This window comes from Struthio camelus, chromosome 2, assembly GCF_040807025.1.
Source record: "Struthio camelus isolate bStrCam1 chromosome 2, bStrCam1.hap1, whole genome shotgun sequence".
NCBI classification, from domain to species: Eukaryota; Metazoa; Chordata; class Aves; order Struthioniformes; family Struthionidae; genus Struthio; species Struthio camelus.
Genome location: NC_090943.1, coordinates 125,931,268 through 126,181,164, shown reverse-complemented (window position 1 = coordinate 126,181,164; position 249,897 = coordinate 125,931,268). Strand labels below are relative to the sequence as shown.

General features: G+C 41.2%; 3 protein-coding genes and 1 long non-coding RNA gene across 15 annotated transcripts; 2 read left to right on the top strand and 2 right to left on the bottom strand.

Moving 5' to 3' along the window:
- Positions 1-18,295: 18,295 nt before the first annotated feature.
- On the bottom strand, positions 18,296-136,546 carry PAG1 (phosphoprotein membrane anchor with glycosphingolipid microdomains 1). 7 transcript variants are annotated; one of them, XR_011139167.1, is made up of 9 exons: positions 136,417-136,546; positions 110,431-110,490; positions 42,250-42,460; positions 38,901-38,952; positions 38,270-38,366; positions 33,800-34,401; positions 28,928-28,987; positions 25,987-26,924; positions 18,296-19,856 (listed from the first exon to the last, which is right to left on the bottom strand). XR_011139167.1 is itself a non-coding variant. In XM_068932443.1 (9 exons), exons 4-9 carry the CDS (start codon positions 42,372-42,374, stop codon positions 26,574-26,576), a joined length of 1,287 nt encoding a protein of 428 aa, XP_068788544.1. In that variant the 5' UTR covers positions 42,375-42,460; positions 95,138-95,229; positions 110,431-110,490; positions 136,417-136,546; the 3' UTR covers positions 18,296-26,573. The 7 variants fall into 7 exon arrangements, 6 of the variants coding, with proteins under 6 accessions (XP_068788544.1, XP_068788545.1, XP_068788543.1 ...); XM_068932443.1 differs by adding an exon at positions 95,138-95,229 and having other exon boundaries at positions 18,296-26,924; XM_068932444.1 differs by adding an exon at positions 68,604-68,663 and having other exon boundaries at positions 18,296-26,924.
- A 627-nt stretch (positions 136,547-137,173) lies between these two features.
- Positions 137,174-159,411, bottom strand: LOC104153515 (uncharacterized). Of its 6 annotated transcripts, none has more exons than XR_011139164.1 (5): positions 159,067-159,411; positions 157,664-157,971; positions 154,608-154,756; positions 153,202-153,357; positions 137,174-143,930 (listed from the first exon to the last, which is right to left on the bottom strand). It is a non-coding gene; the product is annotated as an uncharacterized lncRNA (long non-coding RNA). The 6 variants fall into 6 exon arrangements; XR_011139165.1 differs by lacking the exon at positions 154,608-154,756 and adding an exon at positions 147,076-147,195; XR_011139163.1 differs by having other exon boundaries at positions 153,202-153,354; positions 159,067-159,410.
- Positions 159,412-191,504: 32,093 nt separating this feature from the next.
- MRPL53 (mitochondrial ribosomal protein L53) lies at positions 191,505-201,627 on the top strand. The gene is made up of 3 exons (XM_068932439.1): positions 191,505-191,658; positions 193,288-193,400; positions 195,170-201,627. Exons 1-3 carry the CDS (start codon positions 191,570-191,572, stop codon positions 195,295-195,297), a joined length of 330 nt encoding a protein of 109 aa, XP_068788540.1. The 5' UTR covers positions 191,505-191,569; the 3' UTR covers positions 195,298-201,627.
- A 5,974-nt stretch (positions 201,628-207,601) lies between these two features.
- On the top strand, positions 207,602-212,749 carry LOC104153551 (fatty acid-binding protein 5). The gene is made up of 4 exons (XM_068932438.1): positions 207,602-207,781; positions 210,494-210,666; positions 211,615-211,719; positions 211,858-212,749. Exons 1-4 carry the CDS (start codon positions 207,706-207,708, stop codon positions 211,906-211,908), a joined length of 405 nt encoding a protein of 134 aa, XP_068788539.1. The 5' UTR covers positions 207,602-207,705; the 3' UTR covers positions 211,909-212,749.
- Positions 212,750-249,897: the final 37,148 nt, after the last annotated feature.

Sequence of the window (249,897 nt, the reverse complement as noted above, 5' to 3'; positions counted from 1 at the left end):
CCCAGTTACATGCCCTGATGTAGCCATGTCTCATCTGGCCGGAAGCAGTAGAGAATAGGCGATGGTAAAACCTTAGGTGGCTGACATCAGGTTAGCTATCCTGTTTATTTGTTCATACCAATGTCTCCATTAACCTCTTCAGCTGTTAGCAGGTAACGTGTACAGACCTCATTTGGCTGTTAAATGTGGTGGAAGTATCTATGAAAAATGCACTTTAAACTGGGATCATTTCTCTTCAAGTCACCTGTACAAAATCATTTCTGTAAAGGTTTCTCTCAGTTCCACTGCTACATAAGAAAATAATCTTCCTGCCCCTAACGTGTAGCTCAACTTTGTCTAATTTAATCAGAAAAAAGAGATACTAGAAGTAGATGGGAGTGTGTTTCTGATAATGTAATCTCCTGGGTAAAGTGCATGCAGTGAAAATCTACAAACACTATACGCTTCCCTCATCTTAATTTCTAATTTTCCAATTAAGGCCACGGGCACCAGCCCCACTAAATGTTTCCTCTTATAGAGTTTTTCGTTTTGGTGTTTTCTGTGGGTGTGGGTGTGGGGGTGTTTTTTTTTTTAAACAACAGTGACTCCTAACCACCAGAACATTTGTGTTTTAAAGCCCTTCTTGCCTCCCTTTTTAAGCTGTGATTCTTTTTTGAAATGTAGATACTTAAGAGGTAAGCTGCTCTTGTGTAATCAGAGCTCAATGCTTCTGGATACTTTGCATTTAAAAATAAAACAATGATTAGTAAACTCATCCTTTTTTTATACTACTCTGTGAAGCAGGCACACAGGTAAGATTTTCTTATGGGTGGTGATATGAGGGAGAATTCTGGGCCACTTAGAGAGATTTGAGGGGTCTTGCCTAGCTGGAGAGAGGTATGTGGAGCAGGAATAACATGAAGCTGCATAGTGCTCTTGATGGCAGAGAAAGCAGCAGGGGTTTCAGTTACGTAGGTCTGCAGGTTGCTAGCTCAGCAAGGAACAGCAGGCTGTCCACGTGTACAGTGTGGAAAGGCTTTGAAATCCCTTGCTTCACCAATACCGTCAAACTATGATGATGTAGCAATTTTAGGACAGATCTGAAAGAACAGTTGCCGCTTCCATTTTTTCCTCCCTCATTGGTGGGAACGTAGAAGAAATGAAGAGGCTGAGAAAGAAAGGAAGAGGAACAGAGACGGGGTTTTGCATGCAGCAGAAGCAGAAACAAAAGATCTGTGCAGACGTAGAAGTCAGATCTGATAGGCCATGCTAGCCAACTTTGAAGAAACACATTTTACAAGAGAGAACAGCACCAGGTAGTATTTTTGATTCAGGCAGAATAATGCTCATACCGGGAGCCCAGCAAGCTCTGTTTTGCGGTTCCAGCATGTGATAATGCTGTGCCCAGTATGACATCAAATGCTCAGTTTGGACGCAGCCCAGATGGCAAAACAAAATGGCTGCTTTGCACCATCCAGCAAGACCTACATTTGCCATAGCATATTTCGGCTCTGACGTTCCTTACTGGCTATTCAAATCCTGACTTCTTGTTGCAGAATAAATGCTTATGAATAGTTTCAACTATGGACACTGAATTTGCTTTTTCCACTAGCATGTTATGCAGTACAGATAATGCATTGTTAAAAAGCGATCCCCTTTCATTCCTGGGAAGGAAGGGGAGGTGCAAGAGACTGTCCTATCATGCTTTGTGCACTAGGAAAGGTTTGATGATGAAAGCACAAATAATAGCTATCAAAATCTGACTAGAAATTTTGATTTTTAGTAGATTTCACTGTCTGAACATGCAGCCTGATGGCTGTATGGTATGTCACTAGAGGGTTCCTCCAGGACCACCAGGTGTAGATATAAAAAAAATTTTTAATTTGTTTACTTTTCCCTCCTCCAGCTGGAGCAGGACATCACCATTATCATCTCCTGAATCATGAAAACGTGTTTACTTAGAGGGTTCCCTTGCGGAAACAGGACCTTATTTGGTGTTTTTATTTCAGTGAGCAGAGTAGGCAGTAATAGAGAAATGGAACCAGGAGTTAAACTCTTTCAGAGAGGGGTAATGTATTTGCAATTTGGGTTTTATTTTCACTCATGTTAGTAAGAAGTACCATATAACTACACGATACCTTACTTTGAGGTTTGTCATTGCACTTCTGTCAACATGTTGAATGCAACCTTGTATAATAAAGCAGGAACTCTAAAGAAAGTTATCAGTCTCTTTCCCCTTCCTGAAAATTTTGTAAGACAATGAGTATTATTTTATCTTAGCGTATTTAGAGAGAAGATTATAAACTTTTCAAAAATACCAAGTTAGAATTCTGGAAACAAACAGACACTTTAAACTTTGTGTTGCTGCCAAGTCAAACTGCTGACTTCTCTTTCGACTGCCCCAGGAAAACAGCAAAGTCCATTAATCCCCAAAGCTTAGTTTGGTTTCTGAAGGTGGCTGCATGGTGAATTCCTTATTAAACTGAAGAAGTTTACTAAAGTTTCTCAAAAAGAAAAAAAGGCAAAGGTATTCAGGGCTCGTAGCTCACAGGAAACCAGATCCAGCAACACAGACATAGTACTTTTTACTTCTGCTACCTGCTCTTGCTTCTTAGGTGATACTGAAAAAACATACAGATCTGGATGTTAATTTATTTACAGGAAAGCTGCTTCCAATACAGCATTTGGCTAGTGTACTCCCAATCCATTTACAACATAGGGTATCATTTACTGATGGCTCAGGGGCTTTCAGAGGCTTTTTTTAGGCAGACCTTTCAAAATCTATCCTAGTCAAAATCTTTACCTACATGCCAGGTCTATACTGTCTATACTATTAAATATGTATAGTTTCCCACTGGATCAGCCAGGGCATACACTTCTATGCATAATGCACACACTGACATCAGAAACACAAAAGCAAAGTGACATAAAAACATCCCAAGAAAGCTATGCTAGCACTGTGCAGGGGAATATGTACGTGAAAAATGTGTTCACCAGTAGCAGCCTGCCTGAGAAAATTGCTGTCACTTCTCTCTCACTCCACCTGCCAGATCAGCCTAGCTGTGAGCCACTGACCATTTCCACTCGGCACTCGTGGTTTTTGGGTGGAAAAGAGATGATAGCCTGGAGCTGTTGAATCTAGGGCAAGTTTTCATAAAGGGCATTGTCTTAACAGCTACCTGGTGATATGAGGTTTCCCCTGCAGCATAATTTGCCCAAGGATGTGCTAAACATCGCTCTGTGGGGTTTTATAAACATCTCATTTTAAAATGTTAAGTTACGTCATGTCTTACGGCATGACCCTGGTCTCTGCTACTCTGGTAGCCTCCTCTAACTTTTGTTATCAGACATGGTGATTTCACATGTTTGTTCTGGGCTGTGCTCCACTGGCATCACATCACCGTATGGATTTATATGGCTTCTAGCACAGGCCACATTGTAGCTAAAACATCTTTCAGCCGTCAGGATTTCCAGCTGAGGTAAAAAAATAGCTCCCAATGCATGGGCAGAACATTTGCTTAATAATGAAGAGTTTCAAAACCTGTCCATGAAGCGTGTAGCACTAGATGAATACTAGAAGGATCGTTACTGAATCTGCCTGAAATTTTCATTGTTAGAAAAGAGCAAGATGATTGACCAAAAGGCAAAATTTTTCAGTGTGCCTGTAAGCAATTAGAAGGAACAGGAGATGATGAGGAAGGGACTAATGGGGTTATTTTGGAGCCAGAGCTAACAAGTAGGTACATGGTTCATCACATGGCTAATATTGTATAATGATTGACGATTTTGCAATCAGAACCCACATAAAGAGAGAAACAGACTGTAAATTAAATGCTGGAACATTTTACAAATGGCTTGGAATTGCAATGCCATGATCAAGAATTTACAGCGAAAGACTTATGCCCCCTTCTTAATAAGCTGCAGCATTTCTAACAGAAGTAATTAGGGTTCTGACTTTGTATTTGTATGAATGAAGGATTGAGTCTGACAATAAAAAATAGGCTGTAATCTGCGTGTCACATAAAGCTTTCTACTAACACAGCCTCATGGTCTAGTGCACCAGTATTCACAGCAAATTAGTTTCAATTTTACTGTGTCCTTTAACCACACTAAATATAAGTACTCAGAGAAATAGAGTTCTTTTACTGACATTGCTAGTTAGATAGCTTTTACAACTTAAAAAAAATGGATCATGATGTAGTGATACACTTTTAAAATCAATGTCCCACAGTGATTTACTTTTTTTTTTTTTTTAGATATAATAGTAAATAAGAAGAAGGAAGAGGAATCCAGTTCTCTTCCCCCTTCAAAATCCTTACGTCATGAAGCCAATTCCATATAGTTTCCTCCAGCCATCCACTGTGATTCCTTCCTGGAAATGTTTCTTCTCTAGAACTGAAGCGTTCCTTTTCAGTCTCTGAAAAGAGGACCAAAAGTGGAAAAGTGTATATTGAGAGTAAATTATAGCAGGCTATTTGGGGAGATGGGTAGAATTTTGGTAGGAAACTGGACCTAATATGAGCAAACATGTACCATGCTAATTTGAACTAAACAAAACATCTCTTCTTTTGGTCAAAGTCAGCCATATCTACCAGATATGGGCAGATCAGCAATACAGTACAGATAATAACTCGGACACCTCCAGGAAACACAGGGTCTATTGCAAGCCTTCCAAAAACAAATTGAGATGAAGTGTTGAATTTGTCTTGCCTGCCTTTCTTAGAGCATATGTACATATTCCATTTGGGAAGTCCCAATGCCAGCAGCTCTATTTCTTTCTAACATCAGGTGTCAAAATGCAGCTGATCTCTTTCTTGAGGTGATCCAAGATACAGTACAACTCAAGGAGGTTCTGGACACTCTTGTTCCTCTACTCATCAGAAGACTGATCTGGACAGTGTAATTAACCATTTCCCAAGTAAGAAGTAAATACAACAGGATCTTCTTCCTTTCTATGGTCACTTTGCTGATCACAGACCCTATCAAAACACCATTTTTGATTTACTTCACCATTTCATTTCAGATTCCAGGGCGAGGTCATTCCAGGAGTGACTACACCCAGGCAGACAGAAACTGCTTCCTAAGTAGCCTGAGTGGGTCAGAATTGGCACTGCTCTTACCTTGAGGAGAGTGGGGCCCATCCCCAAGAACTTCATAAACTTTGCTCAAATCTTTCTTCTGGGACTGGGAAAAGGAGAGTTTGGAGGTGCTGTCCCTGGAGGTAAGTTTGCAGAGGGCAGGAATGCTGTAATGCAACAGTTACTCGTGCAGTTGATGTTTTTATTAATAACAGAGCTCCTTATTCTCTTAATATTGACTTGTTACAAGTTTCCTTTTTATGGCTCTCCCCAAGCATGCAGAGACAAGCATGTGACAACTCACACTACATATGAAAAAGAGGCACGTGGAAGAAAGTTACAAGCTCCTGACTGCCCCATGATTTTGGTCATGAAGCTAGTAGGGAGAATTTATGGTATAACTGCATGCTTCAGTGGTGGCTCTAATGCTTTTTTGGGTACGATTTCTTCTGCAATATTTTTCTTGTAAATCTCCCACCTGTGCTTGTGTGCGCGCACTCTCTCTCTCTCTCTCTCACACACACACACACACACACACACACACAGACATCTACAAAATTTTGTGTTGAGATCCTTGGTAATTAAAAAGAGTTAGATCTGTCACTGGTCAGGATAACATATCTATTAAGTGGTAGCCTATTTCATGCAGGCTAGTTGAAGGAGGACTTCTAGACTAATCTGAAATTACTCTGCTAATCTGAAATTACTCAGCAGTTCGGATGTGTCCCTTCCATGGGCAATTTTGCCTTGCAAAAATTGCATCTTGTTTTTATCTTTTTTAGTATTACTATATGCAACTTTGTTGCATCATGTACACACTCACCAAATAATGAGTATGCAGTGGAGTCAGGGAAATAAATTCATTAATGTCCGTGAAACAGTCAAATGCTCTAATGATAGGTATGACAGAAGCACCCAACAAGGGACTTAATTATTACATTTTCATAGCAGAACTTGAGAAGCATGTGCTAAACAAAGGATGGGGCCACATGCTAAGCAACGGAAGAAATAAAATAGTGACTAGCTGCTCATTAAGTGAGTGCTGTTTATTCTATGTACTAGGTGAAAGAAAGGAGTAGTAGGAAAAGGCATGTGACCATGTAATTAAAGACTTTTTCATGATATAGGCACACAAGGGGGCTAAATTAAGGTTGCATAGGCCACCTTCTCTCAGGCTTTTTCTAACTTTCCAGTGATTCACTTAGAATCACTACAACGCTCTTCTAATCCAAGGCTGTGTGTGATGCATTTGTTATACAAAGATCTGTTAGAGATACCCTAGCTGGAGTTTTCTGGTAGCAAGACTAGCTATGCTGGTAGTAAACTGCTAGTTTTGCTTCAGCTTGGATTTAGTTGTTTGCTCACCAGTGACTGAGTGGCTCACCTGGTTGGAGGACCAAGCTACCAGCCATAGGCAGGAGTGGGTGGTGAAGAGATCAGAATGATACATGAGCCCTGGAGTAACGTGTACAAATGCATGGGCCATGGGTCTGCTGTTATGCAGATGGGCACAGTTCAGTAAACGTGGCAAGGCAACATAGCAATTCTGTAACATGATGCACCTCTTCCTTCTCTTATAGCCTAGGCAGTGAGTTGGACCACCCATGATTTGTCTGTGATACTGTATTTTATAAACTTCTCATAGATTGGCTACATTCATCATAGTGCCTTCCAGGAACTGCTTTTTACAGAGAAAAATGGCTAGCTGTCGAAGAGTCTAGCCAAGGGATGATGCTTGCTGGTGAGTGTTGCAATGGTTTGTGGGGAGGGGTGGGGGGCAGGAGCATCCAGTAACTTGCGCATGTGCAATGTGCACATCCATTTCATTAACTGTGCTTGGTCTCGTATCAGTCTTTCTGAAGCAAACAGACAAAGTTTTTCAGTGCAGCTTGCTAAGTTAAGGAGCACTGATGGCGCTGTCCTCTGCAGCCCAAACCCAGGCAACACTTCAGAGCTAACGACGCAGAATACATGTGCCACCTGCAGAGCTGCTCTCTGGAGTGGCAGAATCAGGGAGCAGCTAGAAAGCAGCCACTCAGGATCTACATAAACTACCCTATTCAGTTCCTGGTAAATGCCTCGGGGATATATTGTGGGAGTTGACCTGCTATCACCACTGTAACTGTTTTACTGCTGCATGTGCTGTTAGCCCAGGGAGATGCTTCTCTCCCAGTTCTGCATTGTCCCTGCTCTTCTCCTCTTTGGGGCTGAGAAATCATGTCGATATGCTAAACATCACATTTTTTTCTCCTATCAGCCTTCAGACTATGGTTCTCAAAACTTCTTTTCCTTGAAGCGATGGGGTCTGGTTTGGGGACCCCTATGCAGGCCAGGGCTGGTGGAAGGGCCTGATATATGTGTGGTGGATTATACAGCCAGGGAGAGGCCATGATGCTGTGCTGTAGCCATTTACTGAGCCATCTTTGAGGGCAAAGAAACTAGTAAGAGGACCGCTCCCCATTGCCTCGCTCTTTGGAAACATCAGACCTAGAATACAGTGAGAGGAAACTTCCCCTTTTTCTCCTGAGGATGCCTGTCACAGTGAGACCATATGGTGTTTAGCGTTCTGCCCAGAAAGTTTAATAAGAAAAAGTCAGCAAGCTCTTATAGCCTTAAGGTCCAAGCGTGCATAAAGTGAGCTAGATAGGCCTTTTGTGTGGCACGTGAAAGTACAACAGGACAAAGTACTGTCCACTCATAGCTGCCAGATGTGGACAGCCAGGCATGACTGTCCCGGAAAAGCAAGTCTCCAGCTCCTGCAATGGAGAAAGTCTCCTTCAGCCCTGAAATCCATGATCTCAGTCAGTCACGTCAATAATAACAACAGCTGTGACCACTATCCACTCAGCAGAACCAGACTGAAATGTGTGTAATGAGCAGAACCTATCTTAAAGATGCTCAAAATTAAGGAAATCTTTTCAATTCTAGATTTGCACAAATAAAACAAGCCCTTAGCATTGAATAAAAGTAAGTACTAAAGCTTTTGAATCCAACCTGAAACTAGTCACGAGTGTTCTGTGCTCTTACAATGTTGTCAGGGTTAGAGACAACTTTTGAGGGCTGTTGAACTAACATTTTCCAGTTTATTTACACACAAACATTTGTTTTTTATGTGGCCTACAAAATGATGCTTTGTGAAAGAGAAGCCTGGCAACACAAGGAAAAATTGTCGTAAACAACCAGAGTGAGCAGTTCAGCCTGTGTACAATAGACATACTAGAACTCAAAATAGAACCACAGAGGAGAAAAAAAAAAGCAAATTAAAACCTAAAAAATATCCTTAACAAGCAATAATGACATTGCTTTAAGAAACACTGAGCATTATTTTCAGTTTCTGGATTAAGCTCATCTCAAAAAAAAAAAAAACTTTGTTACTGCCTAACTAAACTCAAGTAGGGAGGAGGCATAGTCAATAATTATTTCACCCATGAATGTACTGTCAAAAAGTTGGGAGTGGGAGTGCAAGAAGTGAGATAACACAATCATTCAAAACTAAGAACCCCATCCTCTCCCTGTCCTTTTTCTCTTCATTTGTCCAGGTATAGGAATAGCAGCTTTAATGAGCAGCAATAGAAACTCAGAAAACCCACTCCTAAATTGAGAGCTTTTGGCCACAGCCCCCTCCCCCTTTCTGAGATCCTTAACACATGCCAGAGCTTTCCTCTTAACACTTGCCAGGGCTATTGAATACTGAAGTCACTGTTTTGAACCTAAAACCCTCCAGAACTCTGAGGCATCTGAATGCTGGGTGCTTGCTGCCCTGCATATTTGCCAGGATCCAAACATGACTGAAATTTTAATCATTGATTCCGCTTTGAAGTCTTAAAAATGAAAATTAATCCTATTCATGTTCTATCTCTTCTCTCACTTCTACCTCTCCTCCGGACTCTTTCATCCCATGAGGCACATGAGGTCTCTTGTAGCTAGTAGCACCCACCTTCTTCCTATTTGGAGTGGAAGACCTGACAGTCTCCCTGGATGGTCATGCTGGTCCAAAGTTGTCCCTGGGAGACGTGCTTTTACGTCTTCTCACTGGAGTGGTGGTCCCTTCCTTGTGGCACAAATAATACTCACAGTAAAATGGGCAGGACCAGAAGTGGATCAGTAGGGGCTATTAGTAAGCACACAGTTGTATGCTTGTATTTTGTACGAACTGGACTAAATACACTAAAGCTGTCCAAGCTCATGGACCCTGGGAATTGCCCTTCTTCTCATCCTTTTGCTACAGAAACTATTCATCAGGTATATAAATGGATTATGGATTTATTGGAATCATAATGGCAAGCTTTTTATTTCTGGCCCCAACATGGAATGCAGCTCATGAATTAAAAATCTAAGGTACCTTTCCAGAACATGCAGAGAGCTACAGAAGGCCCCAAAACCTACATGACAAGGAGGATACCACCCTCAGCAGTATAGTGAGAAGGGCATCTGAACTCCTGCACCCTGTAGAGACCAGAGATGGATTCAGAGCCTATCATACTAAGGGCTTAGAACAACCTGGAAAAGATAGAATGCAAGTCACTTTCTCAATATGGGGATGAAAGATGACCATGCAACCATAATTACTGGTTAGGCTGTTAGCTTCAAATCCACAGACTGTGAATCTAATACACATGGTCCTGCTTCACTGAGCAGGAGAGGTGAAGAATACCCTCATGCCATGTCACACAGTGGTTAGAGAACTTTGCTGGAGACAAGGATGTGGCTTTGAAGCTTCTTTGCCTGGGAATAGAAAACATCCCCTTGGCAAGCATTTAACCGGAAAACTTTCCTATTTCTCTCATTGTGCTTCCAGACGGGCATGCCTGTCACCATTTTTACACTGAACTCAATGATAGCAGGTTGTATTAGGTGTGCTCAGAGCACACCTATTGGATCAGTGCCCTCAGTACATGATCCATCTAGTTTCTGGATCCTAGTGGCCCCTAACTACTTAAACCAGGCACCTAATAACTTCTATTATATTAGTTCTGGGATGGGTGCACAAGCAAGTGTTTAGGAGACTTGCAGGTTATATAGGGGAACATCTAGCAAATTAATCTATTTCTAGAGCTAACTAAGCAGCTGTTAAACAGCAACAGATCTGGATTTTTAGAACTTTTTACAAGAAGCTGATCAGGGGTAGTCAGCATGGATTCACCAAAGGGAAATCACGCTTGGCCAATCTGATAGCCTTCTATGATGAAATGACTGGCTGGGCAGATGAGGGCAGAGCAGTGGATGTTGTCTACCTGGATTTCAGCAAGGCTTTTGACACTGTCTCCCATCACATCCTCCTAGGCAAGCTCAGGATGTGTGGGTTAGATGAGTGGACAGTGAGGTGGATTGAGAACCGGCTAGACGGCACAGCTCAGAGGGTTGTGGTCAGTGGTGCAGACTCAAGATGGAGGCCTGTAGTTAGCAATGTCCCCCAGGGGTCAATACTGGGTCCAGTATTGCTTAACTTATTCATCAGTGATCTGGAGGAAGGGACAGAGTGCACCCTCAGCAAGTTTGCTGATGATACTAAACTGGGGGGGGAGAGGCTGACACACCAGAAGGCTGTGCTGCCATTCAGAGAGACCTGGACAGGCTGGAGAGCTGGGCAGAAAGGAACCTCCTGAAGTTCAACAAAGGCAAGTGCAGGGTCCTGCACCTAGGGAGGAATAATCCCATGCACCAGTACAGGCTGGGGGTTGACCTGCTGGAAAGCAGCTCTGCCGAGAAGGACCTGGGAGTGCTGGTGGACACCAAGTTGACCATGAGCCAGCAACGTGCCCTTGTGGCCAAGAAGGCCAATGGTCTCCTGGGGTGCATTAGGCAGAGTGTTGCCAGCAGGTGGAGGGAGGTGATCCTGCCCCTCTCCTCAGCCCTGGGGAGGCCTCACCTGGAGTACTGTGTCCAGTTCTGGGCTCCCCAGTACAAGAGTCATGGCACTACTGGAGAGAGTCCAGTGGAGGGCTACGAAGATGATCGGGGGACTGGAGCATCTCTCCTATGAAGAAAGACTGCAGGAGCTGGGCCTGTTCAGCCTGGAGAAGAGAAGATTGAGAGGCGATCTCATCAGTGTATGCAAATATCTAAAGGGAGGATGAGGCCAGACTCTTCTCCGTGGTGCCCAGCAACAGGACAAGAGGCAACGGGCACAACCTGAACCACAGGAAGTTCCATCTGAACCTGAGGAAAAACTTCTTGACTGTGAGGGTGACAGAGCACTGCAACAGGTTGCCCAGAGCAGTTTTGGAGTCTCCTTCGCTGGAGATTCTCAAAAGCTGCCTGGACGCGATCCTGTGTAACGTGCTCTAGAGGGCCCTGCTTGAGCAGGGGGGTTGGACTAGATGATCTCCAGAGGTCCCTTCCAACCTCAACCATTCTGTGATTCTGTCATTCTTTGGGTCTAGCCCCAAGCCTAACATGATGCAAGTCTACCAAACTGGATCTCTCAAGCCAAGAACAGTCCCTTACAGCAGAAATTGCAGGGATAGGAGTCCTGCTCAGAGAATGTGTACTTAATAAAAAAATCAAAGCAGGTGTAAGAAAATCCTGGCTGAAGAAAATTCCTGTAGCTAATTCATCTGCATGAAACTGTCCCGCTCTCTGGCCATGAAGAATCAGTAGATCAGGAGCAAGTAAATTAGCATCACCCTTTGTGATGTGAGAGCATTCTTATTCCTTTTCTCTGTTGAAAATGTTCTTTATTGGATGAACAGATGAATTAACTTTATCATGGATTAACTACAGTTCACATGGCACTATTTGACTCACCTAGCTTTCAGTGCTAGAGTATGAAAATTGCACACACATCACCAGAGACAAGTCCTTCAATATGCAGCCACATTTCTGAAACCCTAGAGGGAAATCTGGATTTCACTGAAATCAGTGAAGGATGTCCTGGCCTGACCAGCCCAGTTCTTAAGCTAGATCTTGATCTCACATGAGTTCTAGTCCACTTTTAGATCCATTCTGAATGTAATCTAAAGTGTTATCTAGCACTTCACCTTTCTCGATATCCTATAATGAAGATGATGTGCTTTAAAGCAACGGGTTTACGCGAATTTGCCAAGGGTGCAAGGGGGCACAGAGACATTTTAACTGATAGGACATGTGCTCCCCATCTGGATGCATTCATGGTTGCTTAGTCTCTCAATGAGTTCACGCATGCGTTCTTCCAGAAGACAGTATATGCTAAGCATTTCTTCAGACTAATTTTTCTCACACTGCAAATGGTAGCTAGCATTATCTCACCTAACATACAGGTTTCTTTCTGGACCCAGCTGTCAGAACAAACTGGAAAGGTTTGTTTATGTGAAACATGAGAATCAGGAAGTACCCACCTGTCTTCGGTTAGTCCCTGAACGGGAATGACAAACCCTTGATATTGTCCTCAAGGTTTCCTACTGACTACCTCAAGCAATTTGTTCTCAGTATGTTGCCCATTGTGAAGCTCCTTTTAAAGTTCATAAAGCCATGTGTTGTATGGAGGACCCAGACACTTAATTCTTCTTTGGTGTTAGGGCACCTGGGGCTATAATAGGCTCACAAATATCCTTCATACATATTAAAGCATTTCCTCCTGGAAGCAAATTGAAACTTGCTGGCCTGAGGTTCAAAAAGTAAGAATTTCTACTTTGAGGCTCTTTAGGTTAACCTAAAATTATTGATTTAATTAAGAACTTGCCTGTACAGCCCCCTCAGGCAGCAGAATAGTTGCATTGTTTTCAATTCAGCCCATATGCAGGGCTGGCGGGTACAGGAGGAGCCCCAGGCCATCTCCCCTTCACACATGAGGCTTCTGTCATAGTAGCACCTCATGGTGTTGCCTTTAGCTCACACATTTCCAGAGGTCCTCTGCTTCCAAACTCTGATCCTTCTGTGAATCACATTTACATCTACTGACCACAAACAACCAGAAATATTTCTGTCTGGCAGGCTCTTCCCTTATTTTCATGCTCTATCTAGAGTGTTCTGATAGTTTTCACTATAGACTATTGCTCAGACTGTTTCAAATGGAAAAGTGTGCAAGAAAAGCTTTCAAGAGAAAAGTTAAATGAAATGAAACCTGTGATTTTCCACCCTCCCTCCCCGCCCTTGACACACACACACACACACACACACACACACACACACACACTTAATTAACCAAATAAAGCAAAACCACCTAATTATCTCTTTTATGTGTAGTAACTATTTAGTTTGTGGTTAAACCACAGTGCTGGTGCAGAGGCTTGCACAGGCTTGCTTGGCTCCAGGAAGGCTTATGAGCTCAGGCTCAGTGTTCATCCTGCAGGACCAGGGCCGGAGCTGCACTCAGGCAGCTCCAAGGATGTTGCACTGTGTGAGTGTACAGAAATTTCTGGTAACGCGGGCTGCAAAAGCAGGCTGTGTCTGAGCTAGGAGGCTCTCTAGACACCAGATGCATTGGAGAGCACTGCAGATGAACCCAAAAGGACCTACCTGGGATTCAAAAGCCACGGCAAAAAGTAATCTTACTGTCTAGACTTTCCTAAGCTTCCTATTACAATGAATAATGGAGAATGGACTTCACCTCCCAGCTCCTCTCCTCCTGCTCTCCTTAGCTGCTTCATGACTGTTTTAGTTGCAAATACTAAAGATAGGCTCCTTGGTATCTGTCCATTTAAAACTCCTTATACTGTCATCAACACACATATCACACACATTACCATCTTTCAAACACACACCAAACCTTTGAACTGAATGTTACTTAGGTTGCAGAATCTGGAGGGAAAAAAAATTGCAGATTAATAACTACCTCCACAAACTTAATAAAGCTCCTTGCTATTTTTATGCTTAAAAATCACAGAGATAATTTCTATGTGAAAAAAATGATCAAGCAATAAAGACAGGGTCACTGAAAATAAGATCACAATGCTGCTTTTGCACAACAGCCTCTTTACCTGGTGAACGAAGTGGGCAAAAGCATTGTGGAAAGAACTGAGGAACAAGTGGAGTATGTGAGGAAGATGTGAACAAGTGGAAACCCAGCATTTCCTCATGTTTTGAGCGCTTGAATTTGTGACTTAAGGCTTCATATAGGCCTTTTTCCATATCAGTGCCTAGGTATTTCTAAAGATAAAACTTACAAACTACTGATAACTGTCTTCTTCTCCAGCCTGTTATAGCTTCAGCACTCGAACCCAGAAATAGCACAATGTCAGCTTCTGCTACTGGGTTGTAAGACTTACTATGTTACTTGTGGCAGCAGTTGTTTGCTCCCTTAAGAGCTACATCCAGACTTCGGCTTGCCCAGATCTTTTTTCTCACTTACTTCGTTTTTTTGTACTTTACTGCTGAGAATAGGCTGCAGGTGAGAGAGGAAAAAGACCTCTGAATGCTAAGTTTTAAGTGCTAGCCTTTGGGTACACGCTGGAGAGTTTTGGTTCTCCTTTTGACAACCTCAAGCTGCTGTTTGTTGAGGCACAAGCCCAACCTTAGAAAGTTCAATTTGTTTTTTTTTTCCAGGCTGCTATCATTTCCCAGATAAATTAAAGTAGAAAACTAGTGATTTTTGTGGTAGTTTGGCTTTTGTAGCTCACCCAAATCCTTACAGTATTTCACAGACAAATAAAAAGTACAATGCTAGCCCTAGGGTTTTGTCCTTCCCGAATTTCAAAAATTAGCTACAGAAATGCGGCACGCGTCTGTGCGTCTCAAAATAGGTCACAAAAACTTGCACATAATAGAAATTGTCAAGCAGTCTAAATTGCTACCAAATCTTCCTTTCCTTCGTCTTGTAGTAAACTGCAATCTTTAGCAATAATGATCCTTATTATCCTATTATTATCCCAATAATCTATAATCTATAATAATTATACTAACTGATGATGGTGATTTACTTTCCATTTCAGTAGCATCTGTAAACATACAGACCTTGACTGCTTTAGTTGATAAGCTCCTTGCTATTTTAGAAGTACCTACAGTTGCTCTAGCATGCTTTCTAGCGTTACAGCACATAGGTGGTTCCTGATTTGTGGCAAGAAGGAGCTGTGAATCCATCCTGTGGAATTATAATTCTGTCGGGATGAACAGTTCTCTCTTCTCGCCTATCTCTCCTTCCACAAAGGCTGCACTGAAATTCCAGTTGTGTGAATTATATTAAGGGTCAGCCTCATTTGTGTAATAACCAGCTGAGAAGCAGTGATAAAGCATCTTGGCAGCTAGAGCGCTAGGAAGAAGAGCCATTCATGAGAGATCATGTCACTGCAGTTTTTGGCTTTTAAAACAAATCTGTCAGATATATTTTATACAAAGTAATGTTAAAGCCACTCTTGAGCTCCAGCACTTTCTAGTTCAACCTAACGTTACGTTGCAGGAACACAAGGTGAACTGTGAGCCTGTGAGTGAATATGTACCCAATTAAAAGTAAATTGATAGTCACACTTCACAGGAAATAACTATTTTAAACACCAGGTGTCACTGCAGTATATCCCTGATTGCATACCAAGGTCTTGTTTGGTTAAAACTTTACTTATGAGTGATGTCAAAGACCGTGCAGAACAAAGATGATCATGACTTTCCATTCCTAAAGGTTTGCATATAGCTACATGGCTAGCCAGAATACAGGCAAATGGTTCAATATTTCAACCAGGCACATAGTTCTTTCTGCGTGTTTGCTCTCAAATCTGAGGCTAGCCATTGCAGCATTACTACTTTATGGCTGATACAGTATTACTATAGTATACAGTTACTATGTAGTATACTGTAGCAGTACTACTTTATGGCTGTTTGGAAATAAGAGTGAAAAAAAGAATAATGTATGCATGTTTCAGAAGAAGAGCCTGCACTGGCTATTATTCAACAAGCTACTTCATAAAACATGTATATCAAATTATACATTTTGCAGCTTTTTGGTCTATGAACAAAAGTTCAGTAAAGAGCGATCTGAATACTGCTACTGAATGATTTTTCACATGCAGTTTTCCCTAGTTTTACAGGAGTCTTGTGTTTGACCTATAACCTTATATGTTTTACTATTAAAATAATTGACCTCTAACCTTATATTGTTGAATATTAAAATATACCATTCCAAGTCAAAGATAGAGCCATTAGCCTGACGGTAAACAGATTCTATTTGTAGGTGCTAATCTAATTTTTCAGGCTCTAAGCTCAGCCTAACCTATCTGTGGCTGCATTCTGAATTTTCCAGGAACCTGTTCATCAGTAAATAGTTGGTATTAAATGGGTGCTCTTCTCTCATCTGTAGTTAACGAGAGGCAAAGTGTAACCAACGGAGGATACAAGTCCCAGGAGGCTAAGCCCGATTTCAACCTCATGCTCCGGTGTGCAAAGAAGCCTGGCTCCAGTGACATGCTCAAAAGATGACATTTCCTTGTGGTAGACTTACAAGCAGAATCCAAATTTCTGCTTTACATATTCAGCTGTGGCCCTAGTCCAGCTGTCCCTAAAACACTTTGGGATGTACTAAAGCTATTTTTACACAAATAAGAGTCTCCTCATTGACAGAGGAGTTCAGCAAATGGCTTTGGAATGTTACCTGCAGAGCATTTTTAGCAAAGAAAAAGGAATCCAATGCCATAGCAGTTTCAGAAAACAATACATAAAGCTGGTAATTGCAGCTCTTTAAAAATGCTGAAAGCTGCATAACGTTTAAAGGCCCAAGCCCAATGCTTTTACCTACATTAAAGAGCGTAGTGCCACTATATTCAGGGGAGTTCCTACATTAGTCTAGGGACAACTTAAGATTTCACAGTTGTGCGCACGCTTGAATCCTGACAAGACTGTGGCTTTGAGGAGTAAGGTGCTATGTAACACAAATAAGACTTAACAGTTCATATCAGATAATGAAAGCAGCAAAAACGCTTGAGACAAACAAAATTCTATCAAATAATGCCAATATTAGGACCTGTGGGAGCAGTGACCACAAAGATTAAATGAAACATTTGTTAAGAGAAACAAAAAAATAGAGACAGACTTTCAAAAAAAAAAAAAAAGACAAAGCTTATTTATTGTGTTTTATTCTATCCGGATACTGAATTTATATAAAGTTTTCAATCCACTGATTTTTCCTAGGATATTTAAATTAGATTCATTTCATTGCAATATAACATGTTTGCCATTTGACATCATTTACATGGATTTCCAGTAAATTCAAAAGTTATATGCAAATATATTAACCAGAGAAAATGGCAGAGCCTATTTTAAAAGCTTTCAGAGAATACAGTACAGAATCTTAAGATTTTTTTTTTCTGCATATAAACATGTAAATATTAGGATACTACTGTACATAAATAAAACCTGTATTTCATATTGACCTATGTTTGGTCTTTTAGATAACTTGCCTCATATGTTTAAGTAACATTTTCTTTCTCTTTTTTGTCCTGACATATTTACAAAAAACTTGTCTACATTTACAGTAAATAACCATAATCACCTACTGTGCTTTCAGCAGCCAAAAGCTGAATTGGCTAGAAACATCAGATGAAGATTCTTAGAATAATGGTATGACTAAATTACATCAACTCGTATACACTACTACAAAACATTGAAAAGAATTTCATGGCATTTAGCAATTTACAAAATGCAACTTAGTGTTGGATCTGAACTACTCTAGCAGTAGTATAAGCTCTGCAATTACAGTCAAGCTACAGTTTATGGAACACACATTTGGGAAAACTACACTATTTCACTGTCTGCAGGGTTGTTAACGAAACTACATTGATTTCAGAAAGGTAGCAAGCCAAATAACCAATCGTGTAGCAAACAAGCCTCAGCTAGTGCTGCCGTGGAAGTCTGCATGCACTGACTCTAGATTTTATATTACATACATTTCTTTTAATTGCTCTCACCACCTACAGATCTGAACTACACAGTATATTTAACTGTTTTCTTTGTATCTGCTCTGAGATGAGACAGAGAAGAGTTTGAGCCCTCTCTTTTCACAAGATTGTACTGGTTAGAGGATGGTTTGAAGTTCTGCTTCAGTGACCAGAGAATCAAATAGCTGTCCAAAAAACCAACTTCTTAACATTAGGTAAGAGAACATTAATAGAAAACCGTTCTACTAATAAATATTTTTCCATTATGAAACAATGATTGAAATAAAAGGAAGTGCCTGTAATTACAAATATTTATCCAATATGTTTTAAGTATGCAATGTTCCATATATAAAGCAATTTTGTGCTGAAGCGTCTATAGCACCCAATTTAAAGTGAATCCTAATGAGGCATAATTTTAATAATAGCTATTAAAGATAATTATCCATATACCATACTCTGTAGTTTTTGTTATGCCAATGGAAGTCATATCAATTCAGTGACATAAAGAAAAAAAAATCACTACAGTGAAAATACAAATAAAATACCTAGCACCAAGCCAAACATCTCCTAAACTCTTAGGGTCCAATCCGGCACCCTTGGCTCATGCAAGTAATCCCATTTAAATAAAACAGTCCAGTTCTGATTTTCACTATAATCCATCAGTGTAAGTCCAGATCCATATATGGAAACCTGTGGCTACATGGCACTTCCATTGCTGCACCTACGTTTGTCTAACTTGGACTTACCATAGAACAAAACCATGTATTTAGAAGTTATTTCCATTTATGTTGATATGGAGGCTTGATAAAAGATCAGCAAACGCTGCATCACAGTGCGACAAAGAGGACTTGACACTACCTCTTTGCAATTAGGCAATTCTGGAAAGAAATAAGCAATTCCATTCATCTCTTACAAGACTGTTGAAAAGTTGTCCTTCAATTATAATCCCTTTTACTGTAAAAATCTTTATAATAAACAGGTAGTCTGTGGTATGGGTGAAGCGCAAATTAAACTTAGCTATTGTTCCTTTTACCTCCCTCTTCCTAGTTGCTGCAGCGGTCTATATCTGTCCTGCCCTGAGAGTAAAAGCTCTTTTCTGGGTTTGCAGGGTGGCTCTTAAAAACACATTTATCTAAAAAAAACATGCAGCTTGAGGAGAAGCAGCTCACATTCCCCCTTCTTAAATTAAAAGGAGTGAGGGCTGTGAGGTGAAGGGCTGTGCCTGACCTGTCCTTGCCACCACGTAGAGACAGGCCCCGCTGGAAAGCATGGAGGTGGTCCATGCAGAAACTCAGGAGCCACTACACTGAGCCTGAGGCTCATTCAGAGTCTGAAATAGGTGAGCAGCACTTTCTGCTGGGAGGATAATCTGAGGAGACTGCTTATGTGACCACGCTGAAATAGCTCAAAGATAAAGACCAAATTCTAGTATCCACACACACGTGAGAAAGGAAATTCTTGTGCTCTTAGGTGTTTTTTACTAATACATTTAAACATTGTATCAAATCACCTTTTACAGTACATCTTTTTCATGTCAGCTGAGTGCTTGCAAGCTAGATATCTTCTTGCCTTGAAAGAAAGTAAAGATCTCCATGAAGTCTGCAAGACGGGGATCCCTGAGGATATGATTTCCCTTAAGAGCATAAGTCCAGACTTCCAAATCCCCCAGGTGCTTTAAAAAGAACCCATTCAAAATTGTTAAGGTGATGCAGTTTCTATGCCCTCTGGACAGTTTCCATAGCTCATCAAGGACAAAAGAGCCACTGAGATGGTGACAGCTGAACATGGAAGGGAGAAACAGCTCCAGAAATGCTCTCATTTCCAATTAGTTAGTCCAATTCTATCCTATGCTGAAAGTCAAAAATATGAGAGTCTCTTCATAGACACTAGAAATGTCAAAACATCAGTATTTTTTTTCCCTTTAAAGTAATAAGATCAGTGATGTTTTAAAAACCTTTCCCCAATAGTACAAGATTAAAATTCCAAGAGCTGGTAACGTTGTCTGCACTGAAAGGGAGACGTTCTGAAATTTAAAATGAAGCATTTTAAAATCAAGCCATACTGCTATACTTTGAATATACTTTTGCTATATCATCTAAGCAAGTTGTTATATTAACATAAACTTTAAGAGGAAACATAGCTGTCCTTTAAACTGAACATAGAATCTTATTTTACATTTTCTATAACATACTGGTGAAAATTAGAAGATCTGTAGAGACAGAAAACTTGTCACACTTTGCTATTATAAGGATAAATGAACATCACAAATGAAAGCCCCTATTTAAAAATGTGTATGGCAAGAGAGTACCACATACAATAGACAAGTTGCTGTGCAGTAACAGGGAGCATCTTTACTGATGCACTGACATCTTTATTTTTACATGTTTTGCTATCCTATTTGTAGTGACTACCCTTCTGGACAGTTTTAAGCTAAGATCTTGAGAAACAAAACTTTACAGCATGAAAAAATAGAATGATAACATTTATGTTGTCAAATAGATTGGGCACAGGCCAAATAGTATGTAATACAAAGGTACTCCATGTATTTGCCATGCAAACTGGAGTGTTTGTGCTGGCACTATATGAGTGGATCAGCCTATCCAATATAACCATCCAACTAGAGCATGAAGGTGTTCCAGTGATTCTGCTTACAATGCCTAAGCTGCATCATTTAGAGTTAGCTTAAATATATCTGCATTGTGTAGACACTCCCTTGCTGACCTGTGGCTTATATGTAAAGTACGTTTCATCAATTAATCAATGGGAGCCTTGTATCAGAAATACGCTTTCATCTTTCTGTTGTCCATCGGAAAAGAACAGTGTCTAGTGTATGTGGTACCCTGATGCACTACTGGGAAAATATCACACAGGCAATTAATATGTTGAATATTTTTTGCTGAAGGTACATTGAATGCTGAGCATGGGATCTTTCATACTCACCCAACCAAGGGGTCTTCTCTCCTTAAAGAAAGGGAACCCAGTGGTTTTAACCGTGTGATGCTCTATACATAGCACTTATCGTCAGCATAACACTCAACAATGTTAATATCTGGCTAGCTGGGACTTTTTTTTTTTGGCACTATCTTCAGCCATGACCATCCCCAAAAAGATGCTACAAACCAATTTCAGCTCCAGAGTACGAAATCATTATGCTTATCATATTAACAGCAATTACGCTTCCTGCTCTCAGGAAGAGATTTGCCCCTGAAAGTCTTCAGCACACCACCACAAGAGCATCTGTGATACTGAATCTCTTTCTGTATTCTCCTTTTTTGCAATAGACGACATATACTAAGTTACTTGTGAGGCACATATCAGCCTTATTCAGGCATGTTCCAACCTAAATACCTAACGATCATCTAAAATAAATGGTAATTTGCCTAAGAACAAAAATTCCTCTTTGGAATCTGGCCCAAACTAACATGTTTGTTGCAGAAACAGATTTCCTATAGTCATATTGCGGGCAAATATATATACACAATAGGAAACAGGAGAAAGTCCTGGAGCTGGGATCTATGATGTTTCCAGTCCTACAATACAGTCAAATCACAGTCACGTGTCTAACTGCTTTCCAGCCACAGCACTTGTCCCGAGTAGCTGCTTTTAAACACCTGTTGCCCAACATAGGCTTGTTACATGTGACAACATTTTGATTCTACATGGGATGAAGAAGAAACAGGGAAGCACTGTCAGCATCAACACAGTTAACGCTAAGTTCTGTGAAGTCGAAAATACTAGAGCGAATGCTATATGTCACAATTTTACATGTCAGCTTTCAGAAAGCGCATTGAAACCGTTTATCCAGCATCTTATAAAAGCACCATTGAAAGGTTTAACAGAGAGCACCGTGTATACAGAGTTTTGATCACAAAAGCCAACAGGAGCTGTTCAGGGAGCCATGGAGAAGTATACTGCCCAGAAAAACCCGGGGAAGGTGGAGTCCCTGAAGGCACAACACAGTAGAGCTTACACTAGGCAGCTGATCCTCAGCCAGTTGCTACTGTGGGATGTTCCAGCTTTGAGTGACTAATGAATCTGAATCCCAGCACCGCTTTTGCAATTGCCCCCATCCCATGAATGCTGCTACATATAAGCAAGCCTGTAATTGATATAAATACAAAGACTGAGCAACTAATTGTTCACAGTTGACATGGACACGGAACACCACCTCCCTGAATGCTCACTGTTGGAAAAACTTAGTTTTTTTCAAAAGAAGACTGATAATTCTTATTGCAAAGCTTAGTTGTCGTAGCTACATTACTGGGCTTTCACAGGAAGTTTGTAAGAAGCTTATTGCTATTTTAGGGCTAACTGAGGTCCAGTACATTTGATGTGTCTCCATAAAGCTGGTTGCCACTTAGAGAAGCAAATGTAAGGGCTCTTTCTTTCTGCTTTTGTGCTAAACAAACACTTCTAAAAGAGTATGGAAATACTAAATACTTAGTAAAAAAGGCACTATAACTGAGCTAACCATGGTAAAAAGGTACATGCCCATGCTACAGATATCCTTAAATATTTTTTTTTTTCCAATTGAGAAAGCAATTCTAAGCTTGCCATGGTAGAAGGGGATGACTGGTTTAGGCATTGGGTTCAGGTTAGAACTCCTACAGGAGACATAGATTCACTGAAAAAAACCCCTCTGAACTGCATTTCTGATTTCTACCAGTTCCCAGAAGGAAAAGAGAAAAGACCTTTCCACTAGTGTAGTTACACACACATTACAGCTTTACTTGACTTTACTGCGGTGATTTGAAGTGAGTTCTTATTACATATTTTCCCAACAAATGGAGGTAAAAAAATAGACTGCAAAGTAGCCCAGAAAAGATGATCAGGTAAAAAAAAAATCTCATTTTGGATGTTGACATTTTATTTAGAGTGATATATTTGAAATATGGTGAAAGAAATATGTGGAGAGACATGTAGGAGAGAGACTCCCCTCTCTTTACAGTAAGATTAATATATTTGGGGATTACTGCTGGAAAAATCTTTCCATCCAATATATTAGTGAAGAACATCTAAAATAGAGGCTTGATCCCTCGTCAAGCAAGGCAATTTAAGAACTCTGGATGGAATTCTGAAATATTTTTCTTTAGCCTTAAGCTATATAATGGAGATTGCAGGGGAGTTATGGACTTTTCTCCTGGCACCTGGTTCAGGGAGGGTAATTCTTGTTAGTGGCTCCCAAGAGTCCAGTGTAAGCAGTCTCAGCTGGTGAGGGCAGGTCCAAATGTCTGAAGCATAGCAATCGGACTGAACTCCTTCCCTAACACACTGAGAGTCTGCTGGACTGGAAGCAGATCTCTTTTGCAGTTACTTCAGATGAGACTATCATGATAAGAGTCCCTAAATCTGACAAAAGACAGAATGGGGATGGTAGCTTAGACTAAACACTCCATATTAAACTTCATCTGTATTACTGTGTCATCTGTCAAGATCCAGAGACTGAGAGTTTGAAGAGATGTGGATAAAACATATACCTACAATACATGATGGACAGAGCAGTAAAAATAAAAGGTGAAACTCCTGTTTGTAAAATCTGAGATAAATTTATGAAAGAAGAAAATAAAACACAGTCTGAGAACCCACCCACCACTGAAGCTCTTTCTTTGCTATGATAGCCACTTTGAAAAGGTTGTGACCGAGCTGAGCATCATTTACACCAGAAGAGAAGTGTCAGCTCCACAGGACTGCAAGCCCAGTACCAGCTCCTATTGCAAGGTTGTACGGGCCAGCTTAAAAATAAAAACAAATGAAGAGAGGAGGGGATCTCACTGTGGAAAAGGGAAATCTGGGGGAGCAGTTGTCAGCCCAAGAAGGACGGGACTGAGTCTCAAGTCCTTCTCCCCAAACCAATAGCATGCTTCTGCTCTGAAAGAAGAGCAAAGGGCACCAGGGCAGTTCCTCCTCTCCCTGCAGCTTAGACTTCCTGATCTTGAATGACAGCAAGGAAAGAATGATGAGTGTGTTCTTTGAGTGGTGCATTATTTTCTTCTTTTGCAACTTAAAATGTTGTAATCAGGAGTTTAACCTTTTTCTTCGCTTGAATGAGCTTGTATTATCTTTTGATCTTTAAGCTTGTATTAAAATTGCCTCTGGTGAACCTGACAAGCCTCATGTTGCTATTTTTTCTCCAGAAGCAGTCATCTGGGTAATGTATATGGCAATCCTTAAGGGATAACTGCTTCTTGAGATGAGTTTGGGAACCTCAGGAGTTGGGAAGTGTCTCCCACTAAGTTACAGGAGTCAGACTGAGGGTGGTATAAACCAGGTCCCCTGAGCAAGGAGCAGACAGCAAACACATAGTGAAAGACTTCGGACACTCTTCAAACTTATCACAAAAGACCTTCTGAAACATGGAAGATCTTATCTTTGGCCTTAAATAGTATAAAGTAGAAGGAGAGAACAGTAAGAGGAGAACTTCATGAGTTCATATTCAGGGGAACAAAACCAGAAACTTTTCTGAGCGAAAAAGTGCAGAAAGGAAGCTGAAAGTCAGCTTTAAAAGAGGGAGCCATTGCAATGAAGTGGAAGCAAAGGGTTTGCTGAACCTGTGAAAACATGACAGCACGATCAAGAACAAGATGGATGTAGGCTGGCCTGAACTGCTTTTATGACTCTCTTTTATGAAGAGAGTCATAGCTCAAGCGTCCTACACTGTTGCATGAGGTCAGGATCCAGGAAGCCTGAATCACGCTAACGCAGGCAGGGGCTGACTGCACACTAGCACTGCCCCTCAGAGCCACTGCAGTGCAGGCCAAGTCCATAAATCAGTTCATGGCTTTCAGCTATCAAGTTAAGTGTAATAAATGTGTGCAACCAAATCTACATTTGCTCTTTATTGTACCAAGTACTGGTGTGGCACTGGCCAGTGATTTTAGAGACTCAATTTGATATGTCAAAAATCAGAACCAGGAAACTAAGCCCATTCTAGGCTATATGCAATGAGCAGTTTATGTACTGTTTATTTTAAAGTAAAAATAAACTACTCTTCAAGTTCATGCCAAATATTATGTATGTGGATGCTATCAAGTCCGGACAGTAATTTATACTTGCAGCCAAATTAGATGTATATGTGTGTATACACAGGGATAGATGCACACGTGTACACATAACTGTAAGCATGTGTATACATGTATACGCACATGACACAATGCCAGTTCTCCAGTGTTGGGGTGGCACATCGTACTATTCTGGAAGAAAACCGAAGTATCAGCTCAATACCTACTTGTTTCATCTGAGCGCTATACTTTGTTTCCAGCAGTAACAGAATAACTTGGTATCTTTGCAATGACAGTGGCTTTCAGACCACTTGTCAGAGCCCCAAGCTTGGTCTCCTTCAGTCATTATTCTCCTGCTCCTTTTACCAGAGGAACAAGGAGGACCAGTGGCTATCCCAGACTAAACCCCGTTCTCTCATCTTCCTCTTTTTTGCCCCTTGACAGTATTCTTTTACATAGGCTCTGCAATTCTGAGCTTAGAAACAGCAAGGCATATTCCACACCCCTGCTTAGGAAGATAAAAAACTAACAGAATTGTTCATGTACATGCTTCTAATATAGCAAGTGTTTTTAGAGGAAAAATAAATGCAGCTCAAAGCATGGGACTCCTTCTGCTACGTAAAACCGTAAGTTAATCTACAATAACTTTGAACATGAAAAATATAACATAAAAATGAAAATTATCATGGACTCAAAACAGTACATAAATTTTCCTACATAATAAACTAGATCAACTTATTAAAAATATTTTAAAGTCTAAAAACAAAGGGCAGAATTCTTAAAAAGATGAGTCAACACTGTTAAAGTTAGATTGAACATTACGCCAACACATTCATTTGCACAGCTTTTTGATACAACATGACAATTGTCTAGTGTGTGTAAGTATTATGTGTGCACACAAGGGGAATAGAGGCGAGAATGCTAAGGGTGACATTTTTAAAAAGCATTTCACAAATAATTAAACAAAACAAACCCAACAAACACCACTACATATCTTAAATACTGAAAGTCAAGTTCTACAGCCCTTAATGTAAAAAAAAAAAAAACAAAAGAAAAAGCTACAGAATTAATTCAAGTACATCTGGAGTAGGTCCCTTATGAAGTGAAGTACTGTTGTTTGCACTGTAGCTGTAATGAAAGCGGAGTGGAACATACCAATATTCTGACTCCATCTCCAATCCCTTCTGGCTGCAAGGGCTCATAGTCCTCAAAGCTGAATTACAGAGCTCCTCAAAAGACATGGAAGTTAACACACCTTCCCCACCTCTGCAAAATAAGTCTGAGTTGAGGCATGATGATCTGCAGTTTGCTCAATGAAGATGATGGTTGAACTTTAATGAAAAATGATTCTTGAAGGACACCTTGAAAGAAAGGACATAATCTTTTAAAATGAAAAGCTAGCTCTGTGTAAAGGCAATCTTTTTGGTACATGATCTTCTTAAGAAAACAAATATGGCACTCTTTCCCAAATTCTAGTTGTCTTGGAAGTAACAATAAAGAAGCCTTTACATTGTTTTGATCCTAATTCTGAACTGATGCAACCCTTCTAGTGAGCTGCAATCCACGACCAAGAATAACCCAACAGATATTGCACGCTGGTTGAAACATGCGTTGCTTTCTCACAACTTTTTTCCATACTTAACTTGAGTCCTCAGGAGGAGGAGCACGCTCTCCTTGTTTCACATGTTCCTGTGAAAATGCCAGCTGATAAAATAAATGCTGAAATCTGGCTGCCAGAGTAATTAAAGTCTAGTGAAATCCCTGTGGTGCTGCAAGTCCCCTATACTCTCATAGTCATTCTCTCCTGAAAGAGCAGTGTGGTTTGCGTTAGGCACAGACAATGTCCTATCTTCTTCCTGGCTCATTGACTGGATAGCTTCATAGTCAGGCTCCAGCTCCCCATTTGGTCTGTCCACTGACTGAGGCACAATGGTAGTATTTAGGGTGTTTTCAAAGTCCTTTACGCTTGCATAGAGGCCACTGCAAATCGATGGGGACCTCGGAGATGCAACTTCTTGAATACAGGTGTAAGTAGAATCCAGTGCCTTGATGGCCTGTCCTGGCTTACTCACCGAAGAGTACATGGCTGAGATCTAGAACAAGGAGACATCTGCTGAGTATTTAAGCATGTGTGCTAGTTTGTACCCCTTCTACTGCAAGTATATCAGGTTCTTAATAAAAGATAGGACCATCCAATAAAAAAATAAACTTTCCTTACAAACTTTGCTTGTCTTGCACACGTTTATGAATTGATTTTCCTTTAAAAAAGAATGCTGAAGTTCATAAATGTAAAAATTCTCTGAACAAAATTCCCCTGCAGGCAAATCAAATCCAGGGCCAAAGAGAACATGAGCAGGAGCTCTTGCAAGCTTTGCTGTGGTTTAGAGTCAACCTGGGCTGAAGGAGACAGCTATCACAGGAATGATCAGTTTTGCCTGCTGGAATCTCAGTCAGAGAAGGATGCATTTCGAACCTTGTTTTTTATTTTTTATGGTAGTGGCTACTGTTCAACCCTTACGCTACAATAGGATGGTAGTGGTGTGTAGTGATTATAGACACTAGGAGGGACCAAGATATGTGAAAAGAAAATTAAAAATACGGAAAGAAGTTTATCACACCAGATAATAGCAAATACCACTAGTCAGCGCTGATCTTGACATGTAAGGTCTGTTCCTTTGGCTACGCGCTGCCTATGAAGAGGAGCTGCAGATCAGTCACTCTCAATCCAAGACTACAGACTGAGACCTCTCAGCTCCTATAAAGAGAAGGGCAGGAGCAGGAGTCTAGCTCCCACTAGCTCCAAACGGAGTCCGTAGGACAGGAGATCTCAAACAAGGGCAGAAAAAGTTTGCCTGAAAGTCAGTTTGTCTAATGGCATAATTCACATGAGATGAATTCTAGAAATCCATTCAGACTTGATCTAATAGGTGGTAAGCTCAAACTAGTGCTTGAAGAAGGCTCTTAATGAAGACCCAGTGGAGAAGCTCATGCCTCTGCTCCTCTGCTCCTCCCTCAAACACTGACAGGATTTGGCAGGGCTGCTGCTGAGCATAGAGAGACACTCTTGACTCCCCCTTCCAACTGAAGCATAAAATACCCTTCTTACAGGGCAGAAGGCTGAAATCCCCTGCTTCAGATTTATGATATCTAACATCACAATTGCAACACAGCTCTTTTGTTACATTTAAAATCTTTACCAAGCATGCAAGGCCACTGTGCATTGGACTAAACTAATTAAACAGTAGATAGGCATGACAACGTCCATTACCATTAAACAACACTGAGTGGTGCAGATGAACCAAATCACTTCCATTAATATGGTGTTTAATTTTTTCTGATGAAGAGAGACACCAAATTGCTGGTGACAATACTTCTTACCTTTTACATATTTCAGCCAAACAAACAGAAAAGAGCTCTTCTGCTCAGACATACATCCACCTCTTTCCAGCATTAAATTACATGAACCCAGTTCAAGGATCAGTGTATTTGCTAATGTTTGTGAGCGCTTCTCCCAGCAGAAAGCATTAGCTCACTCAGCTGACTGCCAAATTTGTGTTTACTTTTATGTCTGGAGAATGTATTTATAGATTGCACAGGGGTTATTGGAGATGATCACAGGCAACCTTATTTTTGTTTAACTGTTCTGTCTTTGTTTCAATCTCCTCAATTTATTTGACTAGCAAACATTTTAAGGAACAGTTTATGTTCCAGTGCTTTCATTGTGCTTCAGTTTATTTCTCTGAGCCCCAAACACTTTAAATGGGAAAGGTGGAGTGTGTTTCAGAAGGCCATTGATTACCGTTCTTAAGTAGCACTCTTCATCCAGATCAAGGAAGAAGCTGCTCTAGCAGTCAGATAGTTGGCCTCCCATTACTTACTGACGCTATTTTTTAGCCTCTTGGCCTGATAAAACCAAATGCTAAGATACTTCTGATTTTAGGAACGTGGTTCTACAAACTCTGTACAGAAAAACTTTTATTTTCCCTTCAGACAATTTTCACCATTCTTAGATCCTGCTTAATCATGCAGGGCTTATGCTAATTTCTGCCTGAAAAAAGGTCTCTAGTTAGTCATGAACTTCATGCAAGAAACCTACATCATCTTCTGTAAGAGATGGATCTTCCTCTCGAGACTTGTAAGACACTGAACTAAGCCTCTGAAAAAAAGAAAGAAAGAAAAAAGAAAGGTTCATTACTAGTCAACAGTGTGAAACCTATTAAAAAACCCTCCCATTACAATCAATACATTATATTTTATGGTCATTTGCTCACTAGTTCCATTTTACATAGCTAGTATCCAGAGTTCGTCTTTGGAGATCAACAGCTCTGAGGTTAGCAGAGCTTTTTAATGTATCAGTTCTTGTTCTGACCTAAAAAGAGTGAAAATAATGTAAAGGTTAGAATGAACTCTGCTCCACTGTATCCCTGCATTTAGATTTCTAATGAAGTGAGAAAGAGTTTGCAAAGGCATATTAGCAATTAAAACTGAACTGTTGTGAAATGGTAGTCAGCCTTCTACATAATTTGTATATATACTTCTAGATTCGAAAGACCTAGGCTAGCACCTTCCTGATGATTATTATCCTTCATTCAAAGGGTTCCAGAAGGGCTGCAAGAAGCTGTAGCCGCCTCCACCATGGAAGGCAGCAGCTGTTCCTTAGTGCTCAGCAACGCTGCCGCACAACAGGTGACAGCCGGAAACACAGAAAAGACCTGATTGACCCAACCTGAAAGGAGAAGCTAAATTCTCAAAAGCATTGGTCTGGATGCAATCCACATATTAAAGTTAATAATAGTGCAGACGATGGAAGGCTTGGTTGAGTGTCAAGTTAACTTTAGGCATGCAAAACGTAATGTAGAAATTAGGTCATGAAACACCACGGCAAACCCTTTTGCTTTTTAAGAAAAAGGTGTCAGGACCTTTATGGCAATCACGACCCTGGCTGCCTTCCAGCGGATGCATAGTTCCTCCTCGCTGGAGCAAGCAGACTTTGCTGTAGTTTCTGCTCCACAGTGATTCAGAGGGAGCCTTTCAGCACAGTTTGTAACTGGCCATATATTGGAGTTTTACTCAAATTCTCCACTCAAAATATTTCAGACCTCCTCCAGAGCAGACTAAGACTGAGAAGTAGAGCTATTTTTGGCTCAGTTAATCAAATCCAGCTTCCAGGAACATATTAGATACAGACTTTATTCATACTCTTATTATAACAGATGCTTTCCTACTTCAATTTTTCCTGTTGTTTTTACTCCTGATAAACATCAAGTTTTAAACTTCTGACGCAGTTCTGACGGAGTTTCTGACCCAAAGCCCCCTGAAGTCTGCCCACTGGTCCCAGCAGGCTTTAGCTCAGCCTTAGCTCCCTTGCTTCTGTCTCACTGTCTAGGCAATGCTCTCTTTAACTTGTGCTTTGTTTACTCATGCAATTAAAAAAATAAAAGAAGTTCACACATATTTCAGCAGAGTCTTTTATTAGATCTGCTATGCTACAGCAGCTCACTTCAGTCTTTCTTATTTGCAGTGTGTTTTCACTGTTGACGAGTTAGTTACTAGTTTCGTCCTTGCACATTAAAACAAATGGTGCTAGCGAAATTGGGCAATATACTATTTTTTTAAATTAGGGTGTCTATAAGCACCATGGATCAGGTGCCCTTCTATGTTTCTCCATTCAAGTACTAAGAAATACCCCAGAGAGCTAACAATGTGGCTCTTGTTTCCCCTGTACGTCACATTCTTTCTGTTGTCTAAACGTAGAACCTGTGACCCATCAGTTTTGAAGGATCTCGTCCTCTTGGGAACTGAAAAAAAATATTTACGCCTAAACATATTGCACCTAGCAACATCATACATAAAGCTTGAAACTTCAACAGCAGCAAAAAAACCCCAGAATGTGTCCCTATTTTCTTTCCACTTCCCTTTTGTTCCTCAACAGCACTTGATTTTTTGCTCTTTGGCTCAGCTGCTGCTCCTGACTCAGGCACCAGAACAAGAACCTCATTCTCCTCGGGTGCGTTTGTGAGAGATGCTTTGCCCATCCTCGGGCTGTATAAGTCTGAAATCAGATGGGCAGCAGCCAGCTGTACACACACAGAGAGAGAGAGAGAGAGAGAGAGAGAGCATTTCTCCCAGTATGCTTGAGCTTCCTCACTCTAGGAAAACCTGGGTAAAAAGGAGATTTATGCTTCTGTTTTGATCAAAAAAAAAAACTCCCGAGTCCTCCATTTTATTAGAAGAACTACCCCCAAGTTTTTCCAGGCACTAGAGTCCTGTGCTAGAGGCTATTGTGCTATCAAAGGTGCTTTTCTTCACCAAAATCTTCCACAGGATTTGGCTGGCTCATGTTTAGATAACCACTTTTCCTGGTTTATTGCATGTCTAGCTCTTTAAGTGAACCTTTATCCCTGTATCTAACAGCATGTCAGTGCTACAGGGAAGAATTCTGAATAAGTGAAGCGCTTCTACATTGCTTCGTAGGAGAGGGACTATGCACTTGTATCAGGCTATAGCTCTGCTGGTAAATTAAACAGTGCCAAGGACTGTCTGTGATACCGGAGCACCTTTTTATACCCTTAAATACTGGAATGGTCTCTGGCTTGGACCAACTAACATTGCCCCTCCTATTACGTTGCAGGGATTGACGTAGGCTGGCAATCATTCCCAGTGCGGTTGGGACGAGGCCATCTTCTTTTGAGAGGCAGGAGACTGAAACAACCTAGGCGCGTCTCCTTCACAGGTACAATAGTCTCAGCTATATCAACACCCTACCTGCTCCAGGCAGATGGCCTTTCACTGCCTGGAGCCTGCTGCTTTTGTGCCCTGTTAAGCAAGACCTCACTGCAGGGAGGTGGATTCATGTGACTGCTACGTCCAACTTCCCTGCTCATCACGGGTCAGCACAGTCGGTTGAAGAAGCTGGGAAACAGATGTCATATTAAGCAAGACAGCTAAATCTTCTTAGCTCACAAGAGACAAAGCAAAAAGAGACACATATGGAATCTGTTTAACTAAAAGAGTGGTAAAATTAAAATATATTTACATGAATAATTTGTTTTTGGTTGCCACATCAGAAAAAATAGCCATTGCTGTACACTGGTTGAAGAAGTAAAAAAGGGGGAAAAATTGTCATCATCATAATAGGAAAACAATCCCACAACCACCTCCATGTACAATGCCAACAATAATGACATTTATATATTCAATCAATTACCATTTTCAACTCTGCTGCAGCTGTAGCTCTCAAGGACAGGACATGCACACGCTTCAATGCATAATGCATGTACCTAGCAGAGTACGCGGGAACGATCTGATGCTGCCAAAGCTTTAATTCAGAATGACTTTAGCTTTGAATAAATTTTAATTAGACAAACACCTTTTTTTCTGGCGCTTAGGGGACTGCATGTGTCATCTCTTGATTAATCCTTCAAAATCGGAACCATTTTAATCAATTCCCTGTCCTTGCAGTTACTGACATTATATACATGGTGTGTTGGGGAACTACAGAGTAGTAAATGCATTTTCTTTGTAACAGTGACTGGGAAATATAATGATTTTCTAGAAGACTTTTCACACCTGGTAGGAAAAATGTCATTGTTACTGAAAGCTGTTTCTTTAAAAGATTAATTAGAAATTATGTATGCCCTGAATTTGGTGATAGGAGGAGAGGGTATCATTAACAAACCCATGTCAATTTTCTACTAACAAGCTTGTTATTTGCAGGAATGTACACTGAAGAATCTTGATGAACAATTTTTAGATTTTGAGTAGTCGTCAATTCATTCATTTTGACTCTATTATGCTTTATATGTCACATGGCTTATCAGTATGGTTTACTTAACAAGGTATTTTTCAGCACTCTTCCTGGATTATTGAAATACTTCAAATAAGAGAAAGGCCAGAAACAAGTAACAAATCCTCAGCTCTGATATGATTTTTTCAGATAAATGTTTACATTAAAACGTCACACTGAATCGTAAAGATTTTTGAAAATTTTCATCAGTCTAACGTTATTTGACAACTCGAACACCAAAATTATATTAACCTGCTAAAATCACAGTGCTTTCATTCACAACTAATAACAAATTATCTAAACTAGTTCTGAAAAAATGCAAACCCAACAATTTGTGATGACTCAGTGTGGTGAGCAGAAAGGATCCTTCAAATTAGTTCTGGCAAAAAAAATTAAAATAGTAAAATAAACTAACTTGCTGAAAATGTGATCATTCTGTTTTTCAAGGAATTCACCACTAACTTGTCCCCACTCTGGGGGAATGAATAAGTTGCTGATAAAAGGCAACTTTCAGCTGTCATTTCACCAGGCAGAAATTCATTTCTCTGTTTACATGTGACATACAGAATTCGACAAGTATAAAATCTGTAGGTTGATAAACTGCTCACATCTTTTATGGACCTAATGCTGTAAAGGATTAATATGGGTATTTAGTTCAGTACTTTTTCATTTGTGACCCTTTGTACTGAGGAACTGCTGAATAGCAATTACAAGACAAAAAGCAAATCTTACTTTTTAAAAGCCTACAGTTGCTATTCTCTCTGTCCCTCTCTGTCCCTTTCCCCTGCAAAGGGAGACTAGCTGAGTGGCTTAGAGCGGATGCCTAACACTCACACAGCTCAGCCGACGTGGCCCCAGAAAGGAAGCATTTCTAAAGGTAGGGCTTCCACCCCACTCTCCTTTTTGTAAATTTAGATTTTATTAGGAAAAAAAAACAAGTAGGAGATTCTGAAAAAGATGCAAACGCTAACAGAGACCCTGTAAACCTATTGTAATAGCTCCTACTAGTATAACACCATTGAAGAAGAAGAAGCAGCTTCCTATGCAATTTCTAGGTGGTATCTGGGAACAGCACACTGGAACAATTCAAAATTGAGGTTCCAGTAGAATGAACACACGACAATAATTTGGAGGTTATACTGCACGTTTTCATATTTCTGCATCCTACTTTGTAATGTTTACCTTCTCTGGTTTACTTGCTCCTTCTGTTCCTTGTTCTTCTTCTTCCACTTTTTCTTCTTGCACATTCTCATTTTCATCAAGAAGTTTCATGGGTACTGGAGGGGGGGGCTCATCCTCTACATCTGGTGTGTTGCCAAGAGGGCTGTCTGAATTAGCACTTTGGCGACTCTTTTTATTTCGATCAACAGACGCATATTCTGCTGATTCAATTCTGCACTCAGGGATCTGATCCTGACCTTCAGAAACCATAAGTGAAGACCTTGATTTGTTGTTACAGCTTCTTTCCATGTCGGCTACTGCTCCGACATCTTTAATTTCCTTCACAGTTTCATACAAGCAGTCTTCAACTATGTTCTCTTGAGAGGAGCTGTCTTTCAAGACTTCATAAGGCCCTTCCATTCCAAGACCTTGATCATTTTCTCCATTTCCAGCTGAGATGATGGTTTCCATGGTACTGTTAGGAGGAATACTAGGTAGTTCCCGGCTCTGGTGACATTTAATGGATTTTCCAAGACTATCTTGCTGATCTAGCAGATCAGAGACAGACGTTTGTACTTCTTCATAAGGCTGGATGCAGGCAGCTGTACTGTCCTCCGAGAGAACTAGAAAAAATTATGAAGAATTATTTAAAACAACTGCATGACTAAGAAAGCTGAGCGTGATTTAGTACATGCTACATTATTTTGTTTTTGCGTCTCTCACTGAAAAGGATAAATGATACAAATACCTTGAAATAGTCTAGTAGTCATCATGCTTTCCTTTTATCAAAAATTTTCTGTTAAGGAGATTGCTGCACTCTGCTGCTGAAATATAATTCTCACAGCATCATAAATGCTCCGTGCACCCTCAAATCACTTTATATAGCAACAGTGTTCACAGTGAGCACAGAGGATCGGTGGACAGGTGCAGGTATGCAGGTGTGCTCAGCTAGCTTGTACTCAGCTTTATTGAACGCTTACAGACCGCTCAGTATCCTCCCATGGGGAAAACTGGTGTGAGGTCTAGAACCAAGTGTGTTTAAAAAAAGGTCTCGTTAGTTTTTTCTTTTTCCAATTCCCTATCTTTTGGAATCAGAAGAGAAGACATCCCTGCTTTCTCCCTTCCCAGCCCTCACCTTGTTTAACATGCTGGCCAAATCTGAGCCTGAACTACACCTACTTCCACCTTGCTGAAGGCAGCCCTGTTGCACAATATACCAGCAGCTCCTTATTGGAAGGCTATGCCATACTTTTCTTAGTCTCGCAGCACATAATGTAGGTTGACAACTTACTAACGAGTCAGCCATATGCACAAAAGAGAAGAGAAGATTAGACTTCAGAAAGTGGTGTTAGGCAGAATACGTTATTTTAAGTCACATAAGTGGGTCACATGTCACTGTCATTATCACTGTCACATGTCAAAATGGGTAGTAGGGATGGAAATCTATGGGACTTCTCATCTTACAGTGCACATGTATGACGTGCTTGCAGTCACGGATATATATATGGACACACACGAGCATGTTTCTGATAGTATATGGTATGTTACTTTACGTGACCTCATTTCCTTGAAAAAATCACTTCTGAATAGTTTTATTCTTCTTAGTACAGTTCCTGTGGCACTCTCTCAGACTTGGAAAAATCAATCCATTCCTCCATTTTCTTTAGTGTATTTGACATTACCACATAGAGTGTTGCCAAAACATTCAGTACTATTGCCTTGGTGGTTGTCACATATGTTTCTTTTTCTTGTGCTTTGGGCACACACTCTTATACACTCAGGTCCCCCCTAGAGAGCTGTAATCTGACAGCAAAACTCAGGATGGAACTTAAGGTGTGAGATGCTAATCGCTGTCTGAGATGCTAATCGCTGTCTGAATGGGAAATGTGAGGAGAAGAAAAGGAAAACACCCTTCCCAAGTCACTTGACTCCTGCACGCGACGAGGAAGGAATTGGAGACACACAAGACGGGGAAGGAATTGGAGACACACAAGGTGTCCTGCACAGTTCTTGAGGAACATCAGGAACCACCTGGAGAAGCTGCAACGTCTGTTTTTCCCTTCTGGCCCTTGCGCTCAGGACATTGTGCGCTATGCAGAACACCTTCGCTGACCCCAGGTACCATCCACCTGCCTCAGCGTGCGGCGGGATAATCAGAGGCAGTGAGAGCTCGCGCTTCTGTGCCGTTGGCGCTGAAGCACAGGGGGCTGGCTTAGGTGTGCTGCCACAAACACAATGCTGGCAAACTGGGCAAAGGAAAAAAATATATATTTGATGGTATTGCTTTCACAGCCTTGTCCCTTCTCAAAAGGCTAACAGCAACAGCAAAAGAAAGACAGAACTATTAACATATAAATACATATGAAGTAGAAATAAGAAATTAAGGCTAAACAGTTCCAGTTAGTCAGAAGGGTCGTTATGCTGAGTAGTATCAGACAGTCTAAAAACTGTCTGACAGTTGACAGCATGCCCTTTAGTAGCACCTTCTGACAGCTGAGCGCGTGGTGACTAATGGCAAACAGAAAGGGTCCCCTCCTGTACGGCTTTGCTCTCCGCATTGAATCACTTTGTGGGTAAATACTCCTAAATATGAAACAAGTCAATGGAAGGTAGCAGGGATTAACTGCAAAAAGAAAGTTTAAAAATTCCTCTGGTTACTTGTCTCCAAGAGGCAAAGATTTAATAATTTAGTCTCCAGCTTCATGGTGAGATTAGGAGTTTAGCTATAAACTAGGGAACGCAGCCCAGTGTGTCAGCGTCTAACTCAGAGGGAACAGTTGGCTCCCAGGAGCTCTGAACTGCGAGTGTGTTTATTTTTAGGTTCAGCTAAGTAAAATATTTTCCAATGTTACTTAAGTGTGAATCATTCTGAGCATTCAGCAAAGCAAAGTTTAAAAAAAAAAGGAAGCCTATTTATGTTTCCTGTTTTCTAAAGTACAAAAATACATTCCAGGGATCAAGAAAACTGCTTAGTTCCCCTTGAACTAAGGACTCGGAAGTGTGTTGCACTTACTTTTTGACCTGGACTGCTTTGTGCATGCTCCTTATCTACTAACTCTTCTTGTATTGTGCCTAAAATTAATTTTTACATTTCCTAATCTTAAGGGAGGACTAGGTTAGGCCTTGAGGTGTTCACAGTGCTGATCCCATTAATACGTACAAGTTTAACGATACATGAATTCAATGGCATGACCTATATGCATATAGCTAAGCCCAGTTTAGTTTGTGGAGGGTGGACGAAGAGACTGGGAAAAATAAAGAGGCAAAGAAAGAGATTACAAAAAACGTACAATTTTCAGTTTGTAGTAGCTGTTTTGGATGAGTCTAAAACTACTGTTAATCTGTGCCTGAAAGCAACTGTGTTCCCAATCAAAAGAAAGAGTCCTTCTTGCAGCATCTAGGGGCAATGGAGTTTAATTGAGACAAATCCTCAGTATTGAACCAATCTCACTAACAAGGTCTAGTTAGGAAACTTTTGAAGTTTCATGCCAGCTGAGAGGAAACGTAGACTGATGTGACCTAAAGGCCTACAATGATGAAGGACCTGAAATGCCAGGAAGTGACCTAACTGCACCTGTAAGGAGAGAGGCAGATACACTCTCTCAAACTCAGACTGGCGTTTGACTAACACTTTAGTCCAGCAAAAGGAGGTTATTTTCTCGCTGGATCTATTCCTCTGCTGGGTTCACCATGAAGTTGCACGCTTGTGATGCAGGGAACAGGAGAGCGTATGAGTGAGAAGAAGAGGCCACGGTAGAAAGTGGTGCATTTTTAAGCTGGCACTGATGTTTTAAAGTCTTTACCAAGCGACAGCCTCAGACAGCATGGGACTATGATCAACAGCTGTAGGCTCTGGGGGAGAGCCTGAAATATTTCTAAAGGCTCAAGGAGTGTTTCTGAAGCTCCTAGGTCCAACTGCGTCTTTGGTCACATCCCAGCTGCATAGATTAGGGAGGGCAGCAGTCTCCGCCTGACGACCTGGTTTCTCTCAAATGTAGCTTGTGGCCCGGAGGGGGCCGCAGCGCTTTCCCACTGTGGGGTGGCCTGGAGGACTGGGAGGCAAGGCGCAGGGCTGTGCCACAGCACAGCCAGCAGGGAGTTGCCGCTACAACCTGAAACCACCAGCCAGCATCTCCACGGGAAGGTGGCTGACTGCAAGGCAGCAACGCTCACAGGGTTTCTCACTTTAACGCGAGTTTTGTGTGAATTACGTTCTTCCCAAAAAGGGCTTGCTTTCAGAGAGCTGTATACCCTGTCGCTGCCCTGGGACACAGGACTTGTGCGCCTGCTCTGGGGTCAGACCTCCAGGGGTGATCAGAGCAAAACACAGGGTGCTCAGGCAAACAGCGAGACTGTGCCCGAGGAAAGCTGACGGCTAGAAACCTAAGCCGTGAGGGATTACAAACGTGTCAGAGAGCAGCTAACTTGGGAACTACGAGCAAGGGTATGGCACTTCTTGTTCAGCCCGTTCGCAGGGAATGAATTACTCACCCTCGCCATTACTGAGTGCCCCGTTCTGGTCGCTGCTTGGAGGAGGCTCAGTAGCTGAACTTGTGACAGAGTGGCTGAACATCTCCTTATCAGAAGGCTACAACACAAATTGGGTAGATTAAATGTTTGCAGAAACAGTTAGATACCCCATGGATTTTATTCTGATCTCCGGAGCTCTAACTCACAGGCAGTACTGGTGGGAGAGACAAATCGTGCCTTCTGCACTTAAAAGTTTTATGTGCCTCTGTTTACAGATGTTAAAACAAAAAAATGCAAGTATGTCTAGAGGTGATCTCCCTTCCAAACTCTGTAGTGCTAGAAATTACCATAGCTTTAAGTAGTCAGATAAGAGCAGCTGACAAGCAGATACACTGCACTTGCACAGCAATCTGAAAGAAAGGCAGGAGATCTGGTGACAACAGTGCCACAAAGAGCAAACGAAATTGCAGATCGCTGGGATTTACAGCAGTTATCCTCCCTTTCCTATTCTGAAACTTTTTTTGAAGTTTCCCTTCCTCAACAGTGTATAAATCCCTTATCTATTTTCCAACCTGCAATACTTTGCAAAGGCCTTGGTGCAAACCAACCAGCTAATAAAACAGAAATAAGATAAAAAGAAATAAATACTTACCACATTCATCAGATTTTCATGATCTCCATACTGATGCTTGGCCTTCTTTTCCCTTAGTGAAGAAGTATAACCTGTTACTACAAATTATGCTAATAAACAAATGCCCATCATTAATAGAGTGTACGCACCTCCTGGGAGCAGAACTGCGATTCACCATAGTATTGTAACGCGAGTAACTGCAAATTATTACAAGACCTGGTATGACCTCAGTGTAAGGTCACCACAAGGCAAGATGGTGATGAACATATCTAACACAAACCAACCACACCAACATTTTTCTTGTACCAGTTGTACGATCACAGTAAGGAGTAACTGATGATAACCAAAATACGATGAAAAATATCCTCGCTGTAATCACATCTGAAATGTTCAGTGATACATGAGGCACATGTTTTGGTGACAGACTACCTGTAAAGTTCCTTACCCTCTGTTAGTAAAGGGTGTTTGTCTTATAAAGAAAAGGCCCACAAAATCCAGCCCGCTCCCACTCAGGTATATATAACACTGGGAACAAAATTTAAGCAGAAAATAACCGAGAGAAGTTCAAATTACATAGTAGCTGTTTTAGTAGAGGCCTTGAATTTCATTGTAAAATGAGCCATGGTTAATTAGGCTCCACAGTACTCAAGGTATGCATTATGTTCCCAGTTTCTGCCCTTTTGGAAATGTAGCCCTTACTTTGCAATACTGTAATAAACCATGAGCTTAAAACAACAGTCCCTCACCTAGATGGAAAGGCAAATAAAAAGGTGAGAAAATACTGATGAAGTGAAATCTGTGCTTCTTTCTGAAGTTTCTAATGCAGCATATTTCCCACATCAGCAATCTCTAAAATTCTACCTAACTGTGAACGGATAAATTGGATCAAGTAAGTTTGTACCAACGTCCAGACCATGCAGAGCATGGCTAAAGTTTACAAATGCTTCATTTCCTCTCTGGAAATGTTCTGACAATGCATCCTGAACATAACAGATTTTGCTAAGTTTTTCATGTCATCAACAATATTTAAAGAGTAAGCTAGGAAGAAATTTTACATCATTGCACTTCTGCATAAACACTCTGCCCTACAAAACGACCTGAAATAAAAGAGACTGTGTCCAGACTAGCAGCACAATAAAATACTAAAGGGCATCATCAGAGAGCTTCTGACAATGAATTTGCGTAACTATAAAGACATACCCAATGGACTGATTCTGCTAAAAAAATTAAAAGAGCCTACCCTCATGTAAACTGACGAGGATTCAGATGAATCCCACTTACACTGATGCAGAACCATAGCAAAGGCACCTGCTCTTAGCTATTTTTGACAAGACTGTGGCATAGATTAAACCAACCTACAAGCCCAAATTCTGCCAGATGCTTTTTTCTGCCACTGCTGCACAGCTGGAGGCTTACACTTGCTGCCTTTCCCACTCTACTCCTTGTACTTCCTCTGGAAATACAACACTGCCACTGCCTCCTCTTGGAAATGCCTCTGAGGGGTGAGAAAACAGAAGCGTCTCATGAAAGCCTTGTTTGCTGGAGTCTATGCTGATGCTCTGCATGTATAACCCCTGACCCCTCCCCCCCAAAGGATTTCTTTTCATTTCATAAATTAAATGGAAATTGAGAGCACTTTTTTCCTTTCAAAAATCCATCAGGATTTTGGACACATTTTCAAAACCTTGGAGAACATCATATATAGTTGCATGCACTTATTTTTGAAAGCATGTTTTAAAACTGTCCCTTATTTCACCAGTTGGGCTAAGTTCACATGTTTTGAAAGGGGCTTGAAATTTCAGAAAAAATAAAGTCAGTAAAAGTGCCTACATTGCTGGAATCAAAGCGTCTCACAGAGAGGAGAATAAAGTAGAGTTCAAGCCATTAATTGGTATTTTTCTCTGATTCTTAATCATTTTGGCTTGAACAGCAGGATCAATTCCCCAGTCTCCAGCAATGGCTAAAGCAAAGCTTTTGAAATATAGGAATTTTCTTTTTTCTTCTTATGGGCTTTTCTTTTTACCTATATTTTTTGTCCTGTTCAGCCGACCTAATTTTCTAAATTGATAACAGGTTATAGAAACATTTAGTTTCAGCTCATTCTACAAAACTCTCTGTTCTCTCACAAAACCTGGCCAGATTAATATTCCAAATGCTGAATTGGAAAAGCAGAATTTAACTTCTTGTGTCCGCCCTGTCCTCCGTGTGTATCAGATGGAGGAGGACACCTCCCAGAAAGACTGAGGACAGAAGGTGGCTTTGCTTTACCCGTTCCAGCTGGCTGCACCACAGACTCTAAACTGCAGATGTACGAATGAATGCAGCTGATGAGTATTTATTGAGAGGGACTAGAAGTAACGTGCCACTTCTGTCCTGCAGAAGCTTGGGAGCATTGGAACTGCTACCCTGAGGGCTGGAAAACACGTGGTGTCTCAAATTCAAATTTACTTGTGAAGCTGGGCCCTTTGGTCTGGCTCACTCTCCTGTGGCACACAAAGCTGTGTGGCCTTCCCTTTTCCCTCCTCAGATCAGTGCTGACTCGTTCTATGTTTTTTAAAAGAGTTTTGCCATATTTTCAATTTTTAAGAAAGTGAAAAGCAAAACTTTTCTGCTTTGTCTTTACTGAAAGACATTTTGTACTCCTTCAGCTAGTTACAAAGCACCACCTAATACTACTGCTGGTATGAAGAAACTGTTCAGGACAGACAGAAGTATTGACTTCAAAAATGTTTTTTAGCTAAGATTTAAGGTAACAGTGTAATCTGATGTTTAGGAGAATTCATGAAGCCTATTTAGAAGAATCACCACGAAGGTGATCCAATGTCTAAGTGCAGAATGGACAACGTTTCGAAAACAGCCTGTGCTGCCCCCTACTCCTCTTCCCATCATGCCATGGACATTGCACCACAGGTTATTACTGTCAATGTCCCTGTGCAGTCCAGCCCTCAGCTTATGAGAAAGCACCCAGCAGGCACAATAGCATTTTTCCTTTACAGCAAAAAAGTATATTTAGATTGTTTCTTTACAGCAGAAAACCATTAAGAAGTTTTCAAGTTTGCTCTAAAAGAAATGCTGCACACTCAGGGCTGAACTCCCAAATACAGTACCACGGGGATAAAAGCCGATGTGAGTAAGCCAACCCACGGAAGTGCCTGCAGGGACACCATCACAAAGGCAGGGCAGCATGAATTGACTTAGCCCTCCGAAAATATGAAGTGGCTACTTTGCAGTAACTTATTATTTTGTGGTAATTTATTTCGGTACCTCAGTCCCCAGCATTTCTTGTTAATTGGTTATTAGCAAAGCTATGTCAATTCATGCGACACCTGATTCAAGAAAAGCTACTGCCTTCTCAACTACTGAGTCTTACCTGTTGCAGCTGGAGCAGAGGAAGATGAGGAAGGTGAGGAATAAGAGTGTGGTCATAGCTGCCAAACTTCCCCATAGGATGACGTGGACCTGCCCACTGCCTAAGAAGCCACTGTCTGGTCCCATTATACTAGCAGGAGCTGGTGACACTTCAGGATGAAGAGGTTATTCCTTGGAGAGGGCTGGCATCTGTGGTGAGCGCACCTCTGTTGCTGCACACAGAAAATCATATTTAGAAGTCATGATAGATTCTGAAGATAATTAATTTGGTAAATACAAATCTGACAAGGGAGATTTGTCAAATCCAGGTCTTCTACAAAAAAACCAGTTTTTAGTACAGGACAGCCAGCCAGAGAGATTTTCAGCTGAATTTCCGATGGTGACATGGAACAGATCTTGTCAAATATTAATGCAAGCTGTTAAGCATCAACAACCTCAACATGAATAACATGTAATACAGCATCTCTGTACCTATACTTTGAGGAAAAAAGTCTAGTAATCTATTTGCAATAATGTTTGTTAACTTCATTGAAAAGAGAACTTTCAAAACAACTAAACTCTGCAAAGTTAGCAAGACAAAAAGAGACTTGTAGGAGGCCTTCACCTCCTTCTCTCTCAACGTCCCCTGTCACCTGCCCATGACTAGGTGTTTAAAGTACAATGGCAAATAAGCTAGTTGTTTTTAAAAGGCATACCATAAAAAATGTCTTGCAGTAGACTAGATTTTTCTTCCCATATGAAATGCTTATTTTCTTATTAGTCTGCACTGGACAGTAATGAGATTGAACTTTTTCTTTTTTTTTTTTTTTTGCTTTTCCCCCACTAAGGATAATAAAGACAACAAATGAGAAGAGTACCCAGAGCATTTTTCAAGAACTTGAATAAACGCAACTTTTGCTACAACATAGCAGCTCCTGGAGAAACATCCCAAGTTAACAGCACTTATGATAGATATATCACAATATATATAGGCATATATTATGATACTGGTATTGGAAATACGCTAAACTATAGTATTTATTTTTAATGTAATACACTGTTGACATATGACAAAATTAAAAAGAAGACTTTCATTCTGCACAGCTGAATACATCAATGTCTCCATAATTTAGAAATACGCTATGCAAAGTCAAGTCACAGCCTTGCAGCTAGACCTCAGAACTGACAAACATTCAAATAAAATACAATGGCTAAGAAATCAGCAATAACTTTCTGGGAATGAAAAACTATCACAAGACTGAATAATGCCTAAAAATACTTCGAACCACTCTCATTTTATCTATATATTTGCAAAAATATATATACATATAAAATATATATTATATATATACATGCATTGTTTTTCAGCAGAAGCACACTTTTTAATAGCAAACTCAATTATGCAACAATGTAAGATCTGTATCAAAAGCACTACCTTACCAGGTTGGTATTAAAATCTTATAAGAAAAAGATTAATTTCCAGAAAAAGACCACTCACATCAAAGGACAAGAGCAGAAGGAATTTAAATACTAAGTTATGTGGCTAGGTAGTTCTTACAAGCACCAGTCCTGTTACTATATAAAATTACCTCATCGATTTCTGCCACGCAGGATCAGACTTACGGACACATTTCCTAAAGAACCAACTCTTACTAAATCACCCATGGTGAACAGAAGCATTTTAAAAAATATTAATATGTACGTGTAATATAATATATTTATGCATTTTTTAGATATTAATGGAATTGCCATGAGAATGAGGGGAAACAGATATGGAATTTATTCCTTTTTCTGAACCTTTCTAGAGATGCCCCATTTACCCTGTTTGGTATATATTTACTGTGGGGAGCATAGGGTATAACGAATACACTGAAAAAGACCTAAGGCTGGAGAACTCGATAGAATAGGAACAGAACTTTCTCGTCCTAGAAAGACAGACTTTGAAATGGAGTTAAATATTTCTAGTTTGGCTAAGTAATAAGAAAATCAGATAATGCATAACTTTTAAAACCCAGTAACACAAAGGATGGGAGGAGCAGGTGTACCACGCTTCGCCAAAGCACGTGGATGCCTTACTGGCAGCTCTGCGTTGCGGGAATAGGGTAGCCAGCGCAGCAGGCATCGCAGGCTGGACGTGCCCAGCACGTGCCTGGCTTCTGTGGGGCCTTTGGTGTGATGCTGAGCTCTGTCCTTCTCCGGTTATTGTTGGAGCTTGGAAAAATTAAACACTGAAAAGCAAGTAAAGGCCACTTTAAAAAATATTTAAATGGCAGATACGCGTCTGATACAGTCCCACCTACTAAAGCAAAACTTAGGTTATGTCTACACTGTGTCTACACACACAGTCACACCAGTGACTGCAAAACAGAGAGACCTTAAGAGAAACAGAATCAAATTCAGTCAGCAGAAAATATGCTGTAATGCCTGAAAAGACCTCTTGGATGGGTGCATTGGAAGAGATTTTTCCAACCTCTTAAAACTTTTAGAAATCCATCCTCTTGCCTTTGAAAAATACTGATTTTTCTCCCTTCCTTGGAAAAAAAGGACAGAAATGGAAATAGAAGAAAATGAAAACTGAAAAAAAGTTTTTTTTCAACATTGTTGTTGTCCTTTCGTCCTGACATTTTCGTCAGGATATTTTGTCAGGACACAAATAAAACACAAGGAGAGAATGCAAACGGAAAAAAGCTCCTTATTTTTTTAAATATTGGACAAAGAGGAAAATATAAGAAAAAAGAATAGGGATCTCAAAATACTTTTCTCCTTTTTCTGAAAACAGAAACAAAGGATTATTTGATTTTTTTAAAGCAGACACAAAGGTGTCTCGAGTGAAACCATCTACATTATTTCTAGAAATAAGTTTCTGATTTTATGCCTGCACTGAAGAACAATACTATGTTCCTCTCAGAAAATGCAGCTGACTAAGTTACATTCCAAAAGCTAATATACAGGCAAAGTTATTCTCTTATTCTACAAATACATTCTTATGTATTGAGCCTGCGGGCCTTATGAAGTAAAGGTAATAGCTGAGCTGAGGAAAGCTAAGGATGCCTGGGACAAGGATACACAGGAGAGCTGCATCCTTTGAAGCCTCCTGTACAGAATTAGGAAGTTACAGGATGAGCAGCAGCTGCTGGAGTTGGCAGATAGAGCTTAAAAAAGGACTGAGATCAGAGGCAGAGAGTCAAGAGAGACGCGCGTTTGAGCATCAAGAGTGAAGTGCAAGACTGAAGCTAGCAATGAGAAATCCTACTGGGCAGAAGCCAAATGGAGGCAAGAAAAGGGCCAAGGACAGAAACTGCAGTTATTCTACAGTGAAAGACCAAGAATTCACATACAAGGCTTTCACTGCAAATTGAAAAAAAGAGGTCAGGAGAGGTCAGAAAAGTACAGTGGCACTTGAACTAGGGGAGGCAACTACTAGAGACACTGGTTACTCATGCGAGCACTAAATTGGAATAAATTCACAAAGAATGAAGTGGTAATGAAGCCCTACACGAGAGAAGCCTGAGCAGGCGAGATGTGACTTCTTTCAGCTTCTTAAACTGCAGGAGTTTGATAAGTGCAGGAAAGGGAACCTAGAGGCTGCTCAACGGTCTACTTGTTATAAGACAAGAAGAAATGAATATAATCATAATACAGGAAAGCACATCCGCTTTCCGCTGAGCGCTGCTCCCTTCTAATGATACTTGTTCAGTCATCAGAGAGTTTATTCCTACTGATTAATGCCTCCCAAATGATGAGGCCTGAAACAGTTTGCTTTTGGGCACACAAGGGAGCTTCTGAAATACTGAGGGTGGGAGAAGCACCCATCAGCCACGTGAGCAGGCCAGGATGGAAACCTGGCATGGAGATACAACGGAAACACAGCCTTCTGCTTTCACTTGGTGAATGCCTGGACCCCAAACGGTTAACGGATTTTGGAGCTGCTCAGAGGCCAGCTTTAACGAGAAGCTTAGCTGCAATCATAACTATGGAACAACAAGCAGCTAATTTCAAAAATCCCTTTAGACACCTTAATGATTAACTACTGCTTTTACAATAAAAAGTTATATTGTGCTGCCCCCTGGTGAATCTTTCCTTTAGGAAAAACATATTTGTGCTTGCTGTTACCATCGAGGCTCATGCGATTGTGCTTCAGATCTTCAACAAACCCCGTGGCTAAAAATTGAGGCTTACGTGCAGTCTTTCTTCTGCCTGGCTTGGAAAGAAATCCTGCTACCACCCCTGAAAGACACTCAGACTCGAATACTTTAACCCTGCAGAGAGACATCACTGAGAGAGAGTAATGCTCAGTGGAACTTTTTTTTTTTTTTAATCTGTGAAGATCTTTCGAGATGAGGATTGATTCAGGTTGTACTTTCCAGAGAAAGGCAAGAATATCTTTGTTTAGAAATCTCCACACTAGTTGTAGGTAATACCAAACTCTAAATAAGAATAATAAAGACAGGCCTGGAATACGCGGATAAGAAAACTTATTTCATCTAGGACAAAATACATATGACTCTTCCCATTCACGTTTCAAAATCATTATCAGTTCAGAGAAGTAACTCTTACACTACACTGAATAGAATTTCTCTTTCTTGTTGGAAGTTTTCCTTGCTTCTTATACATCAATATTTGCCAATAGTGGAACCTATACAACAAATAATACCAACAGCCATTTTCTGAAAATTGCACATAAACATACAATTACGCTTGGCAATCTCAGAAAGATTTTTTTTTTCATTACAGGACCCTCATTTTCATAGTGAATAATGTTCTATTTGTGCTTACAAATGTTCCGGGGATAAAGCACAGCTTATCCCTGGAACAGTTCAGCAAGATTTGGTGATGATGGAAATGTGCAATATGCAGTGCAAGAGCAAATTTGTTGCCAAACGGAAGAATACAAATGTATCTGGGGTGAAACTGCTTTGAATACAACACACGCAAAAGAGCTTGGGGAGCCTACGGTTTTAGGGAGAGCGATGAGTGGGAGTTTCAGCTTGTGAGGAAGCTGCTGTAAAAGCTTGCATTGAGACCTGAACGTCATCAAAGCCCACCAAGGGACTGAGCCGGCGCCCTTTGCATCCAGGATCTGGTGTCTGTTGTCTGTGCAGAGCTTCAGGCAAAGCCTGTGCTTGACGTCTGCACGGCACCAGGGCTGGGGTGGCACCAGGCGAGGGGGCAGCGTGGCCCCAGAGCCGCCCAGCCGAGAGGCTCCCGGGGCACCTCTCCCACCGCCCCTCACCTTCCATTCTTACCGCTGCTTTTGGGCTTTACGCCTGCTCCCTTCAATGCCTGCTATAAACCACCTTAGGCCCACGCGTTCCATCAACTTCCCTAGGGGAAAGAGTGGGAAAAGCTGATGGCGTCACCTTTCTGGTTTTCTTTATGAATTATATATACAGCGTAGGCAAGGGAAGAAATTGTTTTGACAACTGAACGACTTTGAATGTGAGAACCTGAACTCAACAGGACAGGATAGATTCAGGGAGAGCGCAGAGATCAAGACTCTCTGTCCTAGACTGTCACACTGGATTCGGCTAAAAAGGGCACTGATCGGGAGCTTCACGTGCTGATCCTCTCTGAGAAACCTTGGTTGCAAGCTTCCTTGTCCGGCTGCTCTGTCTCCTATTGCTCTCTTCTCCCTGCCCCCTCTTCTATTTTCTGTGCCTTCAGTTATCCTGATATCCTTGTTAAATTGTAAAACAGATTAGTCAGATCATCCAGGCCGAACGATCCCCTCCACCCTAATAATACAGATCTGGGAGGGAAGGAGAGAGTGGTGAGGAAGATCATAATTTTTAAATCAGATTTTTATTGGTCTGGTAGCAAGCCCACTAAGAGTTGCATTAATATGAATCAGAAAATGGTGAAGCACAAGATATATGGAACCACAAATCGAGACAGCAGCCAAGAGGTATGAAACTAATGTCCTCTTATCTACATCCAGCTGCTAACACTCATGCAAACATAACAACAGAACAGCAACTTGGACGATAACGAACAGGCAGCAGCAGCAGACAGTCCTGCAGGTGTGAGCAACATCCACAGCTGTAGATTCTTTTATCTTATGTTCCTCCAGATTTTGAAAACAGACTTTCTTTACGAAGCTGGAAGGAAACAGAATGAGATCCTGTTACCTTACTCCCTTCCCAGAAAACTCCTTCTGCAACTTAAGACAAAGCTCAGGCATCAGTGGGTACAATATATCACCAAGTGCCCCAAGACGGAGCGTGTCCCTTGAATGACACATTGTTAGACCATCTTAAAAAAAAAAAAAATCCAAAGAAAGGCAATCCCTTATCATGACAACTTCTGCACCAACAAGATTTCATACCAAACTTCTCCTTATAGCCTATGCATTTTATTCAGCCAAGACAGAGGATGTGGCAGGCTCGCTTTACTCAATCCAGAATCTTTTCCCTATCAGAACTGTTCTCTACATACATGGAAAACAATAAATTGGTCCTATTTTCTTGTTGCTGGCCGGAGATGAAGTGCAGTTCTGTAGTGAACTGGATCAGGTGACTGCCCTGTTAAAGTTAAAATGGACTTGAAATAACCCTTCCTCTATCCCAAGAATCCTTCTCTACACCTCTCGATTTTAAACTGGAACTGTGCTCTGATCTTCTTCACCAGCCTTTTTCACGAGGCTTTAATTGGCAGAACCCAATGTGCCCCCATTTTGTGGCACCATTGGTGCTGCATTTGTCCCTGTGTGGGCAAATTACTCAGGCCAAATTTTTTACAGGTGTGTCTGACTCCAGGACCTACTTTGAAGCCTATCTGCAGCAGTCAGTGGGATTTGTACTCTGAACATCAATGTTACATCTATAGCAGTAAATGAAACATGCCTGAGATAACTGTCTTGTACTGAGGTCAACTGGCATGGCACAGCGTGTGTCTGTACTGCTAAACTCTCTTATCCTCCATAAAACAGTGGTTGTACCCAAATTGTCCACTGGGAGTGCTCCTAGGTCTGAGCTAACTCCTGAGCTGTGCCTGGGATTAGATTGGGAAAGAGCCATTTGACTTCAGCCAAAATTATGACACAAATTGTATTTAATAACATAAATGATGGACACTCAGTGCCCTGACACTGTTTCATGTATGCAGTCCACATATACAGTGCAGGGCGCTTGGTAAAATCAGATCCTTTGTCTCTCAAACTGAGAATCTGAATGTAGTGGATCCTTTGCCCTCAATCCCTCAGTGTGCTGGAGGGCCTCATCTCCTCTCGGTACTCATCTGCCACAGGACGGGTGCAACTTTCTACCCTGCTCCAGCTCTTCTCATCACCTTCCAAACCTAGCCTCTCTCCTCCTCCCAGTTCTGTTTGTGGCCCAGGCTATTTACCTAGTTTTATATATGACAAAAACAGTATGAAGATACTAATATAGCAATGAGCCTTTACGGGCAACTAATGAAATAAGCGCAAAGACGTTGAAACTTTATCAAAAAGAGATAGTTCAGAGGCAGAGGCAGGGTTACATTAAAATAGATGATGCTACGGAACCGAGCGAATATGCACACATCATCCTTGCTTTAAGTTAGTGCTTGATACTTAACAGTAATTGCACACAATTAAATGCTTCTAGAGACAACAGGTGGCCGGACCGCTGTCTGGACTGAGGTTCTGCTTATTATAATCTGTCCTAACACCACCTATCACCAGAAGCAAGATTGTGTGGCTTCTCCAAAGGCAACTGTAAAAAAGATGTTAGACTGATTTGCGTTACTGTTTCTGTACCTGTCCTGCCTTGTTTCAGCCTCTAGCTGTTTATATATAGATCCAGTACTGAACTATACAAACATTAAGACCATGATCTTAGCACCTATTTCTTTATAGTATCTACTGCATTTCACTTTTAGGGTTCCTATGCACTAGATAAGGACAATCCCTTTTCTATGTCAGATTAATGGTGTTCTCGTATAGTTGCATTTTAGCCTGCTTGCTTGGCAGCAACCACTTAACTACAACAATTAAAGGCAAAAAGATACTTCTTATTTCAGGCAGACAAGAAATGCTAAAGGAGACCAGATGTGCACGTAATTACGGCCTGATCCTGAAAGGCTGATGCTGGAATGAATTACTGCAATGGACTGCGATGCTGTCGGAGGTTGTCAGACATGCCTTGCAGACACTGTGCGTATCATAAGCCTTCAGAAGAGCTCATGTTTCTGCTCAGTGAAACAGCAGAATAATGAGGGTCTGATCTAATTCCCCCTTGTATCTTCCTTCACAGAAATCAGAGCCCGCTTATCAAAGGATGTGTGCGCGCTCTATAGTGCAAAAACAGATCTAAGGCAAAACTGAACAGTCTCAAATTACTGGTCACTTTTAAGTCTTAACATCTCCTAAATAGAAATCAAATCTCTCTGTTACCCTTTATCTGGGCCATTACAGAAAAATTGAAAAAGGCCTTTGCCTCAATAAATGCTGATCTACACAACTATCCATAATTACAGGCCAGTCAACACAGTCGTGCTTTGTCAGACCTTATCATCTCAAGGTCAACATTTTCAAGGTTGAATTGATTTTTCTCTTCTAGATTTTTCCTTCACATTTTTCTCCCTCTCTCTATTCACAAGTTTAGCAATTTTTCTGCCCACTTTCACGGACTCAGAGCTATCGTTGGACATCTTTTCTTCCCCTGTGCTTCTCCTCCCAATACTGCCGCCTCCAGACATAGAAAATTACTCTCACTCTTGACAATTCCTGTTCTGCTTAAGAAACGTGTATCTCTGTCTAAGCTGTATCCTCGCTTGAGCAATATCATTTTGTGTTTCCCCATTTCCCACTGCCTGACTTTCCTTCTTCTACTAACTTCTTCACAGTCTGTACCTCTGCTGTAATTCCCATTTCTTGTCCCTCCTTATGCTCACAGTGCTCCTAATTCTACTCTAGCCTGCATCTTGGGCTTTTTCTCCTCCTTGGAAAGACATTCTGGAAAGCAGGAAAAAAGAAGAAAGTGAAATGAACAATTAAGCATGTGAATTCAAGAATGTGCTCCAAGGCAGGGGAAGAGTTTCTATTAAAAGAGTGAACATTTTGGAAAATAAGAGGAAACTGTAGATGTCATCAGCAAGGTTTTCTAGCAGACCCTAAAACTGGATTTTCAAAGGCAGGTTCAAAGAAATACGATTGCATATAAACACGATTATGTCCCAGTGATACACAGTCTGCATCCCAGGCTTTATAAATGTACATAATCATGCACCTATCTTGTCATGTAGCTAGCACACTTATTTGCCGTATTCACAAAGTCTTTCTACGTATAAAGCATGCACTCACAAACCACTGCCAAAGTTATCTAACTTTATAAATGCAGTCCTAAACATATTGCTTTTTAAATAAATAACTTAAAGCTCACAGATTCATTTCATGGTGGGTAATAATGTCACCCCCATTTCACAGCTGGGACAAGAGAACTAGAGGGTTACCAGCCCCACAATAGCTTCTAGCCCAGCAAAGGAAAAAAAGGGGGAGCTGCGGCCCCGGCTTTCCAAGGCAGTGTATCCATTCAGCCGGACAGCTGCTGGGAAGAAACTGAGAACCAAGGCTCTGCAAAACGGCTCACAGCAACACCACCACATATTTTCCCCAGCCATTAGCAGCTAAATAATGACTGGCTCGAATGCTACAGCAGAAAAGCTTTATCTGATGAGTGACCATGCCAAAGATTATAGTTTAATCGTAGCATATTATTCTCTTTCCCACACCCCCACAGTATCCCATATTGCTTTCTGGCTTCAGTGAGGTAATTAGATCACTATTACTGCATGCTTTAGAGCATATAGAAATGAAAGCTATCTTTGTGAAGTGTTTTCCAGCTCTGACACTGTTACTCCTAATAGCTTTGCTTTTCCTGGAACTTCAAGTTATTTCATATTAAACACAGCCTGTTTATAATTGCAATTTGCTGTTTATAATTCTGCCATGCCAAGTCCCTTTTTAGTCTTTGCAATGCAACAACGTTTTACATAAAGTGGTTCAAGCAACCCTTCTGATACTTTCAAGGCAATAAAAATAGAAATAGAGAAACTCCCCCCAGCCTGGAAAGCAGGCACACACACAGATTGCCTCTGCAATCTGACCTAAAAGACCTCTGAAATCCACCTCTGAAATCCACAGAAATTCACTCTTCATTTTTTACAAATGGGTATCTGAATCAGGCCCATGAAACACAGTGCATAGACAGCCCGTTTCCGGTGGCTACCTCTGATTTCCAAAAGACACTGAACTTACAAAAATGTTGAAGATTGCAGAATGTGCACCAGCAAAACACAACACTCTGACTGTCCCTGATGAAACATAACTACCGCTTTGGGTAGGACTCGTCTCATATAAGTCTACCTCTTGAAAAATAGGCTTCGATTCACCCAGACCCTATCTATGGGGTCTCATCTGAGAGACTCACCTCTGTACTCATCACAGCAGAGGACCAGATGACTTCCACTTAGTTAAATACTTAACGTAAGGCTGATGAAATTTTAGATGTGTACTTACAGTGAAAATAGATATACCTAAACTGAAAAATTTAAAAAATGCCTTGTGTCCAACAGTCTGGATATTATAGCCTTTTAATGTTGAGTAGGACCCCCCCCCCCAAAATTAAGCATATAAAAATCATTACATTTTTTGAAAATCCTAACAAAAGGAATTTTAAACATAATAAACTAAGATTACCAAACGCCTATGCTAGCATACAATTTATAGATATAAAAGTCTGTAAGACCAAAGTGTTCCAGGACAGCTAAGTGATGGTCCTTGGAGGCAGAGTACAAATTACATCAGAAGCGCTTGTTATATTTAAGATTAAATAATCTTGAAGCAAAAGGAATTAGTGAGGATTGAGCTGTGTAACATTCTGCAATGAAAGAAGAAGCAGTCATTCATTTAGCTTATTGACAGACAATTTTTTTTTTTCCAAAGTGTTCATGCGAGGTGCTTTGTAAAGGTGAAGCTCTATTTCAGGCTCACGCTTCTTGCTATTCACTCTAATTCATTCAGTGAAGTAATTTTTCAACTTAGCATTTGTATTTCATCAGGAACGTCAGGTCATAAATATTCAGTGTATCTGTGCAAGGCCTTTTGCATTGCTAGAGACTGTCCTACAGAATTTATGTTCTATTTAAATAAGATGGGCAGCACATGAGAAAATGTCTGTGGAAATACTTCCTTTATACTAAAAAGTCCAAGACAGACAAGGATTAGGTGGTCTTGAAGAGATCTTTGGCAGAGATGGGAACTGATCCCAGATATCTGGAGTCCCAAGCTAGTACCTTACTAGGAGAGGAGATACCTAAAAATCAAGGGCAAAAGCAAGAGAGATTAATGTTTTGTGATCTCTCCAGGAAAGGTGCTGTGCAACAGGCACAATTCAAATTACTGTCTTCAGACATACTCGTTATGTATCGCCTTTCTTGGCTGACATACACCAGAATGGAAAATGTGGCTAAGTGTTAGCATGGTGGGAGCAGCGCTGACAGAGCAGTTCATTTCATAGGTCCATGTCGTGTTAGCTTTTCATTGCAATTTCTGCAAACGGCATTAACAGTTTTACAAACTCAGCCACCTCCCCATCTCCCTCCAAAAGGTGTTTCGCGGTGTTCTGCATACCCTTTACCGCTTCTCTTCTGAAAAAAGGCCAGTTCTGGAACCCCCTCCCAAGTCTTTTCAGCACACTGGAGAAAAATATAATCGATGCCCTATTCTTCTATATATATGTACACACACACACACACACACACACACACACATACATTTATCTCTCTCTTCAAGGAGAGCATAATAACATCACTCTTTCCTTTTGACTGGAAACAGCGGGTAGGCAAAGAGCTGGGGCAAATGAAAAAGACACCTTGTTTGTGACATTACAGAATATCCTGCGACCTTGCCTCCACGCTGAGGCACACACATCGCCCCACTTGCCAACTGCAAGAACGTGGGGTAACAAGACAAAATAAACCAAACTGTTTCCTGCTCCCCACACCGACTTCCTGGCACTGGGTGCATTTTATCTGTCTGCTTTCCTGCTGTGAAGAGGGAAATACAAAAATCTGGACTTGATCCCAATGGACTGAGGCAGTAAAAGCTAATCTTTGGTCCTGTGGGAATGATCTGCAAACGGGGATCCCGCACACACCCAAACCCCTCACTCCCTCATAATGACACATGGCAAACATGATTATAGGATCTAATGAACTGCAACTAATGTAATTCTGAAAGTCTTCACAGATAATGAAAACCAGGACTTCGCCTTCTAGATGTAATTGAGATGTTTGGTTCATACGCTACAGAAAAAAACCTCTGTATGAATACTGCATTTTCATATCAGACAAACACAGTTGCCTGTCACATTTTTGGGCACTTTTTCCTGACTGCTGGATATTTGATGAAGAGGTCTATTCTGAAGAGCCCTGGTAAGAAAACATCTGTGAAGGGAAATGGACTTCATAAAAGAAATACTTTCTTATGTTATTCCAAGGGAAATCTTTAGTCTAGATGTCATCCACTAACTTCCACTTTGCAATCTGAACTTGGTATAAACAGAACGTTTCCCTAGCAAGGATAAATCATGATCCCAAATAAACATACCGCTCTCCTGCTCGTAAGAAAGAACTACAAAACAGAATTTGGCCTGTCACCTGTAAACTCTGTCAATTAACAATCTGAATTGACTGAAAAAAAAATCCGGTTTCTCTTCCACTAGTCTGCTCTTTTTGCTGCCTGTTGGCATCAATTTTCCTGCAATTTAAGTATTACTAATGCTGTGAGACTTCCCCTGCCTCTATACTTTCCCATGTTACTATCATTAGCACCTTTTTAGTAGGAAGACCTATGTGTAGCACTGCAGAGAGAAAGATAAATACATCATCCCTGCTGCAAAAAGCTATGCTACTACTTTGAGTTAAGAACTGCCAAAGCATTATGACAGGTGAGCAATTCCTGGTGGGCGAGACAAGTAGAATATCACATCACTTCACACAATCAATAGCACACCTGGCTTTTCTTCTTCCATTTTTCGATTTTGTGCTGACCCAGGCATTACTTTCTCCCCACAGAAACTGGTCTGCAGAATGGTTTCGAAGGAGAAAAATAAGACTGAAATTTGATGAAAAATCAAATTGGATAGAGGATAACTGTTCTCCAGAGACAGGAGAGAGAGTCAAATTAGACTAGAGGAAAAGAAGAACAGTTTTACAGCGGCAATATGCAAGGAGAAAAGCTGACTGCAAGCTTGAAACCTTTATACAGCTGGTCAGTAATAAATACGTTATTTGCACAGTAGCTGAGCAGAGTCTTTCAGCTGTTCAGACACACATAACCGCAGCACACACATGCACACACGTGCACACACAGAACGAAAGAGCGCACACCAGAGGCATTAATCTAATTCCACCTGCACGCACAGACCAGCACAGCTATTGCCTTCGAGCTCTCTCGCGTGACCAGGAAACCTCCACCTTTGTCATCCTGTCTCCCTCCCGAGTCTTTGCTCCCTCTTTCCCTTCCTAAGCTTGTGTATCCTCACCTCCTCCATCTTCCTCCTCTTTTTGAAGGTCAAACTTGGGTGGCAGCAATATTGCAGCCCCCCTCTGTCACGTGACTATTCATGAGCAACCATCACCTCTTGACTGACCCTCGAGGCTTGATGCTGCTCCTAGCATCATAAAGCCCTCCCCGCAATTATCTGAACATTACTCATGCTGGTATCATTTTTGTTTTAACACTTCTTTCCTCCAGAATTATTCTTCTATAATAACATATCAACCAAAGATACTCACATCAGCTCCTTATAAAATTACCAGTAGAGAGATCAACACCTGTTGATCACTTCGGTTGTGACCTGTTAATATTAGGATGCCCAAACAGTGAAGAAAGACACACCAGATATAAAAAAGGAAAATGACAAGAAATATATGAAAACACTCTCTCAGAAGGAAATTTAAATAATAGAGATGAAATAGAAAGACAGCTTACCTAAAATATGATAAATAATGTTAACTACATACAAGACACAAACATATATGCGAGAATGAGAAGTTAGCTTAAGAACTTGTACTATCACAGTAAAAAAAAACACAACAGTTTCAACAGCTAGCTATCTCTTACAGTTCACCATTACATCACTTCTATAATACTCTGTATGAGCCAAGCGACAGCAGCAGATCTGTATTTCATATGCTTTATCTTTATTCTTCAAACAATTTACCATGCTCAAGCCCTGTGTAATACCTTCCTGAATGTGGCTCATTTTAAAGGATAACCTAACACTAATAGAGAATAAACCTCTTTTTATCCTTTTCCACTGCTTAGGGAGATGGTTTTATTGACAAGTAATCAGATTCTATAAAAGGATGGCACGATTTTCAAAGGAAGCATTGACAAATGAAGAGGTAACCATTCATTATTGAATCTGAAACACTTACAGGTTAATTTGATGGTGGCAGCAGTAAATTAATTCTTCCTTTTGTAGAAAGATCTTTTTGACAACTGCCTAAAGAGCAGTGGTTGTCCAGCTCTATATTTTTCTTAGATGTAGCATCAAAATAATGTGTTACTTTCAGAAAAACAATTATGTCATTCTTTCAGAGGACCCTTTTTGGATTTTCAACTGACTAGTAACCCACAACCATAGACCTTAGTGTGGGACACTTGCTAAATTACTTGCTTTACTATGTATTTCAACTACTTATTTGGCCAACAGGAGAAATATAAGACTAAGTTTGGCTAGAAGAAAGCAGTAACAGAAAGAATAATCTCTTTACCCCAGTTTCACAGGTCTAAAAGTAGCAGAAGGGAGCTAACAGGTATTATGTGGGCAAGAATGAGAACCTAGATTGGTGAGGGAGAATTTATTCTTGCAGTTGTTACATATAGGCATGCACTGACCCAAATAGATCATGGCTCCTATCATTCCCCTAGTGCATGCAAATGGATAAAATGCTGATGTGCACCAAAAAGGTTTAGGGGAAAAAAAGCAAGCCAAATCTGCATGGAAACTGCCCCTCCCCTCCCTAAAAAGCACAGCAGCTGGTACACAAAAGCTAATAGGCAAAGACAGCATTGCTGGCAAACACTGGTGAAATGAAGGCAAGTCAAAAACAAAGTGATGATGAAAAATTCAAAGGTCAGCCTGAATGGACACAGAAAACAAGCCATTTACCACATGATATCTACTGCTGTCTAGAAGGAGAGTCATTGACCCACTTCAGGATGCCCGCTTTATTCTATTATGCTGCTGCTGCTGCTGCCCAGTGATCAAACCTGAAGGATACTGATTTTCTGCTGCGGCTTTCTGACTTGGCTCGATTGCCCGCATTGTCATTCTGTATCCCAGCAGATGAGACTGAAGGATTGGAGAGACTCTGCATGATGCATTTGAGTTCAAATCACAGGCTGAGTTACAGCACATAGCAGTAACCCGGGCAGTGACTACAGTCTTTTCGCTTCTCTTCTCCTTTCTTCCCCTTCACCCTTCCATAGTTGTTTTGTTATCTATTAACATAGTCTCAGATGACAATGCAGGTTCAGAAAAATGTCACACAGGCAATGTGACGTGTGGGATTCACCTCCACAGAACAACACCTAAACGCATGAGATGCCTAAGCCTATCTATGTGAAGGACGTATCTGAACTTCCTGTATTCCCAGTGGCTTCGCGGCAATGGAGCCCAGCAAGGGAAACAGTTGACTAGCCAACAGGGGTGACATTTAGTTGCCTTAACACAGGTAGGTAGGACCACTTGAGTTGCCTAAGGACATCTTAGACATCTGGATGCCCACGGAGACACGCCAATAGATATGGACAGCCTGATTCAGTAACTACAGGAGATTTCTATCCACCTCCAATGGCAGCTGGGGGCCAGCCTATGACATTTAAAATGGCACTTAGTGCATTTTAATCAGTTTTCAGGCAGATGAATCCTGCCTGTAGTCATCTACTTTCAGGTGACCTCAACTGCTCTCTAGCTTTTGCTGACAGCATTGATTAGTGCCTTGGTTCAGTTGCTCACACACAGCTATCAAGTGCCACTGTAAACTCACTAGGACACATAAAGCATCAGGATGGAGCTGGCAGCCACGGCACAGGACCTAGAGGAAACTCTCATGCTTCTCAAATAGCAATGAGAGACCATGACGAGTGTCCCAGGGCATCTCAAATGGCATTAGCTGCTCCTAGGTGGGCAACTGAAAGGAGCCCTGATCTCCACTGACTATAGCGGGAGATTAGATGACTACAGCATGTGAAAGTGCCTGCTGATATTTACCTAAATTTAGGAGTCTTAATCTGCAGTTGAACCTCATGCCATTAATGTCTCGCTTAAGCATTACACAGATGCAAATATCTACCTCTGCAATCATTTCCTACACAAGAGATGAATGCTAGCACTAACCCTTCTTTAAAAAAGTAAGGATTTATACAGAGGTGGAACATGTTAGTTTAGTATCAGCAGAATACTCTTCTCAAAGCAGAACAGCTCAAGGGAATCACATACTCTCCAGCTGGCATGACAGAAAATGAATGACTAGATTTTTAGAAATTTTCAGAACCACAGACCCTGTAACATTTAATAATCTGACAAGGCTTGGGACTCCAGGCGAAGAACAGGTAAAGCAAATAAAACCACAAGCATCTGGCTGTTACACAAATGTTTAAGACCCCTTTGCTGGAGCACCAGTGTATGGGTTCCTATTAACATTGTTTTAAACATCTCCATGCAGCTACAATACACATATGTAAGCATAAGATTGACAAAAACAGGTCAAAAGACCTTTATTCAGAAAAAATGTTCTTTTCCCTTCATGAACATTTTTTAAAAAGTGTTCACTTCCCCATACTTTTTACCCATTAAAATTGTATGTTACTGTAAGGTGTTAGGTATGCAGGGAGCCTCTGGCCCAATTCTGTTCTCAACTGCTTTCATATAAGACCTGAAAGCAGAATGTGGTCCCCTCTGTGGAACTATGCACAACTCTAGGTTTCTTTTTATTTAATGCACCATCAACACACATATCTCAAACTAAATATTAAATCTGCACTACAGGCAACTGTTTGCCAAACCAATCTACACAGCGAAAAATAAATAACAAAGCATTTTATTATCCAACTAAACAAAGCAGCAAATTTTATTAAGTTACAAGAAAATTCAGAGACCTTAGAAAAAACATAAAAACATTCTTGCTGCAAAAGGTTCCCAGGAATTTCAGAAATTGTAAATCAAGTCATGGCCTTCTTTTTTCAGGCTATTCTCCCTTCATCGTTAATACTGGCGTGCTGCTAAGAAAAAACAGCCAAGCACCCTGCGGTTAGTGCAAAGCATTGGTTACTATTTTGTGAAAGTAAGTCGAAACTTAAATGTCAGTCTTCAGTAGAAATCTGCTGAGATTGAGTCTCTTCCTGGAGTATATCTACTATACTTCAGTAAATAGATGGGATACAAGTAAAGTAGGAGCTCTGCAGAGTTTAAAATAGGAATTGCCACTGTATTAACAAGCTCATGGCAATGTTACTTATAAGTATTTGTTTTATAGTCTCAGCAGGCATGTCCTGATGCCTATTGTGTACAGCCATCTGCTGAACAGGCAGAATCGATCTCTGAGTGTGTCCTGCTTGGTTTGTAAATTTACCTACTGTGACTAAGTACATAACTCATTATTAAAAACAGTCAGACCTGATCTTTCCTGAGGGTAAACTAATGTTTCTCATCATCCTTTAAAAAAAGGAAGAGATAAGGAACAGGTAAGGCATTTAAATAAGATTCGTTATTTGAAAGGTTTACTCCCATGGCCCGAATCAACATGCAAGCGTGGGCTTCCAATCATCTTCACAAGATAATTATAATTCATAATTGGCACTTCTAAAGCGTTTTCACAGAGCTATGTAAATATTGACTAATTAGCCACACCAGAATCCTGTGGGGTAGGTGAGCAAGAACACCAGCCCCCTTCCGTATTCGAGCAAAGAGATTAACAAAAAAAAAAGCGCCCGACACACACAACAGGCTGAGAACATGCAGGCATTTCCAGTCTCATGCTCTTGCCCAGCCGGCGTTGCTCCTACGCGCTAGCTGGACTGGAGGAGATGAGTTCTGTTTTAGCAGACCCCTGGAAATAGTGGCCAAACCTCAATTAATTACCCAAGGTCCCCTTAAACAGAATGTTTAGTTATTCGACCACCAAAATAAAACCTGAGGATTTGATAGAAGTACTTAAAGTATTAACATGAGGATGGTAGCCTGGTTTGCTTTCCAGTCTCAGGAACATTCAGACAATTATGTAATACATAATTATGGCTTATTTCCAGAAACAAAATATTACACGGGTACCTGTCAGTAAATATTAGAAACAGAGCTCTACAGGTGTGGAGTGAGACTCCTTAACTTAAAATTCTGTGAAAACTACCTTATTATCCACCGTGTACCCACAATGAAGGGTGAAGGAAGCGTGAAAGTCCAGTTAGAGCACCCAAGTGTCCACGCTTCATCATGTAATAAAATACTAAGGCAACCTCAATGTCACTAGCTCAGAAGAAGGGTCTAAAAAGAGTCAAAGTGAAGATCCTTAGAGGCCACACTACTCTAGAAAGTCAAACACGCCAGCGAATATTGCCTCCATTAAATGCAGCTCTTCAATTTAATTGCCCTTAGGAAGGAAAGATTAGTCATTAGTGTCTCAGGTTTTCTCGTTTAAAACAGTAAACACTAATGATGGCTTTATTCCAGAGCTTTGTCATTAATCACCCCGTTCAGGGGCGACAAACGAGTCTTTTCTAAATAATTGTATTATCACAAGCTTACAATGTATACAATAAACACAATATGAATCATTTTTATTTGGTGTAATCCTGCTTTGTCTATTGAAGCCATTGGTTATATGTTGTGTCTAATTTCAGCTACAATCTCTTTAGGGCAAAGATTGTGTCCCCATGGTTTTGTAAAGCCCTACTCACAGCAATAATGGCATATAAATTAAAAAAAATAAGGAGAAATTGCAGACTGTGGGAAATTATTTTCAGTTCATCAGGTATTCACAAGTGAGGACAAAAATACATTTTCATGGATTTCATTAAGATATCTTCTAGAGATCTGGTTCACTTATTTTTAGAGATATTGGGAGATGCTTTTTAATTTAACTGTAGCGACTAACCAGATAAAAATAATAACAGGAAAAATCAAATTAGCATGGTGACGGGTTGAATGCTAAATCCAGTGTTATTCCACACGGAAGCTCCTTCCTCGCTCTGCTTCTGTGTGTAACTGCTTCCAAGACCACCAGGCTTTCCACCCCCAGTAATGAACATTAACATGATGGTATTTTAACTTCTGCATTAGTTATCTATCCTGAGCAATGCTAGACAAAACAAGTAGTAGACCAACAGTAGAACTGGAGGCTCTAGTGAGCAAAATTTATCCAGAAAAGCCAAAACCAAAAGAATACAGATTAAGCTGAGGTGACTCAGGCTGCAATATGATAAAAGGTAGGGCAAGAAGGGCTTTTGTGCTCAAAAGGCTTATATTGGTGGAAAGAAGGGAGAATCAGCCAAAAAAATTGATTAACACTTTCAACGAAATTTGGTTCACTTCTGCAGCAGTTTCACAATCACTTTAAGCGTGAAAAAATTGATAATGCCCCTGAAAGAAGTGCCTCTGTGCTGCATGGTGGCATTCCCGGCCACTTGGTCCTTTTCCCACACAACCCTCGGCTTACGCTACTTCCAGCTCTTGTGAATTGAATCAGATGATCAGCTGTGGGTCAGGGCTAACCCAAAAGGGCTGTTAGATTTAATACAGACAAACCTTGATCCAGTCTACTGTGGGGCTTCTGCCAGCTCAGGGGAGAGGCAGGCTCGCTGATGAAGCTCCGTACGCTACATTTCCTTTGCATATACAAAGGTCTTTAAGTCTTAAAAAAAAAAAAAGAGAGAGAGAGAGTGGGAGGGGAAATTTTATCTCTAAATAGAAATATCCTCATGAAAACAAGCGGTCAGCTGGTGCTGAGGCTTTGATGAGTAGCTCAGAGGACCTCAAGGGACTGCCATGCTCTCGCACCTGGAGTTGGGAAGCTAGCGAAAAGACAGGAATACTTTGGTCCTCAAGAAGAAAGGATGATGACTGGGGTAAGGTTCTTGTTCCAGGGGCCCTGGTGTTGGTGCAGAGCAGCTAAAATGTAGCAATACTGGTAAAACGAGCTGGCTGTGTTACTGGAAAATGCCAACTGTCCTGGCTAGCCGGTTCTGCTGTTAGAGGCTGGCAACTCCTCGCAGGTGTACGGCGAGGAGTACGGTCCCTGAGGCCAGATCATGAAGGCTGAACGGACCCGAAGGAAGACCCTTCAAGTTGCTGAGCTCAGCAAGGCACTTCAAACTCATCATTTTTCCCCACTGTTGTCTTTCTTCTTGGTTAACAATACTAAAACCTGTAAAGGAAAGAGCGTATGACGGCAAGTCTTTACAATAGGTTGCAAGTGCATCTGTTTGCACAGAGTTAATAATATGTTATGTCCTAAAATGGCCATTCACCCTCTAAAGACATTAGCATGTAATAGCAGCTGCTCATCCTCTGACTGCAGGCAAGTGCTGGGAAGAGGTGCTGAGAGGCTTTGTCCTGGAATTACATGCTACTGTTTTAAACATTATGTGAGCAAATTGTTTTAATTGCCCATACGCCGACTGGACTGAAACACTTCTCCCTGCACTGGCAGGAGCAGTGAAAATTTCTTTCTCTAGTCAGGATGTTGTTGGAGAAGAACACATACATACTTGAATGTCTGGGAAGCTTTGCCATAAAATGAAACAAAAACAGAGCTTTACAAAATATTAGCTAGTACTGCTAGTTTCTGACCATAAAGCCTTACAAAATAAGATCACATTTCTGGCAACTACTAGCACTGAAGGGAGCAAGAACTGTTATTTCTGAGATAAATATTTCAGTTCAAATGTCACAGACCATAATAAAGGCATTCACAGTTGGCCCTCGGATTTAAAGAAAACAAAAAAAGACTTACAGCTTTAGGAAGGCTGGTGGTGATCACAGTGCTAATGACCATGAGAGAAACACAAGATTTTTTTAAGCATCATTATCTAGTGGCCTTGAGTGCTAATCAAAACAAGCACTATAATGCCTACTTTAATGGGGTTTGTCTCAGTAATGCTACTAAATAGAATAAACTACATTAAACCCAGACAAGCTACAAAGAGATAAATGGCAAAACAATACACTGAAAACCTAAAGATTCTTTTAATCTACTATTAACTGATTTAGCATCCATGGTATTCAGTTAACTGCAGCGCTGTAATCCATTTGTTGAATTTCAGAATTAAAATAGAAATGTTCCTGTCTTGTTTACAAAAAGAGATTAAATAAGGCCCAAATTAACCTCCAGAATTGCTAGCTTGGCAAATAACTGTAAGATAGAACAGGCTGCCTATCTATTTCTTCTCTGAAAATAAGGAAAGTCGCTCCCTAGAACTTTTCCTAAAGTAAACAGAGGCAATCTATCCTCACCCAGGGAGTCCTGCGCATAAACTGAGCCTCAGTGTGATACAAAAGGACATCGCTGTAGCCTAAGGACCTCACCCCTTCCTCACAGACCCCTGCCACCCCCACAGACACTAACTGATCTCAGGGGGCTTTGGATGACCCTGTTCATAGTTATGGGAATGGGCACCAAATGCCAGGAAGCTTAACACATAACCATCTTTCCCTTCCGTTTTGTTCACTTGGCGTGACTCATCTTTCCTCTGGATATACTCTTCCAATGCATATTTTCTTGAGCTTGATACCCTGGAAGATGACCTACATTTGCATCCCTCAGAAGAAATTAAATAGGTTTTCTGTTGCATCTACTTTGCTATACCTCTCGCTTTGAGATGGGAGGACCCTGAGCAACTGAGGAGGAATGCAGACTATAGGCTTTTTGGCTGACATATTTCTGCAGAAATAAGCGATAATTTACAAATAAAGTAACAGTCAAGGTATAGAGGTAGCGATACTTTTATGTTCATTTAGAGACAAGAATGAAATGTTTCCAAGACTTCAGTCTTGGGAAGATGGATTAGCTCTTTCTCCATGGTGTACACAAAACATAGGACCATGCACCCTATCTTGGTGAAATTTTCACTAAACGTCTTTAAAAATTGAAGCTGTAATACATGTAAGAACACATAATTCATTCTGAAATAAATAGGTGCCCCCCCGCCCAACATCACACAGCAAAAATTCCTATGGTTTATATTGCTCTGTAAAATATTTGCTCTCCTGCACTCAAGGGACTGCTAAAGGTCAGTGTGGTTGAGTATACATGATTTATAAAGTACTCTGGAATGAGAGGTGCTATGCAAATGTAAAATACTATTAGAGCATACTCTACTTAATTGAGATACACTGAAATGGAATTGGCTGCTCCACAAGAGCAGATCTAGGAAACTAATTTAGTCTAACGATAGCAGATTGTCTATGACTACTGATAGACAGCATAAGTACAAATTCTGTGCACAGATAGATTTACTTGAAGCTAAAAGTTATTGTTTTTCACTTGGGAGAGGGTTTATGCAGATTTGAATTTGAAGCCTGTGTTACATAGGAACGACAAAGTAGACAAAAATCACAGGTAACACTATACCACGGTGAAAAAGTGGCTTCTGAAGGCTAACTGCAGGCATGTAGGCTCCCACGCATGCCTTCCAGCTTCCGTACAAGTGCTGCCTTACAGAAAGAAATTCCTAGGCGTGTGCCAAAGATCCTTGGGACACTGTGGTCCTCGTGCTTTGGAAAGCAAACCTCAGACGGTGCTTTCAGGTTCAAAATACACACTCTATTCACCGCTGGTTTTGATGGAGGCTTCCAAGTTCTCCTTGCAGATTTGGGCCTCAAAATTTGTTCGCTTACAATTATATCCAAAGAGGCTTCTTAAAAACCATGTCTTATCTAACTGACTGAGTGAGAAGGAGCTGGACTGGGCTAGCGGTCTCTCTCCCTCTCACACACACAGTTTATGGCTTCGACGGGAAGCATAAATTATGCTTTCATCCACGTTTTGGGACAGATTCCAACTTCCCTCTTTTTTGTGACCACAACAGTCTGCACTTTAACATTGCAATAAATAATCAGTTTGAAGTTGACTTTAAACTATTTTAACAGCTGGGGCAACGGCATTATTATTTCACTTTACCATACATGGAAAAATTCCCCTTCTCCCACCCAAACGAAGACATATATTTGGAGATCATATTCTGAATTCTTTTTAAAACATAGGCCAAAAGTTCTCAACAGCACAATATGTTCCCCTTCATATCATTATTTCCACTCTCACATATTCTTTCATCTAATTCTCTTTCTCCCTGAAGTTTAGTGTCATTCCAAAGGTTTTTCAACTGTACTTCTCTTTCCTCGTCTTCAACTCCTTATTTCCCATCCACCATCATAAACCCTCCTCCACATAGTGCTGTTTTCTGTAAGAAGAGCAGCGCTACGCATTTCAGTACTACAAAGTAATCTGATGTTACCTCTTTCTCCCTTGCTAAAACAAGCAGTTTTAGATCCTTTCTTTTCTTTTTTTTTTAAATTGCAATACAGGACTTCAGCAGAATGAGTTCCCTCTTCCTAAAGGGAAAAAACAGAGTTCTTTCTTATTTAAATGAATCCATGCTTTTCCACAAAAATTAATATATCAGTCTGGGAGGCAGAGGAGGTTTGGATGGTCTATATTCCAGATAATAGTTACAAAAGGTTATTACATAAAACACTTCATTTGTTAGCAACAGAAATTTTATTCAGGTATAATGTGAAAGTTATTCTCACCCACACAAAATAATTCTCATCCATACCAAAAAGGCTCTTCATTTCCACTGTACTGAAAAAAATGCTACTGTATTTTTCTCTCCAGTTATATATTATTTGGCTTCTTCTACTTTCTTTGGATAATTTTTACTCTTAAAAGATTTGCTCATTTGGCTACAGCTAAATTGCAGTAATAATAGCAGATGATGACACTCTTAGGCTATGTTATTCATGACTAATCTGTGCTCCAACTGAAGGCATTTATCAGGGGGCACTACTCTTCCCTCTTCTTTTCCCTGTGCTTCCACTTGTCCCTCCTTAACAAGAAGAATGACAAAAATCAATATAGGTTTTTAACCTACGGATTGACATTTTTAAGCTCTGAGGCTAATGCGTAAATATAAGCTTCCAGCTATTAGAGCAAAGTAGCAGCAAAGGTAAGGCAGATGCCAATATATTACCCATTTTAGGTAATAGTAACAAAAATCAATTTAAAAAAATATCCCTCAGCTGTTCCACTAACGAAAGCTTCTGGCTCGAAAATTTACTCAGATCTGTGCCTACTGGCATAAGATGTCTCTAATTCATTTCTCATGAACCATGGATTCTAGTCAAATCCTCTGTATCATTTCTTCCTATTCTAGCATTAACAATCTACTGACCAGCCAATGAAATAATCTCCAGATGTTTCATCTACTTAGGAATCTGAAAAAAAAGGGCAAAGGCCATTTAGGGTCTAAACTTCTTGGCATTTACTCTCTGATAAAGACGAGTGGTATCTGAAGGATTCTGTATGCTGTGCTACAGCACTGTTCTTCAGGACCTTATTCAGCAGGAAAATTAACCCCCTTCTCTGTTTTTTAGCAAACAGCAATTCTCCATCTTCATGAGAGAGACAAAAAGGCCACAGGATTTTTTCCTTTTTAATATACTACAGACTCATCATTCACTCAACAGTAACCAATGTTTCTAACTCATTTTCGGATATGCCCCTCAATTTCTCAGCGGCATGTTGCTCTATCTTGAAATATCACTGGCATCTTGCAATTGCTTACAACCCCTTCTGTGACTTGGGTATGAGCACCACCCATAAAGGGCTGTCCTCAAGCACTTCCAAACTCAGCACAGGCAGAGCTAATGAGCAGTTGCTCTAGGCTTCCCAAGAACTCTGTTCTCCTTTGAATCAACCAACCAAAAAACCTCACAGCAAATCTGTGAATGAAATAAGGCACTTCAGGAAAACCTGGAAAGTCCTGCCTTCTAGAGTTAATACAGCAGCGACTGCTGATTGCCTTGTGTCAGGCACACTTGTATTTGGAATTCATTTCACACCAGACAATTCATTAACCACTCTATTTTGATTACTGAAATGTGTGAACACAATTTTGTATCTCATTTATACAGGGTCACTCTTGGGTCAGCGAGTTTTTCTGTGATAGTCTTTTCCCATACTAAAGGCAAAATCGTGCTTACGTTTGGTTAGTTAAAATATTTACATTGCACATTCAAATGATGCATTTTTCCAGTGACATGGCTCTCTGCCGTATTTCCTCCTGCATCTACTGTACAGCGGAAATAGATGATTAAGATGGATGTTCTGGGTGTCTCTAAACAGGCAGATTAGGGAAACAAGCAGCATAGCTGTACTGTAACAACACTGATGGACCTTTGTAGTATCATCCACGCAGTCTGCACGACCTGTCTAGCACTGCATTACAGCATGAAAGTCTATCTTTTAGGACCCCAAATCACAACTAATGCATCTGCCTTGAAAAGCTATGCATTTTCCAGTCGTCATATTTCACATAGATTCTTCCTCTGTTATTCATTTATTTGTTCACTCCATGCATGAGGTGGACTAAAACACACATGTAGGTACTGGGCGTGGAGGCAAGACTGATGCTGTTTTAGCATCAACTTGTCTGCAGGAAAAAATCTCAAGCATACTGTGTCTGAAAGCGGGCAGAGAAGGAGAGGGCTGCTATTGAGCAAGACACAAACTCCCTACCATTTTCTTGCTTGGCAGCGCTAAAAAAGCCAAATTCTCTCCAGAACGAGTGGACAAAGAGCGGTTGTACCGAAGAAAGACAGCACTTTGGGAGAGAGGAGAAAATCTAGAAAAGAAATGAATACAAAGTTGAGAACAAAAGGTGAGAGCAAAGCTGGTAGGGGAAGGCCTCAAAGTGATGGTGCTCCTGGGAATCAGAAAACACACTGGACTCTCTTAAGCTAACGCTTAAAAGCTGAACATATTTCAGTGATTGATGCTGCAGAGAGACCTGCTGCATGAAGAGGTATGCAGAACACACAGCATGGCCCTCTGCCCTAGGAGAATGGGGCTAACAGGAAAAAAAGTAGGCGTATAAAACTTCATGTGACAGTAAATTCCGATATAATTTAAGAATGATTACCATCCATACAGTAAACAGTTAATTTTGGTCACATATGCATTACTACAGAAGAATAAAGAATAAATATGCAAATCTTTTCAAAACCCAAATAGACTCAGTGTGAAATAATTTATCACATGGGAACTCAGTAACAATGCAAAAATAGAAAGAAGAACTTCAAAATCCAGACGCTCAGTAGGTGGATTTCTTACCTTACAGCAAAGTCCACCCAAGTCTTCATACAGGTTTTCCCAAAGGGGAAGCAAAAGCTTCTGCGCTGACAAATGAAGTACTGGTTAAGAAGTGACCAGAACGCTTACGCCTGTTCTTACATACATGACAAACTCAGCTGCATCTTTTTGTTTACAGATACATACACAAAAGATGAAAGTTGATTACGTAAGCAAAAGCTATCTATTTTAAATTGACCCTGCCTGCTTACTCCAGAGGAAATGGGTGATAAAAGTCTCTGCATAAACTAGCCATGCAGCAAATGAACTTTAAGCAGAATAGTTTTATGTGTGGGAGACATATTTGTTCCACTTTTTTAAACTAACAGACTGAATAGAACTATGCAAGTCTTTGCCAATTAAAACACAGCAGCGAAAGTAAAATAACAGGCTCGCCACCAGTCTAAGCCAGCATTTGCACAGTAATAAATGACCAACTTTGGTTTAACTTAAAACCACATTCATCCACTTACATTTTTATTTCCTGATATGGGTGCCTGTCATGGAGCATCCACCGAAAAAAATGGGATGAATTGCATCCCTTTTAATTATTCTGGTTCCATTTTTTTGTATTTGTGCAGACAAGCTCTAACTTGGGATTTCCGCACTTGCTGGTCCCATATACGAGAAACTCATTCAGACACACAGAATCTAATCTCGGGCCTCACTGCTCTTTCTTCTCAAGGTAATGGCCTTAAATACCCCTCATTTGATAGATAAAAAACTACGCAAGCCTAAATATGCGTACTATTATTTTTAATTGTCCTTCTTTATCATAGTAGGTGTTGTCTGGAACGCCTCTCTGCAGCGCGAAGGGCCGGGGGTTTATCCTTCCTTCTGACATGCTACTGATGGCACTACTTAAACGCTGAGGTTATCATCCAAACGGCAAGACACACAGTCTAGCCTCTTCCTTCCAGACCCGCTTCATGGCTGCCACGGCTGAAAAGTGGGGATGCGGCCCCCGTGCTGGAGCCCACCAGCAACACGGTGCATGTGTCGCGGTGTCCACCTACCCGTAGGGAGGGTCTTGGGGACGCGCAAAAGGAGAGCGCGCGTGTCCGCGTTACTTCTTTTCTCCTCAAAACCAGCCAAAAACCACTCCTGCGACCTGCACAGGGCTGGGATTCGTGCCATGACTCATGCCAGCACAAGGGTTAAGTGTGCCGGTGACACGGAGAGGTGCTCCCCAAAGTTCATTTTTTTGCCCTTCGCTTTTGAGCCGCCTGAGGGACTCCAAGGCGCCGAGTGGGGCTGCTGCTGCGGCTGCTGCCTGGATGGGTCCATCTCCCCGCTCCGCCTCCCAAAATCTCTTCATCAAACACTCATGGCCATCAGCAAACCCAGAGCCCATCAGCAGGGCCAGCGACCGCCTCAGCAGCCTCTGAGCGTGGACTCCCTGGTTTTCCCATCCTCCGCACCAGGGGAAGGTGCAGGTCGCGCACGAAGCTCGGGACGGCACAGCAGAGCAACTTGCCCAGCTGACGGCGAGAGACTAACGGGCTCGTTACAGGCCCACACTGCGTCCGACACAAGCCCACCGCCAAGCAGCTCGCCAGGTTTTGCAAGGATTAGCAGGGTTTACATGTGTGCACGAAGGGGATGACACAAATCCCTGGGCTGGTGGCCAGGAGAAGCCCAGGTACCGCATTTTGAGCAAGTAGTTAGCAACCTCACTGTTGCCTATGGACAAACACTATTTCCTTTGGACTTCCCGACTCGCTGGCCCGCTTTGACAATTATCTAGCGGGTACCCAGCTTGCAGCACCTCGCCCTTGGCTGGTCAGCTAGCAAATCCTACTGTTTTTGGCAGACGGATGTCCAGAGTGATAGGCAACGGCTGCCACTGTCACTAGCAGGATGTTTTCCAGAGTTTCTCATATAAGGCAGCGTGTTTATTCTTTGGAACAGTTGCTCCCTCAAGAATAAAACCCAAACAGTAGCACAAAAGCTGTGTCTGTCCGCTGGGATCAGTACATGCCATCAGGCAAACAGGAGGTACTAGCTATGTTCTTCCCAATTACACGCAACAAACTGTGCTGCTACATAATGCACGCTGGCAGGGAAGAGCAAGACCCAGCAACGCACAAAAGACACTCTCCTCTTTTCTATTCCTCCCTTCAAAAAACAAACAAACAAGCAAAAACCTTCTTTCAAAAGTCATTTGTGATAGGATGTACTCCAGATTTGGGGTGTTCAACCTATTAAGGGATGCTGAGTGGAGCAGAGTCAGCACTCACTGAAAGCCCACCAACCCGGCCACACAAAATGAAGACATGCCAAAGCTACACGGCATTCACTTTTAAAACCATGTTTATAATCCAAAACCCAAATGGCAGCACAAACTCTCAAAAACACACTCAAGAACTATAAGGGACAGAAAGCAATGAGAACAGCAAAAAACCTGAAGAAGTGTTCAGACAAAAATCTATCTTTAATTTAAAAACAGATAAATTATAATAATAAAAACCCCACTAAAAACGTCACTGATGGAGTAGGAACACGGGAGAAACGTCTGCACGACAACATAAAATCTTTTCAGCACAGTCTGTGTAATGTTCGTAGTCAAAAAGTGGCTGAAAAGAATCGGTTAATAAACGCAACAACGATTTTTCTGCTGAGGTATGTGGATTTTTTTTTACTACGGTACAGAATGTTTTGGAGCACATGGAGTACCCGCAGGGGTGAGGAACTGTCTCTGGTAATAGGAAGAGGTAGTTACCTTGCCTAATGGCAACATGTTAACGTATTTCTATTAGCAAAACCCATTTAATATTGCATATATGTAGTAGCTTCTGGCTTAAAAAATACGAAAGCTAGAGAAGGAGACTAAATGCTCTTTTCTTCCTCTGATGGGAACACGTACAGATTTTCTCATTAATGGTAATGTGAGCTAAATGCACATAAAGGGGAACAGACAAACTTCAATAACCCTCAGCTGCAGCAAGATGCAACTATGAAGCTACTATTTGTTCTAAAGTCTCTATTCTTCTCAAGAATACTGCAGACCTCACAACTTCTGGTCTTACTGTATACATTTCAGTTAATAACTCAACAGCAGCAATAACTAACATGCTCCTATAAAGACAAAAAGATTACCTTCAATTAACAAGGATTCTTCATTCCAGGGCTACGTTTCTATTCTACAGAAGACCCCACAGCAAGCTGTTAGCGGCACATTTTGAAACTCCTTCTTCTAGTTACTCCAGTGGTAGGAATTTTTAGATGCTTGTCCTCTGCTACTTTCCGATTCTGTATGCGCGGCACAGATCTCTACCTTATTTGGCTGCCAAGCCTATTACAGCGAGCAAACAATGCCTGCTCTGTCAGGGCCGCCACTGACTAGTATCACAAAGACACTCTCATGTACAGCCCTGCACTTTTTCTTCTTCTTGGAGTAGTCTGAGGAGAACTGACGGGAGAAAAATGCTTATGTATTTTTGATTAGCCAACGCTTCATTATATTAAAAAGGAGTAAATGAGTGTCAAGACGTTGGAGGCGTTCTCGCATCTCGGGATGAGATGCGACGTACAATAGTGGGAATACTCTCTGCCTTGTTTCACACGTTTGTGCTTCGGATACGGGGGTGGCTGCGTGAGCAAGCATCTGAAATAAGGGAGGAGTTATATGAAATACAGTTTATGACTTGAAGCCTTGTCTGCCTTTTAAAGATCAACAACGACAGGCAAAATCTCAGAAAGATGACACAGCAGTGTGTGTTACAACTTCCATCTGCCACTGCCTGCATTTTGGAGCTCGCTTGGAACTCGTTTCTTTTTGCTGTGGTTTTATTTCTGCAACAGAGGGTTGATGCTACGGCTTCTGTCACAAGACTCTGAAATCATACTTCAGCCAGCCTCCGAACAAGTTGGCTCTTCACTTCCTCCACATGACGTTACCGTTTTAATTTTCAAGAAGGCGCAATGCTTAATGATCTTCACGAGCAAGTATTTGATGAGACAATGAATCACATTCTTAGCAGATGTTTACAGCTGTCAATATGAAGAGAGGAGGATGGCAGGATTTTAAATCCCAGTTTTCTCCAAAGCTCTCTTTGGCAAAGAGAGAGACAAACGAGGAAACCGTTTTACAGTTAGATGCTTGTATTTTTCTTGTTCTAAAAGAAGGACTACAGTGTGTACTCGGGATCTATTTCATGTAACTTCAGGTTTGCTTTCTTTTCTATCAGAAAATGAAAAATTATTTATCCTGCACAGGCTCCAGAGAGGTTGTTGACGATCCCTGCTGAAACCAATAGGAATATTACAATTTAACTAAAATGTTCCCGGGTCAAGCCACATGATACACAGTAGCTGTTTCAAATTTCTTCACATTAATTGTAATTAAGATCTTACAATCCTGCAACTGAATAGAGTGGCAAGCAACAATATGTGTTCTTCTAGTAACAACTAACAAGAGACATACAGTCCTAGGGTGCAGCACAACTGTGGACACTTTCCAGGTTCCAGATGAACCATCACACCATTACAATGATTTCCCATGCAATTAGCATTAATTGGTGACTTGTTGGCAATCCTACAGGGGCTTTCTCTCACCCTTTAGTAGGTCCTACCAGGTCAGGCTTGAGACTCTTGAGCAGGGCCAGGCACGTATCCCTTGGTGCCCAAGCTCCAGTCGCCCATTTTTGTTGTTAAAATGTTGGGAAACTGTCAACCTCTATCTTGAGTAACAAATAATCCCGCAGAGTCAACTTCCGAATTCTTGCATATGAATTTATAACATGAGACAGCAAAATAAGAGGGATATTTATACACAGAATTCATTATCACTTTTTTAAAAATAATTTGACTGTTTGAAAGTATTTGACTGAGGCCAAACTCTGACATCCTTTTTCAGGAAAATTCAGCGGCAGTGCCAGTGGATACTAACAGCCAACTAAGACTGTGCATCTCTTTCTTACTCAAAATTAAGCTGAGAATGGAGAGCTGCAGATGAGCAACCACCTCTTCTAATTTTATTCTTTAATAATAGTTCTTAAGGAAAGTTATTCCTTTTACCTATTAATACACCAAAAAGAGAAATCAAGGTATTTGTCCCACACATCCTTCCAACTGGACTCAGGCAGGATCAGGATTGCTTAACACCAGCAGAGCCAGACAACTCTGCGGCAATGAAAGAACAGATGTTCTTTGACAGAACATCTTAAATGTCCAAAATATATTTCAGAGAAGCACATGCATTTAGCTTCCAGGGCCAGTATCACAGCTGATGGGTCTCAGATGTGATCTCATTTTGCCCTATAGAATTACATAAGTGATCTCAAAAATACATAACCTACGCTTAACAAAAAAAAAAGTGCTGAACCAGTTAGCTGTCTAGAGTCAAAAAGATGCCCTAAACCAGAGAACTGCATGGAGGCCAGCCTACATGCACAATTCAATAAACAGTAGGGGATGCAACATCTATCGCTAAAGTACATTAGAAAATGTTTGTTGCTAGAGGCAAGCAGAATCAGTTCAACTAAAACAACGTCAAGTCTAATCAAGAGCAATGTCCTGTAAGTCAGCTTTATTTCCCCTCCCTTTACTGTTTATTTGAAGTTTTTAGAACACATGAATCAGTGGTCCTTGCCACTACTCTTCTCATACTATTTCCCCCTTTACTGTGCAAAGGTTGAGAAATGAAATACAGTATCAGTAGGCTGTTTAGTGCATAATGCCTAATACGTGGTATGCTTTGGGTAGGAGGCAGGTAAAAACAACAGTGACAGTCACTTGCATTTCAAAGTCGTGAGTCTGGAGCAGAAGAAAGGGCTACAGATTGCCTGCGCCATCTCATTTCATCTCAAAGAGTTTAGCTATCCGCACCCCTAGATTTTAGTTAAAGCGGTCATATCCGCATCTAGTGCAGACAAATCCAGATGCAACAGCAAAACATCATAGCGTTTGTGCTGGTAAACAAATGTATAGAGTTATCATTTACATATACACAGTTTATATGGCATAGTTACAGTTATATGGCATAGTTTATCAAATTTTTCCTTGGAGATGCTTCTCCGTCTGTGTTTTTGTGATCCTATTCGATTTTTTGCATGCCTTCCTGACTTCTTCCAGATCTGTGGCACGTCAAGATCAGGACATTGCTTTTTGCCACACAAAACACGAACTTTCAGAGGAACAGAAGATGCTTCTCACGATTACTTTAAAGTATTGACGATGACCTTCTCATCTGCACTGGGGTAAATTCACAGTAATTCTATTAATTTCCCATATCTCTGGATGTATACCATCCAACTGCGATCAGAATCTCCCTCTCCTTTATCTCACACATTCTTAGCTTTCAAATATAAAAGCACAAAGTATAAAAAGAGTATAAAAGCACAAAGACATATTGCTCATGGCAAAAGAGGTTCGTCGTTCAATGGAGGAATGCATTAAGAAACTGCAGAATTAAAGTTTGAGAGAATATCTTTAAATTAGATTTTTCTTTAAAAACGTGAAGAGAAAAGAACACAATACACACCTTCTCACGGATAATAAAGTGCAGGATATGTCTCTGGAGTTCCAGAGTGTTTTTCAGAATTTTCAGTATGCTCTTATTTTGATAAATCTGGTCTGATCACAGTCTTTTGAAACACACACACACTTTACACCTGCTACTGAAGAGACAGAGGGATACTACATACAGTTTTCAAAATACAGAAGATCGAGTTTCCTTCTCCAGTAAAGTATGTAAAGAGTTAGTCACTGAAGTTGAGCACATTCTGAAACCTTGATATCACATTAAATCTTTCCAAATACAAAGCAAACATCTTTAAGCAAATTCTGAACATCTCTGTCCATACAGATCAGACCAACATTTGCAAATTACTTCTGTAAATAGGTGTTACATTGAATCTTCAGCTAGTCAAACAAAGATGTGTTGAGCCTGAATCAAGTGATAATGAAGCCATAACCTTAGAGATCTTAGTTAAACTTGGAGTCAGCTGTTGATGAAAACTAATTTGATAACACAGCTTTTCTAAATTACAGTTTTTCCCAGTCAAACTCATCACCACCATTCCCCCACACTATTTTTTGAGAGAGAATTACTTCCACTGACAATTTTATTGGCAACACTGCATGGCACTGGTAAATTTTGTTGGGTCCTACGTGAAATAACATGTTGACTCTTCCGGCACCCCACTCCAGACCGCTTACTCTGCCCTCGTGCCACACATTGGGTCCTCCTACTTGCCTGAGCCCAGAACAGGTTGCCTTGCGTGAGGTCCTCTCTGTCCCCTGGAAATCCAGGGCAGGAACACATCAAACAGACCTTAATCACATATTTGGAGTGCACCACTTTTTGCCCTGGCATACTGTTGCTGGGAGCTTGTCAGTTCCAGAAAGTGTTTTCCTATCTCCTGTGTGTACTGAGGACTTGCACACCCTGGACAGTATTCATTTCTGAAAGGGGTTGTATTTCAGATTAAGCTAGCTATCTCACTGAAGTATTTTACTTGGGTGTAGATAATTTGCCTCTCAACAGTCTGTCCGTTACTGGAGGTTCTTGACTAGCTAAGGTAGAGACAGCACCTATAAAAGTTACATAAGATTTATTGCCATTTGGACATTAATACGGGTTATCTAACATGAGTTTAAAGCCCCCTCTTTCAGGAGTCAAGTCAAGGCCTTATGAAGATTTAAAGTGTACCCATACGTAGGGAGTTTAACATTCTGATTCTGAATTACAAGAACGCAAATCATTGTCTTAAATCTTCTTAGCTTAAGTTCGTATGCTGATTTACATTCAGTAATTATTCAGAGAAGCATTTCTTTTAAGAACACCTGATATTATTTGCAAATGTCCTTCTTCTCTTGCTATCTGTCAGATCAGCAGTGACAATGGAACTGAAACTTTCACCTCACTTGACTCCAGTAACCCAGTATTTGTCAAGCGTTTCATCATAGCTCCTTGGTTTCCATTTGTAGTAACTGGAATTGCCAAATGTTTGTTCACCCAGATACTTGACAGATCTGGGATTGCTTATTCCGGACAAGACCAAGTGTATTCAATCTGCTATGGTCAAGGCTAAATACTTACAAAAGGTTTCCTAATGCTACTCATTAGGACACGAATGGTTACAAATGTGTTTCCTTTGACTTCTGGCTGCCTTGTACTCTTCCCTGCAGCTTCCTAATTTTGATTTAAAATGCAGAAAAAAAACACTTCAGTAAGATTTAATTTTCCACTCTTCCTAATCTTCAAATGTCTCCCATTTATAAGACCCAACTGTTCTAGGACAAGAGCGTTTTAGACCACTGCATTTAACAGGAGCAAAGTCATGAAAGACTACGAATTTTCTTTTCTGTTTAGTTAATCCTCTCCTGCCACCTCCCACTCTTCCTATTTTCCACTCCTGAATTACATTTCAGGTCAAAGCTCTTTCTGACTCATGACATTCAAATGTGTTTAGATTTGGTTAAAAACAGTGCAAAGCCATCCATTTTCCTATATTGTCATAGCTAACCAGGAGAAATTCTCTTGAATTAGTTGGAAATATGGACAAGATCTGATTATCTAAATCAAATTTCTAAACTATAAAAGCACAAGGGAATCATATATTTTTTTTAATGTCAAATCTGATTAAAGCATGCTGGAAATAATAGCCCAGACTGTAGGATACTAGTGGACAGAGGTTTTCAAAATTGAAGCGACACCATGGTAATTAGCAAAATAGCCACCAGACAATATCAGTCTGTGTATTATTCAAGGACTTAATTTTGAGATTATAAACGCTACAGGGAGATGCACAATGACAGCCTCCTGTCATTCCCTGACAAGTTGTGACAAAGCAGCTGAGAAAAGGATACCTGTGTCACTACTGCGTCACCAGCCGCGACTGTTCTGCTTCCTGCCTCCCGAGGCTGACTTGAATTCTTCTAGGGCTGATGCTGTCAGCCCTCTTTGAATTATCCCAGCTTGGCTGCCAGGAGTGGTGGCATCACACTCAGCAAAAGCGTAACAGATAAAACTGTTCGTATTCAGCAAATCACATTATATGAAAAATAATGATTAACATGTAATTTCATCTCTACAAGCAAGTACTTGCACAAACCATACAAGTCCTTTTACCAAAGGAGCTATTGCTATGTATAAACTGTTGGAAACATATTTATGTATTGAACCGGTGCTAGCAATGCCTCTGCTAACAATAACATTCATCTATACCAAAAACCAGGAATCTATCCCCCCGCCTACCCCCCACCCCCAAGAGTCCTTAGAGAAACTGGTAAATTTGGTTTAACTGCTGTGAATTGAGACAGTGTTTAACACCGGAAGTTTCAGTTCAGGAATAACAGGATAGGATACAGACTGTCAGCTAACGGTTCCTGGTCTCTTTGACTATCAATCACCAGTACACTCTTGACAGTGAAAACTGGTTTACAAATCAGGAGAAAACAGATGAACAACCTTAAACCACATCAAAATATAAACAGAAGGTTGGCTAACTACACTGAATATTTCTTTATTCAGCCAAAGCTGTTTGTAGTGTTCTTCAAAGTGAAGACACGCCTACTTCACATGAATGAGGTAGACAGAGCTGTCTGCCTGTGCATCTGCTTTATGTGGCACTAGCCTGAAATCTAGGAATACTGCCCAAAATTTGACCTCAGTTACACGTACCAAAGAAAAAGCAGCCTGAAGAAGCTCATGGCCCCTCAAATGTGTAGGATGCCCAAGACATATGAATAACTGCTCAGTAACAACTGGGCGTTCTAGGACTTTCCTGCTGCTGTTGTCCTGGGAGTTTATGCTGTTTATTCGGACCGCATATGCCCCTGTTCTAGACCTGTGAAATATCACAGTCCTGTAGAATAGTACCTGTAAGAACACATATAAGACACATTATTGTCCTTAAATACTTTGTACTTCCTTTGACATATTCTCTGCAGATAGACTGGCATGTATATGGGAGCCTCACCCAACCTTGGTTCAGGAGGCTGGACCGAAAGAATTTAGATTAATAGCCATTAAACAGGAAATGTAAAACAGCAAATCTCAAAAGTAGCTGATAAAGCTAGGCTTAGGCAAGCGGGCTGAGAAACTGTACTTTGCTCTGATTTTCAAAAATATTTTAAACTCAGTGCAACATCTGAAATAAAGATTTCTCATGGCTAAATGGAGAGTGAAGTGAACTGAAGTAGAATGCTGAACTCCTTTTCCATGTGCTTCCAGAAGCAGCAATTAACATGGAAAGGGTAAAAATTAAAATAAAACAACAGACCAGTTTCATCCTTCTTCATCTGTTCATAAAGGTTTTATGCACAGCATGGCCATTACATCAGCTTTTTTTTTTTTTTTTGTAATGACAACATCATGAAAACTATCTCAAGCATCTAGAATCAATTACAGCAAGCAAGCAAAGGCCTGGCAATCAGTGTACCTCCACCCTACTAGCCTGTGATATATGAAAGCCAGCATCTACAACAAAGATTTCCTATGGTTATTATCAAGTAAGCCCCCACAACTCAACAGAGCGGGTAATACCAAATTGAATCGGCCAGGACAGACCACCACCAATAAGCTTTCATCTGTCCAGATCCCTTCGTTTTAATGAATGAATTTTCCAGTTATCTGCTGTTTATGTGTCATAACCTACCATTTTCCTCCTGTGCTTGAGAGTCCACCCTGATGGGTGGAGAGCATAGGGCATCGCCTCTCTAATCAGCACCTCTCTAATCTAAAGAACGAAGACTTGGTAGAGTGCCTGTATGCCTCCATCTCTGGATAATAATCTTTTAAATCACCCAGCAGGGATTGGACAAAATGCTAAGGAACCCTGCAGTAACGGGTGAATTCCAAGCAGATTTCTTTCATCTTTGAATGTAACTTCCGTCAGTTTTACACAACGTTGCTAACACAGCCAGTGGGATAGCAGGAGGCTATACATCACCCCCAGACTCTTCACTGCAGAAAATACATCGGACAAAATAATACACAGTACGGCCCATGACAATTTATTAAACTGGGAGCAGCACGCAGTAGATGCTAGCATAAAACCCTAAAGCAAAGATCAAAGATGAGACTTGTTTATCGCGTAATGAGTAAGCTTTGCCAGAATACGTAACTGATGATCACAGAGGATGACATTAGCCTACCTTTAGGAAAAAATGCTCTTAACGAAATCCTGAAATTCTTGTTCAGTATTTGCATTGAATTCATGGGAATTGTAAGGGCTTCAAAGCATGCTTTCTCCCACATCAAAATAGACAGATGGATAGATAGGGATGCGAGAACAAACATTTTCAGTTCAGTCTGAGGGAAAGGGAAAAAGAAAGTAAAGAACCCCCCCCCCCCCACACACAGAGTGCCTGGCTTTCACTGAGCTCCCTTTTCTTGCGAGCAGAGAAAGGCAGCCGGGATGCCAGTGGGGCAGCACTACTCCGAGCACCTCCGATGCATCTGGGAAGGACCTTCTGGAGTGTTATATGCCCTGTCTGAACAGGAAGCAAGTCGGTGGCTTCTTGCCTCCATTCCCCTTGCAAACTGAACTGGGGCACAGGAACAGAAGTCACTGTGTTATAGCTGTCAGTTACTGTAACAGTGAAGGCGGCTTTATATAAACAGTTTTTGTTCTACTAAAATTCATCTCCCCTAGCTAGTTTCCCTCCTAACAGTTGCTAATGGAATTCATCACAGGTTTTCTCATTTTTAATGTGCATTCCTCCCTCTGAAAGGAATACACCAGGGCAGCTGCAGCCAGCTGTGAACCTTCCCACAGGGACTCCAACTGCTGCCTCTGACAAATCAGTGATGGTCCCACGATGACGGAGAGAGTCTTAACTTCCCTTCAACTACGATCGCTTGCTGGTACTGTGGGAATCCAGGCAGTAAAGTGCTGCTAAATTTACAGTCAGAGAGATGAGTGCGTCTTACACAGTGCAAGCAGCAGAAACATTTAATTTTAAATTAGTGGGGCACTACCTCCTCTAAAGCATTTCAGGAATAACAGTACAAATGGTACTTGTACCCTTCCTACCTTTGCTTTTACTATCTGAGGAGGGGAAACAAAAATATTCTCCTTTCCCCTTCACTTTACAAATCAGGTTTTCAAGGTAACTTAGCATCCTCTCCACACTCGACACTAGAAGTCACAGTGAGTCAAAGCCCGAATCTTGACTCAGACAAATCCTCTAGGAATATGAGACTGGAATGGACTCCCTGCGCAATCAGTTCTTATTCCTTGAAAGTGAAAGGAGCATTCATAGAGCATAATTTTGTTCCACGAAAAATGGTTTATCAGGCTCAGAAAAATTAATGAGGAGGATTTCTCAATTTTCACTTTCTTAATTTTATAGGACATAGAGAAAAACTTAAATAAGGAGTGAGTTATTTCATATGTGCAGCCCCCTGAAAATTAAAATACAGACATTAAGAATGTGAAATACCAGCCACAGACAGACCTTTTCCAAGAGATCCTATTAGCACAAAGGTAAAACTGTGCTGGAGGACACCCTTTCAAAAATCTCAGCTCTGTACACACCCTCAGAAATCTCCTTGCCTCTTTTTACGAAACTGCAGTTCTTGTTTATTGTTTTGGGGTTTTTTTTTGTTTTTTGAAGTTCAGTCTGTCCATTAATTCCAAATCCTGCCAAAAAATAAAACATATTTTGCTTGTGATTCACAAGCTTATGACCAAGAAAAGCTGCTGGATTAAATGGCAAGCAAAACATGTGAAGATGTTCGGTAGTCATTTAGAGGTTTGTTCAGTTAAACAGCAAGCATGCAAATCCTTTGCGTGAACTTAATGCTGTCAGTCAGTAGGGGAGGTATCACATGCTTTGGCCTTTACGTTGTTTCTTACTGATCTGAAAAAATTGCAAATAGTTCCTTTTTAAAAAAGTACAACACTCACAGTGCTACTTTTTTTTCTATTCCAATATTTAACATGGGGAGGATATAACAGAATGAACAGGTGAAGTTACATGCCTCCAGACAGCGCATATATCTATCACCCAGTATAACCAACATACAAACCCACAGATGGAAAGACGAGATGCGCGAGGTTAAGGATTGCTGGTAACTGTGACTTACCACCTCTGACTTCATCTACTCTGTGCTTCAGCCATCCCTTTATTCCAGCTGCATCCCCAGGCTTCCTCTCTACTGGCTGTTTCAGCTCTTCAGGGCCGAAAGTGTTAACAGTACCACTCACAGCACTGGATATTGCCTACTTGATTCATCACTGAATCAACACAATATAAATCCCCTAGGCATGCCAAAGCAACACTGCATTAATGCTTCATCTACACTGCAAGAGCATCTCTCAAAATGATGAGAAATTTGTTTTGGATGGCCATGGCTTTGTTCTTTCTCCACATTGGCCAGGAGGTGGTTAAAATGCATGCTGGAAAACAACTGCAAATAATCTGAAAGATTGCATTCCTAACATGTTTATCACTTTACATTCTATTTTGCCCATACAAATCTCAGTGCAATGCTGCTCTGCTGAAAAGAACAGAACCTGACCCACTGTGCACCTGCACCACGGTTTCTCTTGTCACAAGTGTGCTAAGCTGTATCAATCATTTATTTCTCTGCTTTCTCTGGGCATCACCCTGTTTATGATGAAGCTTTTCAAAGGACTGTTTTAACTACATTCTGTCCCATGCATGCTAAAAAAAAAAAAATCTAAAAAACTGTTCTTGACAGTCTTTTTCAACACAGATATAATTTACAGGAACCATTTATCCTTTACTTTCTGCTTTATAATTTCCATTTGGTCCAGAGCCCTCGCCATGTCTTATCCTTATTTTGGCTTTGACCCTGCAAGAATGACACATACGATCATTTAGACACAGCATCATCTTGCTATCCTCAATGCTGCCTTGAGATAAAACAGACAAAACTCAAACCCCTATCCCTCCATACTATTTTATGTTCTCATTCCTGGTGTCTGAAGGACAGACGAACACATATATGAAAACAAAGCAAAACTGAATTGCACACATGGAACGTGAAAGATTACTATCACAGGAGAAATGCTATCTTTTAAGTTTTCCTAGCACTGCAGTAAATTAGAGGTGCTATTGAATACTGAAAACTATGAAGCCTGCTTTGAGAAAAATTCCCTTAAAAAAAGTTTAGTAAGGAACTATTGGGTAGTGTTAAACTTTTTAACTCTTAAACATATATTTCTCTACTGAAAGCAGATAACGTGAAGTAACGTATCAGAAAATAAAGTGGCTTACAATCATATCAGTTGGGGGTTCCCTGGAGAAACATTACGTGGCTCCTTTACAGCTTGCAAAGCAGAATTCCCAGAAGCCAAAAGAGGAAACAGGGAGTCACCGACGGCTCATGTAAGAGCAGCAGGCACAGAGAATTTACCTTACAACTGCACTAACAACTTCATCATATAAAAAGGCTTAAATAATAAACGTGAGTGAATGGGAAGACTACACCCATCAGTGCTGGTGGATTTTATGTCTAACAGCCATACCACTAGGTCAGTAGCACCAGCTTTTGCTCCCCATGGCAAGGCTGACTGCACTTCTGAGTGGAGACCTTGATCCTGTGGCACCCAAGCAGGACACCTTGCCAGCGCTTTCCAAGGCAAGGCTTTACGGAACTGAATGTGAACAATAAATAAGGGTGCAGCATTCTCCTTGTTATCTGGAGCTACCTGATTTGGGCTGTGACACTACCCCATCATCCCCGACATCAGTGTGGGGCCATTCCTGGCAGGCTTGCGCTCTCCAGAGGGCAGACGCAGGTTGCGGTAGCTGCACCGGAGAAAGCAGCACCTTTGAGCTTCTGGAAAGACAGAGGCAACTCAGGATAAGCATGGACAGATGAATATCTCTGCTGAACTGAAAAGCACCAAGATCAGCATGTGTGGTGGTTAGAGCGGCTGCCATCTAGGTGTCAATCCTGCCGTTCACCAAGCCTGAGCTATCTGTCCAGTAGGCATCCAGGCCAACTTAGCAAGATTTAATATCTTCCTACTCTAACAAAAGTTCGGAAACCTCAAGATAACCTTGCAGCAGTTGGTTTATGCCAGTGAGATCAAGCTTCTGCCTGGTGAACACTCAGGAACTCCACGGGGCTGAAGCCTCTTATTTGTGTTCACTCATGGAACGTGCTGCGAGTCTTCCAACAGGAACACGGAGAGGCCAAATAATTTCATTCAGGGCTTTAACTTTTGAAAGGAGCAGAAATAAAAACAAACAAGCAATGCCAGTGATGCTTCTAACAACTGCCCCAAAATGGAATCTACCATATAAGCTGAACAATTAAAAACATAATATATGAATTTAAGACCACAAGAATCACAGAATGGTTGAGGGTTAAGGTTGGAAGGGACCTCCTAGAACAACCCCTCTGCTAAGAATTACATGACATCAGACCAAAGACCCACCTTACAAGAGACCTGTGAAAAGAGAAATAAATAGAACTGGCGAAAACACTGGCGCCTTCATAAAAGGAAAATAATAAAAACTATTTGAATCATTAAAGTCTAAATTGAAATTACTTAAATATAGCAACAGGTATGAAAAGATAGATATATACCCATACGGAAGAAAATAAAGCAATAAGGCTCTGACAGGAAATGTAACTACGATGAACTTCCTGCCCTATGAAACCGTGCCAGGGCTCATCACCACGTGGCGGCGTTGCCTTGGGACCACGGCTGGGATGACAGTGAGGGCTCGCTGGAGAAAAAAAGCTAGGAAGAGAAAAAAAGCCAGGAAACACAGGGCAAATGAGACTAAAGTTCTCTCATCAATTCCCTTCTGCACATGGACGCCTTTTGATTTTTTTTGCCTCCTCAAGCACTGATGCTACAAGATCTTCCAGGCTAAGGAGGATTCTGCTACGCCAATATTCATATAGGAGATCTTGAAGAAAGTTCATTTGTTTTTCAGGATTATTACAGTTAATGGGAAACATCTGTTACGAATAGCTAGCTGTATTCCAGAAGCATCCCAACATACTAGACAGCCTCTGCAGGGATATCCACTCTGTCCTTTTTGGATAGGTTTTGCCAATGGCATCTTTGTTGTCAAAGAAAAGACATCATCAGACTAATTGGCCAAATGGAGAGTTTAAATTGTCTCTACTCGTATTCACATAAAGTACTAACATATGTTATGGAGTCACAGCTGTGAAAGGCATTTCATATCCTCACTGGGCTTTTAACTGCTTTTTTGCAACGAAGCAGGTCAAGAAGTTTTGGGAACCCTGGTCCCCTTGATACCCAGTAGCATCCTTAGGCTAATATATTGCTGCAGCGAGAACATGCAAGTACATGCAATTAACATTTTACATTAACATAATACATTTTCATTAATGTAAATATAAATGTAACTAAATTAGTTAATGGATATAAATGATAAACATTTGCATAAGTATTTATGTCAATAAAGGATAATTGTTTGAATGTCCACTGAAAAAAAATCCTGTGGGGACAGAATACAGCCTAGGTATCAATTATTTGCAAATTCCTATAAGTAAATTCACGGAAACCTACTGAAAATCTGGGCTGGAACTTAGAAATACAGGATTTCCAAATAAGTTGTTGAAGATAATGAAAAATTTGAGCACAGACCAGGTGTTTCTAAATACTATTATCCTTACGTCTCACTCTGTTGTAAGGAATTTTCTTTTTAATAGCCCAATGTATGAGACACGTCCATTTTTAATAAAGGAACCTGTGAAAAACATGAATAAAAATCACAATTTTTTTTTTTTTTAGGGAAAAAGATGAACAAAGACATTCCTACTAAGGAGTGAGTCTGGTTATCTTTCTAACCTTTAATGAAGTCACACCAAACCAGATACTGCTGATACTACAGAGCTTGCCCACAACAGCTGGAGACTTCTTACCGGCTGTATGAGGTAGCATGATGGAAAAGCTTGTTTGAAAAGGCAAAGAGTCATAATTTAACTATAAACACATCTTTGAAGCAGATGTTCTTCCCTGAGATGTCAAACAGACCAGGAAACATTATTCAGGAAAAAAAATGCTGAGATTTTGAGCTGGACTTTTTTAATAAGTTACTACGGTTAACATTTTCATACAGGTGGTTATCATGAATTCTTAACTCTAACCAGATTAGAAATAGATTTCCCTTTTCGATGAAGATCAGAAATCATTTTTCTGTAATATAATTGTCTTGTGTTTTTCTTCTCCAAAGGATAGGAAAAGCTATGGATCGCTCTTCTAATTTTGTGGGAATGGCCTCTTCTTTGACAATACCATTAAGAACTTCCAAATTACGGTGAAGCAACTTTCAGTCATAAAATGAAAAGAAAGAAAACAATTCTGAAAAGCAGAAGATTGTAGAATATCTGAAATATTAGCAAAAAGGTGACGCTGATAATACAAAAATCATAAAATAAGGCCTCTGACCGAAGAAGCAAGCATTCCACTACTCCCAACTATAGAAAGAATAGTTCCCATACTACGCTATAACTGCAGGAATAATTGGGATGTGAATCCCCACTGCACAAGTTTTCTTTCTTCACTTTGTTTAATGAGTTTAAGAGAAACATCATCACTCTGATCTCAGATTTGAACAAGCTTGTTTGTATTTCTTTCTGCCCTCCTTAAGAAGAAGCAATGATAAGGCTGGGAGCTGCTTTATTCCTCAAGCAGGATTCTGTCATTTTATTTTACCCCCATGACTATCATCTCTATTAAATTTAAGAGATACCAAATGAATAAACCCATGAACCTCAGTGCTCAAGGTGAGGTTCAATACTGTTTAAGTAATATTCTTCAACCTTCACCATGCCACTATATAAAAATTAATACAATTCTTATACAAATTTTAAGACCTCATTAACTAGAAAATTAACAGTAAAGCAAATAGTTCCTGTGCATGTTTGTACACATTTATGTCACGAAAAATGAAATGATGCACAGTACCTGTCTGTGAGCGTAACTTCTGCTCATTTGAACTGTGAACCAGATTTCTTTCAGAGAAATGGTGGATTCACCTGACAATGCCATAGCTTCCTCAATCCTTCTTGGGAAAGCTCTAACCAAACTTTTTGTTTTTACTGTAGAAATGCAAAAGCTGTGCTCTCATGAAGGTGGAATATATGCCAATCCTGTTTGCTTTACAACAGAACTAGAGGAAGGAAAGAAAGGGGAAAACTGCACATTCTTGTTTGTAGCATCAAGTCATTCTTGATTCTCACGTTTGCTGGCTTCCCATGCAGCGTATGTCTGACATGATTTTACTCTCAAAGCAGAGTACATCAGCAAGTAAAATTCTTGGAATAACATTTGTGAAATCTGTCCAGTAGTTTCCTAAAAGTGCATATTAAACATGCTTCAGCCATAAAACCTTAATTAATGTATTTAACATATTTTGAATAAATAGTCATGTCAAGGGTAAACAATGTAAGCAAGGAAACCGGGTGAGAATAATCTTAAAAAAATTAAATGAAACAGATGCTTTTGCTGCTTATTACACAGCATACAACCTCACTAACGATAACCATTGTTATGGTTGATCCAGAAAGCAAGCCTCACATGCCGCAAGTGGAATAAATTGTCATCTCTATTCTTTAGCTTGGCAGAAACATGGGCATTTACATATGAATGGACAAAACAAATTGCTGGATTTCCTGCGAAATCTTAAATTCTGTTTTTTCAAGATTAGGGAGAATACAAATTATGACAGATTCTTTCTCCTGAAAAAGCAGAGCAATGTGAATCTCAAAGGACCAAATACAATAAGAAATGTGAGCAGTGGTAAGAACAGAAAAGAAAAGGTATTTACTCTGATCTGAATAATACAAATGCAGCACTGGTGCAGAACTGCAGCTGCCCAGGCCTGGCAGTATTACTCAGGGTAACCATAGGTCTAAGCAAACAACCCTCTACATCCCGCTTTCCACTCAAAATTCCTGTGACACATGTTTGAAGAACTATCCCAATTCCTGTATTAAAACAGCAAATAAACACTGCTTTGCTCAGAGCACAAAGTAGAGTCCAGATCGCAAAAGTAGAGTCCTGAAGCATACTGTTTTATTTGCTGATGGCAGCATGCAGCGTGGAAAGGTGGCACAACAGAGCTGGTACCTACCCGCAGTATGAGCGGCGCACAAAGTTAAGCTCACCGAAGGGTCAGATGCAGAGCGCCAGTCTGAGTTTGGGAAGGCAACCACGTAAACGCCCGACGTCACGCTTAACCGCGACGCAGAATCAGGACTCGGTTCTCTCTCACCACCTGCATCTTCTCAACCAACTAAACCTCATCCCCATCCCAAACTTTCCTGTTACTGTTGGCAATCCTCCTTTCTAATGCCCATCTGCCTGATTTCAATCCACCTCCACCGGGAAACTGCTGAAAGAGGGAAACCTATGTGCTGGAAGAAGACAGATTTATATTTCTGTGCAGGGAGGTCAGTATTTAGGTTGTGCTCAGGAGCAGTCATCACTGTTCATCAAAGAAGGAGCAGAAACGCAGCACGTTCCCGCAACAGGAAAGGACATGGGAACAGCGGAGCTGACTGACGACCTTCCCTTCAGCAGACACAGAATTTGTGGTCTCCACAGGGTTCCCCTTTCGGGTGTACTGCAGCTGAGGGCACGCGGGCATGTCTGCTCGCACACTGCCCGTATCACACAGACACGTACACCATCGGGGAATGCTTCGAACACGCAGAAGGAGCCAGGCATTTAATTAAAACATTCACACACGCAGAGGCACGTGTGCATCCCATTTCTCAAGAGCAACACCTTAAATCAATACAGAACAACAGCTTGCAAGAAACCTCCCGAGTCCCTTTCACAAACGGAAGAAATTGCATCTTAGCGCTGCTACTTATTTTCACCTCCGCTACACCAGGAAAAAGCCTGTCCAAGAACCTCAGAGATAATCAGGGACTGTCCTCTAATTCCTGGCCCAGCTTCATCCGTGGTCCATTCGCTTTCCGCTGTTCTTATGCCCACTCTGTCATTTAGCTGAAATAGCGCTTTTTGCTCCCTGGCATTCACTTTCCTGCTGTGTATTTACCCTCCTGGAGAGAGCAGTATCTCAATCTTTGTTTTATTATCTAAGCAAGCCCAGTTTTTAGAAATCCTTCTGCTACACCACACGATCTGTTCACCTGATTGTCCCGATAGCCTGTCTGGGAAACTGTTTCGCTCTGAACTCATCTTTCTTTAATGTGAATGGTACATGCTATTCTCATCGTGCTTTGTCAATACTCTAAAATATGTTATTAATACTTTCCTATCCCTGTTAGAAATACATCACCCACTATGCTCTTGGAATACATTTAGCTTATTAACAGCAGCATCATACTCGTAGCTTGTAGTTCTACATTATCTAATATAGCTGTGTTTATCTTTTCCTGTTTTTCAACTGTTGAGTTCCCAGCTAACAGGCTAAATTCTGATTATTATTCTCTGAAAGCACGACCTTGTGCTTTGCACAATTAAATTTCATCCCGTATCTATTACTCTGGCTCAGAAGATAACTTAATCCTTTTTGTATGATGTTATGATCCTCTTCTGAAATGTCAGTGACTCTTAACTTTGAGTCATCTACAGATTCAAAAGCACACTACAGCTTATTTGCGCCAATGATAGGAAGATATTAAACATGCTGCTTCTCCCTTGAGGAACTTTATTTAGTAGCCTCTCTTTGGACCACCCCTCCACTTTCAAGACTAATGTTGCCACCTCCTCTTTATTCAGTTCTCTGCCTACTTTAAGAATTCTCCAAGTCTCCTTCTTCTACCGTACTAATACTTCTCCATGTGTGTACCACATCAAATTCTTTATCAGAGCTGAGATGGACTACATCTGTTGCCTTTCTTCAGCAACAGAACCAAAGAATATGAACCAGCTTCCCTTAGCACAACGTATTTGCTCCCCATTTCTTATCCCATTTGCTTCCATGACTTTAATTATTCTTTGGTTCAGAATTTGATCTAAAAATCTTACATACTCTAGAGGTTGACCTAATAGGTTCCCATTTGCCCAACTTCACTTCCATTGGTTCTGTCTCATAACATGAAATATAAATTTTATATTTCTCATTCTCATTGCCCATTGTTCAATACATTCATTTGGAACCCTGCAATCTCACATAGCAGTTAATGTCTTTTCATGAAGGAGGAGAAATGTCTTTAAATGTAAAATTTGATGCTCTCTCCTGAAACACTGCTAGTTTCTGGGAAAGAGCTGCTGGATATTACGTTTCTCTAACTTGTCCCTGAAACTGCATTAATGTTCTTAATGTCACACTGTACTGTTTTTCATAGCTAAAATTGCAAACATATGGTTCCTCTTTAAAGAGGCCTCCCAAATCAAATCTAAAATCAAATATCTCCCCATAACTTAATTAAAAAGGTTAAAAAGGTCAAGATTCTCTTCACCATTAAACTACTTGTCCAATTCTCAACAAGAAATGACATTTTTCTCATCTGGAGCAAACGTGCATAATGCAAATGGTATTCAGAAATTCTACTGCATGTTGGAATTAAACCCAGTTTTTGCAGCTCCTGTTTTAAACATCATCAGAGCCTGGAAATGAAACAAAGTCTTGTCTCATTGACATACTCCTGTATAAACATGAACTTCAATAAATGAGCGTAAGCTTTTTTAGCCACCGACTGTGGAACTCAGCTGTATATTCCACTGTATACGCTAGCCCAGAATATAATTTAACAGCACTCCGAGTATTCTAGATATCTACTAACGTTAGGCACAGAGACGTAATTAAAGGTGTGCGTGTACAGATACAGTTACCTATGAAGAAAAGAGAGAACAAACGTACAGTTCCAACTGATATCTTTATTAACTCACTCTCAGTGGTGGTATCATACACAGGGTTAGTGTGAGGTTAATGTATGCTCCACACTGTGACCTTTCTGACTGAATTTAATTGCATCCCTACCAAGGATATAGAAAAATGATAAGGCACACGCTGATTGATTTTCTTGCTCGCAGACCACAAGAGCTCATTTCAACAAAACCTTGCCATGAAATTTACAGCACAACTGAAAAAGAGTTTCAAATGATATACACCCTAATCTAATTTTTGAAACACTTATATCAAAGACTCTCCATCATAAGCCGCAAAATCCCCATTTACTTCTTCTGTAAACCCTCAGTATTGTGTGCAGCATTATCCTTCAATTGTTATCCTGCTTAAAATGTGTGTATAACACTGTCAGAGCCCTGCTGTCAAGCATTAAAGAGCACTTTTAGGCATTCTGCCCCTGTAATCTTCAGGGACTTCAGTAACTACAAGTCAGGGGAAAATCAAAGTAAAAAGAAAAGACAGGTCATCATGAATCTAAATGCAACGCAATTCCACATTTCTACTAGACACGCACAACACATTTAGGGTCTACAAGAATTTCATTGTCCTTACTTTAGTAAATCTGGGACAAGTATCTTTCTTTGTGAACATACCAGTGAGCTATGTGAAATGGAAAATTTTGCTGGAATATTTTATACACTGCAATTGCTGAATAAAGTGAGATATGCCTCATTATAGAGGTTTTTACTCTAAGCTTCAGTTCTTTCCCTCTATGCCAACTTAGATTTTTTGCTCATTCAACCTATTTTTCATTATTCTGTCAAACACAATTTTTTGTGATATTTTCAGCTATTTAATAGTGACGCTACACACTGCACTAAAAGTACCCACAGGGATCTCTGAGGTATGCATTTAAAGCATATTCCACTTGAAATGCACGAAAATAACAGTGAACCACACTGGGGTTTTAGGTATAAGGTGGTGACAGCAGGCACACTTTTTTATTAATGTATAGGGTTTTTTGCTACGGCACTCACCATCATGATCAGAATGACTTATGTACAGTAAAGTACTGAACAGCATTGTATACAGCTGAATGATCATTTGGATCAGCTGCATTGACAGGAATGGAAATTTGGATGAGCCCCAAATTATGGCAGACCTAAGGTCTCATTTGCCAGTAAATCATCTGCATCAGCAATGACTTAAATGACAACAGCGAAATTAAATTTTTCCCCTGCTTAACATGCTCTCTGAAAAGCAATCTTCAAACGCCATTCACTGAGGCTCAGATTTGGATAGTCAGAATGACCACGGGCTTGGCCATGGCCCACCCCAGCTGTACCCCTGACTTAGCCAAGACAGGGCCTGCTTTAAACATCCACAGTGGCTGTGCAGTCGGGACAGAACCTTCCCGTTCACAAAAATCCTCTTTACAGCTACTCCCCTTCCACGAGGCTCCAGCGTAGAGGCACTGGGAGAGCCATGGGGAGCCTCCGGCTCGGAAAACAAAACTCTGCGCAGACGGGGAGAGTTTGACTTGTGCGGGTTTTTGCTGCTTTGCCAAGATTCAATTTGAATTTCACAGCAAGGCTATATCAGGAGCAGTATTAGAGCCTCCGGACACCTTCAAACCCCCCAGCGTCCCCTGGATGACCCACGAAAAACAGGGCACGGTGTCAGCAGCCGGCTGGGATGGACCTGGAGCTGGGTGCGTTTCACAGAGCTCTAAGCAAGGGGTTGGCGCTTTACGAAACAATCTCCCGAGAGCCCGCTCTAAACCCAAATTCATAATTTCTCGTTCAGTTCATCAGAATGTAAGCGTGGTGTGAACAACTCCATTAAGTCAGAGACAGAATTAGCCTCATCACACATGCAGCAGCATATGTCTCTTTCAACACGCACTGCAAAACAGACACTGAACGGAGAACAAATGATTTAAAACTCCTTAGTCTGTCTGCTAGTAAAGAAAACATCCTCAAAACCCTGCATATCTTCATGTAAATTACCCTATTGCGAAGATAAATATCAAAGTTACGTGAGATGTTAGATAAGTACAAAAAAGCTTAAAAAGAATGAGGGGGAAATAAAAACACCTACAAAATCTCTGAAGAGAAAAAATAAACAGTAGTTTATTTGTGTTCCCAGGAAAGTCTGAAGCCAAACATTAGCATTTTGCTTTTGGAGTCAACTTTCTGCATATTGAAAATAAACTTAAATAAATGGCTAGTTTTTCTTCTCAGAATATTTGGGGAGTCTGCAAATTTGTTCCTCTTTAAGAAAATAAACATGAAAACCAATGCCCTAAGAGTAGTGCAGAGGATTTTCAAATACTTTGCTATAATTATAAATGAGATCTTGGCCTAGCAGAAACCTGTATGAAACGCTGTCTGCTGGGAGTGTTTTTAGTCACCCCTCAGCAACGACCACCACAGACTCACCCTTTGTCATCTTGTTGTTGCTGACCTCCTTCCCCCACCCTTCATGACTTTTGTTCTGCTGTTTTTATTCTCCCACTTCTCTCTTAATCTTGTCTTAGCCCAATATTCCCTAAAACCTCAGTTGAGGATTTGCTGGTATCTGACAAAAGAGGTTCTGGAGCTCTAGTTTGCTTTAAGCTGCCGTAATTCTTTCCAGTTAGTAAAGCCTAGAGGGAAACTACTGCTCCTTTCTTGCTAGATAGTAAACATTCCTTTTCCGCTGGGCAAACAATTTATCTTCCGTTATTTGGAAAGGCACGCAAGTAATATTCTTGTATACTTTTATGGAAGTCTTTGCGCTATCACCAGACCAGCTGAGGGAAGTGAGCTGAAGGGGCTGCAGCTACCATAGGGTGAACAGGACAGAAGCACGAACACGGGCGAGCAGCACCCAGCTCTCTACGCGGGGAAATCTGTGCGCAAGAAAACACACAACCACTCACTATGAGGTCACCACTCACTAAAAGGTGTATCGGACAATAATCTTCTTCAGCAATCAACTTCATTTTACTCATCAGCTCAGGAAACATGTTCCTCTGCCTCTAGGGAAGGGTGCAACATGTGCTCATTAGCAACCGTTTATATAGACCAACACTACTGCTGTATTAATCCCCCCCTCTACTTACGTGAGGTATTTCACAATCAGAGTATTAAAATCAACACTGCTGAAACACTATTATTTGAGCAGTCAAGTTAAGCACTTGCATGTTTGAAGGATCAGGCCTTAATGAGTTTTTATTTTTGTTTTTTGTTTTTAATTTGGCAAGAAAACAACAACCACTTCAACGCAAATATAACTCTGCCCATGCAAAGTGAATAGCTCTGCTCATGTAATTAGCATCTACAAGCACCAGTATTTGTTTATAAGAAATGAACAAACCATTAAATATTTATTAGATTATTTCATAAACAGTCTAATTAGTCCTGAAAGAGCTGCTGTCTTAAACTACATAGCCCGTATGTAAACTGCTACCCTTCATTTATCAGTTTTGTTTGAAATAGATCCTGTGAATCTGACACAGCTTCATTAAAATCAACAGATTGTTGGCCAAATCTTTGCACACGGTACATTAAATTCAACACTTCTAAAGGAAAACCAAGGTGTTGCCATTCCAATCAATACGGCTGTAGACAAATCCATATCTTTAACTTGGTCACTGCAACCTCAACTGTTTGATGCACACCGCTCGATAGCTTAGAGAACAGGGGAGCGCTGCCTATTAACTCACAGCGTCCCTCTCAAAACAAAAATACATCCCGTGCTCACCCAGGCTAGTTTGAGTTAACAAAATCTAGTCATACATTTGTCAAATTTGGTTTGAAACTGATGAAAACTGAACTGTTTTGCTGTAATACTACATTTTCTAAGATGGCTAACATTAGGAACATTTCCCAGATGCAGGTTGAGCTTTCTGGATAAATACAGAGGACCAGAGAAAAAGATTTGTTCCTGACCAAACGTCACTGACTGTCCAACTGCCAGGGCATTTGCCCAGGATGCGCCAGATACGAGACTTGAGACTGGGTTCTCCGCACTATAGGAAAGTGCTCGGCCAACAGATATTTGGCTTCTCTGGGGCGAATCTTTCTCTCTTGTTTCATTAATGTTTCAAAAGACCCAGTTTTGCCTTGATATAAAAGAAAAGTAATTCTCCAAATCTAACATTTTGCACCAAAATAAATATTGCTTTTTGAGTAGTCATAAAGAAAACCTATCAGGCTTCCAGTGCATCTTCTGAAATAGAACTGCACAACCTCAGAAGGCTTAATATGAACTTTTTTTGAAGTACCTACCTCAAACTCCTATTAATATCTGTCCACATCTCAGATTAATTCTTATTTTTCCTGCACATTTTCCACATTCAGATGCATTTTTAACTTACCTACAGCATCAGTAAGTTATATGAAAGACAGGGCAACTGACATGGTAAAAATCAAACCTAATAAAAATCCCCAATATATATTGTAATATTGTCAGAGAGAAACAAAGACCACAGAGATATCATGGGAATAATAAAAGCAATAAATTGAAGCCATACGAATGGCTATTTTTATTTTCAAGACACTTACTGAAATTATTAGATCCATTTGGCTTTGTTTTTCAGTTATATTTACTTTAAAATCTTGTCAGAGGGTAGTGCAATAACGCTGCAATCAATACTCTTTTGTTAGCCGAGATTAATCACAACCATCTACATAAGAATACTTAGTATTCTTCTTCCACGGGAATTTAGGGATGAGAAAGTTCTGAACACATAGACAAAGTAAAAATATGTGTTTTTAAAAAAGGAAACCTACCTTGTAACACACTTTTAGCATGCATCATGGAGAGGTCCGATTATTTTCAGTGATTTTGATCTTCCTATCATGCAACAGCTCAGGCAAGCGACCTTAGAGTGAAAGAATAAGGATCACCCAGCTGAGAAACACTCTGCCAGATCAGACATGCCTTCTCATGCTTTCTTTACTTCCGAGCTGGACTGTGTGAAATATTAAATCTCTCCACCTTCAGCTAATGGGACAGGAGTCATCAGCTCCTCAAAGGCTGAAGCTTCCCAGTCCAGGGCAGGACAGTGGGATACCTGCTGCCCCGAGCCCTTGCTCATTCTGGTGGGGTAACGCTTAATCCATCTCGGTTCAGTAAGAAACACCCAGCACGAAATAACGGAAAGGCAATCAGTCAGCGTATCGCTTAAAGTTCCTGGATAAAGATAAGCCTATGAGGAGAAAGGGCCTTGGCCAATGTACGTAACAGCTCTATCCTGTGGCATTTGCTCTTTCTTTCAACAGTGTGAACTAAGCCCTCGTAAGCATAAAGCGATGAATGAGTTGCTTGTCCTGGCTGAGTGCTTAGCCTAGATTGTGGGACTGAATCTAACAAGAAAAATCATTGAATAACGGGGCACCAGTGGACGGTTTTCTGTAGGTGCTAACCTTTTCAGGAGCATTACACTTGTCTTTGAAGCACAATTGTTTCAACTCTGCCTGTCCATAAGAATCTCCTATCCAAATCCTATCAGCAAAGTCTTTATAACTTTGGTAAGTGTAGCAGAAAAGGGCATTATGGAGAAAGGACTGTCTGAAACAATACTCAATTCGGTGACCACAAAGAAGACTCGCATTTTGCTGCAGGGGTTAACTGTTCAAACCACAGCCCTCTAGTTTAGTCAGTTAAGTACAGCACAGAGACTGACAGCTAACTTGAAGAGGACTCCTGTTGACAGTGACAGTAGCATGTAATTAAAGAGCACCAAATGCAGTACACAAGGACAGAGCACAGAAACAGCACCTCGTAATCATAAGTACGCCTTAATTTTGCAATATGTGCGAAGAGCCCGAGTTAACGCATTGCATATAACACAAACGCCATCTTCTCCCTCCCTGTTATAACAACGAGCTTTATTTCTAACAAACCTACAAATTTGCTTTCCCTTGGCTTTCCCTCCCCCTTTTACATGTGATTAATTTGCAAAGGTAATGCACTTTATTAAAGAAATCAGGAAGATCTGCATTAAGTCACGTCTGCTTCAGAACTCAGTTGACTCCCCACCAGCTGGATTCTATTATTTGATTAAAAATGCTGTTGTGCCAGCTGCCATACAGCACGTTTCACTACCCCGATTCCTGGTGGAATTAAATCCATATTAAAAATGTAGTCTAGCATGAATCAGCCTCTTGTCAATATTAATGCATACCTGGAAAATAAAAGCACTAAAAAAATGAACCCAACCCTCCTAGAACTGGCTACCTCAGCCTGGGATGCAGAAGGCAATACTGCTTAATGGATAAAAACTTCAAATTTCACATAGCATAAGGTAGTAGTTGCATAAGGTAATGTCCTAATTACACCTCCAGGTTTGCTGTTAATAGTGATTCCTCTTGTCATAAAAAGAAACTAAACTCCTCTTCCAGTAGAGCAAACCTTGAAGTAAAAGATCCTTGCAGAGTTTTAAAGAGTAAAAGCTCTTGTATCTTGCTGATATGGCGAGCACTTATTAGTGGTGAGTAACTATTAAGGAATGAGCCCAGAACAAAAAATAATTTATAGTTCAAGTCTATTACTGCTAATTTACTTAGAACGGGAGAGCGTGTCAGGCAAAAAGCCCATTTAATTCAAAGGGGAATTTCTGCCTGATGTGGACTGCAGGAACAGGTGCCAACAATATATGCCGTGAATATGCATTGATAATGTTGCTCAGCTTCTAGCAGCAAATATTAAAAGCTTTTAAAAAAATCATTTGCAAAGCCCTGCTTAAAAGCCCGCTAAATAAGTGACAGTATATTGATAGGACTGATTCTTCCCTGTTCTCTTTTTGACTTGCCTCAAAACAAGATACAGACTACAGCTTCCCGCATCCATCAGTAGCTCCGAAGAAAGTTTCTACTCAGTGGGATGCTTGCAGCTTTCTTTGTTCTACGGATGGCAGAGGAAGGATAGGAATTAAACCATAAAATATTTTAAAAAGCTTTGATGGCTTCAGACAATATATAATCCATTTAATATTCAAACAAAAGAAAATGCAGAGGTAAGGCTGAAAGTTCAAGCCCACATTCATTCCTGGTATCAAGACAGAGAGCATTAAATACTTTCCTTAGAAAAAACAGGGAAGTAATACATGGATTTTTCAATGCTTACCTGACTACTAATAGTTGATATAAACTCCAAAGTAGCAGTTAAATTATGCAATATATAAAATATCTGGAAAGAGCACCTAGGAAGTTTGAGTCACAGAACTGACTAGAACTGCAGGGTCAGGTTTCTAGTGAGCCAGTTGCTACAATTCAATCGTTGCTTAAACCAATTTGAGGAGCCAAGAGCAGCCCGAGAGTAGCTCAGTGCTCACACTACAGAAAACACCATCGTAACTGGCAACTTTGCCAACAGTCTCCACAGAAAGACAAGTCACTGAAGCTTCAACACTGAAGGAGTCCCCCAGGTACTGAACACCTCCTGAACTCCAAATGTGGATGCCCAGGTCAGGCTCTCTAGAGAAAAATAAACTAACTTTGCTGCATTTCGGAGATCTCCCTTTCAAACCCATTTGAATTGTGGTTTTAAAATATTTGTGTTTCTAGATCCCCTGAATGACTTCCTCAGTAAGCATGAGATATACTATTTCACATATTTTTAGAAAATGCAATTGCATATTTTGACTTTTCACCCTATGACATCTTTCAAACCAGTAAAAAGTGTTTTAGTGTAGCCCCCACCTACATTTGCTAAAGCACCAGTTAGAAATGCATTATGCATGAACGCACACACAAATATCTCAGGAAATCTGGAAAACATGCATATGTGTCATATAAATAAGAGTCACGTGATAAATAACATTTTTGTACCTCTTCTTCTACTCACTAACTTTTCTGGAAGCATATGCTGGCAACCTGAATCCGCCACCATCTTCAAATGAGTCCACCTCTCACAGACACATTCCCGTTTTCTAGCTTGCAAAACAGAGATGTTCTCCGCATCAAATATGCAAAGCACTCAGACCTAAAACAGTACCTGCTTTATATAGAGGACAACAGCACATTTTGTGACGAGGATCTGCACCACGGAAAGAAGTTTACTGTTTCTCACTGGAACATGCAACTTGCCTCAAAAGTCTCACAGATCGTGACATTTAAAATCATGACGTTCTCATGCATCAAAAAGCCACATATTCAGCCTTAGCATGGTTTCACAAAGGGAACACCAGGAAATTCAGAACAGAGCCCAGGTTTGCCCACAGAGATACTAAGAAAAAGATTCAGTAACAATTACAATATTGCTGTCCCACATGATAGCAAAAACTTTATCCCACCCTATACTGGCACATATTGTGCGCAGGCCCCACATTTCACTAAAGGGAAGCAAATGCTTTTAACAGCACTCCAGAGAGTTTTTATACGGTACGTGATTTACAGAAGGCTATTGTCCCTCAATAAATAGTTGTTGACTAAATGTCTGTTATTCCAATGAAGACAACCCTTATTGAAATGATAAAAAACATTCAAGTTTAACTTAAATTTTAAGAAAACTACTGAGTAGTAAAGGCATTTTACATAAAAACTGTCTTTAAAATACTTATGTTTCAATGACACTAGTGTAAAAATCCTGCTTACTCGTTACAGGCATGAAATCTTAGCAGACACGGATGAGCTAAAAAACACAACTGCAGGCTACAAATAGTCGCAAGAAACACAAAATGGATTTATATACATTCACATTACAAGTGTTAGGAGCAAAGGGGCTAGCCATATAGGTGTACAGAACAAGCCTAAGGACAAATACATTGTTTCACTCGTACTGAAATATTAATGTGACCTTTCCTTTAAAAACAACTCAGCACTTTGGGCTACGAACTTGAAATCCGGCAGGCTTAACACCTGCGACGGAGACGAGCCCTTTTTGCGGTCCCAGCGAGAAACGAGGCAGATGTGCACCGCTGGCAGCGTACAACACCTCCGACCGCGTCGCCCACGCCGACTGCCTGCGGCCCTCGTGCGCGCGCACCTTCCCGCCTGCGGCCACGCACAAATCGCCCTGAAACTCCAGCTCCTGCTCTTGCTGGTCCCGCTTAGCCTGTCCTGGCAGGCCGGCACCTGACCTCCCAGCAAACGGCTTAATCTGGGAGACCTCACATGAACAGGGTGGGTGAGCTGAGGTAGCAGAAGGGAAGGTTATGACCAAATTGCCAACCATCACACTGGTGACGGGTTCAGTTCACCTCCCTGGCAAAGAGCTCCTACGGGTATTTGAGAAAACTTAACACCAACTTCCCAAACCTCTTGTTTCCCAAGACTCAAAGCTCTGACCTGCAGCAGTACTAAACACACCTGCAAACGGAAGCACTGGGAGACCTAATGTGGGAGATTTGACATTTAATGCTACAGAATGCTACAGACCCTTAGAAGAACAGATAATCGGAAATTCAGTTCTGACATTCAGATTAACAGCAATATTTTAAGGACATTCTCCTATGCCTTCATTTTTCAAGTGTACCATATGATAACAACATTCATTTTCCTCACGTGGCACTGTTTAAAAAAAAGCCTATGAAACTTGTAAAGCACCAAGCCCTCACAGTTATTATCTATTTGTTATGTTATGGGAACGTCCAGGAGTTCCCATCATCGGCAACGACATACGCAAGCTGGAGGCTGTGCGCCGAAAGAACAAAAACATGGTTGTTTCTGAGACTTAAACATAAAATAAAAGCCAAAAAATGGATATGGGTGGTTGACATGGAAGCAGAAGGTAACAAAGAGGCAGCATCGGTCAACACAAGAGGCAGTGGTTGTAACGCACCACTAACCTACTTTTTTTTTTTTTTTTGCAGGGATTATGGCAGAGGAGATTGTAAGAAGGGATTTAAAAGGAGAAAATGAGGTTGTGTGCATCGATGTCTTCCCACAGCTCATCCTTAACTTCAATCATAGCAAAGACTAAAGCTCACAGATGCTAGTTTGAATAGGTAGTAAATCAGCAATGAAACTGGTATCACAGGTGAACCAGAGGCAGGACTGACCTCCTCAGGCTGTCGGCATGCACGGGCCAGAAAGGCTTTCAGTATGAACCAGCCAGCTTATTGCTATTATTATATATATACATATTTATTTTTAGAAAGAGTGGTGAATGTTATAGAAATGCCTATAAGAAAAGGAAGCTCTTTTGAGTAAGGCTACATGAGCTACGTGTGGGCCAGGAGGCAGAACGTAAGCCCGACAGCAGCCTGAAGGGTGCTGTTGCTTCATGGCCGTGGGCATCCCTACGGCTGGCTCCTAAACACCTCTCCATCCACAGACTTCTCTGCAGGAGGAGATGTTCATTAGCATCCTCCACAGTTGATTTTTTAAGCCCAGGACATCATTAGCTACGTTATTTGTTTTGCTGAGTTACTATCTTTTACTAACTCCTGAAATATCTGTTGGCAACAATCAGAAACTTCAATGCTCCGAGATTATTATTATATAAAAGACAAACTTTTATAATTTTGTTTACGTATGTACTACTTGCTATTTCATTTTGTTGAAAAATATTTGATAATATCTTTACTTTTTCTGTTGTCTCCTTAGCTCAGCTTACCTTCTGGAGTGGAGAGAGCAGTGGAAGCTGTGGGCAATCTGAGCTCAGTAGTAGACCTTGGTCTTGACAAACACTTGCCTTTCAGTAGATGACCGTCTCAATAACAGGTCTGCCTGTTCTCCAGCTCACCTGCCAGAGGGACCAGTACACTATGGCCTGTTTCTGAGCCTCCTAGAACATTTGCTTTGTGAGGAGAGGTGTTTCAACATGGGCATGTTAATATTAGGTAAATTACTGTTCAGAAAAACAAAGTGAAAACAGAAAAACGCAGAAAATTTCTTCCTATATAGGAACTCCTCAAATGATAATTTCCAAATCAACCGATTTTCATCAGAAGCTCCAACAAAACATCAGAAGAAAGTAATTTTAGAAATAGAACCACATCACAAAATAAATTACGGAAGCTCTTTTCACTGTACTATAATCAGAATAAATCTTACCAACAAAACGTCCGTTAAACGTATAGGTTACCCTTATTTTTTGTGCAGTGTTTCCTACAAAATTACTGCAAACATTCTTTAACATCTCATATAAGAATCTATACCTGATGGAAAACCAGGGAGTAACATATTATGACGCTAACACATCGTTGTCTAAGCAAGCATGCACTAGAAGAACACGCTGAATATCAGTACACCGATAACACGAAAAGCAACCCCAGTCCAGCCCAGTGCGTGTTCCCTAGCGAGTGAGCCAGTCGTGTAGCAGCAAGCGTCTAGTCCAGGGAGAGCTGAACCACTCTGCAGGCTCCTCTGACCACGAGGATTACACCTGTGCTGACTCAAATGGAGACTTTGCATCCACACAAGGAGCCGGCTGTACATGAATAAATAAATGTGCATGCTTCTTGCTCGGAAGCCGAATTCCGCTTGAAACTGGGCACCTAAACTCCCTTCATTCAACAGTGTCTTATAAGGACCTTATAAGATGAAATTTATCTCACAGTAAAATAAGCTTCCAAAAGAGGTTAAATGGACCGCGTCCTAAAAGCAGCTACTCGTCTCCGCTGGCTAGACCAGCTAGACCACCTAGACCATTCTCCGTGTGAGTGTCCTGAAGAGTACTCCAGAGTGGTGAAGCCGAAAATGTGTCCATTCAGGTTTTAGTGCTTTATCTGGATCTGAGTATTCTTCTTCTGTCAAAAGCAGAGAGTTATGTTCCTGACAAGAGTAATGATAGAAGTAAATTATGAAAATAGAGTTCAGAAAGGAAGATGGATGCAGCTGAGCTTTGGATGAACAAATCTTATTAATTGACAGGCTATCAGCTATCTAAAGAGATTAGATAGATTATTATTATACTTTCAGTTTAACAGTTTGGAAAACCGACATTTAAAGTTGCTACTTAACATTCAGACGTTCTTAACACTATGCAGTAAATTTGTTATTTAAAATCTATTTCTTGTAAATACATGATCATTCTTGCAAGTTAACAGCAGCATTCAAAAGCATTGGCAAGCACAAATCAAAATGCATGCATTTTTGAGGGACAAAACATTTTTGTGACTTCAGATTTTCATCTGATAGCAACCGCAAAAATGCGCCCAGTGCAACACAAGTGCAAGAAAAATGTCATTTTTGTTTTACTTTCTTCAGATCAAGTCAACCGACATCAGATTTCAAATCCACCAAAAATACAGTCATATGAAAACACTGCAGCATCCTCCCAATACCATCTTTGTATATCAAACCGCTAAATGTGAAAGTTCATACATTTGATTTCCTAAAAGATACCAATGAGGTATGATATTTTCTCTTCCTTTTTAAAGCCATACCACTTGCTGCAAAACAACCCTGTGTGCATGCTTCAGGCACTCTTACATGTTCTGGATGGACAGAGATTATGCTGTCCCAGTTGAGTGACTTAAAATTGCATTTATTGTGATGTTTCAAGATTGAAGAGGTCAAAGCCTCCCCTGAGGAAAACAACTAAAAGGTGTTCTGCATACCAATTTAAGAAATACATGTTAATATCTTAGCTTCACAACACTAATGTTTTTCTTGGTTTCACTGTAAATAAGCACTACTTTTTATTAACTAACAGAAAGACAGTAACTTTGATGTCTACAGCGCAGAAATGAATTTATATTTTAAATTTCCCTTCCCCCTCAAAATATGCAAAGCAAATTTCAAAAAGCCAACCCTACATATCAACGTTCAGGTTCAAAGTCAAGTACTAGAAAGTCAAGAAATGCCAGAGAAAACTCAGTTTAAGATTATTGCATTAAGACGCAATATTTAATTACCTGATCACGTGCTATTTTTTCTACTATATTATCTGTTTTAAATAAAATCATAACAAGTTCCATAATGGCCTGATTTGGTAAGATACTGAGATGTCTATCTCAGTTTAAATATGTTACTTCAATAATTAAAGTTATACATGCACTTGTATCAGAGAAGTATACGACTAGATAAAAATTTCCCTAAGAATAACTATGGATTCCATTTTTACTCTTAAATTAAAAAAAAAAAAAAATCAGAATGAATCACTTGTTGCCTTTTTTTTTCCAAACAGATCTATTAAAATGATTAGCTTATCAAAATATTTCAACCGATGTTCTAAAAGTACCAACTATTTATTATTTTAATACGCTATATAGACAGTCTAATATTCAATTAGAATAAGTAGTTATGAATCGCATGTATTTTAGGAATATCTGGGTCTCTGAACAACACTTGGGTTTTAAATCCTTACCAATAAAAATATCCTTCCTCAACAGAAATGCATATATGAATGTGCAGATGAGGACAGCAGCAGGCCTGCTTTATAACTTAGGGGTGTCTGAGCTTGGCTATCTGCCTTCTCTGCCTAACTCCACCTTGGCTTGGATAACTGGAATAAAGACGAAGGAAAATTTAGGCCTGCAGTTTTAGTAGTAACTATTTGTTATTTAAATTTCCTTTTTCACACTGAACGATTGCAAGAATGTGTGCTCAGAATCAAAAGACTGCTCTTTAGCATCAACACATTGATTTCTTGGGGTCCCTGCAAAGCTTTTCACATTGTTTCTGGACTACAGATACACACCCCTGTAACTGCTGTCAGACATCATTTCTGCTTTATGAATAAGTAATATGATGCCCAGGGGAAATGCTGGTCTAAGACAAAAATCAATATGTGTCTAGCACGTGTTAGGCAGCAGTTCAGCTGAAGTCTGTCTGAAATATATGGAGTAATTTTAATAACAAAACAAATGCTCTCTAAACAGAGCCTAACGGAGGGTTATTAGGAAAGCACTACCACTATTTCACTAGATGTCCTATTTGAAAGAATAATAATATCATCCTTTTAAAATATGAATAGATATTCTGATTGCAAAGTATTCAGCAATTCCTTATCTACAAATTTCTAATATTCATACTACAGCAATATAGTAGTGACTGATATCTCACTCTGCTCTTCTCGGAGTAGTTTTGATGCACATCTGTGTAATAAGCTGTCTGTTATTACAACAGACTTAATTTTTATTTTAAAATAGTTCTTCTTCCAAAATTGCCTTTTTTCAGTGGAAGGCCTGGGATCAAAAGTGAAACAAAAGCAGGGTAAATTAATCATTCATGCAGCTCTGTAATCGCCTTAGTCATTCTTGCAACGTAAGCCTATTTTCACAGTCAACGCAGTTTGCAGTTTCGACATGCACTATAGTAACCCCCCAAATGCAAATCCATAGTGGAAATTTTTGAACTTGTCTACTTCTTCAGAACAGGTCAAAATAAAATGACCTTACCTACTGTTGCAATGTGCTTCTTTAACTCTTTCACATTATAACCGAGAAAGACTGATTTTGCTAATTGCTCCACTTAAAAAATATACATATATCTCGGTAGGAATAGATTGGTTATTTCTCTGCGCCTTAGCAAACGTGCACCTACACACAATGATATATGTCTCTGAGCAAATCCAGGCTTAGCTCCTGCATCTCCTTCCTGCTACCTACCTACCTACCTCTCCAGCATCAGAAAAGCTTACGCTGCTGATGGTTCACATCAGCTCGCTTCTCTGCTTACCAAGGGCCCGCAGATCCATTTGAAAGTCTCATGTTCAGCCACCCATGAGAGACTGAGCCCAAATATCTCAGATACTGCCTCACCGTCACAAAAACTTCTCCTTCTGATTGTGTTTCTCACAACCAGTGGTTAGTCCTCAAGCAGGAAACCTGTGAGGATGTGGTTGGAGTACTTTGTGAAATGGCACCGAATCTCTGGAGCTGGCTATAAGAAGTTCTTTCAGAATGGTCACATATTTCTACGCTTTGGAGCGCTGTGACTCAAAATAGCAAAGAAAGAAGAAAAGAAAGAGGTATAGGCCAGAAGAGAAGCTGCAGTTAGACACACGAATGGTCTCTGAGATCACCAGTGTCCAGCCCAGGGATCATATGCTCAGCATTGCTCTCAAAAGGTTTTTTTTCTACTTTCATGCAGATCTTTTAGTGCAGATCTTCCCCTTGGGAGTATGCTGACAAGGAGACTCCTCCTGTTACATTCAGCGTAATGAAAAGCACCAATTTTACGTATTTATGACCCTTTCGGAATTAGAAGCTTGCAGCTGAACGTCCTTGCCTGGGGGTGGTTAGTACTGAACGAGAACTGACCATCTGGAAGTGCAATCTAGGAAGAAAGCAGAGGGAAATCCTGATGACCTGGGCAAAGAAACCTACAGATATGCAGAAGCTACATCTGATGAGGGAGAAGGGGATGTTTTGTGACTTATGCTGGGAGGCAGCATAGTGGAGCCCATTAGCATCAATACAGATATAACTGACTTCTTTTACCAATTTGAAGAAGGTAAAATACTAAAGACAAGGAGCGGTGCCTTCGCGGAAAAACAAGCAGAAAGGAGAAAGCTTTTTATAAATTATTTTAATACAGATATAGAAAACACCAAAACGCTGGGAATGGTGGTGGACTTATTTACATGTGAAAGTTATTAGGGAAATAGGATGAAAATTGAAAGCAGAGCAGCTATTCCCGAATTACTTCAAACACAGAGGACCTCTGAACTTTGAACACCAAATCAGTAGGTCTCATATGCTGAAGCTGCAGCGAGAAGCGTCTATCCGTCTCTTCTTGCTGCCCTTCTAATTGCCGGCAGGGCTCTGCTGCTGATCGCTCTTGTTCGGAGCTGAGCTGTCCGGGCAGATTCCCCTGTGTTGACACATGCTCACATTTCAGCAAGTGAAAGTGCTTGCATCTGGCTAACTGGCCAGTTTCTTTTTCTTCACATGTACACCTCATGCATCTGTCACGCCAACTTTAGAAAAGCAAACCCACTGCAGAGAGACCAAGACTGTGGTACACCACTGGGAAAGAGAGCAGTTTCCACCCTGCATGTCAAACCTTGTGTTCTGCATGGTTTCATAGGGGAGGGCCTTTAAATACTGCTGATGTTTTGCTATGTACCTACTCAAGAGGTTCCTCTTCCTCTGCCCTGCTCTTCGCTCCCGACATATCCCTCACCCCACAACATATTTCACAAGAAAATGCTGTCCTTCTTGTAACACAATCGCGTATCACGTATTTCTGTCAGCCCTTAGATGACAGAAACACTTGACTTGAAGCTTTCTTATGTGTGAGAGCCTTTTCCCCTCCGACAGAAAATATCATCATTTTGGTGATAGTTATAGCCTAATCAGTGCTCTAGACCGGCACATTTGTACTCAAGCCCCAGCTAATCTCAACAAAGAAAAATGAGGTGAAACAAAGCAATTACAGTTCAGCACAGCAGAAGTATGCAGTGACCTGTGAGACATCATGCCACCAACGCACTTGTGGTTTGTGTCACAGAGTATGAGATAAACATCATGAGCGCACGGTACCTGTGAAACACATTAAAACAAAAAAGTTGTTTAAATTATAGGACACAGTTAAAAAGGCTGTCACTTGCACTGTGAAACTCATTTTTGGCAACTCTAGAAGAAAAAAGTACATTTCCTCTTACAATGTAACAGCTGTAGTTTGTGCAATTATTTACCATTAACTACACCTAGCAAAAGGTTAAATGCATCTTCTCACGAATAAGAATACAGGGTTTTGAAGTATTTAGTACCTTGAATTTTCCTCCTGAAGCAACAAGAAAACTGTTGTTTTCCAGAACAGTAATTTAAGTAACAAGGTGAACTGAAGTTCAGAGGGCCTCCCAGTGAGGCGCCTGGAAGATCCTAAATTCAAGATCCTAAACTCCTTAATTCTATCAAGGAAACCTGAACTGAAAACAAGGCCCAGTTTTGCAGAAGTCCTCTTGTGTAAAGTAAGTGATATGTGAAAATTGCTGCCAGATGTCCCCCTTTCTTTCTCTTCTGTTTTGGACTTCACATTACGACAGCCTAATTAGACAATTAAATACAGAATGAGCAGCAAGACTGAAGCTTTTCTGTTTGGTTATTGACAGTTTTAAAGATGTATAATATCTGATGCATATTGTCAGAAATATTTTTATGCTATTTTAAATGAATAAATATGCTTCCTAAAACTGACTCTGGCTGTAATCGGAGACTTGACAGGAGATTAAAAAAAAAAAAAAAAAAAGGCAAACTGGAAGCTAGATGTAGTTAGGCATCTGCGATGAACCTTCCTCCCTGACCTCAACCTTGATGCAACAGAGCCATACTAACAGAGGGAGAAGCACTCTTAGGCTAAATACTCAGAAACTGCAGTATCTTGAGTTACGATTCCACTTTAAGAAAGCCTCAGCAGCATGACTGATTTAAAGAGTCCACCTTAATCCACTGCTCTCCTTTATCATTAGCCACACTTGCCTCCTCTCCCACCCCCAGCCAGAAGTTACTTCCTTCAGTCACTCTCTAAACTACATCTGTCAAGTGACCCATGGTTTGTTTTTTCAAATACACTCAGAAATCCCACACTGCCAGAGGTATAGTTTGACATTACTGCTCCAGCAACAAAGCTGGTTGAAAGGATCCTGTCCTCACCTCTCAGCCTTACTTGAGGCAAAGCAGCTGTTTCTGGGTTTGTACTATAAATGGGATCAGAGAAGTAAATGCAGATTTTAAAAGACGCTAAAACACCAACTAAACAACTTTTTGGACCTGTTCACTATTCCTGATCTCCCTGTGCAAGACTTCAGGGTATCCAGGTCCCCTTGCATACACAGCAGGGTCATCAACACATTTTTACTGCCAAATAGAATTTCCAAAATGATGATGTTTTCAACAGGAAAGAGAGAAGAAAAAAAAAAAAAATCAAAAACCACCTTTTTGAGGTGTTTCATTTCCAGATCAGAGTATCTTCTACAGGGATTAGGAAGCTTGGAACTAAAAGGCTGCGTCTTTGACAGATTTGTGGACCACCATCACAACCCTCTGGCTTCCACATAGTAAGACTCTTAAGGCACGTGTGAGGTAAAAACTGATTTTATATTAATTTCATTTCTAAGGTGTCTGGTCAAGCTGACCGATTTCTACTTCCATTTTAAAGACAATAACTACCAAGAAGGAATGTTTTCCGTTAGTTATAGGTCCATTATATTTATATACTTCTCATGGGCTCAACATCTAGGATTGCGGCATCGGTGTGCTATGTACTGACAACAAAAGGGATTGTCTGAGAGAGGGACTACGAGTATTTTCACGCAAACAACCAATTGGTCACTGCAGCTTAGGAGGAACCTCGACAAACAAGTTGCGGTAACTGGGTACATTATCATGCATGTGCTCTCAGGTTTTGCAAAATCAAAGTTAAACCCTTTAGCTTCTCTGAGCAAATGAATTTTCTCTTAGGAAAAACTAAGAACATGCACAAGGTCAGTTATCATTAGGTGGTTATCTTGAAAGTTGATCGCTTGTGGTATTATCAACATGTCGTAAGTAAAGAACACCTGTTTGGTATGCATTAGAAAAGCACTGATTCCCCAGAAAGTTTCAAGGCTATCACTGTGCTAAAAAGGGACTTGAAATCTTCCTGGTATTTCTCAAATAAGCCACACATTGAATGCATTACATACAGCCAAATAAACTACACAAGTCAACACCTCATATATCGAGAAAGAACTGAACTCCCCATTCATTACTAGTTTGCTCTAACAGACCTACTTGAGAAAAATCTTTCAAACTGTGAATATGGGAAATCACTCCGGTGACTAGCTGATGAAGTCAAAGTAGCAACATCAGTATTCACAAACACGGCTCACTAGCTTAAGAAAAAGAACAACCCACCACCACCAAGAAAAGCTACTATTGTGTTGAAGAAGGCAACACCCAGACTAGCAATAATGACTGCAGGTCACTAAGCTGCCCTCTGCTGCTGTGGCTCTCCAAATTAAAAGGGTCCCCCTTCTTCTGAACTCATTTCAGTTCTAAAAAATAGTGAAAGAGCAAATCACTACAAAGCTGAGGAGACCAGATCATACTCTTCAGATCTATTCTTTACCTTGCAATTATGAAGAACCAGAGGCAGAGTTTAGCCCACTAGCCACTAGACTGATGTTTTAGTCTGGTACCATACGATTACTTACTAGAAATAGCCATACAACAAGGGCTTAGGATATTTGTAATAAACAATGACTGCAGAATCTGAAAAATTATCATCTGCTAGCTGTTGGGAGGTGTTAATTATTTTAATGGCAACCCAATATAAACTTGATGCTGCTTAAATCTTTACTCAGGTCTAATCACAGCTCCAGTAAATGAACGAAGGCAGTATCAGCCTCATCCATCTTACACACCGAAGACTGGATCCCATTGGTCTCCACGCAAAGGTATCAGCTACACTTTGCAGACTGCACACCTAAGCTAACTTCCTAGCCACAGTATTCTTCTGCAGACCCTCCAAAGTGGGATAGCTTTGTCTTTTCAACATGAACCCCTGCTTGCCTGTTTTATTATATATCTTCTGTCCATGCACATGGAAACCATATTTTCTATGTTTTCAAAACAGGCTTTGAAACGAGCAAATGCAGTCTACAGATCTGTGGCATCTCTAGCAATCATAAAACACAGGACAGCTTTTAAGAACTTGGCAAAGTAAGAAAAGGTGACAATTTCAGAGGAGGCAGTCATTGGTCTCCTTTACCAAGCAGACTTACCAGGCGACTAAAACTATAAAATTCACAGTACCTGGGGTAAGACAGCCTGCACCAGCGGTGCAGGGCAGCTAATGCCTCTCACCCGGCACAGGGAGGCTGACCGGCTAGGACTCAGGATGCAGAGGGGTAAGGAAAGGCTTTCTGAGTAACCACCTAAAAACACACATCTGGCTGACTTTACCCATTTCAGGTAGGACTGGTAGAACACTTGTTTAACACATGAAAATAATCACTTCATTCTCAAAATGCATCACATCTTTACTATTTATATTTATACACACACACACACTTGCATCTTATACAGCGTATCATGGATCGTGAAGCTGTAAGCAACCACTTCTGTCAAAGCTGCATGTAATGTTGCTACCCAGTTCAATTGCTCAGAACTGGAGCCTTCATAAATTATACGTGTCTTCATAAAACTGAAGTAAAGCCAAGCTGACCACCAGAGGAAACAAAAAACAGTCATATAAATAATTACCTTGCAGTCTCTGTAGAGCTTGATGTTCAAGAGAATTATGGTATTGACAAATGTTTCCTCCTAGATAAAAAAAAAAGAGAAAAAAAAAATCACAACTCTGAACATGAGGTCAATTATGCCACACTAAAAGAATATAACAGGCAATATACATTATCTCCTGTTTCTTCAAATTTAAAGTCATATGCAGAGTAAACATATTTTTATAAAAAGTTTCCTTTCCTGCATTTATTTAAAACACCCGAGAATAACTAACATAGTTTTTAATTTCCTTTTTACTATTTTTGTTTCTTTACTATCTTCTGGCTTTCAAAGATCTGATAAAGAAATCAGGCTGATAAATTTGACATTTTTATTTTTTCACATATATAATGTGCCCAGTGATATGAATTTCACAGATCAAATTAGAATTAGAGGCTCCTACAGTAAAGTTAGGGCAGTTTATAGTTATGCAGTGCCAATGTCTGCAGTGAGACTTGCACAAGCACTTCTCGGGTTTTATGCACAGAAACTCATTGTTAGTTAGTAATTCTAGGTTCCGTATCTAAAGAAACAGAATCCATATAAGTCAGGAGAGATTTACTAGGAACACAGAGAGCTAAAGAGGTTGCAAACTTTCCACTAGCACCAGCTTTGCAGTGCATACTTTCAGTTACAGGATAACGGAGTGGCCATCTGGTTGCAATCAACTCTGCAATGCCTCTGTAATAAGAATGTCAAACATCGCAGCCTAATTTCCTTTCCACAGCCTACATGAAAAAATTAACTAACTTGGTTTGTAAATTGATGTAGCTAGAAGAAAGTATCTTCCTTTCCCTGGATGCTTATATCAGCCTTTAAAAAGGTTTTACACCTTTAGCTTTGTTGATTTGTTCCAGTAATTTAAGAGGAGCTTGAAGTAAAGTTGGAGCATGCCTACAGCAGGTGATTACATAGATTTATTTAAATCACTTTCCAAACTATTTTAGTTAAAAACGCAACCCAGCTTTTGAAATAAGTCAGGCTGTACACTGCTAATTGGTAGAAGTAGAAAAGATAGTTATTGCCAAAGTAAGAAGAAACAGGGGTAAAACACATTAGTTCTGAAGGAATGTGCCATTTCTTCTACAGCACCAATTTTCAGAAGAGAATCAAGTTTCTAAAGCAGCCTAAACAAAACAGGGATACTGTCAGGCTCCCATCTGCTTGTTCAGGCCACAAAAGGGTATACTGATTCATTAACTGTCTTTTGATGTAAGCCCAAATTTCAGCCAGTGTTAGTGCACTTCACAATTCAAACTTTTTGCACAAATACAGGTTGTTTGTTTGTAAGTATTAACCAGTTGTTTTGCTACCTTGGGCCTCCCCATTACTGGTGCTTTCTACTACAAATAATGCAGTGCAAGCTACTACAGAACTGTTGCGTAGTTGCCGTCTCAGTTCTTACAATGCTGGCCTCACACATTCAGTGTCAAGGTCAAAGCAATTGTTTCTTTACTTTAATGATGAAGTATCCTGTTTATGAAAATGTTATCTGTTTCCTGCTTGGTGAAATATTGCACATTTTAGTCAATCATTGCTGGCTAGTACTACAGAGAAACAAAAGTGTGAGAAAATGGCCCGTAGCGTTAATTTTTGACTTTAATATATAGCTTTTTTTCTCACTCTACCGGTAATATCAACTGCCTCCCCGCAACGCGCAGGCGATTAAGATTTCTTTCCTTCTTTCCAACAGCCAGGTAAATATGGCGGAAATTCAACAGCTGTGCATTTGTTCTTCTTCTTATCTCATCCAATCACAAGCAAGAGTAAAATGACTATTTTTAAGAAGCGTGCATTCCCCAATCAGTGATGCCGGAAAAGCTAAAGCCAAGAAGGAATGTCCACGTTCGTTTTCAACACGAGAAGTTGTTGGTTCCGCTTTGCTTGCAAGGGCAGGTACTTCACTGCAAGGACTGTGATTCTCCACAGGCTACTTTTTGCTGCTGAATATTTCATAGCCTCTGAGAAATGCAGCTGTAATCAACTTGTAAATAATGAAATGGGCAGTGATAATACAGCAGAGGTAAAGTATGCAATTAGAAGGCATCGTTGCTGCGGCTGCTTCTGCAGTATGGCTCCAACAACTTATCAAATTATTTGATAGAATAATAACGCTATTAACTGTGAAATCAAACAAATGTTACGCCAAAAAACCCAGGCAGTGTCTCAGGTGGCCGATACGAAGAGGGGGGGAAAAAAAAAAAAAGACAAAAAAAAAATCAGATCCCACACAGGAATTCCCCTTACTGTGTTAATCACACTCCTCGTTACACACACCCATGTTAGAAGTACCAGTAGAAAAGTAAGTTTACAAAAGTTACTTAAGGTAGGAAAAGTTTTACAAACATTACCATGAAACAAAGAAAATATTTACTGCTTTTGAGCTATTTTCATTTCAGTTGAAGTTTGCAGGGTAACCTCACCGACGTCCTAACTTCCTTCTAACAAGATCTTGAGGCTTGACATTTCAAACCCCAACCGTTTACAATCTAAGTCGTGTTGTTCAGCCTTGGTGAGACAAGAAAGATAGTGAAAGACAAACAGTGAAGATTGCTATAGCGGCATTTCCTGAAGATGCGACATAAGGTGTGATTAAGAATTTCACATTGAAAAACAGGATTGCACAAGAGATGAAATGAAGCGGGTGATAATCAGGTGAGTATCAAGGTTCCTCGGTGAATTATGTAGGGAAAGGTCTTCATCTCACTTGAGACACCGCCTCCCCGCACTCCCAAAACCTGACTGTCCCTTCCTTAGACACAAGCTGCCCCAGGTTTCTGAGGAACAAAATGCCACAGATAAGGCTATACAAGTTGCATGGTAGGAGGGGCAAATTCATACATAAAGAGCCATACGGGTGGCAGTGGCACTACCTACGTGAGCATTATTCCCCACAAACAAAGATGACCGCGAGGCACCTCTGCTCCTTCCACTGCCTACACACGTGACTGGGCAAAGCATGGAGGACATCTGCCTTTGCAGCCACCCTTTGGTGCGCTCTTCTTTTCACTTGGACAGAGGTGCTGCTCAGACCACTACCCCTCTTCCCCATACTGTAACAATGAGCATGGATAAACCAGGAAAAGCATGGTCTGCATGTAAGAAAGGGCTAGCCTCAATGATTTCCTCCTAACCTCCCCAAGCAAGAGGGACTGCGCCTGAGGCAAATGTGCTCACTGGCATGGCTTTGGGTAACCTCATGGCCTTTTGCATATCATTAGCCCAATTAATTCTGCTGTGGCACAGCCAGTTTCTAGACTGTAAAATATTATCAATTGTATTTCAAGTGACTCTACACGGATGTTTGACTGTGAGGAAAAGGGGAGGAGAAAAAAGCATAGGCTAAAGAATAAATACCAGTCTATTAAAAATACCAGTCTTCAGTCTAGCCTACCAGCAAAACAGGAATCCTCAGAGAGGCGATACTGCAGGGGGGGCAAGGACTCCCTCCTCCCAGGTACTCACCTGCACTGCATCAGCTGAGCTATGCCGACACCCGACTGTGCCCCAGTGCAGAAAAGGGAAGAGAGTGCCTTCCCCATCACACATTTCCCCAGGGCACCAGGGGAAACCCCACTAAACCCTGACTCCCGGCATGGTCCTTTCTCATTCTCCCTCCAAGGAAGCAAAGAACACATGTTCAGTGTGGCAGGGGGAATTCAGCTATCTCACACATCCCAGAAGCGTCACCTGTCACTCAGAAAGAGATGGGTGTTTCTGGTGATACTGCACTGTAGTAATTCCCATGCTTTGATAATCAAAAGACCCTCCTAGTGTTATTTTCCAGCTGTTGGAAAACAGATCACACGAATAGACCTTCCAGCCAGATGGAGTCACCAAAAATTCTCTTCATCTGTCAGAAAGCTCAGCCATGACTGAGAAGCACACTCATTCATATTCTCCTGCTCTCTCTCCTGAAAATACCCAAAGATAGATTACTCAGACAAACTCAGATTTTACTCTTTTTTTTCAAACTTTAAATGCCACAGAAAAACCTTACGCAGCTCATTTTTTCTTTTACCTTTCTCCTGACTCAGAAAGAATATTTTTTTAACTCACTGGGACTCTTATCTTCCTTGCAGTATCTGGGAAAAAGTACAACAAGAAGGACAGAGCCTGTATGATATAAGTTAGGTGGAACTGCTCTGAAAGTTCATCTGTTAAAAATCTAGAGCACTCTAGAGAGCTATTCTAACAGTTATGAATTTTGTGCAGTATTGCTAATCCTTTCCCTGATATCAGCATCCCACTCTCATTCTTCTATAAAACAAGAAGCCCGACAGTGATACAGGCTCCTGTAGTTTGTGAGGTGTCATTTTTTTCTTGAATTACTTATATAGACCCAGTCCTGGAGCAAGGATGGTCCAAGAAAAGAGATCACCCAACAAAAATCCCCAAACCACAGGAAAACCCAGTAACATACTGGGTTTTCTACTCTCAAGAAAAGTCCCAGTCAATGGCCCACTTCGAAGTGGGGGTCTCACTGACCTATGGTCAGAGACCATAGGCAGACAGCAGCTCCTTCTGCTGGGACCACTGACTCTACTGGGAGCCCTGTAAAATTTCCAATGCCGTATTAAATCTTCCCAAGACTAAGTCGTTGCCAGCACGTTGAAAAAAAGGACTTGAAGACTAGAATGGCATTTCCTGACGATAACAACCAGAGGTGAGGCTGGCAGCAGCGCTGTTTATTAAAGCTGTCTGGCAGTTCCCTTTTTCGGAAACATTTTCAATTGTTTTATAATGCACAGTCTCACACTGAATTTCATCTTGGATATCTCCATTAAAATGATTAATGCATTTCTGAAAATGGGCCTGCACTGCCTAGGCTAAAAAGTGCTGTCATCTTTTTCTTCAAGAAACTCTAGTATCTCTATGCTTTGAAGCAGGGTCTTGACATGACCTAGGAAGACGCTTTATGTCACAGAGATGCTTTTTATTGCCTTCTGAAATGGCAAGGGTATAATCCTGTGAAATAGGGACAAGATGCAGTAAGGAGAAGACTACAATAAGGAAAAGAGGAGAAAACTGGGACTAAGAGATCTGTGGGGAAGATGATGGATGAGAATAAGCAACGAAATTTGGCTGGGGAGCAGGGAGGAGAGTAGTTAGGGAAGGAAGATGTAAAGTCAGTCAATCTAGGCAAAAGCTAAGGGGAAGCATGAGATTGGGAACCATTCAGGTGAGAACAGGGTGAGCTGAGACCCATCCAACTTGCAGCTCGTACAAGGGAAGACTGGCACTGACTTGGCAGAGATACAAAGACAAGGAGCGAAGAGGCAGTTACAGAGACCTGAGAGGCTGAATGAGAAACTGGTAACACATGGGAAACACAGGACATAAATTCCTTTTGGGGAAAAAGAGAAAATGTATGGACTGCCAAGATAGGGAAAGTGGTTGCAAAGGGAAAATACACCTAGGAGAGTCGAGAAAGATGAAAAGAGGCAAGAATAAAGCCAGAGAGTGAGAATGGCTTGGCAAAAACCCAGCAACATAGGAGTAGAAAGAAACAGGTCTAGACAAAAAGGAAAGGTCAGAAAAAATTATGTTTTCGGAGAAACGGGCAGAAGAGTCCATACCACTGAAGAATACTGGCTGCCAGAGCCAAATCCATGAAGAAACGCAGGTATGCAGCCTTAGTAAAATATACATTTTGGGAACAGCTGGTCTAGAACATGTCCGTTGCTTTACCCCACTTCTCAGCTCTGCTGTTGCCAATAGCACAGAACAGTTCAGTAGCAAAATGGACTAATATTACAGTACCAAAATACAAACAACTCTGTTGCCGTTCATGGTGCTATAGCCGTTTACATTAGCTGTCGACTTTGCTCAAACTGCCTTTTTTCGACATGCCAGTGGCTTGAGGGTCTGCCATATAGATTCCTTTCTCCCCAGGGAAAACCAGATAGGCCTGCAGTGCGACCCCCTCCTACTCCGTACGGGCCAGAGGCTCTGAGCAGCCAGGACGCTTGGGCCGGCTGCTGATGCCTCGCCACTTTGCACAGCTCGATCTGAGCCCGGAGAGGCAGTGGGACAGCTAGTGGTCTCCTGATACAACCGCGAGGAGGGAATTGATAACTGGAAAAAAAGATGGAGACAATCGTGGCAGATCAGGCCAGCAAGCAGGAGGTAAGCAAGCAGGATGGGCTGAACAGATCTTTTTGGTGCTCACGACTAAGGCAGCGCCAACACAGGTCCAAAACCTACCAGAAATGCTGAATGCCACACACTAGCTGCCACACACTTCCCCGACTTCCGCAGGTTGGAAAAAGCAGCAGGTATGTGTGGTACCTCCCTTTTAAGATCATACCCAGGAGATCCTCCTGCAGAAACACCACACTGCAATGGAGGGAGAGAGACAAGAAGAGGCACACAGTATCTGAGCACTCCAGGGTCCATGAGTGTAGATGTGGCCTTAATTACTTCCCCGGCAATTAAATACACAAACATCCCCTTCATGCTGTATTCTTTGTGCAACTTAATTTTAATTCATGGAACTAGCATACAGAGCCCAGGAAAAATGACCATGAGAGTTATTTCCTTATTGAAAAAGCTAAAGAAGCGGTGCTGCTGATGGATGTTGTTAGGGTTATAGATGCATCAGTGTAGAGTACTGCACTGAAAACCTTTCACATGACCCAGTACAGAAGCAGTTTTTGAAGTCACTTTAGAAATACAGTTAGATGGCAACAGTAGGCTCTTCAGCTACTGGAAACAAGAGTTTGGTGGGGCAGATTTCACCACTGCCTGATGCAATCATTCCAGTTAAACAAATTCAAGGGATGATCATGGGAGAAAAAAAAGAGGCAAGAGAATATGCAGCAATCTTCTAGTCAGCAAAAAACCATAAAAGCTGATTTCCTAGTTTTCAGTCTCCTCTTTTCATAACCTATCACCTGAGGGTTCTGTGTTCAAATCACCTTCAAAGCTTTACACAACATATTTTTCAGTCATCACCTTAGCTAGAGAATTCGGTCTGTTACAGATGCTGAAACTTATAACACAAAAATGTATTTGGCACCAGTTTACTATTATATACCTTGAAATAAGTGCAGGAGCACTTGAGCCTCACCTCCCACTCAGAATGCTGACCAGTATAAAATATACACTATTAATATCAGTATCTACTTTGTGTGTTTTCAGAATAAACTGAACAGAAAACGCTTATAAAAGCCTTCTCCGAGAATTGCCCCCATGTCCCGTAGAGTCTTCTGCAATAATGATGTTCATAGCTCTTGAGCCAAACAAAGAAGAGATGTTACTGTCTCGTTTCTCCAAAGACCATTCTGTAGCATTAGCCCAGGTAAATTCATGCCACTCCTTACCTAGAGGCTGCACTGCTTTCTTCTCAAACAGAGAAACAAATTTCAAAAGTGCTGGTAATTTTAGGAGTATTTTGTATAACTAGGAATTAGATGATCTGCCACAGGCTCTGGAACATTGCTGCTGCTGCAGCCTCTTTTTCTTTTCCTTCATTATCTAAAGGCCGACTCTTGCTACCCTCAGACCGCTCCTTTGCCTACACAGTCCTGATGTGATAGTAATAAGGATAAAAGACTAAAGCTCTCTGTATTCGTCTATTGACATCTCCCATAGCCACTGCATTTTAGAAGAAAATAAACACAGGAAAAAACTCTTTTCATCAAAGAGGAATCTATGCGCTGCAAATAACTCTTCTTAAAATGAGATACGGAAAGGTATATCTAAGAAAATGGCTAGTGGCATAAAAGGAAAAAGTGCTCTCTTCCCACTAGTCTAGATCCAGCTGCAAGGAACCAAGTGTATGTTATGCATTTAAGAATATTTTCCAAACACAATTCTCTTTACCTTCTTTCTAAGGGCACGGCACAGACCAGAGCTAAGTTGCCTTTGAAATATAGAGCACAGCAGATTAACATCGCATGCTACGATCTTAGCAGACTTGAGTTTAATCAAGCAGCACAGTTCAGAGCCAGTTCAAAAAAGGCATCTCAGGAAGAAAATACCTTGCATCTCAGCCACAGAGAGCCTGCTTCAGGAAATCTGCAGACAAAGCTGAAAAATGTAGCAATATCAGAGGAGCAAAACTGGACAGTAAGAACATTTACCTTTTATCTGAAAATGATTCATGAGACACCCCTACAAAGTGTCAGGCAACAGCAAAGCAGTTCATCTACTATTGATAACCCAGCATTCCCAAGCCATCAATAGCCATTTGAGTACTCCTAAAGTAAATTTAGCTTCATCTCTATTATTTTCTGTATTGAAAGACCAGGGACATATTCATGGATGTTTATGCGACGGCAAGAGAGCACAGTATTGTATGTTTTATTACCACTACCACAGCAGAATCTCGTTCAGACACAGCTACTGTATAATTTCCGTCTCTCTAAAAGCTGGAAGGCAATCATTAGCATGTTGGATGTGGCAAGTTCATATTATCTATCTGATAATTATAGAAAGATGGAGAAGCCCTCAGAAAAATACACGCAAACTTCTACATTTACCACACACCTGATCAAAATACTGTCATCATTCCCTAAATTAGCACATCTTTCCCATAAACCAATATTCAGAACACATTACTTTTTAACAGTTGCATAAAATGCATTAAATAATTATTACAGACCTTACTGACTATCTTTTACCCGCCCGTCCAACTTCAAAAATAAAAACTAAACAATGACAATCTGAGGGCAGCAAAACATTTCAATGACAGTGATGACAAGCTAGGCTACATGGTAATTTGCTGGGCATTACTAGCCCAAATGAACACTACGATATGGCTCTAGTTTCTCAAAATATGTGTACCATTAGTCGATGCTATTCACACTGCAGCAGTGCCAATAACATGCTAAATATACACCAAAAGACAATCCCATCCTGCAGAGATTGCTGTATGAAAAGACAGAAAGGTGAGAGAAGGGGAGGAGGGTTAGGATATACATACGCATATATATACAAAGTAATTGGGATGACTGGCCTGTGTCTCATTATCTCATTTATTCATGCTTATAATCAGGTAAAGGAGAGACAAGGAGGTAACAGGAAGATCACAGAAGCTGGAAAAAGAAGGCTTTAAGAAGAAATGGAAGAATAAAATGAAAAACAAACAGAAGAAGGAAAGTACGGCCACAGAGGAGACACTGTAAATGAAGAGGTTCAGACAAAACCAGTGACCAGGAGGTAAAAAATATTCTATGTGTACAAAGGCCTGGCTAAAAGCCCTGGGACCAGGGTCACATTATGCAGGTTCTGGGTTCCCCAGGTGCAAGCGCAGCTCGGATCGCTCAGGGTTCGTTACATCAGGGCAGCACAACACAAACATGGGCTATGTTCCTCCAGGACCGGAAACCGCGGAGGCTTCATATAGAGCCATGTTCACTATTGAGGGGGGCAAGGACGCACGGACCAAGACTACACCTGGCACCAGGTTTCCTTACCCAGGCACTACCACGTAGCATGGTACAGGAGCACCGAGCACTACGCAGGGGAACGACCCGCACAAAGCAGCGGCAGAGCAAATAAGCAAAGCTGGACCCAGGCTGACTTTAGGCCAAATTACTAGGGTTTTGTTGCACTGGGTTCCTCAGCATGGCCCATGGCTGCTTTCCTCTTGGGAACAACCCTGTTCCCCTGCTGTTTGAACGACAGAGGACCTCTCCACTTCACTAGGCAAAGTGAACTGTCACAGAGAAGACCCAGACAGTTTGTGCCCAAAATTAAAGATTTGTCTCAATGCCAGGGAAAAGAAAACAGAGGCAACCGCAGCTGAAGGGTTTAAAGAGCACTTCTGAGCCACTGTTCAGGGTAGTCACCTGCTACTAAACAGGTCAAGATTTGGCTAGTGTCTAGCTTGCATTTTTCATGGCTTTCCCCGTTACTGCTGTTGCTCAGAACTTCCACCAGTGACTCTGCATTTCAGGAGTGTTATGCCCTAAACCTACCAACTCAAAGGTGGTTTTAAAAAGGACAGAATTCAGCTCAAAGTCATCATATTGCTCAATGCTACCTTATCTCCGAGGAACCAAATGCAGCCTCCAATGCAGCTCTGCTACTGGTTTCTAGCTATATTTCAAGCTTTTTGAAATTAAAAGGCAGCACAAAATTTAGAAAAATATCCACAGGACAATTTGCATAAAGTTGCTGTTTTCCTGTATTACCAAACAGAAAACCCAAGCCCTCCGAACATCTGATCATTAACTGCAGGGTTTTCTGTTTGTTTGCTTACCTGCACGCACAGAAACTGAAGCCTGTGAGGTGGCATTTTCGCTTATTTGGTGATTCACAGAGGATGTGGCACCTCACAGCAGGTCACGTGCCCCTGCTCGAGTGACACCAGCCAAAACAGCAGGGCTTATCTCTCCTTATCTCTCTAGTGTACCCACCATTTTAATTATGCCAACTGGCAGGGTCCTACGCGATTGCCCCCCACGCCAGGGACGGCTGCCTGGCTCCAGGCCAGCTCAGACAAGGCAGGTGCCCAGCTCTGGGAGCCACGGGTGGCCCCGAAGGTCTTTGGGACGGAGCTGGAAGCAGCCTTGGTGCAGACCCCCCTGCTGGGAGCTGCCTCCAACCCTGTCTCTGGGATGGTGAGAAAGTATGCCAGTAATTTGTTTTAATACTGAAATACCGTTTCCATCTTATCCCGGTGAAAGGATAGAGCCCTTACAAAGAAACATGCTTCAACAATGGAAAAATACATTTTTTTTTTTTTAATTACGGTAACCTCAGGATAAGGTAAGGATAGGAAGACCCCAGTAAAAACACATACATGCATGCATACTGTTCAGTGCTAATTCCAAAAACAACAGCAACAAACAAACAGATTCAATTACTGAGCTAGACACTAAACCAATTCAACAGGATTGGTACATATGTTATAACAAGATGCTCTGGAGCTTCAGCCTGAACACATTTACATGAAGAAAACATTTTATGCAAATCTTTTTTCCACAAGTGATGCCCATACAAGAGAACAGAAACAGTAGTGTACAGAGATTCACGATGCATGTCAGATGGGCAATTTAAGGTAAATCATACTGTTCAGTTATACAAGACATAAAACCTGGGGAGAAAGTATGTAGCTTCAGAATCATAAATAATTTATAAATAATGCAGCCATCTCATGAACTATCCAAACAGATATGCAGATACACTCCCATTTTTTCTGCTGTTTTTCTCCACTTTCACAAATCAGAGAAGCTTATTTTTGAAGCAATTTTTGAAGACAAATATCTACCAAGAACAAGTAAGTTTTTGGCAAGGACGGACTTATACAATAAAGTTAGCCACGGGCTTGCAGATGGCACTGTATAAGCTGACTGCAATGCCCACCCAGGCAGGAAGAAAGGAGAAAAGTCAAAACACCTGAGCTGGAGCCTGCTGAGGAGAGACACCATTTACCAGGAAGCTCAGACCTTCCCATGAGTATCACCATCAGTCTGTTTAAAAACCACTGCTTTCTTTCTGCCTAAGATTTCAGGTTTTTTTCAAATGAAATTCAAAAATGGAAGTGCTGAGATTCACAAATACAGCTGCAGCATCCATGCAAGTTGCAAACTTTGTCAGTTATATTGGCTCTTCAGAGCACTGGGTGCGTGCTATGTGCTTCAAGGTGACACACCGGTATTAAATTTGCCAGTTTCTTTCAGCGCTTCTGTTTTTATACCTCAGCAGGCTGACACCTTCTCATCTTTGTGACTCAAAAAACCACCTGCCTAAATTCCCCTGCAATGAAAAATTACACTAAATTTTCATTTGTCTAATGTCCTCTCAGCTGCCTGGTGATCCAGCAGGCCACCAGTGCTTTTACAGGTATCCACTTTTTCATATATACACAGTTCTTCATTTATTTTTATGCTGCAGACTCTGTGCTCTTCAAAGTCCTTTTCAGAGTTTCATGTTCACTTTGTATTTGATTCAGCACAGTCCGGCTGCTTTCTGTTGGATTCATTAGGGGCAGATATCCATATGGATATCAAGGGTATCTCTGTAGTTTGAATAACTGTTAACATTTGTGCTTTCAGCAGACCACTATTTCTGCCTGCTTTGGTACAGATGCGGATGCCTTACGTGACTTTTCCAACGTGCTGAAGTAGCTTCCCATGCTGAGTCTGAGGATATTAATTTCTCACTCCAGACTTTATCCTATTTTTAACTCCTATGTGGGAAAGGTAATTTAGCATCTAAAAAACTCTATAAGTTAAAAGAAAGATATGTACACGTCGTAACTCACAGCTTTACTGAACATTTGAAGAGTTTCGGAAACCTTCAGTCTAGGTATATATTTTTTATTGTAGAATAAATGGTTAAGTTTTCCTAAAGGTAACATGAGTGTAATTCTTGAATTCATTGCTCATGTCACATGTACAGTAGAAGAAAAGTAAAACACACAGCAGAAGAAAAAATCTGTTATTTTCTTATTCGCTTTGGCTATTACCATCACTGCTTCTTATCAGTTAGCTGTAATTAAAGTATCAAAATATCAAAATAAGTCTTCTCAGTTGTAGGAGTGTAGCATTTTCAGATGAGCAAAACAGAAAAAATAACATCTTATATATAAAAAAAGAGTCAATACAGCACCAAATGTCATTTTATACTTGTAATCACCTTTCTGTACAGCGAGGCTTGTACGCATAACCCCTTTGAAACCACAACAGCATATGAATGTGTAAGTTCCAAAGTATTAAGAAATCTGCATTTTCAGTCATCATGGAAATCTTCTCAATAGCTATTGTTGCTGCACACTTTGGCCTGTCAGCCTTTGCAGCGTTTTGTTTAAGAATGAGGTTTATTTCTTAGCCTTCCTAAACATTTTTAACAAGAATTAAAGTGCCACATGAACTTCAGTTCTGCTAAGCCCTTTTTCTTCCTACAACACAGACTTTATGTACCAAAACCAAAGAACAAAATCTGTTTTGCACAGGAAAGAACATCTGTCTCTCCTTTGGTTAAACTTGTTCCTACCCAAGTCTACATCCACTTACAGTTCTGGTCTCCAAAAAAGACATTTCTGCCCATTTTGCAACCCACCAAGTTCTGATCGGCTGTATCACTTATGCAGCGGTTTCTTCTTCGAACTCTCTGATATTGCAAATATATGCAGAATTTAAACTGTATCTAAGCTGTAGTGCATGCCTTTAACTTGGGGACAACCTGCGTAAAGGCTTAGATTTCATCCTGTTTTAAAATGGCAACTCTCCTCCTTCATTAAAATCAAATGACTTTTATATAAAAACCTCGAGAAGTCTCACCTCGAGAAGTTTTTTTTTCCCTGACCTGCAAAGCCTGCTATAGTCTCCAGGGATCACACTAGATCAGTAGCACTCACACAGAGAAGATAGCACCAAGGTATCTAAGATCAATGTCTTTGCGAATTTTAAAAATCATGAAGAGGGAATAAATTAATATGAAAAATGCTTCAGTCTTTATTCTGCGAATGGAGAGTCAGGGGAAAAAATAAATTGGACATCATTAGTCAAAGGATAACTCTACTGTTTCTGCCCTATTGACAAAGATTAAAGCTCTGCCCGTAATTAATGCAAAATTAGCTTGCAAAACAAAGTGAGAAAGCTAAGGTCACTGATAACAGCTGCATTGCTCCCACTTGCATATAAAGCAGCGTATTTTCTATGTGCTGTTTCTAGACTGCTGTTAACTTTGTCAGAACTAAGAAACAAACACAGCGGCACACCTTTGTGTTTTACAACAAAAACGCTCTTTGTAGGTTTGCGTTGATAAAAGTCTCCTGCCTTGAATCTTGGATATGATACTGCTTGAGGCCTATTAGTGAGACAGCTAAGCTCACCATCTAGTTTGTTATTGCATGAAGACAAATGTGACAGAATGCTAGCTACGAATGCTTCAGAAACAGCTAGCAAGACCTGCGCTTTAAAGAAAAGGAAATATTTAGAAAAAGCAATACAAGAGACTTGCACAATAAATGTGATTCGTCCAGCATCTGCAGACCCAAACACTCTGCTAAGAAAGGGATTTTTACACTTTTCATATATGTGGTCATAACAGAGGTGAAATAACTGCCCTTTTGTACACATCCCATAGGAATCGGATGAAATAATAGACATTGCTTCCCTGCCAAACAATCCAGTAAAAACACAGGGATTTACCCTTTTAAGCACTGAAGGTGAACAAGTTTTGCCGAACTGCAAAGCAGACACATGCTATCAAAAATAGGCAGATGTCCTTTTTTGGGTGAGAATGGAAAATCTTTTCCAAAGATTTGAGGAGCAAGCCACAGAGTTATTATTTTAGAACAGGCTCTTGTAAAAAAAAGAGCCTGTCTTCACAGAACATGACACAAAGCACACATCCAGCATAGGCGCTTAACAATAAAGTTGGTACGTTCCCTCCCACTCCCATGTTTAAATTTCGGATGTGGGATAATTTCTAGCTCCTACCCATAATACAGCCAAAAGCTGTTGCACGAACACAGCATTGATCAACAGGAGCCAACCGCACGTAAAACTGGTTCACCAGCAGCTAGACTCTTCTGTCAGAATACAAATTACCTGTACTCCTAAATCCTGTGTTAAGACATCAGCTACATCATCCTGCAAGCTCTGCCTTCCAATCTGCGCCGTATCAGCATCCCTCGATTTAACATTCAGTACAGACCAAATTGCCAGTCTTAGCTTCTGTAACATAACCAGTTACAGCCTTGAATACCCACCACTGCCAGCGCAGAGGGAAAAAATCCATTAAAGTGGACCATGTAGAAGAGGAAGAGAACGGTAAGTCTAACTTTGCAGTGCATACCTTCAAGTCAGAAGACCCCTCTACTTTTAAAATGAAACACCAGCTGCAGAGACAGAAATAAGCATTGTACTTCTCCCTTCCACCTAAATCCGGCTCTTCAGCATACAAGCGATTTAATAGAATTAACATTTTGGAAGAGCTGGCTCCTATCTGCATAAAATGGGGCTAACACAGACAGGCAGAGCAAGTACTGAAGTGTTAACACAGCCTGGTAGCTAAATGTTAAAAAGGTATAAGCCTTTTACTGCAGGGAGCGTGACTTTTATTAAATGATGAACACCAACATTTCAGAGCTACACCTCAGAAAACTGATAACTATCTACAGACAGCTTAAGTGCACAAGCTCCCGAGGTTTTCGTATTCCTCTAGGCTCTAGCAAAAGGAAGCTTTTGCAATTTAAAGCTGTTGCTTTTTCTAAGCGTCAGTGTAATCAAGTACACAAGCTAATATAGAAAATACTACTGCTCCGTGGAGCAGAGCATGCATCACGCTGAATGGAACACAGAAACTGCAGAGTCTTAGAAATTCTTATTCCTAGGGAATCACAGCATTGCAAAACGTAATTTCTGCCTAGTTCAGAAAACCAAGCAAAAAGTAGCTTTCAGAAAACGTTGATAACTGTATTTCCTCGATAAAATATTCTTTCTTGACTGCAGATTAAGCGTGACAACTCTTGCTGGCATTACCACTGTCCAAGAACAAACACATTAGTAATGCACGCAGCTGGGAGGAGCAAAGCACTGACAAAACCAACCCAAAGTTCCCGGAGCCTGCCAGGTTCCCAGACAGCCAAATGGGAGGGCCCAAACCCCAGGGCTTCACATTCCCAGGGAAAGCAGCCCCTCGGGCTGCCCGGGGCCAAGGCCCGCGCGGACTAAGGGCTCCAAAATTCCCAGGCTCTGTTCTCTGTGGCCGAGAGGATGAAAGCCACGAGCCGCCCGTCTGCAAAAGCTCTCCAGGGAGGCCTCCCGCCGCACTTCTCCCCTCAGCCCAGCCCAGCTCGTGACACTGCCTGACCACTGATTTTAATGCGTCCAGCAAGGACCTACTGCGCTGCTTTATCTGTGGATGAGCATACTCTATCCGACGGCTGAATAAACGATAAGCTAATACATGCTTAATTATTGGCTGCCTGCCGGTTTTGCCGAGTAAATAATAACTTAGCTAACTTCCTCATAAAAACTACCTCCCAGTTTGGGAGGAAATCAATCCTCTGCTTTTGGGTGAGTCTGCCTTGTCCAATGCTCCTCTTTCCCCCAAAGCTGCTCAGGAAGATTATAACAGAATCGCCCAGAAGCAGACACCCACCAGCTCGCAGGAACGGGTTAGAAACACGCCGTAACACGCTCAAGTCACCGGACACGGCCATCACGTAGCTCACCGCATCTTCTCCGACTGCTAACGCCGGGCGACTCCTGCGGCATGTGCTTTTCAGAAACGAGACGGACTTGTTCAACAGAAACAACGGAGTCACAACTGAGTAAGGGCTTCGGGGTTCACTCCCACAAATGAAAGTACACCGCTGATCCGGAAATGTAAAACAAGAGTCCTCAAGAGAGGAAATTAAATCTTCTTGTTACGAATTGAAAGAACTGAAAGATTAATTCTTGCTTTCGCCTCAGTCAATAACATTGACTGCAACAACACTCTAAAAGAGTTGACAGACTGTCCACCAAGATATCCTGGAAACCTGAACTGTTGTATCATACTTGTACCTAATTAAAGTGAAAAATATTTTCCAACACATTGATACATTTCATGTATTAAATTGGTGTGAATATTTTTTTCCAAACTGACTATACTTGGCAACGCTTAAAGGTGATTACAGATATGCATCCCATTTGACCATCAAAGACATCCTAGTTAAAAAAGATAAAACAAAAGGAAATCACATCACAGGAACCAAACTGCATTAAACCATAATTTTTAAAGTATAGATTCATTATAGGTAGTCTAGAGGCAGCTACTTACCTAAGGTCCATACGCGTAACATCACACATTACTACTCCCTTGAGCGGTGAATTAATCTATGCAAAAAAGCTCTGTGACAAGCCACATCACGGGAGTCAAGAAATGGAGGTCACAGTACCAGCTAACAAATGACACTACATTGAAAAGACACATCAGAAAACGCTCCTTATACTTTCCACTTAACTGCGAACGTGAGGGATTTATTTTACTAATCCGTGGCTGGCAGTGTCTGGGCTATTTGGAGCTGCAGAGACACAGAGAAATAACCAATTTTCAAATAGCCTCCAGCTACATAAAGGTAAGACAGAAGAGCGCTTTTGTCACTACCCAACTGATTATTACAACACAGCCAATGCTGGGCCAAAGCTATTTTCAGAAAAGGCTAAATTAGTCTAAAGTAATAGTTCCAAATCTGTACACGTCACAAATGGCTTACTCCTGTAACTAGGGCAGCCAATTAAGACGGCTAAGATAGTGACAAAACATACCTCTTTATGGTATGCTCAGCTGTAGTTTATTTTGCCCATCTAATCACAGTGTTACATCCCTAAGTGAACAGCACGGGGGGCGGGGGGAAGGCACTGCACAAGCAAGCTTGCCTAACCAAATACGAGCTCAGTCTGGCCGTTCAAGCGTTGGGTCACAAGTCATAGTTCGGGGTGGGGTGGGGGGGTCTTTTCTTACAAAATGTACTAAAAATGAGGCAATTGTTTGACAGTGCCTCAGTGTGTGAGACAAAATTTACATATCCAGTTTGGCCTTTATATATTTTCCTCTTCTTTTTCCTTAGGCAAGCAAATCTATAAAGCCTCTCATCTAATGTGTTATATTAATAAATGATGAGGCTACAAACAACAGAGCCCCAACCTTTCGTGAAGCGTGCTCAATTATTTTGCATTTAACAAGAATAAAGGAAAATGAAATTAATTTAATCTCTGTAATTGCCAAATTAAATGACACAATCTTGCCTATTATAACAGATGAAAACAATACATTTACATTTACCAAATCATAGTAAAAAGTGTAGTTTTTCTCTGAAGTGCTTTTTGTGATGTATTAGTTTCCATCCTGGAAAAATATATATGAAATGCAGCAGCAGAAGGCACGTGGACCATGTTTTTGTCCACAACTAGGTTCTGGATCGGAGCTACTTTTAAGCTAAGTCTGATGCCAGCATTTCAAAAGAAAGTGAAATTATACTCTAGAAATACATTTGATGAATATTCTTGACTAAAATAGGTGTGGAAAATTGGGTTTTCTTATACCATGCATATCCTAGTAGTCTGAATGTTGGTCCATCCACTTTGTACTAGAGGGAAAAGCAGCTGTTACTTGTTAAGGGCAGAAACCTTGGCAGGCAGCTGATTCACTAAGACACACCTTGTGCACAGCACTCTGTCTCAAATCTGTGCTCCTCCTCCGCTGCTCCTCCTCCGCTGCTCCTCCTAAATCCCACTCCCATTGCGCATCTCGCCTCCTCAAATTGGGACTCTAACCTCAAGCTCATATCCCTCCTCTTCATCATACAATCCCTGGAATAGGATTTCAGCTCATCTTTCTTCATCTACCTCTTCCAGTCTGAAATCATCTTTCTGGAATATGAGTAACCAGGACTGCAAGCAGCATCCCAGACAGGGTTTCTCTCCAGCCCTGCACAATGGTGCCAGTCCTTTCGTTTGCCTCTGGAAATAGCCTGCCTAAAGCAACCTAAGATTTCCCTTTGCCATTTTTCGTGGCCGCACCCCGGTGGTGGCTCACAGCCATGTGACAACAAGCATATCCAGGTCTTTCTCTTTTTCAGTCACTTCCAAACCATGAGCCTCTAATCCCTTTGGCTTCAGCTGTAAAATTCCCATTGATTGATAATGGATTTTCCACTGATGTAAAATCAGGCATTTTGGCTACACCAGTATGAATGTTAATTCATACAGAATTCATACAGAGGAGAACTCTGCTAATCCTTTATAAGCAAGCTTAATCTTTCGGTTCATAGAGGAAGGAGCAAAGGCTCTCTCCAACATCAGACCGAATGTGACTATTATCTTAAAAGATCTGTCTCCTTCTTTTGATCAAAACCAGTATTTCTGAAAGACATAAATCCAGATGACACAACAGATGCATATTCTTGCCAGGTGAAAATGGAAGAGTTCAAGCTATGAAGCCTGAAGCTGAAAGCTGGGAAGAGCACATTGGGAGTTACACGTACTCCATACTAACCACTGTCATGTAGAAACAGTAGACTGATAAAGTCTTGGTAGCATTCACCTTTCAATTAAGTAAGAGTAACATCTGAAATCTCACATTAAAATAGGTGTAAGATTTGTTAGGGTTCTCCCTTAATGATGCAATTTGAACATTTCCCATACACTAGCAATAGTTAGGGCTATTAAACTGGAAGCAAATATTATCACCTTAAAAGACTGTTACTGAACTTGACAAATAATTCTAAAGCAAATCAAGTCATCAAAAAGATGAACTTCTTTTGTTACATTAACAATTTTTCCTTTAAAATGAGACTTTGTTAGATCAAATCAAATTCCCTTTATTAGGTCATGGGTAGCATAATGCCTTTTCCCCCACCCAAGAAAGGAAATTCATCATTATGCTTCAATGTCTGGTAAATAGGAGCCCAATCATGCAAAGCCTTATTCAAATGAGAAACCACTGCTCAGGAAAACTTGTTCCACTGCAGTCAACAGTCTAAGAAAGGATACTTAACAGCAGTAAAATCGTGAAGGATCAAGCCCAAATATTACAGTTGTAATTGGTACTGCATGTCAAATAACCCTTAATTTGACATACTCTACTACAGTGCACTCGGTGCAGGCATTTCATTGATTTAGTAATTCATCATGAGCACAGTTTCTGCAATAGGATGAAAAGAAGTCTTCAACACAGCAGCTAAGTGGTTCCTCTCTGTAACACTGACATGCCACATTTCTCCATAGGACAATAAAATGTTTATCTTTTGTCATGCACTTCATTTCCGCTGTTTAGTTGGGTGACCTTTTGAAAGGAGCACTGGAGGCTGACTTACACCTTCATTAAAGCAGTGCCTCTGTCTTCCCCTGCGCCTACAAGAACAATGAGCGCGAGAGGGAAGAGGTGAGCGTTCCAAGAAGTAATGAAGAGATTTTGTTTCCGTGGGTTATCAATTATTTATGAGTAAATCCCTAGATGAACACGTCCAAAGCTGAACAGTTTTTAATACGTTTCACTTCTATACACACGGCACAATACACCAGACACTAGCTAAATTGGATGTCTGATTATTCATGGTGTCAAATAGTGAGCTGAATCTGGACATCAGTAAATCATGATTATGCTTTTAAAGTATAGTATTCTGCTGGATTAAAAGCTTTTCACAAAATTCTTTTAACACTCAAAGAAATCATTCTTTGTATTATTTCCCACTCTATGATCTCAGCAAAGAAAAAGCTCATAGTGTAGAACTTCTGTAATTATGCTAACACAGTTGTCTAAATATTTTAATTTTCAAAATATTCTAAACATATTGTATCACTCCGATTGAATGGAATTTCTAAACATTACTTATTAAAAACCCACCAAGTTATGGGCTTTTTCTCCAAAACAAAGAGTTTATTCTTTTCAAAACAAAGCACTTACATATTGTTCTGTCTTTTAAATGAACAATATGTGTCTTTAAAGTACAATTTTTAAAAATTGTACTTTTAAAGAGAACATCCAAAGAGCCTTTGTGTGATGCGGGAAATATAAACATTACATGACGGGTTTCATTATGAAGAAGAGACAAGGAAACCAGACAGTTCCATTTGTTAAGTATCCTTATTACAATAAGTTACTGGTTTATTTAAAAAATGCTGTAGCTGAAAATGGGATAGTGATATGGGAAGTCTAGAAATGAAAACCAAATCCACTATAATACAGCAAGCTTTCAGATCTGCAGAACTGCTCTTTGAATTCCTCTCTCCCAAAACACAATTTCCAACCAACATGATGCTGCCAAAGGCAACGATGCTGCCACAGTCATACGCCAATGACTGTGTCCACACCAGCTGCTAGGATGGTCCTGAGGCCACCTTTAAGACTGGATTTAACCAGTCTATGAACCTATAGACAAGGCTTCCAGGAGAGCCAAGCCATGCCCTCCAGCACAAGCCTCTCCAGGCTCTGCGTAGGCTGCCAAGAGCCGTCAGTGTAGATGGGAGGTAGACAGGAGGTCGGTCATTTTGTGCCCCTACACACCCTCTTCACACAGCTTGGATTCAGCAAAGAGTCTCTGAATTAGGCTGCTCTGGAGGAGGAAGCCTACGAGAAACTCTGTCAGTCCCCCTACCTCTCGAAGCATCTTTCACAAGTTTCCTTCCACAGGGGTGAGGCTGGGGATAGGCGCATCAAGCAATGTGTTTTAAACCACATGCAGAACAAGGACGTTCCGCATTTTTCACAAAGCAATTGCAGGAGTCAAGCCAGCTCTTTCATGTGCTCTCTGCCCCCGCCGCTCCCATCAGCACTCACCTCAACACACCCACGACTAGCAAGGTACACTGTATTCCTGTTGTATCCTGAACAGATTAAACTTTTCCAATACAGAAAAAAAGTCACTTAGAAATCCATTTTAGATTTGTTTGCAATACTTTAGAGCGTTTGCTATGTACTCAGATGAAAGGAACACATAAAGTACATCTGCATTTACTTCATTACAGCAGGGCTCTTGAAGTTAGATGAAAAGATTTATTCTGGCCAAGCTAGTTTATTTATCAATATTAGCTGAGTTATACTTTCAAAAGCTCATCCTCATCGTATTTACATGAAAGCAACACAGTTTTTTTTCTTTTTTCTTTTATTTCTTCTTTTTTTTAAGAGGTTTGTGCCATGTTTTGAGAACTGGCCAAGAGAAATTTTTGTGAGAATTATGAAATCAATGATCAGCACAGGAACAATTGCTACGATTTCCAGGGGTTTTTTTTTGGGGGGGGGGGGAGGGAAGGGAACACTTTCCCACTTGGAGTCTTGGAGTAATTCTTTCTCACGCTGCAGACCTATCAACTGCCACAAACTGGAAGTGGATGATCAAATCAATCAACATGCAGCTAACCCAGGTAATGAAGACCGGCAAACTTCTCATCCAGGAACACTGAAAATTAGAAGTGCATCACACCTGAAGCACAAGAGTTTAAGTAAATGTAGTCTCCAAATGTTTTATCCTCACTTGGACAAGAGCAACATTCCCCCCACCCACCCCAGGTTGTGTTGAAGAAGAGCTGATCACTACTGCTAACAAAGCATTCACAAATACAGTATAACCAATACACTACTCATTGACTAACCCTGGCTCTACAAGTCCTAGTTTTCTCTGACAGCAACCCAGATATGACTTGCTTCTTGCATGCCTCTTATATCAAAATTTTCTCAAGTTATATAAATATTTAAATGGCATTTATAGACAGTATCTTTCCTTACGAGTTTATCCTTTCCCACAGAACACTTCCAGAGTGATTAATAAAGCTGATCTTTATCCTTCACACTCTGTTCATTCATCCTTTCTAAAATGAATACCACTTCCATATGACCCAAGAGGGCTGTAACAAGGCAGTATTTATCTGCCCTAACAATCTACCATCGTTATTTTAATTAAGAACTTAGTTACCTCACACACATGAGGTGAAGAAATATTGCCTTTCAGTCACTGCCACCTGAGGAGCGTGCTTGGGGCACCCTTGCAGGAGCTGCTGCCCGCCGCTCGCAGCTATCGCCCCTCCAGCCGCGGCTCCCGGCCCGCAGCTCGGCCGGCGCAGCTCCACGGGGCTGCCCACAACTGCGGCGCTGTAATGGGCCACGCTAAGCCCTCGCTCCCACCAAAAGCAGGGCATATTTGCTCTGAAATCTGGATCGTTTCACTGGTCCCGTTTACAACGCTGTGCCCACAGTTACCTGGGCGAACTGTGGCACTGGGAGCAAAACGCAGCTTTAACCGCTGAAGAAAAGCAGTGTGAAACTACACAGCGATTTGCAGCTTCTGGCCTTGAGTACATCAGGTAAGATCTGTGGGTCCCTGCATACGCTGGCTCAGCAGTGTATGCAATGCAGTGCTGCCGGTGCAGCGCACAGGGTTTTAAGCAGACGAGCGGCCCGAGGAGAAGGGAAGCAGGACATGGTGCTCCTGAGAGACCTTGGCAGCGGCCTGGGTACCGCACAGCAAATCCGAGCGTGAGAGACACCGGGATGGAGCAGGGGGCAACAGCAGCTAAAGATATCTCAACTCCCTTGGGTAAATTTGCACCTGAATCTTCATGCCTCAGCTCGCTCATCTTTGCATAGCAGGATTTTACGTTTTGGTGAGGCGGCGTGAATGCGCAGTGTTTTCAAAGTCTCAAATCTGTCGCTACCAGTATCACGTAAGTGAGCGTGCATTGCTTGTCCTGCGTATGTTTTAGTCAGTGTAAGCAATATGTGATGGTACGAACACTTCGATACGCACCAATTTTCCGCGGAAGGACCCTTGCTGAACTTCTCCCCCCACCCCCAGCAGAGATTTGTGGCTCTTTATCCACAATTAGGGCCTGCAGCCTGCAATCGGTGGCACCGAAGAGAGCCCGCGCGTCCCTGGGAGCGCGAGGACGGGCAGCGAGCGGCCGTGGCCGGGGCTGCCTGCGAAGCACATCCTTGCCGTTGCCCAACGCGAGGCTCCCACCGGCTCTTGCCATTCACTCAGTGAATCATCAGACTTGCAAGGGGGCTTTCTTGGCCCCAGTTTGGCAGCCCAGAGGTGGGGGCGAGTCTCCGTACGCTCAGCACCATCAGCCCCATCTGGGCTTGCTCAGGGCTATCGCGCAGGCCACCGGTCCCTAGCACGCGTTCACGTCTGCCACGGCTCGGCAGGGTGCTTCGAACCCGGGCTACCGCCGCCTGAGCAGGGCCCACGCCGGTTTTGATATCTGCTGTGTCCTCAACACCTTGAAGCACAGACATCACTGTAAGAGCCTGGATAATGTTATTCAAATGATTTACTGTTTCAACTAGGTGTTAAATCTTACCATTCTTATGCTACACGTTGCCGTTACAAATGACAGCACTGGGAGAGCAACCACTTTGGAAAAGCCCCTCTGTTTTTTGTCCCCTTACAGGAAGGAAAAAAAACAGGGTCCTCTTCCAGCCACTGAAGTCTCCAGCACTTTACCAACAGCATCAATGAGCTGGTAAATAGATTTAACTCTTGTGTGTCAATGAAGTCATTGCTGCCCCAGGAAAGAGGGTTCGTTAACTAAATGCCACTGCACAGCCAGTTAGGAAAACTCAACTGCGTTTCTTGGGGATTGCTCAGAACAGCGCCTCTTTTAAAATACAAAATTGCTCTAGATTACTGAGCATTTCTTATTTGAAAGCCAGTTGTCACTTTGTAATCAATATAATTTCAACAGGAGGATAAATTTGGAGCTGAAGTTATCTGATAGCAGTCATCTCTACGCTTGATTTAAAACCACGTTCACATTCAGATGCCTGGCAATGAGGGTTATGAGCAGCACTGTGCTTCCTGTTTTTTTTTTTTCCCTCTCATTAAGTGACATTTCATAAAAGGAACTGAACAAAGATACTTGAGATGGCTGAGTATCTTATTGCACAACCTTTACTAATATGAGCAATGCGTTGCCTTCAGAGCAGCTTCTCGTTCAGAAGTTGCAGATCCTCACTGATGACCTGAATATTGATTATATGTTAATACAATCTTGTGTTGAAATACTGGTGAAAGATAGCATTATGCTTGTACTCCAGGCCTGCAAGATGCTACTCATATTGTGCTCGGTAATTTTTTCAACGGGAGCAAAAGACGCTCAGCCCTTAAGGGAGATGCTCCACAGGCAGCAGAATTTGGCCTTTGTTAAATGAACTAACAACTAAATTAATCACTTTTCCAGTAAGAGGAGGCACTTTTGCTATAATGAAGCTGTACACTTCATATTTAGGTATATTCGTCTGGACAGATTTTTAAAAAATGTAAAATAAAAACCCCTAGAATCTGGACTTTCTGCTTCTGTATTGTCTAAGAGAAATAAATACAACAGCAAAGTACTGCCATTTACACATTGGGAATCCTGAGCTCTGTTTCTGCAAATTCTCTTAACACACGCTGCTCAAATGTTAATTTAACTGCAACAGAGACAAGACATCAACAGGACTAAGGAGGATTAGCTTCTGGTTTCACAAAGAACACCCTTATTTTGTTTGAAGTTTAATTTAATAAAATGAGATACTCTGCATAAAAGTTAAAGAAGCATGGCTGCTGCGAAGGGGGAAAATCCTTTCTGCCAAAATTTTATCTTTGCTCTTTCTCTTTTTTTTTGCATTTGTTGCTTAATGGCTCGGTATTATTCCTAAGCCTGTTCCTTTTACAAATGTAATCAACTCAAGTATTCAGCACCACAGATGATATATTGCTCTGCTTAAAACCAAATCTCTGAGGGACAGATTAGAAAGAAAGGTTAAAGAGCTCTATCATTCAAAGCATTATAGTGCAGACACCTATAAATCACCATGTTTGTTTGTTTAGATAATTGGGTCCATTAGTGTATGTAACATTGAAGGTACACAACTTTTTGCTATGACTGTTTGCCAGGCTTTTTTTTTTCCTTAAATCTTAGAGGCACTAAGAGAAATAAATGTTCCAAGGAGCACACACAGCCAATGATCTGTTAGGTCTAATTTGTGCTTGCAGCTCTCTTCGCAACGCTTTGAAAAACAGACCTCCGCTCTCCCCTGCTGATCTCTTCCTCTTAAAGAGTTTCCAGGACTAAGAGCAGATGCCAGTGTGAAACACACTGGAGTCTGCCACGATGCAATAGGATTTGAATTAAAATACAGTTAGGGGGCTTGACTTGGCGCCGCAGAAGCCTGGACACGCACAGCTCGGAGGATCCCGCCACCGCGGATACGCCAGCACGCAGCGCTGGGCAAGACGCACCATAATTTGGGACTGGGGGGCCGGTTCCCCCCCCCCCCCAATTCCCGCCCGCCTCGCACCGCGCTCTGCACCTGCCACCGACGCCTCGGCAATGACCGCCGCAATGACCCGCGGGCGGCCGGGCTGCGCGCAGCCCCGCGGCCGGACGGCGCGGCGGCCCCCGGGGCACCCGGCGGCTGCGCGCCCAACCGCGCCGCGCCCTGGCAGCCCCGCAGCGCTGCGCGCCCGGCGGCGGCGGACACACAGCCCCGCAACACAACACACCGCGCCACCAACTTCGCGCACCGCCCCCAACTCACCGGCAAGCCCCCGGCCCTCCGCGGAGAGCCGCCGTCCGGGGATGCTGCTGCCGCCGCTGCCGCCGCCGCCTGGCTGCGCGCCCTCCCGCGGAGCGCTGCCCGCAGGGGCCGGCGGCGGCGCGGAGAGGGAGGGAGGGAGGGAGGGAGGGAGGGAAAGAAGGAAGGAGGAGCAGCAGCAGCAAGTTGCGGCGCGCTCCCCGCGCTGCCTGCCTCCCCCTCCTGCGCCCGGCGGGCGGGTCAGCGGGAGGAGGCGCGGCGCGGAGCGCGGCCCGCGGAGCGCGGCGCGGGCGGCAGCGCAGCCCCCTGCCCGCCAGTGCGCATGTTCGCGGCGAGCCGAGCGATGCGGCGCCGCGGGGGCCTGCGCTGCCGCGGCGCCGGCAGGGCCGGGCCGGGCCGGGGGGCGAGGGCCGCGCAGCAGCGCCCCGCGCAGCGCAGCTGCCTTCCCCCGCGCCGCCTCCGGGGATGTTTTACCGGCCCAGGCGCGCTCAAGCTGCCGGCTGGTGCCCGGCGACCTGCTGGGGGCGAAGAGCGGCTGGCTGCGGTGCCTGGCTCTGCACTTGGGCTCCTCTCCCGGGCCGGGCTGGGTTAGCTGCAGTGTGTTTCGGCAGCCAACCTGGAAAACGAGGAGAGAAGAAATCCAGCCGTCCTTTCCTTTTTTTTTTTTTTTTTTCCCTCTCTCCTTTCCCCTCTTGAAGTGAACATGACCAGTAAGGACGGATATTATGACAAAAGGGACCCCAGGATAGTTATTGGAGGCATTTTAATGTTGTAGCAAGGGCTTTCAGTGGAAGAAATAACCGTATTTCACAGTATGAAGTATTTGAGTGAAAAGTACTGTAAGGGCAGAGGCAGGAAAGGCTGCAAAGGCAAAATGCCTAGCTTAGATCTCTGGGGATTTTTTAAGGGAAATTGTACAATTACTGTAAGTTTCCACTCGCATATAAGGACTGACCTAGCACCCAATGAGTTTCTTATTAACTTTCCTGAGTATAAATTCAAGCCCTGTGTTCCCTTTTACAGTAATATATGTGTTACGTATGTGGCTGGCTCAAGGTGTGAGCCTGAATCTGAGTTTGATGCTTACAGAGTGAGGACTTACCCATGCAGGGAAGTGGTTTCTCTTTTGTTTTGTTTTTAACCTGATACAGCACTCCCATCATCGTTTTCATCCCTACCTAAGCTTTAGCAAGATTATAGCTCAGTTTATTGGCTCCGTGCACATCCATCCAATGAGTGGTGTGAACTCATCCTTTCTTCCCATCAGCTTTCAGCATTTCCAGCAGTTGGGTTCTTTTGTCGATTTGTTTGTTTTTTTTCTGAGTGGTCTTCGCTCACTAGGCAACATGGCCCATGTCTAATCTTGCAGAATCTAGCCCATCTCTGTTGTCAGCAGAGCCTGCTGCAAATAAATGCATATTATTCTATTAGGTAGTCTGTCAGCTCGTGTAATATCCAACGGATTATTGTCATTTTATCAATCTGGTGTAATGTTTCTTCTCTGTTCCTTGCTGGCCACTCTGCTACCCAGCTCATTGTAGCTGGCCTAATGATGGTTTTTTAGAGTTCGTTCTCTAGTTTCTTTTGCCTGTCCTTCTTGCCCAGAATTCCCATCAAATCCTTCCATTAGTAACAAGGACTCTTTGTGAAACATTAACATCTGCATCCACATCCCACATGGTGACTCTTTAATGAACCCAAGTATCTGAATGGATTTAACTCTTTCCCATCCAAATGTGTTGGTTTCATGCTGTCCCAGGCAATGAAGATTGCACACACCTAGACTTTAACAAGCTACTTCATTACATGCTTTTGTTCTAATTCAGTCTTCCATCATGCCAGACCAGCGTGTGGTTCCCAAACTCTGCTCAAGAATCGTGGGGTCCCATGAAGCTCTGGTCAGCTATCATAGACATGTTGTGTGTTTGTAGTATTTTCAGTGTGAAGTGTGACAATAGTGATGCCTTGTGATTAGTAAGAAATTTTGGAGGCTAACAGTGAAGCATAGGTCCAGAATGATTGAGAACCAATGTTCAAGTACTTCTGTCACTTCAGCTTGTACGTTTTGGCACAGTGTGATGTCATCAGCAAAAAGCAACTTTGCTCAAGCCTTCATAAAGGTTGTATAAGACATGCCAGTATACTGAAACCAGTAGAAACTTTACATTTCTCCAGCCCACTGCGAACATCCCCAGCCCTCTAGAAACTTAGTTGATTTGGATTCAATTAGTTTTAAACCCTTCCGGCAACATAAGCTAAATCAAAAACCATATACTTGATGTTAAACAAGAGTCCCTATGTAAGGTATAAAAAGGGTCTTACCGTATCAGTTTATATGCTCATCTTAACCTGTGCTCATGTATATTAACTAAGCCTAAGACATTCGCAAAGGCAAAGGGCAGCTCTGCTTTGCCTGTTCCTTCCCTTCTGTCCCGCCTCCTACCTCCCCTTTGCCCTCCAACTCCAGCTCCCATTTGGCTTAATTTGTCTTCCTCTGTATTCAGGAATAAAACAGTTACATTTCTCTTTTAAACAGTAATCAAGGAAAGTGGTTTGCTCTAAATACTGTTTGTTTGCAGCACACAGGAAAATAGCAGGAGGAAAAGGAGAGGTGCAGAGGACCATGGAATGGAGGCAGCTTTCCCAAAGGAGAAACACCGGCCATGGAGTCACGGCAGGTGTGTGGCAGGGCTGCCTCCATGTGTCTGTGTGCGTGACGCAAAGAGTCACTGTCCAAAGGCAATGGTAGCTGGCAGATAGGATGGGAAGAGGAGCTGTATGGGCAAGAGGAAAAGATAAAGTCCTTCAAAAAGGCTAGCTGAAATTAGGCACTTTTAGACGTGATTAATTCTGCACTCCACAAGAGTGAAACTATTCCCTCTTGTCATTTCTGTGACAAGTGTTCCCAAAGGCCCCTGTCGCTGTAAGAGCTCCATTAGACGAGGCATTGCACTGATGCAGAAATGACATGGTCCCTGCCACAAGGGCCTTACACTTTAGCATGAGCCGAAGTGCAGCCAAAAAGCCAGTAAAAAATAGTGTGAGGAAAGAGGAAAGGAAGAATATGTGAAACAACAGCAAGCCTATGTTACAGCTTATATTATGCAACTTCACAATTATAATCATAGGTGTATAATATACAAATAATGTATGTATGTAGCAGTGACCCACCCTCCTCCTGAGTCACTTCCGCTGATTTTTTTTCCATTCACAAACCAGGAAAACTCAAATACCTGATTTAACCTTTAGCCCAAAAGGCTGATGTTAGCAGTGCTTGGCAGCAGGCTAGCACAATAATAGCTGCAGCAAAGGCGTAGCAGCTGATGGAGGTCGCTGCCCTTGACATGTCACATTTTTAGAGAGTAGCAGCGGGAGGCAGTCGTACATGTATTACCTCCTCCGCTTACACCAGCTGAAATAGCCTGACTCTGTCACCTGTTGAGCCCTTCCACTCTCGCGCATCGTAACAGGGCCACTGCTTGTAGGCGGGCTGGGTAATGACGTTAGTTTTCAGTTGAATTAGTTCCCAGGTCAGCTCACGGTGGACTTTTTCGGTGGCCCCCAGCAGGCAATGAGCAGTGGGGCAGTACGAGGAGGAGTACAACGAGCACTTTGGTATCTGGGACTGAATGAATCCCTTCACCTACCGGGCCTGTTCACTAACCAAGCAGAAACATAACCCAGGAAAAAAAGGTGCCTAGTTTTCTGCTGGGTCAGTGAGTTGAATCAGCTCACGAGTAAATCAAATCAGCTCCAGAGCCAGCACTATAGAGAAGGTAGGATGCTGGGTTTGAGAAAAGAGAAAGGGAGAAGGACCAAGACTTCCCCCTTATGGCAAGAGTAAGCCATTAGATATGCTTAGTGGCTCACAGATGCAGCATTAGGGGACATTTTGCAAGAATTAACCCAAGAGCACACTGAAGCTCTTTAGGAGCAAGTTGCTCTGCAGTTGGCTGCAACCCCTAATTAATATAATTAATATTCCTATTTATGTAATTTAGCATGGTCCTAATTCCACATCTCTTATTCGTGTGGAAATACTCATTAAAGAAGTTTCAGTAAGTAAACAGGGAAAACTCTTGAGTTCTCAGCTTGCAGGGTTCTGCTGTTTGTTTCCATAACTGAAATATCTTCCGAAGATACGTTGAGATATACCCCCTAATATACCCACATTATATGCGTATAGTATAAGCAAATCTATTGTAAAGGGGATGCAACTTTAAACTACACGTGTGAATTTCCTGTGGGTAGCTATCACAGATGAAGTAGTGTGATTGTAAAGGAGCCCTTCCAGTGCCCCTTATCAGTGCTACTTCATGTGATATAATGTCTTAAGACAGGGGAGAGGCTCCTCTTTGCTCAGGTCCACTCTCCACCATCTACATTAGAGCTACTTCCAGCCCATGGCTATATTCACTTCTATGAAAAATTTCTGGAATAGGCTAATGAGTATTTCTTTCTTCACACTGGTCCTGCCTCAATCCTAGCTTCTCATCCTCCCTCTCTGACTGATGTGGACTTTGTAATTACTAAACAGAGCATATTATGAACCTACCCTGACCTACCTACGAAGATAAAAATAGCCCCTCTACATGTACATCCTTGGCCTGGTTTTCAAAAGGTCTGAGCAGCCCCAGTTCCTTTAGGAGCCACGGAACCTGAGGGTATCATCATCTCTGGAAAACAAGCCATTACGGATACAAAGAGGACTTTGAAGCGGGGGGGCGGGGTGCTAGGAAAGCATTGCTTCCATTCAAGGAGTACATCACTTGGAAACTGCCATGGGCCATGGTACGGATCAAATAATTTAACAGAACTTTCTTACAACCCCAAAATTCTGTGAAAGCCTGGATGACTACACGCTGCATCTCTGAAATCAATGACAAATAGCATTAAGCTTGAGGTGCGTAAAATAGGTCTGTCAAAGAAATGGCTCCTAACATGGCCAATTTACCTGAAACAGTCACTGTTAGTTCTGTGTCCTGGTTAATGCTGACGCTTTGCAGGTAAGTAAGCAATTTGCTAGACGAAATCATTGGATTTTCTCCAAAGAAGAGAAATTTATTAAACCAAGGAAGTAATTCCTTGTTGATGCTAGCATCGGGGCAGCCCATTTCGTGAAAGATTTTGCTTTCCTTCAGTGGTTACACAAGGAAAAGAACAAAGTAGCTGCCAAGCAGTGCCTGGGCCCAAGATTAGGCTTAGCAAATTAGCAGAGTTTTCCCCGTCTGCAGGGTGAGCTCTGAAAGCCCATCCGTGACTTCTCACTCGCTTGGGCAGGCTGTAAGTGCCTCAGTGCCTTGACTCCACTGTAATTACTCTGCAGCAACACAGCTACAAGAGATCGGAGCGAGGGCTACAGCGTGTATGCCCAGCACTATTCCACAAAGACAGATTTCCACACAGGAATCCTATTCTCAAGAGACGTGAGATTTTTAGGCTCATCAGTTGTGGCGACACCATCCAGAGGTTTATTTTTAGACAGAGTGAGCAGGTGCACATGGCAGTATTTTAGCTGACAGTGCTTCAATATTGCTATTCAGGGGCAATTGATTGTTCTTTATACCTTGATTCATTATTGGCAAAGACTGTTATTTTTACCGCTTTACTTATTTTTGGCTCTGGGAATGGCATGAATGGCACAAAAAGATACACTTGCACCCTTAAAGTGACTTCCTATTTCAGAGTTGTAGTATGTTGATAGAGACCTGGAGGAGTTGTACGAATGATTCATCTACAACAATGATTGTAAATGATGGTTAGGAAAGAGAAAGAAAATGCTAAATTAAAACTCATGGCTATAACTGATTCTGAAAATATTTTGATTTAGAAAATCATGTCAAAATCAGTTGTTTCAGGAGTTTGAGGAATCTATATCTGAATTATTCAATCAGAAAATCAATTGCTAGTAAAAATAATGGCAATCTATGCTCAGTTACAGACTATTTTTAATTTTTTTTTGAAGTTTTGCTTTGCCTAATTACCTTAAATAAAATCTTTAAGACTACTCCATCAATGCCATCAATTATTCTCCATCAATAATTTTTAAACTGCTATTCAAGAACATGTAAGAACATAGTGTATATTTTCTAGGAGAAACAGTACAGCAACTGAATTTTACCAAAACCTATTTGAATCTAATTACTAGGGTGGCAGACTGATGTCTAACGACAGCTACAAGCATCATGCTTGAATCCACAAATTGCTTAGTCTATCTGACTTCCCACTTTTGTATCAAAAATGTGATAACTACATAACTTCAGTTTGCTGCCGCAAGTTCAAGATATATTCCTGACTGGTGAGTTAAAGGGCCAGTTTCCTATTGTTAAATACGAACAGAGATGCTACTGAATCATGTGTAAAGCAGCTGCAATAGTCATTAAAGACACAGTAACCCCCCCCCCCCAAAAAAAAAAAAACAACAAAAAACAGAAATCCAAACTGTTGCTATAGAGGAGCCCGTTACAAATGTTTAGCCGGAGCACAGAGCGAGCACTTGGAAGCAAATCAAAACCTGCCTGAGGAACTGAGTAAAAAAGATTTTCCAAATTCACTAATGCACATTTCAATTAATAGCCCACCTGCCATGTGTAATGAACCTGAACATATTGTGGCCATTAATGCTCAAAAATAGCTTTTTGCCAAAAAAGAAAGAAAAATTATTGAAAGGAAAATCAGTAGTATTGCCATTCTGTCACACACGGAGAGAAAGGGTTGACTCTTGTGAAGGCTAGAAAAATTTTTTTTGCCTTCAGGGGAAGAACGATTAATTATTACTCACAAAGACACCAGAAAAATAGAGCGGGCAGGAAGAACCTAGTCTGGGAAGCGTTAACGTCGTTGTCGGGTGTTACAGCTGTGGCGGTGCGGGAGGTCGATTACATTTCTCAAGGTGAAAATGACTCTACTCTCAGACCAGCAGCTGCTGAATGAGGCGGTTGTGTCCCACCCTCAGCCCAAACGGGCCGGGCCGCTGCGGTGCCCTTCTCCTCTTCACGCTCGCTCTCAGGGTCTGGGCAGGGGGCTCTGGCACTGGGAAGGCTCAGCTCCTGGAGAGGTGGCAGAAATCCCGTGCGAATGCCCAGTGTGAATGACAAACGCTTCACCTTCTGAATTCTTTCAACGGCCAACCGCGTTTGGGGAGAAGTCGGAAGGATTACAGCCTAAAGCGGTTGGCCTTTCTGACCTCCCTTAACAGAAGGCTGCAGGTCAAATTAAAGGGTCGGAGGGAAATGGCATGCTAAATGCTGCGTTTCAAGGAGCGGCTGCTTGGCTTCTGTGCTACAAGGAGCGCTATCACAGGCGTTACAGGTAGCACAAGCATCCGTGGGGGCTTCAGCTCCTTGAAAATAGCAGCCTACGAAGGGGTTAGGTGATCCATTCCTATTGCACACCTGTGACAACAGGGAGTCTAGCTCTCCTACATGCCTTTCAACTTTTACTTCAGTAGATTTTCTTTCAAGCTTCTAGAGATGACACTTGCGTTGTCATGCAATCAGAAGAGAAGCCTGGAAGACCTGAAAAAATGAACAAATATATTTTAAACCTCAAGAACGACTTCTATGGCTATGTATATCTCCCCTCTCTGTTGGTATCTTACAAGTAAGAAAAAAGGATTTTGCAAATAACCTTGAGGTTCATTTTTAATACAGCCATCATAATTAAACTGCAGAAATTAATTTTGAGCTAAATGCATGCTTCAGGTGCCTCAAGACAGGGATGTATTTAAAATGAGAAGCAAACAAAATCCATTACACAGGGAAAAATTACAGACTGAATAAAATTAAAACAAGTCATTATTTGAAATGCAAAAATTTGATACATGTATTTTAAAATAAGTCAGATGAAAGATTCTCCACTTTCTTTTACCACCTTTTTCAAATGTTGTAGAAGGAAACACGCCCCTGGCAAACTCACGGAATATTTCCTTTTTTGTAAAAAGGCCTTTCTATTTCAAAGGATATCTATTCAGTCATATAGCCAGATCTATTTCAAATTCAGGGAGAGTAAAGCTTTTGATTTAATACAGTGTTAATGACAGGAAAGATATTTAATCCTCAATTTTCTGAAGTCCATTTAAACTGCTGGCAGATATACTACCCTATATTTACTTTGCAGCCCTCACTTATAAGGGTATCTGTTGCTGTTTTTTCTTAAGCAGACAAGTATAGAAGAAAATAAGCAGAATTAATTGCTTGATTGGAAGCGCTAACTCACTTCCAAGGGGTAGGTGAGAGTGGTCAGTTGCCCCATATTAGCTGGAACCATCCTGCAATATCCTTTTGTTGCTATCTTTGGGACCTTGTTACGTTCCAGATTTTACAAGCTTTAGGTTGCAGAGTCCATTCCCCGCTTTGCTCCCTCAGCCTCCCCACTGCGGTGGGTGTCTGGGCACTGCTAAAAGCCTCCCCCCTGTCTCCAGCTGACGTGGGGGGGTAATAGAGGGAAAATTCTCTGCGGTCATGAAATCTGGTGATCTGGGTGGCACCTGCCTAGCCTCGGCCCAGGCTGGGGGCCAGCACCAGCAACGGGGACACGCAGACGGAGCCTGTCCACTCGGCAGCGGCTGGAGAGCCTTATCGGAGCCGCAACCCAGAGCAGTGGAGAAATACTCGTGTGCTCAGCCAGCTCCCTCATCCAGTGCTGCGCTGGCGCAATCACTTTTTGACCTACCAGTAGTGATAAAAATACAGAGTACTTCAGATATTATTCTCAGTTCCTTGAATTGGATCTGAATAAGCTGATGGAGAAATCATGCAGTTCACCACAGATCCTTCACACTACAGCATAGTGGTTAATTTGCTGACTTGTGTCCTTTTTCCTTTCCCCAGTTCCTTTTTCTGCCCTTCCCCGCTGGCTATGCTGCGTAACCATGCCACAGAGATATCAGTGTAATTACTGGACAAGAGAAATCAATGTGGATTTTGAACTGCCTGGGTGTTATGTATGTGCCCTCCTTTCTAGGACAGCCTTCCTTGCAGCCGGCGCAGAAAAGCAGAAACATGTTCTCTAATGACCTCAGGAGATTCTCAAAAGGACTAAAGCAGCGCAACAGATCATTTTGCCATTAGAGTACTAGTGACACAGCGAATATAGTGTCTGTCAGAACTTCTGCTATAAAATAACGTATTTCAGGAGTTCATAATGTAGCTACAGAAAACGTTGCTTCAATTTTCATTAAGGCCAAGACTGTAAATTCAAAAGCTTAAAGAGCTTAAGATAGTAATCTGGTTGGTTTTAATTTATGAGACGTCTTCCTTGTGTTCAAAATAAAGATTAAAGATTCAGTCTGTATAAGCTCACGCTTTTCTGTCTACTGAGATCAGACTTGGGTATTCTTTCATCTTTGTTTTAGGATGGAAATGGCGTGTGTCCAAGCGTTTGTTTGTCCGACTGCATTTGCTAGCCTTAGTTCACCATACGCATGGCTCCAGGAGTACTGATGCTAACACGAGTGGAAGGTGCAGAATAGGTTTGTCTTAGGCTTCCCCTGCCTTATTCTCGGCCTGATAAATATTCCAACTTTACTTTCCCTGAGAAACTGTGTTAGCGGTGAGTAAGAATTATGAAGATACCTCGTGTTATTTTAAGCGCGAGAACGAGTATTTCAGCTGGGATAGATTCTATTGTATAGCATGTAGCTGGCATAGTTCGACATAAACGTAAGCCTGTTTTTCAATAAAGCTACCATTTTGCATGCAAAAAAACCCAGGCAAACTCTTCCAGTAACTTTCTTATAAAAACGAGAACAAAGACATTTAAAGACTGTAAGATCTCTGGGGACACAGCCTGCCCTTTGAGGCACATTGCTGTGGGGAATTTTAGCAGGAACCTTCAATGTCAGCTTGCTATTTGTATGTTCTTGTTGCAAAAATGACCATCATTCTTCCAACACTAAGATTCCAAATTCAGTTTTGTGACTTACCTTTGTACTATTTGCTGTTTCAGGAAGATGCTATATTCTAGTAAAACATTACGATGTTATGGTGCTCTATGCCAGAAGAATTTGGAGTGGCTTTCACCAAGCCACCTGAAAAATAGGTCAGTGGCTATACATTTTAGAGAGGACTGCAATGCTACAACAGAAACTGAGTTAATCGTGATGTATATACTGAAAATACGCTCTAACCTCACTACAGGGGACACTCTGAACGTAAATATATCTTCACTAGTCTTTCCTCAACTGATTATTTCAAAAGGAAAAGCCTCATGACATTTTCTGTTTCATTAAATACCGTGGGGCAAAATCTGTTGAGTCTGTTTGCTCAAGTGGAGACATCTAAATCCAGATTCAGCCTGAAAACTCTCACTGCAGGCGATACAGAATTCTATGGCTAAACATTTTAATTCAGTTGCCTGAGAATTCAGGTTGTAGCAATTTCACCTAAGGAGATTTTATAGTAAATTATTATTGTACCACGATGGGAGAGTCAGATTTCATGGAAATAGAAGAATGTGTAGTACAGCTTCGTTTAGATTAACTTATATCTGGAATTTCTCTTCACAAAGTAAATCTGCAATTAGCTATATTCATGTAAAAGATAAACTTCTCAAGGCAATGGTTCAGCTGTTGAAAAGTGTGTAAGTTCAGGTTTGTGCAACTGCAATACACAAAGACACCATAAAAACCCTGCAGGAAAGCCCTGGCGTATTCGTACTTACTGAGCTTCCCCGAAACATTTCTTCCCCAGTGTATTTCACTTCAGCCTTGGTTTGTTGCTTTTAAATAGCTATTTTTAAAATTCTGAAATCTGTTTTTAGCTGGCAGGCAGAAAGCGTAGGCTGCAGACAGAGAGAAGGGTAGGGAAAAGGAGGAAAGATAGTAAAGCAAATCTGAAGTACATCAAAAATAATTTAAACATTACTTTTAAAAAGAATATTAGAACCCTTTTGAACAGAGCAGTCAACAGCAGAGAGGGCAAGGACAAACACTCAGTGATTAAACTTACAAATATTGCGTGGAGTAGCTCTCAGAGCAATTGCTATTGAATTACAAACCCTAGGACTAGTGTGATAAAATGACGATTCATCCATCAGTCAATAATTTAAAAAAATAGAAACATCCAAGTTACTGTAGGCTGCCTAAAATGGGGACTGATGGGGAGAACAAGAGCTCCGCAAAGGGTTTAGGCAGCCTCCTGGGTCACCAGCGAGCACGAGCTCCCAGTGCTGCACTTCGGCTGGGGGACTGATGGGAGCCTTGAAGCAGAAGAAATACGGTAGCGATGGGTCCATTACTTGCATAATATCGAGGTTTCAAAGATTGCTCTTCAGGAAGGTTGGGGAAAAGCTGAAGCAGCAGCTGGCACTGTCGTTGCTGATGCGGCGTGATGGCTGGAGCCGGCAGTGGGAGAGCAGCGCCAGTCAGCCTGACCTCACAAGACTTTGTCGTGGTGAGGAGGGGACCCTGCTGGCAAGGAACAACTCCACGGCAGGTCAAGAGCTGCTCAAGCAGAGGCTCAAGTAAGAGGACCAATGCCCTTCTCCAAGACTTTGTTTTTGATGAGAGACATAAAAATATCCATTTAAAAATGTAATTAGCTTATAAATGAGGAGATTCTGGAGTGATTGTCACAGTCTATAATAGCACAGTGCGGAAAACAAAGTCCTAACAACAATTCAAGAGACGGAAGCTGGGGTTGCATAAGTTCAGGCTAAAAACAAAATGCAGCTCTTGACTAGTGAAACAGCTTATGACATGTTAGGCTAGGTTCTCCCTCACTTTAAACCTTTAGATTAGGATCAGATTTCCATCTTAAAAAATGACTGTTGTTCAAGCAGCAGTTAGGTGGTCAGCAGGCATTCCCAGGGTAAATAACGGCTAAAATTGTGGGCAGTTTTGCAGGAGCCTGTAATGATGCACCCTGGACTTTAAATCTACAACTCTGTGAAACACCACCGTTGAGCCATGTGATTAGAAGGGCTGAAAATGTGTATTAATTAATACTGAAAAGCTAATCAAAGTGGGGTCGTAGATCAGACAACCATAAAGGACAAAATATAAAAACAAGTTAAGTTTCAGTGCTAGGAAAATACATAGGAAAGGAAAATGTTTCCGGCGAGTAACATTTCTCCTTCAGAACAGCCTTGCAAAGAATGTTTAATTTTTTGTAGGCTTTTTACAGTTGATGCATGCTTAAATGTTCCTCCCTTGTGCATAAGTGCTAGTTAAATTGCCAAAGGTCTAATTAGCATGGGACTACCTATAATTACAGTATTGTCATTGGGGTGTATATTTTGGTCACAAATAGCCTTGCACTGAAAGTAGACATGGGACCTGGGGCCTACTAGTGATTGTTTTTCATATAATGGTGGGTTTCTGTTGGGTGTCTGTGAGACGCAGCCAAGCAGCTCCAGTTTTGACCAACCGAAAAAGGTTGCAAACGGACTTGCTGCAGGAAGTTAAACCTCAGACTCATGAAGGCGCTTGTGAAATCCTTTTGGGATGTCACCCCTAGTGTCTTAATGCAGCTGGTTAATTGTCAAGTGCCAAGTCTACATTCATCAATTAAATGAGAATCATTACAAAACTGTCTCACCCATTGTCACGGAGGCAAAGGTTCCTTTCAACTCTAATAAATTATATTAAATTGGCTCAAACCCCGAAACCATAGACAGATTGGCTTGTGTTGAGAGGAATTACTTTGACTGACACCTATCTGGCTGACTGGGAACGGTTACCAGAATGAATAGCCTCAGACAAAGGGGTTTTCTGTGTTAGGGGAGGGATGTTACATGCACAGTCACCCCATCGGCTGTTGGATGCTGAGCCTGGGAGAAGCAGTGAACAGCTAAGTAGCATCATTAGGTTAGAACATGGGAGTCTTCTCCTGGAGTTCTGGAAGTGTTGCTAAATATGCGTAAATGCTCTTGCTGTGGCTGTTTCATCTGTCTGTGAGGAAAGAAGCAGGAAACTGGGTATATCTGGATATAATAGGAATGCGGTAAGAGAGGGTATCTCACATCTGAGGTTTTCTTTGCATTTCTTCCCAGTTAGCACACATTCCAGTGATCCAAAAAACCTATAGTTTACTTTTGTTGCCAGGAAGCTGATGTCGCTAGTCTTTACCTTGCCTGTGTGTTTTTAAAAGTCTTTTTACCATAATTGCCTGCTCACCAATATAGATTTGAAGCCTGAACTTCCGCTTTTTTAACAGTTTCATCAGATCACTATATGTGTAAACCACTAGGCTGTGTCAGTGGTATTTCATCTTTGTTAAACCTTATCCACGCTAAATATATTCTGAGCAACTGCTGCAAACTAGCATTCAGTATGCAGAAGCTCTATTGCTACACCGATTATCACATAATTCTGTTCTGGCCTCAGACATTTGCATGGAAAATAAGTAGTTGGTCATAGCATAGCAGTAGGTACTAATAGTTTAGATTCACAGCTAGTGTAAATCTAGCTGGTTTTACTGAAGGCATTAAACACACTGCATTATTGTACCTGAGGATCTGGCACGTGGGTTTTCTAAGAAGAATTGGAAAGCTTGAAAGAAGATGTATAAAATGTTTAAATTTAATGAAAGATTTTAAAGGTACCTTTTTCTACTGTGCTGTATATTTGAATTACACAGCTGCAGCTACTTCAAAATGCAGTAAAACAAGCTGCAATTTTGCAAACATTCGAAATTGAGAATAAATAGTGAAGGAACTGGATGTCTATGTTTATATGCAAACCAATATCCTAAGTGTTTAAAAAAGGCTTAATATACTGACTTGTTCTTATGAATTTGGATACAAAAGAATTTAAAATTACAATACCAAAAATAGACTATTGAAGAGGAATATACCAATAATTTCATCATGTAAGTGTAATTATTTCTCAGCTAAATACATTTAGTGTTGAGCTTTCTGGGCTGGTTTTTGCAGGATACCTCATCTGGAGAAACAGTCAGTCAAATTTAATTGAAGCATTTTTTTCTGATCTCTGTTACTAGAATTCCTGTTCTAGAAGTAGCAGTGTTCCCTCTGTCTTCCTTCCTTTAAATGGTTTTGGTATGACTCTCACAGCAGAGACACAGGTGGCTGTAACCACAAACAAGCATCTCCACTGAAGCAACAGAAATGGTCTTAACAGGCCGTTTCATCAAGTTTAGTGGCAGACGAAGAGTGAAGGCTGATAATTTTGCACTTCAGAACATGGTGGTTTTGGTTTTTCTCAGTACCCTGAAGGCCAGGACTCTTTCTAATCTAGTTTTCCTTTCTCCTCTCAGTCATTTAAACATAGCAGATCTTAGTAATTTGACCCTGTCTTCTCCATGTGCTATAGACTGTTTATATTAGCAAGTAATGTCAATCAGTAAGAGTGATTTGTAGAGCAAAGCAGTTGGTGCTGAAGATCCAATGTCTGTACCATACGAAGAAGCTGCATTTCTACAACGTTTGCAATATGATTATGTTCTGGCATCAGATGTTTGCATCTTTCACAGGAGGTTTTCTGGACCAGATCTAGTCTGCCCCTCTGGATTGAATGTACATTCGTGGGGGTGTGATCCTATAATGTGTCTTCTGTTTTAGTTTCATCTGAGAAGAATCCAGCTCATGTCCTCCAAGACCACTCCAGGATGTCAACCATAACATGGTAGGTGAGTGTAGGATCAGGAGATTCACTTCAAAAGTGCACTTCTGATCTGAATTGAAGTGCTAATGTAGATGGACCTATAGACACTGACATTTCTAAGATACTGATCTCTCTAGTAGAGTTGTGTAGAAATTTATTTTTAAAAGAATGAACAATTTTTAATCTCCTTCTGGCTCTAAAAAAAAAATCCACAATTATGCAAATGAAGACTTGATCTATTAATGAAAATAAAGTGTTAGTTCCAGCGAGTGTAATGCCTGAATCCACAGCTCCTGGAGTTCTTTCTCATAGGATGGGCCTTTCCAGGGACCCACCTACCCCTTGCTCATAAAAGAAAAGCAGTAAAAAAGCAGTTCTTACTTATCTTATACTTGGGATTGAATCCATTGACCCAATAGTAAATAATCTATTGTTCCAAAATCTCACAGAGAAGGAAATAAGAATGGTGTGACTCCCCCATCTAATTCTCTAAGATACTGTTACTTTCTTGAAATGTGCTCAAAACCGTCAGCTGCTGCTGCCCACAAAGGAAGTCTAGCATATCACCACTAGCACTCCCACCCACAGATCGAGGTGAAGAAGGAAACGCTAAAAATCAGGCCCAGATTAAATGCAGTAGTGTTTATACTCTGATAGCGTTGAGGGAGAAAAAATGTGTGCCTAGTACAGCTGTAGAAATCGTAAGGTCAAGTGACTGCAATCTCTGCAGATTCCTGAGCAAATCTGCAGTAACCAAGGAAAAATAACTCTGAGATAGGACCATTCACAGCCATCTCAATGAGATATCCAAATGTCCAGGTCAATATTTAAACATTGGCTTTGACACGTATTTCGTTACTCATGCAAGAGACCTGAAGGAAAATCACAGATACCCACTGCTGATAGGGAGTTCCTGCTGATGGCACTGCTGGGCCTGTGGAGGAGATTGCACAAGAAGTCAACAACGTGAATGAATAGAAGCTGTTCTAAAGAACAGAATGATTGGATGCACAGATAAGTTTAATATACTGAGGAAGCCTAAACACTTCTCTTGGGAAGACAAATCATATCTCCAAAATGTACTACAGTTTAAGAAAAAGTTGGCAAATAGTAGACAACTCATACTGTTGATGTATTCTACTTAGATTTCCAAAAGCTATTTGAAACAGGTTTCCATGAAAAGCTCTTGAAAAACTAAGCTACTATGGGATGAAAAAGTTTGGTTCTCACATGGATAAGTGACTATTTTAGAGATATCAAACAAAGGGTAGGATAAAGAGTCTGCTGTCACGGAAGGGAGAGGTCACTGTGGGTAGGCAGAGCCCTGAAGAGATCTCTGTGAGAGCTTGTGCTGCTCAAAATGTTCATAACTGATCTGAAGAGACTGATGATTTGTCAAACAACGTTCAGTGATAATGCTAAGGTATTCATGTAGGAAATAGAAAGGTCAATGGTGAATAGATACCGAACGATTTCATGAAACTGTGTGAGCTGGGTAATGAAATGGAAGACAAAATTCAATGTAGGTTGTAAAAGTGATGAATAGGAGAAAAACAACTCTATATATACAATGATGGGTTCTGAATAAGTTCTCACACAAGAATGAGATTTTAAAATAAATAATTATCTAAAAATGTCAACTCAATATGAGGTAGTGTTCAAAAAAGCAAGTCCCCTATTTCCTAGTATTAGGAATTACTAGGGAAAGGAAGGAAGAGCAAATCAAAAGTTACTATTATGCAAAATTTTGAATATGCACATTTTGAATATTGTATGCCTTTCTGGTATCCCTATCTCAATGAGTAGAAAGTAGAACTGAAAAAGGTGAGGAGAAGAAGGGAGAAAAGGAAGATAAAATCATGAAACTACTTCCTTATAATAATGAATAAATAGCCTAGGATTCTTCAGCCTAGAAAGAAACAACTGAGGGGAAACCTAATGGAGTCTATAAAACCATGAGTGGCACAGAAAGTGAACAGGGAATGATCGTTCCCTGTTTCTCTTAATATAAGAGGTAGGGGGCAACAAATGCGACTAGCAAGTGCAAAGCTAACAAAAGAAAGTTTTTCTCACACAGTGTATGGTTAAGCTATAAAATGCTTTGTCATAGGGTATGTGGGATGCTAAAAATTTACATGAGTTAAAAAAGCAACTGGGATAAACTAATGGAAATTAAATCCGTTGAGGGCTGTTAATATATATTCTACATATTAAGTACCTACCACTGAGCGCATTTAATAGGCTATTAAATACCACCTCCAGTGAACGAAGTCCCTGAGCCACAACTTACTGGAAGCTGGGAGAAACTATCAGGAAAACATCGTTATGTGCTTGTTCTTTTCTCATGCCTTTCCTTTGCCACCTGCTAAGGGTTCCTGCTGGAGAGAAGAAACTGGGTTAGATAGACCTTTGACCCAGTATGGACATTCTTACGTCCTGGGTGATGTTTGGAAGACATTACTATTCAAATTTCCCTTTCAAGTCGGAAAGATGACAAACCCAAGGGAGACGGGCATGGCTCGGGCCCAAACTTCACCTCATCAAGGAGAAGCCATGCTCTGGTGACTGGTAGGATTTTGAATAGACTGGATAGTCTGACAAGGGGTGATATTTTGGCATTTCTGTGTTAAGAATTTACATTTTGGGTAGCTCACAGAAAACTACTGCCATTTTTACCTTCCTAGACTAAGCCGTAGAAAGGCTTCTCTTGTTATTTTAGCAATGGCATAGCTCTCTCACTGATTAAACTGTATAACAGTGTATTAATTAATTTCTCATATATTCAGTTTGTGGCTTGAGGAATGAAAGAATAGCTCCTGACAGTGCCACCAACTCTATGCAAAGGGGTGATCAAAAAATTTTTTTTGACTTTCAGTGTCTACCTTACTCTACACACCTCTCTTCAGTGCTGTGTTCTAGCCATCATTCGTGAATTACTTCAGTATACTCCCTCCTTTAATGAGAAGAGCACACTCCTTAACAAAAGCTGGCTGTCAAAACAGTGTATTCCATTTCAAATCAATTATTTTTATGTGTACATTTAGACCCACTGTAAAATATGTGTGGAATAATAGGCTTCTGGAGTGGAGTTTATGCCTAACACCTTAAGTAATTAAAACTACATGAGGACAATTTTGACAGTGTATCTCCCATCATACCCTCACAGGGCAATTTGATGGCCATGTAAACAATTAGTCGCGTCTGAACGAACGGTGAAAGCTTTTATAACAGTCCAAAGGTTTCATTTCCTTAGCAAGCACATCAGCAACAGTGGTATTAGTACCGGTACCATAGACACTGCATAGGAAGCTCTGCTTGGTAGGGGACTGCAGGAAATCTGCTCTCTCCATTCTCCAAAGAGCTACAGTTTGACCTGCTCTGGGCATCATTCCCCAAGTCCTTATCTGGCTCTGACTATTGCATATTGCATCACTAAAAGATAAAGAAAGCAGTGGCCCTTTTAAACTGTTATAAGCAGTGGTCAGTCCATGAGGACTTCTTTCAAGGGTACATGAGTTGAGAAAGAGGGGAGGACGACAAGTTTTTCACACAAAATGAACACCAAATACAGAACAGACCTCTTGTTTGTGGCAATTTGGAGAGATTCGTAGCTGTGGAATCAACACACCTGTATGTTATGACTGTGAGGATGCCAGGAAGATGCCAAATGATTCAAGATTGATGCACACAAGTGAGGACACCAATGCAGCACAGACAGAGGTTGTGTAGTCACTCCCTCTGGCAGTGTTAGTGGAGGGATTTCAACTTCTAGTAAATCTGCCAGGGAAGTAAAGCAGTACATGTGAACGTGATCCTCTGCTGAATTTGGACTACTGTGCAGGAGTCCTTTCACTGTGATAAGGGAAGTCTCTAGTACTGTAGCCAGAGCACAAAGGGTTTTGCTCCTGGCTTGTCTAACCTTGACCAAAACTTTCCAGGCCATGGGTGACAGCAAATCCTGCTTCCCTCCCTCAAACTTCTCCCATTCCTGCCACTGTTAGAGAAGCATTGCAGGGAGTAAAATAGGAATAGGTCCCTAAAGGGCCTAGAATAAATACAGACTTCGTGTCCTGGTCCCTCACTCAACAATGGAAAAAGAGCCCTTGGAAAGACTGCCATGCAAATTCACACACTTTATCCTTGAATTTGGGTACTGCAAACTGCTGACTATTGAGAAGAGAAGGGCTGGTGAGCTTTGTTTTGTTTAAAAATTACATTTGAATGGAGATAGCAGGAATCCAATCTTTTTCTTGCGAATGTAATTATCAAACACAATTATTACCTATTCAAAAACAAAAATTTGCAAAAACAGAATGGCCAAAATTTTTTAAGTAGATATCGGAATTTAGGCATCTAAATAAATGACTGATTCTCAGAATTTCTGCCTGCTGAATTATTTGGCAGTCAGACCATTGGCTGACCTATGGACCATTGCTTTTTAAAGTTTGGACTAATTGTTCTCCAGATAGTTTGAAAACAAAACAATACACAATACTGCTGAAGTAGAATTTGTAGCAGGGCTTTATGCTGCTAGAGCAACTCAGCAGCAGTTGAGCAAGCTTAACCCAGTCTGGCAATGTTTATATGAACAGTGACTGCAATGCAGAAGCATTCAAAAGGTGCTAGGGAAAGAATGATGAAGAGTTGTTAGGGTCTATCGCAGGTCCCAGAAATTTGCTGTGGTGCTAGGCAATTGGCTAAGAAAAGTATTTTCCAGGGTGTCTCCCAAACATGTTCCTCATTGCTACGTGCTGCAGGCAGCTAGATTTTCCGTCTAGTTATGAACTATAAAGTAGCAGAGGGGCTCTTGTTGGGTACAGCTTGTACCCGCTGGGTACAGCTTATCCAGCTTGGAGAGAGGCTGAGTGGAACTGATAAGGACAGACTCAGGGCACTTGGGTGGAAAGAATGCCACCAGATGAGATTTTTGTGTCTGGCTGGACCTCTGCAGGTGGCACTGCTGTTTTTTAATTGGATGAATAGAGGAGTGCCTTTCTAGAAAGGCTTGAAGGAGACCTAGGGTAGTCTTAGTCCATTGTCAGAAGATACTTCAGCAAATTTAAAATACCTGTCTTGTAAACCAGCGCAAATCAGCAAAACAGAACAGGGAAGCAAGGCCCTTCCTCAGCCCTTCCTCCCCATCCCTGCTGCTGAGGACATAGAGGACAGAAACTAACTGCCTCGTCTCTGAAAGAAAACTGCACTGAACAGAGAAAGTCCAAGAGTATTTATATGCATGAAAATCATACACCGATTCATAACATTACAGTTCTAGTGTGCACAAATGTTAAAACAGGATGCTCTCTAGTTGTGAAGATTCTTTTTGTCTCTTAGGGCAAAAAATTCCAGATTTATTTAGAATTACAAAATAGAAAATCAAAGAAGATCCTGAAATTAATTATTTCTTTATGAGTACTTGTTAATTTAATTCGTAATTAAGATGCAGTGCAAAAAGATTTTGCTCTCTACCTACATCATTTATTTATTAAAGGCTGTTTGACTAGTTAAAAAGGATATAGCAAAACCGTTTATATGGTCACAGTTTTATAATTCTTTATGGGTAACATGCCTTGACTGGCAAGATCATTGTATCTTATCCAAACAATATGAAATCAGTTGTTCATCATCTTTTGGAAGATGGTGCTTCCTTTTCTTTATAGAGAACCGTTCTGAGCAGAAAAAGAAAAGCTCATTGTAATTTATAAATAAAAGCCAGATATTTTCTGCATGGATCATTGTATTTAGATGCAAATGTAGCCTTTGGATCATGCTCCATTAGATATACACAGTAGTGTTTCTGAAAGGATATTGCTGATTAGCCAGTATTTCTTCAATATTCAATTTATATAATATGAATTAAAAAGGCAGCTCTACAACACTTCAGCCAATATTGTGGTGTTCTCGGCATTTAAACAAATTCAGTTTGTGTACTCTACTGAGTCCCTAAAATGGAAAAATCTATGTTATGCATATATACTAGAGGCACACTATTCACTATATGTAGTTGCCTTTCATTTATACCAGAAATTAATTTTAGAGTTATCTGGAATGGTAAAGCTCATTCTCTTTGCCAGTTAATTGCTACACTAGCTTATGCTTCACACCATACGGAAACACCCTTTTAAATATGCAAAGAAAAAAAGCTAAAAATAAATCACAGCTGCTGTTAGTTGGGGGTCTAAAGATACAGCCAAGGCAGAAAAAAGGGAACTGTCTTGGTTTAAATGCAACTAAACTGCTTTTAATATTGAGAAGTTCTTTTTCTGTTCTCCAAATCAATATTCATTAATAGTATCCAGAACAGAGAACCTTTACTATAAAAACCTGAGATAACAGTAGTAATTACAACATGCATTTTCATAGCTGTAATATTTTCCTACTCTCAGTTACGTTAATGCCTACTGTAATAATTTGTATCTGGCTCATAAGGACCAACTTATATCAACACATGTTTCTTACTGGTAAGTTCACTTAAAGTTTGAACCAATATCTAATTTGCAACAATATAAACATCTATAGGTAGAAATGAGTTTTATCTTTGCAGCAGTGATTTCTCCTGACCACCAAGGGCAGCTTGACCTCACCCGCACAAGATAAAGCGAATATATTGAGCCCTGACACATTATGTCTGATTTCCTATAACTATCAAAGTACAAATCTGAGAAACATTTTATTATATCATACCTGTTATCCAAAGCAGAACCATGATGGAAATTGCCCTTTTTCTGCATAATCAGTTATTTTTCATAATGTCTATCTCACCACAAAAGCAATCTTTTTTCTGGTGTCAGATTTTCTGTGGATACACATGGCACAGAAGTGTTAGCGAGCAAGGGGAAGGTAAAATCCTTTCACTTCCAATCTCCATCTTCAACTACCAAAGAACTGCAATATTTCCCCGCTTTGGGGGGGGGGTGGGGGGAGCTGTCAACCAAGGAGCAGTCGAACCTCCATTTCACAGGCACCTTTTTGCGATGACTTTCCATCCTCTCCTGCAACAAGAGCAAATAATGTTATGAACCTCACAAGCGCGGGCAGTGGTGCTGGCTCTTGACGACCCCCTCAGCCTGGTCGCTTCTTGCTGCAAGCAAAATGAAAGAATGGGGATGCATAGCTGTGGCCCTGGGCACGACAGCTTCTCGTGACAGCAGTGTAAGCACACACTGGTTTTCACTGGTTGTAAAAGTGGCCTCGGTAATGTTGTCGAGTTGTCTGTAGGACCGCGTAAGCTGATCTGACAGAAATGATCTCACTAAAAAAGGATTACTTTTGCTTCTGGTAGGTTCCCCAGCCCATTGGATGACCTGCTCTGCCTGTGCAGTGGTGACACTGCTGCAGGGACAGTGGCTAAAACTGAGAGGAAGAAATGGGAACTGCTTGAGCCAGCCTTGCCACTGAGAAAATGGTATGCGACACCATGCCCTCAGTCATCTTACTCTTTCCGATTCTCTTTCCCAAGCTGTTTCTTCAGAATTAGCTAATACTGTTGCAAAACCCTAGTAGGTAGAAAAAGAGAGAACTGTTGCATAGAGAACTGCAGCTGGGAAAATACGCTCTGGAAATCGTTCTAGCAGCTAAAGAAGGGCAGCAGCACATTTTCAGATTAATGAAAAATGCGTGCAGGATCATCACTTGGACAACCTGGTAATAATAGAAGAGAATCCCAAGAAAATACCTGCTCAGGCTCTTCTTTAAGTTAATAACAAAACTTCTATTAGGAGTAGCTTCCATCCGGTAAAATCACACTGCTACATATAGTGAATAGAATTTCTAAAATATTCAGTTTTATGTTAGTTCAAAAATTTTATGTGCTTGGAGACATCTTCAAAGCAGAATTGTCTGCTTCCAATAGAAAGACGTGATTAATTATACCCCCAACAATTGAGACAGCCTACAACCTAAAGCTGGCAGCAGGAAGAGAGATTCAAGACCTGAAAGACTCATGCACAAAAAATGTCCATTATATTACTGAAATTATAAAAGATTACTTGTTAGTAAAGTCCTACAAGATGCATATCTGACTGTCAAATGAGAAAGTTGAAGCTGGAGCGCATGAAGAAATTTGATGTATTCACTATCAGATTTACCTTTCATACCGAAGAGCAGGATGAGGTTGTTGGCCAGCTTTGTATCTCCTGTGAATAGACACCTACAACTAAAGCTAGTTGCCAGCTGAGCTGACTGCATCAAAATCCTTCATGCTTTCGGCCAGATCCCAGTGATTGAATTCCCAAGCTAGCCTCTATCCCATATTCCTCCTTACTTAGCAAGTACTTGTCTCATCTCTTTGCAGCACAATTATTTTTTTATTACTGCCTTTGGAGTACGATTATTTTGGAGTGCTGCATTCCCCACTGCGGAAGCTGGTGCTGTGTCACCCTGTGTCACTTCTCTTATAAACCCTTCTCATCACGTCCTCTCACGAACAGGGTTGCAGGGAAACAGTGCCCTGGAGAGGGGAAATAAAGAAATTGTGTCAAAAAGCACTGAAATAAACTTCTACTGAGGCTGCTTCCCTATTCTAGAAACAGGACTTCTCCCTTGGACAGATGGTGCAAGACACCTTTTGCAGGAAAGTGGGGTTGCTGATGTTCATTTTGGGCTCTGCCCGCCCAGCCCATAGGGCTCTGCAGTCCCTTCCCCCTCCGTGGAGTATGCACGGATCTGCCACAGCCACGTAACCTGGATCCAGCGGCAGGAAAAACAGCTCAGTTGTGAAACCTGTGACCTGCCTCCCCGCTACAGACTCATGTGGCGATCCCAGGGCTGAGGCTGACCCTGGACACCGTCACCAGCCCTACCGGCCCGGTATCACCCTCTGCTCCCGCTGGCCTGCCCTCGCGGAGAGTCCCCTTCCGCTGCTCCCTGGCAGTGCCCTTCCCTCCCTTTCCCTGCACGACCGCTTCGGACTCCGTGCTCCGAAAAGGCAAGTGTTGCTATCCATTTCAGACGGTTTCGGTAAATACAACACTGATTCTCTTGCTGGAGTTCTTCGCCTCCTTCACAGCCAGAATTGGCATCAGTTACCAACTGTGATGGTTGCTCATTTAAGATTCATACTTACTACTACCGGAAAATGAATGCTAAAAGTCTTGCTCTGGCAGACATCAAGCATAGCTTGAAAGCATATGTGCAGTTTGTTCCAGAGACTCCTCCACAATGACAGCAAATGGTTTTATTCCATCTTTAAGGGTTTTCTTCATCCAAGGCACTGTGCAAGCCATGACAAATGAGTCACTTTTTAACAAACAATTTGTATCAATTAACGATACTTCACTTCATACTGACAGGCCTCAGGGCTCCACTAGTTATGTGATATTTTTTAATTATGCCTCCAGATGTATTCAGTCTTCTCTGATGGGAAGCAATGACTATCGGGACAGGTGTTTCTCTCATTTGCCTTTCTTGAAGCCATTTTGCCAAATGGCAGAATAAGCACGACTGCCAGTAGTCTCCTTCAAGCTACCATGAAGTCACTGCAGGACCTATCCCAGTTCCAGTGTCCGAGTCAGCCAAACCACTTACAAGAGTCCCACTGCTGAACATACCCAGCCATTCATGTCCGGACTAGTGTTACAGTACCCCAGGTCAGGCACTTCGTATTTTGGAGGTCATATTCTGGTGCTCCTTGTACGGAGATGAGCATTGCAATCTGCACAGTTTGTCCTAATCCTTAGCCTCACTTCTTAGCCCTCCAATGTGATGAACTGGTGCACTCTGACTACATGGTCTCCTCACTTCGGACCCTTGCAGTCATCACCAGTCCCGGCTTTAATGATAAAAATGCAGTAAATTGGTTTTCTTTTCAGGCTGCGTAGTTAACACGAAAAGGGATTCAAATGAGGGATATAAAACTTAGGTAAAGACATAACAGGATGGGACAAGAACCTCAGAGGACAGCGGCAGCTGGGGCAGGCCACGTCATGGAGATCATCGAGGAGAGGGAGAGGGTACAGCTGATGCAGGCTGTAACCTCTGCGGATGCTCTGTGCTCACCAGTTCCTGGGGACAGGCACATAAGCACAGACTGTTGTTCCTTCACTGTAGAAAAAAAGTATTGCAGTGGAAATATGGATTGCCAGGCCCTGTTCCCTGCACCCACAGGCAAACATGTTGTACAATTCTTTCTATGAACTTAATGTACACTGTCTTAACAACTCTTGCTTTATGCCCTTTTTAGCATGCTTGGATGGCTGTTCCAGAGAGCACTATTTTAGAAAACAGGAACAGCTTCTATTTTCCATCCTATCTGTATCTAACATGCAAACGTTGGCTTGTGCCAACATTGTCCTTTCTCTAAAATGTTCCTGCTCCCTCACCATGGTGTAATTATAGCTAACATATGTATTTCCCCCTTAGCCTTCCCTGTTTTTAGAACGATCAAGCTAATGGCTACCAGCCTTCCCTCAAAACGGACTGCCCGTTCTCCTGCCCTCTCAGGGCCTGGTTCACTTACTCACTGTTATGGTGAACGAGCAGACTGGTAGGCTGTATTCTTTATATGTCCTCATCAATGCAAACACTTCCTAGAATCTCATTTGCCTTTTACATGATTGCCTCCCATGGTGGTTCATAGTCATTCTTTGATCAGCCAGCACACATGCGTCTTCCTCTCCGAATGACAACATTAAGGTCCTTATTTATGGAGAGTATTTGTCATTATCAAATATATAGTCTTTTATTTTATTTTATTGAAATTCATCCCATCTCCATGAAAGCAGCAAATTTCATCAACACTGCTCCTGTTTATTGCACTGAAGTCATTAACGAAAATATTAAAGAAGGTAGGTCTTAAGACTGAGAAATTTCCACTACTAACATCTCCTGATTTCATATTTTGCAGTCAACACTTCTCTGTTTCTGGTCCCTACAACACTGCAGACCCAATGTGAGAAGTACTGACTGAAGGGCTTCTGCACACAGAGCATTATCATTATCTGCATGGAGCTGTACAAAGGCGGCAATACCAGCCCAAAGAGATTGCAGTCAAGATGTGGCAGGTGGCTACTTTGTTAGAAGCCAGTGATGGATTAGTTTGATGCCGACTAGAAAACTACTGATATAACGGTGGTGGAAGTTTGTGAGGTTATTGACAATGTGTGGTGGCTGCAAAACGGTCTGTCACGGGAGGCCCAGGAGGGGCAGCTGAGCCGACCGCAGAGCACCCCCACCCACGCTCGGGTCCCCACAGCGCTCCACGCTACGGGAGCGGTTCGGTGGCGGCACGGGTGTCCCTGTCGCTTATGAACGGGTTCACAATTAACGGCCGGAAACAGATAACGAAGTTTAATATGTATCACTGGCAACAATAACAATTAAAAGCCAGTGATAACAACGACAACAATAGTAACAATACACCGTTAATCAGCCAGTAACCACACACTGAACTCCCCACACAACACAGAGCAGGAACAATTACAGTCATTACAAACACAAACAGGAGCTCACACCGGTGAGGTGAAGGTGCCTGGTGGTTATGCCGGGAGGTGCCACCCGGCCACTCCCAGGGTGGCGGGTGGGTGCTGCTTCAAGCCCCAGGGCTCCCGAGCAGGCCGCACCGGGCGCGGGGTGCTGCCGCCACACGCGCTCTGCAGCGAGCAGGGCACAGCCGAGCTGGTGTGCCGCTTTGGTCACTGCTCTCCGGAGCGGGGAGTACTCAGGTGTCCGCTGGTGTTAGCAGCGGTGGGGGGGATCCCCAGCTGCCTGACCCAGCGTCCCGGATCGGGGTCATGGCGGCGCTGGCTGCCCGCAGCCTGCTGGGGCGGAGAGCTTCCCTCGGTGGGGCGGGGGGAGCCTTGGACAAGGCTGCCTGGCATCTTCGAACCTCGGAAAAGGCCGCCGAGACTGCTTCTTCCCCAGCCACTTCAGTGATTTCAGCTCTCGGCGGTTCCTTGTTCTTCGACGCTGCCGCTTCTTCAGTGACTTCAGCTCTTTTCTTCTCTCTGCTGCTGCCACCAAAGCCGCTGCTGGGCTGGCGTGTCCCCTTTTATCCCTGTCCCAATTTGGGACCGCAGACAAGTGCTTGGTTAAATTTGTCTAGACCCCCGCTCTTAGTGGTCTGGTTTCGATCCCTAATTTCAATGTGCAGTGTTTGCAGATGGCCGCCTTCCTTCTGGAATATTCTACGTGACTGACTGGTCCGGGCTGCTAGGGTACATGTTAGCTCTCCGCTAATGATCTTGGATTGCGGCAGTGGGGCATTACAAAGGACAGGGTGGTTGGCACCTTACACCCATTGTTCAGTAAAAACCTATTTTCCTGACTTCTCCCCTCAACCAAACCTCTCCATGACACGGTCGATTTTCCTGTCACGTCTGCAGTGACATCTGGCTTTAAGAGAACAGAGCTTCAGAGTGCCACTAACGGCATTCGTAAATGTTTCTCTCCATGGAGATGTACGCTAGAAACGGTATGCACACTTTTGCGCTCTAGAGACTCTGTGGACACGTCCATGGGAAAGAATAATATTGAACCATTAAGGTTGGTTTGGTCGACCAGGAGGGCAGATTTGGCCGCTTCTATGCTGGTGGATTCAAGCGAGCTCAGCATGCCTGCATGTATCTATTCTAGTAAGCTGTGAGACTGTTCCCTGGAACACTCTTGGCCCATCGCAGCTAGCACACTTCCTGAATAATTCCTGGGCACAGTCAGAGTGGCGTAGGTGGTTTGCATGCACCAAACCTGTTTTGGAGGATGAGACAATTTATTAGCATAGAATAGCATATAAGCTATCCAATGCCAGTTGGCCTCAGAACCTGGGAACGTTCCTGGGAACAACTAATTTATTGTTATAGACATAGCCTTTGTGAACACCCCTGTGGGATACCTTGGCAAAGTGCATGTTACTAGAGAGCTATACAGACCATATCTATTCGAATACGAAAGCATCTTTTTCCCTTTAAAAAATATGGGTACTTGCTATTATTTCAGGAGAGTTCAGTGTACCCGCTACTGTCCTGGCTTAGGAGGCCATTTCCTGCTATGAGAGCACCTGGTAGGAGCAGGATCAGTTGTGCACTGAGCTTTCGCTCAATGGAAGCAGAACTTGAATAAGCAAGCTGACAGCAAAATGGTATGGTCTGTAACCCAGCTCAGGTGCCAGGATACCCAGCGTTCTTTGAAGTAGTAGGGTAGGAGGTAAATGGCACAACATTTGAAGGATAATGTGAGAAGCCACCATGAGTGGGCTTAGAACACCATCAGTTTGCAGGCCTGGCACAGACAACTAAAAAGCTCATCTGTCATCATTGGGAGCAGTCCAAAAGAGGTAGGCACTGAAAGTGCTTTGTGTGCTGCAGCTTCCCATAGCAAGAGGCAGTGCCCAGGGAAATAGCGTGAGGAAATGTGGTGCTGCATTACGTTGTCATGTCCATGCCAACTGGCAACTGCTTACTGCTTTATGTAATTTAGAAATCTATTAAAAGTCTGGATGAACCTTCCTGTTGCGCTTCCTCAAGTACTTATCTGCCAGTGGAAAATGTGACTGAGATGTTTATTGGAGCAGGTAAAAATGTTTAAAAAGTAATAAAAATAACATTCACAGAATCACAGAATGGCCAGGGTTGGAAGGGACCTCTGGAGATCATCTAGTCCAACTCCCCTGCTTTTGAGTATCTCCAAGGAAGGAGACCCCACAACTGCTCTGGGCAGCCTGTTCCAGTGCTCTGTCACCCTCATAGGAAATAAATTTTTCCTTAGATTCAGATGGAACTGCCTGTGTTTCAGGGTGTACCTCCCTCAGGGGCGGCCCAACTCTCTCAGCCTTTCTTCCTAGGAGAGATGCTCCAGTCCCCTGATCATCTTCGTATGATCATCCCTAATCGTACTGGACTTGCTCCAGTAGCTCCATATCTCTCTTGTACTGGGGAGCCCAGAACTGGACACAGTACTCCAGGTGAGGCCTCCCCAGGGCTGAGGAGAGGGGCAGGATCACCTCCCTCCACCTGCTGGCAACACTCTGCCTAATGCACCCCACGATACCATTGGCCTTCTTGGCCACAAGGGCACGTTGCTGGCTCATGGTCAACTTGGTGTCCACCAGCACTCCCAGGTCCTTCTCGGCAGAGCTGCTTTCCAGCCGGTCAACCCCCCCAGCCTGTACTGGTGCGTGGGGTTATTCCTGCCTAGGTGCAGGACCCTGCACTTGCCTTTGTGGAACTTCAGGAGGTTCCTCTCCGCCCAGCTCTCCAGCCTGTCCAGGTCCCTCTGAATGGCAGCACAGCCTTCTGGTGTGTCAGCCTCTCCTCCCAGTTTAGTATCATCAGCAAACTTGCTGAGGAGGCACTCTGTGCCTTCCTCCAGGTCACTGATGAATACATTGAACAATACTGGACCCAGTATTGACTCCTGGGGGACACCGCTAGCTACAGACCTCCAACTAGACTCTGTGCCACTGACCACAACTTTATTAGGAACTGATATAGCCAAACAAGTAGACAGTAAATAAAGTTTGCAAATGGCAGCAAAATGGCTACCATGCTGCCAGTGGGGAGGATCCTGACCCCAAACAGTGTCACTTCCCTGATGATGGCGTTACATGCTATCAGCAGATCTGCTTTTCTCCGTGCTGTTATGTGGGCAGAGGACGCAGGGGTAGCATACCCAAGCATATGCCAATCCTGATGTCGTTACTGACCCAGTGCCTGCCACAGGATTTTCCAAGGGTTTCTCAGCTCCAGAGTGCAGTAGTACAGAAATGGTGCTCGAGTTGGAGCTATGGAAAGACCTGCTCCCATTCTTGCTTCCCGCTCCTTTTTTTCTCACCATACTGGGTGAGAAAACAGAGCGCATTTGTGGCACTCTGATATCACCTTGCCCTCTCTGGCCATCAGCAACCTGTCCATATTTCCTCTAGCTACTCACTCATGGTAGTGATTGAGCTCAGATTCAATATGTACGTCCTGTAGTAAATCTTTACAATTTGTTCTTCTTTCTCACCTCCCCTGATGGATTATGTTCCTTTCTTCAAAGTCCTCAGTGGATGCTGCAGCCCAGAAAAAGTACAAGTCCTGCCATACAACAATGCATGAATCACAATATATTCTTTGTCCATGGAATGTAATAAAAGAAAACACCTTTTCATAGTCTTTCCCTTAGCAAGGTCACAGCTGGATACCTCTCACAGTTCACTAAGCTGTTATTTCTTCTTTCTGTATGTGCCCTACCAGAAGCATTTGCCTCCCAGGTTGTTAGCTTGCCAAAATGATAGTGATGGCTTAGATTTCAGCTATTTTTATAAAAATCAAGAAAATATTTTTAGGCCTGGCAAAAGGACAGGAAAACTTCAAACATGACCTTTCTACCAGTTACAGTCTTTCTATCACAATCCATCTATGTTAATTTACTGCAGATGCTATACTGGAAAAGGCAACCATTTCCTTGTCTCTGAAATAAAACTTTTTTGCTAAAAAGCCTTTTAGCGCTTGGTGAGATGAATAAAGAAGGCCTGTAGGTTACAGGAGGAAGTAAGAATCCCCCTAACTCCTTTGAGCTGAAAATCATTAGGCTTTATCAGCCAACAATGAAAAAATGTAGGCAAACATAAACAGGATGCTGAGCAGATACAGAAGCCTGTTCACACCATATCTGCCTTTCCTTTCCACCCCTTGCTCAAGAGAGCACACTGAGAGACCAGGTAGTACCACGTTAGAGACTTTTCCAGGCAGCACTGCCAACAGAGTTCACAATGGAAACTACCCAGCACACTGTCTCAATGCTAATACCAGTATTAAAGTGTCTTAAACTCAGTATATACTCTATGTAAATAGATATAATAGGCATACACAATACAGTCTCTTCTGCTAAGTCTGCCATTTTAAATACTTATAAAGACAGCATTCGGTCAGAGCCTAGTAGAAAAGAACTCCTAGCTACAGGCTTAAATGCTAGCTCTCCTTCATCTTGGATTGAACATGCTAGTGACGGTGACTGGAAAAGAGAAACATAGCTTCTTCCCTTCACTGAGGCAAAAGGCATCCGACCAAGTTATATCTACCAAAAGAGTAGCACTGGTTGTCAGATTACGTGGACTATTTCTCCAGGCAGCATCAGCTTGGCATCAGCTGTGACTGTAGTGCTGAGGATGTTTCCTCTCTGGTCTGTTTTAAGTTTTACGCAAGTGGCCCTGCAGACAGCTGCTTAAATGCTTGTTTCCACGATCTGTCCTAGAGCTGGGGCCTGATCCTGCTTCCTCTGCTTTCAGAGTTTCCCCCAAGGCTACTGCTAGTCTCATCCTGTTTTAAAAATCCAGCTGGTAGGCTAGAATAGCTGTCACATCTGGCTGTGGAGGCCACGTTGGGTGAAGCCCTTGTAAAACTTGTATTAAGGTGTTTTAACTTGCAGCAAGGGTCCAAAACTAATCTGGAGCAAAGTTTATGTTTGTGGATGGTTGGTGGCAGTGCAGTGCTGGTAAATCCCAAACAAAAAACAATGTTAATGCTACAAATAACCCAACCTGGACAGGGAGTTTCAGCCAAAATGTTTTCACCAAGATTTTAAACAGATTTTCCCATACCTCATCCCTCTGTCTTACAGCTCTTCTTGCCCTACCACATCTTCGTAAAAACGTGTGAGATTCTGAAGAAGGCTTGTGTTACGCAGAGTGAAAGGCATCTGCAAACTTCCTTATATCAGGTACTCACACCAATTCCCAGCATTGGCAGGCTTTTTCTGCCATAGGGAGCAGAGAAAAACCAGAACTGCACTGGTATGTGCAATCACATCTAATGATCACACTTAGAGTTGAAGAACCAGATTTGCGGGGCTTGGCCCCATGGGGAGTTGGCTGTGCACAGACCATGTTGGCATTTCAAGCATGAGGAAAAATACTTTTGTTATATACAAATGGCTAAGCTTCATACCAGGATTTCTAAACTTGCGTTAAGTAAGTTCTACATTTCCATTTCAACCAGGATGTATCATTACAACGCTGTAGGTATAACTGAGCATAACTCTGTATGTTACTTACCATTCCAGAGTAAAACTGACCTTGCTTCTATGCAATGAGTATGTTTCCCTGACCAATTTACACTTACACATGGAAATTCAAGATAAGGCATATTAGTACTACTTTTTCTGGCTGATTGTAGCTAAGGCTTCTTCTGCTTCACACTTATGGCCTGGGAGGAATGGTTTTATTATCACTGAACCATAAGGAGAATGGAGGAAAAGTAAAGAACAGCTGGGTTTAATGAGCTGGAACAGATGTAGACATTAAAGCAGCCTGTACACTTGTCATTCAAAGAGTATCTACATGTATACGTATGACGAGCAATTTAAATCAAGATTTTTTACAGAGGTTACAATGGGGATAATACTCTGAAAAAAAGATTCAGAACTTAGTATCTTAAATTATTTTATTTGCCACAAGCAAGCCCAAAGCAACCTAATTTATGAAGGCTTGAACTATCAGTCTCTGTTTAAATATGATGGACTTTTCATTCTGGACTATGTCACTGGTTTCCTTTTACAGCTGTTGATAGATCTGTTCTTCTTTTTCTCTTGCATTTTACTTCAAATTATATGAGTGTTTCCAAGGTAAATTCCTAGGATACTGGTAGAGCAATCATTTATCCTTTTGAAAAAGGCTATTCCAAAGGTGAAGCATCAATAGATTCTAATCTTTGTGCAGTTGTCGAGTGTAGCCATAAAGGAAAAAGCTTAAATTCATTCAAGAGAAATGTGATCGTTTTATAATTTCAGTGAAAGCATTAAAAATGAATCATATGTTAAGAGGATTGCTATACTTCAACACTAACACAATCTTAAATGACAGGATCTGGTTTGGGAATATGGAATTTTCCCTATGAGATTAAAAAGATGTCAATTCATACTTATGCAGATAAATTTAGCTGCTTAATTTTAGGCTGAGATTAATTATTTTTCATACTGGTAGTCTGACAGTTTCCGGTATCTAAGAAAGACTAGGATGAAATCATGATAGAAAAACATTTCGTTAGTAATTTATTCTTTAAATCAATGCTAATAGTTAGTCCTAGGGCTAGGAATTTAATAAAAAAAAAATAGTGATTATTAAAGATGGCTTAGAGGAAATTAAATGCACCAAAAAGGTGTTGCTTTTATAATTACAATATCTGTGTTTAAAATTCAAATCAGCTTTCCCTAATTACCCCTGAAAAATTACTATTTCACTTTTATGGATTCAGTCTCACATCCTTATCTTCAAACAGCTACCTGGAGATACGCAGGCAGCAAGCACAACTAGTAATGTGTGCTGTCTTCAGAGCTACAGAATCACGCATTTCTCAAGGAGATTCAGTCTGTGAGAATTTGGATGGTCCACTTTTTCAATGGACTGATGCTTGGCAGACTTTTGTAACATGTCTCTTGCCAAGAGCTCTTTCCAGCAGATGGTAACAGCTGGGTTATGACTGAGTTTGAAAAGTACAGAAGGAGCCCTCATGAAGGGCCCGTTGTATTATCCCAATGACTTTTGCTTGCAAGTGGACTTTTGTTGTACCGTGGCACAATTTACTCAGGCGGTTGGGGAGAGCATACATTTTAAGGGATTTGGCATGATAAAATGGACTACAGGGCTGGATCCTGCATTACAGGAGAAGGCTCATTGATTCATATGGGCTATAACCTTTGTGAATGTCAAGTTTAGTTCTTAAAGTAATAGAGGCTTCTTCTTGCTAATGATGTTAAAATACTTGTGGTATTTTTACCACAAGTTTTAATTATTGTAAGAGTGGCCATTCATACACTTCTTGAAGACTATTTAAGGAAAAAGTAGAAGCATACATAAGCTCCCTGTGGTATTCTTAGTCATGGAAGTACCCAAGTCATGTATTATTCTATGCAAAAGATGATTATGTAAATTACTGGTCTCATTCCAAATGTACATTGTAAATAATCAGTTTATATGAAAATCACATAAAAATAAGTATTTTTATTAGATATATCAATAAATCCTGTATGACTGTTTTGCTGTTCTAGCAAGAGTCTTATCTGACTCTTACTACACTGTCAAATTATTCTTTGAAGCTGCTCTGGAGTAGCTAGGAGTCTAATTAGTAGTCCTGCAATAGCTCAGCAAGCTGTGTTTTCAAATCATAGTTGACATCCCACACTCAAGAATCCAAATTTCCTTCAAAGATATTTTTCCTGGTTGCACTTTTACTACATGTCAAAGCCTTGACACATGCCAGTTTCTGCCCAGCTTAAACAATGCCAGTAAGAGGTGCTGACTGCCTCCTTTCACCTTAGTTTATTCAGATACAAATTACTGCACACTGAATCACTGTTGATTTAAGCAGATAAGAAAGAGGAGAGTCTATTATATATCGGGAGTCTGCAGTTATCTTGTGGTATCTTGTGTTAATGCCAACATAGGGTGTGTCTGGCCTGGGGTCAGATCTTGAATATCTGGGGTAGGTCTTGTGCTTATATACAATAGTCAAAATGCAGTTCATGTTAGGTGAGTGAGGTAACACACTTTAATGTAGAAATGTGCTCCTGTTGTCTTTGGTGGTGGTGGGGGATCTGTCTGTCTGTAATCCTCCCATAATTTTGTTTTGAATCCACTATGTAATGGAACATACGCTTGACAGAAAGACAATGATTTAAGTCCCTATAAGTTTCACAGAGGTAGGCAACTGAACAGAAGGTACAAATTGTTGTCGGGCCTCACCTGGGAACCACCTAAACACAAACAGCGTAACTAACTGAATTACTAGGTTAGAGAATCCACACATATAAGGGGCATGATGACTACCTCAAGTACAGAAAATATTTAGATATTTTTATACCTTCTTAAACATTAGCGAATCTCCTGGAAATCAATACCATTAGTTCTGCCGCCCAAAGAATTACTTGTTTAGATATGCTGAGTACAAAAGAATTCATCAGTCCAGCTCAACAGTGACCAAGATGAATTCACTTGATGTTGCTTCGTGCTTGTGCTGATGTCAGTAAAACACAAGGCAAAGATCTATCTCTAAAACCAAAACCTTCAGGTATCAAAGTGAGAGCTCATTTTCACCATTCAGCCCGAGAACAGCATTGGTACATCATCCAACTGGACACAGCTCTTCTTCAGCAGTAAGCTGCTAACTAAAACCCCCAAAGCTTTGGTAGGACAGTGGCAATTCAAACCAATGTTCGAAATGCATCAAATGTCTAGAGGAAAAAGATAGGTGTAGATCATGCTGTAGTCTACACTAATGCAACTCAGGAGGTATTGCTTGTGTATGCAGCAGGGTTAAATTTGTCTTAAAGCAGTGTAACCAAAAGAATACGGCCTTGGGGTTCTGAAGCGCCGTGATGTAGAGATTTATTCAGTTGTGGGCATTTTCCTCTGGTAATTGCACAGTAGAATGGTTGTGACTGTGCAGAGGAGTAACATCATTATCTTTCCTTTATTACTGTTCTACTAATACTAACATCTGGCAACGAGCTCTTCGTTGTTGCCCAGATTACAAAATGAATCTGTACATTACAACCCTCCACGTTCCCAGCAAGCTTCTAATTCAGCGGCGTCCAGGCGGCCGCGCAAGGCAGCTGCCCACGTCAGAAGATATTACGTGATTGATTAAAGCCTGTCACAAATCCTGCGGCCCTCCTAATCTTGCTTTTGAGTTGTTTTTTCTCTTACTGCTTTCTGTTTCTCTATGGAGGGGTTTCCTTCTAAGCGATCTTAGACATAAATCAACCTAGAAAGGCAAACATACGCTGCCTTGCCAAGAGGAGCAGGAGCCTGGTTGCCCGTTTCTCTCCAGGCCTCTGTTCCCTAGGGCAATTTGCCTTTTAAGATAGCACCTTGGCAGCTGAGAACAAGTGGAGCTGGTGTGCTGTCTCCCTGTTTGTCATCAGCAAGCCTAATTTAACTAAAAGGTGAGACACGACTGAAGAGGTAGAAGATTAGCAGAGAAAGTAATATGAAGGAGGCAATGCAATCAACTTTGCATTAGCTTCCAGTCTCTGCTAAAGTCACAACTGCTGCAAATCTATTGCAGCATATATTTCTATACACTAAACTTACTCATAAAGCATCTTTTGTGTCTGAACAAACATAAGTAACTTTACAGATTGTTGCAAGGGCATACAGACATTTATGAGAATTGAGTAAAGCCTGCAAAATAGCTCCTGTGAATAAGCACACAAATAGTTATATTAGCTTTGGCTATTCTTCCAAAAGGGTATTGTCATCCTGAATCAGATCAAAGGTTTATCCCTCTGTGCATACTGTCTGGGGTTGTGTCCAGTAGGAGAAAATATAGAGAAATATAAGGAAAAAACAAATACTGAGGGATGCCTCTTGTGCACTACTAGTGTCTAAGAATCACAGGTTTAGGGAGCTGAACTGAAGAGGATTCACTGTGCTTCACAACCCTTGATAAACCTATCCTTTATGAATTTGTCTAATCCTGTTTTTAAGCCTTTGACACTTTTAAATTCCTTTTGTGTTTTATTCCCATGAAACTTAAAAAAAAGCCCCAACAATATCTATCTGGTTGACAGTGGTGTTCAGAGAGTATATTTCAAAGATGTTAGGACAAGCTTACTTGCAACTGAAATTTTGCATTCGTCCATAGTCACCCCGCCAGGGAACACCTCGGGACAATCTGATCTATTACAAGCCCGTCTTATCACTCAAACTTCAACAGTGTAGCACTAAAATCCCTGTCACATAAATTTAATGAGGTGGGTACATTCCAGGAACAGAGAATAGCCAATTGCATTCAGCCAAAGTCACTAGAGTTTCTTTAGTTTCCTTCCACGCAAATATTGATCAGTCTGTTAAATTTGTTTATTGGAGGAAACGGAAAGATTAAAACCTAGTAGTTTTACATTTCGTCTACAAAGATGTCTCCTTTTAATCACTCCAGACAGTACCAATGCAACACCTTTGTTACTCTAGTTTTAAATACTGACAGGGAACCGATAAAAAGCTATTACTGCCCTGTCTGTTGCAGCATAACTTTCCATTTTGTACAAAGTAAAAAATGCTCTAGATTTGCTTCAATGTTTAACCTTTACCTTTGTGTTTCTCCTTATCTAGAAGCCTATTAATGAACAGTAATCAACCATAGTTCAAAATGGAGAACATTTGGGTTTGTTTGTTGGGGGGAAATAAAGCTGATTTTGTTTTTCTTTCTCTGTGAAGCCACTGTGCATTGTTTCCAAATGGCTGAAGTAGCCTCTGGAGCGATCCATGTTTAAGAAGCCTGGGTACGATCCCTGTGTCTATCTAAAGAACATTCATTTGAGCATATTAAAGGAAAAACGAAAGGTTCCCAGGCAAAAGATTATTTTTGTTATCGCAGAACACTATACAGTGGAAAAAAACATACTATGCTTCGACCTTCAAGTGCTTCATCAAATCACCTAGTTGCTTAGCTAAATCCAAGAGCACAAAAGCCTTTTGTTATAACAACAACAACATGGTAGATGGTAGCTCAATGGAGAAAGTTGTAAACTGTGAAGTTGCACGTGGCCACACGCTTTTGTAACAGAGTTGTTCCGTATTAAAAGCTGCTTTGCCAAGGCAGGGTAGGCATTCCCAAAAATACTAAAGCATTTTTTCACCTCTGACCCAAGATGATGGCTTTCAGTGGTGACAGCCAATTACACTGAAGTCTTGCAGGGAGAAGTCCAAAGGGGAAATACGTGATTCTTCTCTCTATGCTGCCTCAAAGGTATTCATTATTACCTCTGCAATAAACAACATCAGATCCACTGTGTTACTAGACTTGAAAGGCCAAAGGAATCCACTCGAAGTGTGCTTTTTGTGATGGCATAGTTAACTCCCATTATTGTCCCTGCTAAGGAGACATGGAATCCATACTGCGGTTTCTTTCTTAACATCCAGCTTACTTTTTCATATCTCCCAATTATGTTTCACTTCAATTTGATGTCATGTAATAACAAAATGTCATGAAGTTGAAGTTCTCCTCTGAACTTTGAAAAATTTTAGTGACTGAAATACTGATAGCTTTCTTTTACTCAGCAGATCAAGAACTTACTTGGTACAGTATAACACTACAGTAAATCTTTGTACAAGTAATTTTTTCTAAATAGGAGTTCTTTTCTTTGCTTGGAGAGCACTGGGGGTATTAGGAGCCCCGTTGGCTAGGAGCTGTTAATCTCTTGATGGTGAACCCCTCTGTGCTCCAGCGCTGCACCCAATTGTTACCTTGGTGAGTTATCTATATGTAGCAATGACTGGACTAGTTAACCATGCGGGCACAATAAAACCAAACTAAAGATGGGTCCTTGCTGGTTGTGCTTAGGCACTGGGGAGTGTTCCTTTCTCATAATGTTGTATGAAATTTATCCAGGCAGGCAAGAGGGAACTAACAGATAATTTATCTGATTGGAAAGACATGGCAGGCAAGCTATGTGGAAAGGTGAGGTCATTCAGTGACACAGCTGACATGTTCAGCCATCCTGACCTCATCTCAGAGCTAAGTTAAGATAAAGGAAGTCAACAGAGTTAGGCTGGCTCTTCAGTGATTATCTTCATTAAACACTAACTCACAGATTAACGCCACTGGTTATTTTCATTCTGCTTGAGGGTTTGGGGCAGGGGGAATATAATTGTATTCCCAGAAAATCCTCCAAATCTACCTGCATTTTCACTCAAGATTATTTATCACTAACCTTTCCTTCTCACATATGAGAGAATTTTCCACAAGCAAACTACCAGTTCTTTTCTGACTTGCCATAACAACTTACTGTGAGTATTCTCTTCCCTTTTATTTTTATCATGGGGTAGGCTGATTTCTATGCATGAAGCTACTGCATGCCCCAAGGATGGAAAAAATACACAAAAATTAGAAAGATTCTTTCCTTTCCTCTTTTGCAGATCTCAACAGATAGAGTTTTAATGAGGCTGAATTCTGTTTGGTTTGCTAATACCAGATTGTTATGTTGTGAAAACCTAACTCTGAAGAGAGCTGCAATTTCTGTGAGATCAGTCCAGGTTTATTCTCACTTCCGATGAATTAAATTGCTATTCTTACAGAATCAGGAGATGTAAGTGCAGTTCTTGGGAAATCTAAGGACCGTTTGGAGGTGCTTCGGGTATCCACGTCACCTGCATCAGCTGGCAGATATCACATGGGACTTATGGGAAGAGCTGCACACTTTTAGATAGACAGGTTGTGCACTGCATCAAAAATAATAGCAAGTACCCATGTACAGACAACTGAGCCCTGTCCAAGAGTGGAGCACGCTACAGCTTCTTTTTTCTCTTGGTCCCTTTTGAATCTCTGCATGAATTCAGTAGAAGGAGAGATGAGTTTTCTCCTGTGATCATTCTTTTTCTTCCACCAAAGAAATCTGAAGTCTGTGATACAGCCAAGAATGTTTCCACGTTATCTGTGGCTGTAAAGAACAGTGATATTAGGGGGAAGTAGGGAGGTCTTTGATCCTTTAAATGCAAACACTGGCTTTAACTGGTTTCCCTCACCTGTAAGTCATAGAAGACTCCCTGGATTTCTGGAGATCAGTGATCCCCCAAGGCAAAAAAGCCAGCATCCAGGAGAAGAAGCAAGAAATACAATAAAGGAAAAATTGGGAGTGTATTCTACCTTATATTGGCTTATCTTCATTGGACATGTTCAGGATGCTAGGAAAAGAAATAAGGGTAGAACAGGTAGAAAGGTCGAACAGGTCAAAAACAGGATGATAATGTAGAAAAAGATAGACACTTGGGTGAACAAGACCAGTTAGGCAATCTATACTTGCCAGGAAAGGAATACCTCTACAACAAAAACGATTGCAATAAAAGAACACAATACACTGATTCTTTCTTATTTAAAATGCAAGTAAGGCTTGGAGTACATGGCGGCACGTGGCACGCAAGGCAGTAAAGTGAAAGGCATCTGATATTTGCTTAGCTTCCAACAAGAGAGTTGCATTTTGGCACAGCTTAAGTGGCAGAGAAGAGCAGGTGTGAGGTATGAATTTCACATTACCTGCTTCTATTGCCAACATTACATACTCTGCCACTGTAGCTGGAATCTCATATTTAGAGGGCAGAAAAATGACATTGAGAAACATCGAAGAAAAAACTTACACAATCTCTCGTTGTTCAGCTGTATACAAGCTTAAGGAAATGCTTTCTGGCAAAATCCGTTAAAGAAAATCCGATATGACTTGTCTTGCTGCAAAATGTAAGCGAGCTCCACATAATGTTTGCCCAATTAGAAACAGTCATTATTCTTTGGTACTTAACATTTTTAAAGAAATTCATATATTTTACTTAATTAGTGCTAGTTAGAAGGTTGTCTTCACATTAAAGAGATTTTATTTAGTTGTATTCAGAAATTTCAACAAGAATTTTGAACTACTGCCACATGGATAAATTTAATGTCAACTATTCATCGCCTCTAAGATGAAAATAAGTATTCTATCTGGATAGTATTATCCCAGAAACAAGCACACAGAGACAGACTAACATGACTAAACATGTTCAAAATACAAGTAAGGTTTTGAATTATTTTCTTCCTCCTTGATTACACAGAAAAATCACTCCTAGGGGACAGAAAGACAACATGAATGGACCCAAACACGCTTGTTGAACAAAACTCTGACTCTATGAAATCAACGCTTAGGGACTTGCAGAGGTTCACCTAGAGTCACTGCATCGTGACTCTACTTTCGTTGGGGAATACCGATGGAGTCAATGAATTTACACTGGCAAAAGCCTGGATTTCTGTTGCAATAAAATATTAGCAATGAAAAGCATCAAATCATTCTGCATAAGCTTGATGAAGGTGCCCATGGCAACCTAATGCATTTGCAAGGAACCACCAGGCTGATGCACTTCTAAGTGTGTTATGGTTACTTATCTTTGATAATCAAACTGCTGAAAATCATATCACATGACATAAGCTAATTATTTCTGGGGTTTTGTTGTTGTTGTTCCTACTCTATCATTACTGGTTACCTGACTTCAATAGTTTCTAGATTTATGTTCATCACAACTTAATAGTCAAGTCGGCAATTTATTCCTTGTTTCTCTTTTCTGTGCCAGTATTACTCTTTTCTATTAATCAGTAGTTTTCGAGTAACTTATTTGTTCATTTTGAGATTGTAATTGATACAATACTTAAAGGTTTTCAAATGTACATATTTAACCAAAACACCTCTTACTGAATATTACCTGTAATAAAATGTCTTTTTCATTTCACTGCATTCGATGTTTCTCAAGGATGCTTACCCTGTGTGAAGGCAAAATAAGCATCAGCCTTTTCAGCAAAGGTTTCAAGCAATTAATTGCTTGAAAAAGGCAAATAAATCTCTGTAATGTTTTGCTAGTGAACAAAGGTATGGGTATCACTTTTCTTTTTCTTCTAAACTGTTTTTTATATTTTCGTGCATATTCTTGTGCTGCATGAACACTACAGAAAAGTGCATGTATGAAGGCAGGACACAACTACTTCATATTTTCAAATTTTTTCCTAATGAAAAGGTTGCATAAATATATAAAACATTGTCATTTCCATGCCATTTCTCTTCTTACAGTCTTCTGTTTTTTGCTCTCAGAAGGTAATGATTCCTGGGTAATGTGAAGCCAATTACGCATATATTTAAATCACACATTGATAGAAAGTGCCATTCAATGGCCTGCAAGCGTGCGCAGCAGCACTCAAAAATTAGCAGTTTCAATAAAGTTGTTCATGGCTTCAGCAAGTTTCTGCTGGGGATCAGGATCCTGTTCAAGCATTTTGCTTTGTAAAATGAGATTTAGGCAACACAAGAGAGCAAGTCTGCACAATGGTTTAGAGCAGTGTTTTTCAAGCTTTGAGTGCAGCCTCTTTTTGGATCCCTCTATCTTTGTGAAACTCCTTTCAGTGTAAAGTTCCCCTCCTTGGACTTGCCCTCCCCACGTTTCCAGGGTAAGAAGAGAGCAGCCTAATTTCTTTAGATGGAGAGAATGATAACTGCTGGCTGCTGTTACCTTGTGGGTAGCATTTTTGGGGCTCTTTGGCCACATAAAGCTCTCGAGCTGTTCAAGTACAATTTGCTATGCTGGAGCTGCATCTGTGAGCAGAGTGAGGCTGTGCTAACACGGGGTTGACTGATTAATATGAATAGCTAGCAGCAAGAGATCCAGCAGAGACTGCTGAAGCCAGCATTACTGGGTCACAAAGAAGCAATGAGATGCCCTGGGAAACTGCTGTCATCTCATGCCCATGTATGTGCTGAGAAACCTACCCCTCAACTTTGAAGTATGTGGACTCTTTGAAGGGTTGTCGAGTTAGGAAGCTGGGTAGCAGTTCCTTCACTAGTATTTATATTCTGTGACCTCCTTTAAGCCTCTTGGTGGTGCTTTAAGAGGGAGAAAGAAGATGAGTCATAACCCAGTTTGAGAAATCTAGACAAAATGACAGAACTACAGCTATGACAAAGAACAGTGGAAAAAAATGACAGCTAAGATATTCCTAAAGAAATGTGGTCTTTACTGAGGAATTCTATCATTAAAGAGGAAAAAAATTACATTATTGGCATAAGAAAGGTGAAAAAATATAGTAGAGAAGCAATATCTGAAAGCAAAATAAGGATTCCTTGGGAAGAATATAGGGATATTGCCAGAGTATGCAGGGATGAGACAAGGAAGGCTAAGGCGCAGTTGGAATTAGATCTGGCAAGGGATGTCAACAAGAAGGGGTTCTTCAAATACATGAATAGCAAAAGGAAGACTAGGGAAAATGTGGGCCCACCGCTGAATGGGGCGGGTGCCCTGGTAACAAAGGATATAGAGAAGGCAGAGTTATTGAATGCTGCCTTTGCTTCCGTCTTCACTGCTAAGGCCAGTCCTGAGGAATTCCAGACCCTGGGGACAAGAGAAGAAGGCTGGAGAAAGGAAGACTCTCCCTTGGATGAGGAGGATCAGGTTAGAGATCTTTTGTCCAGGCTTGACATCCATAAATCCATGGGCCCTGACGGGATGCACCCACGAGTGCTGAGGGAGCTGGCGGATGTTATCACTAGGCCACTCTCCATCCTCTTGGAAAGGTTCTGGAGAACAGGAGAGGTGCCTGAGGACTGGCAGAAAGCCAATGTCACCCCAGTCTTCCAAAAGGGCAAGAAGGAGGAGCCAGGAAACTACAGGCCTGTCAGCCTCACCTCCATCCCTGGAAAGGGGATGGAACAGCCCCTCCTGGAGGTCATCACTAAGCATCTGGAGGACAAGAAGGTGATCGGGAGTAGTCAGCATGGATTCACCAAAGGGAAATCATGCTTGACCAACCTGATAGCCTTCTCTGGTGGAATGACTGGCTGGGCAGATGAGGGCAGAGCAGTGGATGTTGTCTTTCTGGACTTCAGCAAGGCTTTTGACACTGTCTCCCATCACATCCTCCTAGGCAAGCTCAGGAAGTGTGGGTTAGATGAGTGGACAGTGAGGTGGATTGAGAACCGGCTAGACGGCACAGCTCAGAGGGCAGAGTCTAGTTGGAGGCTTGTAGCTAGCAATGTCCCCCAGGAGTCAGTGACCTGGAGGAAGGGACAGAGTGCACCCTCAGCAAGTTTGCTGATGATACTAAACTGGGAGGAGAGGCTGACACACCAGAAGGCTGTGCCGCCATTCAGAGGGACCTGGACAGGCTGGAGAGGTGGGCGGAGAGGAACCCTCTGAAGTTCCACAAAGGCAAGTGCAGGGTCCTGCACCTAGGGAGGAATAACCCCACGCACCAGTACAGGCTGGGGGGGTTGACCGGCTGGAAAGCAGCTCTGCCGAGAAGGACCTGGGAGTGCTGGTGGACACCAAGTTGACCATGAGCCAGCAACGTGCCCTTGTGGCCAAGAAGGCCAATGGTATCGTGGGGTGCATTAGGCAGAGTGTTGCCAGCAGGTGGAGGGAGGTGATCCTGCCCCTCTCCTCAGCCCTGGGGAGGCCTCACCTGGAGTACTGTGTCCAGTTCTGGGCTCCCCAGTACAAGAGTCATGGCACTACTGGAGAGAGTCCAGTAGAGGGCTACCAAGATGATCGGGGGACTGGAGCATCTCTCCAGAAAGCCTGAGAAAGCTGGGCCTGTTCAGCCTGGAGAAGAGAAGACTGAGGGAGGATCTCATCATTTACAAGTATCTGAAGGGGGAGTGTCAAAAGGATGAGGCCAGAATCTTCTCCGTGGTGCCCAGCAACAGGACAAGAGGCAATGGGCACAAACTGAACCACAGGAAGTTCCACCTAAACCTGAGGAAAAACTTCTTGACTGTGAGGGTGACAGAGCACTGCAACAGGTTGCCCAGAGCAGTTTTGGAGTCTCCTTCGCTGGAGATACTCAAAAGCTGCCTGGACGCGATCCTGGGCAATGTGCTCTAGAGGGCCCTGCTTGAGCAGGAGAGTTGGACTAGATGATCTCCAGAGGTCCCTTCCAACCCTGGCCATTCTGTGATTCTGTGATTTCCCCCTGAACCTGATCTCTAAGAAAGATTTTATTCATTCAGCTATATAAGAATGGGTAAGGAAGAGGTATGACATGAAGCAAAAATCTCCTAGCATCTATGCTGACTCATGACATATTCGATTACACTCTTCAGGGGTACACAATGTATTGGTGAGACAACAACGGTATTAAAGATCAGAAATTGAGAACACAAATCACAAGCGGGAATAAAGAAATCTCCACTATTCAATGAGATGAAACTTCCTGCCACATTTTTAGAGTTTATAGGTATTGACTATGTCCTCAGAGCCCCAGGAGAGGGGGAAGAAGAAGGAGCTTATTAAGACAGTGACAGGCATAGAGGATTTAAAACATAAATATGTCACTACTAAATAGCTCAAATCAATAACGGAAATAGACGATATAAGTTTACGTAAGACTGGGAAAAGAAATGGGGAAGAAGAAGAGAAATTTGTCCCTCCAAGCTGATTATCTCTGCTTGATTACAGACAATTATATGAAATGATATGATGCACCAAGGGCAGAGCAGGGTTGTCAGTGACTGAAGACAGCATAGGACAAGGTGGCAGAGACCATTGGGTCATCACAACTGTTCAGTGGCAGCTGTCAAAATAAAAATATTTTGTGAGGATCCACAGCCAGTTTCCTCTTTGTTGTGCTCTGCAGCCTTTCTTAAATGGTATACTCCTTTTTATGCAATCAAGGTAAGAGTACCACTCTTGTCAGTTCGGACAACTGTATTTGCACAGAAAAATCTGTTTGTGTTTGTAGCATGAGAGTGGGCTATACATGATCAGACATTGTTATAATTGCCAATAAACCAAACCAGTAAAAGGATAGCTTGTGACCCCAAAACCTCACACTGTTAGTGTGCCTGGTTGTGCCTCTTAAGAAAACATAGTTTTACCGTCTCTTTTTGTGATATGGAATTGTTGGGGGGAGCTACAGCAGACAGTATATGAATGTATCCCTCATTGCAGGCCTGATGTAGATTGACTAAATGTGGCTCAATCCAGTTTCTCTTCATCTGAGAAGATGACTTGTAAAAGCTGCCAAATCTGCCTTCATTTTGAAGCGGTTATTGCTTGAATACTTGCTTGAATCTCTGTAGAACTATTTGAGAATGCTAATGCATGGTTACAAATGTTTGATTGTCACTAATGTTCTCAATGAAGCTCTGATATGCCAAGATGAATTTGCCTACTGCTAGAAATGATCTTTGGAAAATAAATGATCTTTATAATTCTTAATCTATTATTTTTATAAAATTCATTATTTTATATTTATATATTTTTTATTATTTTTCTTTATAATTCTTAATCTATTATATTTTTAATAATCTATTTTATTTCTATACATTTTTTATTTTTATTTATTGATAAAACATTTAAAAATGGGCAAATAGCATAAAAATAAATGTACTGCAAATATTTCTAGTTTTATAGTGTTCACTCAACTGGTTAATTTTTATCAGTCAAAACTAGAGAGGGAAATATGACTGGGTGAAAATTCAGCAGTTAACTGAGGTGTTAGAGGATTCTTAGTTCTCCGAACTAGTTGCCTCCTGTGTGACCTTTTAAGGTGTTGACCTGAATGAAACTTGATCAACTAATTTCTCAGTGTACCTTTCAATACAAGACCAAAATCAATATATGAGCAAAACTGAAGTGTCTGAAACCTCTGACTCATACTATTTCCCTATTTAATATGAATATACTTCACACAAGAATGTGAACAGAGGTACGAATTGAATTGGTTAGCCTGAGGGCTTCAAGATGTTTAACCTAGCTAATGTAGTTAAAGGGGGGTGAAATATGAATGCGCTGTTAGTAATTCAAGACCAAGACAAAACTGCAGTGATTTCTTCTGCTTTAAGTGATATAGAGAAGAATCTTCGGTATTCTTAAAAAGTTAAGAATCCTGATCTAAAAATCTATTTAGAACTAGCCTAGTAACCCACCGTCTGCTACCTCATCTTATCAGTTCGACCGTGGTGATTAATCTTTTTTGACCTGTGGATCTCCACAATTTTTAAGTGGAAATGGAGACTCCTTGATACTGACTGGACAATCACTGGTAACTTTCTTTTTAAAATAAACCTTCACGAACCCACTACAAACGGTCCTCAGACCAGTAAAGGTTTGCAGGTCACAAGTTGAAAACTGTTGCTTTAAGGTATGATATTTGTGTCCTATCTATATTGCTGGCAATATATAGTTAAATAAATTCACCAGTTTTGCTATTTATAGTCCTAATTTCATCTGTTTAGCATAGTTTCCCCAGGAATACCTATCTAAATTGTCATCTGCTGCCTATTGTTTATATATATAATGTAGTTTCTTTATGTATAACAACTCCTGCATTATCTTATTTGTTCTCTTCTATGTTCTGACATGCTTACTTCAATTAGTACCGAATAATGTAATTATTACACTATTATTATAATCACATAAGGAGATACCTGACAAATACTTCAAAATGGCTCAGATCTTTATTCCACTAATTGCTGCAGTAAGGCTGTGCATATCATTGACTGCATTACATCTGAAATTCTTGAGTGAAACCAACTGAATCATACTCTTCCTGTCCTATGCAGGTTTTTAACTAAAGAACTTTTATTCTAAAAACAAGTCTTTTATTCCAAAATAACATCAGACCAACAAATTCATGGTCAGGTTGCTCAGCTTTTTGGGGAGGTAGTTTTTTTTTTTTTTTAAACATTTGTAACTGGGCATAAAACTGCAAACATGAAAAGAGCTTCATGTGAACGATGATGGTTCAGGGAACTGGCATATTTAGATTTGCAATACAGAATATTTATGCCATGTCCTCCTAATAACGCAAACTAAGCTTGCATTGGGATTACAATAAAATTAAATTTAGTAACATGTCACTAATTTTGATATGTTTTCAAGTTTAAAGAAAAATGCTCTTCTGGTCAGATAAGTGGAAAGAATACTTTTGAATGACTCACTTAACATACCTATTTTTTATAAATAGATAAAATGAAACAGAATTAGTTACAAAAAATGGTTAAAGAAAAATCACCAATTTTGATATTTAGTTCCTTTATATTTGCTAACCAGGCACTTTATATTTCTACTTTTATCTATGTTAAGTAGTTCTTCTATACGGTAATCTATGGCTTATGTGTATATAATGCCTACATACCTTTCCGGAGGTTACAAAAATGTAAGTAAAAACTGGTGCATAAATAAGACATGCTTGTAGAATGTCAGGTGAAGATTCTTGCCATGGAAAGAATTGAGTGTATAGAGAGGCTATTTTGGCTGGTCACCATGTTAAGTTGAGCTTTATTATTATAGTTTGCTGACAATACTAATAACCGAATACATCAATCTACAGGCACAGTTATTCATAGCAAAAGACATTGAAAACAAACTGCTTTGCTTACAATATTCACAACACTGAAGTATGCCCTCAGCAGAGGGATACAAATGCCAGTACTCTGCTGAGCTCCTCAAAATCTGTAACAAGTTATCCGAAGCAGATACACCTTCAGAAAGTCTTTGAAAATATAGATTCAGTTCCAGGACAACTGCTTTCTCTAAATTCTGCAGTTAAGGAGCTTCTGGAAATCTGTTCCCTCTCAAATTGGAATAACATTTCTATCAAAGTTAGGTCTGTCAAATGAGAGTGAAGCTGTGGTTCACTGTTTGCAGACCCCTCAAAGGTCAAAATAAACACATTTAACCTACCTGGAGTTTCGAATACGGATTTCAGACCTCAAGGACTCAGGTGCTAACCTTGGGTATTTGCTATTCATTTAATCTCATCTTTGTGCCTTGCTCTATTATGATAATGAACTTTCTTTGCTGGAAGCAACTGCATATTTTAAATCAACATAAAAACATGCAAATGATAGCTGCACGTATTCAGTGTGGTATTTATTAGACAGAGAAGAAAAACAGATGAGCAAAGCTTTTGTTCTTTCTCATATGAAGGTATAGCTTGAAAAAACCCAGTATCATCATCCACTATTATCATCAAGAAATTTAAGTTATAAAAGTCATGAACTGGCACGACATGTTCTTTGCCAGTTAAATATTGCATATTATTTTAGCAAACATTTCTGCCAGCAATTGTTAACCTCAGGCAATAGAAATATCTGTTTGCAGAGGAGTAAAGAGCAGCTAGGGAATCTGTTTATTCACTCTCATAAAAGCTTTTCTTCACTGATATGTGAAGTTATTATTTCAGAATGATTTATAAAACAAACTTGTTTTAAGCGGTACTTTTGCTAGCTGAGTTTAATTTTATTTCTGAAAACTATAACAACAGCATAAAATTATTAGTAGATTTATAAATGATACACAAAATTAGTAGTACCATTAGTTTAAAACTATGTTTAACTTCTTTAGTTTCCAGAGGAATAAAGGATCTTTACAAGCTCTTTTCTTTGAGGATATATTTTTAAAATTCAGTAACTGACATATGGTGTAAGAATATTCAGTTCAAAAGAAGAAAAAAACAAGACAGAAAACACAGACTGGTTTACATTTTTATGACTCGGTTCCAATAAGCAATGCTCCTCCAGGTATAGCAAGGAAATCATGCCACAACATGGCACTAGCATTTTATAATGACTTCCTACAAGTCCTTTGTGATCTTGACCCTCTCTGTCCATAGCTCTTATGAAGATAGGCCTCTTGATATTGTACTTGTCAGACTGTTTTTCAGCTTCCAGAAAGGACTCTTTTACTGTCAAGCCCAGCACACTTTGTCAAAAACCCTCTTCTGGCTGTCTGTCTAGAAGTATCACCTCAGTGCAAAACAAGCAGACCACTGGATTTATTTTGGCTCACCTCTCCTTAGCAGGGTATAACACCTTGAAGGCAGCATTACATGGTGTTAAAAGTAGACACATGGACATGAAATTTTGATTGTTAAATCCCGGGCCTATAAAGATGTGGGACAGGACTCAGAGAAAGAATCAAGAAAAAAGAATAAAGATGCAAAGGAAGAAATCAGCTGAGGACAACAAGAGATCATGAACCAAATAAATGCATGGAGGTATAATACCATACCTAGAATGAAACATCCATAGCTCTCTGCCATGAAATATTTTGGAAAAGAATCTGAAAGATTATAAGATTTTAAGGGAAGAAATTAATTGAAGAGCAATTAAAAACCAGAGCCAAGATGCCAAACACTAGACATGCCTAAACTACAAAGAAATTGGATTCCAAGAGCTCTGAAATATAGGCCTGTACATAGTCAGAAAATCACAGAATCACAGAATCACAGAATGGCCAGGGTTGGAAGGGACCTCTGGAGATCATCTAGTCCAATCCTCCTGCTCAAGCAGGGTCCTCTAGAGCATATTGCCCAGGATCACATCCAGACGGGTTTTGAATATCTCCAGCGAAGGAGACTCCACTACCTCTCTGGGCAACCTGTTGCAGTGCTCTGTCACCCTCACAGTCAAGAAGTTTTTCCTCAGGTTCAGGTGGAACTTTCTGTGGTTCAGTTTGTGCCCGTTGCCTCTTGTCCTGTTGCTGGGCACCACGGAGAAGAGACTGGCCTCATCCTCTTGACACTCCCCCTTCAGATACTTGTACACGTTGATGAGATCCTCCCTCAGTCTTTTCTTCTCCAGACTGAACAGGCCCAGGTCTCGCAGCCTTTCTTCATAGGAGAGATGCTCCAGTCCCCTCATCATCTTGGTAGCCCTCCGCTGGACTCTCTCCAGTAGTGCCATGTTGCAAAGTGCAAAACATTACAGAAAATGAAAGTGATAAATAAAGAAAAGGAAAAAGCAAAAGAATCTTCCCCGAATCTAAGAGAACTGGGAGGAACACTGAGAAAAGAGGAAAATTCACTGACTATAACTGAAATTATACTCTTTTTCTGTCTTCATAATAAGAGTGTAAAAAATTGCTGTATTTTTTGCTTGCTATGTATGGCGCTGAGATATAAATCATCTATGGGCTCATGACTAGATTTCAGTGAAATTAATGACGTGAAAGTCTGTAGACTTGGGATGAGAAAACATTTATAACAAAAAAGATCAGCGTGGTGAAAGCAATATGAAAATTATTTCTATTATGATATTATAACCTTTATGTCTGTTCATGTTATTATGCTTTAGGAATGTGTATGGTTATCACTAGGTGGAAGAATCTTGCATCATTCGGCTTCCAAGGCACATTCCTGGAGAACAGTCTCTAATGCAGACGTATCAGAATTCCCAACTTACTTGCTGGAGTTGGATGGACTGATTCAAGGTCTTTCATGGATAAGTTGTTATGAGGTATCCTGAAATGGCATTTAAAATTGTGCTTCAGATGTCAATTGGAGTTACTCCGATTTAAATCTGGGGTACTCCAATAGCCTGCAGCTAACTGCCACCTGGGTTGAAAGGCAGGGGAAGGAACTGGTTTTTTAAATAGATGTGTCACTTTGCTGGCTATCTGTCTCACTTAGTTACTGTAAAAGTTAGCACTGTTTCACCAGAATGATCATTATCACAAGCTATACTTTCTGCATTTAGTGTGAGTATAGGAAAAAACTTGGTTGTCACCAAGCATGGTGAGGATCCAAGTCCAGGATATTCATACTCACAGTCATCAGCTCCCTTGGTTTCATTTCAGATATATTCTATCCTGTTAAGGGAGGAAAAGAACATAGGGTTTTTCAGCTACCAAACAGATATTCTTTCATGTTACTACGAATCTTTCAGATTTCAAAAAAAATTAAAAATTATTTTGCAAAAGCAAGGATGGTTTTCAATTCTTCCAGAAAGATGGCTTAAGAGGAAAGATACAACTTCTACTGCTGACAATAAATCTTAAAAAGTTAACTGATATGAATGTGGAAATGAGAAGACAAAATTTTCTGTTCACTGAATTCTGCTAATTAAGCTAAGCACGTTCTGCATGGAACTACTACCAAAACACAATAGGAGAAAATAGAACATTCTTGGGAGGAATACACGGACGTTGTCAGAGCGTGCAGGGATGCGACAAGGAAGGCTAAGGCCCAGTTGGAATTAAATCTGGCAAGAGATGTCAAGGACAACAAGAAGGCCTTCTTCAAACACGTCAATAGCAAAAGGAAGACTAGGGAAAATGTGGGCCCGCTGCTGAATGGGGCAGGTGCCCTGGTCAGAAATGATCTAGAGAAGGCAGAGTTATTGAATGCTGCCTTTGCTTCCGTCTTCACTGCTAAGGCCAGCCCTCAGGAATTCCAGACCCTGGGGCCAAGAGAAGAAGGCTGGAGAAAGGAAGACTCTCCCTTGGATGAGGAGGATCAGGTTAGAGATCTTTTGTCCAAACTTGACATCCATAAATCCATGGGCCCTGACGGGATGCACCCACGAGTGCTGAGGGAGCTGGCGGATGTTATCGCTAGGCCACTCTCCATCCTCTTGGAAAGGTCCTGGAGATCAGGAGAGGTGCCTGAGGACTGGCAGAAAGCCAGTGTCACCCCAGTCTTCCAAAAGGGCAAGAAGGAGGAGCCAGGAAACTACAGGCCTGTCAGCCTCCCCTCCATCCCTGGAAAGGGGATGGAACAGCCCCTCCTGGAGGTCATCATTAAGCATGTGGAGGACAAGAAGGTGATCAGGATTAGTCAGCATGGATTCACCAAAGGGAAATCATGCTTGACCAACCTGATAGCCTTCTCTGGTGGAATGACTGGCTGGGCAGATGAGGGCAGAGCAGTGGATGTTGTCTTTCTGGACTTCAGCAAGGCTTTTGACACTGTCTCCCATCACATCCTCCTAGGCAAGCTCAGGAAGTGTGGGCTAGATGAGTGGACGGTGAGGTGGCTTGAGAACTGGCTGGATGGCCGAGCTCAGAGGGTTGTGGTGAATGGCGCAGAGTCAAGTTGGAGGCCTGTGGCTAGTGGTGTCCCCCAGGGGTCAGTCCTGGGTCCTGTCTTGTTCAATATATTCATCGATGACCTGGAGGAAGGCACAGAGTGCACCCTCAGCAAGTTTGCTGATGACACTAAACTGGGAGGAGAGGCTGACACACCAGAAGACTGTGCTGCCATTCAGAGGGCCCTGGACAGGCTGGAGAGGTGGGCGGAGAGGAACCTCCTGAAGTTCCACAAAGGCAAGTGCAAGGTCCTGCACCTAGGGAGGAATAATCCCATGCACCAGGACAGGCTGGGGGTTGACCTGCTGGAAAGTAGCTCTGCCGAGAAGGACCTGGGAGTCCTGGGGGACAACAAGTTGACCATGAGCCAGCAGTGTGCCCTTGTGGCCAAGAAGGCCAATGGTATCGTGGGGTGCATTAGGCAGAGTGTTGCCAGCAGGTGGAGGGAGGTGATCCTGCCCCTCTCCTCAGCCCTGGTGAGGCCTCACCTGGAGTACTGTGTCCAGTTCTGGGCTCCCCAGTACAAGAGAGACATGGCACTCCTGGAGAGAGTCCAGCGGAGGGCTACCAAGATGATTAGAGGGCTGGAGCATCTCTCCTATGAAGAAAGACTGCAAGAGCTGGGCCTGTTCAGCCTGGAGAAGAGAAGATTGAGAGGCGATCTCATCAACGTGTACAAGTATCTGAAGGGGGAGTGTCAAGAGGATGAGGCCAGCCTCTTCTCCGTGGTGCCCAGCAACAGGACAAGAGGCAATGGGCACAAACTGAACCACAGGAAGTTCCACCTAAACCTGAGAAAAAACTTCTTCACTGTGAGGGTGACAGAGCATTGGAACAGGTTGCCCAGAGAGGTAGTGGAGTCTCCTTCCCTGGAGATATTCAAAACCCGTCTGGATGAGATCCTGGGCAATATGCTCTAGGTGACCCTGCTTGAACAGGGAGGTTGGACTAGATGATCTCCAGAGGTCCCATCCAACCTAAACGATTCTGTGATTCTGTGATTTTGCCAGGCTTATTTTGAAGTCAGCAAGTGCCACAGTACCACTACTGTGTAGAAGGGAGCCCTCAGAACAATCAGTGGTCATTCTTACTTCCTCATTCCTTTGCTGCTGTCATCCCTGCAATGCTGCTACAGAAGCTGATGGGAACTTTGCTACAGATTTAAAATAGAATGAATAAATATCTTCGTGATATAATGAGGAAATTGATGATGAAATTTTGTAAGTTACTTTTACCTTCTAAATACAAAACATTATATTTATCTTGTTCTGGATTTGATCCTTCATATCTTCCCAGGTAAAATTAAATCAGTCATTTTTGGTTAAAGAGGGTATTTCTTTCAAAAGATAACTCACAGAAATGTGTTTTCTTCTCAGGGTGCAAAGACTACGACATATATGAGTAAGAATAAAAACATTACAACTGTATTGATTCCTCTGAATTTAGCTTTGCTACTTCATTTATATAGGGTAAATCTCAGTGAAAATGAAAATTTTGCTCAATGACTCTGTGATTTAAAAAAAGAACTTGCAATAAATAAAGGTAAGCTTCAAGCTTCTAAAAATAGGTTATGCTTTACAAAGGATGCTAGGTATTTTATATAGTTCGTGTAGATTGGAAACATAGGTTTGAATTAAACATTTCACAGAAATTCACAACATGTGTTTAAACACCATTACTACTGGCTTTATTCCATGCTGTACCCAATCCTTAATGAGACATCAGTACACACCAGCAGAACAAAGTAATGAGACCATTATAACAATTTATCAAGGAGACTTCCGCCATCTAGTGGAAAATATATAAATGACATGAACACATCCATGAATATCTAAAAACCTTTGTTTCAAGACTACATATGTAACTGCCCTATCTAAGCCACTAGAAAAATGTATTCACTTCCACTGTATTGTTTTTTATAATAAATCTCCCTGCTTCTCGGTATATTGTAAAATATTGCCTCTATCTTATCTTTAGTCATATTGGCTACTGCTCATTTATCCTCATTCATATCCTCGCTTATCCAATCATATTGGCTATTACACTAGTTCTGGAAGGTATCAAAATCCATCAGTTACTACAGAATAGAATCAGCATGAAGAAAACAAAAGCCAGACTTCCTCAGCAACCTCACATTTTAAGTTCATGCAAAAATTACTCTATCTTCCCCTATACCTTCTGCTTACTGCATACAATTCTAAACTGTACAAAGGCCTGCGAGCTGTTTCAGACCCCAGAGAAGGTATTTTATGGAAAAGCTTGCCTTTTTTTCCCCTAAGCGTATCTACCAGTCTAATAAAAAGTGTTACCTCTACCTATGCACCTACTCTTTTTTTCATTTCCTTAGAGCATCACAGCTGCAACAGCAGCAATACATTATGGTAATCGTTCCAGTTATACTTCATGTACTTCAGTGTCCAAAGAATGAATGTTATCAGAACAAATATAAAGGTGAATCAAGCCGTCATTCCAAAGCCATAGGGCAGAAGGCTGTTGTTTGGCACATCCACAGCGAAGCATTGGTTAGGAACAGGTAAATGTAAATGCTTACGATAATAATAACTGCAACGGATTCTGCTTGAGCGAATCTTCATACCCATAGCAGGTACTTTCACCACTTACATTTGGGTATGTAAATTCAGGCCTAAATTTGGCATTTCGAGTGCTGTGCAAGTCAAAACCAGAGTCGGAACAGCTCGGTTGGTTGGTCTCGCTCCCTCCGTTGACTACAAACGAGCACAGCCCTGAGCGCCTCAGGTTATTAAATCAGGCTTGTAAAGCAGGTAGCCTAACGCCGCCGAAGAGGGGAAAAACGACAAGCGACCCATTTAGGCCTCTACGACACCCTGCGATGCAGGCGGCCTTCCGCGCGCCTTAGGCGGACGCAGAATATACATAGAGCTACCCGCAGGACTAGGATTACCGGCGCAGGAACTAGAAGCAGCCCATCGACCCGATGCTCTGAGCTATATTTAAAATTTTCACGAGAGCGAGTATCTACAGAGAAACATCCCACACCGCTCGGAGGCTCCAGCACCTCCTCCCTTCCCAGCGAGGGGGGACCACAGCTCTCCCCCTCCCCAAGGCTCACCCCGAGGACTGCACCCACTCCCCGAGCCCCACAGCGACGGTTTTTCCCCCATCACGCCGCTTTGCTACAGGCGAAAGCCCGCCCCGCCGCGCAGCGGGCGCCGGCAGCCCTCCCGCCCGCTGAGGGAAGCCGCGGCGGCCATGGCGGCCGCGCTCCTCGCACTACACCTCCCAGAAGCCTCAGCGGGGCCGAGGAGACGCCCGCGCCTTTTTCCTCCCGCGGCTGCTACTGCGAGAGGGCTGCTGGGAGTTGTAGTAGGGGAGGCGGAAGGAAAATGGCGTCCAGGATCCGGGTGGCGCTGCGGCCCGTGAAGAGTATCCTGGTCCGCTTCTGCCCGTTCGAGCCTAACGTGGAGAGTACGAGGTGAGGGGCTGCTCCGACCCGGCTCGGCCCGGCCCCGCCGCCGGCTCCGCGGCGCCTCCCGCCGGCCCGGTCGTGGGGCCGTGCCCGGCGCGGCGGGAGGCGGCCGGGGGGCGCCGCCATTTCCCCCGCCTCCGGCCTTGGGGCTTCCCTCGCTGCTTCAGTTTAAAGAGCTCCCCTCATACGGCCGATGCTCGCAGGGTTTGGGTTTTATGTTTTCCACAGCAGGTGTGAGCGCTAGACGTCTGTCCTTTTGTTTGTTTATTCGGGGGCTGAGATTATCCTCGCAGCCTTTAATAGTTCGGCGGTGAACTAAAAGCTAAAGCTGTGACCGCAGTGTGGCCTGTGCCCCGGGACCCTCCACAGAGCCCTGCCTCGGTGGCTCCTCCGCAGCCATGCTTGCCGGGTTGTCGCGCAGTTGCGCTTAGAAATACGGAAGGTAGTTCCCCAAATAAAAGGGACGGAGTAGAGGCCGGACCGGCTCCAGCTGTTGCCCTGACTGCATTGGTAATAGAGGTAAAACGCGGCAGTTAAAACGACTGCCGCTGCAGTACCATGTGGTTTGCTGTCACTAGGGCGAGCAAAAGAAAGAGCACACAGCAGGAGCGAGTCTGCAAGAAAATGACATGACTTTTTTGTGCATCCTTTGAGGAAGGAGCTCCTGTTCACAAGCTTCTGTGTCTGCTTTGTGCTTTATGAAACTGTCATGACGTTGGTCTTCGAGGGCTTGGAGTTAGCATGGCTTCGTAGTTTACTTTAGTCTTGACAGAACCCTAACCTTTTTTTAACGATTGAGAAGACGCTATTTTTGTCTTAAGGGCTATATCTCTGTGAAGTATTGTTGGGATGCACGCTGCATTAATTTTAGGCAAATTTGTAGAAGATCTCCGTGTCTTGAGTATAGCCTCTGGCATGCAAATGTGTGTGTTTAACTCTTCCAGACTACTCATACAGATGCTGTTTTCTCAGTTGCTGAGGATGTAGGTGTGGGATTAAAGTTACTGGTCCAAATGCTTGTAAGGGGAGAGAAAGGAGGAAACGGTAGCTGCTGTGTCTTGGTAATTGGCTGCTAAAGAGATCTAAGTAATTATGCTTCCGGAGTGATGCAACTTGTACAAGTTCTGCATGGAAGGAATATAAAATGTCATTTTGCATAGACTTGCGCACACATCTACTATTAAAATGGTCGTATTAAGACAAGTTAATCTAGAATGTCTTTAGGTCAACTGAATGTTAAGTAGATTTCATACATGTGAGAAACCTGCTGGAAACAGATATTGTTAAATAACTAAATGCTGTCTGAACCCAAACAATGAAACAGTAAGTAAATGGCCTATAAAGAAAAAATGAGAATGACTTTGCTGATTCTGCTTTTTCAATATTATAATTGAGCTGACACAAATGCAGAATGTGCATATGCTGGATATTTGAAAAATTCTTTGATATACTTTTTATGTGTTAGCACATAACACATCCATTTGAATTTTTAAGACTGATTCTCATAAGAAGTACATGTCTGAAATTATTAAATGAAATTTCTGTTTTATTTATACTTTGATCAGCTAGCAACATCAAGCTATTAAAATTAATTATAGAAATATCTATAAAATACTTTTTCAAATGTATTTTCAGAATATTTCTTCAACGAATATATCATAAAAAAATCTATGACACCAACAGGAACTGTGAAGTGACTACTGATGTGAGACATGATGGGTCTGAACCACTTGTAGATGTTATGTTTGGTAAGGAGTTCATTTTTAATCTTTGCAGAAAATCCTTCTAGATTTAGATTGTTATGGTACTATTATTTCTCTATTTTTTTTTTCCTCCCACTTGTGGTTACTTTGTCTTCATTCCAGTCCACAGGTATATGTTTACAATTAAGAATAAAAAAGAAAGAGGGAATTACCAGCAGACTAATGTATAGAGAAATGTGTATATGTATCTTCACACAACAGTTAGATCTGGTGGATCTTAGGTCAAAGAGCTGATTTAATTTTAGGCTGGAGTCCACATTTGAACTGACATACTTGTGCACCCTTGCAACTCAGGTAGAATTCCAGTGAATGTAGCTCTGTTTCAATGTAAAAATATGTTCACATTCTGTCCCTTTTATTATGTTATTGTGGCAGAGACATGTTAGTCTTGAGAACAGAAAGTTGAATGCTTGAGATGCTTATGCGTGTGAGTAACTTGCTATCTATTTACTGAGTGTGAAGGAACAGCTCATAGAGATAAGACTTTCCATGTACAGAAGGACTTACAGAATGAGATCAACTGATCTATGACAAATTTCTTGGTTTGCTCTGAAAGTATAATGAATATATATTGCACCATATGATCTTTAAAGGTCCCTTCCAACCTCAACCATTCTGTGACTCTATGAATCGGTAGGGAACTGATGGTGAAAATTTTGTCAGCTCTGGAAGCAGCCCAGAGTCCAGGCTGTGAACAGATGGCTCTAATCTGCTTTTGTTCTCTTTCCTGGCTGCATCGTCTTTCCTGCTGTGCCTTAATGGCCCAATATGGCAGGTAGCCCACTAAAGTTTTTATTATTATTGATCCTTGTTACGCAGTTTTCTTCCAACTTCCATATATTTAGTGAATCTGTAAGTATATTGAACGCTCTTGACGTTCTTGGCTTTGTCATTACAGTGTTGACTATGCTTTCTTCTCCCTTTCCCATGCCTCTGCCTTCCCATCCTTGTCTCTAACTGTGATGTATTAAGACCTAAGTAGCAAAGCTTAATGTTTCTCACAGTGTAAAACCAAAACCATATATTTTACTGACGCCAAGGGCTACCTCTCTGAACTCTTCGCTTTCTAAGAGCTGATGATTTTCCAAGTGAAGAGTTTACAGCCCTTGTAGTTGGCAAACATGGGGCTGGAACTTGGAAGCTGTGCACAGTATTGCGTTATATGGGTTTGAGTATGTGTCTTTTATATTTGCAAATATTTCAAAAATGAAATATTTCATTTGGGCACTATACTTAACTTCTAATGCTCCTTCTCTATTTTAACGTATTTTTTTCAGAATTTTACAAATCCTCTTGCTCTCTAGTTTTAAATTACAACCACCAGATTGCATAAACCAATTCATTGTTTTGGCTAAAGAAATAAGTCAAACAGACCGTATACAATGTGCTGCTAAAATGCTGAGCCATGTGTGGAAATTATGCCTTCCAGTCCCTTCTACGCCTTTTGTTACGTGACTTTCAGAGCATAGGGTGAGCCATTCTCATCAAATATGTTTTCCCTGTAGGTATATCTAGAGAAACACTTCTGATTTTTGGATGGTACAATACAGAAATAAAAATTGTGTATGTATTGTGTGCAATTTAATATGTTATTTGTTCTTACAGTGTTGTATAACCAGATTCCTTGCTAAATAATACTTTCTAATCAAATAAGATGAGCAGGGTATTCAGATTTATATATATGAGACAGAACTGCACAGTAAAGCAATTGTGACTTAGACTTCGTGAGTTCTTAAAACTTGTTCCCTTTGCAGCTGATGGAGAGCGACTGATAATGAAAGGAGCCAACCTGACAGCAGTAGAAATGTTAACAGCGTTGAGCTCCAGATGTAATGCAAAAGAGCTTAAAGCAGAACAGAAAAGCAAGAAGAAGAGTCCCTGAAGAACTAAACAAATGTGTTCACGTTTACGTGTTTCAAAAGCGACAGGCTGCGTAAAGGCTTTTCTCGTGTGCAACAAAATCTGAAAGGGAAGGATGGCCAAGTGCTGACCAGTTTAACATGCAGCAGAATGAACCCTTTAAATATTCCTGTCTCTTCCCCTCAAGGAAAATGCACTGGAGCAACATATCTTTCAGCACTAGCAGGTCGAAATGGCTTATGCCATTTTGTGCGTCTTTCTAACCGGCTGTCTTGTGGTCACCCGTGTGTTGGACTAAAATCACATCTATTTGCATATGAATAATGGACATTTGTTATTAAATTAATAAATGTTAAAAATCAAGACAGATCTCTTTAAACATTGTTTCTAACACGTTCTGTTGTTCTGTACAGTGGAATGTAAAATACTATTAGAATGGTAATAATTTTGAAAATTATTAAATGCAAATATCTGAGAAAAATTTTTGAAATATTCATCATTGACTTTAGTTGAGGAGCGGCAAGCTGCAAATATAGTAGATTTTATAATACTCTGCTTGTCTCCTGCTATGTACCTGCCTTTTCTTCCTCTCTTTTTCTTGTAAGTGTGAGATTTGATGAATGTGAACTTAGCCCAGCAATTAAAGTGACAAGGTAACGGGACTATGAACACATAGTAAAGCTACTCATCCTGCAAAGAAGTAGCAAAATTTAGCTAAAAGGGAAAGGCAAGTTAGTGTTTTTGACAGTTAGAGGAAAGGGCTGTCTTTGAAGTTCAGTTTTGTAATGTTTTTGTCACTCGGTTTTGAGGAATTTCATTAAACATGCTGTAAAGATCAAAGGAAGAACATGACTGTGTTTATAGCTTTATATACAAGCCTATTATTTATCAAAGTAAGTGTTTAGGAATCTCATCTGTATTGTAGAGTGCTGTGGATGTGGGAGGGCTGATTTTTCTTCAGCTGTGCAGGTGAAGGTGTCAACTGCTCGTGTGTTTCATACGCATCAATTTTATTCTAGTTTAGTTATTAATGAAAAAGTAATTAAAGTTCTAGTTTCTAGGTCAAAAAGTGTAGTCCTGAGTTGAGAGGTACTGGTCCTATTTATTGTTAATCAGATGCCTGACTTTTACAAAAATGTAATACATGTATTTTCAAAGGTAATTTTGCTGCAGATTTAGGACACAAATCTTATATCTAAAACTAGATTTGCTTTATTTTTGGTGAGGTTTGTAAATGGCTGCTGTCCTTTATTAAATTAACATCATATTGTGTAGCAACACTATCAAGGCAGATTTTTGCTGACTTCTTAACCAGGACGCTGAAGTCAAGATGATATCTTCATGTTGCGGAAGCAGATCTGTGCTAAAGATTTTGTGGTATTCTGTGATAACCTCTTTTCTTCAGTGTGTTTGGAAGAAATAGATGAGAAGAAGAGGATGAGATAAGATAATTGGGGCAGATGTGTCAATGAAATTTGAACACGAGAGCAATATGTTTGAATTATTTAATCTGGGATGGATACCAATTCTGCAGTCAGTTATTACCCTTATTATTAAGCCGCCAGCTTTACGAAGTGGTCTCAGAATCCTAACTCCTGAACCTGCTGCTGGGCTGTGTTCTGGTGGAAGGAATTCTGAGAACATCTGAAATTTTTTGAAAGAATTTCTAATCCTGTGAAGCTAAAAGAGCATCTTAGAAAGTGGAACAAATAGAAGAAAGGCTCTTCAAAGGAGATTTCTGGTTCTTTTTTTTTTTTTTTTTTCCAATTTAAAAGAATATCACATAGCGTGACTTTGAAGAGTCCTTACCGAAGAAGCCTTGCACAGAAGGTGAGGATAGATCAAGTGGAAAAGCACTGCAGAATTGCTAATTCATTCCCCAGTTGATCGCATATTTGTATGCTCAAAAGCCTTCTTACAGTAATGTATCAGAGGTATGAGATAACCTTCTTATTTTTTGTATTTTTTTTCTTTAACAGTTTATACAGCAATAGTGCTAGGCAACTTTTGCAAAAGTTGTATTTAAGTATGAAGCATTTCAATACATCTTAAAACCAATAATTAGCCATTTGCGGGCACTTAAAGAATAAAACGAGGGTTAAGTAATATCAGATTTCTAGAGTGATTATAAAAGGACCAGTTTTTAGTAAGATTACTCTTAGTCTTTGTGTCAGCGCAAGGTTGAGGTTCATGTTTATGAAGAGAAAAGGGTGAAAAATGAAGTTCCCAGTTCAGGTTTTTCTAGCCAAAATAAAACTTCTCCGCTGTTGAAGAAAGGTGATTTTTCTTTTAGTCTAAAGAACAGGCATCTGGCTCTCTATGGACATGCTCTTACTAGGCATTTGCATTTTAACCCAGAGATGCCAAACCTTTTTGCTTAGATTAGACAAAGGACGTATAGTATAGTCACTGAGAGATAACTGACGATTCAGTGAGCAAGGGGTCAGCTGATGCTCCCTGTGCTTTGTGTGCTGCTGTGAGCTGCAATTTGCAATGGAAAAACTCCCATATATTTTGTGCATGAAAAAGTAGTAATGACTAGCATTCAAATATGTAATAAAGAAAATCATATAGAATAGAAAAAAAAAAGCTAAAGTGCATTCTCAACACTGACTAGATTCTGAAGTGATATGAATAAGTGATATAGGCAAGGAGATATTCCTCTCATTATTGTTCTCTGCCTGAGAAAATTGTTATGTTCATGTGTAGAACTTTATTTCCTGTACTGTGTAGGTAAAAATAGATCTGTATTTTTCAAGTATGTCAAAGATAATCTTGAATGAACTTAATCTGTAAGTACTTAAAGAACTTTTTAATCTGAGCTGTTCATAGATCAGCCTCAGTTGCTGCTCCTGAGTGATTGAATGAAACAAAGCAGAGTGACCTGCTGTTCGGACATTTTATTGACATGCGCAGTCTAGGCTGTGTGGATATACAGGGTATTAAGGTCATTTGTACAGCACAAAGCCATGCTGGATGCGCATTGACTTTGCCCATTGTTATTCTCTAACCCACAAATCTTGATTTCTCCACCAAAAACATGGGCTCTTGCCTAACTATAAGACGAACTGGAGCAAGCCCCCCAAAATACTGGGATTAACTAAATACAAATACCACACCATGTAGGACAAGTAGGATTTCTGATAGCAGATGATGATATTAACATATCTAGACCTTTAATACCGGGTCATTCTATCATCTTAGACCTGTTTATCATACGAACAGCTAGTTATGTAGATGTTCTTGTCAACATGTAGGGAAGATAGTCCTAAAGGAGATGAAAGTGCTATGCAGATAACAATAGATGGCCGGGGAACTCCCTTTTTAAAATGCCTGCAATGTTATTTTTAGAAAAAGATAATATCTTTAACAGAGATTTAAGTAGGAACAGTAATGTTATTGAATGTTTCTACAGGGAGTTTTACCTGCTAGCTGGTTCGTACATTCCAGTGCAAATGCTGTTCCTCATCGTTTGCAGAGATCTCAATTTGGGCAAGTCCATGCTATGTATTGCAGGAAAAACTGGATGCAATGCAGTATGCTACGCACACCCAACCTGAGGAGTGGAAGATGCTTTAATTCTTTAAATTCTTTCAAAAATGATGCAATCTAATAGATAACTATGATTTGTCAACACGCAGAAGGCATCACCTACTCGTTTCAGAAAACTGCCCGCAAGTATTTGCACTGCTGGATATGCAAAATTGCTCTAATTTTGGTTGTCTTTTCCTAATTCCTCAGCTACACTGTAGGAATTTTCAATGATTGAGAAGTTAATATGATGTAATGAAGCACGTGAACCCTCCGCATACACACACCCCCAGTATAGGTTGAGCACGACTGTCTTCCTGCCCACTTCATCCAACAAAATGTGCAGCCACTTTCTCTGAATGCAAGGCCTTTGCTTCTCCGCTGGATGGTTTGGAGCTACCTTTGACTGACAGCTCACTTATCAGCCATTCCTCTCTGAACTGCACCTCCCCTCCCTTCCTCTTCTCACTTAATATCCTTTTTCCTTCCTGATAATATTTGGTCTCATCCACTCCTATCTTTTCCCTCTGGAAGGCCTAGGTCACTCTTCTGAGCCTTTTCTGTGGTCTGCCAAGAACTTAGAGTAGCCAAGAGGCTTTGCTCCCAGCAGGCTGCTGCTGCTTCTGTCCTTCCACCCCAGCATCGCTCTATATTTTGAGAAATGTTGGGCCACAGCAGCACAAGCAATTAGAGGTGTGACTGCTCTCTAATCGTCTTTTATTGAACAACAAATCATCTTTACATTGAGTTGGTCTTCTCAAGATTTTACAAAATTAAAACTGTACCCAGGGATGTGTAGAGGTGTGAGGATGAAAGAAATTCCATGTGCTCATCTGTTTTGATTGCATCTTTTATTGTAAGTTTCAAACATTGTACTTGAAAGCAAATTAATGTGAGCTTAGAGACTGTACTTGATGTAAAGCAGACTCATATACTGGCAGTACTGCAAACAGAAGTTACTAGCACTAGCACCTATCAAAGGTGATAGCTGCATTGTGCTTTACTGAATGAGCCAGGTTTGACTTGCTAACGGGAGAAGATTGTCTCTATTAAGACATAATAGCTAGAAAAGTGAAGTAGCAGGCCTGTTTGTGAAGGGAGTGCTCAGTTAAAATAGAAGCAAACCCTGGGAAAGACCAAGTCCTTCACAGTTTTTCGTAACCTGTAGACTAACAATCTCTTCAGAAGGTTTGGAGGACAGGCAAGAGGCAGAGCAACGTGCTCTTTCTTTACCCGCTTACTGCTTTTTCTCTGTTTCTTTTGACCCCTTCACCCTTTTTCTTCATGACTTTCATTCCCCTAGTGCTCTTATTTTTGTTGTATTAGATGTTCTGTAAAAACCTTTGGGCCAGAAATGTGGTAATTAGTATACAGAAATGAAATTCTTTGTTAATATTTGACTTTTGTTCCTTTAAAGTGTATAGTGTCTTGGGTTTTTCTTTCTTTCATGCTGATGCCTGGAATTTCTCTGGCTTCTCACTAAGGTAGGAGATTAGAAAGTTTAATAAGTACATCATGAAGCTATTTTTAAAATTCATCTAGATAAAACAGCTAGCAAAGATTTAGCCATTATACAGATGCAAAACTCACAGCTAAATGACAAATATCCTAAGTATATATTTTTTAGAAGTAGTCATTCCTTTAATACAATTAATTCCTTTAATACAATCAACTTATTAGATAGCTTAGTAACCTCATGAAATAATTGAACTTGTCATGAACAATAAAATCTTCCTGTTTTGTCCAAAGGAGGTCTTCAAAGTTTATGGATCTTTCAGCATACCCTGAAGGATACCAAATTGAAGATGTTCAGGTTGAAGGGGAAGCAAACTGCACGGACAAGATTTCTTTTATGTAAATTCCTACAAGCAGCTTCATACAGCAAAATAAATCAAATCCAATGCCTTAAGTTTCAGCAAGCTGGCAAACAATGCAACCTCTCTATTTTCTGAGTGAAATCTTGACTGCATGATGAATGACATGGCTATGGTATTGCTTTCTTTATTGTACATAGGATTTTTTATGAATAAAAATGACAGAGAGGAAGAAAGAGTATCTTGCCATTTCACCACTGTGGGAGAGCCGCAGAAAACGGAAAGCTAACTAAAGGTGTGGACATAGCGTATGGTTCTCGTACTGAATGTGACAGCCTTGCAGATCGTAGAAGGAAGTTTGGGTAAGAGTGGTCATTGTAGAACTTCATGGGATTCCCTTTCCCTTTGGAAGGAAGAGATCAGGTAGCAGGACAGGGTATTGGCTGCACTTCTATTTCTTCTGTTTCAGTAATGAATAGTTTTGCATTGTACATGCAACACAGTTACTCAGTTACTCCTTTTTGTGGGTGCTCGTCATGATGCTGTGCTTAGGTACCAAAACAGTTCTAACACAGGTCCCTCTTTTTTCTTACACATGTCTTAATCTGGGTAGGTTGTAAAGTATTTTTGATGTGAGCTCTCTGCTTTATCCTCACAGAAGTAGGAACTGCATAGCCTATTTGTAATGCAGAAAAATTGTTTTGTCTAGGTTGTGTTTTTCCCCAAAGTTCTCTCTAAGTGATCACTGAAGCTGTAAGATGTATTATTAATTCTTTCCCTCCACTAATTGGCATCGGAGTCCAAGATGAAGTAAAGAAACAGTGGAGAGTCAAAGACTGTCTCTTACTGTAAAAACAGAGTCGCCAGCTTACAGAAGGGCAAACAGCAAATTTGTCATCTCAAACACAGTTCATGCACAGACTTCCTAAACTGTCTTTTCATTATCAGTTAATGTGAATGGTTCAAAGCACTGTCATGAATAAAAGAAATAATTATTATTTTCGTGATTCTTTTTTCAGTCTCTTTTTCTATGCGAGGTTTTATAGAACTCGTCTTGCATATCCATTTCTCAAGTGATTTTACAGTGCTTACTGGAAATGGCAAGTTTAAGAATTGGATGATTAATTCTTCCTTTCTTTCACATAAGCTAGCTCACTATCAAGTTAGACTGCCCCCTACTATACATGCTCATGCAACAAGAAAAAGTAGCAGAAACTATCTTGTGGCAGAAGCAGAGGGAAAATTCAGGCAACTGCAATGTAATTTCCTACTTGCCTACACGTTTTCCCTGGCCTAAGTGTTAGATTCATGAGATCAGATCTAAAGAAAGAATCAAGGATGTGAACCCAAATACAATGAGTCTTTTTAGGTCTAGAAGAGGAGAATACCTGCCTGTCCTGCATGGCTGGCTGAGATGCCAGAGGCAAGCGCTTTCTTGGAAGGAGGTCTTTTGAACGCTAGTCATGTGACATTTGGCAGACTTGGTGTGTTGGCAATGGTCATGGGATGGTGGTAAAAACTAGTTTGAGCTTCAAAAGGTTTTTCCTAGGTTCTTTCTACAGTCCATGACAAAGAAAGTCCATACTTCAAGGTGAGTCAGAAATGGAAGCTAACCCTTAGAGAGCCTCTCTCTGTCGTCACTGGCTCTAGGCAGATGTAAGGAGTCTAGTGCTCTTTGGCAAAAGTTAGTCTAACTGTTATCAGTACCAGCCTGGGCATCTATTTTACACCGAAGCCCTTCACACCCTGGGACAAAGTCCTTTGGGAGACCCAGTGTGGCAGACAGACTATTCCTCACGCACCTTGATGACAAAGTTTGTGCAGCACAAAGAGCCACAGCCAACAGCCACTTTCACTCAAAAGCTGCCAGAGAAAGGTGGTGTTACCTACATCACACCTGAGAGGCAGGGAAGAGGGTTAGGGCACTTTCCAAGGCTGTGGTGACACTAAACCCAATAGTCTCCTCAGCTGGGGGAGACTCAAGCTCCCGCTTTCCTGTGGTAATAGCCAAGGTATAACACAGCAGGGCACAGGGGACGTCTTTACTCATGCTACGGGTGTGCTTCTGTGCAGAAAGGAAAGTACAAACTGTGAGGCTGGGCGAGTATGCCAGAGGGAAAATGCGATTCTCCAGACCACAGAGAAGACACTTCCTCAATAGAGCACATGTTGCAGGCCCTGTCCTCCAAACTGCTGTATATGTGATGCTCTGGTGATGTCCTGAGAATGAAAAGTGGTGCAACGATTATAACTATAACCTAAACTTTTTCCTGCTCTTATCTTTGCGGTTGTCAAGTAATATGCTTAGTAAGTAAACTCTGCTTATAATATGCAATTAAAAATATGGTTTTAATGCTAAGACTTTATACACTCCTTCTAAAATCCATCTGACAAGTCTGTAGTTTGTGATTCTAAATTTCATAAGCAAATTACTCCTTGTTTTTAGAAATATTTCTTTTATGATTACTTACTCTAAATCAGTTTGCCTTTCATTTGACTGAGCGGTCCTTGCCCTTATGTCCTTATTGTTTGAGCCCACAAAGAAAGGACAAGGAGGTTTTTTTAAATTTGGTTTTATTTATGGAGCTTCGGGCTAGTTTTTATATATTCTGAGTTTTCTGAAAAGCCGTGCCAGATTACTATCTTTCTGAAAGTCTCTGTGAGGAGGTATATCCTGCAAATGAGTTTTTCCTTTATGTAGATCAAAGGCCTTTTCAATGCTCAGACTACAACTATGTGCAATTTGTAAACATCCTAATCTCTTCTTTAACCTCTTTGTGACTGTGCTTATTATCAAATTCTGAAGATAAATAAAAATATTTTCATACTGATGTGAGGATGATTACTATTCAGGGTAGATGCCAGTGGGATTTCTAAAAGCTTCCAAAATTAGACACAAGCTCCTATATCTGATGTCACTCCGAGCTGGCACGGAGCTGAAATGAGGTCATTTTCCTCTGAAATGTGAAGTCTGGAGCTGCTTACTGCAGGCTTTTGTGCTTTCTCCCATCGTTTTGGGCAGGGTACATCCAGTGAGCTGTCACAATGTTGCAGTGGTAAATTTTACCATCAGTGTAAGCATTTCTCTTTAAACTTGTTTTGAACATGCTGATGAGCGTGTGCAGAACATATGCTGAGGTTGACGGTGTGTTAATTGCATTATAGTAATGCTTCGTGGCATCAGCTCTGATCAGGGCTCGAACTGGCCAGATACTGTATGTGTACAAGTAACAGCCAGCTTGTCCCTGGCAGCCTAAGCAACAATGTCTAGATCCATCACAAGGTCTCCTTAGAGGCTAATGCCTAAGACTAAGTCCGTGCTGGGGAGTAAAACAGCTTTGTTTTGACTTGAAAACTGAGATTTATTGCACAAAGCCCATTGAGAAAATGCAGGATATGCCCAGCTCTTTTAACTCAGAGGTAATGAAATACCTCTATGCTAGAAAATTTTGAGCATATTGACATACAAATGAAAACATGTAGGTTCATGTGTTGCTTCATAATCCCTGGTCTAGTATTGCCCAAGTAATGAGCTTCTGAGCTTACCTGTGCCAGCTATGTGACCATATGCAACCATAACACGTGTTTGATCATGTCTGCCCAATGATGACATGGCTGGGAAAGAAAAACCACGCTCGAACAGTAAGGAAACAGAAACAAAGCTATGCTACCTATGCAATTTTTCTCATCCATACCTTGGGGGTGAGTAACTATTATTCATAGGCTGTTTTCATTTTTTTCACAGCTAGGTGTAGACTGAAGAGTAAAATTTGGGCTGTGCTGTCCAGTTTTCCTGGCCATTTCTCAAAGCTTTGTTAAGAGGTAATCTCGTCTATGAGAAGCCTGGCACTTAGAGAAGGTGCTATGTAGTATACATATACTAGAAGGAAGGTGAGATCTTCCCTCTTACACAGTAAGACAAAGCATACTGTTATCAGATTGGGTTCCTTCCAAATTAAACATATGGGCTTTTTAATGAGTAAAGGTCTAGGGGAAAAGTTGCACCTCCTAATCAGCGATATATTGCAGAAGAGGAGGTGGTGCTCTGCCCTGCCCAAGCAGCAGGTATTACTACTCCGAAAGAGAAAGCCTGGCTTGGCTTGCATGCAGTGGGTAAAGCTATGGCTACGTGAAGAAAAACCTCAAGCACTGCTGGCCACAGCTTCCCAACTGCCATTGGGTGAAGCATAGCTGTGCTACGCACAGTTGCCCAAAGGAGTGGAACGAAGGTCTCTTTGCACTCTTTTCCCTTGGCCTTTTTCTTTGCAATTGGTAATAAAGGATTGTAATATCCTCCTTCCTACGAGACTCAAGGGCTTGACTACCTTGGGAAAACATTCTCTCTGGCAGGCCCAAACTGCCAAACAGGTGGTTGCTTCTCACTGTGGCTACGTGTTTTCCGTGCAACTAGCTTTCAAAAGAAAATTTACAGTTCTCAATGTAAATTTTGATTCTGCTTCTCTTGGACAATGTATAGCCTAATCTGGAGACAAAAAGAACTTCTCTCAGAGAACTTCAGCTCTTTGCACTGAAATAGTAATATATGGCATACAAATTCAATGTATTCCAGTATTAATGTATGTATTTGCTGCTTCTATTTGGGTATATCTAGACAGGAGAGCAGACTACATGCATGACACTTGGAAACATTTGACCTTGAGGTTAGCCCCAAATCAGACAGGAATACAGATTTACAGAGAGAGATTCCAGTGGGTTAAGCGTCTCTGAATATCTAACCTTGTTATTTTGTCTCCCAAAGTAGGGAAATGAGTTCCCTCATCTTTGAAATATTTGACCAACACACAGTATTCATACACTGTACTGTCATAGTAAAAAAATAATGTATATTTTGCAGCGCAGCCCACATGTATCTTACCCAGAAGGAAAAATTTCTGGTCACCTTCAGTAGACTTTCTCTGATGTGTGAATACCACAGATTTCAGTGCTATATTCCGCTTCAAAGAATTTTCAAGATGTGGCATTGACAGTCCTCCTTATCACGAGATTAATATACAAAACATTAGATTTTTGTAAAAATTGAAAGAGGTATTAACTATTTTCAGAAAAAAAAAGAGATAAGATTCTCCTTTCTTGATAAAAAGATGATCTTATATGAATTTACACACCTAGAGCTGAAAAATTGTGAGGAAAATAAATTCAAGCAAAAGGTTTGTAGGAGGATTCAAAAATGTAAGCAACCTTCAGCATAGGTAGATGGCTAGATCTCTGTATACTTTGGATCCAGAAATACTGTCTCACCACTAGATGGAAATAGTGGATTTTTCATCTTTTGTTGCCTTATCAACACCTTTATCTGAATACTGTTTGCATGTCGTAAGCCATCTGCCGACAGCGCTGCAGAAGTGTACATCAGAAATTCTTTGCTAGCATAGATGGATTAAAGCCAAGATTTCTAGTTCTAGATAATGTCCCCATTTTACAGGACTGAAGATTCCTAACTCCTGAAAGATGGTTCTGTTTGATCCCTAATCTAATTGCTTTTAATTTATGCTTTCTGAAAGCAACCAGAAAAGAACTACAGGATACACAGCATTTTGGTTCCACTAACATGAATTAGGTAGTAAACATCAGCCTAATTTAAAATCTACTCCAGAGTCTTTTGTGCAAGACAAAAAAGTGGAGGGAAGCTGGAAGTCTTGTGTTACAACGTACCTATTTAATGACAAAAAAAAAAAAAAAGGCAATGTGGCTTGCTACTTTATGATCAGACGCTATAGCATTGTTTGCATATGAAAAGAAAACATACAGTCAGAGAAGTGGAAGGTAATTAAAGGCAGCTCAGTAGGGAAGGATAGTTAAACAGAAGGATTTTTTTTTAAACCCTCTATTAAAAATGAGCTAATTACTTAGTATATATAAATCTGATCTTTTTCTATAAAGTTTTGAAACTTCTAACTGATTCATTTTAGCTTTACTAGCTTGCATCACTGTAGAGTCTAAAGAGAAAACTGTACTTCTGGCTTTTAGTGCACCAAAGCTTTCAGGTTTGTGACACCTTGTGGGGTTGCAAAAATCCTAGGATTTTTGCAACCAGCTAGCCAGCACAGAGACCTTGTTGTCTTTGTCTGGTTTTGACATCCCTAGCGCAGACTCCTGGCCACTGTCACTCCATCGAAAAAATTCCAGGCACTAGGCATATCTGCCAGTCTTCCACATCTTCCATATTTTTTTTTTCCAGTCAGGAGTTGCTCTGGGTTTCATCTGTTCTGATACGGCCAAAAGAGGCAGATAACAGCACAACCCCAATGTGGGAAACATCATCTTTGGGGTACATTGGAATTAGGAGTTTTGTGGTGCGTTAGAAGCGAGTAGCTTTTCCAGAAAAAATGCGACAGTGGCTTACTCTGCGCTCACCTGATAGAGCGTGACCAAAGATTTGCCAAAACCTCACAGGACCGCGTCACCGCGTGTGTTTTGAGATGGTACTTCTGAGTCAGTCTGCATCAACAGCAACTGCTCCGTTTTCCCTTAAGAAGCAGAAATCAGGGCGCTGTAGCGTAACACGCGCTGGGACCAAGGCAGCGAGTCGCGTTTTATCCAGCGCTGACGGACGAGGCTGCACCAAGGCTGAGATTTCCCCCGCGTACCGCACGCACCTGCGCGATTTTGCCTGACCCCCCCCCCCCAAATAAAAGGCGCTGCCTGCTCCCTCGCAGGCCCGCAGCAAGCCACACATTGCGGCAGTTAGTTCACTAAGGCAGGATACACCGAGGGCGTCCTGGGTGCGGGGCCGGGCTGGCTGCGTGTGTGCGCGCGTGTGCGTGTCCGCGTGTGCGTGCGCAGGGGAGGCGCGGCGCGGCGTGCCCGCTCTTGCCGCCGCCGCGGGCGGGCCGGGGCCGGGCGGGGACTGGCCGGGGGCCGGGGCCGGGGCTGGGGCGGGGGTGCCCGGGGGCCGAGGGCCGGGGCCGGGGCGGGTCGCGCCGGGCGCCCCATTGGCTCTCGGCGGCGGCTGGTGGCGGCGGCCCCGCTATAAAGGCGGCGCGGCCCCGGCGCAGCGCGTCCTGCCGCCGCGCCTCCCCAGGGACATCGCCGCCACCGCCACCACCACCGCCGCCGCCGCCGCGATGGCCATCGACGCGTTTTTAGGCAAATGGTGCCTCGTCTCTAGCGAGGGCTTTGAGGAATATATGAAAGAGCTGGGTAAGGAGCCAAGGGGCACGGGCGGGGGGGGCTCAGCGCCTCCAGCAGGGAGGCCGGGCTGCCCACCCCGCTCCCCCCCTTCCCCGGACGCGGGGCGGATGGGGTATTTTCGGCCGCGGGGGCAGCGGGAACCCTGCGCCCGGCTCCGCCGCCTCCGCGGCCGAGGCTCTGTCCAAGGTCTGCGGGGCGCTGCGCAGCCGCGGAGGAGGGGGGGGGCGCGGAGGGGCTGCGCGGCCAGGTCCGCTGCGGCCGGGGCGGGCGTTGCTCGCCGCCGAGGGGGCGCCCCTTGCGCTGGGGTCGGCCCCGCGCTTTAAAACGTGGGGGGATGCTTTTGGGCAAGGGGGCTGGTGTCAGCGTGCCGTCGGGCCGCTGCCCCCCGCTCCCCGGGCCGGGCACACACGGGCTGGCTCCCGGGGAGCTGCTCCGGCGTGGCGATGAGACCGGCTGAACCTGGTCCCTGGTTTGCCAAGGAGTCATCGCGGGTGTCTCCGCGCTAGGGACAGAGATACCTCAAAACTGGATGAGCTGCCTATAGCTGACTGAAGAGCTGGTGGCATTGCCAAAGACGATTTCTATTCTTCTGCGGGCAGCACCTTTGTCTGAGAGGGTGTCGTCCTGGCTTGCTATCCCCGCTTGCAGGTTAATACATATTTTGTAACCCTGAGTCGCTTTAAAAAGTACAGAATCAACACCAGGAGCCTATTCGGAAAGCTCAGATTTCCCACTTCCCTGTGAGCATCCTGGCCGGCAGGTCATAGAAACCTTGTAGTGTCTGTGTATAGCCCAGTGAATCCTGAATTATTTTCTGCGCTTTATTCACTCTGGAAAGCTCAGTTACTTTCTCAAAGGTAGGAAACGCGGCCTTGAATCTCCTTGGGGGGAGGAGAGGAAGGAGTCTAGGCCTCACATTCTTCATGTAAAGTATAAAAGGCATCACCGCATAGACTCGACAGATAGCGGTGGCTGCAACTGCATTTTGTGAGAGGCCTTTCAGTATGCATTAGGTATGAGCTGAGGATGTCTTCTAGACTGAGCCTTTCGGAAGACTTTGATGGAGGACGGGTGAGACTATTTAAAGCTCAGCTCAGCTCATCCATGTGGTGATGCCACACTGCTCACGTCTGACGAGCCAGAACGAGGCGCATGCCCAGGAAGCAGCTTTGCAGCTTCAAAGGAGAAATTAAGCGCTGCAGCCACAGAGCACCTCCCATATGTAGGCAGCAGCTGACTTTTTAAAGATTGGGATCTAAAAACAAACAAAAGTCACTTTTTTTTTAAATTACAATTTAGGCAACTGAATCTACCTCAAGTTACATTTTAGAAGCCTGTCCTTTTTATTGCATCTCACTCTTGCTGGCTACTTACACAAATCTCTGCCTTTGATCCTAGCGAGATGCACTACAAATGAGATTCTGCAGATTCTGCTCAGTCTGCATATAAGAATCTGCAAGGGTAGAGTGAAGAATTTTGAATGTTACTATTTGCCATATGGGGAAAAAATACATGGCTTGGGAAAAATAGGCTGCTCGTATCTGTTTAGTCAGATTGCAAGGTGTAGCTGATGAAATAACTCACTGAATACTCTGCACTGGACACCAGCAAAGGTCCGGGGGGGGGGAGTTGCCATGACAATAACTTCCATTTCCAGTCAGAAAACCTGAACTGGGCAGGACTGGTTTTTGTTATGGGCACTATTTTCTCATTTACACCCCTGAGGAAACTGTGATCTTTGTGTTGTGGAGTCAGCTGTCACTAAAGTAACCTACACACGCCAGGGGAGCGCTGTGCTGTGCTGTATGTGACAGTATTTTCTAACTACACCAGCGGCAGAGCACAGATGCTCACTTACTTGGTGGCACTTTCTGCTCCATTTGGTTGCTCATCAGCTCTCAGTTCAGATCTTCACTTTCCAGTCTGATGGATGCCAGCTTGTTACCTGAATACTTTCTTCTTCATATCTTCATCTATCAGATCAAAAAGACTGAGGCAAAGCACTTGAACAGTACACGTAGGGGCTGAAGCAGGGTGACTCTTCTGATGAAGAGTTTTGAAGACTGCTGTCTCAAGATGATACTCTTACTGTGCTGAATTCTGAGTCACGTCGCAAAGCTCATTGCTCTCAAGTTCCTTGTGCATGCGTGTGTGTGTAAGCTGTCTGAGAACACTATTTTGCATGATAGGAGTATTCTAATTCAGCATTCCTTACTTTGTGTATGGGATGTAGAAGATGAAATTTCAAAAACAGCGTATTCGAAATTCTATACAGAACTAAGGAGGGGGATATCTGGAGTAAGCTGAAATAAATATGCAGGTGGATTGACCTGTCAGCTAAAAATTGTCTGCAGAATTTCTAAAGCGTTCAAAAGTTGAAGGGAAAAATTATATTGGTTGCTGCTTTTGTTTGCTTTCCTGATTATTGCTTATTTCTCTTTAAAAAATTCAGTGCTGAATTTTGAGAGAGCTGCTAGTCCTCTAGAGGGCAAAATAGATTTAACTTTAGCTCTGTCCAAGCAAGACAATAACCCTGCAAATAAGTTTTTTCCTCTCCCATCAATGGATAATTAAAAACATCCTCTTTCTCTGTGGCTCTTGAGCTTTAGTTCTCAAGTGTACTTAAGTACCTAATTAAATGAGAATTAAATGTTCGAACTCTTATGTTGACCTAAGCCTTAGGGTTTAACTGACTATAATACTGTTTCCTTTGCTTTGCAGGTGTGGGTATGGCCATGAGAAAAATGGGAAGTATGGCTAAACCGGATGTTTACATTGTTAAGGACGGAGATACAATCACCGTAAAAACAGAAAGCACCTTCAAAACTTCACAGTTCAGCTTCAAGCTTGGTGAGAAATTTGAAGAAAATACATTAGATGGCAGAAAAACTCAGGTCAGTGTACTAGTCTTTCTACTGAGTAAACCCAGTCCTTTGGGTGATTCACTGAAAGATAGTATTTTCAAAAATAGTTTTGACACCTGCATTAACAATGCTTTGTTTGATGGACAGCTGCCACTGTAAGTCTCATTGAAATCAATTTGTTTCTCTGGACTAAGCAATCTGCAAATAGGGAAAAAGCTGAAACTAATAATATAAGACAAGCATTGTGCTAATAAAACTAACAGACTTCTAAATCCGTGTTAAAGGCCAAATTCCGCTTTATTTGAAGACAATGGAAAAATCCCATTGATGTTTAATCAGAGGCAATTCAGCCCTGCAGTAAACCTTACTGCTCAGTCCCTCATATTTGCATAACAAGAGAGTCTATTTCAGTGTGCAGTCGGAAAACTTATACATAGGGCATAAATGTGAATCATGGTCCCCAGTCTCCCGTTTAGAAGGCAAAGAGCTTCTCCCTGCCTTGAGTAGGGAGAATATTCATGCAAGAGGAGGTTAAACACAAGGAAACCCTCAAACATCTCTTTTCACCTCCTACTGTGAATGCTATCTGTGTAGCATTCCCCTCTTTCGGTCACACACTGGCAATCCATTTATTATTGTAAGATCAGATAAATGTGACACAAAAGCTCGAAGCCCAAATACAAAGAGGTGAATAGAGAACATCGTCTGCTCTTGTTAATTGAAATTGTGCATGCTGTCAAAGGTCTGCTTCATCCAGGCTTGTGTCAGAGCAGTGACTGAACAAACAGTGAGATAATGTAAGAACAGGATCAATGAAAAATTTGGGATAAAATCCTGGCTTTGTAGAAATCAATGGCAAAATTACTATTGAGTGAGCTGAGGTGGGAATTTTTCCTTTGAGGTAAGGTGTTAGAAAGCATCAGCCTTCATTCATCAAGCGCCATGGGTAAAATACTAATGTTCTGGTTCCTTTTCCAGACCCTTGTCAACTTAAAAGATGATGGATCATTGATTCAGGAACAGGAGTGGGATGGCAAGAAGACCATAATAACGCGGAAACTAGTGGATGGACAATTGGTGGTGGTGAGTTCAGCTTGCTTTCTGTTCGTCGAATGCTGCTAGCTGGTAGCTTGACATGTAACTCTAAGATCTTTACCTGCAGCCTCTTCTCTTACGTTCTATATTGATGCAAATTAATGAATTCATTTCTGTATCTTCTAGGAGTGTGACATGAACGGTGTTAAGTGTGTTAGAGTCTACCAGAAGGCATGAGGACAGGCCTTCATATTCAGTAGGAACTTGCGACAAACAACTCAGTTCAGTGGACAGAGCTCCTTTACACTCCATTTTTTCCTTTTCCCTGTTTTCTAGTATTTCAATGGACTGAGTAGCTGAGTGCAATCCTTTTTAAAAGCCGTGATGTAACTATTATGTAACTATTCTGATCTATTGAGGCTATTAAATAAAATTTTCAAATATATGAAGTGGAAATGTTGTTACTATAGTGGAATTTTAAAGTGAGGTTTTATAAAAACTCAGTTTGGTTTTACACTTTACTGGTTTCAGTTCAAGATAGCACTATATCTTCTCCCTGATGGTAAGGGATGGTTAATGGCAAACTGAATTTTGACCAACCTTCCCATCTTTAATTGATAAAGTAGTAAACTCTGGAACAGGAAAGCCATTCAGAGTTCCACCTCTGGAGTTGTTTCTAACTTGCAGCCTACAAAGTAACTAGAACTGGGTGGGCATAGGTAGGAGATAAGCTTGGTTGGTATTTAAATAAAGGAATGCATTTTCAGAGGTAGGTTTGCTTTTCTTTTTCATGTTTCAAATCCAGAAATTTCCTACCTGAAAAAAATATGCATACTAGTGATCCAACTGGCATGATTAACTTAAGAAACACATAAGTGCTTTGCTGAAAAGAAGCCTTATTTTGAGAACACTCTTTGTTTCCTAGCAAAATTCTTATTTCCTGCCTAGTAGCTTTCTGAAAACTCTTAACCAAACTCTATTGAACTATTGCCTAAAATTTAAAGCATCATTTTTTTTTAGAACTGGCTAGAAATGGAGTTTATATGCTTTAAAGTGCCATAATAAATAATAGGAAATATCTCTGTGTTGAGTATTACTTTTACACTGGCTGGGAAGTGGACACTGCTATTCTTCCAAAGAGATGTCAGACCAGACTAAAATACAAAGTTTAGGTCAAGTTCTGTCATGCCAGACAAAGAAGTCCTATAAATGAAACTGCTTTGCAACAGGTCATGGGCAGTCTGCTGAACCGTGCAATCACACACTTCTACTTTGCAGCATCAGTCACTGCAAAATCCATTGCTTCTTCAATCCTATTGGTATTTTTAGCTGATCAGTGTAAATATCATATTACTGAGCTCTCCCCAATAGAGGTGAAAAGTCTGTTCTGTTTGCTCATTTTACTAGACATGAAAAGTGAATTTTCCTGTAACTTTGGATCATTTATCTCTTTCATAATTTCCTATTTATGAATCATTACTCCTGTCTATATCATCTGAAGGCATTTCTAGACGGAGGATATTTCTTACAATTTTTTTTCATACTCTCTATAAAATCTTTCCTGCCCCCTAACTTCTCCTTTATGCGTTGGCCAATCTTTATATCACTTTTATTTCGTATTATTCCTGATTTAATGTGAACCCTGAAGGTCTATATGATATTCCAGTATACTGGACATTAGAAAAGGTTTTTATGTTATTAGGGGAGGGAATCCCCATATAAACAACAGCAACAGGAAACAAACTGATGTGAAAAGGAACTTATTTTACCATCAGAAATACACTCAATAGTAGCAGGAGAATGGATGCAGAAGTCCATCACATAATGCAAAAAACCTGCCTCCCTTCCAAAAGAAACAGAACTTTGCTTCTTTAAGCAGTACATTACACCCTCTTTCACTAGTGTATCACTTACAGCTGCCTGTTTAATCTTCTGATACTGCGCAGTGTTAACTGTTTATCTTTCATTTGGATGGAAAAAGCTTCCAATGTCTTTTATAGGACATCCGTTTTGATTACAATGAGATCATTTCTTGTAAACCCAGAGGCAGAAGAGTATCTTTTTAGAGCAATTTCCTATGGAAAAAAAAAAGAAGGCTTATGAAGTCTGTGTTTGTGTGAGCATGTGTTTCCCTCTATTAATTTTTTGAATATGCTCTCTGATTTCAGCCACGTGTGAATCAGAGGCTAGAGGTCCCAAAGATAGTTATTCTTCTACAGGTGTCTTGAAAATAGGTGGCCTGATAAAGGAGAAAGGCCATTAAAGGGCCCTGGTGATAGAAAGGCTGCACATGGAAGTCTCACTTTATTTGACATTGAATGGAAGAAAAACATTATAAGCACTCCTGGCACACATAAAAGTTGTCTTAGATACCGTAAGGCACATATCAACAGGAAACTACAATTCTTTAGAACTAATTCTCCAGAACTGCCTAGGCTCACATATTTATTTGCTTTATTTTGAAGTGAACTTTAGCATACATTGCTCGTGACTTTAATGTAAGTGTGTTGTGACCTGGAACTACCATATTTACAACCTATTTGTATTAGATCACATAGTTAAAAGGACACTCATTTTATATTACCAAAGGCCAAGATTTATAATGCTCAAGGCTTGAAAATTCTAATTTCTATCCAAATTGTTTCTATTCATTACTATACAAGCCAAAAAGTTTTTTCTTACTGTTTTCAGAGAGTGTAAACAAAATGTTCTCATCAGTGCTAAAATAACTAATTGTCTTGAGAATTGAATAACTCGCCGCAGTTCACTGTATCATATAAGATGGCTGAAAACAAGGACGCTGAGAACAAGTGAAAAAGACGAAATTAGGTACTATTCAGCACTATTTCCATGAAAGAATGAGAAACGGCTCTATGCTCCACAATTCTAAAATAAGGAAACAAGTATTGGTATGACACTTTGGTGTGTGTTTTTGAAAATGGTTTGAGGAGATGAAAGAAACATCTTCAGCAGACTGAAACTGCAAGTAATACTTACTCAAAGACAAACAGTGCTCACATCCACCACACCAAATATTCATTTAAAGTAATGAGTAGTGTCCAATTCATATCTTTGTATCTCACTTTCTTCTCAGATTGCTGATCCCAAATTATTTCTTTGCAAATTCTTCTGTAGGAGTTTTTTTTTTGTTTTCATTGTTGCTGGGTACCAGGGTAAGGGAGGAAAATGAGGTTATTTAGCAATTTAGATCTGATAATTCTACCTAGGGAAACTTCATATCCAGGCTTTCCAGGAACACTAATGAAACGTCACTTTGCTTTGGGGAGAGCGTACTGGCTCTATACAATGTTCAGACTATCAAAGATTTTCCTGTTATGGTTTGGTTATATGATTTACTTCAAAACTGTTATCCTACTCTGCATGCACTCCCTACAGTTAATACTGTCCCTTCTTCTTCCTTTCCCCTCCCTACCTCTCATATGCACTTCAGATCAAAGTTTTTTTTTAAATAAAATAAACGATAGGAAATCTCTCAATTTGTTGAGGTTGTGGTCCCACTGTTAGCTGTCAGCTGTCATAAAAAAAGGTAACGATTATTTCTCTACGTTTGGAGGTCGAGTGAAGGAAGACAGCTTTGCTCTGCCAATAGCCACTTGGGCAACATTAGCTGTGATAAATGTAGAAGAAGAAACTCCTACATCTGGAAAGAAAACGAGACATTAAATAGGTACGCTGTGTTTTCAGGGTATACCCTAAAACCTAATATTGTTGATTCTAGCATGCATGAACAATCTTACCTCCTCCTATGTGATACTATGTCCAAAACACTCTCTTGCTCACAGAGCTGTCTATTCAACGTAAGTCAGATGCTGAAAATAAGTATGCTTGATGCAGGGCCCTGAGGGCAACCTGCCCCCCACCTCCAGCCCCCCACACAGCCCCACGATGCTGCTGTGGTGTCGGCTCCAGGCCTGACGCATCCCAGCCCTGGCCCGGACATGGGACCCCTTGGCCCCCACCCCGGCCCCACGGCGATGCCCGACACCCCCTGGGGCTGGGGCTGCCCTGGCTACCCCCAGGGATCCGCCGGCCGTGCAACGCCTGGCAGTATTCACCTCTCCAAGCCTAGGAACATACGTATAGGTACCGATGCATCTGCAGATTTTGCACAAAACCTCATACATTAAACCCACTTTTATGAGGAGCCTAGGAATGCATGATTCAGCAAACTTCTGAAAGGGTTTATATTCTACCTGAAATTGTTTTACAAAAATAAAAGCAATAATGCAGGCTACCGCCAATCAAATCCTTGTTGATTGCTTGAGTAAATGTTAGCACAACAATCGGATTAGAAAACTTTGGCACTCTGTTGAGTATTTATACTTGTAGGAAAGAAACAAAAAACAAAAAACCTGTGCAGTGTAATAATGGGTGGGATCAAGTTAACATATATTAATTGTTCTTCGATGCCTCATTTCAGACCCATTGTTCAACCCTGGGAGGATTTAGCACTATTTTCATAGGTTTGGAAACAATCCAGCATTCGTGTAAACACATTTTGTCCCATGATTCTCCTTCTAGCTTTGGCTTTTCAGCCCTTGGACATCAAATTAAGATTTTGTTGGCACTTCCCAGAATGGTTTTAATCTACTATTATTTTAGAGGAAAAGGAAACACTATTAGAGACCCCACTCCCAAGAGTGACTTTGGCTTCCTTTCCTGAAAAAATGTGTTTAAACTCAATTCCCTCTACCAGATGGTCTTAATTACATTCTGGAGATACTTGCAGGTGAAGTCCCTTACAGTTCCAAAAGAAATATAAAGTTTCAGCAAGAAATGTAGTAAGTATGATTCAGAATAAGTTTCTGCTAATGTCCTGCAAAAAATCTACTGAATCCCAAATATTATAATTGCGATTTTAAATAAATATATTTTTGATTAATCACAGAGGTACACTATGAAATTAAACATCAGAAGACAAATATTCCACTCTGAGGATCATGCCTACCACCTATCTAGGGTTGGACATTTGCTCCCACATGTGCAGCACCTGGTTCCACTTCAAAATTCATGCTTGCAATAATTGGTCTACTTCCAGAAAAAGTGTCAGCTAATGTCACTACAGATTCAGCTCAGATCATTGCACAATGAAAATGCTAAAGAGAAAAATCAAGGGACTGAGTGCAATTTTCAGCCGGGGCTTGCTGGGTAGGGAGCTCGCTCATTGCAGCACCGGGGCAATTTGCATTTGGGGGTTTGATGTCTTCTGAGGCTGTGAGGTATGGTCAGCATACGGGGAACACCAGCTTTGAAATCATAAGGAAAGGGGTGGCCTGCACTTCCTGACCTCCACAGCAACCTAGACCTCAGGCCTAAAATCAGTGTGTCCCTTACAGGGAGTTTCCTGGAGTACAAGGGCTCTCTGCCTACAGGGAAACTTGAGTTGAAGACAACGCAGGCTCACTTCTCACTCTAGAAATTAGGGCCAGGCCTAGGCTTTGCTATTTAATTATCTAAATAATCTAGTGAATTAGAGCAGTAGGAACTGTTCCTATTTTATTGGTGGACGAAATTAAGGCAAAATATTGTAAATACTGCCTCCTCCCCAAATATATAAAACAGTAATTGATGCTGGGATTTACTTTCAGTGCTTCCTATTAACTCATGTCCACAGATTCTCCTAAACCATCTAATTTCATACACATTCAATTGCATATAAATACAGTTCAGAAAATGGGATGTTTCTATTCTTTTATAGTAATATATATTTTTTTTTTTGGCGAGGTTCAGAATGAAAATACAAGCTGCATATCTTTACTGGCAGCATAATTTGAATAATCACATTCTTTTTGCAGAATCCATGGAATTTGGTCTCAACCAGCTTAATAGCTACGGTTTCTGCTACTGTGACTGAAGAGAGGAAGCAAATCGATTATTAACACAAATTACACTTGCCTCAGTGCCTTAGCATCCTCGGTCCCCTTCCCCCTTGTCATATATTTGCATAACTTGATTTATGCTTATCTGAGCCTACACATCATCCCTCTATATGTTTGCTTTCTGCATGGAGGTTCTTCTTTTGCCCTAATATGTTTAAGATTATCAGGTCTCTCGAATTTAGATTCTGAGCTTCAGGTTGGCATGATTACTGGAATAGGCATTAAGAAAGATAAGAATGAATGTAGCTGCATCTTGTCCAGTCTCTCATTTTTCCACTTTTTTTTTTTCACTCTTTCTGTTCCTCAGCACCAAGAGACTGAAGAAAACTAAGTGTGCAACTTTCCCCTCTAACTACATGCAATTATACCAATGATAGCCTTCCTAGAAGTCCAATTCTAAAGTAATATAGGGTTGAGCAATATTGGCCACGGATTTAGATGACTATAAGGTTTAGCTGGTCTGCTGTTCTCAGCTGATCCCTAGGAGAAACATGCTAATCTATATATGAAGATGTAGTGACATGTTTCCATATAATATAGCCCACCTCTTGCACTTGAGCTGAAATGGTTTTAAGCACAATTTTCTCCAGCATTTTGTCAGTATAGCCCTGACCTAGTAAAGTAGTTAGATATGTGCTTTCTGAAAAAGTGATTATCTTGCTGGATTGAGATTTTCTTGGTTCTCTCACTTTTCTGGTCTTCTAATGGTGACAGTGACATTATTTTCTGATTGTGGTCTATGAAAGCCAAATCAGGTAAACAACTTATTCTGAAAAGATATATTGATTCCTTTATTAATCTATCAGCACTACAGATGTAGAAAAAGTCTGATCCCCTGCTGGAAATTGAAAATTCTTAGTTCAGTTTTGGATGGGTTCTGTCTTGTTTTAGTCTTAATTTATAGGGTTCTGAGATTTCCCCTCATAATTTAGATTTTTCCCCAGTGAATTACTTTCATCTGTGATACATTCACTGCTTTTGGGAAGATACTCAGTAATGTTCTTCCCATTTAGTCAATGAATAAGACGTCATCCCACAGAAGGTTCTTAAATTCATGTTTCCTTATTGGGTCTGTCAACTTAAATGTCCTTCGATATAATGTGTCCAAAATAAACTAATTGGGAAGAAAGCCTTCCATAGAGATTCTTCCCCATTAGGGGTGCTGAACGTTTCAGATAAAGAAAACACAAACCTGACCAATTATCTATCGCTGGAAGAGAAATTGTAGCAAGACCTTTGGCATATTTAAAAAATCTTTGATAAAGCCATGCAAAATTATGTCATCCACCACAGTTCTCACTCATGCATATATTAACTTATCAGGGACTGGATGGACATCCCTCCTTGTGAGTAAAAGCGTGCTTTATGTGAGAAGTTGTCCAGAGGTCTACTGACATTTCCCTTTTTCCCAGCTAACAATTTTTAGTCAGTGATGTCTTTGTTCCATCTCCATGATCAAGGAACCAAGAAGATAAAGATTCATCATTTAAGGCGATAAAATGATAAAATCCACTTTTCTGCTCCATTTAGTGAGATGTTCCCACATGTCATATCTACCATTTTAAATTTCAGGAATAGCATGGGATTTTTCCATAATTTTCTTCTATAGATTGTACTAGAAAGCTAATGGCTTCTTGGAGGCAGAAGCATACTGAGCTGTATTTTGCAGCCAGATTGCAGCTATGACCAAGAGCTAAACGTGTTTATAGTGGCATTGATGATATCTTATGAAGTGATGATGACCTTCTATATCAATGGAAAGCTTTGAATTGCTTCCGTGAGATTGGATTAGGCTCTAGTAACTGAATGCTAATATTAGAGATGAAAAATGAAAGATTAATTTTAAGATACTGACGTTATTGACTCTTTAAAATTAGATTATGTAATTTTCCTCTTTGAGTTTAATAATACTTATAATGGCAATAGAGCTCACTGGGAACAGAATTTGAGCAACAATTACATTTTGATAAATTCTTATGTTTACTTATTAATTTGGATAGGTTGATGAGGCTAATATTTACAGCAGAAAGACGAGATCAGCATTGCCAGTATGGTTTTATTATACTGTCTCTGTCTTCTTCTTGGAATAAGACTTGTGAATTATGTGTGGAAATGCAGTAGAGCCCAAAATATACTGTATTCTCTTGCTGTTATTCTTATTTAAATACATGATCATAGGGAAAACATTTCCCTTACATTGTTTATTGACCTTGAATAGCATCAACAGATTTTCGTAGGAAGGATATTCAGTTGCATCTTACAATAACATTTCACTGCTAACTTCACTAATGTTATGAATGGCACATAAACAAGGAAAAATCATTTAGGATCCAATGTCACTTTTTTTTTTTTTTTAGTTTAGTGCTCGTTTGGACATCTTCTGAACAACACACCAATCAAACAGTTTGTACAATATTAAGTCAATCATGTCTTTACAATTATTTCATATTGCTGAAATGAGCTGTAATTAATATTTTTGACTACCCTAGGCAATGGAGTGTTGACCTTGCAAGACTTTAAATTAAGATCATGGAATAAAATATCAAATACTCAGCAAGCAGAGCAACTTCCTCTGCATATTAAATTGCATCTGCTTGTACCAGAGAGAAAAAGGAAAACCTGACAGTATTTTATTACTGTGAGTTTTATGGATCTAACCCAAATCAGAAAAGCCAGATTCTTTTTTTTATAGCTCTCAGTTTACCAACAAAATTATGGACTCTGTTATAGGGGATAACACAGGGCCAGACTCTTTTCAGTGGTGCCCAGCGATAGGATGAGAGGCAATGGGCACAAACTGAACCACAGGAAGTTCTGTCTGAACATGAAGAAAAACTTCTCTCCTGTGAGGGTGACTGAGCACAGGAGCAGGGCTGTTGCCCAGAGCCGCTGTGGAGTCTCCTTCCTTGGAGACATTCAAAATCTGTCTGGACACAATCCTGTGCAACTTGTTGTAGAGGACCCTGCTTGAGCAGGGGGGTTGGACTAGATGATCTCAGAGGTCCCTTCCAACCACAACCATTCTGTGATTCTGTGCGACTATGAGAGATATCTCTTTAGCTCTCATGACTTCACCTGTTGCTTTTTAAAGATGTGCTTGAATGTAATATTCTTTTGCGGATAATAGGATACATGAATAACAACACACTTTTATTAATGCCCAAGCCAAGAAGAACAAGTACAGGTTGTCTCATATGACAAGCATTTAATAAGTGCATGTCCTGAGCCCTTTTCTTATAGGGCAGGGCAACAAAGCATCTATTTTTGTGACATTGACTTTATATCAAATGAGACTGTGCTCCTTAAGAGTTCTGATTTATCTTAGAAGTTATTGTCCATGTAAAGACTGGCGTCTGATTTTGCCGGCCAAGCAGTACTCATACAGACACAGACCTAAAAATCCATCAGTGCCCCCTTGAAGTATAAAATAGGTGCTATTCAAAGCTTTTACTTCTGTGAGAAAAAGAAAATGTGAAGAACAGGTATGCGACCACTGTATACTATTCTGTCCTCTTTTTATCCGTTGGCAAAGCTAGCAGTTCATTCAGTAAAAGGCCTCTCCAAAAGGAAAGCTTGAAAATTTTACTGGTTTTGCTTATGCCAGTTCTTACTAAGAGGTTTAGAAGACTTCTATTCCTTTACTTTGTGTGATAAGATGAGCTTAATGGAATTCATTCCACTTTTCTTTTATATTAGTCCTTTAATGACATTCCTGCTTAAGGAAAAGGGGAATTTCTATGGCATTCTTTATGGATATTTACTATCCTAGTTCTGTGTACTAGCTTTATTCTAGATATTGAAATAACAGTTTGAAAATGAAATGACTGGGTGTCCAGCTCAGAAATAACAGTGTAATTGAAGTTGGATTCTATGGAAGCCAAAGGAGTCATTTTAGTCTTTTCTGGGATGATCCTAAACTAGCCAGTCTACTACTTTCTTGTATGCTTTGTAATGGCTTTGCTGTCTTTGTTTTCTTTCTTTTCCTTCCTTCCTTTTTTCTCTTTTTCTTCTTCTTTCTTTCATTCCCTTCCTTCCTCTTTCTCTCTCTCTCTTTTGCTTCCCTTTTTTCTTTTCCTTCCCTCCTTGCTTTCCTTTTTTCTTTTCATTCCTTCATTCCTTCTTTACTTCTTTCTTTTTACAATGCATATTGGATACTGCAATGGTATCTGTGTTGTTCTTGAGAAATAGTAGTGAAGTTGTTTTTAAAATATTTCACAAAGAGACATTCCATATCCTCCCTTGGGAAAATTTTTCATCTTCCTCTCAGAGTTTCTCATTTTGTCTTTGCTTGCACCTGTCCTACGGGCTCTGCCTATCATGTAAGGCAGCTCCATCTGGTCTTCTGCCATCTGCATTGCTGAAGGTGAGCAGGGGCTGGTAAGGTCTTACTGTCAAATTGATTATTTCTCCAGGTTCTGTTTACTCTGGGTGTACGTAAGTCCAGTCACACTCTGGATATATCCGGGTTGCATGTTGAGGCTGCACTACAGCGTGACTCTGCTTCTCTGCTGACCCAACAGTTCATAATTTCTTGGCTTTCCTGCAAGACTAAGGGCTTATGTGGGAAAATGGGAGTATGGTATTGGGAAGAATGAGTTGATACAGTTTTTGTTCTTAACTGCAGCTATGTTGTTCAGCGTCAGGCTGAAGAAACAGAGATGATTCTTTAGCAGACCCTGAATGGTTTCACTCTCGCTATCGGATGTATTACTTTTCCATATGACGACTCCTGTCTCTGATGGAATAGCTTCCACCTTGGTTACTAGGGGCGATCAGTTTTCTTCCTGTCATTGTAGTAGCAGCATTCTAACAAGATATATTTCTTTCTCTTATAACCATCTATGAAGGGACACCCAGTGATGGTCCCCTAGACAAGCAACTACAGCTAAGCAGCCCAAATAAGACAACAATGATAAGTCCAAAGATTACAAAGTCTGAGAGCAGCTTTGGAAGTGACATAGGATCTCATCTTATGCTTCTTCTAGAGACTTAAATCATGCGGTTACTGTCATTCAGGCTTCATCCATTCACTGGACAAACCTAGCAATATCATCTGACAGGAGTTATAACGAGTGCAGTACATTGTGGTGGCAGGCCCATCCTACCTAAGCTAAACGGAAGCACCCAGCTGAGGAGCAAAAACAAGGACCAGGATTGCCCTGTGCTCCTGCACAGTCAGTGGAGAGGGGCAGATATGACCTGGAAATGTCAGATGACAGAGTTTGAGGAGTAAACCTCCAGGTGGCAAGTCTACTGCAAACTTGCTTTATTATCTTTCAGAGACATATGGTAACACAGTGTAACACTAGCAGCTATGATACAGTAGGAGGCACATGATGTATCCATCAACCAATGAATCTCACAGGAGTGGTGTGAATCACACCACGTACTCCAATTCATGAGTCACGCTAACCATACACAAGCTATGCATATATAAATATATATACATGTAATATAGCTATTATCTGACTGTGCAGAACTGGTTAGTTATGAAATAAATTGGTTTAATTTCATGTTAAAAACGCCTGCAAACGCCTTTCTAAATGTCTGCAGATGGGTATTTTGTGTTAATGGGCAACTGCATAGGAATAGGTGCTATTATTAATTAATTTTGAATACCTCTCTCTGATGGAGTTTTGTACTATGTTGCACATGTTGTTTGGATTTCTTTCAGAGACTGTTAAAAGCAATGGGATGTGGTTATCTCTACCATCGAAAGGGTTTTCTCCCAGCAACCTCTAATGTCCAAGATTCATGGCATTTTGCACACTTGGGTGGGTGGGTAAGTCTGGGTGATGTATGATGTGCTGTGCTCTGCAGCAACCACAAGGTTGTACCTTTCAAGGTGCAGGCTCCCATGTAGTTGCCAACATGGTTTTTGCTGCCTAGTTACTCTCTCTGACCATGACTCCCAAATGGATTGAACTGTATCAGCAGTTGTTAGCTCTTGATCTTGTCTTTTTTCGAAAGTCACACAGTTCAAGGGATCTTGTCAGGGTATTAAAATAGGCTTCTTCACAAACCAGTCAGTCCATTTAAGGTCCAAATCTATCATTTGGGAAATATCCATATTTTTCTGTTGGATAAAGGGAAAGTCTTAGGTGATGAGACATTGCTTAAGTGTCAAATTTAAAGGATGACTTTGTAAAAAGCCAGCAATTAACTATTTGTTGTATTTCCCTTTTTTCATGACTCACCGCCTGAATCTGCAGACTTGCTCCATTCTCGATGTGCCTTTAACTGTCCTTGGGATGCTGGGGAAATATCTTCACCCCCAGCTCCCCTGCTCTCTTCCAGCATCGCAAACAGAAGCTGAGCCTGACCACCCAACACAAACATCTATAACCACCTATGCCCACCCCACCTCAAAAGTATTTCTTATAGCTGAACCTGTCCACTGCTAGGTGATGGGGTTTAGAGGGTGGCTGCCTCGAGGAGATGTGTCACATCCTCAGTGAAATAACTTGCTCGACCATGTCTTTCACCCCTTTAGAGTAGTAGCTGTCTTCCCCAGCAGGTAGTATTTGGTCCTTCCTCCTTTTCTTCAGCCCACCCCCTACTTCCCCTTCCTCTATAAGGTTTGCATTTTTCAGCCAAAACCACTAGGTGTCATAAGTACTCACAACCAAACTATAAAATACTCTAAAAATATTATGCTGGAAATCTTGATATTTTCCTCATTCTGATTGGGGAGGCCAGAATGGGCCCCCAGTGAGGGGCACAGACTTGCTGTAAATGTGGGAACTGCCAGATATAATAAATAAAATAAAATGTATCAAACTCGTGGTTATAGAGCAGGTCCATAATGTTCTGTGGCAAGCCGTTGATTATACAAGGGAATTATGTTTGTCATCATCAAAATGCCTTAATTCAACTAGCCATAGAAAGCTAATAAATTGTGTGTGGTCTGAAAGAACTACAGATTATATCAAACAGGATATGATATGCTGGTGAAATAGGGTGTGTAAAAGTTGAATATAGAAAAGGCTCCACCCTGGAAAAGCAGCTTATGGTTAAGAAACAGAGAAGGATCCTCAGGTTAAACTTAGATGATATTCAAACTAAAGCTGAGTAATCCATGCCACGAACGAAACAAATCTTTCCCTTCTCTTCCCCCTTCCTTCTATCTATCTTTTTAGAAACAAATCAATCATTCCTGCCTAGTAATATGTGTTTTGCTTTAGCTAGAAGGACCTACTTTCAGATTCCCATTGGGACTTACAGTGCACTAGAAGTTCACTCTGTGGAAGTCTGAGATATCAACCTTTTCCGAAAAGGGTATCTCAGTTTTTCAAATGTTACCAAAAATATTTGCTAGATTTTTTTCCTTAACCCTGCAAAACCAATTCTTTTTTTTTGAATTTTCAGGTAAATATTTCCTTTTACAAATGTCTTATTTTTTTTTCCAAAAAGCACTCCACCACCATGAAGCACATCCACCTACACACACACTATCTCTACTATTGGTGCTCTCAAAGGCATGACTCAGTACCCCATCATACTCCACACTGAACAAACAGAGCAAGTGCAAATGTTCTGTCTAAAAGGATGGAAACTAAACTTCCCATTTTGGGCCCTGATTCTGCTGAGTACTGTGGCAAGCCCCAGGCCTTTGCAGCTTCTCATTGACATTTGCTTGCATCATCTAGGAATTCAGCTAGAGCAAGGCACAAGAGTGGAGGTAACAAACTGCTGGAAGGAGATTACTGGGGTGATGGGAAGTACATGGCAAAGGGACTATGTATAAATATTAGCCTAGTGACAGGCTTGCTGCTGGTATTGTAAACTGCAAGATCATATAGCATTTTGCTTCAGGAGTCTGAATGTGCTGCAATAGGATAGGCAGTCCTGGCTTCCCAATATTCCCCCCTTTCCCAATCCCTGTAAGCCCCTTCCCATCTACTTCAAAAATTGTCTTTGAACCACATGTTAGGGACTCTGTATCCCCAGTGTCTCCCACATCACTGTCTTCAATTCTTTCAGCATTTTAACTGTTTTGAGAACATTAGGAGAGATGTGTGGGAGACAGGTATACTGAAAGGATTTAATGCTTCCATGAGCCTATCCCGAGTATACTCAGAAAGTTGAGGTTCCCTCCCTTTCCATCTTTTTAAATCTTTTTCTCAAAAAATCAGTTTTGTACACAGAAGTCCAGAATCTTACATTTAGTTAGGGACTTGATCAAATGTGGTATTACCACGTCACATTCAAACAGACAGTGTTATAAATCTGGAGTGGCCAATCATATTGTCATTTTAAGCTGGCTAGATAAGAGCATAATGGCTTTGGGCTATACAAGGTGGTGAATTTAGGCATTATAAAGTACCGCACTGCTCCTGGAATATAATATATAACCCTGAGAGAAGCACAGACCATTCATTTCTTTTGCAAAATAGTGTTTCAAAGATGAAGACTGACATCATCACGTAGCTCTGAGTTATTAGTTAGTAAAACTGCGTAACGCAAATAAGTCATGCTGTATAGTGCACTATCAGTCAAATTAATCGCTCATGCAAGACAGCTAATTTGGTTCCAAAAGCAATATTTAGAACGAATGCTGAATATTACTAAATTACTACCAAGGAGCCACCTGCTGCAGTTTTATGACATTATATATGTATATTGCTGCAATAATCTAAACTATGCTTAAAGGTAGAGTTCAATTCCAGATACTGTTTTGTTAATAATCTACCATGTAAACAAATACAATCAATTATGGCTGGAGGTAATTATGGTGTTGAATCATTTTCTTGCAACACTTGCATGAAAAATCAGATTGATTTAAAAAGATTTCAAATGTTGCTTGTATTTAGAGGAAGGTGTGTCCTGAAACATAATAGGTGCAATTACAGAGATAAGATTGAGGAGGTGACAGCTTTCCTCTGTTTTTATGTATGTTTTCAGAGTGAGTTCATAACAAGGAAAGATTTTTGTAGACCCACTCTCCGTAGAGACCAGGCATTCACCAGGCTAGAGTCAACAGATATCTTCTCATGCCTCTTTACAGAACCTGGCCCATGCCTCGCGATTTTAGAGATGTTTCATCTATTTGCCAACCAGAAAAAATAACTGAAAAAAAAAAAAAGAATGTTACATTCTGTTACCACTTGGGTGTGCCACTTAAAAAGGATTATGTTTTCTGCCCAGTAATTCATTCTCCTTGGGCTTCATGCTGGACCTTTGCCCTTCACATTCATCTGGCACTTTTCATTTGTGAAAGTCAAACCACGCAGAAAAAAAAGTCAAAGCAAGCATCACCCTTGTCTTCTACGAGGGGGGAAAAGGAAGAATGAAGAGGTAATATTTTTTACCTGGTGCCACACAAACGTGGCAGTCACAGACCAAAGGAATAAGCTTGCATCTCTACCAGCAGGATTCATTTCACCTGAAGTTAGCCATTTGGAAGTTAGGCCTCTGCTTTAAGCTGTAAGTAAGCTCTTTCTCTTGTCTGTACGCAATCTTAAGCATTTGCAGATGCCAGTTCATCCTACCTATTTTGTACACCTATTTTATACGAGAAATTTCCCTAAGAATGTGCCTCTCTCTCTCTTTCACCACCAATTAGAGAGTTACCCATAAGCTCATCTGAGATACCCATGTTTTAGAAGATGACCTCTAAGAGAGCTGAATCCCACTACCGGAGCGCTTTCCAACCCACCGGACTGTGTTCAGCCTGGAGAACAGAAGGCTTAGGGAGGACCTAATAGCAGCCTTGTGAAAGTAATGTCAAGATTTACAGGATCTAGATAAGGATTAACACTGAGGAATGAATCAGATGTTAATTAGGCAACAAGAGTCAGGTTTAGGCTGACCTGGCACCTCCAATAACCGAGTTTTCAGAAGCGTGCCTGTTTTGTCACGGAACAGTTGTGGTGGCTCCTGCTTTGGTCTTTGGGGAAAATACAGGAGCTAAAATCCATTTCAGAACATCAGTGAGAGTGAAATAAAGAAGGTGGCACGGAAAAAAAGGATAGATAGCATGCACACTATCTAGGTCTAATGAAACAGAGACAAAAAAGGTTCGGATAGGCTTACCGACTGATTAATTGATAGCGTACGTGAATGAACTGCACTTGCTTAGCATTAAAATTTAACGTTTCCTCTGAAGACAATTGTTGAGTGAGATTTTTCTGAAAAACCACTTGATTTGAAAAAAGGAAATCATTACCTGCATTCTAGAATGAAAATTAAATTACATTTTAGCTGGATAAGTGATCCATCACTTAAGTGATATCTTAGTAACAAAGGCCAGTCAGGGAAATGTCAGACAGGCAAATCCTTGAGCCTGCTAGAAATAGGTGATGAAACTGGTATAAAGAGAATACAAATGATGCGTCACTTGAATTCCATGTAGTTTGAGAAATAGTTAGTCTATGCCCTAAATTCTGTGGAGTATTCCAGAATTCTTGGAATTGGAACGCTGTTGACTTTCGTCTTGGGGAGTAAGAGAGTATAAAGTGTGTGCTCAGCTTTCCCATTGGCTTTTAGAGCAGAATCATGCACTGAAAAGACCAAAGTGAATGTTAAATATTGATTTCTCAATGTATTGCTAATGTATTTCCTATTGCAAGTAAATTCCATAAAATGAAAAATGACTATAAATAGAACAACTCAGTATCAAAGAGCAATATTACATTCCATGCTCAATGATATTGATGTTTTCAGCTGACTAAGTCTATACAGAGGAAGTTATTCTCCTTATTCAACAATGTATTTATATTGTCTATCTATCAGCTAGTAGAAAAAAAAAAAGTGTGATTACACTTTAGATTAGATTTTTCAGCAAAGGTTCATTTCTCTCTCTCATTGAGCAATTAGCCACATCGCAGCTAGCCTTGTAGCTGCTTGAAAACTGAAATGATATTTTCCTAAAACTTGATGTGAGGAGATTTGGCCCCTTTTAGTCTATAGATATGGGAAATATCCATGAAAAATCATTGTTGGAACAATGGAATATTGCTTTTTATTCACTACAAAATTAATCTCCAAATAAATCAGAGAGGATCCACATGACTTTGACAAGAGTAAATTATTATTCATGTCTTTAGAAATAAATGAGTAAGTGCTTTCACCTACTGAGGTGACCTAATAACATCCATTTGTTGAGCAATAAATAACAGAGAATAAGGATATTAGAGTGGTTAGTGAGCAAAGCTACAAGACACTGACATTCTGTATTACTTTAAGCTAATTACTTATACATAGATTTTCAAAGGTACTTAGGTGTCTTTCAAAATCTGACTGTAGTCTCTGTGCTTTTCTTTCTTATCTGAAAGAGATCATCATGATACTTCTCTACTTCAAGTGTGCCTATTGGGATAATCACATTAAAATAATGGGGTTATAGAAGTACTTTAAAGAAGTGGAGAAACTCACTAATGGGTTTTAAAACCTATGCTAACCACTTCCTCCCACTAATCTGTATTTAAAATTATACAAACAAGCCCCACCTTCATCAGCCCCACCTTAAAGAATATTCCTTGCCCCCACATTCAATAAAATATTCATATGGCACAGGAAGAAACAAAGCTACCCTGCTCTTTTGTCCATCAAATGCAGCACCTAAAACCCAAGGCAATCTGTCCTTTACAGCTTCTCCTTGCCGCTTTGCTGGAAGTCTCCACTGCCTAGCCCCACTTGTCAAGTGCTACTAAGGCACAGTATCTTGTAGCAGCTCCCTCAAGGAGTGAAGGCCCTTTGAGAACCACTCAACATATAAACAAATCCCTGAATTTACCATTTTTTCCTTTCAGTCTTGATCAGGGTGTTACCATTGTTAACACTTCAGAGGAAACAATCCCTTACATGTGAAATTAATCCAAACATAATGAACGTCTCAGCGTCTTTACACACTTTCAAACATTTTTCATCCGATGGAACAAGAGAGGCTACTTAATCTATATTAAGTAGTACTTTTGTTCCCTTTTGTGGGCTTTGTGCTGTTTGCAAGTTATGGAATGTTTCTTCCTCAAGCTTTAACCACTGTCAGCTGCTCCTCTGATACCAGAGCCCTCCGTTTTCGGGTCAGGCCAGTAACTGAAGCTAATTGCAACCTTCTTGCATGGGAAGTACTACAATGACTTCTTGTTCCATTTTCCTGTTTTGAAATCAAAAGATCTCTGCAATCCAGGGAATTGATAGGCAAGTTACTGAAACATTGCATGTGACAGCGTGCATCATTGGAAGTGCTGAACACACTGATGGAAGAGTACCCTTATTACCCTCGTTATTAAATATAGTGTTCTTGATTCAATTACAAAACAATTACAATTCAAATGCAAAACTATCATATTCTAAATGTATAAGGCTTTCTACACACATTTAAAAGCTTTATAGAAGTGTTGGTTGAAAAGGACATCTGGAGGTCATTTAGTACAACTTCCAGCTCAAAAGGATTATCACCAGTTCAGCCTCAGGTCAGCTATGGCTTTGTCCTAGCTGGGTCTTGAAAAGTGGAGCCCCTGCTTGCATACATATAGATCTGATTTGTCTTTATTCTGGGTAGCGGGTAGGATGTTGTATAAGAAATATCTTCGATGCATTGTCTATGCAAGGGTCAAAGTCAGAAGTTACACACTGGAGCAAGAAACTGCTCTTCGCTCTTCCCTCCAGAGAACAGCTCAGTCAAAGAGGGGTAGAGTTTTTGTAGTCAGGAATAATCATGGTGGAAATGATATGTCATAAGAGTTTATGAAGTACAGTCTGCTCAAGTTTCCTCTAGGGATAATAAAACTCAGTAACATTTAGTTTTCAGGGTCTGCAAAAGAGGCACAGCTGGCCTCAGAAAACCTGTAAATCCCAGCTGTTGCTGACTGGTAAAGGCTCCTTCTTCTGCTGCAGAACAGTGTAAAATTATGATTACCAACATCTTTGAAGCTATATTAATTGTCATGGAGTGGGCTCAAAAGGAAACAGCTTACTATTATCATCCAGGCAGCCCACTAGGAACTTCACTGTTCAGTTTCTGAGAGTGTGCACTTTTGGATGAATGGACAAGCAGCACTAGCTTCTAATGCGTTATGGTAGAGGGGGCTGAATTACTGAATTGTGTGTTCCTCTGTGATGGAAAAATGTCATTTACTATGTAGGTTTGTCACGTGTAAAACTTTCAGTAGGTTTCTTCAAAGTCTGATTTTTGCCTCCCTGAATACTTCCCTTGTTTCTAATAACTTTTATCTTCCTTCACAAATTCCACAAAGTTGAGCAGGAGAGATTTCTTCCAGTATGAAAGCTGCATATTCCTTAACACATTGTCTTTCATGTCAAAGATAAATTTTGTCTTAAAGGTGCCATGGAAAAATAAAACACTAATAGCCGTAGATGCTGTTTGTAAATATCAGGTACAACTGTTTATACTGCTTTCTCAGCTGCTGTGGCTTGAGCCTGAGCTGCAAAGGTAGCTCCTTAAATTCTCCACACCTGAAGCCTTTATGTTGTTGCTATTTATCTGAATCAGTGCCAAAGGTGATTTTTGCAATCTCATTCCTGATATAAAATGGGAGCAGTTCCTGCAAGAGGGATGAAAAAGGAGCTGCTGATGTATATTAATGACCTTTCCTCAAAACTGACCTGTGCTTGATTTGTACCACTAACCCCAGGCTATAATGCCATAAACCATTTCTGGTCTGTGAATGAGCTTATCCAGTAAACGTCCTCTGTTATTTTTTTGAGTTTTCAGAACAATTTCACCTGATCTCAGGTGTTGCTGGTCTCATTTCTCAGGTGGAGTTGCTCTTTATGTGAGGGAGCAACTAGAATGTGTGGAGCTCTGCCTAGGGGTGGATGAAGAGCAAGTTGAGAGCCTATGGGTAAGGATTAAAGGGCAGGCTAACATGGGTGACACGGTGGTGGGGGTTTACTACAGGCCACCTGATCAGGAGGAAGTCATCGATGAGGCCTTCTACCGACAGCTGGAAGTAGCCTCACGATCACAGGCCCTGGTTCTCATGGCAGACTTCAACCACCCTGACATCTGTTGGCAAGACAGCACAGCTAGGCACAAACAGTCCAAGAGGGTCCTGCAGAGGATTGATGATAATTTCTTGACCCAGGTGGTGGAGACACCAACGAGGAAAGGTGCAATGCTAGACCTTGTACAAATGAACCAAGAAGGTCTAGTTGGAGAGGTGAAGGTTGGGGGTAGCCTTGGCTGCAGTGACCATGAGATGGTGGAGTTCAGGATCCTGCGAGGAGGGAGCAGGGCAATGAGTAGGATTGCAACGCTGGACTTCAGGAGAGCTGACTTTGGCCTCTTCGGGGACCTACTTAGGGGAATCTCCTGGGGTAGGGCCCTAGAAGGAAGAGGGGTCCAAGAAAGCTGGTTCATATTCAAGCATCACCTCCTCCAGGCTCAAGATCGGTGCATCCCTCTGAGTAAGAAGCCCAGCAAAGCGGGCAGGAGACCTGCATGGATGAGCAAGGAACTCCTGGCAAAACTCCAGCAGAAGAAGGAAGTCCACAGAATGTGGAAAAGGGGACAGGCCACTTGGGAGGAATACAGGGACGTTGTCAGAGTGTGCAGGGATGCGACAAGGAAGGCTAAGGCCCAGTTGGAATTAAATCTGGCAAGAGATGTCAAGGACAACAAGAAGGCCTTCTTCAAACACGTCAATAGCAAAAGGAAGACTAGGGAAAATGTGGGCCCACTGCTGAATGGGGCGGGTGCCCTGGTAACAAAGGATATAGAGAAGGCAGAGTTGCTAAATGCCTTCTTTGCTTCAGTCTTCACTGCTAAGGCCAGCCCTTAGGAATTCCAGACCCTGGGGCCAAGAGAAGAAGGCTGGAGAAAGGAAGACTCTCCCTTGGATGAGGAGGATCAGGTTAGAGATCTTTTGTCCAAACTTGACATCCATAAATCCATGGGCCCCGATGGGATGCACCCACGAGTGCTGAGGGAGCTGGCGGATGTTATCGCTAGGCCACTCTCCATCATCTTTGAAAGGTCCTGGAGAACAAGAGAGGTGCCTGAGGACTGGCAGAAAGCCAGTGTCACCCCAGTCTTCCAAAAGGGCAAGAAGGAGGAGCCAGGAAACTACAGGCCTGTCAGCCTCCCCTCCATCCCTGGAAAGGGGATGGAACAGCCCCTCCTGGAGGTCATCATTAAGCATGTGGAGGACAAGAAGGTGATCAGGATTAGTCAGCATGGATTCACCAAAGGGAAATCATGCTTGACCAACCTGATAGCCTTCTATGACGGAATGACTGGCTGGGTAGATGAGGGCAGAGCAGTGGATGTTGTCTTTCTGGATTTCAGCAAGGCTTTTGACACTGTCTCCCATCACATCCTCCTAGGTAAGCTCAGGAAGTGTGGGTTAGATGAGTGGACGGTGAGGTGGATTGAGAACCGGCTAGACGGCACAGCTCAGAGGGCAGAGTCTAGTTGGAGGCTTGTAGCTAGCAATGTCCCCCAGGAGTCAATACTGGGCCCAGTCTTGTTCAATGTATTCGTCAGTGACCTGGAGGAAGGCACAGAGTGCACCCTCAGCAAGTTTGCTGATGATACTAAACTGGGAGGAGAGGCTGATACACCAGAAGGCTGTGCTGCCATTCAGAGGGACCTGGACAGGCTGGAGAGGTGGGCGGAGAGGAACCTCATGAAGTTCCACAAAGGCAAGTGCAGGGTCCTGCACCTAGGCAGGAATAACCCCACGCACTAGTACAGGCTGGGGGGTTGACCTGCTGGAAAGCAGCTCTGCCGAGAAGGACCTGGGAGTGCTGGTGGACACCAAGTTGACCATGAGCCAGCAGTGTGCCCTTGTGGCCAAGAAGGCCAATGATACCATGGGGTAATGCACCGTGGGGTGCATTAGGCAGAGTGTTGCCAGCAGGTGGAGGGAGGTGATCCTGCCCCTCTCCTCAGCCCTGGGGAGGCCTCACCTGGAGTACTGTGTCCAGTTCTGGGCTCCCCAGTACAAGAGAGACGTGACACTACTGGAGACTTTTACAATTTTGCTGCTGCTTTACACTTCCCCAGCTGAACTCTGCTGAACGAGATACAGTGATGGCAGATGGGAGGGAAAAACTGGTTTCCATTCCCTTTTTCACCAGACTGAAAGACTGAAAAATTGTTTTGTGGAAAAGAAGCTTTTCTGTTGAATCCCTCTGGCTTTTGGAAGTTCTTTTAAATCTTCTAAACAAAAAGATGAGCTGGAGATATAGCTCTGAGGCATTGGCACGCTATCTGAAATAGTTTATTTGCAAAACAGCCTTGCCAATGGGAAGCTTGCGCATGTATGGAGAAATTGTACATGTACTTGGAAAGAATGTTAGAACTGAGGTACAAACTGACAGCCTGGGGAACTGGATGTCTTTGGGCAGCAGAGCCAATAAACATCTCATGGATGTAGCATGCATTTTCTTGTGGATAAAGCTAAATTTTTATTTTTCAAGGAAGTTTGATTTATTGGCAAGAGGAAAAGAGGGGTACACGCTATGTGCATGTGTACAAAGTATGCTCACTGTGGGAGAGAGAGAAATCTACAGGCAAAGTAAATTTTTTTGTTATATATTCACTTTTTTCTTCAGTAATAATATATGTTATACTGAGGAAAGCAAGGAATGTACCATTAAAATAACTGGAAAAGAAGAACACATACATGCTTGCGGTTTCATTTCACATGTGTGTACACAAGCAAATCTGCCTAACTTTTTCACAGTAGCGCTGTAGGTAGGGGGAATGTCACTTCTCAAGATATTTTGATAATATGCTATGTATGCCCGTCACTTTTTTTTTTTTTTTCTGCTGGGTCTAGCAGTTTTCTGTAAGAATCACATGGTCCTTTCAGAACATGGTAACTAAACACCTTAGTCTTGGATGACAGCCAATATTTAGGATCACAACACTATGTTAAAGGAACAAGTTTTAAAGCGTCTTTAAATGGCTTGGCGTAAATGTAGATCCTTGGGCCTATGAGATGGGACAAGAGCCACATTTAAACCCAGGTCAGCAGAGAAGAAAATATTGTAGGAGGCAATTTGCCAGGAAAGTAAGTTAGACCCACTCAAAAATGGGCTGTGGAAAAACCTTATTTTGGAATTATGATTGAGATATGCTTGCAGATAGGCTTTCAGTTTTTAAAGCAGTGAAATAACAAGGCTTAAAGTAGATTTATCGTTGTCCCATAGCAGCATTTCACAATCTGAAATAAAATTACTCAGGGTTCCTGTAGTGTACAGTCCATGTTGCATGTGTTTGTAAGCTGAAAAGCAAGTATCTGAAATGATTTGAAGGTATGGTGAGATTGCATCAGCCATGTGAGAGGTGACTGAAGAAGAGCCTCAGCCCTGAGTCAGCAGAGCGTGGGGTGGTAAGGACTTTGCTGGAAGTGGTGTGGAGCCACCCTGCCTCAGCAGGAGCTTTGGGAAGCATTTTGGCAGAGAAAACTCTCCTGACACCTACTCCCTGCGCGTTTGTTTCCTCCTCCCTACAAAGAATGCAGCTGACTCCCTTTGGGGGAACCTTTCCTACGCTGCTCTGAATGCAGTTTTGTCCAGCATTTTTGCATGGATCATGTAAAGTGAATATGGGAGGACAGGAGAGAAATGGATATGCATATGTCCTTGTTCCAAATGTGCATTATGGCACCTAATGTGACAAATTAATGTCCTGAAAGACTAAAGACCTCAGAAATAAAAATGTTGCAGACTATACAAATGCTACATTCATCAATGCAGATTGTTGCAGGACCCAAATTTCATCATATCTTGCAAAGCAGTTTTCTCCGAGTTGTTTAGCACATCTGTTTAGTGGATTATGGGACAAGTAAGCAAGGAAAAAGCAGTTATAATTTTTACTCATGAGACCACAAGGGATCAAAACCAACTACTCACACAGTAGTGTGAACAAAGCTGTAATCCTCAGCAACATGCCCTTTAGTACCCTGGATGGGACTAGCCACATCTGCTTGGCTTTTCCTTTCACAGTGCTGCATCAGAGAGTAAAAGTCTCCGTCCAGCAAGTTTGGTGTAATATTTGCTGATGGAGTGCATCATTTGCTGTGCGCTCATTGCTCCAAGGGGGTATCATCTATGAAGAAAGAATCTGTATCCTGGGATCTCAGCTTTTCAAAAGGCATCAACGTCAAGAATTCTGCATGCTACTCTTTTAGAAAAGACATAGCATTAGCCACTGAAAACACTTTTTTTCTTTTTCTTCTTCAGCCCCACAGAACAAAGATAGACCCTTGTAGTATGACTGTTTCTTTGTGTGTGTGAAAATTGAGCCATTTTTAGAAATTTCAGTTCTTCAGAAACCTGGGCAGCTGTTCAGGCTAATAATGAGTTAGCGAACACTCCTTTCTTTTGTTCAGCCTTTCACCGATTTTGCTAGATGTGCTGCGATATCCCAGGCCTCTGACCATGTGAGACAGTAAAATGGGGTGATGACAGTGCTGGATTGTGAATGGAGGAGTCCAGGCGCAATGTCACGAACCTACAGAACACAGTGTTTGACAGTGGCATGAAAAGTGCTTTGTGAACCAATGGAAAAGACGGGATGGGTACAAAAGCTGACTCTAGCTATATATCCCAGCACTGTTTACATAGGGAGTTGTCATCGAACTGAATGCTACAGCCTCAAACCATTCCTTAAATCACAAAGCCTGCAGCTATTCATTTTCTGCATAGTTCTCCCACATCAGTGGAAAATATATATTGAGGCAAACAAGTACCATTTAAGCTAGAAACACTTAGACAAATATCCTTTTTTCAAAACTGCTTGAATAGCCAGGGCATGCCTTAAATCATTATGTTCACCCTATTTTTATATATTTAGAACTATCCATCTTCTCTCCCCTTTCAGAGATCTGTAGATTTCCTGGTGCTGTTTCCCATGTGTTGTATCATTTCTACATTAAATGTTGAAATAGTGTCTTACTACTTCGAAGGCATGAGCCTTCCTTTAGTTAAAGATTAAAATGCAAAGCAAGCCACAATAATAAAGTATATTAACTAAGTCACTAGTACCTAGCCTTCAAATGATAGGCCATACAAGCATACTAGGGTCACATACCTCATCTCCACCTAGCCTTACAGTATCCTGAAGGCCTGAATTTATGTAAATATGCCTCTTAAAGCATGTGAATAGTTCCTGTTTCTGCTGGCTTGTTGACCAACGCTGAGAAGCCCCTAGGAAAAAAAACGAAATAGGTGTAGGTTGCCATTATGTAAACAATAAAGTCTGCCCACTTTCAGATATTGCCCTGTGATGGGAAGGGAGCATGGATCGTGGGGAGGCTGATGGCCATGGCTAGGTGACTGTCCCAGACCAGTTCATCAGGCCCTGTGGTGCAGTCCTCTCCTGCTACTGGTGGGCTTTGGGAAGACAAGCAGGTAGAGCTGGGCCAGATTAACCGACCTGTTAAGCCAGATCGAGTTTGTTGGTTTGAGGTTTGACGTTTCTGTGTTAAGTAATTTAGCATTATACCCATTTTAGGCCATATTTAGGAGCTACACACTCTTAGGAAGACTATAGACTGAGATGTTTCATGATATGGTGATGCTTAAGTAAGTGATGCATACTGTAGAGTTCATGGGTAACAAACTATTTAGAGCAATGCTTGTTCTGCCTTTGTCACCCTTATCAAAAAGAATTCCAGTACAAATTTCCCCATTTTTTACATCTTTCTGGCTGAAGAAAAAAATACAAGCCACACTAGATAGCTTAAGTTGTGGATATCTTTCTTCATATTATCTATGTCACTCTACAGTAATATCTTGCCATACTGTGTAGTTCTTTTTGTCCTCAGGCACATTTTAGGAGATTTTTATCATTGTCAGTCTTCTACAGATCAGGAACCAGTATAGGAAATGTTAGTTAAAGTGATTTGCTTAATTTCATTCCCTGCAAGTTGGCTGCAGTGCTATGAACCGAAGGAAAGTTTTCCTAGATCCTGGGAGAGTTTTTATCCACTAGTACTGACACTTTAGTTACAGCAAAAATTATGGGCTTGATGTTGAAATTACTGCAGGAATGATGCATGATATATGTTATGCAAGTCAGATCATAAGTTAGCTGCTTTTTGGCTTGAGAAATCTAGGAATTTTAAACAATTGCTATTGCAGCCTTTTAGAAACAACACTTTTTAGCGAAAACTTGAGAAAGAGGTGCTTATTGCCTCTGTGACAACACTGATGGTGCCTAAGAAGTTGTGACTGTGTGTCTCAGTCCCTTTCTTTGGACAGAGTTGGCAGCTGTAGGCTTGCAAGGTATAAAGCACTGATGTAAGAACAGATGCTGTCATCCCAGGCCGCGGAGTATAAAAAAAGGAAGAAAGTCTCTTCTTGATGAACTTGGTGAACTATTTGCTTTGTAGCTGGTTGATTGACATGGCTTTTGAAGCAACTTAGGGTTTTGGCACCTAAACAGTAGCTCTTCAAAGACATTAAAAGACAGAACCATAAGATGGCATCATATAGATATCATGTTCTGTTTTGGGATTTTTTTTAGAGAGGGATAAATTTCTTATGTTCTCTATAATGCATTCAGAAGAATGTCACTTGACTGTGGCTTTTCCTGCATATTATTTAACAGGACTTGCCCTGTGAATAGAAAGGGAAAGAATTATTACATTTTTTGGAAAAGCTGCATTGAAAATCAAAGAAAGCAGCTCATTTCCCCAGAATTTAACTGTTATCTTAGTTCTGCAGCCTGTAGAGGTGTCAAACTCTACCAGTCTGTTAGAGATGGAGGCTACAAATTGTCCTGCTGCATCACCTGACACCTTCCAAAAGTCAGTTCAGCATGTTTTTGGATCAAGTGGAAGTGAGAAATAAGCAACAAAAGAATTAAAAATAATGGAACGTAGTATTGGTGAGTTAGAGGGGAGAGGGAAAGAGGTATCAGGTGAGTTTGGGGGTGATTTCTCCCTATACGTTTATAGAATCCCAATTTAATCCTGAAGCTGAGACAGAGAAATTCTGAGAGCAGAATTCTGTTTGCGTGAATTGATGTTTCCAGAGGTTTTGGTAATGAATTTTACAGGTTTTAGTTAATTGCTCTCTGTCTGGGAAAACAGCCATGAATGTGTGACTGATTGCAAATCCAGATGCAAAGTTGAGCCATTTTTTGCAGCTGGGCTCCAGTGAACCTAGTGAGCAGCTAAGGGAAAGTACAAAGAGTTCCTGAAGGAACATTTTGGAGAGGGAGGAGTGTAGACTGTCTCCATTTTGGTGAGAAAAAATGTCACTGGGAATTAGAAAGGCTTACAATGAGACGCAGAAATGTTATGGAGGGAACTATAGCACAGGAGATTTGCTATTTTCTTTTTTCTAAAGAAAAGCAAAAAGCTGTGTTTGTCTTCAGAAAGGAAATGAATGTGGGAATTTTTACCGTAATGTTATTAGTTACCTCAATTGCTTTCAAAGGGTTATAGTGCATCCAGATGGAGATATCCTTTCGGATGTGCTGCAAGAAGTAGTCTAACAACTTCCAGTCTGTTGAACACAACCACGTGGCGCCGAGGCAAAGCAAAGAGCAGAGTGGCAGCCTGCTTCCTTTGCCTATTGACAGTCCAGGCCTGCTTCCCCTGTCCTTTACTATCGTGATATGTTTTTTTACTATATGTTAATAAAGGACACTCAAGGAACAGATGATACCTCAAAAAAGGAACAAATGAAAATCTTTATGAAAAAAAATCTTTATGAAAAAGAACGATGCCACAATGCATGGTCCAACTCTGTGCACAAGAAAATAGTGAATTTTTTTAAAATGTAAAAACAATTGTACTGCATGTATTTGCAGGCTAAAATAGGTTTAGACTGAAGTAGTTTCTGCTTGTCCAGTTCTATCTTTTGCTTCCAGAGGCTATTCTTCAGTGACCATCTTTCTAACCTTCCCAGCAAACTGTGCCACACCATGTGCTGAGCTTTTAAACAAATTGGCAAAGTCACTCCTTGAAAGCTTCAAGTCCTTTCATATAGATTAGTTTGAAGATTACGGGCTGTTGTAATCTTGTACTGGAAACAGAAGCATATCTTTGAAATGTGAAGGCCTTTGCTAACATCTACAGGGTCCACCAAACTATGTAACTTTACAAATCCTTCAGTGTTGTGCAATGTTTTCTGTTTCATTATCCCATTTTGTATCTGTTATGCTGAAATGTTCCAAATGCCTCTTGTGCTACTGCTGCAAAGGGCTCTCCTGCATAGGGCGGGTACGGGATAACTGCTCCTGTGCTGGGAAGCAAGAGATAACCCAGTCCCCACTTGTGACAGGAGCAGCAGCAGCAATCCCTGCTCACCATTCCTCTGTACCCTCTACCTAGCCTGCTTCTTCAGCTTTCCTCTCTTCGTTTTAAAATAGGGTGCATCCCAGGTCTCGGACTGGCCATTTTCCTTTCTATCTCCATTCTGCTGGTGGCACTGACAGAGGAGGGTGCCCTGGGGTTAACCAGGGAGACAGCGGGCATTGCTATGGGGAGAAGGCAAACTTGATGGCTAACGGAGGGGGACGTTGTGTGCAGTGAGGGAAAGAGGCATAAAGCTGCCATAAAGGAGGTGACTCCACAACCTGGGGAAAGCCCAGAGAAGGGAGAGAGAGAACCTTCTTCTTGCTCCAAATTCTATTTTACTTCTTAAAATTTCTGAAATAGTGCTGCCCCTTCCTCTTGACCTGTGTCTTCCTGCAGCCCCTCCCTTATCCCCCTTCCCATGCTCACCTTTTCTGAAACTTTCCTTGCCATACTAGAAAACATATTTGGCCACTCCAGGCGGTTTGCAGGGCTCAGCTGTCTGCCTGAACTAAGAAGCCTTGAGAAGGCTGTGGCAGTGTCTCATCAGCCCTGATGTAACAGCAGAAGGTAGCTCATGAGGAGTTACCGTATCTCAGAGCACTCCCACTGCTTATTTGGAGCTACTGGGCCATCATATGTAAAGAAAAAAATTAAGTTCTGTGGAGACACAATTATGAATCTTATAATCTCCTTATCAAGCTAATATGCAAAAAAAGAGCCTCAGTTTGTGGTAGAACCATCAAAGCAGCTCATTTGCCTACATTTTGCCTGACATGGAAAGCATGTAATCAGAGCAGCTACCACCTCCCTTGGGGAACAGGTCATCGTGGATTCTGGAGATTAATGTCTAATTACTGGCTGGGCAAAACTGTCTTATACGGCAACAAATAGGATACGACACAGAAATTAATGAGGCTTCTGTAAAATAGTTCCAGCTATGATACGTTGCTTCTGCTCTTCCCTTGCTCCATTAGCTAACAAATCCTCAAAGAACTGCCCTAAAGACAAATTTCTTCACTTATTACCTCAGCGTGAGTCAAAGGGTGGATGGATGAGTCTCCAAAAGGCTGAGTGCAAGGAGGAGATCGCTCGTAAAGTACAACAGTAATTATGACAATTATATGTCAGTGGTACTTTGCAAAGTGATGTTAAAACACAGCCAGGTTTTATTGTAGGAAGAGGGATGAAGAGTCAGAAATAGTTACTGTATTTTTTTAGCCAAAAAGAGTCTGGCTTCCTAACTCCACCAATGTTACAGAAAGTAAGAAATCTAACAGTAATAGATGCTCTATAATAATATAACAGCAGATGTTTTGTCTGTAACAGCAGACAAAATAGTCTATGAATTGAGACTCACTACCAATAAGAGTTATCTGATGAATTAACCTTTGGAACTGATTTTAGTCATCTGTGACCTGATGATGAAAATGCTAGACTTTTGCAATACAAGCGGAAATAGTAGGCTAGGCGTGAGAAAACTGCTATAGGCTGATGATTATATCTTATCCTATCTCTTTTGACCTTTGACTTATTTAAAGTAAATATCAGGTGACCTTTTCTGCTTTGACCCATCAGTAAGTAACACAGGATATTTTAACAGGTCTTTAATAAGCAGCTTCATGCCCCATCTGGGATTCAGGAGAGTGGTTCAAAATGGTATTGAAGGTGGGAATTTACTTCATCTAACTGTACAGACACAGAAATTGCCTCAGTCTGAGTCTAGTACCGTCACCTAGGCTCTTTCTATAGGCAATGGATAAAAATCCCAGCGATCTTAAGCAGCCATTTGAAAATGAGATCAATTGTCTCCTAGGTCTTCTGTCCTTCTAGGATTTTTGTTTTTCTCTGTTTATTATAGAGGGAGCACAAATGACTAGTTTATACTTAGACAACTGCCTTCAAAACTAATAAGGTTAGGGCAAATCAGTTCCACTAAGCACGCCCAAGGATAAAGGTAAACAATGATACAGTAGTACGCTACCGTTATATGCTGTGTTACTTAAACTGCCAGTCAAAATGCGGGACTGATGAAAAATAATCTAAAACTGAACCAAAGAAAAATAAAAGTGGAACTGAGGAGAAGCCAAGAACTTGAAGGAGATGTAGCTCAGGCTTGGACCACACTCCTGTAAGAGGCACTTACCAGACAGCCTAGGCATCATGCTGCTATTTTGCAACGATGCTTCTGCCCACGCTTCCTTGAAGCTGGTAAACGGACATGAGGCTTAGCATTTTCAGTGTACTGTGGTTTTTTTTTTTTTTAAATGCGCAGCACTCATTACCTACCTCATAAAGGGAGTGCCTGGCTTTTCATTTCTGTTTTAATTTATAGAGACAGCAGGCTTTGTGTATTCACAGTGGTCTTCAAGAACGAAGTGGACATCAGTTCCTGTAGCATTTCCTCCCATGTGCCTCCACAGTCCCGGTCCCCCTTGCCAGGAGGCCTGCCAAATTTTGCTGCAAGTCAGAAATATTTCATCCTTGGTGTTGTCCTCACATTGAGGAGCTCGGCATTTCTCTGCATTACACCCCACCCCACCCACACCCACTCTTTTCACTGTGGTCTTCTCAAGGGGTTTATCAATACTACACAATACTCCTTCGGCGCTGGAATAGCCTGATGGAGAATAGGGGGAAATCGTTAAGATTACATCACGGCTCAGAGCTATCTGAATCTCGTAAATCTGGAAAGCAAATGTTGATCTCAGGAAAAGGTTCATGTCGCCCATTGTTAAGTCTCCCGTTGAAAGCCGGGGAGAAGAATGAAAAAAATACAATGCATGTTTTTCTAAATATTGCTGGTCTGCTCGGAATAAATGTTCTAAAAATGCCGTCATGGAAGACTAGTGAATATAATGGATTCATTTTTGTTTGGACACTCATTCATTAGCATCCATTTTCTGATGACTTCCTCTCTTGGCATTACCAATTCAATCTTTCTAGGCATCTCTTTGTCTTGTTGTCATCTGATCTCTTCATTAACGATAAGCGATTAAAATTTCGTGTTTGCAGGGCATGTAAGAAGGCTTACATCAATGAACTGCTAACAACAAAACATTCCAATTTGCTTGAAAAAGTGTTAGTTTAATGCAATATATTTGGAGTCTTTGGCCACACGTTGCTGAAGACATTACTGGTTTTGGACACAAATAAGGCAGATGAAATAAGGCAGATATTCAGTGGGGAGCAATATAATATACCGTGGTAGCCACCTTATGTCATTCTTCATCTTCATAACAAGTTTAAACATGAAGCTATTAATTTCATAGGTAAAAAGAGACAAGTTGATTTGTAGGTTCTCTCCTGATCTTGCACAAGACATCAACAGAGATTGTTTGTCTTCTATACTTAACATTCAGATTTTTTTTCCTTGCAGGGAAGAAGTTCATGAAAGATTTCAATAGGAACTGAAGGCCCTGGTGTTTTCCCTAGTCATGGATTTTTTGGATGCTTTTGCAAATGTTCTGAGCTAGATGACTCTGGCTGCATGCCTCCTGAAGGGGAAGGCATAGTGGGTTGCATCTTCTGCAACTTTCCTGCTGACTATTGCCCTTCTTTTCAGTGGTGACACTTTGCCTGTGAGTCAGTGCTTCAGGCATGTCGTGCTCAGCTCTCCCGCTGTTACCAAGATAAAACAGTCCCACACACAACTGTCCAGTGAGCTCACATCAGCTGCTCACTGGTTCTTCCACTCATGTCCTCATTTACCCCTTGCGCTTCAACCAGAGGTTTTCTCCTTTCATGTCCTTCTGGAGAAGGTGACCATTGGCTCTATCATGGGCCTAGAGGAGCTGAAGCAAGCAGCTAAAATGGGCTCCACCAGGATCTTCTCTCTCTCTCTAGACTACTTTCTATATTGTCCAGTTTCTGGGACGTTTTTTACTAGGTCTGAGATTTTCTTTCCTGCTCTTGTGGTTCATAGCATCTCACAGAGGAGATGTGATCTTCCAGGCCCCCATTCCTACTCTGTCTCCAAGCTCATTATATGACTTTTCTGTATCTCTGTTCCTTGGCTGTGTCTTTTTGGCCTTTCCTTAGTTTTCTTCTTAGAACGGGATTCTAAAGTGTACTCCCCATCTCCTAGGCCTGCTCCTGGTCTCTTTTCTTTGTTCCTATCCAGACTATGTCCCTAAAACCAGAGTATATATGTTTCCCACCTTGGCCAATCATTTTCATTAATAAAGGGGAATTCGGTACAGTCCATCTTTCTATCTGCAGAAGTTCTCCTGCAATAATTTTTGACCTTCCTTCAGGAGCGGTATACTGTATCACTCAGTGTCCCTGAAATGCAACTGTTTTGTGCTACAATGGTGAAGGGGTGATCTGTTGATAATGTGTTCCTTCCAACTGGTAACTTAGAGAAACTTTATTAAAACAAATTAAGGGTTTGGAAGATAGTATTGTAAAAGGAAATTTTCTCTTTTAACAACTGCATCCATTTCCAGGTAAAATTGGTTCACTCTCTTTCTGTTCTTTTTCATGAGAATCTTTTCCAAGGCCTATCATCCATCAGGTGTCGCTGAGCAGCCTGAATGGATTTCCCTTGCTCCACACGTTCAGAACCAGATTTTAGCTCTGAGATATGCTGTCAAATAATTTCTTATGATACTTATTTTCTCTTCCAACTACAAAATTGCATGATCCTGATTACTCTCACTGAGGTCTGGAATTTGGAGGCCTGGAACCCTTCTCCTTAGAGAATTTTAAGAGACGTGGTAGACCTCACAACAGAGGATGAAATAGTGATCATTTCTATTCCTACTTTTCTGTAATTTTAATGTGTAAACTGACAGTGAGAGTGGTTTCTGTGAGTCTGAAAAAGACTCAGAGTAGGACATTCCCAGAATAAATGGTGACACCACTGTCACTCAGACTCAAGATTATCTGCTGAATAAAATGTGCATCATCAGACATTTACTGCACCACAGCATTTGTTTTGGCCTGTTCCTTCGTTTAGACTGGGGAGTGCTATGAAGCCACTCCCTTCCAAAAACTCCAGGCGATGTCAGTATCTGGAGTGGCTGACACTGTGCATACATGGAACCTACTCAGCATTCCAGCATTCCTGCTTTGATATGCTTTTCTTCTTACTTGCAGGTGTGTTGCACCATCACTGTTAAATTCAAATATACTAACCGAGTTCTGCATCAGTGCTACTCAGGACTTCCTTCTGCCTAAGAAACCTTCCTAGCCAGTTTCAAAGCGCTTACGGTAACTTTGAAGTTATTGGTAGGGAAATTTCTCTCTTTGTTCCCTTTCCTCTTACATCAGTAGTAGAAAGCCAACTTTTCAGCCGGTGCAAATCAGCACAAGGCTGCTGAGGACAGAGAATTGTCTGTTCTGGTCCAGATGAGTTCTAGTCCTGAGAGCATCTGGAAATAGAGAAAGGTGTCTGGAGGACTCTCAGAGCCTGTGCTATATTTATCTTCCTGTACATTTCCTCAGTCCTAGCTTCCCCTAAGTATAGAAAGCCAGCTCATTTAATCTTAAAAGAATACCTGATCATCCTCTCCTTCCCAGCTTTCTACCTTTCAAGACAGCTTAGAATTTGTCTAAAATTTACAATCAAAACAGGCAGCTCTAGCTACCATAATACATAGGGCAGCTTTCCTGTTTCTACTGCTCCCTGACCAAAACTTTCTGTTATTTCACAAAAGCACCTCTCCTGATCAGTAAGAATGTTTCCATAGCTATGATGCTCTACGGATATATGGAAGCAGAGTTTGCAGGGTAAGATTTAAGTCTTTATTAATCTAGTTGCTGCAGCTGCAAAAATTGGTCAAGATTTCAGGCTCAGGATCCCTTCTTCAGCTGAGCTGAAATCAGTGTGTTCCACCTAAAGAACCTATTTTTGTTTATTTTCTTTTAACTCCAGCCCTGCTACTGATGCACAAGGCTGTACGAGCCCGAAATCTGGGGGGGTGGGGGGGTGGGGGGGTGGAAATCACTGCTGTTGGGCATTCAAACTCTCACTTCAGTCACTCCTTTCCTGAGGGTTGTGAGTCTATACACACAAAAAACCCTCCAGTTTCTAGATGGCTCCAGATTCAGGGATCTTAAGTATATCTAGAAAAGTTCTTTGATACAAATGCATTTCCAAAGCGGAGCACTTGGATGTATGTGACGTAGCGAAATCTTCCAAGATGGTTTTTCTGAAGGAATCAGTATGCCTGCGACTGACTGTCCTTCACTTATTAACTATTTGCTGTAGACTTGCATTGATTTTCTCAGTATTGTGATGTCCTAGAGACATTAAGCAAGAATAGGCTGTTCAAATCTATTACCACATACTCAGCAATTATTACCAGAGAAGGAAAACAACAACCCTTGCAGTACTGGGAGAAAGGCTGTCCTAGTTCTTAGGAAATCTTTTTCTTTTTTTTTTCCTTTGACCTAACAGAGTCTTAAAACTGCCCAGTGATTTCTTAAAGGCTTCACAGCCCTGTGGCAGAATTTGGCAGAATCTCACATGCTGAATGAGTAAAGGCAACCCTTCTGGATTCACTTGATAAAAAAGTGTTTGGAAACAAGATAATGAAAGAAATGAGCCAGCGTTAGCTATAATTCACTTCTGGTAAATAAAGTGTCAAGGCTGTGACTGTCAGTGGGAAGGTGAGCTTGAAGCGCTGGTCTGCGGAGCGGAGGCGAGGTTATTCTGGGGCGGACTGAGGCACATCTGGAGTTTCAAGCGGAGAAGGGAAAGAACACCAAAGGGCAGGGTGCTATTGTGATGGGCTGGCTCCTCCCTTTTGCAGCACATGATGCACAATAGCTCAGGAGGAGAGCGCTGCTGCTGCTCTGATGTCAAAAGTTTTCTCCCACATGTGGAGCTGGCGAGCGATCTCTCGGTTGTCTTTGCCCTAAATTGTGGATCCCCTTTACTTTCGTCGTATGAAGGCATCCTTGCCATCAATCTGTGATGGGCCCAGTCTCCTGTCAAGCTGCTGTGCCACCGGATATTGATATACAGAAATCTCTTAAGCTGAGGGACTTTTTGAAATGGCTCTGTTTTGGGGCAGGGGTGGGGGGAGCATATCCGGTGCTCCATGCTTTTTTCCTACGGCTCCCCTGGCCCCCTCCCTCCGCTTCCACACCCTGAGCTCAAGTTTGTAAACCTTTTGAACTATTTTAAAAAATGTACAGCTTGTCCTCTAAGACATAGGAAATTACATTTGATGGTCTATTGTATAAGAATTTCCATATTTAGAGAAAAATCAACAGATACAATCTCTGATTTCCTTTTTCCTATACTCCTCATATTTGCCTCCTCCAACATTGCTTGGTTTGGCTACTGCCATGTTGCAGCATAAGCAAATGTCATCAATCAGAAGACGGCTTTTAAAATAATGAGAGTTAGGTTCAAAGAGCTTTGCTACTCATCTAGCTACTGCTGGAGAACTCCATATTTGCCATGGGCCAGATTCTCCACCCTGGTTTGCACCTGGTGTTCCTAGTGCTTCATAGCACTTTTAAAGGTACTTCTGAGATCAGCTTCTACTCAGCCTGTGCAAAAATATGTCATATATATGGGGATCTTGGCTTACTTGCCTACCGATTCTGAAAAAAACGGAGCAGTAATATTAGACAGCGTTAACAGCAATGCATCTCAACTTTAAAATAGGATTTCTGTATGTACAGTGAGTGTTTCTTGTGGTTAATTGTTTGGCATAATCATAATATATGTTCTCTCAGTGAAAGTAAACTCAGTGAGGACACTGATTAGGAAGGAATTCGCTAGCGTGAACTCAGTAACTTTGTAGTAAGAAAATGCCTTTGTGGAAGGCCCAGAGAGGAATGCTACCAAGTGAAACAAAATCAAAATGGTGTGTTGAAAAGTAAGTGCAGTGAAAACTAATCTTTCTGACGTAAAAAGAAAATCCTTGAGATCGTTAAAAGTATGTTTCTGGCTAATTTCAAAGTTAACAACCCCCCAGTAAATTCAATAAATAAGTTTAAAAAAAGTTTTCCAATGAAGACAATAAAACCACTAAGAGGCAATTTATCGTTTGTCCTTGAGACAAGACTTGTTGATTTGGACAAGAAGAGGCATTCTCATGCTCAGTTTCCGATCTGTGAAATGAACTCCCTCCGAAACAAAGGACAGTTGCAAAGATCCAGCTTCTAGTCAATCGATAGCACACATTTACCTGGCCTTTCCCAATACCAACACGTATTTCTGTATCTATTGCACATATGAAGTTACTCCTTTGGTGGGGTTTGACAGAGAAGAAGTCTCACATGGTAGAGTCACAGATTGAAAGCTCTGATAATGTGGCCCACAAAATGATTTAGGTGCCCAGCTCTCTCTGGTATTAATACTAGTATAGTTAAAACTAGTCTTTTATGAAGTGTTGTTAAAGAAATCTAAGGACTTAATTCCACAGAAACCAAATCTAGGTCATTGTCAGAGAGTTTTTTTTTCTTGTGAGTTTTGTTTTGTTGCATTGGGCTTTTTATTGTAAAATGCAACAGACCTTTATAAATGAAAAAGCTCATGCTTTTTACTTTTCATAATCCCACTAGTTTAAACATTTATGACATGGTTTTCAATGCTAAGAAAGCAAGTGCAAAGCTTGCAAGCTGTCCAAGTATTTGGACACTTTCTGTAGTAATTCAATTTATAATATGATGGTTCAGCTAATGTAACTATATTTTTCGTTGTCAGTCACTTACTGGCTTCTGGCCCTTTTTCACTGGTCTACAAAGAACATTTTGCACTGTGAAATGCCAATATAACTACAATGTTTGTATTCACATAGAGAAAATTATAAGCACATGAAAGTAAAGCACATTCCTCATGATCTTTATGCTGCTTGAAGATTAAGAATACAATAGATTAAAAGAATCCAGGAATAAATTGGTCTCTGGGGATCATTCACAATATTTGTGTAAGTCTACATTGGTTTAATATATGAGTCACAAATAAAGCCCTAATAGAAATGTTTGAAATATTTTCCAAACACTCTCATTATATAGAGTGTGAACACTCTCACTCCCTTTTGGCTTCTGTATTTCAGCAATAGCGCTGCTCAGAAGAGAGTCTGTGCCCACATATACAAAATAAAGTTCTCAGAGTCCAGTTTGTGCATGGATAGGCAGTTCAGTCTGGGTAGCTTTACAGAAAGTGGGACAACGTTTCCAGAAAGCCAGTCTTTTTAAATAAATGGATAAATAGACTCCAACAAAAATATTTAGCATTTTCTTGTAGTGTTTATGCAACCTGACCTCTCATAGGTGATCTCAAAGCTCTGGCAAATACTTAGGGCTAAATTAAATGAATTCAGTGTAACTAAGTTGATTGGAACCGTCTGAAAAGCCTGACCATTAACTGCTTCCATCAAGAAATTATAACTGCGTTGTGACGTGAGGCAAAAGCTGTTATCAAAAGATGAATCATTTTGAAATGAAAGATTAAATTAAAATTTTAGATTTTATTAAAATATAGTGGCCAAATGGTAGATATTAAAAACTCATTTAGCATGTGCCAGCTAAAAAGCAATAAGAGCAACAGTAACACAAAATCACAGATAACACAGTGCAGAAAGACTTCCTAATTTATGATCCTTTTGCTATTATATTTGCTTAAAAATGGCATTCATTCTTTTGACATTAAATATTATTTCAGAAGTGAATATATGAAAATAGATGCCTGCTTCTTTTTTATGGATGACAAAACATTATCTTGCTCTGACTGTGTGTCTCAATTCTTACTTGTTTTCTATAGCTATCTAAGTTCAAGGCATATTTGGCAAACATAAATAGGCTTCCAGTTATCCAAAAGCCCAGGTCTGAATGTAATTCTGCACCCAATAGGAATTGACTGTCAAGTATGCACTGCCATATTTGCTGCTTTCTATAAAGTTATATTTTATTTGGAATGAGAGAAATAAATCTTCAAGAATACTTTTGTGTGTATGAATGAAATCCGTAAACTGAAACTGATTTCCATGATATAGGAAAAAGGAAGTATTATTTGGAAGAGGTAAAATATTTATCTGAGGTGACTGAGTGTGCAGAAAATATTTACCCTGAAAGAATATTCCCAGTTTATTCATGCCTAGATATGCCCCTGCATAAATATTTGGGGCATATCTGCT

Excerpts from the sequence above, each read along its gene's own strand:
- LOC104153551 (XM_068932438.1), top strand. The coding sequence starts at position 207,706 with ATGGCCATCGACGCGTTTTTAGGCAAATGGTGCCTCGTCTCTAGCGAG. Across the intron at positions 210,667-211,614 it reads TAGATGGCAGAAAAACTCAG|ACCCTTGTCAACTTAAAAGA; the intron begins GTCAGTGTACTA and ends TTCCTTTTCCAG. Across the intron at positions 211,720-211,857 it reads TGGATGGACAATTGGTGGTG|GAGTGTGACATGAACGGTGT; the intron begins GTGAGTTCAGCT and ends TGTATCTTCTAG.
- MRPL53 (XM_068932439.1), top strand. The coding sequence starts at position 191,570 with ATGGCGTCCAGGATCCGGGTGGCGCTGCGGCCCGTGAAGAGTATCCTG. Across the intron at positions 191,659-193,287 it reads CCTAACGTGGAGAGTACGAG|AATATTTCTTCAACGAATAT; the intron begins GTGAGGGGCTGC and ends ATGTATTTTCAG. Across the intron at positions 193,401-195,169 it reads ACTTGTAGATGTTATGTTTG|CTGATGGAGAGCGACTGATA; the intron begins GTAAGGAGTTCA and ends TTCCCTTTGCAG.
- PAG1 (XM_068932443.1), bottom strand. The coding sequence starts at position 42,374 with ATGGGACCAGACAGTGGCTTCTTAGGCAGTGGGCAGGTCCACGTCATC. Across the intron at positions 34,402-38,269 it reads GGCACTCAGTAATGGCGAGG|TTCTCTCGGAGGACAGTACA; the intron begins GTGAGTAATTCA and ends AATTTTTTCTAG. Across the intron at positions 28,988-33,799 it reads GAGCAAGTAAACCAGAGAAG|AGGCTTAGTTCAGTGTCTTA; the intron begins GTAAACATTACA and ends TCTTTTTTTCAG.